The sequence below is a fragment of the Schistocerca piceifrons genome, chromosome 2 (assembly GCF_021461385.2).
Source record: "Schistocerca piceifrons isolate TAMUIC-IGC-003096 chromosome 2, iqSchPice1.1, whole genome shotgun sequence".
Taxonomy (NCBI): Eukaryota; Metazoa; Arthropoda; class Insecta; order Orthoptera; family Acrididae; genus Schistocerca; species Schistocerca piceifrons.
The window spans coordinates 48351632-48639989 of record NC_060139.1 but is presented as its reverse complement, the minus strand read 5'-3'; the positions used below and the strand labels follow the sequence as shown (position 1 = coordinate 48639989).

At 43.2% G+C, this 288358-nt stretch overlaps 1 protein-coding gene and 1 non-coding gene across 2 annotated transcripts; one reads left to right on the top strand and one right to left on the bottom strand.

The window, feature by feature from the left end:
* Positions 1-31149: 31149 nt before the first annotated feature.
* Trnas-cga lies at positions 31150-31226 on the top strand. Its single transcript has one exon. It is a non-coding gene; the product is annotated as a tRNA-Ser (tRNA).
* A 27924-nt stretch (positions 31227-59150) lies between these two features.
* On the bottom strand, positions 59151-174139 carry LOC124775139 (putative uncharacterized protein DDB_G0271606). Its single transcript, XM_047249979.1, is given in 7 exon segments — positions 59151-59330; positions 78631-78925; positions 172335-172397; positions 172399-172835; positions 172886-173500; positions 173542-173712; positions 173780-174139. Coding segments are annotated over 7 exon segments (2121 nt in total).
* Positions 174140-288358: the final 114219 nt, after the last annotated feature.

Below are 288358 nucleotides of genomic sequence, written 5' to 3'. Positions count from 1 at the left end.
CACAGTATTTAGTTGATACCGTGTTAGAGACGCTTTCTAAGTGGGAAGAGCAAGAGAAGGCGCAGCAACGTAATGTTAGGGAAGAGCTACAAAGTACTGAATTGTCAAGTGAAGAAGCAGAAGAAATTCATGCTTATATTTACGATTAGAATGATGTGCTCTTATCTAAAGTGCCTGTGCAGGATGTTGATACCGTGCTGATAGATTTAGGGCAGGAGGTAAGTGAAAATGTAGAGTGCAGCCTGTTGTAGGTCGATGAACCCAGTGGCTGTGACCAGTTGTCACTTGAGAAGGAACCCGACGATAATAATGAAAGTGTTTTATCTGTAACTAGTGTGATACCCGGTTTGGAGGCCAAGATTCCGACCACAATAATTTGGGTCACGTTCAGCAAACTAAATGTAATGAAGTCGTGTCGTGTTTTGATTTGAAATTAGTAGACCGACTGGGAAAGGCAGCTGAAAATGTAATTGAGGAAACCCCAACACACCTTGACCTAAATGTAATGAAGACAGATGTCGATCACGTTAGCTGGAGACAAATCCAAAAGGAACTGTTGGATGAATTTGAGGAACCACCTGTACAACCTAGAATCAACCACCCTATAATAATAGTGAATATGTTGGGTATCAACGTACGTTGTCTCTTAGACAGTGGCAGTGAGGTGAGTGTGTTGTCTCAGTCCTTCTTTGATGCCTTAACTGGTAAAGATAAGCTTACAGTAATGAGGGTATGAGGACTGAGAATAATTGGTGCTACTGGCAATGTGTCAAAAACGGTAAAGCAAGAAGCTTTGCTGCCAGTTAATGTTAATGGTAATGTAATTGATCACCCATGCTTAACAGTAAACAATCTCAGTACTGAGGTTCTAATTGGCATAGATTTCTTGTCAAAGTATCAAGGTGTTGTTGACTTTGAAAGAAGCCAGTTAAAAATGGTCTTGCCAACAACCAGATGGTTCAGATGGCTCTGGCACTATGGGACTTAACTTCTAAGGTCATCAGTCCCCTAGAACTGTTCTTAAAAATATAATGTGTTGGGACAGATGGTTCAGATGGCTCTGGCACTATAGGACTTAACTTCTAAGGTCATCAGTCCCCTAGAACTTAGAACTACTGAAACCTAACCAACCGAAGGACATCACACACATCCGTGCCCGAGGCAGGACTCGAACCTGTGACCGTAGCGGTCGCGCGGTTCCAGACTGTAGCACCTTTAACCGCTTGGCTATTGGGACAAAGATGTTGATATTAGTAAAGGTAGGTTGAACACAGCAGAAGCAGAAACAAGGACACTCATGTTCATATACCAAGGACCTTTCAGGATTATAGGAAAATCGCTTGCAAATGCGTATAGGCTGGAGTACCCTAAGAGTAAAAAAGTATTAGTTCTCAGAAACGTTATCGACCTAAAGTAATTCATACATAGTGAATGAATTCTGTAGGGAGTAGGTTGTTTTGTGACCTCTAAGCAATGTGGCAGCTGTGCAGTCCCATCTCTGTGAGATCTTCTTTCCTCATTTCAGGTCTCACTTATCCATCTCTGCCGGCCGGTGGTGGCCGAGCGGTTCTAGGCGCTTCAGTCTGGAACCGTGCGACCGCTACGGTCGCAGTTTCGAATCCTGCCTCGGGCATGGATGAGTGTGATGTCCTTAGGTTAGTTAGGTTTAAGTAGTTCTAAGTTCTAGGGGACTGATGACCTAAGATGTTAAGTCCCATAGTGCTCAGAGCCATTTCATCCATCTCTCATATCCCCAATATTTCGATTTCATCTCCCCATAAAAATTTTTGTAAATAGTGCCAGTAACAAACTATGAGTTCAGTAACTATTCTATCCAGCGATTAGTGAAGAAACTACTGGATGTGACAAACCTAATAGTGACAAGTAAACAATAGAGAGGTATGAAATAATGAAGATGTAAATGTATGTGAGTAACAAGTATGCATATATATATGTTTTAGGAAGAACCTTGGTAATATTATAAGTACAAGGTGTTCCTTTGTTGGAAATGGTTCCATAGTAAATTAAAGAGATATCCAAATTCGTTTGTAAGCAGAAGCTGTAGTGGCAATGAGACCTATTATCGGCATTATAGCTAATTGTAAATAGCAGAAGAGATTGCTTAGTGTTATGGAATATATGCAGATAAGTTGTAATGATGAACTCACCTTGTATAGAAAGAAATGGCAATAATAATGAAATTAAACGGTGTTTGTGGTTGAGATGTGAAGGACACATCCTAGAAGTATTTGTGAGGTTGGAGCTGGCCATTATTTTGGTGTTGTGTATGCGAGGACATGCCTACACGTATCAAGGTTATGAGTTGGAAGCGTTAATGCGACTGTAGTTACCCGTATGTTAGATGAGACAAAGCAGCTCAAGGTGTCCTATAGGTTTAAGGAATTTAGCATAACGCATATCCACCATTACTTAATGCACTTTAGTGGTAAGTCTAGAGAGACTACCTGTGGTTTCAGCGTCCGATCGAGTGGGAATGGTTTGTCACGTGGGCAAACTGATCAGCTGCAATACACCACAGAAATGATATCGAAGTGCTATCCTGTGCTTTAAATTGTTAATAGAGTGAGTATTACATAAGTACATACACTAGCAACGTAACTGTATAACATAAATGCAGACGTGAAACATTAATAATAGCTCAGCATAACTAAATGTCAATGAAATGTGAAACTAACACAACAGCGGAAGACCAAGTAGTTAATTTAGTAATTGGCAAATCATAGTGTGCTTTGATGTCTCAGCAGTTGTACTCCTATTACCACAAGTTACTCAAATGTACAGAGAAGCTAAGAAAGACAACTAATAATAATGGAGCCATTTGTATATCGATTTAATTATAGAAAAGTAACCACGAGACTAAAATAGAAAACCGTTCTGTTAACTTTGTATCCGTAACGAGTGAGAAGTAAAATGTATATATCCCCATTCCTTGTGACCCTCCCTTAGCTATTAAGTGAACGGGGTCTGAGGCACACTTTTTGTTTATTCTACAGGACAAACCAGATAATGGTAGCCTGGTAGCTGCAAGAAAGTGTGAAGCGACTTGGACACAACTCACAGTGACCCCTACCCCTTCCCCATTGTAGTAGAGTGGACGTGAATGATGCACACCATAGCAACTTCCCCCCCTCTACCATTGTGAATCAAAATGTAGAACGCCAACCAAAGCGGCTACAACAATGTATATAGAAATGGAAGTGTTATGATTTGAGAAATTCTCTTTCATGTGTAGAAAGGGCTGCTAAGATTTCATTATTTATTTATGTAACAAGAATAACCATGTCATGTTCTTTACACCAATTTATGTAAAAATATTTACAGACAATTTAAAAGGTTTAAGATTTTCACCTAATTAAGTGAAACTTGAGCAAGATATTTTCATAATTTTACATGTTTATGTGTTTATGTATTTGAGGCAATATATATATATATATATATATATATATATATATATATATATATATATATATATATATATATAAATTGTTTCATTGCCTTTCGAAACTACTTAAAAATTTGAGTGATTTTCTAGGCAGTATCATGCCGTCCGTTTATGAATAATTTAATATTCAAGGCATTAGTCCCACGAATTTTGCACACTTGCAGTTTATATATTTTATAGATGTTCTTACAATTTTGTAATTTTTCTTAAGAGGCAGTGAATATGCCAGCAATCTAAATAATTGAAGTAGATAATAAGTTCTCTTTTAATATTTCTAAATGTTTAAATTTCAATTTTTCCATTTTCTTAGAGAGTTAAGCTATACTCTTGCTACCCTTTTTTAAATATTTTTTTTCATTTACATCCAAAAATAATTAAGTAGAGGGTGATGTAGGGAAGCAGCCTACTCACGCCATATAAAATTCATATGCTTTCCATTGTGTGTCAGCCAAGTCAGCTGTAACTAGCTATGAAGTCACGAATGTTGTGCAATACCTTAAAAATAAAGTAAATACTCTGAAAAGTTGATAGCATGTCAGGAATGATGCTAAAATAATAATGTGTTAAATTTCAGTTTAGTAACAGTTTTCGAACTTCGGACGTTTTACGTAAAAATCATCGGCGCAACAGGAAGGAGCTAGAAACTTCAAAATTAATATTCGGATTGCTTTTTCATTGTGATTTAATGGAAACAGCATGCTGGATCTCAGAAAGTAATATTTTGGATGAAATTCATGAGTTTCTGTTTTTGTGTGCTAAAAGTACAGAAGCAAGATAGATTAAGTAAGTGATTAGATAAAGCTAGGGTGTTTACATTGAGAGAGAATGGAGATACGCTGTAATAACAAAGATGTGAGAAGTTTCAAAAAGGTAGCTATGAAACTATAGCTGTAGCGTCTTTGCAAAGGGCAAGTTCAGAGCTCATTTATTGCGTGCAGTACAACTACAATAATTCTCTCGCCAAACGTATTTAACATAGCCACATTAGAATTTTATTATAGATACTTACCTGTGTGCTGATTGCACCATTAGATCGACATCTCCAATGGCCTTCAGCGAATGAAGCAATTAATTATTTAGTAACTTGAAGTGGTGTTTTATTAGCCCGAGCGGCTGGTCAAGAAGGCAAATGTTGTCGGCTGCGCCTTCTGCGGTCCGCACCGCTGCTATATAAATAAGAGCGTGCGAGCTAGAGCAAGGCCCCAGTTCTCTTCTAGATTCGTATCAGCGTGCACTCCGTGTAGCAAGCTGCGTCGCGTTTGTGCAGTTGCCAGGAACAGCTTTGGACGCCGTATTACGTAATTCGATACGCACTTAACAATGAGTTCACATTGGGGTAAAGTGTTAATAACGGAACGACTCCAGTGATTTATTCTCAGTTTGCGTATGTCGTATTTTCACTTGCCGCCGCAGAACAGACCTTTTATCATTACTAGCGTGGCGTTTGATGGGTATTAACACCGAATTTTGGCGAACATTAACTTTGAATTTTACATCGATAACGATTATTGAACAGTTTCAGTGTCTAGGAATAATAGGATCCGTGCAATAGACTGTGCACATCTCTGAGAGTACAACAGCTGATACGGGTAATCATTTGTCTGAAATTTTACGTTTTATCGTTTTCAGAATATAGTGAAAATTGTTATAGTAAACTGCGTTTTCTATGAATCCCAGACGTCATCCTAAATCCTGAGAGTAACGAACCTCAATAATCAGTAACTTTCATTCTCCATCAGAGTGAGCACAGTGAACTTTAATTGCAGACATCACGTTTTTGCTAATCGATTCCTGGTTGCAAACATTGTAGTAAGAGAGCGTGTGTTGAGAAGGGCAACAAAGTTACATACAATAGAAAAAATAATAACTTAATTTTCTACCCGCCGCCCCACACCTTTTCTAGTGAGCAGTTACAAAATAGGGAAGATAAACCATCTCCCTCTCTTAAATTTGTTTCAAAAGGTTCTGTCAGTTACCCATGAACTTTACATTTGATGTCGTGTTTGTAAAAGTTCCTTTAATTATTCCTCTTGTTTTATCGTCGAGTCCGAATCCCTCTATAACGCTGATTAGCGTCTTGCTACAAACTGAGCCATACTTTTCTTTTTAATCTTCAAAAATTATCACATATTTTAAGTTTTTGATTTTCTTCATTTCTGTTGTGTTTTTTAGATGTAGTATTTGCTCTGGAAAATGCCTCCATTCCTAAATCGTGCTTGATACTCTCCTTGTTCTTCCTTCAGCTCTCCTTGAAAATGCTATAGGCTAGTTCCTTTAATTCAGTGGAAAGAGGGAGATTCCTCTGTATCTGTTGGATTAGCTTTCTTACATTGTGTATCAAGTGGATGTACTAATGCCGATGGCCATTCCAACGGCAAGCTGTTTATCGTTCAGACTTCATTAATGGTTTCTCTTAGATATATAATAATATTGGCAATAGAGTGTTTCCACTGTTCAGCAACTATATTGTCTTCTCCTCATGATTTGTTGCTTGTAGGTTAGTTTAAGATATCTCTAATCTCCCTATTGTTGTGGCTTTGAGTGTGGTTGCATTTGGGTTACATTCTCAAAATGAAATTCGTCTTTCGGTAGATGGCAGTTGTGTATCTCTTTGAGATAGTTTGCAAGTATTTTGTAGTTACCAGTGTTGTTGAATGGATCTATAAATCTTAAACTTGGTGGTGTGTATTTCTCTAAACTATTTTTGAATCTTTTTTAATAATTCCTAGTGCTGTTCTGCTTAAAATGTTACTCAATTGACATTTGCTGAACGTTTTTATGTTGTACGCTGATCTTTGTGAGACCTCTTGATGTATGTTCCCTGTTTCTGTAAAATTTGTCCTGTTCTTATCATTTTTGTGTGCATTCCATATATTCCAAGCCCATTGTCTGTTCGTAACTAATTCATCAAATTTGATATTCCACCAAGCATGTTTCCATTTATTTTTAAGAGGAATAGTTTCCTAGAAGTCTGAATAATGTCTTTTTAAAGTTTCTCCCAACATTTAAGCATTAATTTACCCAATTGCGTTTTGTAATCATTTTCTGTAGATAACTTCTATATGTCAAAGAGACTGCATTGACAGTGGCTCTTTTTTCTACCTTAAATTTAATGATAAATTTAATGATAAACAGCTAGTGATCTGAAACTAAACTGGTACACCAGGCAACTTTTATACTGAGTACCTCTATGGCCTAATGTCTGCCTATAGAAATCTGACAGAGGCTTTTTCTTTTTCTTCAGCACATATCTGATTTGGTGCTACTCACTTGGTTTGTCTCCTAAGAAGTATTTTGGAGAATGTACAGTTTAGTTCTACGTTAAGTTGTCTGCACAAGCTTGAGACTCTTTGTCTGTTTCGTTGATACCTTTATGCGCAGAGAATGTTCGTACCATCGATTTGCGCTGAAATTCTTTACCAATTTGTGCATTAAACTCTCCATGTAGTAATACTGTGTTTTTTCGATGCAATGTGATCTAGGGTGTTACACACATTTTAAGAAAATGTTCTGTTTGCTCTTTCTCTGTTCTGTGATCCTCATTCTTTGGTGTACGTGTATTTAAAATTGTATAGTAATTTAATTGTTATTGTGGAAAGTTTGCATTAACTGATTTAAATTCTATATTCAGTTTCTACATCTACATGGATACTCTGTAAAACACATTTAAGTGCCTGGCAGAGGGTTCAATGAACCACCTTCACAATTCTCTATTATTCCAATCTCGTGTAGCGTGCGGAAAGTTCGAGCACCTATGTTTTTCCGTACGATCTCTGATTTCCCTTATTTTATCGTGGTGATCGTTTATCCCTATGTTGGTCGGTGTCAATAAAACATTTTCGCATTCGGATGGTGATTGGAATAGTGTGAGGAGATTCCGTCGCAGTGAAAAACGCCTTTCTTTTAATGATGTCCAGCCCAAATCCCGTATCATTTCTGTGACACTCTCGCCCATATTTCGCTATAATACAAAACGTGCTGCCCTTCCTTGAACTTTTTCGACGTACTCCGTCAGTCCAATCCGGTAAGAATCCCACACCTCGCAGCAGTATTCTAAAAGAGGACGCACAAGAGTAGTGTAGGCAGTCTCCTTAGTACATCTGTTACATTTTCTAAGTGTCCTGCCAATAAAACGGAGTCTTTGGTTAGCCTTCCGCACAACATTTTCTGTGTGTTCCAATTTAAGTTGTTCGTAATTGTAATACCTAGGTATTTAGTTGAATTCAGCACTTTAGGATTAGACTGATTTATCTTGTAAGCGAAGTTTAATGAATTCCTTTTAGCACTCAAGTGGATAATCTCTCACTTTTCGTTATTTAGGGTCATCTGCCAATTTTCGCACCATTAAGATATCTTTTCTTAATCGTTTTGCTATTTGTTTTGACCTTCTGATGACTTTATTAGTCGATAAACGACAGCGTCATCTGCAAATAACCTAAAACGGCTGCTCAGATTGCCTCCCAAATCGTTTATATACATAAGGAACAGAAAAGGGCCTATAACACTACCTTGGGGAACGCCAGAAATCACTTCCGTTTTACTCGATGGCTTTCCGTCAATTACTACGAACTGCGGCCTCTCTGACAGGAAATCACAAATCCAGTCACATAACTGAGACGATATTCTATAAGCATGCAGTTTCACTACAAGCCGCTTGTGTGGTACAGTGTCAAAAGCCTTCCGAAAATCCAGAAACACGGAATCTATCTGAAATCCCTTGCCAATAGCGCTCAACACTTCATGTGAGTAAATAGGTAGTTGTGTTTCACAGGAACGATGATTTCTAAAACGATGTTGACTGTCTGTCAATAGACAGTTTACTTCCATGTAATTGGTAACCTTTGAACACAATATATGTTCCAAAATCCTGCTGCATATCGACGTTAACGATATGGGTTTGCAATTTAGTGGATTACTCCTATTACTTTTCTTGAACATTGGTGTGACCTGTTCAACTTTCCAGTCTTTGGGTACAGATCTTTCGTCGAGCAAACGGTTGTATATGATTGTTAAGTATGGAGCTAACGCATCAGCATACTCCGAAAGGAACCTAATTGGTATACAGACTGGTCCAGAAGACTTTCTTTTGTTAAGTAATTTAAATTGGTTCACTACTCCGAGGATGTTTACGTCTACGTTGCTCATGTTTGCAGCTGTTCTCGATTCTAATTCTGGAATATTTACTTCGTCTTCTTTTGTGATGGCATTTCGGAAGGTTGTGTTTAGTAAATCTGCTTTAGCAGTAGTGTCTTCGATAGTATCTCCATGGCTATCGCGCAGAGAAGCCATTGATTGTTTCTTGGCGCTAACATACTTCACATACGACCAGAATCGCTTTGGATTTTCTGCCAGGTTTCGAGACAAAGTTTCGTTATGGAAAAGGTTATAAGCATCTCGCATTGAAGTCCGCACTAAATTTCAAGCTTCTGTACAAGATCGCCAATCTTGCGGATTTTGCGTCTGTTTAAATTTGGCATGTTGGTACCGTTATTTCTGGAACAGTGCTCTAACCCGTTTTGTGTGCCAAGGAGGATCAGCTCCGTCGTTTGTTAATTTATTTGGTATAAATCTCTCAATTGCTGCCGATACTATTTCTTTGAATTCAAGCCACATCTGGTCTTCACTTATATTATTAATTTGGAATGAATGAAGATTGTCTCAAAGTTTAATATGCTTTATGTTGCAGTGAAACCTGCAGTGCATTCTTCATAACTCTTTTTCCGCGTTTTCGCTTAATTATTCTGAATACTTTTGAACCAAAAGGATATTGATCAGTAAATGTTGTTCTAGCATTTTTCCTTTAGAAAGCTTATTAAAGTTTTAAGTGTTTCTATTCCTCAGAGTTAATTCGCATTACAAGCGGCCAGGTAACTTTTGTGTCTATGTTTGATTTTATTGATTTGTTGTTTAAGGCAGCTTTCAGAATGCTCCAATTCATTCTTTGAGCAACGTTGTAGGCCCCCAGAATCTGAATACCTACTTTTCGTTTCTTTCGAAATGGGAGATTGGTTGTGCAACGTAACCCTCCGGTACTGGTGGTGGTATAAGTCCACCTAAGTAAGTAGATTACCGTCGCTTTGACATGTCCTACCGCTCCTTCAAGCTACCGTCTGTAGTAAATAGTTTCTTAAATTCATGTGGTCCACGAAATTACTGGCCCCTGCGAGTTATTGCTGGGTATTAATAATTTCTAGTGGAAGGTTTTAACGAACCGGTAGAAATTTGAACGCAACGGATAACGCATTTTTTGAACCACTACAGAAGACACCTATACAGGGCTTAATAGGCATTATATAGCTTTTATTTGCTTTCATGTCCCAGAATTCGACTGTGGCACTGACTGCCACCTATTATTTATGATGGAAGGAGTAAATAATCAGTCGAGGGTAGAGATTAATTGATATTTATTCAGTACCGATGGTATTTCAACAACTAGTCGTGTTTCTCTTGCAATGTACATCATCAAAACCGGTCTCTAGTTAACATGGTTCAGTTTCGCCACGTAATTATGGAATGGGACAGAGGAGCGCAGACCTGGCTTCGATGTAATTCTATACAACCGCACAATTATACCTAAACCCTCGGTTATTACATTCAGATACTATAGATTACTCAGAACAAGTTCCACAAAGACAATACAAGCAAAACTAGGCCAGGGTGGAAGAGTATTTCGCAAATCTTCATCAAATCAGTGGGCATTAAAATCCGCTACTTTTCCTAGTGGCACGAGTATTTTACTTAACGCACAACATCGCCAACAAATCAACTCGTTATGGGGGCGCACAAGAAACATCACTTCAATGCTGTTCAACCCACATGGCCAAGTTTCAGTAGCCAACAGAAACCCAGAAAAATATGGACACACACGATTATTCCTTCCCTATTTTACACTCGCTCAGTATCGTTTGATTATTCATCGTGTACAATATATTTTCAGACCGAAACTACAATTTATCAATGCGGCGGTTGTTCCAACCGACCACGTGGCGCGAAAGCAAGTTCACAAAGAAAAAATATGGAAAATAAATAAAAATCCCCAAAATATTACTGTAAATGGAAGAGCAGAATAAAATACATTGAATTAGTGAATTTCCGTTAAGCGCAGAGCAATAACGTGACCGTGAGCTTAAGGCACATGGTGCGTTGCTTGGACAAGGCACTAACGCAAGGTCTACTGAAATTCGAGTAAATTAAGAAAATACACTACCTTATGGGGTTCAGTGGTAATTTCGCACCTGATTTCGACATCTGGACTTCATTACAGAGCAGATTTCAGACAATCTAATACCTATGTTAACATTACCAAAACGAGAGCTGCGTCTCCATGTCTGTCCAGCACCACGACGCAGGAACAAGTGCTCCTCCAACCGAATTCGCGTGACCGTTCCGCTTACAAACGTGGGGGGGGGGGGGGGGGGTGGGGGGGGGGGGTGGCGCGCCAACCTGACAGAGTGACAGAGCCAATACGCGCGCCTTCGTGTCATCTTTGCCCTGACCTGCGCACTTGATCTCTGCTAAACTTGTTCACGCTTGGGGGGTTGGTACTACCCTACCCCAGAACGACCATTCACGCAGTGTTACAATCTGTGCCTAAAGCTTTCTGCTAGTTCGCACACTCACTCAATTATACTGTCCAGGCCGCACAAAGGAAAGGAAAATGGGAAACGTGGTACACAACAGAAAAAATTCAATAAATAACCCTACTTAGTCCATTCTCTCCTTTTGGGCACCAGCTGAGGTATTATCTACAAGAGAAGAAACCCTTGCTAATAATTTCTGTGTGCTAGCAATTTAATAAAACATTGGAACGGTACAAAAGTTCCGTTTCAGTTGTTCCCTGAGTAAAATCTTTTAGATATTTCATCTCCATTGCTGACTGGTTATTGAGTTACTTAGGGTTGTTAGCTTTGAGGAATATGTCTCCACCTGCACCTCCTGTTAATAAACGCCGACCACGTCGTCGTTTGTTAGAAGTCAGACGCAAAGTAGGTTTTTTTTCCTGGGTTCCTTCTTCCATTGGTTCCGCCGATCCAAGGCCCTTTGTTTCCTTCGCTACCGTTGAAGTCTTCATTGTATGGAGCCCTCACGACATGCAACCTCCCGTACCAAGTGAGCCGTGGTTCTTTTACGAGGTAGTTATTCCTTCCTCTCCTCCTTCCTTGACATTTGCATGATCAGGCCCCGGACTCGGGACCGACATAGCGGAGTTATGGTTTTAATACATTACGTGGTACTTGAGGAATGTAGAACTTAGAACCTTTATAAATTATGCACAAAAGACAACCTCATTTCTGACGACAACAAAAACAATAAGAAATGTCGTAAACTGCTGACAGCAGTCTCTATTGCGTATTAATTCATGTGAATCTAAAGTCGCTCACTAGAAAGAAACACCGCAAGGAAACATCCTGCATGCCTCGGTACACTATCCTTACAGTGCAACATTCTCATCTACAAGAAACAAATAGGAACAGTGGAAAAGGAAGCCAGTTAGGATTATAGTGATAATATTCACTGACGACACTGCTGTTCCCTTATCGAAGCGAGACAGAACTACGGGACCTGTTTCATACGGTCTGTTGAACACTGATTAAGGATTGGAAGTGAACCAAAAAAAGAATAAAGTAGTTGAGGAGCAACATAAATGATATTAACAACAAACAATATGCTACCTGGCAATAGATGAAGTGAAGGAATTTTTCTACAATGGAAATAAGTAACACCTGATCCATAAAATTAGGTTACCAGACTGCCTCTGACAAAGTGGCCAGACTGCTTCTAGCAAAAAATATACTGTTAAAACACCTAATACAGGGATTCAAATGTACACTTTAATTTGAGTAAGAAATTTCCGAGAGTATGCGGCTAGTACAGCATTGTATGAAAGTGAATTACTGTCTATAGAAAACCGGGAAAGAAAAACTCGAAGCCTTTAAGGTATATTGTTGAGGGGACTGACAGAAGAAATGAGAAGAATCTCACATGGTTGATATTCCCCTCCCTAAGCAGTTGACTTTGGAAGTTCCATACGAATCTACTTTGTATACCAGCCGACGGTGCAAACTGCATCTGAGGCTTTCTATACGGAAAGACAAGAATTAAAAAAGAGAACAGGCATGGCATTAACGTGGAATTTAGTGTTCGCTGTCAACAGCCTTACGCATCTCACGAATGAACTAAGCATTCCGTGTCTCACACATTCGGTACATGCGGAAAACATATTTATTCCTGGGAAGGAATTGTTCAGTATCCAGGAAAATCATAATAAGACAGCACAGTATTTGATATGTATCAAGAAACTGACGTATATGAGTGTGGTCTACAGTTTTACCCTCGTTCTTGCCACCCATCTTATAGACTGGAACGAACTACCTTTCTTCCTCTCACGTGCAACGCTCTGCTGTTCCACCGACCTACAGTAATGTGATGCCAGACGCATTTTCTCAGCATATTCGATATAGAACCAGATAAGCATCCTATCGCTTCGTATAACCTTTCCTTTATCGAGTGAGTCCTGATTTCCAATTCCGTGCGCACCCTGTGTCATACATATTTGCATCAGTGTTTCGGTCGAACGTAGGAACTACGATGTGATATTCTTCGGCGAAGTAGTTTCGAAATACTGAAGTTAATATGTCGCTCTCCACAGTTTCAACTGCTCTTCCAAGTCCTTTGCTGTCTCACGAATTTTTCTTTTGTTTCCTTTAATGCTTGCTCAATATACAGATTGAATAACGTCAGGGATAGGCTACAACCCTGTCCCACTCCCTTCCCAACCACTGCTTCCCCTACGTGCCCCTCGACTCTTATAACTGCCATCTGGTTTCTGTACAAATTGTAAATAACCTTTCGCTCCCTGTATTTTACCCCTGCCACCTTTAGAATTTGAAAGAGAGTATTCCAGTCGACATTGTCAAAAGCTTTCTCTACGTCTACAAATGCTAGAATCGTAGGTTTGCCTTTCCTTAATCTATTTTCTAAGATAAGTCGTAGGGTCAGTATTGCCTCACGTGTTCCAACATTTCTACAGAATCCAAACTGATCTTCCCCGAGGTCGGCTTCTACCAGTTTTTCCATTTGCCTGTAAAGAATTCACGTTAGTATTTTGCAACTGTGACTTATTAAACTGATAGTTCGGTAATTTTCTCATCTGTCAACACCTGCTTTCTTTGGAATTGGAATTATTATATTCTTCTTGAAGTCTGAGGGTATTTCGCCTGTCTCATACATCTTGCACATCAGATGGTAGAGTTTTGTCAGGACTGCCTCTCCCAAGGCCGTCAGTAGTTCTAATGGAATGTTGTCTACTCCCGGGGCCTTGATTCAACTCAGGTCTCTCAGTGCTCTGTCAAACTCTTCACGCAGTATCGTATCTCCCATTTCATCTTCATCTACATCCTCTTCCATTTCCATAATATTGTCATCAAGTACATCGCCCTTGTATAGATCCTCTATATACTCCTTCCACCTTTCTGCTTTGCCTTCTTTGCTTAGAGCTGGGTTTCCATCTGAGCTCTTGATATTCATACAAGTGGCTCTCTTTTCTCCAAGGTCTCTAATGGTCTGTATTTCATTGTAATTTCATTTTTCGAGAGCTGCAAGTACAGATGCCGTCTGCATATATTTATCATATTTCTTCCTCTTTTCCATACTCTGCACTTACTAGACACTTTTCCCCGTCAATTTCATCGTCCTTGTACGAATTATCATCACTCTCCAATGCAGTATCATCAAATGCAGCGTCTAGATTCCTCCTGGCACCTGTAATTTTCTTCTGAAGGATTGGTTTCCTCTTCTGAAAAGCGTTCTATTTCTATTTCTCTTTATTTACCTTTGCCCTTTCTTTGCCCTATTTTTCTCAAGAATTTTCTTCATGGGGGATTAGTGAGTGCTGCCGTTTCTGTCCTTGCATATTCTTCGGGGCGTTGATGGGACCTAGAACTGCTGACATTTCTGCAAAATGACTTTATTTTTCTGGAAGAGTTTCATTTCAGTTACTGAACCTTTCAGTCGGAGGATTATAGAATGTGGACAATTCTTCTTTACTGAATCTTCGAATCCGGCTCACCCTCTTTGATTCTTCCTTCTTTAGAGAAATGGCGGGATGCCTCCAGAGAACTCTTTGACCAATCTCCAACAGCCTTCTTCCAACTGGCTTGAAACTGTTAACTAATTTGTTCTTTTCTGCAAGTAAATATGCAGCTCTTCTAGGGACCAGAAGACAGATGTCATAAAATATATTTGCTAACTTCTTGACATGATCTGAAATTTCTTTCTCCTGCTGAACGGTAAACACCGACTTGCGACCAATTGTAGCGATCTCCTCCATCCCCTTTTCTACTCCCTTCTGGAGATTGCTGAAAGGAATTCCTTTTCCTTTTGCCACGATCTCATAGATTTTCGATCTTTGAAAGTTTTAATAGCATCTTGTAATTCCTCTTGTGTCCATATAGCCTTACTCGAAATTCTTTTACGATTCATCGCTATCTAAAAAGTGTAAATCCAAAATCCATTATTATGTGGATGAACGCCGATCGTGGAGGCTATTCTTGTCATTCTGACCGTCATGACCCGCACTTTCAAGTCATTACGTATCTTGCAATGTAATTGGTACATTGCAGTTCAGATTACACATCAAACTGTCACATTGGTTCCGTACTCATAGCCAAGTTATAAATTACAAGCAGGCTACAAAAATAATGAGAATACTTACAGTTACCAGAGTTAAATCACACAGCTAGAATTACTAGAAAATTTAAAATCTATCTTGGTTGCAAGCGGCACCAGCAACAATGACCGACAGTGTTTAGTTTCTACTATTGTTCCATAGATTGAACTACCAATCAGAGCGAACATTTTACTAAGTGGCTTGTGTGATCGACGTTATCTGCAATACTGGGATTCCCACTACCGCCTCTGCTACCCCCAACAGGAGTAACGCGAATAAACTCGGTATGAAGTGTGTTGTTCGACTACAGTGTAAGTTGAACTCCTTGTTGAAGTCTGTAGATACGATGATCTTGGTTTACGTAGGGCGGGAGTCTACATATACTTTGCAGCTGTGGCTTGTCATACGTCGGTCAGACGAAAATGACCTATGTATAGACATAAGATTCATACACGCCTACGCCGGCCGCGGTGATCTAGCGGTTCTAGGCGCTCAGTCCGGAACCGCGCGACTGCTACGGTCGCAGGTTCGAATCCTGCCTCGGGCATGGATGTGTGTGATGTCCTTAGGTTGGTTAGGTTTAAGTAGTTCTAAGTTTTAGGTGACTGATGACCTCAGATGTTAAGTCCCATAGTGCTCAGAGCCATTTGAACCATACACGCCTACAACAGCTGACACGCTGCTAAAATGTTCACTGTCGAAATGTCGCTAGTTGTTGAGGAAATCACCCAGCAGAATTCCCGTAAGTTAACATTGGATGCACCTTGAGATACACCTTGAGATCTTCAAGGTTTACAGCAAGTACTATTATGACCGTATTTCGACCGTGTTTCTTCCGCTTAAGGAAGTCGGAGCATATTGCTCTTTGTGAAGAACGGCTTCGATTCCCAGGACTTTATATTATTTCCTGCGAATGTGACAGTACCTGCGTGAAGCAGTCTGTTCGAACCGTTTGTTAACCTGACGCCGAACTTTAGCGGCATAACAAGTATAGACATTTTGTTGCCAGCACAGATTTAGAGATACAGCTTTAGAGATAAGCACAAGATCTTGTTTTAGAAGACGTGGGTTATAGCCTATAACAGAAACTACTTTGACTGAAACATCAAGGAAACTACGAGGGATATTCGGAAAGTAAGTTCCGATCGGTCAAGAAATGGGAACCACTTTGAAAATCTAATAAATCATTGCACATACGTGTTCGACAGTGTCTCTAGTATCCTGTCGGTTGCATCACTTCACTCTTTTCAGTTTTGTGCGCATGGTGAGCACATAAAGTGTCTCCCGCCAAGTATGAGGTCTACATCTACATTTATACTCCGCAAGCCACCCAACGGTGTGTGGCGGAGGGCACTTTACGTGCCACTGTCATTACCTCCCTTTCCTGTTCCAGTCGCGTATGGTTCGGGGGAAGAACGACTGTCTGAAAGCCTCCGTGCGCGCTCTAATCTCTCTAATTTTACATTCGTGATCTCCTCGGGAGGTATAAGTAGGGGGAAGCAATATATTCGATACCTCATCCAGAAACGCACCCTCTCGAAACCTGGACAGCAAGCTACACCGCGATGCAGAGCGCCTCTCTTGCAGAGTCTACCACTTGAGTTTATTAAACATCTCCGGAACGCTATCACGATTACCAAATGACCCTGTGACGAAACGCGCCGCTCTTCTTTGGATCTTCTCTATCTCCTCCGTCAGACCGATCTGGTACGGATCCCACACTGATGAGCAATACTCAAGTATAGGTCGAACGAGTGTTTTGTAAGCCACCTCCTTTGTTGATGGACTACATTTTCTAAGCAGTCTCCCAATGAATCTCAACCTGGTACCCGCCTTACCAACAATTAATTTTATATGATCATTCCACTTCAAATCGTTCCGCACGCATACTCCCAGATATTTTACAGAAGTAACTGCTACCAGTGTTTGTTCCGCTATCATATAATCGTACAATAAAGGATCCTTCTTTCTATGTATTCGCAATACATTACATTTGTCTATGTTAAGGGTCAGTTGCCACTCCCTGCACCAAGTGCCTATCCGCTGCAGATCTTCCTGCATTTCGCTACAATTTTCTAATGCTGCAACTTCTCTGTATACTACAGCATCATCCGCGAAAAGCCGCATGTAACTTCCGACACTATCTACTAGGTCATTTATATATATTGTGAAAAGCAATGGTCCCATAACACTCCCCTGTGGCACGCCAGAGGTTACTTTAACGTCTGTAGACGTCTCTCCATTGATAACAACATGCTGTATTCTGTTTGCTAAAAACTATTCAATCCAGCCACACAGCTGGTCTGATATTCCGTAGGCTCTTACTTTGTTTATCAGGCGACAGTGCGGAACTGTATCGAACGCCTTCCGGAAGTCAAGAAAAATAGCATCTACCTGGGAGCCTGTATCTAATATTTTCTGGGTCTCATGAACAAATAAAGCGAGTTGGTCTCACACGATCCTGGTGAGAGATTTCGCCTGATGTTATGCGGCCCACATTACAGAAATGTCTACGGTTCCTTCTTCGTGACAATTCTCGGTCGCAATCTGCAGGGGCAATGAAAATGCTCCTGCAGCGTTTTCGGTGGGAAGTGTTTGATCACCCGCACTACAGCCAGTAACTGGCCCCCTCTGTGTTTCGTCTCTGCTCACATTAACTACTGGCTATGAAGGCAATATTTTCGCACAGACAACGAGCTATAGATGAGCGTAGAGAATTGGCGGGAAGCACAGGCGGCTGCCTTCTATGACGAGGTTAGTGGAAAGTTGGTATAACGGTGCGACAGATGTCCTAGCTGGAGCGGCGACTATGTATAGAAGTAGCTGGAAGGTGGAGCCAACTGTCTGAAATAAGATTTCTGATTTTCAGTGTAGTTTCCATTTCGCGACTGATCGGAACTTACTTTCTGGACAAGCCTTGTATGTAATTTAGAACGTGTGTCAACAAATTTAAGAGAGTTACGGGCTAAACACTCAGGAGCGTATAGAGATAGGTACTTCATAACGAAAAACTAAACATGAGAACGTTCCGTATTATAGATCCTGATTCAAGCGAAGAGCTATTGATGAGACATTATCGTTGGCGCCAATGTAATCTCTGGTCGCAATGATAATTAGTACAATAGTTGCATCCATGAAGGCAAACGAATAGGGAGGTGGCATTACGTCAGAAAGTTGAAGCCGATGTCCGCCATTGTAACAAGCCCAAAACGTTTGTTTCACCGCATTAAAACCCTGCATGCGCTGCGGTGACACATTCCTGTGTCGTCACTCTGTGTCTTATTACTAGAGGAAATACGCATTCAACAACAGATAAACGTTCGAAATTACCTTCTTGTCACTATGTTATTCATATAACCTCTATAATATTTAGCTTTTAAAGCAGTTATTATGCTTACACGACAGAAATAATGAACAAGAAGCATTCGTAAACAGTAGTCTGCTAATGTTTCGGGCTACTCAAAATGGCGTCCACTCTGGTTCAAAACAACTGTCAACGTATGTCTGTAGTGCTACCTCCATTTTTTCCCTCCGTGGTTGCATCTGTGTCATCCCCTTACTCTGATGACAGTTACTTGCTCTTTTCATGAAGATATTGGTGTGATATTGTCTAAAGCTCGTATATACATATCGAATAAACATAAGCACACAGAGATCATTTAAGACAACAAACCATTAAAATTTTAGAACAAATTGAAAATAGAAGGCGAGGGAAAAAACAAGAATAAGAAGACAGAAGAAGAAGTCAAAGAACTGTAAAATTAGTAAATAACATTCAGCAAATTAATGAACTGGAATGAAATTAAATAATGTAAGTTGTCATTATAGCTCTTCTGCATGAAGATCGTTTTTTATTGTAAGTAAGTGAAAACGTCCACTGAAGTCCATTAAAATTCAGCAGCATTTACATATCCGGTAAACATAACTGTGGAAGTAACTATAACATAGTCAGGTACGTGATTCTTTTAAGCTTCCTTTCCTCTCAATATGACGGATCGTAAATCTCTCCTCAGAAACGACGCAAAACACATGTCGGGCCGTAAGGCACGCGATAGGCAGGTGTCCGATGTGTCTCCAGACACTATTTTGCTGCTCAGCGTGTCTCCATACCTGCTATATGCCTGTTTTCGTAAGAGCTTGTTTTGTAGGGACCGGAAAGCTGACGTCTCCATTGTTTCACTATCAGTGGAGTGTGTTCCTAATGAACCATGAATCACGCGGTTTCTAAGCATTGGCTCTGTTTTGAGTGGTTTAGCAAACGAAGCGTCGTTTTCGGTTAGGAATGCATGTTGAGTTCGTCTTGTGTGCGAGGCACGACTGGGGATACTCACTGACATTTGTCGGTGTCACGTTTTGAATCAGTGAGCATGCCGGCGGGTTTAGGCACCACGACTAATGAAATCGGATTGAAGCCATTACGAGGCTTGATGTGCCGTTCCTAATGAGATATTTACTTTTGCATCTGTTCGACGTGTCTGAGGTTCAGTCTGCAAAGGTCTGTCCCCGATGCTCGGTATTTTCAGCCGTGCATTGAGAACTGGCTTGCGGTATCCGATTGAAACCCTATATTCGGTTTCTGTAACAGTAACTACATATTTCGTGTAGTAGGTTCAGTCATATGCAACGAAACCTGACGAAAGTTACATGCTATACGGAATACCTCTGGAAGTGAGAGTATTTTTTTTTTCTTGTGTCACATTGGCTTACGAAATGTGGAAGTACTCGCTAGCTTCGATTACGTTTTTTCCTAATAGGGGTTCTTTCCTGCGGCATGCAGTCACAGTGTGGGTTTTGAACTGTCGGAACAGCGTTTGCTCCTGGTCTGTCAAGTATTTGGCAAATGATTATACCTTTATTTTGACTGGTTGCTCTAGCAATAGGTTATAACTCGATTGTGAGTGTTTCCATTGTGAGGTGTGATGCGTGACCAGGCGTGCAAAGTCGTGTTTAGCCATTCCGGCTACCTGAAATATCAGTGTTAAATTCTTGTCAGGTGTGTTGTATGACATGTTATCTCGTAGCTTCTGTTTGAAATTTGATTGACTCCGTATTTCAGTGGTGTGTTGCTTGTGCAGTCCATTGACAAGGAAATAGGTTTAGCCTGTCATACGTGTTTTTCTTTGTCGAATCTGGAGCGCCTGCCGCAAGTCTGGAGGCACCACTGTATCTTGCGTGGTTACTCAGTTTCGTTGTTCGACCACTTGTGGTTTGCGAGAGCCGCGTTTCAAAGAGTAGTAAGTCTGACTGAAGGTATTTCATTAATTTGTTATGATCATGTTGTTTGTTGTTGGATGATCATGGGTATGCCTAATTGTGTTAGTCTGTTTGTGAGGAGAGTTCTCATTGTGACTTTGGTAATACTTGCCTGTTCATCAGCGTGTGGCTTCAGGACTGCGGTTGAACGTTTTGAGTGGTTTTAAGAACCGAGCTCTTTGCTCGCGGTTGTATGAACATGTTGTGCTTTTCCGTGCCTATGTTTTAGTCCATGTAGTACGCAAGAAACAAAGGACCGGTGTTCGTTGTCGCAATGTTCCACTTTCTCAGTGGCGATATTAATGTCTTATGCTACCAAGAACTGTTCTCATTGTGTATTGGTTAATTAGCCTAAAGTGTTACTTATCATTATAGCTACCGCAATGAGAGGGTTTTACTGGTACTCGGGCTGAAGACTGTTCAGTTACAAAGGGCTTAGGTCCCAACCTGCAGCTGAAGAGCTAGTTTAAACTAATGTCAGGGTCAAAAAAGGGCTCTAAGCACTATGGGACTTCACGTCTGAGGTCATCAGTCCCCTAGAACTTAGAACTACTTAAACCTAAGTAACCTAAGGACAACGCACACATCCATGCCCGAGGCAGGATTCGAACCTGTGACCGTAGCGGTCGCGCGGTTCCAGACTGTAGCACCTAGATCCGCACGGCCACCCGGCCGGCTAACGTGAGGGTCGATCATTGTTTATCATAACGCCTCCTGGCATATTTATAAGCAATGCCTAGCTCGTTATAGTTAACTACCTTCGAACACTCTACCTTAAGTAGCTTTGGAGTTGTCAGAACAACCGCTACTGTCTTCTAATGTCTGGTAACTTCCGCTACTAACCGGCTGTATGGAGTGGTTCTAACTACATCATTATCTGATGGTGAAAGCTCGTCTCTTTCCAATTGTGGTTGTGGTTTTACACGTAGTCAGACATTGCTGTTGTCACTTGGAGTGAGACATGGTTGCTCATTTACATCTCTGCTGCTGAATAAGAGTGTTCCGCTTTTCTTGTATCTTCCTCTCCCTGCAGTAGATTGTGTGCGAGACGTTGTCACAGACGACACTCTGGTCCAGCCGGTATGTGTCCTCACTTCCGGCACCCGGCTCGCTCAAGGGACATCGGGCGTCAGAGACTGAGAATTGTAGACGAAATACTAAAAAAAGAGAAAAGAAATAAAAATTTGAAAATAAATTTTCAGCCGAAAACAATCTGAGTCGCAAATACCCAGCGTTCCAATCCCCCTCTTGCGGCCCCTGCTGCTGCACAAGTGACGTATATTCCCTCATGTTTATGTTAGAGTGGGATGCTCTCTGCCAAGCGTAGGCGTTACTTTTATCCATGATGACATGGGCGCCTGCAGTAAGGTGGAGTAGGCGGTACAGCAATGACGCCTGTAAGTGCGGCAACGTAGACAGCACGGCTGCACGGCATGTCGGAGAAAACTAGGGGCAGGCTGCAGGCGCAAACAGCAGGAATGACACCGCCACGTTGGCGTTGCGGAAGTCGCTGTCGCGAATCGGCTGCTCATCGAACAGATTTTAAGGGAAATCAGCATTTTGATCTGCTACAGATTTTTTGGGTCTGCTTCATAATAACGGATAAATACCACACACACGTCGATAATGACAAAATATAAAAGGCAGGAAATAAAAACTTCATTTTTGCGCAAGATGAAGCATTACCTGTTTATCGACACAAATGAGGCTGCATTTCTGCACCGTCAACATTGGTCACAAGTGATCTTGAGGGAAGTCAGTTATGTAGCAAGTGAATATTTCATGAACACGTCCAACACCTCGAGTAGAGCGGAGAGGAAAACCGTGAAACAGTCGACTCCCTTTGTTGATCTTCAACGTCTTACTCCTTCCTCGTGCTTGAGCGCTGGTCAACAAAGCTTTTAAACAATGCTTTCTTGGGTCTTACTTACGGTTACATTGCATTCATTACGGTGTTTTCCTACGTTTAATAACCTATTAAGTATTTAATCCTAACAAAAGTGATCTTTTCAGGTCAAACAATTCGGCAGAAATAAAATGAAACAGACACACTATTTCTAGACGTAAGGTTGTCTTCCTTCCCAAGAGATATTCTACCTCAACTTGTATCCCTTTGCCTTGTGGCTTCAAAATCGGATCCAGCCAGCTAAATTCGCCTTCGATTAGTCATTTTGGCCCTTAATTCACTCTGTCAGTCGAACTATATAGCTGAATGGAAGTAGGTCTCTTATTATGCACATGAATAGTAACGTAAAATGGGATGAATAGAAGTAGTTTTAAAAAGAAAATTGAAAATCGTAATTAAATACGGGTATGTGTCTACCTTTAAATTACAACTTGGTTTGGGACCTATCTCATGATTTTACAACAAAAAATAAATAAATATGTGATTTTTCTATTAACACCCTCAATAGGAATAGAAATATACACCGAAAGAGAACGCTGAATGGGATCAGCAGTGTTAACCTCTTTTCCTATTTATTGGTCCTTGTGTAAAGAGGGACGTGCCAAAATCCGTTTTGATTCTAGGAGAATAAGAAGCGAAATTTATCTTGTTCATAGAACGTTGTATTGAGTACACTACTAATATAGTGATAAATTAGACTTTTTGCAGCCACGATCGCGTGTTCCAAATATTTTTAATGGCCAGTTTCGACGGAGATTAGCTGTCATCTTCGGATCTTCTCGAAATACTGTGCACCAGTCACACACTCGTAACGAGACCACATTTCATTTACGTATAAACAGTAATATTACTCGTATATCTGGAAGATCAGAAGATGACTGCTAGACTCTGTCGAAACCGGTCATTGACGAAATAGAAACATTTAAACATGCGATCTCAGCTGCAAAGTTCTCATTTGTCACCAAATATCAATTCGCGTCCAGCAACACGTGTAACGTACGTAAAAACTAGGATTATTCCATCAGTTGTGTTACATCTCTAATTACGTTTTGATAACATTAAACCGATCAACGTGGTTTGTTTGTCAATCAATTAGGACACTGACATCATCTTTGTGAAGTATCATGCCGTTCAAGCTACACGTCGTAGATACCCTCAGAAGTAACGGAGAGCTTTCGAATAACATCTCTGTGCCGACCCAAAGTCGCCACTGTTGCGATACATTCGAACTCGCAGGAGCACCTCTGCAGCGAGAGCCTTTGGAGGCGCTATGGGCAGTGTGAATGTGGAGCATCCAAAACGAAGCCGCCTGCCTTCTGCTGGGGAGTGAGGACTTGAATTCTCTTCCTCCACCAACATGGAGCGTGCAGCAACCATCGACTGTAACCACGCGGCCGTTTCTCTCTGCTGATTGTATCATCAACGATAGCGCCCACCATCGGGTGATCCAGTGAGCCAATGGTCGCCTGCTTAAGATTGTGAACCCTGGCGTAGCTCGTTGCATGCACAGGAGCACTCGCTGGCTTGTTGCTTTTCCAGAAAGGCTCTGGTCGTTATTCAGAAAACAGATGGTGTGCACAGCTTAAAGCAAGTGGGCTGTCATGAATTTATGACTGCCGTAGCACTAGTCTTGCGTGCATGTACGTAGGAACATTTCATAGTAATTCGGAATAATGCAGGCACCGCAGTATCGTATTTATTCGCCGACAGCGGGCGGCGACTATCAAATAAAATGCCTCATCTATACGCAATATACAGTACCGGCCATTAAAATTGCTACACCAAGAAGAAGTGCAGATGATAAACGGGTATTCATTGGACAAATATATTATACCAGAACTGACATGTAATTACATTTTCACGCAATGTGGGTGCATAGATCCTGAAAAATCAATACCCAGAACAACCACCTCGGGCCGTAATAACGGCCTTGATACGCCTGGGCATTGAGACACACAGAGCTAGGATAGCGTGTACAGGTACAGCTGCCTATGCAGCTTCAACACGATACCACAGTTCATCAAGAGTAGTGACTGGCGTATTGTGAGCCAGTTGCTCGGCCACCATTGACCAGACGTCTTCAATTGGTGAGAGATCTGGAGAATGTGCATGCCAGGGCAGCAGTAGAACATTTTCTTTATACAGAAACGCCCGTACAGGACCTGCAACATGCTGTCGTGCATTATACTGCTGAAATGTAGGGTTTCGCAGGGATCGAATGAAGGGTAGAGTCATGGGTCGTAACACATCTGAAATGTAACGTCCACTGTTCAAAGTGCCGTTAATGCGAGCAAGAGGTGACTGAGACGTGTAACCAATGGCCCTCCATACCATCACGCCGGGTGATACGCCAGTATGGCGATGACGAATACCCGCTTCCAATGTGCGTTCACCGCGATGTCGCCAAACACGGATACGACCATCATGATGCTGTAAACAGAACCTGGATTCATCCGAAAAAATGACGTTTTGCCATTCGTGCACCCAGATTCGTCGTTGAGTACACCATCGCAGGAGCTCCTATTTGTGATACAGCGTCAAGGGTAACCGCAGCCATGGTCTCTGAGCTGATAGTCCATGCTGCTGCAAACGTCGTCGAACTGTTCGTGCAGATGGTTGTTGTCTTGCAAACGTCCCCATCTGTTGACTCAGGGATCGAGACGTGGCGGCAGGATCCGTTACAGCCATGCGGATAAGATGCCTGTCATCTCGACTGCAAGTGATACGAGGCCGTTGGGATCCAACACGGCGTTCCGTTTTACCCTCCTGAACCCTCCGATCCCATAGTCTGCTAACAGTCATTGGATCTTGACCAACGCGAGCAGCAATGTCGCGATACGATAAACCGCATATCGCGATAGGCTACAATCCGACCTTTATCAAAGTCGGAAACGTGATGGTACGCATCTCTCCTCCTTACACGAGGCATCACAACAACGTTTCACCAGGCAACGGCGGTCAACTGCTGTTTGTGTATGAGAAATCAGTTGGAAACGTTCCCCGTGTCAGCACGCTGTAGATGTCGCACCGGCGCCAACCTTGTCTGAACGCTCTGCATAGGTAATCATTTGCACATCACAGCATCTTCTTCCTGTCCGTTAAATTTCGAGTCTGTAGCACGTCATCTTCGCGGTGTAGCAATTATAATGGCCAGTAGTGTACATAATGGATTATAATGGATGTAAAAGTAGAGGTTGTAGATATATGGTTGAAGACATATGTAAGTTTGGGTATGGCTGTATGTCGTGCTCAGATAGCCTGATTGTAAGATGATCGCTCGCGATAAGCGGGGAAATCCGGGTTCGATTCCCGGTCAGATACAAACTTTCATTGTTGTCATCCAATATAGTTGCCCATATTTACAACTACGGATACATTTCATATATTTCATTGCGGCTGTAGTCGCCACAGCGCCTGTTCCTTCGGACATGCATGAGTATCCGAAGGAGCATTGCATCATTATTCGGAATAAACAGGCACTGCGATATCGTATTCATCAGCCGACATAGGGCATGCGACTTCCAAGTACAATGTCTCGCCCGTACGGGAATATACATAATGGAGTACGAGTACAGAATGTAGGCACGCGGTTGACTACATATGGAAGTTCGGGCGTCGCAGTGAGACGTACTCGGGTAGGCTAACGGTAAGGCGACCGCTCGAGATAAGCGGAAATGCCGGGTTCGTGTCCGAGTCCGGTGCAAATTTTCACTGTCATCCTTCCAATATACAGCTGATGGTTGCCCAAATTCACAACTGCGAATGCATTTCATGTATTTCGTAGCTACTGTAGTCGCCACAGAGCCTATTCCTTCGGTCATACTTGGATATCCGAAGGAGCATTGCACCGTAAATCGGAACAACACAAGCACTGCAATATCGTAAGTCTTGACTTAGTGGGGAAGTTAAGTACAAGAGATTATTAATCTAAAAAGGCGAAATGAGCGAGTATCGGGATCAGATGGCATTTCAACAAGCTGTGTTTTGTGAGTTTGTCGAGGGCGTTAGACGAAAATTAACTGAAGCCGTAGACACAAGTGCAAATTTGCTTCATTAGAGGAGAGGTGGTGTCCGGAATAAGTTCTATTCTAAATTTCACGCTTCAGTCGGAAAACATTCAAATTTCATTCAGTGAAAACAGTGTGTCTCTATTCTTGTTCATTCCATCTCCAACTTCAGAAAATATAACTGCTCTACAGGACGAAAACTGGGTGCAGAGCAGCGTCACAGTGATGTCCCTGCGACCAAGAAGTGCGAAGTTTCTGTATTATTTCGGTTAAGGCAACTTCTATTTGTGGGATAAAAGTGAGTCTGTTGCTTATCATTCATTCTTGTAACTTTGTGGGACACTGTTGCAGATTTATTTTATTTAGGGAATTCACTTCATTCTTGTATTATCGTCCCAAACTCGTTAATGCTTCGGAAGTGTATGCATCTCAACGTAATTTTTCGACGATCTGTAAATAGGTACTGAAATTTAAAATAAATTTGCAGGGTCTTCATATTCCTTGAAGGCAGATTGTAATAAGAGTCGTTCGTCTCGAAGGGGACATACAGTGACATAAAATCTCGACCCCCTACCCAATCCATAGCTGGAGGGAGGGAGTCGGATTTAAAATCTTTAATAGAAAACCCCCTTTTTTATTTCGGATCCAGATTCTCCAACAAGAAATATGTAACTTTCATTCTTAACATTTGTTTCGTTGCGTTGTAGATGGTGATGTAATCAACAATATTCAAAATGGATATAAACAGTTGAAAAATCTAAAAATAATAATATTTCAAGAGACCCCTTGAGGTCAGAAAGACAGTTATTCTATAATTATTTAATCAGATATTGTTTTTCTATAACAAAACAACTTGATTCCCGGAACGTAATACTTTGCTTTGTCCACGTTATTCGTGCAGCTTCTTTCACAATTCCATGGCAACGCTAAAAGTAATATTCAATTCACCGAAAAATAAATCAATGAACTGTTCAAAATGTTTCCATTTCTATGACATCTACGAAAGAAATTACACCAATAATGTCGACAAAGTAATGTATTATGTTCTGGAGAATCAAGTTTATTGCGATAAAAAAACGGTTACAGTAGCGAAATCGTTTACTCGCTGTCCTTTCTGAGCGAGTCGAGTCCAATTGCACTGGACAACAGACACAAGTAACGTGTTTCCCGTTGCATACAGTCTCCGAGCATACAAAAAGTACGTGGATGCCGTCACAGGACACGCTGCCGAGTTTAAAGCGACTGTACTGAGATCATATCTGAACTTCAGTAAAACAATGACTGACCTTCCCGTTCCGCAGATCTAAACGCGTGTGATTCTTACAAATGGTGCAAATGGATCTGAGCACTATGGGACTTAACATATGAGGTCATCAGTCCCCTAGAACTTAGAACTACTTAAAGCTAACTAACCTAAGGACATCATACACATCCATGCCCGAGGCAGGATTCGAACCTGCGAGTGTAGCGGTCACGCGGTTCCGGACTGTAGCGTCTTAGTGATTCGTACCTTCGGAGGATTCTCTGAGATAATATTTACTCTAACAACGGCTATGCAGTCGAAGAGCCTGTCTTCGACTTGTGATTTCAAGAATTTCATAAACAAAAATTCGACGAATCTTTGAAAATGTGTTCGTTACCTGTCAAGCTTCTCTTGTCGCAAATGGAGAACATGGTGTGCAACTGCTGCAAGCGGAAGTAAATATAATCAAGCCGAACTGCTTCTTAGTCGATACACATCTTACCGAGCCGTCATGCACCAGTTGCCGATATAACTAGCCTGTGCGTAACCATTGCGAACTGCGGGCGTGCGTGTGTCTGACACATGAAACGCTCGCTGCATGTCAGTAGGTAGCAAGTCTCACTTATTTCATGTCCAAATAAAACTGATTTTTGTCAAGAAATTTATTGACAGAGGCAGTTGTACGAAACTACATCATACCTAGAAATATGGCATGCGCCATCAGTATCCCCATACATAAATAATCGTATGGCATTACTGGAAGGGACACTGTCTCGGCTTGTTCAGCCGCCTAGTGCAAGTCTTCTTATTTAACACAATGTCGGCGACTTGCAGGTCCATAACGATGAACACGACACCCAGTCTCCGAGTGGGTAAAATCTTCGACCTGCCCGGGAATCGATCCCAGCCTCCCCCTCCCCCCCTCCCCCGACGCTTACTAAAGAACGCGCTGACCAGTCAGCTATGGAGGCGCACTTACCTCGAATAAGACAACGCTTTTAATTCGTCCTCAACATTGCACGTAATTTTGCGGCAATACACTTTCCAAGTGCGTGGAAATCGTCTTTATCTGTAAGTATTACAAAAGCTCTAGGGTAGAGTCCATCACAGAACATTTTTCTTTCCCCCTCTCTTGTAAAGGTCACTCTTAACTACCCATACAAAAACAGAAAATAAAACAATGAAATACGTTGAACGTAATCGATCAAAACCTCCATCCAAAACTAACGACTCATCGTAACTGCAGACAACTAAGCGGCCACTAATTGCGCACTAGTCTGTCGAGAAGTGCAGACTCCGGATGTGGAATTGCAATGCATATTCCGTGGGCGACGGGGCGGCATTTTGATGCGCAAAGCGTATGCGTACCAGAAAGCTGTCGATACCTCAGTGAGAAATTCCATACCCGACATGAGCGAAGTTTCTTCCAGCATTCTCTACGACGCAACATGAACGCAAAAAATGGCTCTGAGCACTATGGGACTCAACATCTTAGGTCATAAGTCCCCTAGAACTTAGAACTACCTAAACCTAACTAACCTAAGGACATCACACACACCCATGCCCGAGGCAGGATTCGAACCTGCAACCGTAGCAGTCCTGCGGTTCCGGACTGCAGCGCCAGAACCGCTAGACCACCGCGGCCGGCAACATGAACGCAAATATAACTCAAAGCACGTATGCAGTTTCAGTACACTGTTTCCATTTGTATATTAGCATGTCTTTGCCCAAAAGGTGATGTGACACCTTACTAATAAAATTATTAATTTATGTTCTTTCAAGCATAAAAATTCTGGTATAATTGTGTGACAGTCATAATAGCCATCGGTGATTGAGTTAACCAGTTGCTTGTTTTGAAGCTTCCAGACGTTATTTCTCTCCAAAGGCATCGATGTACGAATATACACCTCCAAATGAATTATTGTCCAAGACATATTTTCATGTAGTTTGACCGTTTCAATGCACAACACGGTCAGGATTATGGGAGAAGGGTGTGGATTCAAACTTTTACTCCCAGAGAAGCAACAAGGTTATAACGAGAACGGAACGAGCAGCGGCCATAAAATACGTTGGGGGAGACAGAAGCACTTTCATTTTATCGACATTCACCTACACGGTTTAAGAAAACTACGTAGAAACTATTCATTTATTTTTCGTATGTCAAAGGTCGTATACAAAGGTCACGCAACTACACGTCAACATTTAAAAACAGCTCTCCAGCATAAAATGACAACAGCTGTAAACGGATATCAAGGTCCTTTATATATTTTATCACATCACTCTTCGCTGCGGGACGTGTTGATACAACACGAGTAACTTTCTGTCGTTTCGCGATGGTAATAAAGATTTTCCCCGCTCGTAGAATATGTCTGCACATCTTCCTTGGCCCGTTCGAATGCGATACATGGTAGTCCAAACTGCCCGAGGCTCGTCAAATCCAGAGGGTTTCTTCCGGATGCAGGACAGTTTCAGGCTTTGTTGAGGATAGTTTTAGTGCTAGCAAACGTCTTCATTCATCGACGATGTTGAATTCAGTTTCTATGAGAGTCCTCGCTGTGATAGAAGGTCTTGATCTTAGACTTCTTTGCTTTGCAAAGAGTACATCGTTCAGTACTGGATGATCGGTGTTATCCGCAATCTTCTGCTACTGACGCAGTAGCGCAGTCTTCCGTCTGATATCATCAGGCGGAATGTGGCTCAAGATAGGTACCCAGTATGTGGGAGTGGACCATATTGACCCACTATGCGTGTTGCCTCATTAAGTTGTACGTCTACCTTTTTTATGGTTGGACTATTAAGCCAGACAGACTCAAAGTACTCTGCTGCCAATCCGACAGCTGATATCCCAAGAGTGAATGATATCGGTCCCCAACTACTACCGCAGAGTTAACGGAGAATGTTGTTTCTGCTTCTGAGCTTAGCGGATGTTCCTGTCAAGTGTTCCTTAAAATAAAGTACCTTATCTAACATTTTTGGTTGCATGTTGTGATGAAGTTTTTCTCTCTCAAAACAGACATCGAGTGCTCTGTGTGCCAACCTATTGTGCAGATGAAAACATGAAGCTTCTCTTCTATTTAAGCTTAGTTGTAACCTGTATTTACTGCTTAACTTGTCTAAATCAGAAGCTAGGATTTATTCAATTGTCGAGCATGGATGTGTGTGATGTTCTTAGGTTAGTTAGGTTTAAGTAGTTCTAAGTTCTAGGGGACTGATGACCTCAGATGTTAAGTCCCATAGTTCTCAGAGCCATTTGAACCATTTATTCAATTGCTTCCAAGGTTTACAGATGGGTGTCTAATGTCCAGTCGTCTGCTTAGTCAAACTATCTCGACTCTGTTGGAGAAATATCAGATAAATGCATATTAAACAATAGCGAAGCAAGGACGGATCCCTGTAGTAAGCCATTATACACCAGGAAACTTCCTGGCAGATTAAAACTGTGTGCCGGACCGAGACTCGAACTTGGGACCTTTACCTTTCGCGGGCAAGTGCTCTACCAACTGAGCCACCCATGCACGACTCATGCGCCGTCCTCACAGCTTTGTGGAGATTGGAAGATGGGAGACGAGGTACTGGCAGAAGTAAAGCTGTGAGGACGGGCCGTGAGTCGTCCTTGGGTGGCTCAGTTGGTAGAGCGCTTGCCCGCGAAAGGCAAAGGTCCCGAGTTCGAATCTCGGCCCGGCACACAGTTTTAATCTGCCAGGAAGTTCATATCAGCGCACACTCCGCTGCAGAGTGAAAATCTCATTCTGCATTATACAACACTTTAGGACTTCTAGTGTCTTTTACTGTGATTACTGTAAATGTCCTTCCAGCTAACATGTTATCAATTAGGTTTGTTGTCCACCTACATGGGACAAGTAGTAATTATTTATAAATGCCTCCAAGCCTATCATCTGCTGCGCTCAAGTCAACAAAAGCAACTGACATTTTCTGCTTCATTTGGTATCATGTTTCAATAAATGATGTTAAAGGTAAGACTTGATTAGCTCAATCAATCTTCGTTGGAATCCAGCTTGCTTAATAGGAAGGTTCTGGAGTAACCCGATTGTATAGAATTCTTTCAAGGAACCTGTATATTGTGCTCAATAGTGTGACTGGACGATAGATTTCGGGATGGTCTGACGCCTTTACTTTTTCACTGCTGCTACTCTATTTTTGACCCGCCGTCTTTCTACATAAGACGGGTCTTCAAGCCTCATGTACGGGTCTCTCATCCCGCCACACAGAACATTCCTGCTCTGTGTACCGTTGCCCATGTCCCACCACGGGGAGTTGGACTGGTGCATCTGCGTCTATGTGGATTGCTTGCAACTTTTTAATACCTATTTGAAATAAATATAATGGTTAGATACTATTAACGCACAAAAAAGAAAAAAATTAAATTAAAACAATTTTCCATTAACAATATACTTCAATATAATGAAATAATTAACTAACTAATATTATTTAGAACAATGGTTTAACTGATAATTACATTGATAATTTCCATATGTTGTGGTTCTCCTCTCCCTATTACCAGAAATAGCGTTTTAATAAAATTGATTAACGTCAGTTTGAATATTCCTTTCAACCAGTCCTCGATTTTAGTTGCACTGATTATGTCTGTTGTTGTTGTTGTTGTTGTGGTCTTCAGTCCAGAGACTGGTTTGATGCAGCTCTCCGTGCTACTCTATCGTGTGCAAGCTTCTTCATCTCCCAGTACCTACTGCAACCTACATCCTTCTGAATCTGCTCAGTGTATTCATCTCTTGGTCTCCCTTTACGATTTTAACCCTCCACGCAGCCCTCCGATACTAAATTGGTGATCTCTTGATGTCTCAGAACATGTCCTACCAACCGATCCCTTCTTCTAGTCAAGTTGCGCCACAAATTTCTCTTCTCCCAAATTCTATTCAATACTTCCTCATTAGTTATGTGATCTACCCATCTAATCTTCAGCATCCTTCTGTAGCACCGCATTTCGAAAACTTCTGTTCTTTTTTTGTCTAAACTATTTATCGACCACGTTTCATTTCCATACATGGCTACACTCCATACAAATGATTTCAGAAATGACTTCCTGACACTTAAACCTGTACTCGATGTTAACAAATTTCTCTTCTTCAGAAACGCTTTCCTTGTCATTACCAGTCTACATTTTATATCTCCTCTACTCCGACCATCATCAGTTATTTTGCTCCACAAATAGCAAAACTCATTTACTTCTTTAAGTGTCTCATTTCCTAATCTAATACCCTCAGCATCACCCGACTTAATTCGACTACATTCCATTATCCTCGTTTTGTTTTTGTTGATGTTCATCTTATATCTTCCATTCAAGACACTGTCAATTCCGTTCAGTTGCTCTTCCAGGTCTTGTGCTGTCTCTGACAGAATTACAATGTCATCGGCGAACCTCAAAGTTTTAATTTCTCCTCCATGGATTTTAATTCCTACTCCGAATTTTTCTTTTCTTTCCTTTACTGCTTGCTCACTATACAGATTTAATAACATTGGGGATAGGACCCAACCCAGTCTCACTCCCTCCCCAACCACTGCTTCCCCTTCATGCCCCTCGACTCTTATGACTGACATCTGGGTTCTGTACAAATTGTAAATAGTCTTTCGCTCCCTGTATTTTACCCCTGCCACCTTCAGAATTTGAAAGAGAGTATCCCAGTCAACATTGTCAAAAGCTTTCTCTAAGTCTACAAATGCTAGAAAGGTAGGTTATGTCTATAATAAGAATTTCAATGTAGTTAACACATGATCTATACTAAAAAATAATACACTAATAAAAATTTGTTATAAATGAAGACAGCTAATTGTTTGATATTATTAAAATATTCAAGACAAAACGCCTTAACATTTTTGTAATGGTCGTTTCATCAACTAGTTTTAAAATATGGGTAGTAGTCAATATGTTAAAATAACTGCAGTTATTTACACTAATACAACTGGCGAGATAGTATTTGATAATACAGGTAACAAAGAGTATATCTTTAGTCTTCAGAATTACTGTCTGTTTCACTTTCTTCTGGTGTGCAGGCTCCCCTATGTTGCCCTGCTCCTCCGAATTCCGCTTGTAGTGATCTCGAGATGATGTCGGCTGTCTCATTTAGTTCCTTCCATCTTTCTGGATCTCTTATTAATTGATTGATGTTATCATACGTCAACTGGGTAAGCCTTGATTGTGCATGTCTTATACGATTTAGCATGACATGCTCTGGCGTGTCATGTTGCCCACGTTCGCAAATGTCGCAGTCCGCAGGTTCATGCGATTTAGGTACACCGGATAAGGACCATGGCCAGTGAGGAAATGAATCATACCTCGGCTTGGGTTTGCATGCTCCATGTATAAACGCTCGCTCATGTTTCGGAAGAAGGAATACACTCGCCTGCCACTTTGAATGTTATCTCACTCGCGTTGCCACGCATTTATCCTCCAGCACTTTAATTCTTTCTTATTTCGTATATCTTCACCTGCTATTAGGAACACCTTGTGAAGCTGGCTTAGCCTTAGCCAATACACCGATGCTCTGTACCTTTTCGTTATGTCTATAGGATAAATGCCCAGTATTCCACACAGGGCTTCAACTGATGTAGTACTAGAAGCTCCTGATAATCGTAAGTGAATTTTTCTTTAGCCTCTGCGTGCAGCTGTGATATTAGTTGATAAGATGAGTCGATGCGCCCATGCACTCGCCGAGAAACTCACTATCGACTCATAATCTGCATAGTAATACGTTCTTATTATTTTTAAATGCATTCTGTATTGAGCAGCATATATCCTCGCCAGTTTATGCAGCACCGTGACTGCTTTCTCAGTTATTATGCTCATGTGGTTACTACATTTAAATCAATCATCTAGGTGGACTCCAAGGTATCTGGTGATCTTCTTCCTGCCGATGTTGTTGTTCATAAGACGAACTATAGGGTCTCGTTTTAAACTCCCTTTTACCAGCATATACTGTGTTTTGCTTTGTGCTGTGGTTAGTTTATTGGTTTCGCACCACTGATGCATTTTCAAGAGTGTGCTACAGGCCCTGTTCTCTGTTTCGACTTTGGAGTTGGCTAATACTGCTACTAAGAGATCGTCTGCATATGCCACAATACCATCTATATCACGGTCTTCCTCCATAAGGTTACGTAGAGTATGGTCAGGTCCAGAACACTAGTCCCAAGATCGAGCCTTGTGGGCACACTTTTGTTATCTACTTCATTACTTGTCTGTTTCCCACACGCCATCGTGCCACTCTGTCCCTGCAGTAATCTCTCAGACTGTGGTATAGGGACGCTGGAACCTGAAGCTCTCTAAGACTTGCAAAAACTGCAGGCCACCACATATTATCAAATGCCCCATGAATATCTATGAATATGGCAATGACATACTACTTTTCTAAGGTCTGTACTATTTGAAGCCATCGATTTATGGCGTCGTCTATGGGCTTTTTCTTCCTGAATCCAAATTGATGTTGCCTTAGGCCCATAATTTCTCTGTGTGATTGCAGGTGATCACGTAGTAGCCGCTCCTGAACTTTGGCTAGAGTATTCGAAAGACATATCGCCCTGTAGGATCTTGGCTCTGAGGGGTCTTTATCCATGGACTTTTGAATAATCACAGTATTAGCTGTCTTCCAAGCTAGAGGTACTTCGCCTAGATTCAACGCTTCTTTTAGTGTATTTGTCAGAAATGGCGTTATCAACTCAGCAACTTGATATAGCGTCTCTGAATGGATTCCGTCAGGACCTGGCGCTTTTTCCTTTTCCTGTTGTAGAATTGCATTTAATACTTGTTCATTGGTGAATGGACTAGTCTCCCTCTCAGTTGTATACTCAGGGTCGAGATTTCTTCGTGTTTCTGCGTATCTTTGATCATCTGTTGTTTGGTCGTCGTCCGGAAGAAGTTGAAATAGCAGGTATTCTGCCGTGCTCCGCCATCCTTTTGTCATGGTCCCGTTCTCTCTTCTCAACGTGGATAACACCATTGGAGATTTTACTTTTCACTTAGTAGTTTATGTGGCATTTCCCAGATGTTGTCTGCCAGTTGTGTCCTTAAGTAATTATCCCAATGCAGCTGCCTTGTTGCCATGAGTTTGTCTTTCTATTTTAGTTTTGCTTGCAGGTATTGTTGCAGTCTTATTTCTCTACCTTGAGCAGATAGAACCTTCCCTTTTTTTGTTTCACTTCTTAGTACTGTTAGTTCTTGCGTCCAGGGTGTTCTTAATTTAGATCCGTTTTTAAATTTCGGAATTGCTTCATCCTGCGCCGTTAATAGCAACTCAGTGAGAACATGAATTTTATGCTCTATGCTCCCATGTATCGTCTGTAAGTCTGTTGTTTCTGTTAGTTGTCTGACCTTCACCCAGTCGGATTTTTGCAAATTTAGTCGCTTCTCGCTGTTTGTCTCTCGTTCATGCGTTGACTGCGGTTGTATTATAATTCCATTGAGATCGCTATGCGATATACTTGGCCGAACTTCCCGTGTGTTGCAATACGGTAGATAAATGTAAATTAATGCAGATTAATAGGAAAAAGAATCACGTAATATTTGCAAATAGTGTAGCGCTTGACACAGTCACGTCGATTAAATATTTGGACGTAACACTGCAGATCAATTTGAAATGGTACAAGCATGTAATGGCAGTTGTGAGGAAGGCGGATAGTCGTCTTCGGTTCATTGGTAGAATTTTGGGAAGATGTGGTTCATCTGTAAAGGAGACCGCTTATAAAACACTAATACGACCTATTCTTGAATACTGCTCGAGCGTTTGGGATCCCCATCAGGTCGGATTGAGGGAGGACATAGAAGCAGTTCAGAGGCGAGCTGCTAGATTTGTTACTGGTAGGTTTGATCATCACGCGAGTGTTACGGAAATGCATCAGGAACGCGGGTGGGAGTCTCTAGAGGAAAGGAGGCGTTCTTTTCGTGAATCGCTACTGAGGAAATTTAGAGAACCAGCATTTGAGGCTGACTGCAGTACAATTTTACTTCCGCCAACTTATATTTCGCGGAAAGACCACAAAGATAAATAAGAGAGGTTAGGGCTCGTACAGAGGCATACAGGCAGTCATTTTTCCCTCGTTCTGTTTGGGAGTGGAACAGGGAGAGAAGATGATAGTTGTGGTACGAGGTACCCTCCGCCAAGCACCGTACGGTAGATTACGGAGTATGTATGTAGATGTAGATGCTTTATCATTTACTACTGTAATGTTGATGTTACTCTGCGCCCTATTGTTATCAAATGTAGGTAGCTTCCCTGCTTTGTTAAGGACACATAGGTTGAGCTCAGCGAGCGTTTCATTTATAGTGATTCGTTTAGCATCTGTAGTGTCACAGCGCCACAACTTCAAATGGTTCAAATGGCTCTGAGCACTATGGGACAACATCTATGGTCATCAGTCCCCTAGAACTTAGAACTACTTAAACCTAACTAACGTAAGGACATCACACAACACCCAGTCATCACGAGGCAGAGAAAATCACTGACCCCGCCGGGAATCGAACACGGGAACCCTGGCGCGGGAAGCGAGAACGCTACAGCACGACTATGAGCTGCAGACCGCGCGCCACAACTGCGACCTCGCATTTATATCGGCGGCGATCAGCAGCTTGGTGCCTCTCTCGTATTCTGCTGCTGTTTTAATCCATTCTGCATATGGGTTTACATGATGAGAGTACTCTATCCAGGTATCGTTTCCTGTCCTTATCTCGACTGCTACCGTATGTCTGGTCTGGTATACAGGTGGGTTATTTTGGTAACTGTTACATCAATAACGACAATTATGGCCGCCATAGGTTCTGGCCCACCAGATGTAGTCATACTACCTTCTGAAATGCAGATCAGCTTATTATTAAGTGAGTATGGTTCTTGTACACACGAAACATCTATTTTTTCTTCTCCCATAATTTTCGGAAGATCGTAGCTCACAAGCTTCATGTGCCTCATGTTCAATTGTAATATCCTCAGTCTTAGCTAAAAGTCTGTCATGGAGTTGTCGGTATGTAGGGCCGGTATGCCTTGCCGGACTTTAGCATTGCTAAGACTTATGATATCTTCATTCTTTGTGGGATAAAATCAAATACACTACTGACCATTACAATTTCTCCACCAAGAAGAAATGCATATGATAGACAGCTGTTCATTGGACAAATCTATTATACTGGAACTGACATGTGATTACATTTTCAAGCAATTTGGGTGCATAGATCCTGAGAAATTAGTACCCAGAACAGCTATCTCTGGTCATAATAACGGCCTTGTTACGCCTGGGCGTTACGTCAAACAGAGCTTGGATGGCGTGTACAGGTACAGCTGCCCATGCAGCTTCAACACGATACCACAGTTCATCAAGAGTAGTGACTGGCGCATTATGACGAGCCAGTTGCTCGACCACCATTGACCAGACGTTTTCAATTGGTGAGAGATCTGCAGATTGTGCTGGCCAGGGTAGCAGTCGAACGTTTTCTGTATCCAGAAAGGCCCTTACAGGACCTGCAACATGCGGTCGTGTATTATCCTGCTGAAATGTAGGGTTTCACAGTGATAGAATGAAGGGTAGAGTCATGGGTCGTAACACATCTGAAATGTAACGTCCACTGTTCAAAGTGCCGTCAGTGCGAACAAGAGGTGACCGAGACGTGTAACCAATGGCACTCCATACCATCACGCCGGGTGATACGCCAGTAGGGCGATGAAGACTACACGCTTCCAATGTGCGTTCACCGTGATGTCGCCAAACACGGATGCGACCATCATGATGCTGTAAACAGAACCTGGATTCATCCGAAAAAATGACGTTTTGCCATTCGTGCATCGAGGTTCGTCGTTAAGTACACCGTCGCCGGCGCTCCTGTCTGTGATGTAGCGCAAACGGTAACCGCAGCCATGGTCTCAGAGCTGATAGTCCATGCTGCTGCAAACGTAGTCGAACTGTTCGTACAGATGGTTGTTGTCTTGCAAACATCCCCATCTGTTGACTCAGGGATCGAGGCGTGGCTGCACGATCCGTTACAACCATGCGAATAAGATGCCTGTCATCTCGACTGCTAGTGATACGAGGCCTGTGGGATCTGTCCACATAAAGAGCATCAACGGATAAAACTCATACATGATACATCAGATGCTCATGACGAATCTGAATTTTCTGTCCATCTGAAATTTCTGTACTCCTAAAACTCTAAAAACATGGATAGGCACTGGGGAATGATAGAATTCACCAAGATTTTATTCTGCGTAATTGGAATTACGCAAAATTATGGCTGGCGGATTTCTTTTTATAATACACTACGGGCCATTAAAATGCTACACCACGAAGCTGCCGTGCTACAGACACGAAATTTAATCGACAGGAAGAAGATGCTGTGATATGCAAATAGCTTTTCATTCACACAAGGTTGACTCCGGTGGCAACACCTACAACGTGCTGACATGAGGAAAGTTTCCATCCGATTTCTCATACACAAACAGCAGTTGACCGGCGTTGCCTGGTGAAACGTTGTTGTGATGCCTCATGTAAGGAGGAAAAATGCGTAACATCACGTTTCCAACTCTGATAAAGGTCGGATTGTAGCCAAGCGCGATTGCGGTTTATCGTATCGCGACATTGCTGCTCGCGTTGGTCGAGATCCAATGACTGTTAGCAGAATGTGGAATCGGTGAGTTCAGGAAGGTAATGCGGAACGCCGTGCTGGATCCCAACGGCCTCGTATCACTAGCATTCGAGATGACACGCATCTTATCCGCATGACTTTAACGGATCGTGCAGCCACGTCGCCATCCCTGTGTCAGCAGGTGGGGACTGCACGAACAGTTCGACGACGTCTGCAGCAGCATGGACTATCAGCTCGGAGACCATGGCTGCTGTTAGCCTTGACGCTGCATCACAAACAGGAGCACCTGCGATGGTGTACTCGACGACGAACCTGAGTGCACGAATGGCAAAACGTCATTTTTTCGGATGAATCCAGGTTCTGTTTACAGCATCATGATGGTCGCATCCGTGTTTGGCGACATCGCGGTGAACGCACATTGGAAGCGTGTATTCGTCATCGCCATACTGGTGTATCACCCGGCGTGATGGTATGGGGTGCCATTGGTTACACGTCTCGGTCACCTCTTGTTCGCATTGACGGCACTTTAAACAGAAGACGTTACATTTCAGATGTGTTACGACCCGTGGCTCTACCCTTCATTCGATCCCTGCGAAAACCCTACATTTCAGCAGGATAATGCACGACCGCATGTTGCAGGTCCTGTACGGGCCTTTCCGGATACAGAAAATGATCGACTGCTGCCCTGGCCAGCACAGTCTACAGATCTCTCACCAACTGAAAACGTCTGGTCAATGGTGGTCGAGCGACTGGCTCGTCACAATACGCCAGTCACTACTCTTGATGAACTGTGGTATCGTGTTGAAGCTGCATGGGCAGCTGTACCTGTACACGCCATCCAAGCTCTGTTTGACTCAATGCCCAGGCGTATCAAGGCCATTATTACAGCCAGAGATGGTGGTTCTCGGATCTGATTTCTCTGGATCTATGCACCCAAATTGCGTGAGAATGTAATCACACGTCAGTTCTAGAATAATAAATTTGTCCAATGAATACCCGTTTACCATCTGCATTTCTTCTTGGTGTAGCAATTTTAATGGCCAGTAGTGTACTTATTCTCGCACGCACACACTAAATATGCTTTTACTCCATCGTGATTAACTTTTTGTAAGAACTGATCGTACAGTGTAAGACTAATAACACCGAGTAGGAAAATATGCATTCATTTTTATGAGTGAAAAATTGAAACAAGTGATCAGTAATGGTTTGAAACAGTCATTGCGATTCAGTGTATGAAGTATGTATGGATTACGTAAACATACAGGATGACAATTATTGAAATATGTGAAATAAATTCATCATAACTTCTGAACGGTTTGTGTTAGGACGTTCAAACGGCACTCTTGGCCGCGGGGCATGATGGGCAGTGGTATGTGCTGTATGGTTTGGTTTAGCGGCGAAGCCCACATTCATTTGGATGAGTTCGTCAATAAGCAAAACTGGCGCATTTTGGGGACTGAGAACTCGCATTTCGCGATTGAGATGTCTAATCACTCTCATCTGGTAACTGTGTGGTGTGCGATGTCCAGTCACGGAATAATTCGTGCGATATTCCTTGATGGCACTGTGACTACCGAATGACACGTGAAAGGTTTGAACGATGATTTCATCCCCATTATCTGAAGTGGCCCTAATTACGACAAGATGTGGTTCATGCAAGTCGGAGCTCGACCCCATCGATGCAGGAGAGTGTTTGATATCCAGGAAGAGCATTCTGGGGACAGCATTATGATTCTGGGGTACCCAGAGGTCACTGGCATGCGCTTCGATTGGTCGCCGTGTTCTCCGTATCTGATCCCATGCGACTCCTTTTTGTGGGGCTATGTTAAAGAAAATGTGTGCAGCAATAGCCTCAAAACCTTTGCTCAGCATTCAGGAGGTCATCGACATAGGCAGGTCATACAGAATTTCGCTATTCGTCTGCGCCCCATCGTCGCCAGTGATGGCAGGGGTATCGAATATGTCAAAACCTAAATGGGAATACCTGTAGTGACGTTTAGATGTTGAATAAAGTGTGTGCACGCCGTAGGTTGTAACTAATTTAGGTTTTCTTTCATATCGTTCAATAATTGTCACCCTGTATGATTAAAACATCACTGGTAAATTTCTGGATCGGGTCACAATTAACTATCTCGAAGTTATGAAGCAGACCTACTACGCAATGGGACGAACTTGAGAAATTAACAAGTAAGAAGAAGGGTACACTTAGATTTGTTAGGCTTCTGTGAAATTGTAGTGCCTCATTAAAGGAAATCGCATATAAGGCCCTTGCAACTGCGTTTGGTGTCTTCATCGAGTAGAATCAAATAGACATGGATTTCAGGGGGAAGGGGAAATGGTCGCAACAATTCCCTGCAGTCCGTAAAAAAGACAAACAGAGTCTGAGGGAAGGTAGATGGATACGTCTGGAAAATGACATCGTTCACGTGAAACACTTTCGGGTAATTCACAGAATCAGTATTCGTGAAAGATTTACCCACCTCGTACTCTTTTAAAGGACAGTTAGATAAGTAAAATCAGGGCATTGGAACGAAGAACCCATCAACATGCACTATACACAGGATTACGGAATATATATATATATATATATATATATATATACACTCCTGGAAATGGAAAAAAGAACACATTGACACCGGTGTGTCAGACCCACCATACTTGCTCCGGACACTGCGAGAGGGCTGTACAAGCAATGATCACACGCACGGCACAGCGGACACACCAGGAACCGCGGTGTTGGCCGTCGAATGGCGCTAGCTGCGCAGCATTTGTGCACCGCCGCCGTCAGTGTCAGCCAGTTTGCCGTGGCATACGGAGCTCCATCGCAGTCTTTAACACTGGTAGCATGCCGCGACAGCGTGGACGTGAGCCGTATGTACAGTTGACGGACTTTGAGCGAGGGCGTATAGTGGGCATGCGGGAGGCCGGGTGGACGTACCGCCGAATTGCTCAACACGTGGGGCGTGAGGTCTCCACAGTACATCGATGTTGTCGCCAGTGGTCGGCGGAAGGTGCACGTGCCCGTCGACCTGGGACCGGACCGCAGCGACGCACGGATGCACGCCAAGACCGTAGGATCCTACGCAGTGCCGTAGGGGACCGCACCGCCACTTCCCAGCAAATTAGCGACACTGTTGCTCCTGAGGTATCGGCGAGGACCATTCGCAACCGTCTCCATGAAGCTGGGCTACGGTCCCGCACACCGTTCGGCCGTCTTCCGCTCACGCCCCAACATCGTGCAGCCCGCCTCCAGTGGTGTCGCGATAGGCGTGAATGGAGGGACGAATGGAGACGTGTCGTCTTCAGCGATGAGAGTCGCTTCTGCCTTGGTGCCAATGATGGTCGTATGCGTGTTTGGCGCCGTGCAGGTGAGCGCCACAATCAGGACTGCATACGACCGAGGCACACAGGGCCAACACCCGGCATCATGGTGTGGGGAGCGATCTCCTACACTGGCCGTACACCACTGGTGATCGTCAAGGGGACACTGAATAGTGCACGGTACATCCAAACCGTCATCGAACCCATCGTTCTACCATTCCTAGACCGGCAAGGAAACTTGCTGTTCCACCAGGACAATTCACGTCCGCATGTATCCCGTGCCACCCAACGTGCTCTAGAAGGTGTAAGTCAACTACCCTGGCCAGCAAGATCTCCGGATCTGTCCCCCATTGAGCATGTTTGGGACTGGATGAAGCGTCGTCTCACGCGGTCTGCACGTCCAGCACGAACGCTGGTCCAACTGAGGCGCCAGGTGGAAATGGCATGGCAAGCCGTTCCACAGGACTACATCCAGCATCTCTACGATCGTCTCCATGGGAGAATAGCAGCCTGCATTGCTGCGAAAGGTGGATATACACTGTACTAGTGCCGACATTGTGCATGCTCTGTTGCCTGTGTCTATGTGACTGTGGTTCTGTCAGTGTGATCATGTGATGTATCTGACCCCAGGAATGTGTCAATAAAGTTTCCCCTTCCTGGGACAATGAATTCACGGTGTTCTTATTTCAATTTCCAGGAGTGTATATATATATATATATATATATATATATATATATATATATATATATATATATACTCCTGGAAATGGAAAAAAGAACACATTGGCACCGGTGTGTCAGACCCACCATACTTGCTCCGGACACTGCGAGAGGGCTGTACAAGCAATGATCGCACGCACGGCACAGCGGACACACCAGGAACCGCGGTGTTTGCCGTCGAATGGCGCTAGCTGCGCAGCATTTGTGCACCGCCGCCGTCAGTGTCAGCCAGTTTGCCGTGGCATACGGAGCTCCATCGCAGTCTTTAACACTGGTAGCATGCCGCGACAGCGTGGACGTGAACCGTATGTGCAGTTGACGGACTTTGAGCGAGGGCGTATAGTGAGCATGCGGGAGGCCGGGTGGACGTACCGCCGAATTGCTCAACACGTGGGGCGTGAGGTCTCCACAGTACATCGATGTTGTCGCCAGTGGTCGGCGGAAGGTGCACGTGCCCGTCGACCTGGGACCGGACCGCAGCGACGCACGGATGCACGCCAAGACCGTAGGATCCTACGCAGTGCCGTAGGGGACCGCACCGCCACTTCCCAGCAAATTAGGGACACTGTTGCTCCTGGGGTATCGGCGAGGACCATTCGCAACCGTTTCCATGAAGCTGTGCTACGGTCCCGCACACCGTTAGGCCGTCTTCCGCTCACGCCCCAACATCGTGCAGCCCGCCTCCAGTGGTGTCGCGACAGGCGTGAATGGAGGGACGAATGGAGACGTGTCGTCTTCAGCGATGAGAGTCGCTTCTACCTTGGTGCCAATGATGGTCGTATGCGTGTTTGGCGCCGTGCAGGTGAGCGCCACAATCAGGACTGCATACGACCGAGGCACACAGGGCCAACACCCGGCATCATGGTGTGGGGAGCGATCTCCTACACTGGCCGTATACCACTGGTGATCGTCGAGGGGACACTGAATAGTGCACGGTACATCCAAACCGTCATCGAACCCATCGTTCTACCATTCCTAGACCGGCAAGGAAACTTGCTGTTCCAACAGGACAATGCACGTCCGCATGTATCCCGTGCCACCCAACGTGCTCTAGAAGGTGTAAGTCAACTACCCTGGCCAGCAAGATCTCCGGATCTGTCCCCCATTGAGCATGTTTGGGACTGGATGAAGCGTCGCCTCACGCGGTCTGCACGTCCAGCACGAACGCTGGTCCAACTGAGGCGCCAGGTGGAAATGGCATGGCAAGCCGTTCCACAGGACTACATCCAGCATCTCTACGATCGTCTCCATGGGAGAATAGCAGCCTGCATTGCTGCGAAAGGTGGATATACACTGTACTAGTGCCGACATTGTGCATGCTCTGTTGCCTGTGTCTATGTGCCTGTGGTTCTGTCAGTGTGATCATGTGATGTATCTGACCCCAGGAATGTGTCAATAAAGTTTCCCCTTCCTGGGACAATGAATTCACGGTGTTCTTATTTCAATTTCCAGGAGTGTATATATATATATATATATATATATATATATATATATATATATATATATATAGATATATATATATATCCATTTGGTAATCAGAATATTAAATATCTCCTGTGGAAATCACACTTTGAGAGAAACAACAATATGCAGTGCCAAGATAAGTAGTTATGCGTATTCACGTTCACATATACTTTGTAAATAAAAATGAGTCAAGGAGCGACGTTTGTGTTCCGCGGCGGATAACTTGTGCACGGCTGTACTCTGACCTACTACAGCGCCAACTGCTGGCCATACGTCACGTACGGCCCGACACGGCGCACTGAAGTTTTTCTGCTTCTTCCGTCACCATCGTATCAATCACTGTAACACCTGCTGACAGGAAAATAAATCCCTCTGGAGCCAACCTTTTGTTCCGAGAGACGTTAGACGCAGCAAAGACAGCTGTTTCTGGGTCAAATGTATTTCCGCTTCCGTCTTCGACCGCATCAGGACAAACAAAGTAAGCAGTTATGTTTCGTATTGTATTCTTACGAACTTTGAAACAGAATTTACTTTAGCTAGTTCCCTATTGGTTGTTTTTATATGTCGTTTATGCTACTAAATGTATATTTTGTAATGTAAAAGTAGTAATCCTAGGGAAATTAAAATTAATGTGAAATCACAGGAGCAGGGAAACGGATGCAGTTGAATGATAGTTTTAGAGAGAGAGACACACAAGTGAGTTGTCCCGTCCCTTTACTAGCCGTGATGCCATCTGCTACTGGTTGTATATCCTCTCCTTTAATACAATCAGAGTAATTGAAAGCCTCTCTGCCTTCGATAGCTCACCGAGCCGGGTTAGTGTACTCAGGATGTGACAAAACCTTGTGCTCTTCCATCAGGTGGGGACTGAGTGTTTGTGTTGACCTCATCACTTCATCATCATCATCATTCGTGACAGTGAACAGATTGGATCGTGTACAAAACTGGACTGCGAAATAACTGGGACTTTGTACGGGCGCTGATGACCGCGCAGTTGAGCGCCCACAAACCAATCATCATCATCATAATCTTCCTTCAGGTCCACCAAAATTTAATTGATGTTCTTCACAGATTCTTTCCGATAGTATACATGACTGTGTTAATCGGCTGAGACCACACCCTGTACAGAAATGTGTTCGTAAATAATTTTGTGTCTTCTATAATATGAATATATATGGTGGTCAGAAACAGTATGAAACGCTTGTGAGGGTATTGAAGAAGAGGTGTGCTGAGAAATAATTGTTAAGAAAAAATTTCATAGGTTGCGCCGTTTCAGTGTTATTTATCACTGAAGTTCGCCAATAAGGTCGTCTCCCGCACAAATTCAAGTAGCCTGCCAAAGATAGTGACGGCAAACGTATTCTCCATTTGGTTTCCTAAAACCGAAAAAAAGTGGATTTTGGTCACTTAGATTTAGCTTACCACTTCCGAAAAAGGCATATTTTTTTACTGGTAATGATCATTTGAACAAGTGGTAACTTACTGACACAGACTATGTCTGTGCATTACCGCATTTTAGCGCTTGAAAATGCTTGAATTTGCGCGCGCAACGACCTGACTGGCTAGTGCCAAAGCTAAATAATTCGGAAACGGCGCTACGTATCGAACTTTTCTTTTCGTCACAGGATCGTTCAAGCTGCTTAGCTGTTTTCTTCTTAATTGTGAGCTGTGCTGAAAAGTAGTTGTTAAGAAAAGACTGAATACCTTGCTCCGTTTCAGAGTTACACTATGTGATTAAAAGTGTCTGAACACTTGGCTGAAAATGACTTACAAGTTCGTGGCGCCTTTCGTTGGTAATTCCGGAATTAAGTATGGTGTTGGCCCACTCTTAGCCTTGATGACAGCTTTCACTCTCGCACGCATACGTTCAATCACATGCAGGAAGGTTTCTTGGGGAATGGCTGCCCATTCTTCACGGCGTGCTGCACTCAGGAGAGGTGTCGATGTCGTTCGGTGAGGCCTGTCGAGATGTCGGCGTTCCAAAAAATCCCAAAGGTGTTCTATAGGATTAAGAGCAGGTCCCTGTGAAGGCCAGTTCATTACAGGGATGTCATTGTCTTGTGACCACTCCGCTACAGTCCGTGAATTATGAACAGGTGCCCGATCGTATTGAAAGGTGCAATCGCAATCCCCGAATTGCTCTTCAGCAGTGGGAAGCAAAAAAGTGCTTAAAAGATGAGTGTAGGCCTATGCTGTGATAGTGCCACGCAAAACAAGGAGTGCAAGCCCCTTCCATGAAAAACATGACCACACCATAACGCCACCGCCTCAGAATTTTACTGTTAGCATAACACACGCTGGCAGATGACGTTCACTCACCCACACCCTGCCATCGGATCGCCACATTGTGTACCGTGATTCATCACTCCACACAACATTTTTACACTGTTCAATCGTCCAATGTTTACGCTCCTTACACCAAGCGAGGCGTCGTTTGGCATTTACCGGCCTGATGTGTGGCTTACGAGCAACCGCTCGAGCATGAAATCCAAGTTTTCTTACCTCCCGCCTAACTTCATAGTACTTGCAACGGACCCTGATGCAGTTTGTAATTCCTGTGTGATGGTGCCGGCCGGTGTGGCCGTGCGGTTCTAAGCGCGTCAGTTTGGAACCGCGTGACCGCTACGGTCGCAGGTTCGAATCCTGCCTCGGGCATGGATGTGTGTGATGTCCTTAGGTTAGTTAGGTTTAAGTAGTTCTAAGTTCTAGGGGACTGATGACCTCAGTAGTTAAGTCCCATAGTGCTCAGAGCCATTTGAACCATTTTTGTGATGGTCTGGATAGATGTCTGCCTGCTACACATCATGACCCTCTTCAACTGTAGGCGATCTCTATCAGGCAACAGACGAGGTCGGCCTGTAAGCTTTTGTGCTGTACGTGTCCTTTCACGTTTCCACTTCACTATCACATCGGGAACAGGGGACCTATAGGTGTTTAGGAGTGTGGAAATCTCCAGTACAAACGTATGACACAAGTGACACCCAGTCACCTGACCACGTTCGAAGTCCATGAGTTCCGCAGAGTGCCCCATTCTGCTCTCTCACAATGGCTAATGACTACTGCGGTCGCTGATGAAGAATACTTGGCAGTAGGTGGCAGCACAATACAGCTAATATGAAAAACGTATGTACCGGGTGTTCAAAAAGTCAGTATAAATTTGAAAACTTAATAAACCATGGAACAATGTAGACACAGAGGTAAAAATTGACACACATGCTTGGAATGACGTGAGGTTTTATTAGAACCAAAAAAAAAAAAAAATTATTGCTAGACGCGTGAAATATCTCTTGCGCGCGTCGTTTGGTGATGATCGTGTGCTCAGCCGCCACTTTCGTCTTGCTTGGCCTCCCAGGTCCCCAGACCTCAATCGGTGCAATATTTGTCTTTGGGGTTACCTGAAGTCGCAAGTGTATCGTGATCGACCGACATCTCTAGGGATGCTGAAAGACAACATCCAACGCCAATGCCTCACCTTAACTCTGGACATGCTTTACAGTGCTGTTCACAACATTATTCCTCGACTACAGCTATTGTTGAGGAATTATGGTGAACATATTGAGCATTTCCTGTAAAGAACATCATCTTTGCTTTGTCTTACTTTGTTATGGTAATTATTGCTATTCTGATGAAGCGCCATCTGTCGGACATTTTTTGAACATTTGTACTTTTTGGTTCTAATAAACCTCATGTCATTCCAAGCGTGTGTGTCAATTTGTACCTCTCTATCTACGTTATTCTGTGATTTATTCAGTTTTCAAATTTATACTGGCTTTTTGATCACCCAGTATTTGGGGTCGTCCGGATAGTTTTGACCATATAGTGTATTTATCACTGAAGTTCGCCAATCAGGCCGTCACCAGCGCAAATTCGACTGTCAATTACAGTGTCGGCAAACGTATTCTACATTTGGTTTCCTAAAACCGAACAAAAGTGAGAACGTAAGAATTGTCACTCTTTCAGATTCCCATGCTCACTTTATTGTCAAACACGTCTCTAATTTGAAGCTGTTAGTAAGTATGCTTCACAGATTCTACTGCAGGATGGGAACATTTCGCTTAGCGGTATTGTCCAGTGATTACTTTGGAATAACCACCAAGATGAAATGTTTACTCAAACAGTAAAATGAAACTACTTTGCTACATTGTTTAAGGTTCGTCACTTTAAAAGAAGTTAAGAGTTTCCGTAATTTAACGTCCCCAAAATTTAATCGAGGCACTTCTTCACAATTCAGAGAAAACTTTTACTATATGTCCCGACGTATTTAAACATTTATAAAACTAACCTCACCATTGATAACTTTGACAATGATATTCATTGATCAGTACCAGGTTACACTGAAGACCTATACTTCGTTCAAATGTATGAATTATTGATTTTAAAAGTTATTTTGAAGTAAGTCCAATTGCAACAGTGTAATCAATAGATGTTCTCAACACACTTTTTATTTAGAAAATGTTGACAACATACAGTGGTCATAAAAGCTTGAGACCTTCTGTAGGACTAATACATTTCGTACATTTATTTTAAATGTCAGTTTTAACGATATACAAAAGTGATGCTTATAATGACGACCCGATGTGCTCGCCGTCTCGGACCGAAGGCACTCTTCTGATAAGTGGGCAGCATTGATCTGCTGTGTCGGTGGAACACCGATGAATTACCCGACAAGATCTCCTCCGTACAATATGGAAGAAACAGAAATATATTTCGGGACACACAATGTATAAAGAAACATAATGTAATCGTACACTATTATGGCCTTCCTGATGCCGCTCAAGGGGAAATTAAGGATGGTGGTGCTCATAAAAATGGGAGTACCTCTCAAGTAACGGCATTAGTTGTCGGAATTAGTGGCAGAATGTGCGACAGAAACAAAAAGTTATGGTAGAGAACACTAAGATTCAATTATTTGCTTGCAACGTGATGACAAGTGAGCACTGACTGTAATAAGTGTATGGGAATTTATAATTAAATATGTTGGACTAATTATGAATTAAGCTAATGAGAGGGGCACAATAAGTAATAATAACAATATGTTAATAATTAATCATTGGTGTGAGAAGTGTAAAGTGAGCGTAGTGTGTTGGACATCGATTTCCAATATTACAAGTAACTGCTAGCGAGTATGTTTGTGATCTGGTGTCCTTATTCAGAGAAAAAATGTTATGTTTCGGAAGACAATGCTATGAAATGAATACTATATAATAACTGTGTGATGGTATGGAACAGCTAATTTCTTGTGATTAAAAAATAACAAACGATTTACGATTTTCTATAATATAAATTGCGCGATATATGTTACTATTAACCCACATAGTAAAGATGGGGAGAAATTAAAATTTTTCTTAAGTTCATGCTAGCACAGCCACAGGTGACACCAGACAGAGAATGTAAATATCTATGGAGCAGAAAGAAACAAAAACACTGTAAGTCAGTTAAAGACAAGATAACACATTGCTGCATCGACACCAATTGCCAGGTGCCAGTTACACATTGAGCAAAACGTCCATTTATAGAGGAAGATGGAGATATATTCGTTAGCTCTTGCTACGTGGCACAATAAGCTATACCTCGGACGCATTAACACCTTCATAGGCCTGACAGCGCATTTAATATCCCGTAAAAAATTATTAAGCAAACGCAGCGGAACTAGGACCGCTAGTAAAGAAGCAGGCCTTCGTCCGTCTCCATAAATACCGCTGTGAATGAATTTGGTCAACGGGATCGGTGGCGTTCACAGCGAAGCACTCGATTTAATGATTATTACAGTTGTGTGATATCCAAGCATTAGATGTTCCAGCACTTCTCGTGAAGATGGCAACATCCAAGTAAACACGACCTGCCACTCGTGGGACTTCGCATTGGCCGTTGCCTACCACATCGCCACCACGTGTCATAGTCATTTTCCAGAGCGTGATCTACGACGTTCTGATACAGTGTGGGGGCATAATCTCACGCTACGGCTTAACCTGCTGAATGTGGATGACAACCCTTAAGATTTCACCCGAGTTGCTTTTGTAGCGTTCGTAATATCCGAGGCAACAACAGAAGTCAGTGGATTTCTTTTGTGTCACTGGCAAAAGGGATCAACCAAGGCCGACGAGAAGACACAGAACTGTAAATCTGAGTAGATAAATATTAGCTTTCTAATCATCATTTATGAGCACCGAAAGACACTTCGTCCAAGGCGCTGCAGTCATGGACTATACGGCTGATTCCGGCGGAGGTTCGAGTCCTCCCTCGGGCATGCGTGTGTGTGTTTGTCCTTAGGGTAATTTAGGATAAGTAGTGTGTAAGCTTAGGGACTGATGACCTTAGAATTACGTCCCATAAGATTTCACATACATTTGAACGTTTTAAGAGACACTCCACGAATTCTAAAACACCATCCTGATAAAGAAAGGATCTCCATTCGGCACGCGTACCATCTGGCGCCAGAGCTGGCTCTTCGGCGACGTCATTACGACACTGATATCCTGGAGTGTCTGACGAACCAGGAGAGAGCGTCACAGCATCAGCAACAGCCTTCTGACGATTAGAATGTTTCTACACGCCTCAGCTACGACCACAATGCTAAAAGAACGTTTTATAGTGACCTTTTTTATTTTATTTTGTTTTGCTGTTGGAGTGGACGTAGAAATTCGTCACGTGGAAAGTTGCTGGTCAAAGCTGGAGACTCTGTAGATCTATCTCAGTTTACTGGGAATTGTAAGGACACTTATTTGGTACCCGTAAGAAGTAAGAGCTGTAATTTAACTGGTCATATGAGAGAATGGTACGAGTAACTTTCACCACTTCTAAGCCTTATGGTAATGCGGAAAATGATCCTACCGAATGTCCCTGGGCAATGATGAAACGTAAAGATTAGGTAAGATTATTTGTGTGAGTTAGGATGCTGTTATGTCTGTTGAGTTTTTCTGTTTGATTTTAAAAGAGGAATTGTTTCACTGGTATTAATATCGGAAGTGCAGAAGTAGTAATAAATTGCACAAGGATGTCGGACACGACATCAACTAATACGAGTGATACCGTAACCGCTCTGATAGAGCAGATATGGAAATTGTTAGAAAAAAATGGTTCAAATGGCTCTGAGCACTATGGAACTTAAAATCTGTGGTCATAAGTCCCCTACAACTTAGAACTACTTAAACCTAACAAACCTAACGACATAACACACATCCATGTCCGAAGCAGCATTCGAACCTGCGACCGTAGCGGTCACGCGGTTCCAGACTGAAGCGCCTAGAACCTCACGGCCACACCGGCCGGCCAGGAAATTGTTAGAGGATAATGCTCAGCAGAAATTGTATAATGACGAGTTAAGTAAGCAAACAGTAGCTTTGCAAGCTAAGCAGCAGTCACAGTCGGGTTCACGTGGATTTAAGGCAGTAGTGACTGTACCATCCGTAGAACCTTCAACAGTCAACCTAATAACACCCTCCTTTGGTAAAACAACAGATTGTGTGACAGCGTTCATGATCGATGTTTTGGCCACAGCCTAACTAAGTAATTGGACATATGCAATGAGCCAGCGGGTGACCAATCACTGTATAGCGGTGAGGTTAAAACACATGTGTTGTATCACGTGACACCTACCTGTAGCAAACCTCACGCATTCTAACAATTATCAGAGGATTTATGGCAGGAATACCGAGAACAAAACAGTTCTAGGTTTGTTAGAGAGAAGTTGAATGGATTAGTGCAGAAAGCCAATGAAACTGCCGAATCCTTTCCTCAAATAATTCGATAACTGGCAAATAAGTTGATGCAGAAAGGAGAAGCGGGTAAGTCGTACTCAGGGAAGCGGAAAATAGGGCTCTAGACGTGTCTCTACTTCAATTATTGTAGAATTATCACGTAGAGTCCGTATGGAAAATATGGATGATTCAGCTGGAGCGCTTCGCATTGCCACGCACTTGCAGGAAATCGGTATTCCTATGATCGAAGAATCTGTGCCTTCGAAATAGAAGTTTGTCAGTGTGGAAAGGAAGGTCAATTGCAGACAGAAAGTAGCCAGCCACAGTGTTATAGTTGTGAATCCTTTTTAACACAAGGCAAAGTAATGTAAGAAGGAGGTTAGACGAAATTCACAGAAGCAGGCTTTTAATGCAGAAGGGGATGTTTTTTCAGTGTGGAAACATTCCTAGTAAACCATAGTACTGCAGGCGTATGCGCAGAGATGGATTGCTGCTTGATTGGTTCAGTACAGGGCGGGGAATGTCATTTTCTGGTAGACGCTGGTGCACATGTGTTGTCGATAGTCTGAATCTCGTGGGCAAGAGAAGACTAAACGTCACAGATACAGATCACGTGGTGTAGGAAATAATGACAGGGTGTCATTGTGGACAACATATCTCAGCTTTAAGTTAGAAATTAAAGGGTTCTGTGAGCACATGGAAGTGTCGCCTACTGCGGAGCAGGGACATACCGCGATTCTCGGACCTGACTTCCTGGATAGGCATCATGCCAAAATTGATATTTGGCAGCGTACACTTGAACTTAGGACAAATTGTTTTTCAATGGGTGCAACAACTGAAAGTTTTCTATGCCGCAAAGTATGCCGATTGGTAAGCTGTTACCACCTGAACTGTGAGCACGTGGGTTAAAGATAATTTCTCTGGCAATGTATCGGCAGGTAGAGGGACGTTTATTTGAGTAATCGTGGATGTTGAGGTACCACAATATTGTATGCTGTTGAAACATTGTACAACGATGAAGCATTGAATGTAAGGCAGTGTTTTGATGGCAGAGCATAGCGCATATAAGCAACGTAAAAGGCAAATTACGGTACCGTAATCGTTTCGGTAAGCCCGGATAGTTGCAAGATTGACAATGTGGGTCTTCCAAAGGGATTTATACACTCCTGGAAATTGAAATAAGAACACCGTGAATTCATTGTCCCAGGAAGGGGAAACTTTATTGACACATTCCTGGGGTCAGATACATCACATGATCACACTGACAGAACCACAGGCACATAGACACAGGCAACAGAGCATGCACAATGTCGGCACTAGTACAGTGTATATCCACCTTTCGCAGCAATGCAGGCTGCTATTCTCCCATGGAGACGATCGTAGAGATGCTGGATGTAGTCCTGTGGAACGGCTTGACATGCCATTTCCACCTGGCGCCTCAGTTGGACCAGCGTTCGTGCTGGACGTGCAGACCGCGTGAGACGACGCTTCATCCAGTCCCAAACATGATCAATGGGGGACAGATCCGGAGATCTTGCTGGCCAGTGTAGTTGACTTACACCTTCTAGAGCACGTTGGGTGGCACGGGATACATGCGGACGTGCATTGTCCTGTTGGAACAGCAAGTTCCCTTGTCGGTCTAGGAATGGTAGAACGATGGGTTCGATGACGGTTTGGATGTACCGTGCACTATTCAGTGTCCTCTCGACGATCACCAGTGGTGTACGGCCAGTGTAGGAGATCGCTCCCTACACCATGATGCCGGGTGTTGGTCCTGTGTGCCTCGGTCGTATGCAGTCCTGATTGTGGCGCTCACCTGCACGGCGCCAAACACGCATACGACCATCATTGGCACCAAGGCAGAAGCGACTCTCATCGCTGAAGACGACACGTCTCCATTCGTCCCTCCATTCACGCCTGTCGCGACGCCACTGGAGGCGGGCTGCACGATGTTGGGGCGTGAGCGGAAGACGGCCTAACGGTGTGCGGGACCGTAGCCCGGCTTCATGGAGACGGTTGCGAATGGTCCTCGCCGATACCCCAGGAGCAACAGTGTCCCTAATTTGCTGGGAAGTGGCGGTGCGGTCCCCTACGGCACTGCGTAGGATCCTACGGTCTTGGCGTGCATCCGTGCGTCGCTGCGGTCCGGTCCCAGGTCGACGGGCACGTACACCTTCCGCCGACCACTGGCGACAACATCGATGTACTGTGGAGACCTCACGCCCCACGTGTTGAGCAATTCGGCGGTACGTCCACCCGGCCTCCCGCATGCCCACTGTACGCCCTCGCTCAAAGTCCGTCAACTGCACATACGGTTCACGTCCACGCTGTCGCGGCATGCTACCAGTGTTAAAGACTGCGATGGAGCTCCGTATGCCACGGCAAACTGGCTGACACTGACGGCGGCGGTGCACAAATGCTGCGAAGCTAGCGCCACTCGACGGCCAACACCGCGGTTCCTGGTGTGTCCGCTGTGCCGTGCGTGTGATCATTGCTTGTACAGCCCTCTCGCAGTGTCCGGAGCAAGTATGGTGGGTCTGACACACCGGTGTCAATGTGTTCTTTTTTCCATTTCCAGGAGTGTAGTAGCGACTTTAAAGACACTGGATAAGGATGATATCGACAGATCTACAGTTCATCGCAGCCTGAAGCTCACCATCTGCACTACGTGCCAAGGTTTGTCACCTGAAAGATAATGACCGGGTGTCCCTGTAAACATTATTGTTAAAATACACAGAAATGTTTAAATCTGATGGTCCATTTACCGGCACCACTCATAACACAGCATCACAAGCCAACAGTCGATAACGTATCGATCTAGAAGTCATCACCGTCACTGTCGGATGCTAAGCGCCTACCTGTCCGGTGGGACCAGGAACAACCTACTACAAGACTTCTGACAGTGCTGTACATCCCTATGGGTCACCACGTGTCATCGTCACCGTCCGGAGCGGGGTCGAGGAAGCTATAACTCACTGTGGCGGCATAATCTCAAGCTACTGTAACGCCGGAAATGCATATCGTCCTATTTCCATCTATTGTACTACAAATTTTTTCTTTATTTTGTTACCTGAAGATATGACATTTCTGTGTCTGTATACATTGTAACGTGTGTGTATTTATGTCGCTGTATAATTGGTTTGTTTTGTAAATATTATTTGTATTTTTACGCTGGGTCTTGTGTAGGGAAAACTATGCTATCGAACCATTACATCGATAGGTCCTGTGGAGAACCAAAGTATTTAGGATCTTGGGTAGTATCAATTCTGCCGCGTGGAGCGCGGGCAGAGCGGAGTCTGGCTGTAGTAGGTCGGTGGAGCAGGTGTGTTGAGTGACGCTCCCTCGAAATGCCGCACTTTCGGGGTTTGGCAGCATGTAATTGCGCTCGACTTGCTATGATAGTTTCTGGCACGGTGTCGCGGACGGGAAGCATTAGCTGGCACACATCAAGAGCCCGTTTCGCCTGGTGACCGTGTCGAGAAGAAGGCGCGCCAACATCCAGCTTCTGCAACAGCGACGGCCGACAATAAATGATTGTCGCCACCTCCTCGATCGACGACTTCAAACCTTCAATCAACCAACAAGGAAGACTGAAAGCACGTAAAGTTTTAGCACTGTATGGCAGACCTCAGCTTTTGAAACTGATCCATTTGCATCACTCAAATACATCAGCTTGAACATTTGTTGCTCATTGTCCCAATTGCATTAACAAGCAGGGTCCCTTCCTTTTCCGGAATGAACTTGAGTGTCGTTAAAATTCAAACGCCAGCATTAAAGTAATATCATTGCATTTCACTGATTTAATTTCAAAGTTCAGTTAAAGTATTAATAGCTGGCTACAATAGCCAAATAGAACTTTAAGCTCATTTGTATTAATTACATTAACTACGAAAATTCAGTTTGAATGTGGCACTGGTAGTCAATAAGAGATGAAGAGGCTAAGTCCACCAAGTAAATAGACTACATTACAAATGAAGGGCTTATTTCAATAGTGGTACAATTGTTTATACTGCTTCTGACATTAATGGTGCAAGCAAACAGAAAGAAAGGTTCATCTCTAGCAAGAATCCATATGCTTGAATATTTCTGGTATCTCAACTGCAGATTTTTCAGTTCTCATTTACCTTTAGGACCCTGCATCTCAGAATGAACAAAAGTGGACTTGTATCACTATCGAAATAAGCCCTTCAAATGTCTTAAGTGCTACAGAATTTGCTCTACCTTGAGCGAACAATCAGTCTGAATGCTGTATAGTTAATCTTAATGAAAACGTGTTCTGGAACGATAAACATTTCGCTCTTTCACTATAATTAAGATTGAAACAAATTCGGGAAGGATGGTGCAGTCACGTAACAGCATTAACCGTTGTATTATTTTCATGCTATATCCAAGAGAAAACAGCTTCATTGAGCGTTGGTAGCCGAATACGTACCAGCAAACGATCAAACTAAGCCAAGCGTCTTCCGGAGTTGACTCGAACTAATTTTCATCGCTTGCACAAAGGCAAAAGTCTGTCTACCAGCAGATTTTATTGCTTATCAACTCAGGCGTAGTAGCAACGTATTTATCAATAACAATAATATCACTCCTCTTTATGTCTGATTCGCTTGCTTCCATTATTTCTTCCACCAATAGAGTTATAGCTAGAAACTTTTTCGTTTCTGTTGTATTACTCCCTCCATTTCACGTTAAGTAATGATGTACTTGTCATGAATACTCGTTTCTAAACCCATTTTAACTTATGTGGAGAATGTAGCAGTTTGTGTTCGGTACTTATCTTTTCCGGTTAGATACTATTTTCTGTTATTTCACTTTAGTGCGAATTGTTCATTAATATATTTATCTCTCACTCAATCTCTCTCTCTCTCTCTCTCTCTCTCTCTCTCTCTCTCTCTCTCTCTCGCTAGATATATTCGTTTAGTGTTTTCCGACTCTCCGTGAACCCATGAACTAAAACACGCCAATTTCCTCTGCCTTGCATTTTCTCTCATATTTTCCAGGTCCATCTAATTGTTTGCCGCACTCTTCTCGTTGTGCTTTCAATCTTCCCTAGCATGAACGTTTTTCCAGCGAATCACATCTTCTCAAATTGTGCGCGAAGTAGGTCAGTTTTTGTTTGGGTATCACACATTCCAACGAGCAGTCTGATTTCATTTGCTGTAATACTGATCAGCTGTCGTTTTCTTTGTGAACCATGGAACTCAAGGAGATTCCTTTAACACGAAATTTAAAGGCACCTGTTCTACGCCGTTCAGCCATTCTTACTGTTCAGTTTCACATCTGTAAATCACAAATGGAAAGATCGCACCCTTATTATATGGGCCTTGGTTCATAAAGGTATGTCTTTACTCCTTACAACATTGTCAAGATTGGACGTTGCCTTTCTGCCAAGTAACAAGCCTCTCTTGTTTTCATGGCGACATTCACCATCAGCACAAATCAGGGAGCCGAGGTAACTGAATACAGAAACTACCTTCAGTTTTTCTCCTCCTATATGCCATGAAGTGAGAGGTGTGGCTGCCTTAATTTTCATTTTCTTCACATTCAGCAATAGACCAGCCTTTGCTCGGTGTTCCTAATAATGTGACACTATGCAGCCTTGACGTAATTCCTTTGTGAAACGTGACCCATTTAGTAGATACATGCATGGTTATCACCATGGTTCTTGCTCAGAGTATAGAGTCCGTATGGAGTAAATGAGTGATCTGGTACTCCCATGTTTTTGAGTACTTCCTCTAGTTAATTATGGCCGATTCAGTCAAAGGCTTTAGCATAATCAGTAAGGCAGAGATACACACCTTTCTGTAATTCTGTTTTCTTCTCCATAATCTATCAGATATTGGCAGTTTGATCTCTAGTCCCTCCTCCTGTACGAACTCCAGTTTGTTCTTCAGGTAGTTCTCGGTCTGTATATAGGTGAACTCTAGTTTTGAAGGTTTCAAGCATGATTTTGCTCCTAGCGGTTCTAGGCGCTACTGTCTGGAACCGCGCGACCGCTACGGTCGCAGGTTCGAATGCTGCCTCGGAGATGGATGTGTGTGATGTCCTTAGGTAAGTTAGGTTTAAGTAGTTCTAAGGGGACTGATGACCTTAGAAGTTAAGTCCCATAGTGCTAGGAGCCATTTGAACCATTTGCTAGTGCGTGAAATAATTTCGATTGTTCGGCGATCTGAACACTCTTTACAAATTCCCTTATCTGGAATCAAGCATGACTTTGCCAGCGCGTAAGATAACTGCGAGTATTCGGAGATTTTAACACTCGTTAGACAGTCCCTTATCTGGAATCAAGTATGACTTCGCCAGCGCGTGAGATAACTGCGATTTTTCTGTTATTTAAACACTCTTTAGAAATTCCCTTATCTGGAATCGGGATGAACACTCAACTCTTCTAGTCTTGCGACTGACTACTGTTGGATTCTCCACGTTTTGTGACACATTCAACGCAGAACTTTCACTGCGTTTCTTCTAGTAACTTTCATCTAATCTGCAAGAATTCCGTCACGTTCATTAGAATTATTGTCAACTCCATTTTATAGGGCCAGTTTGACAATATCATCAGTATTCAGTTCTTGTATGAATAGATCTTCTACATATTCTGTGCATGTTTCCTTGTCCTTTGTTTCCGTTAAAGCTTTAACATTTCTATCCTTTCATTCCAAGTTTCACCTGGAATTTTCTTTTGATGCATCTAATTTTCTTGTAAAGCTCCCTCGCTTCCTTCGTTTTGTTACTCTCTATAACATCTTTCTAATGTTCCTTTCAGAAAACTTCCTTGTCTCTTCTAGCTAATTTCCGAAATTGAATGTAATTTAATCATTTATGATCTAAACCTTTGAGTTTTGCTTTCCTTCGTTTTTCTGCAGTATGCAATGCCTCACCCAATAACCGTCTACACATACTGTTATTGTTTTTCTTGCGCCGTTGTTTTTCTGCTGCCTCCTTGACAGCATAGGCTACTTTTATCCACAGCTCTTGTGGCTTTTTGTCTTCTAACTGTAATGCATTAAATCTGTCCTTGACTTCTATTCTATAATCAGAATGTATCGGCCTGCTTTTAAGGTTGAAGCTGCCACAAGGCGATAGCTTTGGCTACCTCCTTTAATTGTAGCCGGAATTTCGCAATTAAGGGCTCATGATCTTATCCCCACTCAGCTACAGGTGTTAGTTGACTGTATACCACTCTTAAACCTCTGATTCCATTGTAGGTAGTCAAATATAATTCGGTATTGGCCGTCTGGCTCTCTCTTAGTGTTAGACATCATTTCGGTAGCTGTATGTCTGTGTTAGTAATAACCAGCGAATTTTCTTGGCAGAATTCTAGGAGTCTCTGTCCTGCCTCCTACCAAGACCAAATTTTCGCGTTACATCTTCTACACTTTCATTTCCCACTGTTGCGTTACAGTCTCCAACTATGACATTTTTGGTGTCAACATTAGTAATTCTTGCTAATCTACAGAGAAATGGTCAGTCACGCCCTCATCAACATCGAGGTGGGTGCGTAAACTTAAACAGTTGTACAATCTGATGGACATCATTCTACGTTTTTATAGTTGCACCCCGTTACAGCTTGCTTCTATGAGGGCCAATCGTTTGCTTCTACTGTTGTCTTCTCATAAATAGTATACCGTGTAGCCATCTGCACCAAATCCTCCCACGCCAACCCACCCCATTTCATTTATTTTTCTCTTTTTATCACTTCCAGATTTTCTTGGTAGACGGATCTCACATTCCATGTTCGCACAGAGTGCTCCCCTTCCAACATCCAACTTTCTTGAAGGCATTCTCAACGTGGTTCGCCCCGGAGATCCGAACGGCGGACCTCAATCTCCGAAACGTAGAAAGCTAAGTAAGCCCATGGGGTTTTCTTAGGATAGTTTCGGTGGTGCTTTCCCGTTGCCTGCCACTGACCTCCAAATACCTTCCGCTCACCGACACAGTTTCCCGCTGGGGTTGCTTATTCAACCTTCCACTGAACTGCTCGGATTAACAGGACCACCGCATGTAGGTAGCAAGCTGGAGATATGAGGTGTTAGACGCTAAGTGAACTCTCTTCCTGGGTCCTTGTAATCGTGTACCAACCCCATTTTTTGCGTCTGAAGGTGTTTGCAGGGACTTCCCCGCCCCCCATTTTCTGGGCCCGTTAGTATATTTAATGTTAAATAAAACTGTCTGATTTAAATATTATGTTTCACCGAATGCTGTAAATATTATTTTAGTTTGCTTGACGTGCTATTCCAAGTTAAAGCAAATATGATAGTGCTTCTAAGCGAGCAGGAGAACTTCGATAGTTGATAGCATAGTGTGGATGGTTTATGGAATTTTATAAGGAGTAAATATTCTGTATAAATTGGAGAGAAGAGTGTTAAGTGCATCAACTGCATAGGACAAAGTGGAGTTGGAGTTTCGAGATACAGTGGAGTTACAAAGACTGATGTTACGTCGTTGCGTAAAGGCGACGCCCTGGAGTGGTTTCGTGAACTTTATATCGAACTATCGTTCATTAAAAGTATTCAAAAACTGTATAGAAGGAATTCAGAGAAGATGATTTAAGTCGAAGACCGGAAAGAAGCAATTACTAATGAAACTCAACGAAGAAGAAAAACGTCGAATATGAGTTGTATCAAAATGATCTTCACAACTTTGATTCCAGATCGGGGATCGGTAGAAAATAATGTTTACACACTTACAGATTTTCATTGTTGTTGTTACATTTTCTAGAAATTTCGTCGTTGACGAAAATCCTCCCACACTCCACCTGAAGCAGATGGCAAAATGTATGAAATGGTTCATGGAGACCAAATCTAGCACCCAGGTCTAACTGAATTTTTGGGCACGTTATAGGAGCTTACCACCATCACGTTCGTCTATCGGACAGCTTATGTGCCTACACGGTGCAGCTACTCCACGCGCTTTAGCCTGATGACAGGCCAAAGCGCTGAGGATCCCCATTTTAGCATGGAAACAGTCCACGAGAATCCAAAGATGAACGTGTCGTTTGGTCTGCTTCGTGACTGTGTGGTGAGACTGCTTTCCCCTGCAGAGGCGTCAGTAACCTCAAATGTTTATGTATATGTCTTGGAAGAGTTAGAATTTCCACAGATCGAAAAACAGCAATTTGACTTCATGCTGCAGCAAGATGGAGCGCCTACTCACTGGACTTCGATCGTCGGGAAGGATATGTGATCCAGGTCGCTGGTCTAGCAGAGGGCGTCTCATTTTCCGGCTCACAAGGTCTCCTGATACAACCCCATGAGATTTTTTTTGACAATTGCGTGAGGGATGATGTCTACCACACTTCTCGAAGCTGCAGTTACATACTTTGGTGGAGACATGTCCGGTCGGTCATGGAAGGAACTAGAATATCGCTTAGGAATCCTGCATGCTATAGATTACGCACACATCTATCTCTGTTGAGCTGCTATTACGACGTTAAGCGAGTGTAAACACGCCGCAAACTGCACCTCAGTATGCATTTGGCAGACTTCGCGATTGCTTCCGTTGCTAGTATTTGTAATGCGCCGTGCAGATTAGGTTGACAACTCATACGAACAGCGAACAGATTAGAAAAAATCCACATTTTCAGTCCTGGTATACCCAGTCCAATTGACAGCGAACAATGTATGGTACACCGCACTGTATGTGATGTAACTTGTCCGAAGATCAGTTACGATTTGTCAGACGAACCACTCTTGTAATATCCTGGCCAAAAGTGAACCGTGGTTCCATCGTTTACAATGAAGGATTCACCACAGAGTAACTAATGGCTGATCTCCGAAGGAAGAGTGCCGCTGACAAACACAATACCAGTCTGAACATTGACACAATACTAATTTCGGGCTAGATGGCAGATGTTAGATATCGTAGTTGGAAAAGTTTTATGGTAACTCATCTGACTTTAACTAACAAGAAGAATTCCAGAGTTCCTACGATAACCAACACCTATGAGACTAGTTAGGCAGGCATTAAATAAATACAAGAACGTTGAAACCTGAGTATGCTCTCCTCACTATGGATGCAACTTTCGTGTTCCACAAAATAACAACTGACGCCAATACGTAGACACCACGTGTCAACGACACTCTCCGAGTATTATGATGGAAAGACGCTAATAGCGATCGACTGACCCGAAATTAACCAACAGCTCTGCTCACTGAAAAAAGAAAAAAAAGAAAAACCTCCGTCAACAGTCACAACGACGTAACGCATAATCAATATGATCAACAGCATTAATTAATATTCTATCATCTAGCACTGCTGAACTATACAATGCATCACTACCACTAACAAACTTTTACGACTGGTGATAGCAGAAGCTAGCTTTCAACGTGGCTGGTGCCACCACAATGCTGTCGGCTGGTTAAACTTACGTGTAGTCATGTGCACTCGCACAAATAACACAACGACGTCCTTCTTGTACGGAACCAAATTGACGAACACCAGTAGAGCACTATTCCGGTTCAATGTGAGCATACACGACCTTGTTTAATAATCCTACAGGCGTATTATACCTTCATGAAATATGTTGTATTTGTTTGCCATTAGTTTCTGAAGCAACGATATTATTATTCCGTCTTATCTACATTGCGTGCGAACTAGCGACTGTATTACTCGCAGCCTGGCAATTCATGATTTTATTTCAATGTTCCAAATCCGTTGCGAACCTATTCTTTCGTAATGTTGTTTCTCTTGAAGTATTTGTACTATCTTTTGTTTCTCAAAGATTCCTTGTTTTACCACCCAAGTCCGACTCAATACAGTTATTATTATATATTTCTCAAATAACGTATACCTAAATCATGGGTTTAGTGTTCATTAAAAAATGACGATCATTCCACTTGGGACCTGTGGAATGGTACATTAGCTTGTTTGTTTTAGTTTAAATATTTGTCATGTATTGTTGTTTTTCTGACATGTTCCACATCCTGGAGGACCTCCTCACTACGGATCAATTGGAATGAAAGTAAATCTAATCTAATCTAATGTATGAAATGTGCATAAATTCAGTGCCAGACTGTGTAAATGTTGCTATCTGAAGTACCTGCTTCACAGGTGATGGAAAAGGCACATTAGGTAAACTTATTTGAAACATAATTTAGCCTTGATTGCTATCATGAACGGTTCTTTGAGGTCAATCGCGCTCAGTGTTGGGTGATTTGCTTTGGAGGATGAACACACAAAGTGTTCCAAGTGAGGCTAAGAATTAAATTAAGTTGAATTGAATTTTACTACTGAAATAATCTTAGAGTTTGACTAGTGATACTGTATTAGTTTATGGGTCCCCACCATATTCTTCTCATATTACAAAGATAATTGGATTATTATTGCTACTAAAGAAATCTGCTGTAGTTCTAAAGAAGGGAGTATAAACAATGTAATTGTGAACTTATTTAATTATGCCAGTCAAGTCAGAAGCCCCTCCATGTCCAACTTTAGATAGGTGCTTCCTGAAGTAACATCTCATACTGAGTCACTTAATGATAGTGACTGTAACTGTTATTATTATGAGTTGGGTACAATTTGCTTTCTATGATTACTGGTTTGTGCGTTAATGGTAACTACTGCTACTCACAACTTAGATTGCCCTGTATTCGTGTGTATCCAGTGTGCTATTCAAAGGGAGTCTTAATGAAAGTGACTACAACAACTAATATTCAATTTTCTTGAACGTAATATTTCAAATTAAAGTGCCTAACTGGGTTGGCGACAGTTGTTTCATTAGTATGAACTTTTCTACTTTCATGGAACCCCTAAGTTAAAGCCTGTTTAGTTTTTCTATTAATTACAATATACTGTAATTTACTGTCCGATACCTTCACCCATTAGACAGACGCACAGGCAAAATTGAAAATCCTCTCAGAGTGTATCATTGGTCAGTGTCATAGTAAGTGAGTGTTGTAACCTAGCTATCTTCTGAATCTAAATTATCATGTGCTCATATAGCAGTCACGTTGGGCTGCCAGGCAGACACAACACCTCTCAGTACTAACCCAATCGATTAATCTCCAGACCTCGAGACTGCCTGCCGAATCTATAACAAATTAATTTCAGTTAACTTGTCGGAGTACATTATTAGTGATGACGGAAAAGAATTCAGAATCAAACTGCGACATGTCAGTGTCCTGTTAAACATCACTACGACCGACCGTTACCCGTCTGCGTCATAACAGTAACTAGTCACGCTTCCTTCCTCCAGGATCGAACTCAGAACCATTTTACGAAAAATCTTAGAACGGTGATTATCCGTTGTACATATTAAGTTCATTCTCAGCAGCCTTCGGTAACGTTTCTGGTGGCCAGCGGCAGTATTTGTAGCGTCGCTTACTCGCGCTGGTACGCACTCGCTCTGATGATGGAGCGTCTCTGCTGTGACATGGTTTTCGTCAGCTTTTTTCTCTCGGTCTTTAGATACTATAACATGTGAAAAGAATTACAAAGTTTAAACATCCATTATCTTACCGAGACTAAGATGAGTCGGCTCCGTTACGTAATGCGAAACGAAAAAATCGTAACAATTTATTTATTTATTTATTTTTGCACGCGCGCGTTCCATATTCTCCGACTTTTATGTGGAAATGTGATAAAATTTACTATAGTGAGTGTTTCCACAGCATAATAATCTCATCACCACGTAAATTGACTGGTTGACTGCTTGTACTGCAATTCTACACAATTTCTGTCTCTATTTGGTATAGAGAACGTCGATTGTGATGTGTTGTTTGTATCGAGATGGTGAAACGCAGACGGAAGAAACATTCGCTTCTTCTCTAGGCATGAGAGAAACACATACGATTATGAGTATTGAAGCCTTTGTTGACTTTATAAAGTACGATGATGATCTGGAATCCGTTATATATTACACATCGGTATTCGTTAAAAAATGCGAGTGGGACAACCAGTTGCCTCTATTTTTCACGTAAAATTCTTTGCAGACGAGATAATTTTCTAGTTACTGAATGGTTTTCAGCACGTCCCTGGCTCAAGTTTCAGCTCTTTAGAGACATAATTTTCACTTTTTATCTTCGGAATTATACTGTGCAAGCGATCGGTAGCATGCTGCTATGTGATTGATATCGAGAACAGTCGCGTAAATGGTATGAGATTCTGTCAAACCACGTGAAAATAGATGCACTTCTGGAAATTTTCACACGCTACTCGATGGTTTCAGCACAAAATTGTAACAAATATCGTAGTTTTTGGATATATGAAATGGGATATTGCAGCTGATACCGGTTTAGAGATCGGTAAATTAAGTCGCGCTAACCTCGCGGGGAATAGCTAGTGCTGCACGTATACATGGGGCATGTGCCTGTTCTTAGGATCTGTTTGGCTTCGCGGTGTGTTAACAACGATAGGATATGGTGGTACAGTCGTTTGTGGTGATATAGTATGGTAGGAGATCGGTTTCACGCCGAAGAACCCAAGCTTTCCACAACATTAGCAGTTCAGTGTAGTTGCCGAAGTGTCTTTGGCGATAGGTTCTTTATTTCATAATCTGTAGACCACCTTTGCAGGTTGTAACTGTCAGTGAAATGCAAATATGACTGCCACATGTTTTTCGATCTGTACAAAATAGTTTTGCACTGTAATTCTCGCAAATACTCCATGCGTAAAAAGTGGTGGACAGTGCTTCCACGCCAACAGCAGGAACGTGACGGGAAAATTCAGTAAGAAGTAGTCGGAATGCCCCATTCACAAGGAGTCCCATGACGTCAGAGAGTCACTTGATGTCTTCTCTGATCGAGTCTTCACAGATAAGTGGAGGCAGACCAGCCTCCTAGGTGGGATGCCGTCCCCCTCAGACCATTGTGGCTTTAGATCATCTCTAGATAAGCAGTTGTATGACAACAAAAATTCACTGAAAATTTCTGCCATGTTTGTCGTCTATAGGACAGTGCTTCGAATTCTAGGAGAATCTTTAGTTCTCATTTTCCCGTCTGTGCTTAGACACCAGTGTGGCTCGGGCTCTGAGCACTATGGGACTTAACAGCTGTGGTCATCAGTCCCCTAGAACTTAGAACTACTTAAACCTAACTAACCTAAGGACATCACACACATCCATGCCCGAGGCAGTATTCGAACCTGCGACCGTAGCAGTCGCGCGGTTCCGGACTGCGCGCCTAGAACCGCTAGACCACCGCGGCCGACACCAGTGTGGGTTTTCAGTTGTAGAATTGTGCTTCAAAAAATGAGGGAAATAAAAAATAATCACTGACCCCAGCATCAAGTATTAACAATATAAACTAAGCCCACTCAGCGTTTCAGAAAACTGATGAACACCACAGCTGCTGCAGGACTCCGAAAATATTTTCTCTCTCGCAGTGCCTTCAAACAGGCAGCTGAAACTCCAAAAGCTGTTAGCGTCCTGTTTACAGTTACAGAGATATTTGATTATCTATTTCGCGTTGTAGATAAAGACGGCGTTGTATGTGGAGTTGGAGTCCACCTGTTACTAGTTCTGAGTGGTACTGTGAATTTTTTTCGCGCAGGACAACACCACTTGTGCTGACTTCATCGGTTTCTGAGCTGTATTGTGATTTTAGAAATAAATAAACTGTATTAAAGCAAATCAACAATATTCCGCTCTGACATGGCTCCTGCAAATTGTTTAAATAAACAATATCTAGACAAACTGTTCAAACAATACTCCAGTGCCTTAAATTGCTTAACCCACTGTGATTGACGATATATTAACCTACTGTCGTGTCATCCTCCCAGTTATAACATAGAGTGCGTGATTTTTCCACCATTATTTTCTGTCTGGGGAGAGGGGAGGGGAGAATGGGAAAGGGCAGGGATTCCTCTGAAGGGTGGTGGGGAAGTGGACACGTGCTGGCCAGGGAAACCCTTGATATCATCAGGGGGTGGGAGCAATGTAGTAATTTGCATAATTAATTCGATGTCTGTTTGACATCAAAAGTGTGCTCGTGCTTGCCTACTCATTAGCTGTATGATGGAATACCGACGATGAAAATTTGTGCCAGACCGTGATTCGAACAAAATTTCCCGCTTAACGCTAACTGTCGCCTTACCATTTGGCTATTCGAATACGACACACAGCCACAACCAAACTTTAATAAGCCGTCAACAAAGTGTCTACAACCTGTACTCTTACTCCATGATGTATATTCCCGACCAGGGAAGACGTTTTACTTGGATGTCGCTTGCCTGTTGTTGGCAGATAAATACGATATTGTGTGCATATCCGAGGGAACTTCGCTCCGCAATTCGGAATAACACAGACACTGCAATATCATATTTATCAGCCGAGACAGGGCATGCGATTTTCAAGCAAAATGTTTCCCTTGTTCAGAAATACGCATAATGGATGTACGAATACAAGTGGTAGACAATTGGTTGACGACATATAAATGTTTGGGTCTGGGTATAAGTTGTGCTCGTATAGCCAAATTGTAAGGCGATGCTTACGATAAGCAGCAAATTCTGGTTAAAATCCAAACCCAGCACAAATTTTCTTTGTTGTCGTACCATCATACTGCTGACGACGGTCGTCCACATCAGCCAATTGTGAATACATTTCTTGTATTTCATAGCGACTGTAGTCGCCGCAATGCCTGTGCCTTCGGACATGTATGTAAATTGTAAAGTGACAGCTCACGATAAGCAGGAAATCCGGGTTTGAGTCCCTGTACGGCACAAATTTCCTTTGTCGTCATTTCGTGATACAGCTGACGGTTCGGAATAACGCAGGCACTACAATATCGGTTGTGTAGTTGTTTAATTTTGACTGCGCTATATCCAAAAAATGGTTCAAATGGCTCTGAGCACAATGCGACTTCATATCTGAGGTCATCAGTCCCCTGGAATTAGGACTACTTAAACCTAACGAACCTAAAGACATCACACACATCCATGCCTGAGGCAGGATCCGAGCCTGCGACCTTAGCAGCAGCGCGGTTCCTGGCTGGAGCGCTTAGAACCGCTCGGCCATATCGCCCGGCCGCTATTTCCACAGCAACTCATTTGTATAATAAACTTGAAGAACCCACCGTAGTGTCAGGAGGGATTTATTGCAAATCGATCTTTATGCCTATTTAAGTGGATTACTTGAGTTACGTTTTTCGAATGTGTTCGTGTTGTAAAATTATTTTTGTCTGTGCGTGGTTCAACCATTTTTCACCGTGTAATGTGATTTATTTTAATTTCTGTATATTGTGATAGCTTTTAATAAATTGATGTCAAAACAAAAGAGAAATAACTCCAATAATCCTATGAATAGTATAATGTAATTTAATTTAGCTCGACGCGGATCAACAATCAGCAAAGTAGCTCACTACTCAGGTTGGTTACGGGATTATAAATAATTAATTGTCTCTCCCTTGAATCATCGCAGATATTCCTCAACATATATCAAAAGTATATTTAAAACCCACGTGTTTATGGCACCAGATAATATTTCGTAGGTCAGTTCAATCTGAACCCGTAACTACAGATCGTGGTTTCGTCTCGAATACCAATATAAGATAACAAGCGTAATCTTTTGCAGATGAATTCTGTGACTAGGGCTTTCTGCCTGGGTTGTTATCTCGCAACCTTGAGAAAATCTGAAAATGGAATATATAGCTCGTTGAATCTGAAAGAAAGTTTAGTGTCCTAACCGGCGGCACGTCTCGAAGATGAGGTGAAAGGAAATTACTAATTATTTTGTAGTATCCCACCTAGCAATGCTCAATGTTCCGTTAAGGCCACGTCTACTCAGGACACTAAAGGTTTAGCTTTACAAACCATTATATACCATTCACAAATTTTAAGTCATGAACAACTATATTTTAGTTTCGTTCATAACTTACATAGACTGTTACAGCGAGATGAACCTGAGACAATCGTTCTTTCCTTTTCGAATCCAAGAACAGAAGAAGACCAAAAAAAAAAAAGTTCAGTCACTGAATCTCGAATGTCCATGGAATATATTGCAACACAATGCATTTGTTTAATCTCTGGCATAATCGTCAGTTATTCATACAATACTTATCACTACATGGAATTTATAAATTTCAAGTTCATGGCCACCCCAGGAGATACAGTACAATCGAAAATTCCAACGGCTAAGAAGTTTAACTGCAATCGTAAATTTTACGGTAATCAGCATAAGCGTGTTGTTGGAAATACTAGGACTACAACTTTGCTTCCACCGTTATTTCTCGAAGTTCTGGGCTTTATTGTGAAAAACTTTGAAAAAAAATATGATTCATAATACTGCCCATCGCTGTCTACATCTACATCTACATCTACATCTACATGGATACTCTGCAAAACACATTTAAGTTCCTGGCAGAGGGTTCATCGAACCACCTTCACAATTCTCTACTATTCTAATCTCGTATATCGCGCGGAAAGAATGAACACCTGTATCTTTCCGTACGAGCTCTGATTTCCCTTATTTTATCTTTGTGATCGTTCCTCCTTATGTAGGCCGGTATCAGCAAAATATTTTCGCATTCGGAGGAGAAAGTTGATGATTGGAATTTCGTGAGAAGATTCCGTCGCAACGAGAAACGCCTTTCTTTTAATGATGTCCATCCCAAATCCTGTATCATTTCTGTGACACTCTCTCCCATATTTCGCGATAATACAAAACGTGCTGCCTTTCTTTGAACTTTTTCGATGTACTCAGTCAGTCCTATCTGGTAAGGATCCCACACCGCGCAACAGTATTCTAAAAGAGGACGGACAAGCCTAGTGTAGGCAGTCTCCTTAGTAGGTCTGTTACATTTTCTAAGTATCCTGCCAATGAAACGAAGTCTTTGGTTAGCCTTCCCCATAACATTTTCTATGTGTTCCTTCCAATTTAAATTGTTCGTAATTGTAATACGTAGGTATTTAGTTGAATTTACGGCTTTTAGATTTGACTGATTTATCGTGTACCCGAAGATTAACGCGTTCCTTTTAGCGCTCATGTGGATGACCTCACACTTTTCGTTATTGAAGGTCAGCTGTCACTTTTCGCACCATTCCGATATTTCTTCTAAATGGTTTGATCTTCTGATGACTTTATTAGTCCATAAACGGCAGCGTCATCTGCAAACAACCGAAGACGGCTGCTCAAATTGTTTCCCAAATCGTTTATATAGATAAGAAACAGCAAATGGCCTATAACACTACCTTGGGGAACGCCAGAAATCACTTCTGTTTTACTCGATGACTTTCCGTCAGTTACAACGAACTGCGATCTCTCTGACAGGAAATCATAGAACCAGTCACATAACTGAGACGATATTCCATAAGCACGCAATTTCACTACTAGCCGTTTGTGTGGTACAGTGTCAAAAGCCTTCCGGAAATCCATAAATACGGGTTCGATCTGAAATCCCTTGTCAATAGCACTCAGCACTTCATGTGAATAAAGAGCTAGTTGTGTTTCACAAGAACGATGTTTTCTAAACACATGTTGACTGTGTGTCAATAAATCATTTTTTTTTCTGAAATCCTGCTGCATATGGACGTTAACGACATGGACCTGTAATTTAGTGGATTATTCCTACTACCTTTCTTGAATACTGGTGTGACCTGTGCAACTTTCCAGTCTTTCGGTACGGATCTTTCGTCAAGCGAACGGTTGTATATGATTGTTAAGTATGGAGCTAATGCATGAGCATACCCCGAAAGGAACCTAATTTGTATACAGTCTGGGCCAGAAGACTAGCTTTTATTAAGTGATTTAAGTTGCTTCACTGCTCCAAGGATATTTACTTCTACGTTACTCATGTTGGCAGCTGTTCTCGATTCGAATTCTGGAATATTTACTTCGTCTTCTTTTGTGAAGGCCTTTCTGAAGGCTGTGTTTAGTAACTATGCTTTGGCTGCACTGTCTTCGATAGTATCTCCATTGCTATCGCTCAGAGAATGTGTTGATTATTTCTTGCCGCTAACATACTTCACATACGACCAGAATCGCTTTGGATTTTCTGCCAGGTTTCGAGACAAAGTTTCGCTGTGGAAACTGTTATAAGCATCTCGCATTGAAGTCCGCACTAAATTTCGAGCTTCTGTAAAGAATCGCCAATCTTGGGGATTTTGCGTCTGTTTAAATTTGGCATGTTCGTTTCGTTGTTTCTGCGACAGTGTTCTAACCCGTTTTGTGTACCATGGAGGAAACACCTCCGTCGTTTGTTAGTTTATTTGGTATAAATCTTTCAATTGCTGCCGATACTATTTCTTTGAATTCAAGCCACATCTGGTCTACACTTATATTATTAATTTGGAATGAGTGGCGATTGTCTTTCAGGAAGGCGTCAAGTGAATTTTTATCAACTTTTTTGAATAGGTGTATTCTTCGCTTATTTTTCGAGGATTTGGGGATTACAATATTTAATCTTGCTACGACAGCCCTGTGTTCATTAATCCCTGAATCGATTTTGATGCTCATTATTAACTCAGGATTATTTGTTGCTAAGAGGTCCAGTGTGTTTTCACAACCGTTTACTATTCGCGTGGGCTCATGAACTAATTGCTCGAGATAATTTTCAGAGAATGCGTGTAGCACAATTCCGGTGATATTTTATGCGTACCTCCGGATTTAAACATGTATGTTTGCCAACATATCGAGGGTAAATTAAAGTCACTACCAACTATTATGGTATGAGTTGAGTACGTGTTTGAAATCGAACACAAGTTGGTCTTTTTTTTTTTTTTTTTTTTTTTTTGAACCTTTCAGCAAATGTATCATCTGAATTGGGAGGTCGGTAAAAGGATCGAATTATTATTCTATTCCGGTTGTCAACAATGACCTCTGCCCATACTGACTCACAGGAAGTATCTACTTCAATTTCGCAACAAGGTAAACTACTTCTGATAGCAGCAAACGCGCCTCCGCCAACCGTGTTTGGCCTAACCTTTCGAAACACCCTCAGGTTCTTCGCAAATATTTCGGCTGAGCTTATATCCGGCTTTAGCCAGCTTTCAGTGCCTATAGCGATTTGAACATCATTGCTTTCTACTAGCGCTTGGGTCTCTGGTACTTTCCCAACACAGCTACGACAGTTTGCAACTGTTATATCAATGGTTCCTGTATCTGCGATCTTCCTGTGTTCAGCCTGCACCCTTTCTGACTGAACTACATTCTCCAATCTTTAGGACAGCATACGAAACCCGTGGTGGAAGGACTGGGCGTCTTTTGTGGGGATCCATGAATCTTTTCAATTTTGCACTTGTTCATATGAGCGGAAGTGCTGGTCAGCCAGACTGTATGCCACTGATCGAAAAAGGTGGCAGGCAGAGAGAGCAACGTATGGAGAATACGGCGGGATGATTAGGACTTCTCATTTTAACGTTTCCATGTATATTTTGACGGGTAGGGCTCGAACGCATCAATTGCTTTCGATAATGATATCCTGTGACTGCGTTCGTCTGTTTCAGTAGCTACTAAAACGTTCTGTCTCGCACCACCATGCCGGTCTTCGACATCAAAATCTTCATTCTTAAGGCGTTGAAAACATTCTCTGCACGTTCTTCCGCTAATAGTTCCCTCATCATTGGTCTTACCCAGCATTTTAAGAGCCACAGCCGCAGATCTCTTCATGTTAAAGCAGAAAATTAAAGCTTCCCGCAAATGGCGAGAAATGGTTACGTACATTGACGTACTTAATCGAGAATAACCTTATGATGCAATCACAAATCGACTAATATTTATACCGCATTATGTTTACAGATGCCTAAGCTTATTGTATTACAACTATGACCAATCACCCGAACCCCACTTGCCGCTGCTGCCGTCTACTGCAAAACGGCGGAAGCAAAGTTGAAGACCTAATAGTAAAAATGAAGGAGTGAGTTTGGCCTAATACTTCGCTAGGCAGTGCTTCAAAATGCACATGCAATCATATTATGAAAAATGAACAAGGTGTTGGTGTTGAAAACATTGAAAATAAAGTTTACATTTAAATTAGTGATTTTTCTATTTGGAAATTAACAGTGGAAAATTTACTTACGTTTAGTGAAGACCTAAGTGAGAGAAGAGGAATGCCCAGCATACTTTTAGTGTGTAAAGGAACGAAATGTATAGTGACATGTTCTGGACATGCACAAAACAGTGAAGCGAACATTCGCCTTGTGTATTCCATGAGGTATATTGGGAAGAAGAAAAGCTACCCAGACATTCAGTGCTATGATGGATCTCCCACCTCCATTTGTGAAATTGGTGAGGTATTATAAGCGTTTGCATAATGCCCTGACGGGAGTCAGTGAAGCATCAATGCAGAGAGCTGCGAGAGAAACTGTAGATATTTGTCAGTCTCTTGATACTGTTGCTGCATTGGACGGTTCCTGGCAGAGGAGGGTCCATACACCGCTAAATGGAGTTGTCACAGTTGCCTCAGCAGATGCAGGCAGTGTGGTGGACTATTATTCTGTGAAAAAAAAACGCTGCCAAGTTTTTCCACTAATGTAAATGAATACAAATGCGACAGAAACTTTGAAGGTTTCACTCATGGTATGGAAAGCAAGGGTGCAGTCTGTTTTTTTAGTAGGTTAGTTGTTAGACATGGTGTACAGTACACTCACTACCTTGGTGATGACGACTCTAAAGGCTTCAATAGTGTAGTGGCAGGTAAGCTACGCAGCGGGAAATTTTTTTAAATGGAATGTACAGGACATGTGTAGAAGAGAATGTGGTGAAGACTTAGGAAACTATGCAAGCAATTGGTGAAGAAGGCAGACTCATCAAATCTGAAATAAAAAGCCTCACAGAATATTATGATTTAGCCAACAGGAGAAACAGCGAAAATGTCACTGATATGAGAAAAACAACTCAGGGAGCACTGTGTCACAGAATGTTCGCTGATGAGCATCCACAGCATGACTCTGCCAAAAGGAAACGCTTCATGCTGTGAAGCATGTGGACAAACACACACATATTCACACCCACGGACAGAAAATGTTATGGTAGCTCTAAGGCCAATATATATAAACCTGGCAGATTCTACACTTCTGGAAAAATGTTTACGTGGCAATAGACAGAATCCTAGTGAAAGCTTCAGCAGCTGCATGCAAGAACGCTTGCCCTAGCCTGTTTTTGCTGGCGTGTCATCTTTTCAGAATGATGTGATGGACGCCATAATATGTTTTCATGATGGAGTATCAACCAGATTAAAAACCATGATCAGACTAGGCATCAAAATTAGGGAAATCATGAAAATGGGGCTGCTACGAAGGGACAAGCAAGATGTCGCTGAAGTTGAAAATTCTGCTGACAACATACACTCCTGGAAATGGAAAAAAGAACACATTGACACCGGTGTGTCAGACCCACCATACTTGCTACGGACACTGGGAGAGGGCTGTACAAGCAATGATCACACGCACGGCACAGCGGACACACCAGGAACCGCGGTGTTGGCCGTCGAATGGCGCTAGCTGCGCAGCATTTGTGCACCGCCGCCGTCAGTGTCAGCCAGTTTGCCGTGGCATACGGAGCTCCATCGCAGTCTTTAACACTGGTAGCATGCCGCGACAGCGTGGACGTGAACCGTATGTGCAGTTGACGGACTTTGAGCGAGGGCGTATAGTGGGCATGCGGGAGGCCGGGTGGACGTACCGCCGAATTGCTCAACACGTGGGGCGTGAGGTCTCCACAGTACATCGATGTTGTCGCCAGTGGTCGGCAGAAGGTGCACGTGCCCGTCGACCTGGGACCGGACCGCAGCGACGCACGGATGCACGCCAAGACCGTAGGATCCTACGCAGTGCCGTAGGGGACCGCACCGCCACTTCCCTGCAAATCAGGGACACTGTTGCTCCTGGGGTATCGGCGAGGACCATTCGCAACCGTCTCCATGAAGCTGGGCTACGGTCCCGCACACCGTTAGGCCGTCTTCCGCTCACGCCCCAACATCGTGCAGCCCGCCTCCAGTGGTGTCGCGACAGGCGTGAATGGAGGGACGAATGGAGACGTGTCGTCTTCAGCGATGAGAGTCGCTTCTGCCTTGGTGCCAATGATGGTCGTATGCGTGTTTGGCGCCGTGCAGGTGAGCGCCACAATCAGGACTGCATACGACCGAGGCACACAGGGCCAACACCCGGCATCATGGTGTGGGGAGCGATCTCCTACACTGGCCGTACACCACTGGTGATCGTCGACGGGACACTGAATAGTGCACGGTACATCCAAACCGTCATCGAACCCATCGTTCTACCATTCCTAGACCGGCATGGAAACTTGCTGTTCCAACAGAACAATGCACGTCCGCATGTATCCCGTGCCACCCAACGTGCTCTAGAAGGTGTAAGTCAACTACCCTGGTCAGCAAGATCTCCGGATCTGTCCCCCATTTAGCATGTTTGGGACTGGATGAAGCGTCGTCTCACGCGGTCTGCACGTCCAGCACGAACGCTGGTCCAACTGAGGCGCCAGGTGGAAATGGCATGGCAAGCCGTTCCACAGGACTACATCCAGCATCTCTACGATCGTCTCCATGGGAGAATAGCAGCCTGCATTGCTGCGAAAGGTGGATATACACTGTACTAGTGCCGACATTGTGCATGCTCTGTTGCCTGTGTCTATGTGCCTGTGGGTCTGTCAGTGTGATCATGTGATGTATCTGACCCCAGGAATGTGTCAATAAAGTTTCCCCTTCCTGGGACAATGAATTCACGGTGTTCTTATTTCAATTTCCAGGAGTGTAATAAAGGAAGCCATAATAACCAAAGAAAGAAATCTGAAGATGAAAAGGATGCTCAGAATCAACAACACCACGGAGCTGGTATATTTTGAACTGTTATCACTGAGAATAAAACCAACGTTTTTGCAAACATAGGTATCATAATTTCAATAGTAAAGCTACTAAACTAAAAATTATTCATCAATAATAATATAGTGCTCGCCTACAAGTGAAATACACTACTCAACAATGTAATAAATATTTTTAGCTGGAGTATGTCACACTTTCTTAAATTATTTGGAGAGAAATGACTTCTAAAAATGTAGTTTTTAAAAATAAACAAAACATCAAATTGGCAAATATTTCTGGTTTATGTTTTAACAAGTTAATGGTTGAAAGAACAAAATTTGTTTTGACTTTGTGTCATGAACAATGTGGGAGTACTGTGTACCTAAAGTAAAAATGATATGTAATTCCGTGCGCAAGATAGAAATCAGCGTTCACTCCAATATGTCTTCCACAGTTTTTCAATTTTTTCACATTGTGGTCAGAATATACTAGTTATATGATTAAAGTTTCATTCAACTATCTATTATAGTTTACGAGTTATTAAATTTCAAAATGATAGTAAAAACCACAGGCTATGACGTCGATGCCCCCATAACATTTCCTGACCTAGTTCCAGGTGCAGAATGTACGGAATATGTTCCATCGTTTGCATGAAAGCTACTTCCTTTTTGTTTTGAGAACAAAGACGACCGTATTTCGTAGCCGTCCAAAAGATGACAAGCGTCCCTTTATTGCTTCTTCGCGAGTTCTATTGCTGTCTTACGTATGACACCTGACATTCCTATATTCATTAGGAAGTGCAGAATGCTGGTTCCAGACATCCTGCTGCGGTGTCTCGTTGAAAGCAGTACATATGTGCTCGGCATGAGCACATTACTTCCAGAATAACACGGAGAAAAGGCTGACACGCTGATTACGTCAGGTCGCACTCAACAAACCCTACTAGTAAACCTGAGTATGACGTTCCACTTGGTACACACGTACACGTGGAGTAAGCTATTGAGATGAGGCTACAGTCAACCTATGCTACAAGAAACTTAAATGTGTTATAGTGAAGTAGTAACTATCCTTGAAAAATTATGTGAGATAGGAACCTACCTTTTGGCACCATTATCTGAAAACGCGGGACGCCTCGTTGTCGATAAATAATTCAATATACACTAATAAGCTAGACCTTTATGACCACCGAACTACTGTTGATATAAACCATTCCAGCAGTCAGCAGTGTCATCTGGCGAGGAGTGACTGCTAATCACACTCTCGGTTCATGCAATATCAGTGAGCGAGATTTCCCTGTATAGATTGGGGAAGGCCCATGGTCTATTTGAGTTTGATAGAGAATAGATTGTGATGGCCCGGAGGCTCGGCGCGAGCATTCCAGAAACTACACCACTTGTCGGGTGTTCGAGGAGTGCTGCGGTGAGTGTCTTCAACACGCGGCGACACCAAGGTGAAACCACGTCCAGACGTCGTGGGATTGGGCGCAAAACACCTCATTACAGATGTAGGACGCCGTAGGCTGGGCTGGCTGGTAAAACGGGACATGCGGTGAACTGTCGTGGAACTAACATGAGACTTTAATGCTTGGCAGAGAACAAGTGCGTCTGAACACACAGTGCACCGAACACTCCTAACTATGAGTCTCCGCAGCCGACGATCCATGCATGTGTCAATGTCAACACCAGGACACCGGCAACTACTACTGAAATGGACACGTGACCATTGGCAATGGAGGTTGGTGCAATGGCAAAGCGTTGTATGATCTGATGAATCCCGATATCCTCTTCTTCATACAGATGGTTGGGCGCGTTTCCGTCGTCTTCCAGGGGAACAGATCCTTCACATCTGTACTGCGGGATGGAGACAGGCTGGAGGCGGCTCAATTATCCATTCAAGTGGACCTCCATGGATCCAGTGAAGTTGCTGCAAGGTACCATGACGGCCAAGGAGTATCACACATTGTTTGCAGACTTTGTATAACCCTTCATGGCTACAATGTTTCCCGACGGCAGTGCCATTTTTCAACTAGATAATGCATCATGTCTCAACTCCAGGAGTGTGATGAAGTGGTTCGAGGAACATAGTGACGAGTTGCTATAGATGTGCTGGCTCCCAGCTCGCCAGATCTGAACCCAATCGGACACACCTGGGATTCGATTGAACGTGGCGTCAGAGTCCATCGGCCCCCTCCCCGAAATTTATGGGAATTAGATGACTCATGTGTGCAGATGTGGAGCTAACTCCCGCCAACAACTTACCTCTGCCTCACAGCTTCCATGTGACGATGTGTAGCCGCTGTCATCCGTGCCATATGTGGACATATTGGTTATTAGGTAGGTGGTCGTAATGTTCTGGCTGATTAGCGTATGTAGGATGTACGTTAGCTTGCTCTCATAAAATAGTTAAGAAATTCAGAACCTCTTAATATACCCGCCGTCCGCGGATAGGAAAATCTCAGAGTGTGAGTTACAGCGTTTTTATTTAAACTAAATTCCTTCTTCAAAATTTACAAAACAATATTCGTGAGGTAGGACTGATCCCCCAAGCCTACCAATAACTAAATCAGAGATTCTTCCCAACATAAACTGTCTGTAGTAACCATACAACTTCACCAAACCAAGCCCCGAGCGTCTTGTGAAGAGCAGCGCGGAGTCCACGTTGCCGTCACCTGAGTCCGACGACGGGTAGAGGCCCTGCGAGGATGGCTCCGGTACGCTGGCGGCGGTGGGCGATGACGTGGCGGCTACGATGGCACCAGTGGGCTCGCTCGGCGTGAACTGCCTCTCCAGGCTCCTGCGCCAGCCTAAATGCTGCTTGGCTCTATTTGCAGTCACGTGTCGAGCGGAAGGAAAGAGGTCCACGGCTGCAGGGACCTCTTGCGGCGCCGTGGACGCGTCCTGGTGGTCTCTGGGAAGCGTCTATGTTTCCGGGACGCCCGGCCAGGCTGACCCCTACTCGGTCCGGGGCCCGCTGTACCGGTCTGCTTCGCGGGAAGAGAGAGTTGCAGGCGCTTAATCTGGACACAGTACCTCTCATAGAGAGAAAATGGTGAAAAATGTGATTTATAAGCTGAGACATTAGTAGTGCTAGCCCAATTAAAGTAACTCTTCCAAGTAATATGGTTTTTTTTTTTTTTTTACGAGCTATTTCGTACGTGTTGTATTAGCCCAGTCAAATGGTGGTTTTCCCGTAAAAAAATTGCAGAAGTTTTGCCTCAGATTATCTATGTGTTTTATGGTGTTCTAAATCTAAATTTCATGTTTGGTGCCTTTTAGGGGGTCCGCTTCACAACTACAGAAAAGAAGTGTTCCTACTTTTTTTACTTTTTTCTAGTAGACGGTAAAAAATTTGCGGTTTTCGTAGAATTATCAGCCGGTACAAATTAATGTACACAATATTTCCTATCATATGCACTAGTCAGGTTTGATTTTATAGCGAGCCGTATCGGGGATAGAGCGCGCTGAATAGCAGAGATTTTTTGCCCCTACTACGAAAACGTCAAAAACGCTCATTTCCAGCAGCTATAACTCAAAGAATATACTTGTTATCCACAAAAATCAATACACCAAATGAAAGTACGTTAAATTTCCTGCAAGAGATATCTCGTAACATTTAGGGAGTAAAGCGAAAAATGGCTTCTGCGCTCCATAGCCAAACGTCTCCTCCCACCTGGGTCTCCCGTGGACTCTGTGCTTTCGGCGTATTACATTTAAAAGCGGTTGTTTTGTATAAACTGATTGGAAAACATGTTAGATGAAAACATTAACAAATTATATTTACAACACATTTGGTACAAGACACTGAATAGAAAGATAAATTTGAAATCCGTATATAGTAACATACATGTGTCATGAAATGAGTGAACGTCAAACAAGGATTCATTCATCACTTCAAGTTGCTTTTCCACCTGGAAAAGTAAGAAAGAATTTAGTGACAGAATATGGATGCAAAAGACAAATAAGTTGTAAAGTGAACTATCGATATATGAAGAAGTACTTGTTGTGATGTCATCATGGCAGTGTTTCCACTATTCTCTGGTTGGTTGTCCGTGGCCCAGGCGATCGTTCTTGGGCACTAGAAGTTCCACGGTCTTGACCATTAGAAGATCCAGGCGAAGTGTCAGGAGCTATGGAATCTCCAGGATGAACAGTGCATTATTGCTGTTCTTCAACTGGAAAAAAGTTCTAATTTAACGATTAATGCTATGATAGAGAAGAACTGATTGGTAATAATTATAATGCAGCGAAATATTACATGAATTATTACCGTCTGCGACATCAGATGTTTTTCACAGTGGAACTGCAAGAGTCACTTCCAGGTCGTCTTCGTCTTCTACATCAGAACTGTCATCATGTTGCAGTACGACCCTTTACATTGCTGACACAGTTTCGTGCAGAACAGTCCTGCACACCTAACTCAAAATCTACATCGGCAGTCTGTCTTGCATTTGCAATATTTAAGCTGAAGAGGTATAAAAGTTGGTTAGATTTTGATCACTCTCTTCGCGCCTTATAGAGGACGCGCGCATCTAGCGCAAAGAGGGTGAAAAAATCTAACAAGCTTTTATACCTATATAAGACCGGTGTTTTACATTTTATAGCTAGTTTGACAACGCATGAACCTGTGTTCAGTGTATGCCGCCTTTAGGTATGAACTATATGCACTTGGCATAAATACAGTTAAATCACTAATAAGCGTGGTTAAATATTGCTCTTATTTTTTAGCTTTTAATATAATTTTTTTTCATTCTTTTAGCATCTAAAGATGGTTATTGTATGGTCAAAACCGGTTATGACTGTGTCATAAATATGTGATTTAGTCTGATATTCGTCACCGTCCACCTCAGCGTGAAGGGGTACTTCGTTCCTTGTTTCACACGCCACACGTCATGTCAGAGCTTGAAAGTTCGTTAGCCGAGTCGGCCCCTCTCGAAGCGCCTTCCGTCGCACTGATTGGAGTTACGACAGACCAACTTGAGTTGCATAATCAACCAATTATGAACTGGGTGAGTGACGAAAATACCGAGGTGGCACCAAAGTCTATTGCCCTTTAACCTTAAACAGAAGCCATTTCAAATAAGATTGGTCGCATTTTGTGAAAGTTCGACGTGAAACGCGATTTTCGCTCAATATCTAAGATTAGAAACATTTTAGGACCAGTAAATAGTCTAAAAGGTATATGCTGAGACTCAATCTAGATATAGTGGGGGTCAGTGACTAAAATGGAAAGAAGACCGAATTTCTAGTCACACGAGTACAGCGTAATACCAAGAGCAGCACAAAATGGTATAATGGAAGTGGGATTCAGTATGAATAGCAAAGTGGGGCGCTGAGTGAGTTACTGTGAGCAATTCAGTGACAGAGTCCTTCTTATGATATTCGACAGCAGCGTATCACCGACAACGATAGTTCACGTATACATGCCGACGTCGCAAGCCGAAGACGGATAAGTAGCGGAACTGTATGAGGATATTGAACTGGTAATTAAGCATGGAGAGGTAGACGAAAATCTAAGAGTCCTGGAGGGGGGGTGGTATGCGGTTGTAGGGTAAACAGTAGTAGAAAAGGTTACGGGCAAGTATTGGCTTGGTACTAGGAATGAGAGAGGAGAAACACTAACTGAATTTTGTCATATATTTCAGTTAGTAATAGAGGATACTCCTTTCAAGAATCGCAAGAGGAGGACGTATTTTTGGAGAAGGTTGGGAGATACGGGAATATGTGAGTTAGATTACATCACGGTCAGGCATAGATTCCAAAATCAGATACTGGATTGTAAGGTGTACTCAGGAGCACTTATAAAATCATGTCACAATTTATCAGTGATGAAGAATAGGCTGAAGTTTAAGAGACTAGTCAGGAAGAATCAATGCTAAAAGAAGTGGGATACGGCAGTACTAAAGGATGGTGAGGTACGCTTGAAGTTATCTGAGACTACAGATACTGCGATAAGAAATAGATCAACAGATACGTCAGTTGAAAAGGAATGGATTTTCTAAAAAGGACAGTCACTGAAGTTGGAAAGGAAAATATATGTATGAAGAAGTTAATTGCAAAGGAACCGTAGGTAACAGAAAAATATTTCAGTTGATCAACGACAGAAGGAAGGACAAAAATGTTCATGAAACTTAGGAATGAAATAAATAGAATTTCAGGAAAGCTAAGGTGAAATGGCTCCACCAAAGATGCGAAGGAATAGAAATATAAGTAATTCATTATAGCGTTTATTAACGATTATGTCAACAGTTGTAGTATTTACATTAGGCGACTAGTTTTGAACTTTATAGGTTCATTTTAAATTCTAATACAGATCAGGATTGAAAATGAGTCTTTAAGGTTCGAAACTATGGCCTAATATGAACATTCCAACTGCTGACGGAATCATTCATAAATGCTTTAAGGAATTTAATAAAGTTATTGATTCCCTGTCAACAAAAAATTGAAACTGAAGATAGAAAAGATCATCGGTAGGACTGATTCAGTACATAGAAAATTCAAAACAACCTTTCGTGAAATTAAAACCGAAGGTGGTGGCATTAAGAGTGCAATGGAAATTCCACAGTTAAATGGAGAGGAGAGACAGTATAGGTGAAAAGAGTAAATTGAAGGCCTTTGTGAGGGAGAAGATTGTCTGACGACGTGATATAATAAGAAACGTAGTCAGTATATAAGAAACAGGGGGTCTAGTACTAGAATAAGAATTTAAAAAGGTTTTGGAGACATAAGATGGAATAAAGCAGGAGGAATAGACAAAATTCCACGTGAATTTCTAGAACCACTGAGGTAAGTGGCAACAAAATGACTACTCACGTGGCTGTGCTGAATGCATGGGACTGGCGACATACCATCCGACTTGAGAAGAAACATAATACACACAAATCCGAAGACTGCAAGACGCAACAAGTGCGAGAATTATCGCACAGTCAGCTTAACAGCTCAAACATCCAAGTTGTCAACAAGAATAATCTACAAAAGAATGGAAAAGAAAACTGAGGATCTGTTAGGTGACTATGTGTTTGCCTCTAGGAAGTATAAAGGCACTAGAGAAGCAATCTGACGTTGCGGGTGACAATGGGAGCAAGACTGAAGAAACATTGAGACATGTTCTTAGGATTTGTCGACCTGGAAAACGCGTTTGATGATGTCAGATGGTGTAAGATGTTCAAAATTCTGAGGAAAATATGTGTAAGCTATAGGGAGAGCCGGGTAATGTACCATATGTACAAGAATCAAGAGGGAACAATGAGAGTGTAAGATCAAGAAGAAAGAACTCGGATTAGAAAGGCTGAAAGACAGACTTTCGCCTCTAATCTATACATCGACGAAGCAGTGACGGAAATAAAAGAAGTGTTCAAGAGTGGAATTAAAATTCATGGTGAAGGGATATCAATGCTACGATTCGCTGATGACATTATTTTCCTGAGTGAAAGTAAAGAAGAATTACATGATCTGCTGAGTGGAATGAACAATCTAATGGGTACAGAACATTGATTAAGAGTAAATCGAAGAAAGACGAAAGTAATGAGAAGTAGCAGAGACGGGAACAGTAACAAACTTAACCTCGGGATTGATCTTCACGAAGTAGATAAAGTTACGGAATTTTACTACCTAGGCAGCAAAATAACCAAAGATGGGCGAATCAAGGAGGACATCAAAAGTAGACTAGCACTGGCAAAAAGGGCATTCCTGGCCAAGAGAAGTCTACTAGTATCAAATATAGAGCTTAATTTTAGGAATAAATTTCTGAGAATATGCGTCTGAAGCACAGGGTTGTATCTAACAAGGGGAGGGGGCCAATTGTGAAATTCAGATTCGATTCATACTGCGCATTATAAAAGCTCATGGCCAGAGGTGTAATGTGGCAAAGCACCAAGATGCACTTCTCAGCCGTTGTCGAGAAAATCGACAGTTAAAAGAAACCGTTGCGGTGAAATACTCTCTACGATTAATAATTTTCTACAGCGTCGTGGCGCCGCGGTAAGCGCTCGGGTTCGTAATCCGAAGGTCGCCGGATCGAATCTCGCGCCATGCAAACTTTTTTTTTTAGTATTTGTTTTTTGTAATTCAAATATAATATATATATATATATATATAAATTCCCGGCAATCAGTTGCAACAATTATGCATATAATAAGTTGTTGAAAGTCGTTTGTCGTGGAAAAACTGGCGACTTCGAACATCATTATGTTTTCCGCAAACAAAGTTGTATTTCACAAATGTTATTAATTATCTTCATAATGTTATCCACGTATAGTTAACGGAAGACGTAGAAACGATATTCCGAAACGAATACGTATAGCGTAAGTCAAACGTTCGAATTAGAATAGAGACACCACGAACACAAATTTGCTGTGGCAGGTATGAAATATAAACTCCGTTACTCGCTCGTTACACTTGAAGGACAGATGTTGAATGGGCCGAAACGAGCCGCCGCATAACAGCGTAGTTGCGTGCTAACTTCGGAAGAAGGTAGATGCTCTTCCAAGTCCTTTGCTGTCTCTGACAGAATTACAATGTCATCGGCAAACCTCAAAGTTTTTATTTCTTCTACGTGGATGTTAATTCCTACCCTAATTTTTCTTTTGTTTCCTTTACTGCTTGATCAATATACAGATTGACTAACACCGGGGAGAGGCTACAACCCTGTCTGACTCCCTTCCCAACCACTGCTTCCCTTTCATGTCCCTCGACTCTTATAACTGCCATCTGGTTTCTGCACAATTTGTAAATAGCCTCTCGCTCCCTGTATTTTACCCCTGCCACCATTAGAATTTGAAAGAGAGTACTCCAATCAACATTATCAAAATCTTTCTCTAAGTCTACAAATGCTAAAAACGTAGGTTTGCCTTTCCTTAATCTTTCTTCTAAGATAAGTCGTCGGGTCAGTATTGCCTCACGTGTTCCAGCATTTCTACGGAATCCAAACTGATCTTCCCCGAGGTCGGCTTCTACCAGTTTTTCCATTCGTCTGTAAGGAATTCGCGTTAGTATTTTGCAGCTGTGACTTGTTAAACTGATAGTTCGGTAATTTTCACATCTGTCAACACCTGCTTTCTTTGGATTGGCATTATTATATTCTTCTTGGAGGGAATTTCGCCTGTCTCATACATCTTGCTCACCAGATGGTAGAGTTTGGTCAGGACTGGCTCTCCCAAGGCTGTCAGTTGTTCTAATGGAATGTTGTCTACTCCGGGCCCTTGTTTAGACTTAGGTCTTTCAGTTTTGAAACTATGGCGGCGTTATTACCCCAAGCGTCCAAACAGGACTAGCGCGCTGTTATTCTTTTCTTGGCTACCGAAGGGCAAACACCGGTAGGCACTCATCGGAGAATGAAGAATGTGTACGGGATAGAATGTGTGTCGAAAATCACTGTTGTGGTTGTGTGCCACTTTCAAGATAACGAACGTCTGCATACCGCAAATGTGGTAACGCAAAAATGACGCCAAATCGTGTTGGAGACACTCGAGAATCCACCGTTCAGTCTTTATCTCTCTACACGCTACAGTCGCGCCTTCGGGCCCTTAAAAAAGCATTGAAGGGTTAAGGATTCCTGTCGGACGAGGCTGTGCAGCCGCCAGTTACGGCCTTCATCACGCAGCAGGACCCGGTGATTTACCATTGGTTATCTTTAACCAGGTGCGTCGGTGGGAAAATTGCCTCAGTGCTCGCGGCGATTTTGTAAGATTAGCATACCGACTTCGGACTGTACGCCGTTCGAAAGGGAACATTTTAATCGCACCTTATAATTCGTCATAACGTCCAGATGTAGAGTGGGAATAATCCTTGCTATGGCAGCACCGTCTATTACTACCACCTAGAGGATATCTGAACAGTACTAAGCGCAGCCAACGTCTCATGTAATGTTTTTCCAACCATCTGTGCTATACTTAATGTAATGGAAGTCTTACATATTTAACTGTAGGATTAAACCCACTTCTGGCGTCTCTTGGAAGAAAATTGTCCCTGTTTCGTCATGTCATCTACATCTACATCTACGTCGATATCTAACAGCTACATCTACATTTACGTGATTACTCTGATGTTCACAACAAACTGCCTGGCCGAGGGTTCAATGAACCACCTTCAAGCTGTCACTTTACCGTTACACTCTTGAACGGCGCTGGGAAAAGCGAGAACTTAAATTTTTCTCGGCGAACCCTGATTTCTCTTGTTTTATCGTGATGATCATTTCTCCCCATGCAGGCGGGTGCCAACAAAATATTTTCGCAATCGGAGGAGAAAACTGGTGAATGAAATCTCATGAGAAGATCCCGTCGCAATCTAAAAACGCCTTTGTTTTAATGATTGCCACTCCAATTCACGTATCATGTCTGTGACACTATCTCCCCTATGTCGCGACGTTGCAAAACGAGCCGCCCTTCTTTGTACTTTTTCGATGTCATCCGTCAGTCCCACCTGATAGAGATCCCACACCGCACAGCAGTACTCCAGAATAGGGCAGACAAGCGTGGTGTAAGCAGTCTCTTTAGTAGACCTGTTGCACCTTCTAAGCGTTCTGCTAAGGAATCACATTCTTTGGTTTGCTCTACCCACAACATTTTCTACGCGATCGTTCCAATTTAGGTTATCTATAATTGCATTCCCGAAATATTTAATTGAATTTACAGCCGTCAGATTTGTGTGACTTATCGCGTAATCAAAAATTAGCGGGTCTCTTTCTTCACTCATGTGAATAACTTCACACTTTTTTTTATTCAGGGTAAATTGCCACTTTTCGCACCCTACAGATATCTAAATCATTTTGCAACTCTTTTTTGTCATCTGATGACTTTCCAAGACGGTAAATGACAGTATCATCTGCAAACCATCTAAGTCGCCTTCTAAGATTGTCTCCTATATCGTTAATATAGATCAGGAACAACACAGGATTCAAATGGGTCTAAGCACTATGGGACTTGACATCTGAGGTCATCAGTCCCCTAAACTTAGAACTACTTCGACCTAACTAACCTAAGGACATCACACACATGCATGCCCGAGGCAGGATTCGAACCTGCGACCGTAGCAGCAGCGCGGTTCCGGACTGAAGCGCCTGAACCGCTCGGCCAACGCGGCCGGCAACAATAGAGGGCCTGTAACACTTCCTTGGGGAACGCCAGACATTACTTCTGTTTTACTCGATGACTTTCCGTCTATTACTATGAACTGTGAGCTTTCTGATAGCAAATCACGAATCCAGTCGCACAACTGAGGCGATATTCCATAGACACGCAGTTTGGTTAGAAACGCTTGTAAAGAACGGTGTCGAAAGCCTTTTGGAAATCTAAAAATATGGAATCAATCTGACATTAACTGTCGATAGCACTCATTACTTCATGAGTATAAAGAGCTAGTTGTGTTTCACAAGAACGATATTTTCTGAATCCGTGCTAACTATGTGTCAAGAAATCGTTTCCTTCGAGGTACTTCATGAAGACGAATACAGAATATGTTCCAAAACTCTACTGCAAATTGACGTTAGTGATATGGGCCTGTAATTCAACGGATTACTCCTACTTTCCTTTTTGGATACTTGTGTGACCTGAGCAATTTTCCAGTGTTTAGATACGGATCTTTCTGTGAGCGAGAGGTTGTATATAATTGTTAAATATGGAGCTATTGTATCAGCATACTCTGAGCGGAACCTGACTGGTATACAATCTGGACCAGAAGCCTTGCCTTTATTAAGTGATTTAAGCTGCTTTGCGACACCGAGGATATCTACTTATGTGTTTCTCATCATGGCAGTTGTTCTTGATTGGAATTCAGGAATATTTACTTCGTCTTCTTTGGTGAAGGAGTTTCGTAAAATCGTGTTTAATAACTCTCCTTTAGTGGCACTGTTACCAGTGACTTCACTGTTGTTATCGCGCAGTGAAGGTATTGATTGCGTCTTGCCACTGGTGTGCTTTATGTATGACCAGAATCTCTTTGGGTTTTCTGCCAGATTTCGAGACAGGGTTTAGTTATGGAAATTATTAAAAGCATCTCGTATTGAAGTACGCTTTATATTTCGAACTTCTGTAAAACTTTATCAGTCTTGGGTATTTTGCGTTCTTTTAAAATTGGGATGCGTTTTTTTGCTGCTTCTGCAACACCAATCTGACCTGTTCTGTGTACTATGGGCGATCAGTACCATCACTTACTAATTCATGTGGTATATATCTCTCAATTGCTATTGATACTATCTCTTTGAAATCATTCCACAACTTTTCTACGCCTGCATGATCAGATTCGGAAGGAATGAAGATTGCCTCTTAAAACGGCATTAAGAGCATTTTTATCAGATTATTTAAATAGATATTTCTAAGTGACAACAACTTGATTAGACATTAGAATTTCATCCATACTGGTCCGAACTCATATCAGATTCAATTGCTGGATCAACAAACACTGAACAAAACGATTCTGTCTACAATTATTAGAGTTACAAGTTACGCTTGGTATCACTAACGTGGTCCGCGATACGCTGACGGAATGTGTAGAGTGCATTCGCAGCTGTAGACTGCTGAGTGTAAATAAGAACCGTTGCTTTATATGTGTTAGGAACGATGTTATCCCTGTCAACGAATGTCACTATTTTACTATTGGCGGTACGACCTTAAAAAGCGTGGGATACTACGCTGATCACATTATAATCGTGTCTGCTACCCAAAGAAATTAATAAGAACCTACTATTTTACGAATTCGGATTTAGCAGCCCTTCAGTCGTCCGCATAGTGACCACTTATCACCACGTGCCGTGTCGGAACTAGAGAGTGTTCCTAGATGCATTAGCTTTGTTCTGTAGCGGCAACAGTTAACACTCTTCTTCCGTTTCTCGCCACTGCAGATATCTTAAAGATGACATGCAGATGATCAGTTGTACCTTATCACTGTGTCATCGAGACAAAATTTGGCTGCGCTTAAAGGATACAGCCACATTAATAGCTTACGGAGTGGTTAAAGGAGAGCCTTTCCGGCATAAGTAATAGAAAATTCGTATGAACGACCATGAACTGTAAGAAACAATTTCCTAGTCGAATCTCCCTGATCGTTTGGCTGCTTCTGTAATGCTAGAGCCAGTTTCTAGCATCCAGGAAAAGAAGGGTTTCTCCAGCCTTGAGACTAGGTCAGTATTTTCCTAATACCTAATGGAATAAGGTGAAGGCCTACGATGCTAACTCAGTTGAGAGTGATATGCCCAGATATGGCGTATTTTCCCATTATTTACAACGGGCGTCAGGCTACTTTCTCAGACATATTGCTCTGAGTCACATGATGGCTGCAAAATAGCCGCGGAAACGAAGTAATATCGCACAGCAACAGGTCACAGTGACGTCACAAGCCATTTTCAGTCACCTTGACGAGATTTGTGTTAGACCGTTGATCCAGGAGGTCTGTAGGTGGTGTTGAAGGAATGAAATGAATAAATTCCATTTGCTTTCGTTGAAACTGTTACCCTATTTTAGGGGGGAGGGGGGGAGCGCTGAGCGTGGAGTTACTCTGTGTGTATGTGTGTGTGTCGGAGGGGGGGGGGGGGGGTTGCTGTGTACAAAGTGCTAGTGGTGGACATATTACACTCCAGTGGGGAGATCTTGGATTCTTCTGAGTGTGGTCAGATAGCTACTGTGTTTCCAGTTTTAAACTTCTGGGAGAAGTTTAACCTAGCTTCGTGAATCAGAGACTGCCCACCCTTATTAAGGCCGACAGTGTAGCAGGGAAGAGGAATAACCCATGTTTGCCAATAACGATTTCCAAGTAAATCCGTGGTCCTATACGAATAATGTGTCCCATGTGCCGCACATCACTTACAAGAGACCTGCTCACTCCTAAGTGTCAACATGTGCCCTGACATTTTTATGCGGGTAGAATACACTGAAAGATACACGATATCAAAATGTCAGTTGCTAAGAGCCATTGCAAGTATTTTTTAATAAAAATCTTGAAATTTGCCTGTTTCATAGCTCACCAGGTGGCTGGAGAAATGTACAACCTTGCCGTAGCTGTGGTAGACAGCAAATGCGCAACACGGTGGGCACATATCCTTAGTTGGCGGCAAATCTGTAAACAGATAACACCGTACAACGCGATTGTAATTGTAAAGCGAATTGCATTTTCCTGTGATGGTAATCGTTCAGAATTACTATTTGCTCGAATTTGCAACTTATTTATTATCCTAAAAAATTAGCAGTTGCCTGTGTCGCTCGTTATGTGGTAACAATGGTGTAGCGGCACCACAGTTTAAGATAGGGAAGTTAGATTTGGTGCAATATTTCAGAGCGCACAAGTTACAGCCAGGTGCGGGTCAGATTGCAGTAAGTTACGGTGACCAGCAGTTGCGAAGTGGATTGGAGGCCACAGGGCCGTCGAACTACTGAATAGCGTAAATGTAGTGGTTCGCATGGTGCAAGCTACAGGCAGAAGGGGCCCACTGGTGCAACCGGGGTGTGGTGCGTACGTGACGTGAAGTGGCGTGTTAGCAGAACATAGGCACACAGCTGAGGATAAATAGTTGCCGTTTTCTAACGAGATTCATTCAAGTGTGGAAGCTCTCCTGGTCGGTGAGGCATGTCACGTCACCGGCTACACACAGCAGCAGATGGGGCACCAGCATCCCAGTCCACAGCGGGTCGTTGGTTCGACCCTCTGAGGACGACGCGCGCCACTCTTGGGCTCGCTACCGCAGTGAGTCGTCTCGGCTCCCGACACACGCTGCAGACTTCCTGAAGCGAGGGCCGCTGATTCGGATGCCTGATCGCAGGTGGTCGTTGCCGCCACGTTCTCAGCTACGTCAGCAAAGAAGAAGAAGCAGCAGGGCTTGCCTACGGCTCCCGGCGGAACAGCGTGGAAACAACAAGGAAAGTGGCCGCTGAGTCGGCTGCTGGCGCAGCCTTTCTGACGTAATTGGAACTCTGAAGCTGGCGTACAGGCGGGCTCGACACAGAGCATTGTAATGGGTCGCTGTGGCGGTGGCCTCAGCATTGTGGGACCCTGTGGTGCGGACTGAGGTGAACGGGGCCCTGTGGCTAAAAAATGAATAAATCGCTTGGAAAGTTCTCACCGAGTTCTAATACGGCAACGCCTAGCACCCACCCACTACATTTGGTCATCCTGATACATTTGGTGGTAGAAGTCGCCACTACAATGGATATAAAACTGATTCTATATACGATTTCTTTGTATATGGATGCTAGTAGCATCTGTCCATGTGCAGGTTCAAGAGTTAAACAGTAATGCAGAATTCAATTTAAGTTTAAGGCTTTCAAAGATAAAGTGTGAAGAACAGGGTATGCAATAGAAATTATCTATTTCTCCAGAAGACCTACATATGCGTTATTCATTAATTAATATCACAGCATTCGTTCCAGTGATGTCTACATTTCGTCAGAAATTCAGAAAACATTAGAAGAAACAGGAAATAGCTCTGAAGATTCCGTGAGTTGTGGTTAGAGTGATGATTCTTGTGGTAATTAAAGACTAGAACAAAAGTCAAGTACTTTCATGCCCAAAGAAAAACTGTAGAGTAATGGCTTCATGTGAGAAATGAAAAGCTGTAAATTTTCTGGTTAGATGGAAGGAGAAAATGTTTGAACTTAAGCAGAGTGCAAAGCCGATTTCACAAAACCTGACAATAAATTGCAAAATGGAAGAAATATCTACATCAAGTACAAGGTTTGTACTAAAATGGAACCCGCGAAAGTGTGAAAGAAAAACCATCCGAAAGATTTAGAGTTGCTCATGAGTTAGTCCACCATTACTGAGGGAGATTTATGAGATTGGGAGCTATGAATTGCAAATGATATGAACATTATTAATTTCCGGGCTTCTTCAACCTGGTTAAACAAATTCAGGGAACTGTATAGGAAAGGAAGTCGCAAAATTACGAAGTTTACTTCAAGTAAACGTGTAGAAACGATGTCCTATAGAAAAGTATGTATAAAACGTGAAGACGTAGGCTCTTGTTGTCTTCGAAAAGCTGGGCATAAAGCCAGTCAGTTAGTTTTCATGGAAACCTCACATTATCATTTCGAGCGAAAGAAAAGACAGTTGCTTGTCCAGTCGATGAATCCCATGACACATTCATATGCGACAATTTGAGCGATAAATACCAGTGGATTACTGTTTCAACAGCTTTAGCTCTGTCTTCAGGAACATCTAGGCGAATTGGAACCAAAAGTTAGAAAAAAGGACTGTTTACTTGCAAAAGACTTGCAATCGACATAGCATAATCTGTAACTATGGGAGAGAATAATTTTCAATGTTACATCTGAAACGTCTCATTACCGTATGCACTAAATGATTCCTCACTTTTCTTGGACTCTTGGCTTAGACATAGCGATAGCTGTGTATTTAGCACGTCGTTAAGACTTAATATAATTTGGAGTCCACCCCGAACTAATAGTGTTATTCAGCTTTTCGAAGAAAGCACAATATAAAGCATTTTTCAGCGAGTTGTCGGACAATATAATTTGTAATTCGAGATTTATCAGTAGAACAGTACTGCTGAACTTCAGTCATTTCAGCTTTGTCAGTATGCATCACCATATTTAACGAATTTGATCAAGTATCGCTGTTACGCAGCATGATAACTAGAACAACAGCCACGACCAATTCTTATTCAATTCCTTTTCCGTCTAAATAAGACCAGTAATTACTGTAAAGTGGCGGAATACATTATATTTCCATTTACCAGGAGTGCCTGGTTTAAGAGAAATGTTTGTTTTCATCAACCAATGGACATTTCGCATTTCTATGGCGACTACTCAGAACAGGCAAGGAACTGTTTCAGTCTTAGCAAAATATACATTATTCAAAAATTGTGATAGGAACTTTGTTATGGCAACTGTTATAAAATAGTTAACGTCAACAAATTAAAGTCCCGATTGATGGAAGTCTTCTGTAATGTACTGTGATACACTGCCTTGGTTTTCCTCCCTTTGCTCTCCACTTGTGTAACAGATCAGTCTGCAACACTTACACAGTCGATATGAACTGCAAGTCATTAAAAAAAACCTATGATTAGAGACACTTCTGGTACTCTCTAATACTCATTTGTGTGCATATTGACCGTTATACCCGACACTACGTCCTCTTCTCTCGGCTGCGTCTGATTATTTGCCGATTCGTCCTCTGAGCAGGAAGGGCTGTACAAGTACGGATGGCGGCTATCGCAGAAACAACCGATTTCTTGTTTTACCGCATTTTCTCGTCTCCAGTTTAACCTCAGTGTTAACATCGCTCAAAATATCCTGTTTCTGAAGTAATCCATTTTCACTTCTTCGTTGCTGTTATTTGCAGTAGTAAACGTAGACCTCGAACAAAGATTGAAAAATTCTACTCCATAAGGTGAAGGAGTAGGAGATCTCGATCTATATGGGGTTACCGCTGTAGCAGAAATCGATCTTAATGTTTTCAGCAAAGATTGGAAAGGTTGAAGAGACGGCGTGGCGACGGCGAAAGCGAAAGATCACAGGTTAATGGCGTTCCAGAATCGTCAGTTTTGGATGGTATCTGTAATGTCGGTACTGGACCGACACCGTGATGTGGATTGCTGTAAAGGAATGCTAAACTAACGCTGTGGCCGATAGTGCACGAACGGCAATAAGCATACGGGCGTGAAGTCTGGAACATAAAAACTTATGAATGAATAAGAAGAAAAGTATGTAGATGCTTTTTACTTAACTTTTAATAATTCCTTGGAATACATCTCTCTTGATTACTCGTAAGCTATAGGCACTGATACAAATGGCTCCTTGCTAGTTCGTAGCCATTAACTTAGCTGATGGCTATTATGTCTCTCGGCTAATGAGAGAGAAAGGCTTCGTACAACTGGGCGATAGCTAGGTTCGCGTACAACTGGGCGGTAGCTTGGTTCTCGTACAACTGGGGCGAATCCACTCTCGTATCACGAGACCTGCCTTGGTGGTGGCGCTAGGTCTGCGATCACAGTGGCGACACGCGGGTCCGACATGTACTACATGGACCGCGGCCGATTTAAACTACCACCTAGCAAGTGTGGTGTCTGGCGGTGACACCACAGTATCAATTTGTCACCCTGAAGCACCCACAAAATTAAAGGTTCGGTTATTATCCGAAGACCATAGTGCGTCAATAAAATTACATGTAAATCAATGAAATTCACCTTCTCTTACAACGAACATTGTGGATATTTTCGCCTTGTATGATGCCACTAGTTCGTTGTCCTCCTCCCCTTTTTAATCTTTTAAAGCAAATGGAGGTTTGCACTTCGTTGCTGCCATACTTCGTAAAATACTTCCAAGCTAGGCATGATGGCACTCCGCAATACAACCATCATGTGAGGGTGACAGTGGGAAACTACTGTATTGACCAGGTGTGAGCAAGTCTGTACATGCGAACCGTCTAATAGGGCATACCACATTGGTGCAGGTACATTATTATCTCTGCAGTCCTGTAGCCACTCTTTTATCATATGTTTGTTCCTCGTTTCTAATTGCCTGCGTCGTTAGTAAAATAGCACTGGTCGACTTTCCCATTTTCTATAGTAACACAGTGTTTCAAAGCAACGGACATATTACGAATACACATCCTCGTTTTCTTAAAGTTTTGTTTAAAATCCAAACATTATAACATTGCAGATGTAGAAAATCGATATGCCCTTTTTTAGACAGTTATTAATAAAAAACGAAAAAGACTACTGTATCTGACACCAAACAAACACCGAAAAGTGACTGTTATTCAGAAGTAAAATGTCGGTACTGGTTTAAATTGGATTTTTTTTTCCATCCAAATATACAAACCTTTGTTAGACGGGGTTCTTCATGTCGCAAGGTGGTAACAATGAGTAATTTTCACATTTTATTAAAATGCAGTCAGTACGCTTTAGCAGCTAAAACATTGACAGTGTATTCCTCCTGTGTAAAAAAATTTCATACTATGTTACGTCATATCGGGCTGGACCAGCCTCTTGCACGAAAGGCACTCCGCGTGACGCCACGGTTGTGGAGAGCATGGGCGAAAGGAAGGTGTCAGAACGTGCGACGATGAGTGAAATTCCGTGTAGTGGATGGAAAGAATTGGATATCAAACAGAGAATACTGAAAGACTAACAAAACAAATTAGGCAAGAATTTCCTTACTTTGCAAGAGTATCTCCACAAGTAGAAAGTAAAATTTGTTACGTATAGTTTGGCTTATCAACGTGAAAGTATTCTGTGTTAGTGATATACAGGGTGAGTCACTAACTGTTGCCACCAAGAATAGCTCCGAAAATATGGTAGTAACTGAAAAGCTTGTGGAACAAAAGTTGCATCGGGACAACGGGGACCATACTATGACGTTGGTTTTTTGTTGCTGGGTGGAGTCGCGTCACAGATATGAAGGTCAACTTTTTTTTTTTTTAATGGGATGCTGTAGTTTGGTACTTATTTCCTGATAGCGGCTGTCGAGGCAAATCCAATGATGTGTAACAAAAAGGTCTTTGGAGGTCAACGAAGATCACAAAGGTGGCATGAACGTCCATTTACAGAAGGTATTCGAAGTGATGACCATTGGTATCAAGGCAGTGCTGAAATCTTCTTATTACGGATTGAGTGGTGTTCCTTACCACTTCCGCACTTATCGAAGTACATGCTCTGACAATTCTCTCTCGCATATCTTCGGGTGTGGTTAGAACGTCTTTATAAACAATGACTTTTACGGATCCCCACAAGGAAAAATCGAGAGGCGTCAAGTCTGGCGAACGAGCCGGCACGACACATTTGTGTGATGTGGGTTGCTTCAGACATTCGAACGAGCTGTCAGGCGGCGCACAGTGCGTACACCGCATTCCAGGAACGGGCTCTACAGTGCTGCCTCTCGACCGCTTCCATCTGCTTGGTCGTGCACAAACACCGTCTCAGCTCGTTCTCGGCATGAATACCGGATCATCCTGCTGCTTACAGTACGATGTGTCAATCACACAGCCTGCAACTCACGAAGAACACACGGCACGTGGTCAGAGGAACTTTCATCCGCCAGCGCCGTCTACCGTGACAACGCTGCATTCCAGGACACATGTTCATCGGAACCTTTATTTCCTCCATTTCCAGTCAGGGGTCCGTGCCTGGAGTTTGTCAGTGTTCACCCTGTGTTTTATACCACCCGAAGAAATGTGTATCCAGAGGCTGTAATTGTTTTACTGTTTTGTGGCGGAATTATCATGCACTCAATGACTTTACAAGGAAATGAATCACTTACTATTGTTGTGTGCTTATGAGCACTCCAAAAATAGTCAAGTAGCACACACATCTTGGTCCGGCGTAACATCAAGCTCCGGCAAGTCGGCGTGAACAGGACGCTGTGAAACGTCAGCCAGGAGAACACTGAGTAGGACGACACCACGACACGAACAGCATCTGTACGAAGAGAATATAAGCGCCACTCCAGCGAGCCTCGGCCGCAGTAGAAGAGTCGCACTGGAAGAGCCACACAAGAAGACGAGCAGTGATATAAACTCTCCAGCAGTGACTCATGAACTCGTGTGATTGCTTGCATGGAATTTATATATATCGAATGACATTAATTACTTGCACGTCAGCAATTGCTTGCGACAACTATTTGTGAAAAGGCAAAGCTAAGTATTGTCAATTCAATTTACTGTAATAAACTCCATTAATACAATTTGCTTGAATCTTGTCTACCTGTCCGAGAAAGCAGTTTCCTAGGCACACTATATTACACGAGTGGGCAGGATCCCACATTGGCGACGAATTATAAGAAGAACCCAGTGCCTGGCGGCCACAGAATTTTCTTTTGTGTTTTGCTGGAGCCTTAATTCTCTTTTGTCTTTACTTTTAAGGGTTGTTTACTTGCTTTAACAGTCCCTTATCGTTTTTTTCAGGTGGGGGCTGCAGAAATTTTCTTTGCTTTTGTACTTACTTTTCTTGCCTGCCGTGCCTTTTTATTGCGTTAGTCTCTTCCAACATGCCCACCCCACCTATTCCGTCCCCTGCTCAGGCGCCACAGCTGCAAGCATTAGATGCAACACAGTGTAACGCCCCAACGACCACCTTAAACTTGATTAAGAAAGAACATAATGTAGGGAAAGTTATCTTGGCAGTTACGACATCTTTGCCGATGAGCTAACACGAAAGGGTTTTGTCAACAACTACACTGTACACCACTGAGCACATTTGTTAGCGAAAAAGAAAGAAGAAATATCGTATTGCAGCAATGGACAAATATCCACGTGACAAATGTGAAATTAATATCTTAAAAGTTATGTCCAAAGTAACGTCATCAGAGATAACTTTTATGTGGAAGAGAGTTGCAAGCGCAACGAAGAAATTCAATGCGCCTACAATGCTCTTCCACAGAAGAAGTCGCTTGCTAGAACTCATCCAGTGTAGACGTACGAGAGTAGTTCTGATCTGAATAATTGAGATTGCGAGTCGTGACGAGATTGTTTTCGAGTTTAGATGTGTTTGTTGCGTGATGGGATTAACGGCTTAAGAAACTGATTTTATGAACTGAGACAGGAACAGATAGATTCACTTAACCGTGCACTACGGGTTAATTGAAATCTAATAACGGAATTAGTGAACATTGGACTTGACTTTAAATTAGTTGGACCTTAAGGAGAACTGAACATTCTATGAAAGAATACACACAATTAGTCTTGAGTAGGACCCAAGTACACGACATCATGAAGATAAAACAATTACGCTAAAGTGTTGAGTTGTGGTAATTGCCAAGAAACTATAACTCAATCGAACTGAGTTAACTAAACTATTCCGTGTGCCTGTGGTGCGGGAGTTATAAATATTTAGTGGCAAATTAACAATTAACTGTTCGTTACCAGTTAAATACCTGGTGTGGACTACATCATTAAATAGTTTGATAAATGACTAAATCAACGACTACTCATGAAAGACTATTTCATTGAAGTGCAAATATTCACGTCATTAGTTGAGAAGTGAACTTTAAAATATTTTCGTATTACGACGCAATCTTACAAAGACTGAATCAAAGAGTATCTCTGGATCTCGCTGCATGCCAGCGCAACAATTCCATAGCAACGAGACAACAGCGTAAGAAGAAACTGTTAACTAAAATATTTCCTCGCAATCAGTGGTGTGTGCTATGCAAACGAGAGAAGAATTAATAACTACTGCAAATCCGGGCAATTAACAATACAATATTAATAATAAAAAGCATCAATTATATGAGTTCGCGTAAGTGGAAACGCTGCGGACATGTACTTGAGATACAACGACTATGCGAGGAACGCCTTTTCGGATGTTCTTTAGGTTTCTTCTCCCGTTAATCTACGGGGACTGACGGTACATCGCATCGTGTCTCTACTCTGCCGCGAGAGCTGTGGCAGTAGCAGCTCTACGGCGTGGACTACATCAGCACGCGGTTGGAGTCCGGGGGCACGCGCCACAACAGCTAATGCAGATGTTTCAGTTCCAGACTCAGCAAATATCTACGCTGCTCAACATGGAGCAGCAGCTACTGGCCAACTTTGCGTGCCTGATGGAACAAGCACCACCTATAGATGTACCGCCTTTTCGCGAGTTTCGTGAACGAGAAGAGGACTGGCTCTAGTGTTTTCAGCAGTTTGAAGTTCACGTACTTGCTCACAATGTACCAGGTACTGTAAAAAGCCGTTAGTTTCTGGCAACAGTAGGAAGTGCAATGTGCACCCTCATCAACAAACTATTTCCTAACGGCACTCCGAGTGAACTTTCATATGAACAGGTTGTAGATTCGCTAAGAAACTATTATGACCAACAAGTGCATTGGTACCAGCTAGGTATCAATTCGTTAACTGTAAAAAACGGTCAGAACTGGGTAACAGATTTGCAGGATATGACGAGAAAATTCAAATTAAAATGTGCCTGCGGTGCTTTATATTCAGATGTTACATTGCATGATGCGATTATGTGCAATGTACCTGATGTCAAACTCAGAGAACAGATTTTGAAACAGTCTGATCCGTCATTTCAGCAGGTAGTACAAATACTAGATCGGTACGACTCAGGTGCCCTGTCGGCGAATAAATTTGAGCAGACAGTAATTTGTTGGGTTGAGTCCCTTGTCTGCGATCAGCACATTCCGTAGCGGCTGTTTGCACTCGCCACCCCGCATAAACAACCCTCCACGCCACGTAAGCAAGTTTGCTTAAGAGGCAGCTACACAGGCGAACAAAAAAAGTCCTCCCCTCGGTGTTATTCACTGCAGAAACGCCAAGACTACCTCTCCCGCCAAGCTCAGTGTTACGCTTGTGGCATGTACAATCCGTACGTTTCCAACGGAACAAACATAAGAATTCGGCCCACTCAGAAAAATCTGATCACAAGGCCCATGTCATTAATGCGGTATATTCAAAGTCTGCAATAGGCATTACAAAACTACCAAATGCACAGTTTCGTCAGTGATACGCCAGTCCACAAACTATTTGTTCAGTTGCTACTTTGTGGGAAACGTGTGAAATTTCAGTTGTATATGGCTGCCTCTGTCGCACTGCTAAATCGTCACACATATGAACTGTTAGGCTCCCCATGCCTGTCAAAAATTAGCACACAACTGACAGCTTCCGTTCTCGGAAAATGTGCTTTGCCTGCCTTGTATCACTCGCATACATGAACAGTGCTACAATCACGCGATTCCGATAAAATTTTAGGTCTTGATTCATTTGAAATGTTTGGCTTTTAACATCACGGACAATACGTTGTCGGTGTCTGCATTCCATGCAAAAGACAGTGTAGCTAGCTCGCTAAAAGAATTCCTGGAAATCTTTTCTGAAGGTTTAGGCAAAGCTAACTATTTTTTTGCACATATTACTCTAAAAGACAATGCTCAGCTGAAATTCTGCAGGCCAGAATTGTCCCCATTGCATTACGGGACAAAGAACTTAAAGAATTGCAAGATAGTGGAGCTACTGTGCCCATACAAGCTAGTCAACGGGCAAGTCCACTGGTTTTGCTCCCCAAACCTTCACGTCAAATTCACCTCTGTGTTGATTTTAAGTCTACAATCAACCCACAAATTGTGATTGATACTTACCGATTGACACGCCCGGAGAATCTCATGGGCAGATAAGCGCTGGACGCTGCTTTTTCAAAATTGATATGCGCGACACGTATCTCTCCGTCTACCTTTTGGCGTTGCTTCCGCACCCGCCATTTTCCAGCGGTATTTGGAACAGCTGATTGCTCAAGTGCCAAAGTGTTCAAACTATTTGGACAATATTGTCATAGCAGGTCGTACACCTGAAGATCATTTTGCAAATTTGCGTGATTTGTTTCGTGTGTTGTCTGATGCAGGACTAAAGTGTAGACTGGACAAGTGTGATTTTTTTAACAAGATACTGCAGATTTGAACATTTTGTTGGCATACATTTGCACATCTTGGCCTCGATCCTTGCATAGCATAAAGAACTCTGTAGGGCGCCGATACTTCGCACGTCGGCATAGCCTCGCTGTACAGAAAGGTGTGATTCTGGTACAAAATGACAGTGGACACCACGTGTGTTGATCCCTAAAGCTTTGCAAAGACAAGTGTTGCAGTTACTTCGCAAGGATATTGGGGGATTGTTCGTACTAAACACTTAGCGCGACATCTCTATACTTGGCAGGGTATAGACTCCCGCACGGAATAGATGACGTCACAGTGCCAGGCATGTGCGAAAAGTCAGTCCGCTCCGCAGCAAAAATTCTCTGCTTGGCCTAAGTCACAATCACCATGGCAACGTGTGCACCTAGACTTTGCTGGACCTTTTTGGAAAACTCGTTGGTTGATAGTGGTTGACACGCATAGCAGGTTTCCTTTTGCTGTGGCAATGAACTTGACAAAGTCACGTAGCAAAATTCAGGTGTTGTCATCGATTTTTACCTCCAAGGTTTACCTGAGGTAATAGTGTCAGACAACGGCCCTCAGTTCACGTCAAATGAATTTGAAACATTCTGTGGACGCAATGGCATACAACATCTCACTAATGCCCTGCCACAATCAAACGGCGAAGCGGAACGTTTTGTCAGAACCTTCAAGCAGCAGATGGCCAAACTTCGATCCGCACACACACGGTATTCAGCATTGCAACTGTTTCTCGCCTCCTATTGTTAGCACCCACCACATGGATCATCGCCGGCGGAATTGCTTCACGGCCGCTGCCATCGGACACTGCTCCACCTGCTCCAACCTCCTCATTTGCACCTATATGGATACTCTGGAAATTGCATCGAAGTGCCTGACAGAGGGTTCATCGAAACACCTTCACAAATCCCTATTAATCCAATCTCGTATAGCGCGCGGAAAGAACGATCACATACATCTTTCCGTACGAGCTCTGAATTCCCTTATTTTGTCATGGTGATCGTTTCACCCTATGAAGGCCGGGGACAACACAACATTTTCGCATTCGGAGGAGAAAGTTGGTAACTGGAATTCCGTGAGAAGATTCCACCGCAACGTAAAACGCCTTTGTTTTAATGATGTCCACACCAAATACTGTATCATTTCAGTGACAATCTTTCCCCCATTTCGCCCATAATACAAAACGTGCCGTTCTTCTTTGAACTTTTTCGATGTGCTCCGTCAATCCTATCTGGTAAGGATCCCACACCTCGCAGCAGTATTCAAAAGAGGACGGACAGGCATAGTGTAGGAAGTCTCCTTAGTAGATCTGTTACATCTAAGTGTCCTGCCAATAAAACGCAGTCTTTGGTTAGCCTTTCCAACAGCATTTTCTGTGTGTTCATCCCAATTTACGTTGTTCCTAATTGTAATTCCTAGGTATTTTGTTGAGTTTACGGAATTTAGATTTGAATGATTTATCGTGTAACCGAAGTTTGACGGATTCCTTTTAGCACTGATATGGATGACTCACACTTTTCCTTATTTAGAGTCCACTGCCAATTTTTGCACCATACTGTTTTTTTTCTAAATCGTTTTGCAATTTGTTTTGATCTTCTGTTAACTTTATTAGTTGATAAACGACAGCGTCATCTGCAAAGAACCTAATACGGCCGCTCAGATTGTCGCCGACATCGTTTACATAGATAAGGAACAGCAACAGTAACACTACCTTGGGGTACGACAGAAGTCACTTTTTTTTACTCGATGACTTTCCGTCGGTTACTACGAACTGTGACCCCTCTGACAGGAAATCGTTCATCCAATCTGATAACTGATAACGCAATTTCAGTACAAGGCTCTTATGTGGTACAGTGTCAAAAGGCCTCCGGAAATCCAGAAACACTTCATGCGAATAAAGAGCAAGTTTTGTTTCACAGGAACGATGTTTTCTAAATCCATGTTGACTGTGTGTCAATAGACCGTTTTCTTCCAGGTAATTCACAATGTTCGAACACAACATACACTACTGGAAATTGAAATAAGAACACCGTGAATTCATTGTCCCAGGAAGGGAAAACTTTATTGACACATTCCTGGGGTCAGATACAACACATGATCACACTGACAGAACCACAGGCACATAGACACAGGCAACAGAGCATGCACAATGTCGGCACTAGTACAGTGTATATCCACCTTTCGCAGCAATGCAGGCTGCTATTCTCCCATGGAGACGATCGTAGAGATGCTGGATGTAGTCCTGTGGAACGGCTTGCCATGCCATTTCCACCTGGCGCCTCAGTTGGACCAGCGTTCGTGCTGGACGTGCAGACCGCGTGAGACGACGCTTCATCCAGTCCCAAACATGCTCAATGGGGGACAGATCCGGAGATCTTGCTGGCCAGGGTAGTTGACTTACACCTTCTAGAGCACGTTGGGTGGCACGGGATACATGCGGACGTGCATTGTCCTGTTGGAACAGCAAGTTCCCTTGCCGGTCTAGGAATGGTAGAACGATGGGTTCGATGACGGTTTGGATGTACCGTGCACTATTCAATGTCCCCTCGACGATCACCAGTGGTGTACGGCCAGTGTAGGAGATCGCTCCCCACACCATGATGCCGGGTGTTGGCCCTGTGTGCCTCGGTCGTATGCAGTCCTGATTGTGGCGCTCACCTGCACGGCGCCAAACACGCATACGACCATCATTGGCACCAAGGCAGAAGCGACTCTCATCGCTGAAGACGACACGTCTCCATTCGTCCCTCCATTCACGCCTGTCGCGACACCACTGGAGGCGGGCTGCACGATGTTGGGGCGTGAGCGGAAGACGGCCTAACGGTGTGCGGGACCGTAGCCCAGCTTCATGGAGACGGTTGCGAATGGTCCTCGCCGATACCCCAGGAGCAACAGTGTCCCTAATTTGCTGGGAAGTGGCGGTGCGGTCCCCTACGGCACTGCGTAGGATCCTACGGTCTTGGCGTGCATCCGTGCGTCGCTGCGGTCCGGTCCCAGGTCGACGGGCACGTGCACCTTCCGCCGACCACTGGCGACAACATCGATGTACTGTGGAGACCTCACGCCCCACGTGTTGAGCAATTCGGCGGTACGTCCACCCGGCCTCCCGCATGCCCACTATACGCCCTCGCTCAAAGTCCGTCAACTGCACATACGGTTCACGTCCACGCTGTCGCGGCATGCTACCAGTGTTAAAGACTGCGATGGAGCTCCGTATGGCACGGCAAACTGGCTGACGGCGGCGGTGCACAAATGCTGCGCAGCTAGCGCCATTCGACGGCCAACGCCGCGGTTCCTGGTGTGTCCGCTGTGCCGTGCGTGTGATCATTGCTTGTACAGCCCTCTCGCAGTGTCCGGAGCAAGTATGGTGGGTCTGACACACCGGTGTCAATGTGTTCTTTTTTCCATTTCCAGGAGTGTATATTCCGGAGTCCTCCTGCATATTGACGTCAATGATGTGGGCCTGTACTGAATCACTCCTACTACCCTTCTTGATTATTGGTGCGACCTGTGCAACTTTCCAGTCTTTGGGTACGGATCTTTCGACGAGAAAACGGTTGTGTATTATTGTTAAGCATGGATTATTGCATCAGCATACTCTGAAAGGAACGTAATTGCTATACAGTCTGTACCACAAAATTTGCTTTTGTTAAGTGATCTAAGTTCTTCACTACTCCGAGGATATTTGCTTCTTTGTTACTCATGTTTGCAGCTGTTCTTGATTCGAATTCTGGAATATTTACTTCGTAATCTTTTGTGAAAGCATTCTGGAAGGCTGAGTTTAGTAACTACGCTTTGGTAGGACTCTCTTCGATAGTATCTCCATTGCTATCGTGCAGAGAAGGCATTGATTGTGTCTTTCCGCTAGCATACTTCACAAACGGCCAGAATCTCTTTGGATTTTCTACCAGATTTCAAAACAAAGTTTCGGTGTAGAAACTATTATAAGCATCTCTTTTTGAGTTCCGAGCTAAATTTCGAGCTTCTGTAAATGATCGCCAACCTTGGGTATTTTGATTCTGCTTGAATTTGGCATGATTGTTTCGTTGTTTCTGCAACAGTGTTCTGACCCGTTTTGTGTACCACGGAGGATCAGCTCCGTTGTTTGTTAATTTATTTGGTATAAATCTCTCAATGGCTGCCGATACTATTTTTTGAATTCAAGCCACATCTGGTCTACATTTATATTGTTATTTTGGATGGAGTGGTGATTGTATCTGAGGAAGACGTGAAGTGAATTATTATCTGCTTTTTTGAATAGGTACATTTTTCGTTAATTTTTGGAGGATTAGGATGTTACGATATTCAGCCAAGCTACGACAATCCTGTGTTCATTAATCCCTGTATCCGTTTTGATGTTCGTTACTAACTCAAAGATAATTTGTTGATAATAGGTCAAGTGTGTTTTCACAACCGTTTACTATTCACATGGCCTCATGAACTAACTGCTAGAAATAATTTTCAGAGATTGCATTTATCACAATTTCGGATGTTTTATACTTACCTCCGGAATCACACACGTATTTGCTCCAACATATCGAGGGTAAATTAAAGACACCACCAACTATAATTGTATTAGTTGGGTACGTATTTGAAATCAAACTCAAGTTTTCTTTGAACCTTTCAGCAATATTGTCATGTGAATTGGGAGGTCTGTAAAAAGATACAATTACTTTATTCCGGTGGCCAATAATGGCCTCTGCCCAAACTAACTCACAGGAAGTATCTGCTTCAATTTCGTTACAGGATAAACTACTTCAAAAAGCAACAAACACGCCACCGCTAACCGTATTTAGCCTATTGTTTCAGAACACCGTTAGGTTCTTCGCAAAAATTTCGGCTAAGCTTATATCCGGCTTTAGCCAGCTTTCAGTGCCTATAATGATTAGAGCATCAGTGCTTTCTATTAGTGCTTGTAGCTCTGTTAGTTTACCAACACAGCTACGACATTTTACAGGTGTTATACCAATGGTTCCTGTATCTACGTTCTTCCTGTGTTCGGCCTGCATCCTTTGTGACTGAAGCGCTTTTCGGGTTTTCCCGAGAACTAAAAATCCGCTCAGTCCACGCCACACAGCAACTGCTACCGATGTAGCCACCTGCTGTGTATAGTGGACACCTGACCTATTCAGCGGAACCCGAAACCCAGCCACCGTTTTGCTTAAGTCGAGGAATCTGCAGCGTACACGGTCGCAGAACGGTCTGAGCCTCTGATGATTCAGACCCTCCTTTCGGCTCTGTACCAGACGTCCGCAATATGTCCTGTCGACTGTGTTGCAAATGGTCAGCTCTGCTTTCATCTCGTAAGCAAGACTGGCAGCCTTTACCACTTCTGTCAGCCGCTCGAAACCAGAGAGAATCTCTTCTGATCCAAAGTGACACACATAATTCGTAACCGACAGCGGCCACCATCTGCAGTTGGCAGCATCCTGAGCCCTTCGTGGCATCGGGGAGGACCCGTTCCACGTCTGTAATAACTCCACCCGGTATATGCACGGAGTTCACATTGGTTTCCTTCCCCTTCTTGGCAGCCATGTCCCTAAGGGACTCCATAACGCACCTAACGTTGGAGCTCTCAACTATCAATAATCCCACCCTCTGCGACTGTGCAGATCTTGCTGACTGAGAGTTTTCCTCCAAAGCAGGGTAGGCGATGGCATCTGCTTCAGTGACAATGTGAGCCACAGACAGCACCTGGTACCTGCTTGTCAGACTAGCCGAGAAGGCCTTACCTGCAGACGCTTGGGAAATCTGTCGCCGCTTGCGACCTCCCACTCGACCACAGGTGAGAGGTCAACCCCACTGCGAGCAGTCACTGGGCTGGCCAAAAGTGAGGACTGATCAGACGACTCGAATGTGCTGGACGTCTGTTGGGTCCCCATGGTTGGCCCACATCAGTGGTTCCCGTCCACTGCAGCCTCAAGCTGTGTAACAGAAGCCATCACAGCCTGGAGCTGAAAGGGAAGTGTCAGTAACGCCACTCGCATCCACAACAATCACAGTCCCTGTCCATACTAAAGACCGAGGAAAACTAAACCGTGCAGATAAAAGGACTATCGGCATGTACAGCGGAACTCTACTGTAGGCACTGACGAAAATGCAGGAACTGCGTCCTGTAAATTAGATTAATACGCAGAGGTGCAGAAACTTATCTACCAAAGCACTAAGGTGAAACTAAATAATTCTCCCACGATTAGGAACCTGTAATATGTCGCAAAAAATGGTTCAAATGGCTCTGAGCAATATGGGACTTAACATCTGTGGTCATCAGTCCCCTAGAACTTAGAACTACTTAAACCTAACTAACCTAAGTACATCACACGCATTCATGCCCAAGGCAGGATTCGAACCTGCGTCCGTAGCGGTCGCGCAGTTCCAGACTGTAGCGCGTAGAACCGCTCGGCCACACCGGCCGGCTATGTCGCAAAATCGGTTTACTTTCCGACACAAACGAGAACGCGAGAACTATGGCTAGTAGATATTAAATTATCATCCAGCAACTCAAGAAACTAAATTTAAAGCACACAGGTGATATCATAAAATTTGCTCTTGGTTAGGAACTCGTAAAAGTCACTAAATCGCTTGCTTCCCAGCTGCTCCGTCTGTCTCGGCCAGCTGCTGCTTCCTGACTGCCACTGAAGGAAGCCCACAAGTATTGCTTCGCGCCTCGTGATATTGTCTTTTACAGTTTTTTTAGCGGGAGTAGATGGTGGAGGTGAGGCGAGATCGTCCAACTACTTGGTGCTTGCATGTATATTATTTCAGGTCCACATGGTTGGCAGCGCTGACATCACAATCAGCTTCACCACTGTCAGCGCAGGATGATCTTTCTGAGTCTCTTCCCCCAGATTCACGGATCCAGAGCACAGCGCAGCCACAGCAGACGCCAAAGGAAGTCATAACAACACCGCGGGACTACCACATTGAGACGGAGTCTTCGTCTCTTCTGCCTCCAGTTGTCCTAACGATGGAGCTGGACCCCCCTACGTCGCAGCCGCCGACGCCTTCCCCATCTGGTTATCGGCCTCCAGAGGTGGACTCGTACCCTTCTGATCAGTTTCCGGGGGGTCTTTTCCGTCAGAGCGAAGGCCGGATGGCGGGGTACGACTGGAAGCTTGACGCCACCTGCAGCCACAGTTTCCCGTCCAGTGCACCGTCCACCCCGGCTTTCCCCGACGTTGTCGCACTACCTACGTATTGTCAATTCAGTTTACTTTAATAAACTCCATTAATAAGATCTGCTTGAATGTTGTCTAGCTATCCGCGAAAGCAGCTTCCTAGGCACACTGTATTATACGAGTGGGCAGGATGCTGGTCATTTGCGACATAGTGATTAACAACTTGCACAAAAAAGGATGTTAAATGGTCTTTTGACAATTGCCCGCTTGTGGTAGCCTCCAAATATATGTTTCGTGGAAGATTATCTTCGATAGCCTTTTTTGCTTTCGGGCCGAAAGCGTCTCGATGCAGATAAATACAGAGTTTTTTTGGTTAGGTGTCCACTCACTGAAAGTCCAACATAGATTTTATAACTAAGAGTTGTATTTTCAGCAGGCAGGAACAAGGGAACTGTTGATTTATCCCCTTATTAATGTATTGTCTCACCGAAAGTTAATTCATTATTAAATCCGCTTTGATCAGTGTTCCAAATGCAGTGCAGCTGTACCTGGAAACTTTCAGTTTTCTAATCCGCTTCTGCGACAAAACGGGCCGCTGACTGGCGAGTGCCGTGGCTTGCTGTGCATCTCTGGCTGTCATGAAGCAGTGATGCGTCTACGGCTCATTCTGTATTCTTTCCTGATACAGGCTGTGAAAGCTGTAGAACAATTAAGCTTTATGTGCCCAATTTCTCTTACTTTTTGCATTATCCAAAGCTTCAGGCGACAGAAATGGGTACATTTTCTTCGTTGCTTGCTTTGTCAGTTGGGATGGAATGTGTTGTTTTATATGCAGTTCATTGATTGCCTTGTTTCCTAGAAATGGACTATCATGACGTTTTTTTTCTTCATATGTTGTTGTTGTGGTCTTCAGTCCTGAGACTGATTTGATGCAGCTCTCCATGCTACTCTATCCTGTACAAGCTTCTTCACCTCCCAGTACCTACTGCAGCCTACATCCTTCTGAATCTGCTTAGTCTATTCATCTATTGGTCTCCCTCTACGATTTTTACCCTCCACGCTGCCCTCCAATTCTAAATTGGTGATCCCTCGATGTCACAGAACATGTCCTACCAACCGATCCCTTCTTCTAGTCACGTTGTGCCACAAGTTCCTCTTCTCCCCAATTCTATTCAGTACCTCCTCATTAGTTATGTGATCTACCCATCTAATCTTCAGCATTCTTCTGTAGCACCACGTTTCGAAAGCTTCTATTCTCTTCTTGTCTAAACTATTTATCATCCACGTTTCACTTCCATACATGGCTACACTCCATACAAATACTTTCAGAAACGACTTCCTGACATTTAAATCTATACTCGATGTTAACAAATTTTTCTTCTTCAGAAAGGCTTTCCTTGCCATTGCCGTTCTACATTTTATATCCTCCCTACTTCGACCATCATCAGTTATTTTGCTCCCCAAATAACAAAACTCCTTTACTACTTTAAGTGTCTCATTTCCTGATCTAATTCCCTCAGCATCACCCGACTTAATTCGACTACATTTCATTATCCTCGTTTTGCTTTTGTTGATGTCCATCTTATATCCTCCTTTCAAGACACTGTCCATTTCGTTCAGCTGCTCTTCCAAATCCTTTGCTGTCTCTGACAGAATTACAATGTTATCGGCGAACCTCAAAATTTTTATTTCTCCTCCATGGATTTTATTTCCTACTCCTAATTTTTCTTTTGTTTCCTTTACTGCTTCCTCAATATACTGATTGAATAACATCGGAGAGAGGCTACAACCCTGTCTCACTCCCTTCCCAACCACTGCTTCCCTTTCATGTCCCTCGACTCTTATAACTGCCATCTGCTTTCTGTACAAATTGTAAATAGCCTTTCGCTCCCTGTTTTTTACCCCTGCCTTCTTCAGAATTTGAAAGAGTATTCCAATCAACAATGTCAAAAGCTTTCTCTAAGTCTACAAATGCTAGAAACGTAGGTTTATCTTTCCTTAATCTTTGTTCTAAGATAAGTCGTAAGTTCAGTATTGCCTCACGTGTTCCTACATTTCTACGGAATCCAAACTGATCTTCCCCGAGGTCGGCTTCTATCAGTTTTTCCATTTGTCTGTAAAGAATTCGCGTTAGTATTTTGCAGCCGTGGCTTATTAAACTGATAGTTCGGTATTTCTTCACATAATGAAATATTATTTTGATGTTCGATGAGCTTTTTATAGATGGATGTTCTAAAAAATGGTTCAAATGGTTCTGATCACTATGGGACTCAACTGCTGTGGTCATAAGTCCCCTAGAACTTAGAACTACTTAAAACTACTTAAACCTAACTAACCTAAGGACATCACACACATCCATGCCCGAGGCAGGATTCGAACCTGCGACCGTAGCGGTCGTGCGGTTCCAGACTGTAGCACCTTCAACCGCTCGGCCACTCCGGCTGGCTAGATGGATGTCTCTTCAGCAACAAGCCATGGGTCGTAACTTTACGTGGAGGTGTACAATACTTATCATAAATACCTTCAAGACATTCTTCGGAAAATTTTGGTAAAATAGTAACAGTATCGGATTTCCTTTCTGGTGAAGCACTATAGTCACCAGAAATGTTAGCTTCCCTTGAGTATAGTTTTCACCGCTACCACTAGCAGTATAATGTTGAACCCTATTAATCGACTTATCGTCTACAGAACCATTTTCCTCGTCCGCTATCCTACGCAGTTGAACTTCAGTTTAGCAGTCAAATGAATATTCATGTTTCCGAATAATAAGATCCACACAAAAAATTACGAAAGTGTCGTCAATTAGCAGTCAAATGAATATTCATGTTTCAGAATAATAAGACCCACAAAAAAAAAATTGTCGTCAATCTGTCCTACACCACCTTCCGTTGGGTAGTTGTCAAGTTGGTTGAAACCTCCCAAAAATTAATACTATCGTTAATATTTGCTGTAAATGAATGACAATACTGACACACGTATACTAAACACGTCAATTGCTCGCCGAGGTAGCTGACTGGCTGGCGCGTTAACCTCCCCCTCCCCCTCCTTCCCCCTCACCAAGACTACAAGTGCTGATGTGTACAAACTAAGAGCAACACAAACATAGGCCATCGCTGGAGTGGTTAAAAATGTGAAATGGGTTTGTGTGCAAACGTGTAAATATACATTCCGGTTACAGCCGAGATACATCCCTTGTGAGTGCAGGCGTGGCCATGTTAATGCAGCCACGCCAGTGTTGAAGTCGACAGGCACGTACAGACAACGAGATTAACTGCTTGCACATTCAAGTTACAAACGGATGACGTGGCTGGTTGTTGCAGGCCTAGAGGTCATATTGAAGGGAAGCAAGTACCGCGCTGTGCTGTAAATCCGCTGAGTCTGCCTGAAATCTGTCAGTCTGTAAACGGAGCTACGCTATGCTGAGATCAAAGGGGACTCATTCATTGTGCATTAGCTTAATTGTGGGTAATCGTACAAGCTTATTCTTTAACTGATATACTGAACTATACTGTTTAAGCCTTGTATTGCCTCGCAGAATTACCAGTTCATGTCTGCGTTGCTAATGTACCGGTCTGTGGGTTTAAACTTATATACTGTGAATACTGAAATGCAACCATATGTCCTTACAAGTTTGCACTTACCTAATGTCTATAGCCTCCATTGGTGTTCAGTTTGTTTTAGCAACTAGAAGTTTTTTTTCTGTTGGGTAAATCCGACTTTAAGAGCCAGTGGCTGTTGTTCAAAACTCTATCCCTTATAGCTTAGTGAAGGTGTAAAATCATTCAGTCGTTGTTTCGACTGTAGCTTCATAGCTGAGTTCTTATTTTAGACAAAATTTTAAAAGCCATTGGCGTTTGCTGTTTTGAATATCGTAATTGTAAAATATCACCTGACTTTGGTTCTGTGCTAAAAGTACCATCATACGTTTGTAACACCCCATTTATACTACCCATAAGGAACACCCTTCTGTTGCAAAAAGAAATAGAAAAATCTGTCATCCTGACAGTGATGGCAGCTACTGACAACAAAATTTACACTCTTGACAGTTTGATTAACAAGAATGTTATGTAAATGCTAATGCTTACCATAAAGAAAGGACTGAATGAAAGAATACCATATGATAAGAAACAGAAACTTTAAAGAAAGAATTCAAAAAATTATTATTTACGAAGGTTAAAGCCCAGACCATAAATTGACCAAAGATAGCATTTATCCTAGAAGGGAGTTGTAGCCGCATGGAGCTGTACGTTCGCTGTGACTACAATGTAACTCGGCAATGGAGATGTTAACTTCACTTCTCTCTTGAACTCTTGTAATAGTAGTACGAATGTTAAGGGCTACTTTATTGTTTTAAAACCGATCTGAAGTTTAAAAGTTTTACGGTTGGAAGTATTAGTGAGAAGACGGACTGAAGTAAAACCATCCTTACCGTTTAGACAGATAACGGGATAGTTTATATATGTGACAGACTCGTGTGATTGCTGATTTGTGATGGGACTTAGCCTTCGTGATACTTAATAGTCATGAACATCAAAGGACACAGAAAGAGACTGATCGCCGACATAAATTCAATTATTATACTTGAGTAGGCAACAGATAAACGCAATCACCAGGAACTTACAATTGCGCCGTGTTGTCAGAAGCTATCGTCAAAGTCATAATTGCTGCTGCTAACAGACGCAATCTCCTGAATGAAAAATCGGTGTGTGTGTTCAGTGAAGGGACAAATAATTACGAAGAACAATAAACATCAATTCAGCTTTAATTCTTTGCGTCGCATACATAATTTAATGGACCTTTAAAGTGTATTTGTGGAATTAACTGATTCTTCGGATAACATAAAGGTGAAAAGTGATTTAGAGACAATGTAACTGTAAACAGCAATAAGCTTACACCGAAATACGACGCATTCTGAACATTGCTCAAGGGTATGTTATCTCTGGAATTACGTCGTGTACTTGTTGAATGCGCGACGTAGCGACGCCTTGACGGCGGAATAATAATTAACAACTCAATATCCAAGCAAAAATCATGATGTGACATCGGCTTGGGTGATGGATTGATGATTCAAGAAATTATATTTTCAACGTTTGAATACTCATTCTCAAACCGGGCATGAGAACTACAGTCAGCAAGTTCGCGTAAACTGAAAAGTCTGTCGCGAACACCCAAAGGACTTTTGGTTATCATTTCAGATCAAGGGACTCATCGCGTTATCGAGTGGTCCAGTCGCTATGTTTATAAGTGGAGATGATCGATAGACATGGAAGACCATTGCTTTAATTACAAGCAAGGGCGTCGCACACACTCCGGCGTGCTGCTCCATCGAGACGTTGATACCAGTTTTGAGAGACAGTATCGGAAAAATAACCAAACCGCGCGGGGAGTTTGTTTTTATAATAGTTGCAGATTGGCGTTGTCGTGATCGACGAACACTGTTCCACGTCTTCTCGACTGGGACAACCATCACCATCGAGCAGAGACAAAACGAGACGTTACACGTTGTATTTGAAATGGTTGATAGTGAATAAAATTGTTTAATGTTGCTTGACGAGTTCGGTCCCGTGGCTTTCCACATGTGTATTATTGTACCCGACCTGTATGTACCATGAGACACGTCATACATTTCAGTTGATTCGGATTTGGTACACGTCCATCTCATTATCTCGAATGACATGTGGAGTAACAAATGCCGCCCACTGGGACCGAGCGGTTCTAGGCGCTGTTACGGTCGCAGTTCCAATCCTGCCTCATGCATGGATGTGTGTGATGTCCTTAGGTTGGTTAGGTTCAAGCAGTTCTAAGTCTAGGGGAGTGACGACCTCAGATGTTAAGTCTCATAGTACTTACAGCCCTTTTGAACCAATTTGAGGAACAAGAACGCAGCGCCTGTTGGCGCAAGGTGTATGTGTAATTTTGGAAACAAGGGAAATAGTCGAAAACGGCTCTTTAATATCGTACACATTACCTTCGGCGTCGTCGGCTAATTGTTGACATGTCATCCCTGTTCCAAGATTAGGACGACTTGCAGCAATATGTTGCGGCCACATGTAGTAAGCGTTGCTTCACGCAGTGGAGAATGGCAAAACAGAGGCAGCCGGCGATCGCACCATTGCGAAGTAAGCGCGGCACAGATAGCCTTGTAGACAGTTGCAGTCTACCAACCGGCTGTACTGCAGAAGTCGTAACAAGTAGCAAACGGCCATTAAAAGTACTGCAGAAGTCGCAAGAAGTGGCCATCTGACATAACAAGCGGTGTCAGGCGCATCCACGCCACGACTTTGACTAGCACTGTGCGGAGCAACCGAGAAACACCAAATAGGGCGAGTCCAGCGACTGCCTTCTCTCTATGTTTTCTGTGTAGCTAGACATGTCGAGGGTAACGTTAAGGGATGTGAGAGTGTCATTTGAAAGGCCTAGCAGCCCTGTAGTCTTATCGCAGTTTCGTGGGAATGATAGTTACGTTAACTTAGTACCATCTAAATGTGTAGTGTGTGGAGTAACAGGTCACGTCGCTCTTTGCAATAAATTTGTACCAAGCACTTGTGATGTGTGTGGCTTTTATGGTCATGTAACGGGGCAATGTGGTAAGTCTAGATGGCTTGCCATTAGACGTGCTAGGAATTAACTTGCTTCTGGGTAATAAAATTTTATTTATGTGAGGTGAGGTATACCACACGAAAAATGCCAGACACACGTGTAACCGGGACAACTGACGCCTTAGTAGCATTGACAGAACAAGTTAAGAAACTGATTGAAGAAAATAAGCTGCAAAAGCAGCACATGTAGAAGTTGGAGCAACAATTGTTGCAAAATAGTCAGTCAGGCTTGGGAAGCGATAGTGTAGAATGCAAGGGTACTGTCTTTTCCGGTGTGACGGATTGTTCAGCGGCTAATTTGATACCTCCCTTCTCGGGTACTACATCAGAGGATGTGAATGTTTTCGCCGGCCGAAGTGGCCGTGCGGTTAAAGGCGCTGCAGTCTGAAACCGCAAGACCGCTACGGTCGCAGGTTCGAATCCTGCCTCGGGCATGGATGTTTGTGATGTCCTTAGGTTAGTTAGGTTTAACTAGTTCTAAGTTCTAGGGGACTAATGACCTCAGCAGTTGAGTCCCATAGTGCTCAGAGCCATTTGAACCATTTTTTTGAATGTTTTCATTGGTGACGTACTTAGTACGGCTAGACAGTGTGGCTGGTCAGATGAAATGTGTTTTTCAGATGGCGAGGTTACGGTTAGTAGGTAACGCAAAGACTTATGTGGCATACCACGAAGGGTTAAAGGATGCTACTAGGTTCACAGAGTTGGCTGAGGGATTACTGCAAAGGTTTAGGAAACAAAACAGTGCCAGATTTTTTAGGAAAAAATTGGGGAGGATGGTGCAAAAAAACGGGTGAAATGGTAGAAGAATTTTCAGACAGAATTAGGAGAACGAGTGCGCACACGTATGAGTTAACGCAAGATGCGAGTTCAAATGAAGATCTATTGAAAGAAGCAGAGAGTAGAGCTTTAGACGCATCTTTGCGTGGGGTCTCGCCGGATTTTTCACGCCGGATACGGATGGAAAATCCAAGTGATTTAACAGCAGCATTGCACGTAGCTACACATTTGCAGGAAGTGGATAGCGCCACTAGAAGTCGCATTGACAAGAAAATTTTTTCGTCTTCCAAAGAGTGTTACCGTTGTGGGAAGCAAGGTCATTTTAAAGGACAATGTCGGGAACCGCAGTGTTCCAATTGTCAGAAAATAGGGCATAAGGCACGGCAGTGCAAAGCCAAGAAACGGGTTAAAGATACAGCAGGTAAAAAACTGTTAAACAAAAAAGGGAGTGTTCCTGCCGTCGGGAGGCATTCCCAGTAAAAAGAGGTACTCAGAGAGTGCACGAAGAGGCGGATTGTAGTTTGATGGTCTGGATAAAAGATAAGTGGCGAAGAGTTTTAGTGGATACTGGAGCGCATGTATCAGTTGTCAGTGTAGACCTCGTGGGCAAGAAAGGATTGGAAGCTCCGAGATACAGAATGCGCGCAGTAAGTGATAAAAAATTAGATGCACTAGGGACAGCACGGCTCAAGTTTAAGATAGGGAATGTGTGGTTCCGAGAGCAAATGGAGGTGTTGTCATCTGTGGGACAGGGATTTTCAGCGATACTTGGGTTGGACTTTCTGATTAAACATCACACCAAAATTGACCTTTTGCAACATACACTGGAACTCGATGGGAACTTGACCTCAATGGGTACAGCCGTTGCAAATATTTCAGAGTCGCACGGTGCACCGATAGCTAAGGTGATACCAACTAAACTGCGTACAAGTGCATTAAAGGTGACTTTGTATGACAAAGTACGAACAGGTACAGGGAAGTTCATCTAGGTGCCGGTAGATGTGCCACAGCAGGGGTTATTCTTGGTAGAGCCACTACCGAGTAATGAGGATTTAGACGAAAAGCATTGCTTTATTCGTAGGAGTGTATCACGGGTAACGGATATAAACCGGCACTTTATGGTTCCGGTGAGTTTAGATAACTTTGGGCGGGATGATGTCGATCTGCCGAAGGGATTAGTAATACCCACAGTAGAGTTAATGGATGAAGAGGACATCGATAGTTCGAGGCTAGACTATGATGCAAAGCAAACCGTCAGCACGTCTGCACTTCGTAACAAGGTAAATCATTTGAGGGGAAATGTACGTTCGGGTATGGAAGCATTATTACTGAAGTATAAAGCATTGTTTGAAGCACAGGGTATGTTACCTGCTACGCCGATAACACAGCATCGTATTACGACAGGGACTCGCGCTGCGGTGTATCGTAAGTCATACAGACTACCAAAACAATAACAACCAGTCGTAGAGCAATTAACAGAGCAACAACTGGAAGATGGGATAATCCAGCACAGTAATAGTCCTTGATCTAGTAGCGTGGTCCTAGTTCCGAAGAAGACACCAGAAATCGGAACTGATGTATTAGGTCCATTAAATAGGAGTGCAGCAGGGAATAAGTATGTGTTAACAGTGATTGACCACTTTTCTAGATATTTAGTCATGGTTGCATTACCAGATCAGAAAGCAAGTACGGTGGCACAAGCTTTAGTCAATAATTGGTTACTCAGGTATGGGATACCTCAGTCCTTAATCTGGGATCGAGGTACTAATTTCACGTCTATCTGATGAAGCAACTGTGTAAGTTACTGACGGGAAAGAAACTATGGACTAGTCCATTCCATCCGCAAGCAAATGGACGAACGGAGAGAGTGCATCACACGATCGTTAAGATGTTGAGTCACTATGTAAATAGCCAACACACCGACTGAGATGTGTACTTGCAATTCGTAACCAGTGCATATAACAGTAAGGTACATACGTCGACAGGATTGTCGCCGTACGAAGTGGTGTATGGGCGGAAGATGCCATCACCTTTTGACATGCTTCGTCCAAGGCTGGGAGCAGAGGGCGAGCATGTAAGGCAATTTACGAAAACCATTAAGGAAGTACTGCAGAGAGTTAGACAAGCTAACACGAAAGCATTGGAACGACAAGAACGGATGGGAGGTACAACGAGGAAGTTGCCACAGTACAAATGGTTCAAATGGCTCTGAGCACTATGGGACTCAACTTCTGAGGTCATTAGTCCCCTAGAACTTAGAACTACTTAAACCTAACTAACCGAAGGACATCACACTCATCCATGCCCGAGGCAGGATTCGAACCTGCGACCGCAGCGGTCTCGCGGTTCCAGACTGTAGCGCCACAGTACAGAGTAGGCCAAACGGTGCTACTAGCTAATGCGTATGTTCCAAAAGGGAGAGCCAAGAAGTTCACAAACAAATTCCAGGGACTGTACCATGTAGTGGAAATGATATTACCTGTCAATGTAAAATTGTAATTGCCTACCAACACAACGGTGGTTCACGTTAGTAGAGTTAAGCTATTCCAGGGGGTAGTGGATCCGTGTATATGTACTTCTCCTTCTGGCAGAAAGCGAAAAGAAACGCCAGAAGCAGACAGTAAACAGGGTATTAAGTATAAGTTGCGTTAGAGGCGTGTGTGGTTAACAGTACTTAACATGTGTGTATTATTTTTGTGCACGGGCAGGTGAGTGTGACGTTGATGTCACCAGAAAAATTCAGACGGAGTCTGAAGCAGGCAGAGGGAGAGTTTCCAGAGGGGGTAGAGCAGGTAGTGCCGATAATTGAAGCGAGTATGTCACATATTTAATCATATGCCTAGGACTGAGGTAACAACAGATCTAGTTAAGATGTATATAGAGATTAGATTTCCAGTAACTAGTATGGGGAGACAGTATCACTGTTACACAGTGCATCCTTATCCGGTCAGATGGGAGCACATGGGGAAGGGCGTACAGTTCAGGACACAGGAGGTTTTATTAATTTCTAAGGAGGGGGATACTCATGCTACTATGCCGAGTTTAGAGTTGTGTAGATGTCTAACGGAGTCAGTTTCCATTTGTACATCACGGGTTGTTTTCACGGGCAAGGGGTCGTGTGAGATCCAGTTATTTAGGGCTGAAGCAGAAGCTTATGCATGGATGTGTGTGATGTCCTTAGGTTAGTTAGGTTTAAGTAGTTCTAAGTCTAGGGGAGTGATGACCTCACATGTTAAGTCTCATAGTACTTAGAGCCATTTGAACCATTTTGAGTAACAAGTACATAGCGCCCATTGGCGTAAGATGTATGTGTAATTTTGGTAACAATGGAAATAATCGAAAACGACTCATTGATATCGTACACATTACCTTCGGCGTCGTCGGCTAATTGTTGACATATCATCCCTGTTCCAAGATTAGGATGACTTGCAGCAATATGTTGCTGCCACACATAGCGTAGCTTCACACAGTGGAGAATGGCAAAACAGAGGCAGCCGGCGATCGTGGCATTGCGAAGTAGGCACGGCACAGAGAGCCTTGCTGATAGTTGCGGTCTACTAACCGGCTGACGCAAGGACGCACGCAGACCGAGCGCCGAGCGAAGCCTGGAGAGTGCTGAGTAAGAGAAGTGAGGCCAGCAAGCTAAGCTGCACTATACTACAGGAGTAATAAGAAGAAGCTGCCACCGAGGGTAAAAAACCGTCGTCCTACCGGATATAAATAGTGGAGCGCAGGCAGCAACGGAGAGAAGCCATTAGGAAGCAGTTCGGATCTGAGGACGGACGTGGTCCGTGTCCGAATGTTCAATCTTCGTAGGTGACGATTCCAGAAGTCTGTTCCAGCTCGCAGGAGTCATCCGTTAGCCGCCAGATGTCAATTTCAGCTCTGGAGGTCGGCCCAAGTACGGTCGGCACCATGGCTGACTAACTACAGCGAGAACTTCCAGCAGGACCGGCCGCAGTGCGATCTTGGGCGCAGGCGCCGCCGGGGACTGACGCCCGGACTCCACGGCAACCAGGCCCCACGGCGCGTGGTCCGTCCATGACGGGAGCTCGCAGACATCGCGACTGACGGCAGGCGGCGGCAGCTGACCTCACGGCGACGCGGCTCCGTGGGGGTGCCATACTGGGCTGCCGAGCGGCGACGACTTCATCTCAACCACAGGGCAGCCTGACCGACAGCGGTGCACTGGTGGCGCGCCTTGCGCGCATTGTCGGAGAATCTACACAGCAGCAGCCAGGCGGAAGGATCCACAGGGCTGGGCAGCGACGACGAGGGAGAAATTGTAGAGAAAGCTCAATAAATAATTGCAAAACTCCACGCTGTCTCAGTCTTTGGCGCAGCCACTGTGTCTCCTGCTAACGAATACTGCAGAAGTCGTAACAAACGGCCACCAGCCATAACAAGTACTGCAGAAGTCGCAACAAGTGGCCATCTGACATAACAAGTAATAGAAGTGATTCTCCAGCAGAAAGAGGTTCCTACTCAATGATGACCACAGTAGTGGTCGAAACCGGTCACCTTAATAAATAAATCGTGACCAAGACTGTTTTTAATAGTAAATATTTGTAACTCATTGATCACTGTTACTCCCATAATGTATTCAAAAGTAATGTAATGTGTATGATGTTAAAATGTCAACGTTAACCTTAACGTGAGAAGAGGGTTAATCAACGGAATGGAGGAAAGAACACATCCGAACGGACTAACAGCTGCTTCTATGGAAGAGATACTACTATGACTCCTGAGTTCTCTACTCTGTATACCTCTCTTCAGTCACACTTGGTACTATAGTAGGCTGAATTAGACTGAGTACTATTATACAGGGTGATACAAAAAGGTACGGCCAAACTTTCAGGAAACATTCCTCATACACAAAGAAAGAAAATATGTTATGTGGAGATGCGTCCGGAAAAGCTTGCTTTCCATGTTAGAGCTCATTTTATTACTTCTCTTCAAATCACATTAATCATGGAATGGAAACACACAGCAACAGAACGTACCAGCGTGACTTCAAACACTTTGTTACAGGAAATGTTCAAAATGTCCTCCGTTAGCGAGGATACATGCATCCACCCTCCGTCGCATGGAATCCCTGATGTGCTGATGCAGCCCTGGAGAATGGCGTATTGTATCACAGCCGTCCACAATACGAGCACGAAGAGTCTCTACATTTGGCAGCGTGGTTGCGTAGACAAGAGCTTTCAAATGCCCCCATAAATGAAAGTCAAGAGGGTTGAGACCAGGAGAGCGTGGAGGCCATGGAATTGGTCCACCTCTACCAATCCATCGGTCACCGAATCTGTTGCTGAGAAGCGTACGAACACTTCGACTGAAATGTGCAGGAGCTCCATCGTGCATGAACCACATGTTGTGTTGTACTTGTAAAGGCACATGTTCTAGTAGCACAGGTAGAGTATTCCATATGAAATCATGATAACGTGCTCCACTGAGCGTAGGTGGAAGAACATGGGGCCCAATCAAGACATCACCAACAATGCCTGCCCAAACGTTCACAGTTCTGTGTTGATGACGTGATTGCACAATTGCGTGCGGATTCTCGTCAGCCCACACATGTTGAGTGTGAAAATTTACAATTTGATCACGTTGGAATGAAGCCTCATCCGTAAAGAGAACATTTGCACTGAAATGAGGATTGACACATTGCTGTATGAACCATTCGCAGAAGTGTACCCGTCGAGGCCAATCAGCTGCTGATAGTGCCTGCACACGCTGTACATGGTACGGAAACAACTGGTTCTCCCGTAGCACTCTCCGTACAGTGACGTGGTCAACGTTACCTTGTACAGCAGCAACTTCTCTGACGCTGACATTAGGGTTATCGTCAACTGCACGAAGAATTGCCTCCTCCATTGCAGGTGTCCTCGTCGTTCTAGGTCTTCCCCAGTCGTGAGTCATAGGCTGGAATGTTCCGTGCTCCCTAAGACGCAGATCAATTGCTTCGAACGTCTTCCTGTCGGGACACCTTCGTTCTGGAAATCTGTCTCGATAAAAACGCACCGCGCCACGGCTATTGCCCCGTGCTAGTCCATACATCAAATGGGCATCTGCCAACTCCGCATTTGTAAACATTGCACTGACTGCAAAACCACGTTCGTGATGTACACTAACCTGTTGATGCTACGTACTGATGTGCTTGAAGCTAGTGCTGTAGAGCAATGAGTCGCATGTCAACACAAGCACAGAAGTCAACATTACCTTCCTTCAATTGGGGCAACTGGCGGTGAATCGAGGAAGTACAGTACATACTGACGAAACTAAAATGAGCTCTAACATGGAAATTAAGCGTTTCCGGACGCATGTCCACATAACATCTTTTCTTCATTTGTGTGTGAGGAATGTTTCCTGAAAGTCTGGCCGTACCTATTTGTAACACCCTGTATAGCGAACTGAATGGGATAAATAAGCTGTTTATGTCCACAGGGTGTTCAAAAATCTCTGTTACCTGCTTCTGGGTGTTGCAGAAGGGACTTCAGTTGACAAGGTTGTGATATTAAACCATGTCCCAAAATGTACCATTTGGATGTGAATTTAAGTTCGAATCACTTTCAAAGCACCACGCGGGGTCGCGGGGTAGCCGTGCGGTCTGAGGTGGCTGGTGGCTCCCCCCCCCCCCCCCCCCCCGTCGGAGTTTCGAGTTCTCCCTCGGGCTTGGGTGTGTGTGAGTCTTGTACTTTTAAGTTACATTAAGTAGTGCGACCGATGACCTCCGCAGGTTGGTCCCATAGTTCAAATGGTTCAAATGGCTCTGAGCACTATGCGACTTAACTTCTGAGGTCATCAGTCGCCTAGAACTTAGAACTAATTAAACCTAAGGACATCACACACATCCATGCCCGAGGCAGGATTCGAACCTGCGACCGTAGCGGTCACGCGGTTCCAGACTGAAGCGCCTTTAACCGCACGGCCACACCGGCCGGCCGGTCCCATAGTCCTTACCACAAATTATTATTATTACTTTCTAACCTCCCGCTTCACGGAGGGGACACAGCGGCGACAGTGAGCTCTGACCTGTGAGCTCTAGAAGATCTCATTGCTTGAGCGATGTTTCTAGTGCTCATCGACAGATTCTCTTCCACGTGACCAAGAACGTTCTCTTCACAGTCGAGAACGCGGAGTTTCCGTGGAGCGCCATAGTCATTCCTCCTAGTTGCGAACGTACCAGTTTCTCTTCGTCGTTAATGTAGGCGGCCGAAAAAGCTACGAGGTGCCACAATTACAACGCTGTCTGACAACGGCATCTTTCTCTCCAGTTTGTGTGCGTGAAGTGGGAGTTGTCAAAGTTTTCCTATCTTCAAAATTTCTTACATTCAAACGTTACATTTGATATAGTTTCCTTATCAAAACGTTAGCTTCTAAATCCCCTCTATAACATCTAGAATCCAGTAACAGAAATCGTGATACATCCCGCTCAGACACAATGTAGGAGGAGGACTCTATTAAACATTTTCCATCACCGTCTATGTCACTTACCCAGCGAGGTATGAGCAATGTTACGCCATCCGCTTCTGCCAGTGATACACACACACACCATTCAATACGAAACTTATGGAACAATACTGTCGTAAAACGTATACACATTACGAAAGGAGGTGATATTCAGAGGTACAGAGTTGAGGCTGAATATGCCCTACAATAAGAAGATTTTGTAACCAACGGTGTAGTTGTTTCTGGGAACTGTTACGTGCAAGGGCAACTTCAGCGATGTGACGCGCATTCTGTACTTCTCATTTAATATTTGTAGACTGCAAAATTAGCGATATATCGATTCTGTTCTGAGACATGGAACAACAGAGGCAGAATAAAAGGAAAGTAAAAACTTGGGCTTTTGCCACAGCTAGGTTTCAAACAGAGCATGGAAAGTAAGAAACATAGCGAAGAGTCGTCAGAGAGACTTAAGCTTGAGTACGGAGGACTCTCAGGACATGTTCAATAAATTCTAATGTGCATATATCACGAAACTGGCGAATCTTGTCGAAAGAATGCTATCATCAGTACTCCAACGAATGAACTCACGGATCCAAACCCTTACTTGACGGGGGAGGAGAGCGTACGGAATGTTTTCCTGCCAAAGGCAAAGCTTGCATAGACCAAAATAGCATAATTCGGCAACAAATTGTGTTTCCAATGCCATAAATAACGAAAAATTGGATAGAGAACTGCAGATAGCGCATAAAAGTCAGGTATTGGGAGAAGCTGGTCTGACGTGAGTTAGAACCACGAACACGTTGACCTACTTTCACTCTTAATCCTCCACTGCTCTCAACTCTTATTAAATAACTGCTACAGTAGCAAAATACTACGTAGAACAACAAAAATAGCCTGTAGACAAACAGAAATATTGTAGAATCAGAACCGAATACTGAGACGTACTGCCCGTATGGAATACTGTACAGCGAGTGTTCGGCAGTGTTTCTGCCTATAATAAACGAAGTTAAATTCTTACCAGATGACGACAATACATCCTCATTTCCTCCACGGATTTCCCCGAACCGTAGTAAAACTCGGTGAGCTCATTCTTCTTCGTTTGGGCACGGGCGCAGGGCACCAGTATATGAATACGGATGATATGAAATAGGCCTCTACTGCGAACAATACGCCTTTAGAAACTCGCGCAAATTTTGATGTTAAAAAATATTTTCCGCTCTCATTCAAACGAAAATGGGATAATTTTGCATTTTAGAATTTTCATGCGAGAAAAATCAGATCTTGCATATGGAACTTTTTCCACCATTTGTTGTAATGCTAGTGATTTTTTATGTATGTTCCGCAAACTCATGTATTACAGACATACATTATAGGTCACAACGAAGTTGCGTTTGTTTATTTGTATTCTTTTTGGCTATCTAAAAGAAATATTTACATGTTATACTTCACTGTAGGGTGGAAATGCATATTTACTTATTCAGAATCTCAAACTGTCACAATTTTTTCCACAAAACATTTAATAAACGGCATTTAAAGTAAATCGCGTACTTTTACTGTATCAGTTGAAACTGTTTCTTAAATTTAGTCATAAACAGTCGTACACAGAAATGATCTATAGCTTTTCCCCATACTCTCCAAAAATTAAAAACCACTTTGCAAAGACGAATGTCTTCAGTAAACAAAATAGGAAAAGCCGATTGAGGGAAATGATATCCTATATTCAGAAAAATCTTTAAAATTCCGATTTTTCGCACTCAAATTAGGGACACGAAAATAAGAAGTGTTTTTTATTATGTTCTGACTATACTGACTTTCGCATTATTTGTTACGGACAAGTAACATAGCTCTATGAAACACGGACCATACTCAGAAAGACTTGCCGAAGTATAATACATGGTTACTGAAAGAAATAATTGATGATACGAACAGAAATGACACTTTTATTCCAAGATAAAAATTATGTCGCAGTCACCGTGATTCATTGCTGGACATAACAAACGACGAGCCATGGTTCTTAACACGTTCGGTGCCACCGCTCAGCAAAGCGTGATAGCTCAGGGATCAGCAGGTGGCGTTTGCCACGCCCAGAGTCTTCTGACTGTCGGGTCCATCTACCCTACATTTTGCTCACTGTTCGGGTCAGATTTGCGCAGTCCGCGTCTGGGCACTCTGCGGTTAACGGAGGTTGCAATTTAGCTGTTGATTTATCTTTCTAACTTTCTGTGATGAAACTTGTTCAAGTAAGTGGATTTGTTTTCGCTTTATCGTTCTTTATCTACAAAAAAACTATTTTGAGTGTAATTACACACAAACCATTTTTTGTGGATACGATTCAAACCGGTGTGTACATAAGACCAAGTTATTTCTTGTTGAAGGTAAATTTGTAATAAATATAAATTAAAATGCATACCCTTCCTACTTTGTTTTGTCTTTTATTATCTTTGTTCACTGCATGCTTTGCATAAATATCTAATATTCTTTATCATAATACTGTTATAGAAATTTCACTATAAGTTCAATAACTTTTTTTTCTCAGTCAAATAGTCAACGATTATCTGAAAAGGAATATATCCATTGTTGTAGTTAACATACGAGCACAAGCTGCCGCTCATGATTTTCACGAGTAAATATAAGAGAAAGTGAACAGTCGACAGTATAATTATGGCACAGTCCAAACTGAAACCCCCACTTACAAATCAGTAAATTCCTAACAGAATCATCTCATTTATAGTGGGAAGAAGACGAATAAATCTAATGGTTTCTAGTCTAATTGCTCTTTTGGAGCCTGTTTTAGTCACAAAATTGAAATTTTGAATACTGTCATGTAAAAGATGCTTTCTACAACTAAGTTTTTACATAAGAGACGCGTACCATACATTTAAAATCAGAATTCGGCACCACAGGTATGCCACTAATACTCGCAAAACGCCTTTCAGTATCCACATGGAAAAGTGCATTCTTACTGTTGAACAAAGTTAAAATGTTGAAGGTCTTGTATAATTCTCCCAAAAGTAGATCCGCCGACATTCGTAAAGAGATTTATGTTGTTGGAAAACAGTATTTTGTCCGCAAATGTCTTAAACGAGCAGCTCGAATTCATTCAGCATAGGGTTGTCCCTATGTGTAAGATGTTCATTAAATTCTGATTGTTCCCTGAGGGTCATGTCTCACGTGCTCATCTTTCACTCTCCCTCAGTGATTCCCTATGCGTGGCTCACTGTCCATTCCATTTGGGATATCACAAATGTATTCCTATTTCCATCGGTGGAAGGAACATCCTCTCACTCTTTGCATCTATCTATTGAGAAATTCATCTACTACTGTTCACAACATAGCTTGTTCCATTCCGTAGATGAATTTCTCAGTAGATAGAATGTACGTGGTTCAGTTAGATTTGTTAAACTCTTGTTGTAGATAAAGATTCAAGAAAGTCCACTTACATGGGGGGAAGTCGTTACATCTTGAGGATTGAGTACATCTGCATCTACATCGATACTGTAGTGGACTGACCCGACAGCCAATCCACTAGGACGGGTAGCCAAAAGGCACGCGTTTAATTACACGCAGACGGGCGTGAGGTCTCGAACAGGACAATGTCTTGAGAATTGCAAATAAAGTACGTAGATCATGTAATACTTAACTTTACTCCATAATTGGAGAACATAGGTCTGACGGTACAGGCTTTATAAGAGAACCAGCAAAAGATAAATGGCGCCTTGCTAGGTCGTAGCAAATGACGTAGCTGAAGGCTATGCTAACTATCGTCTCAACAAATGAGAGCGTAATTGTCAGAGAACCATGGCTAGCAACGTCGGCTGTACAACTGGGGCGAGTGCCAGGACGTCTCCCTAGACCTGCCGTGTGGCGGCGATCGGTCTGCAATCACTGACAGTGGCGACACGTGGGTCCGACGTATACTAGCGGACCGCGGCCGATTTAAAAGCCTACCACCTAGCAAGTGTGGTGTCTGGCGGTGACACCACACATACTCCCCGAGCCACAGTACGATGCGTGGAGGAGGGTAACCTGTACCACTACTGGTCATTTCCTTTCCTGTTCCACTCGCAAATGCAGCGAGGAAAAAACGACTATCTATATGCCTCCGTAAGAGCTCTAACTTCTCGTATCTTTTCTTCGCGGTCCATAAGCGCAATGTGTGTTGGCGACAGTAGAAACGTTCGACAATCAGCTGTAAATGCCGGTTCTCTAAATTTTCTCAATAGCAGTTCCCGAAAAGAACGTCGCCATCGCTCCAGGGATTCCCATTTGAGTTCCCGAAGCGTCTCCGTAACAACTACTGTTCGAACCTACTGGTAAGAGGTCAAGCAGCCCGTCTCTGGTTTGCTTCGGCATCATCCTTCAATTCGGCCTGTTAAAGGTTCCCAAACACTCGAGTAGTACTCAAGGACAGGTCGCACCAGCGTCCCACATAGTCTCCTTTACACGTGAACCACTCTTACCTAAAATTCTCCCAAGAAACCGAAATCGACCATTTGCTTTCTCTATCATACACTCCTGGAAATGGAAAAAAGAACACATTGACACCGGTGTGTCAGAACCACCATACTTGCTCCGGACACTGCGAGAGGGCTGTACAAGCAATGATCACACGCACGGCACAGCGGACACACCAGGAACCGCGGTGTTGGCCGTCGAATGGCGCTAGCTGCGCAGCATTTGTGCACCGCCGCCGTCAGTGTCAGCCAGTTTGCCGTGGCATACGGAGCTCCATCGCAGTCTTTAACAGTGGTAGCATGCCGCGACAGCGTGGACGTGAACCGTATGTGCAGTTGACGGACTTTGAGCGAGGGGGTATAGTGGGCATGCGGGAGGCCGGGTGGACGTACCGCCGAATTGCTCAACACGTGGGGCGTGAGGTCTCCACAGTACATCGATGTTGTCGCCAGTGGTCGGCGGAAGGTGCACGTGCCCGTCGACCTGGGACCGGACCGCAGCGACGCACGGATGCACGCCAAGACCGTAGGATCCTACGCAGTGCCGTAGGGGACCGCACCGCCACTTCCTAGCAAATTAGGGACACTGTTGCTCCTGGGGTATCGGCGAGGACCATTCGCAACCGTCTCCATGAAGCTGGGCTACGGTCCCGCACACCGTTAGGCCGTCTTCCGCTCACGCCCCAACGTCGTGCAGCCCGCCTCCAGTGGTGTCGCGACAGGCGTGAATGGAGGGACGAATGGAGACGTGTCGTCTTCAGCGATGAGAGTCGCTTCTGCCTTGGTGCCAATGATGGTCGTATGCGTGTTTGGCGCCGTGCAGGTGAGCGCCACAATCAGGACTGCATACGACCGAGGCACACAGGGCCAACACCCGGCATCATAGTGTGGGGAGCGATCTCCTACACTGGCCGTACACCACTGGTGATCGTCGAGGGGACACTGAATAGTGCACGGTACATCCAAACCGTCATCGAACCCATCGTTCTACCATTCCTAGACCGGCAAGGGAACTTGCTGTTCCAACAGGACAATGCACGTCCGCATGTATCCCGTGCCACCCAACGTGCTCTAGAAGGTGTAAGTCAACTACCCTGGCCAGCAAGATCTCCGGATCTGTCCCCCATTGAGCATGTTTGGGACTGGATGAAGCGTCGTCTCACGCGGTCTGCACGTCCAGCACGAACGCTGGTCCAACTGAGGCGCCAGGTGGAAATGGCATGGCAAGCCGTTCCACAGGACTACATCCAGCATCTCTACGATCGTCTCCATGGGAGAATAGCAGCCTGCATTGCTGCGAAAGGTGGATATACACTGTACTAGTGCCGACATTGTGCATGCTCTGTTGCCTGTGTCTATGTGCCTGTGGTTCTGTCAGTGTGATCATGTGATGTATCTGACCCAAGGAATGTGTCAATAAAGTTTCCCCTTCCTGGGACAATTAATTCACGGTGTTCTTATTTCAATTTCCAGGAGTGTAGTTACCACATGCACGTTTCATCTCTTATCACTTTGCAACATTACGCTGTGATATTTAAATGAAGTGTATCTGACAAGCAGGGCGCTAGTAATAATGTACCAGAACATGACAGGTTTGATCTTCCTACTCATTCTTATCAACTTACATTTTTCCACATTTAGGGCTAGCTGCCATTCACCGTATTAACTCCGACCTAAGGGGCCCGGGTTCGATTCCCGGCTAGGTCGGGAATTTTCTCCACTCCGGGACTGGGTGTTGTGCTGTCTTCATCATCAGTTCGTCCCCATCCGGCGCGCAGGTCGCCCAATGTGGCGTCGAATGTAATAAGACCTGCAACAAGGCGGCCGGACCTGCCCCGTAAGGGGCCTCCCGGCTAATGACGCCAAACGCTCACTTCCATTTCACTAACTGGAAACTTTGTCTAGGTCGTCTTGTGTCTTCCTACAGTCGCTCAACTCCGTTACCTTGCCGTATATCACGGAATCATCAGCAAACAACCGCGGGCCGGCCGCGGTGGTCTAGCGGTTCAGGCGCTCAGTCCGGAACCGCGCGACTGCTACGGTCGCAGGTTCGAATCCTGCCTCGGGCATGGATGTGTGTGACGTCCTTAGCTTAGTTTGGTTTAAGTAGTTCTAAGTTCTAGGGGACTGATGACCACATATGTTAAGTCCCATAGTGCTCAGAGCCATTTGAACCAAACAACCGCAGTTTGTTACGCACCCTGTCCGCCAGATAATTTATGCACATACAGAAAACAGCGGTCCTATCACACTTCCCTAGGGCACTCCTGAGAATATTCTAGTCTCTGATGAACACTCCTCTTAGATGACAACATACTGGGTTCTATTATCTAAGAAGCCTTCGAGCCACTAACATATCTGAACTTGTGATTCTTGAGTTTCTCCCGGCGTATTTGATAATCAAAATATCCACGGATGTGCTGCCGGTCTATAGTGTCCAACGGGCACAATATTTCGGCGATCATACATGTCGCCATCATCAGGTGAACTGACGGACTGAGCTCCTGTGAACTTGCCGGCACGGAGATCCGTACGCTATGGCTGCTCAGAGGGAACTGGGTCGGTCGCGGTGGTGGCCGATTTAAATACCCTCCGCCCGCGGCGCGCTCCCTCCGCCGTCCGCGCCCCGCGCCACGGTCGCGCGGTGAAACAGATTGCGACGGCGTCTGAGACGACGTCGGTGTGATGGCTCTGTCCGCCGTGGTCGTCACAACTATACGTTTGCTCGATTTACTCTTGATTAACCCAGTCGCTCGTTCCCAAGCCTTGCTAAGATTATAGCCACAGTCACGGTTTACGAGGTCGTCATTGGTGCGAATTTCGATGGCCTCTCTAACAACGCTGTCCCAGAATCTCGACGTCTGTACCAGAATCCTCGTGCGGTCATACGCCATGGCGTGATTTTCCGACAAACAATGCTCAGCGACCGCCGACTTGCTCGGATACATCAGTCGAGTGTGCCTCTGGTGTTCACGGCATCGATCCTCGACGGTACGCATCGTCTGACCAATATACGACTTGCCACATTGACACGGAATCTGGTACACGCCGGCCTTCCTCAAACCGAGGTCATCTTTGGCGCTCCCCACCAGTGCACGAGTTTTATTCGGAGGACAAAACACAGTTCCGACCCGGTGTTTCTTCAGAATGCGGGCGATTTTCCCAGAGAGTGCGCCTGTGTATGGAATAAATGCAGTGCCTACCTCCTCCCTCGTGACTTCATCCATCTCAACAGGTTGTGCTGCAGTGGTTGGGCGGAGAGCACGTTGAATCTGCCACTCTGAGTATCCATTTTTTCGAAATACAGTTCTCAGATGTTCCAATTCCTGGGGTAGACTCTCTGCGTCGGAGATAGTGCGCGCCCTATGTACTAGAGTTTTAAGTACTCTTAACAGGCCGAATTGAAGGAAGATGCAGAAGCAAATCAGAGACGGGCTGCTTGATCTCTTACCAGTAGGTTCGAACAATACTTGTTACGGAGATGCTTCGGGAACTCAAATGGGAATCCCTGGAGCGATGGCGACGCTCTTTTCGAGAACTGCTATTGAGAAAATTTAGAGAACCGGCATTTACAGCTGATTGTCGAACGTTTCTATAGACCGGCAGCACACCCGTGGATATTTTGAATATCTGAACTTATTCCATATGCTCGTATCTTCGTAAACAACCTGCAGTGGAGCACCGTGCCAAATGCTTTCCGGAAATCTAGAAATGTGGAACCTGCCTGTTGCCCTTCATACTTTGTTCGCAGTATACTATGTGAGAAAAGGGCAAACAGATTTTCGCACGAGTGATGCTTTCCAAAAGCCATGCTGATTCGTAGATGTGAGCTTCTCAGTCTCAAGAAAGTTTAATATCTTCGAACTGAGAATATGTTCAAGTGTTCTGCAGCAAACAGAAGTTAAGAATATTGGTCTGTAATTTTCCCGGTACGTTCTTTTACCATTCTTATATCCTGGTGTCACCTGAGCTTTTTCCAATCGCTTGGGACTTCGTGCGGGGCGAGAGATTCATGGTAAATCCAAGCTAGGTAAGAGACCAATGCTGTCGAGTACTCTTGGTAAAATCGAACTGAGATTCCTTCCGGACCTGGTGATTCATTTGCTCTCAAATCTTTCAGTTGTTTCTCTACGCCAGGGGTGCTTATTATTATGTCGTCCATACGGGAGCAAGTCCGATGGTCAAATGACGATATGTGTGTACGATTCTCCTGTGTGAACGTTTTCTTGAACGTGAAATTTAAAGCTTCGGCTGTATTTTGCTATCTTCAACTATCATCTCAAGCTGGGCAACGGGGGTCTTAATAGAAGCCTTTAGAGCCTCTTAGCGATTTTACATAAGACCAGAATTTTCTCGGGTTCTCTGTCAGATCTTTCGCTAAGGTGTGACGGCGGTAGTTGTTGTAGGCTTCGCTCGTAGGTCTCTCTGCAGAGGCACGAATCTCTACTAACCTTCGCTTGTCGTTATCTGTGCGTTCTCTTCTGGGCCTAGAATACAACGGCTTCTGCTTCCTTAGTATCCTCCAAATTTCGTTAGTAAACCATGGTGGGTCTCTTCCATCCTTCATCCACTTACTAGGCACATAACTCTCCAGACTACGATTTACAATCTGCTTAACCTTAGCCCATAATTCCTCTACAACAATCTTACTGGAAGTAAGTGATGCCAATTCACGGTCTAAGTGCGATGCTAATAACTGTTTGTCTGCTCTGTCTAGCAGAAACCTTCCACTAGCCTTCTTGACTGATTTATTAACTTTCGTAATCATAGTTGCTACAATGACATCGTGATCGTTAATACCCATTTCTACACTGACACTGCCCGTAAGGTCCAGTCCATTTGTAGTAGCTTAAAGGTCTAAAATAGTTCCATTGCGTGTGAGCTGCCGAGCTAGTTCCTCAAGATACGTTTTCAAAAAACGTATTCAAAAGTATTTCGCAATGACAGTCTGTAACCCCCGCCCCGCAATAAATCCACTGACACCCAAGTCTATAGTCGGTAGCTTAAAGTAGCCTCCAGCTCGTACTGCATGATCTGGATATTTACGCACTATTGACCGTAGACTCTCTTTACAAAGGAACACATGATGTTTCCTATTGGGCGTTTCTCCCTAGTGACTAATTTTAGATTCACATGAAGCAATACGCACTACGAACCGCCATAAGCAGCTTCCGGTATTTTCTACTGTTTTTGTTGTTGTGAGACATGATGTTGAGTTTTGTGCATCGTTTGTATATATTATGAGCTATACTTAGTGTTGTGTAATACATTAACACCATTTACATGACACTGTTAACTGTTCAGTTACAGAGTTTTTTGATGAGTAAAGTTCTGCACATTTTTAAAACTAGTTACATGACATATGGTCGGTTAAGCCATGCTACATCGGTCGTACATTATGTTGTATCTTGAAACGGAAGTAATTCTACTACGGAACACGTAATATTAGCCAATTAACTGAGTTTCTTTAATGCAGTAACAATTTTTCTTGTCTGAAAACGGAAATCTGTATCAGTTCGCAACAGCTTCTATTTCAAAGCGTTTTCAGTTTGTAATTCGTTTTCTGTGATACTTCTTATAACTTACTGATAACTGGAATGTGCTACAGTAATGATGTAACACATTGATTCTTAAATACGGCACTGGTAAAATTTTTCCCTACTACTACACGTTTAAATCTCAATATAATTTTTATTCCTAGGAATGTGCCAGCTTTTCACATTTATAAAAACCAAACTTTTCCTGAAAAAATTTTTGTAATTTCAGAAAAAGACTGCATCACACATAAAGTGAATGCTATTATTTCGAAATTGAATAAAAAATATATTATACTTTTATTACAGTATTGGCCACATGTGAAAGTCTGAAAAGTGTTCCAAGGTAAAAAACAATCCGCCTCTAAGTGGCTAACATGTAGCCATGCTTTTGTGCAGAAAATGTATCTTAACTGTGAATCTAGTGACGTTCCACATCATGCACAGCCGTCGCTGATATTTTTTTTAATTTATTGGCTAATTTGCCTGATCAGGTTAGCGCCTTAAGGCCCCCTCATACATCTGACTATGAACAATACATACCAAAGATATTCCAAAACGTCCACAACAATAGTAGTAATAAATGGAATTAAGAATTACATTGATTAGTTAAGCACATTTGACCGCGGTTGAGAAAGAGAAGAAGATTGAAGTGAGAATGAGAATGGCTGTTAAGAAAGAACGGGGTTTAACAGGGAACTCTGCAAGCAGTCTGGACTGCAGAGCTGTGGGGGAGATGAGAGAACTTTAGACAATTATACTGTAGCGCTAGCTATTGTGACAGAACGTCGACCGTCTAGAGAACATGTAAGCAACTAAACTAAACAACATTACCCCAGCTAGCCGTGCGGTCTAAAGCGCGGCTTCCCGAGCGGGAAGGCGTGCCGGTTCCTGACACGAATCCACCCAGAGGATTAGTGTCGAGGTCCCATGTGCCGCCCAGCCTGTGGATCGTTTTTAAAGCAGTTTTCCATTCGTCTCGGTGAATGCGGGCTGGATACCCTTATTCCGCCTCAGTTACACTATGTCGTCTGTTGCTACGCAAACAGTCTCCACGTACACATACACCATACTTACTCTACCACGCTGACATTGGTGTTGCACTCGTCTGGTGTGAGACGTTCCCGCGGGGGTCCACTGGAGGCCAAACCGCACAGTAACCCTGGGTTCGGTGTGAGGCGGCGGTGGGGTGAGTGGACTGCTGTAGCCTGTTGTGGGTTTGTGTACCACTGAGGGCTACGGCGGGGACGAAGCCTCTCCGTCGTCTCTATGTCCCCAGTTCAATACATACATACGTATAAACAACATTATAATGGAACGAGGTACTGCAATAGTACAGCACTGGTAAGTCATTCAGGAAGAAGGCAGCGCAGATCTCCATGCAGTCATCCAATATTATTTTCTGAGTATTCCCTGAACCTGCTAACGCAAATGACGTTGCAGTTCCTTTGGAAAGGATACGATCGATATTCTTCCCCATAATTCGACAATCAATGCCTAAGCCCCATCCTTAATGACCTAGTCTTTGATGGATTGTTAAACTGTATTCTTTCTCCCTTCCTTCCTTCTAAATTACATTATTGTACAATGATATTTAACTTCATATTTCCACTGTTACCATTCCCAATACAATTATATTAATGTCACTGTGTAGCCTGTACTATCTCATCCAGGTAAACACGTTTTGACCACTGTGTAATTTTTTAAATCGAAAAGTCGCTGTTTTACCCAATAATACTACGGTAACTGGCTATATAAACCCGTAATCTTGAGTTATTTGTGTAACTTTTTAATACTGTTCCTCGCTTTTGTAAGTCCAGCACCAACATTTGTATTCTTCGTCTGCGTTACAGCAACTGTACCTACTCAACTATTTGCTTCAGTCTATGGTATAATCCACTGTTACAAAGTTCGTTATCATCATATGTTTTGTTGTTAGGCATCTGTTTGGTTCCCTGCGTTAGTGCTGATGCTCTTGTCATTGTGTTCCTAGATCTTATGATGATGGTTAACCACACGAAAGGGTTTCTTGTGTTGGATCTATACCGGAAAGGAAAAAAAATACATAAATTTTTTATGCATTTTACCATGTTCCTTTTCTTCAATTACATTTTTATTGGGAATTTCGTAATTTTCAATGTATGATTGCGTAATAGATGACACACGAATCGCAGAAGTATTTCATACGCGCGCTAGTGTGTGGGAAGGAGAGAGAATATTAGAGACAGCTGCATTATTAGAGAAAAAAGAAAATAATTGGTGAACTTGGAAGCAAGTAATGATTCGCAAACAACCGTTTGTTTCCTGACCGCCAAACATTCTTCAGGGCCACGCAAAGGTCGCCTCTCCATGCCGATTCCTCCCATTATCCGGCTCACAATCGTCTAAAGGGAGCGAAACGAATGGACGAGGGAGGCTTTTTCTTTGAATTTTTGTCCTTCGGCTGCAGCAGTCCTAATTGGCAATTAGTTCCCACTTAGACGATTTTTTGTAGTTCATTAACTGCAGAAGTCGGAAATTTAGTTCTGCTCTCACTTTAGTTTGTTCTCATAAGGCAGTCGATATCAAATACTTGTTCGACAACTGACCTTTCAGAAATTAGCAAGGTCTCGTGATATTTACAGACAGCCGAAGAACTGTCTTATATCTTGACATAGCAGAATGTCAAAAACGTTTGTGTGGAAGACCAACCTCATGCAGTTGCACTGAAAAGAATAGCCCCTTTCCGAAACATTCTTACTTAAGTGACAAGGGAGAGAAGTCAAGCACCTTTGCGAAGCACCCACTACTGTCCTCTCTCTCTCTCTCTCTCTCTCTCTCTCTCTCTCTCTCTCTCTCAAAATCTCTCTCTGTCTGTCTCTCTCTCAAAATCTCTCTCTGTCTATCTCTCTCTGTTTCGCTGTCTCTCTCTCTCTCTCACACACACACACACATACACAATATGTAGTCCAAACCCATTAGCTACTGTTCCATTTCATCCACTCTGAATTTATTGCTGTGTGCTTTTCAGTCAAACATTTCAAACTGTAAAGAAATGAGAGGCTTAAACTTCATTTTTGAAATTCAGTTCAGATGTGGACTTCTTTCTCTGTCTGAGATTTTGTGTGTATTCACATCAAATGCTTAAAACGTCAGTAGTCAGTATCATGTATATGCTATAACAGGCGTAGGGGTTATTATGAATACTAAAAGAGATCAGTGAGTGAATTACTGTGAACAGTTCCATGACAGAACTGTTTTCATCACAATCGGCAGCAAGCCAACACCGATAACAGTAGTGCATGTATACATGCCGAAATCGCAGACGGATGACGAACGGATAGAGAAAAACATCGATACTTACTGAGCAGTTCAGTACGTAAAGTCAGGTGGAAAGCAATTAATCATGAGATATTGGAATGCGATTGTAGGGGAAGAAGCAGAAAAAAGTTCTACAACAACTTTCAGCTGGGAGGCATACTTGGAAAATGCCGGCATATACGGGGAGGTTTCATTTACAATACATTATGATCAGTCAGATTTTCCCCCAAAAAAATTGATTCTATGGCGTACCCAGCAGCAGATAAAGACTCATATCAAAATCTGGTAATGTTGATAAATAGGCTGAACTGTAAGAGACGAGTCAGCAATCGACAACGTGCAGAGGGGTGCGATATAGAAATACTAAGAAATGAAGAGATAGGCTTGAAGTTCTCTGAGGCTATAGATACTGCGGTAAAGAATAGTTTAGTAGGTGGTTCAGTTGAAGGGAATGGACATCTCTAAAATGAGCACATAGAGAAATTACAAAGGAAAACATAGGTTCAAGGAAGGAAACCATGAGTAACAGAAGAGACTTCAGTTGAACGAAGAAATAAGGAAGTACAAAAATGTACGCTGGAGGCCTTTGTGAGGGTTAGGACTTGTCAGATGACGCGTTAGAAGAATAAACAGGAGTCTGTAGGAAAGAGACTGAGGATCTGGTATTAGAGCCAGAATTTAAAAGAGCTTTGGAAAACTTAATATCATATTAGGCTGAAGGAATATATAACATTCCATCGGAATTTCTGAAATCACTGGAGGACATGACAACATCGAATGTATGCTGGTAATATTCCATTAGAATTCTCAAAAAACAAAAAAACAAAAAAAAAACAAAAAAATCTGCCATACAATTTCGAAGATTGCTGGAGCTGATAAGTATGAGAATTATCGCACAATCAGCTTAACATCCCGTGCATCCACGTTGCTGACAACAATAACATAAAGAAGGATGGAAAGGAAAACTGATTACGAAATAGAAAACAGATGAAGTTAAGGAATTATGCCACCCAGGCAACAAAATAGCCCATGAGAAATGAACATAAAAACAGACTAGCAATGGCATAAAGAGTGTGTCTGGCTAACAAACGTCTACTAGTATCAAAGATTACGCACCCGTGGTCTAGGATTAGCGTATTTGATTAGTAATCAAAACGTCCTCGGTTCAGAGTTTGAAACCCGAGATCGCTTAATCAACATTAGTGGCCAAAGACTTCCGGTGTAAGGAGTCACCCTAATTCTGTCAACGGTGTTGTCAAAGAGGGTGGAAGAGCGGACAGAGATTCAGGACACTTACTTGTGCTTAGAGCGGGAAACTGCCCCTAAAGGCAGAGGAATTAGCAATAACCAATGGCATCAGGATGCAGATGGCAGTGGAAAGCACTGCATTAAAGACAAATAACGCGTATACACAGGACGTGTGGCCTGTAATTGAGAAATTGACATGATGTCTCCGTTGGCAAAAGATTCTGGAACAGTTCCATACTTGCATCTGCGGAACGGGACTGCCAAAGGTGAGGTGATGATGAGAAAAAGACTGAATAACCAACGAAAGGATAAAGTTCTACGAGTCGTGGCGTGAAATATCAGATGTTTGAACGCGGTAGGGAAGGCAGAAAATCTGAAAAGCATAATTCAAGGGCCCAATATACATACTATTAGGGGTCAGTGAAGTGAAATCAAAAGAAGACAGGGATTTCTGGTCATATGAGTATTGGGAAATACCAACAACAGAAGAAAATGGTCTAACAGGAGTGGGATTCGTTATGAATAGGAAGGCGGGGTAGAGAGTATGTTACTGTTAACGTTTCAGTGATAGGTGGTTCAGTTGAAGGGAATGGACAGCTCAAAAATGAGCACCCAGAGAAATTGGAAAGGAAAACATAGGTTCAAGGAAGGAAACCATGAGTAACAGAAGATACTTCACTTGAACGAAGAAAGAAGGAAGTATGAGTATGAGGATATTGAAAGGGTAATACAGTACGTAAAGAGAGATGAGAACCTAATAGTCGTGGGAGAATGTAATGTAGTAATAGGGGAAGGAGTAGACGAAAAGGTTAGAGGAGAATATGGGGTTTGGACAAGGAATAGGAAGGCGGGGCAGAGAGTATGTTACTGTTAACATTTCAGTGATAGGGTTGTTCTTATCTGAATCGACAGCACATCAACACCGACGGCTATAGTTCAGGTGTAAATGTCGACGTCGCAAGCAGAAGATGAGGATACATAGAAAGTATAGAAAGGGTAATACAGTATGTAAAGAGAGATGAGAACCTAATAGTCATGAGAGAATGTAATGTAGTAATAGGGGAAGGAGTAGAAGAAAAGGTTAGAGGAGAATATGGTGTTTGGACAAGGAATGAGAGTGGAGAAAGACTAATCGAGTCCTATAACAAATTTCAGCTAGTAACAGCGAATACTCTGTTCAAGCTACACAGGAGGAGGAAGTATACTTGGAAAAGACTACATGATATGGGAAGATTTCAGCTAGAGTACATCATGGTCACAAAGAGATTCCGAAATCAGATACTGGATTGTGAGGAATATCTAGGAATATATATAGACTCAGATCATAATGTTATAGTGATGAAGAGTAGGCTGAAATTTAAGAGCTTAGTCAGGAAGAACCAATAGCCAAAGAAGTGGGATACAGAAGTACCAAGGAACGATGATGACATGCGTTTGAAGTTCTCTATAGCCTTAGACACGGTAATGAGGAATAGCTCATTAAGCAGTACAGTTGAAGACGAATGGACATCTCCAGAAAGGCAATCACAGAAGGTGAAAATTAAAACATAGGTACCAAGAATGTAACTGCGAAGACATCATAGGTAACAGGAGAAATACTTAAGCTGATCGATAAAAGAAGGACGTACAAAAATGTTAAGGGAAATTCAGAAATACGGAAGTACAAGTTGCTGAGAAATGAAATAAATAGGTAATGCAGAGATGCTAAAAAGAAATGCATGAAAAATGGGAAGAAATCGAAAAGGAAATGATTGTCGGAAGGACTGACTCAGCATATAGGAAAGTCGTAATAAAATTCGGTGAAATTAAAAGCGAGGGCGGTAACATTAAGAGTGCAATGTGAATTCCTCTGTTGCATACACAGAAGAGAGCGAACAGGTCGAAAGAGTACACTGAAGGCCTCTGAAGGGGAATATTTGTCTAACGTGATACAAGAAGAAACAGGAGTCGATTTAGAAGAGAGAGCGGATCCAGCATTAGAAACCGGATTTAAGAAATCTTTGGAGGACTTAAGATCAAATATGGCAGAAGGGATAGATAACTTTCCATCAGAATGCCTAAAATCATTGGGGGAAGTGGCAACAAAACGACTGTTCAGTTTGGTGTGTAGGATGTATAAATCTGACGACATTCCATGTGACTTTCATAAGAATATCATCCACACAATTCCGGTAACTGTAAGAGTTGATAAGTGCGAGAATTATCGCACAATCTGCTAAGCAGCTCATGCATCCAAGTTGCTTACAAGAATAATATACAGAAGAATGGAAAAGAAAATTAAGAGTATGTTGATGACGATCAGGTGGCTTTAGGGGAGGTAAAGGCACCAGAGAAGCGGTTCTGAGGATGTGGTTGATAATGGAATCAAGACTAAAGATAAATTAAGACACGTTCACAGCATTTGCCGACCTGTAATAAGCGTTCGACAATGTAAAACGGTGCACCATATTCGAAATTCTTCGAATAATAGGGGTACGTTATAGGGACAGACGGTTAATATATAACATGTGCAAGAGCCGACAGAGAATAATAAGAGTGGACGACCAAGAACGAAGAGCTCGGAATAAAAAGGGTGTAAGACAAGAAGGCAGCCTTTCACCCCTACTGTTCAGTCTTTACATCGAAGAGGCAGTGATGCAAAGAAAACAAAGGTTCAGGAGTGCAATCAAAATTCATGGTTAACGGATATCAAAGATACGATTTGCTGATGACGCTGCTGTCCTGAGTGCAAGTGAAGAAGAGTTACAGGATCTGCTAAATCGAATGATCAATCTATTGAGTACAGAGTATGGCTTGAGATTAAATCAGTCTGAGAATAGAAACCGACCTGGCTCACGCCGCTCTGAACTCAGATCATGTAAGAATTTAAAAGTCGAACAGAAATGTGAAGTGGCAGAAATGAGAACAGCCAGACACTTAACATCAGGTTTGATGGTCACGAAGTAGATGAAGTTAAGGCAGCAAAATGGCCAGTGACGTATGGATCAAGGAGGGCATCAAAACCAGACTAGGACTGGCAAAATGGGCGTTCCTGGCCAAGAGAAGTCTACTTGTGTGAAACATAGGCCCTAATTTGAGGAAATACTTTCCGAGAATGTATGTTTGGATCTCTGAGTAGTATTGTAGTGAAAAATTGACTGTGGAATATCGGTACAGAAGATAATCGTAGTATTTGATATGTAGTGCTACTGAAGAATGTTGAAAATTATGTGGACTGATAAGCTAGCAAATGAGGAGGTTCTCCGACAATGGGCGAGGAATGGACTACACGCAAAAAACTGGAAAGAAGGGCCAGGCTGAGAGGAAAACTGTTAAGACACCTATTAATAACGTCCATGATGTTAGGGGGATCCATAGGGGGTAAAAACTTTGGGGGATGCAGAGACTGGAATATACCTAGCAAATAACTGACGACATTGTTTGCAAGTTCAACTCTGAGATCCAAACGTCGGTACAGGAGGGGTATTTGTGATCGGCGGCATCGAACCTATCAGAAGACTGATAGCTCAGAAAAAGTAGGGATAGTTCAGGTCATATAGAGTAGTGGCAGAGGTGGTCAGGGAACTTACGAGGGTACCCCAGAGCCGCCGACAGGAGGTCCTGGTGAAAATAGATTCAATAGAAACAAATGTAAAAGCGGAATGTGCCATTATAGGTGTGATAAATGGTAGTAAGATAAATATTTGTTGGAAATATGGGGGCATGTGTCAGTGACCGCATGAAAGTTAGTATGTAGGAGGCGTTGGAACCTAAGACGTTGCAAGTTGTGTGGAGTAGAGGGTAGTGATATACGACCATTGGGGTCGGTAATGTATGAGACAGACGGTGCGTGGCTGTGGTGACACATGCAAGCGAAGGCTGCAACATGATCGTATCGTCAGTCTTTCTGCATCTACATCATGCAATGATTGACCTTTGCCAAAGTATTGCGTAACTTAACGGTAAGACATGAAGGCTAGGGGAAGTAGTTGTCAGTGTTGATCTTTCGCAAGGAGCATCTAGCTTACGAGAGAGTTCAGTTTACCAACAAACAATGACATTAAGGCTCGATTTACATCACTCTGTCGAGTGGCATTAGAACGTCGCCATGGGTGATTATGGGACCTGACCTACAAGCTAATATGTTACCGCTGGAATATAGCGAAGCGTTGCATATTGCGTGTTGTCTGGTGAAAAGCAGCTTTGTACAACTACAAGGGAGGGACATCTCCAATGTAACCAACTATGAAGACGTAGATGACTATAGCGTTGAGTAAGTTAACTAGTTGAAAAGAACATTGTTGGTCACATTGGAGATGCTGAATGAGGAAAATTACTTTTCAGGCGGTGTAGGGTTCAGGAGGGCCCATGATGCTGTTAGGACTCTATTTCGCGAAAAATTGAAGCATTTTAAATAGAGAGAACGCAGATGAAAGACATGTCAGTGGAGTTTGAGGCTCTGTACATTACATAACGGCCGGTACCTGCTGAACGGCCGTTACCTGCTAAACTAGGAACAAAGCACAGGATTCTGATTAGTAATGAACCACAGATGTATCGTCGAAGACTGTTCAGAATACCATGATCGCTACAACCAGTTTTGGAGGAATCTATAAATCAACAATTCGCCGATGGAAGCAAGCGTAACCCTGGGGTGGGTGGGGGGAGGGACGGATGGTGACAGGCGGAGTCGGGGGCCGGGGGGGAGAGGGGGGAAGTAGCCTCGAAAACACACTGGCAACCTTCCATCGGTAATTGAACGGAGTGCTGAAATGACTGCAGCTATGTCTAGTTGCGAGCCAACATCCCAAAGACGTTCGGGCTCACATGCGGTTCCTCTTCGTCGAAATGTCTTGGCTCAAACTAGTCTAGGGATTGAACCGTACGTGTCGCATTACACGTCCTAAATTAGACACTTTTGACTCTTTGGTTAAATTGTCTCGCTGACGGCAATTTTGCGAAAGACAAAGTTAACACAACATATAATAAAAGTAATCATAATATCTGGAACTAAACGATCCATAAATGATGTAAGCCACACAGTTGCGATTTGGTTAGAATAATTTTTATCAGAAAGCAAATTAATAGCGAAAGTGGTCGTATTTAGAGTCACAGTTCAATCATTCACAATCTCATCGCGAAATACCAGTTATCTACGGGAAAAGTTATAGTTCACACCAGGCGCGTGACTGCTCACCGCTCAGAGACTAAGTCCCGCGATACCCCACAACGAGAAATTTTCTAAGTCGTTTCACTTCTTACCTGCCTAAAGGCCGACTGCCCACTTTCGCGTCTCAGTCAGAACTGTACCCTTTGGTGTCTAAGCCAGAACTGTCTCTTCCCGTCTGCGACCGCGTTTCCCACGCACCGAACTTCTTCGCTCAACTGACTAGAGCAGTTCCCTTTCCTGAAGCCGCCCATCTGTTTGGCTACAGCTTATTTTACATTACTTTACATTTTAACACATTAAAATAATCAAAGCTTGACCACTTTCACCTTCTAAATAAAGTAAGAATAATATCCATTACATTATAAACGTCAAAGCCTTTTACATAAAAACCAATTTCCTTCTTAAATTTGAATGTCATGGCCAATAGCCTTGCACCAATGTGCTTTCTGATAAATAAATAAAGAACAGAAGTAACTGTTACGCAGTAAACTTTACAATAAATATCCTATTACCCAATGATTCAGTAATGTGTCATGCTGTCATCGTTCAATGTGTTCTGTCTGGAGGAAATGATGATCTGATGCTTAACTGAAAATGCTGATAATTTAAATTTAATATATCTTTTAAACAAATAGAGTTACAGAGCTGATACTTACAAAGTTTTTCATTTTAATGATGCGCTTCTGTATGAAATGCCGATCGCTCCTGTCAACGTAAGCATTAAGATTTTAGCATTCAGGTCTTTGTTAGAAAACTTGTTAATTTCACTTTAACAGTAAATCCTAAACTATTATAGATATGAACAATATTCAAGTTTCATTGGGATCACCATGAAAATTTATGGAGGATGGCAGATTAAAATTACTGTGGCTTGACTCCCTGCATTTGTATAGAATTAAATAGTTTTCATAAATGTTGCCGGCCGGTGTGGCCGAGCGGTTCTAGGCGCTTCAGTCTGGAACCGCGCTACCGCTACGGTCACAGGTTCGAATCCTGCCTCGGGCATGGATGTGTGTGATGTTCTTAGGTTAGTTAGGTTTAAGTAGTTCTAAGTTCTACGGGACTGATGACCTCAGATGTTAACTCCCATAGTGCTCAGAGTCATTTGAGTCATAAATGTTTCCCTTATGGCCGATCTTAGGTCCACCATATTTAAGACTGATACGTCTCCTTGGCCACAAAAGACTTCTACCGGGTTTCTCTATGACGTAGGTTTCCGTCTGTCTCACTCGCATACTACAGCGCTTAAGCCTCAATAGACAATAGACACCTGTGGATTTCCCCATCTCGTGGTGAATCTGCGCGCATTGTGGCACTCGTTCCTGGATGATAGGGTTCGTTTCACAATTCCTGTAGGCTGACTCTTTAGGCCATATATTTATATGAGAGCGCTATGCTCATTAACTCACATGGTGCATCTCGATGAAAAATGCGTCTTTTCAAGAAATGTGCAGGAGTGTAGACAACTATAGAATTATATGTCCTAGAGATTAATAGCAGTCCAATGTTGTGTTTCCATACTTTCAGAAGGAGTTCATGTATCATCCAATGCATCGAGTTATGATTTTGAGCGTTTTTTTGAAATCAAGAGGTCGTCGACAGTCAGGAACATCCTGTAGCTTTCGCTTTGCGACAGTTCAATGGGTGGAAGGAAATTACTCTACAATGAAGTGAGAGATCGTTAGTTTGGTGTTAGGATAACATACCTCTGATGTTACTCGTATGTCAGAAAGCTCAAGATAGTGGCAGACTATGCTACTTTGAAGTAAGTGTTACGTTTCAAGGATGTATCCAGCAGATTGACATGGTAGGGATTAAAACTCAGTGAAAGTGGATATATTTTAATCCACAAACCAGTGATAAAACATGGAAATCCAGTCGAGTAGAGTGGAAAGACAGCACTAACGGAATATCTACATCTACATTTACACCTACATACACACTCCGCAACCCACCATACGGTCCTGAAATCAAAAAGTAGGAAAGAGAGCAAAATACACACAGATGAAACTTTTAACTTATACTTATCTTGGAAGTAGGTTACAGTACGCTTGTTCGCCCACTGCTCGAATACTGCTCAGCAGTGTGGGATCCGTACAAGATAGGGTTGATAGAAGAGATAGAGAAGATCCAACGGAGAGCAGCGCGCTTCGTTGCAGGATCATTTAATAATCGCGAAAGCGTTACGGAGATGATAGATAAATTCCAGTGGAAGACTCTGCAGGAGAGACGCTCAGTACTCGGGACGGGTTTTTCTTAAAGTTTCGAGAACATACCTTCACCGAAGAGTCAAGCAGTATATTGCTCCCTCCTACGTATATCTCGCGAAGAGACCATGAGGATAAAATCAGAGAGATTAGAGCCCACACAGAAGCATGCCGACAATCCTTTTTTCCACGAACAATACGAGACTGGAATAGAAGGGAGAACCGATACAGGTACTCAGGGTACCGTCCGCCACACACCGTCAGGTGGCTTGCGGAGTATGGATCTAGATGTAGATGTAGATGTAGAATCACAAATCCTGTCCAAGTCAACTTGTATCCTCCTACAGTCACTCAACGACGACACCTTCCCGTACGCCACAGCATCACCAGCAAACAGCTGCACATTGCTATCCACCCTATCCAAAAGATCATTTATGTAGATAGAAAACAACAGCGGACCTACCACACTTCCCTGGGGCACTTCAGATGATACCCTCACCTCCGATGAACACTCACCATCGAGGACAACGTACTGGTTTCTATTACTTAAGAAGTCTTCGAGCCACTCACATACTTCGGAACCAATCCCATATGCTCGTACCTTAGTTAGGAGTCTACAGTGGGGCAGCGAGTCAAACGCTTTCCGGAAGTCAAGGAATATGGCATCCGTCTGATACTCTTCATCCATGGTTCGCAAGATATCATGTGAAAAAAGGGCGAGTTGCGTTTCGCAGGAGCGATGCTTTCTCAAGCCGTCCTGATGCATGGACAGCAACTGCTCTGTCTCAAGGAAATTCATTATATTCGAACTGGAGAATATGTTCGAGAATCCTGCAACAAACCGATGTTAAAGATATTGGTCTGTAATTTTGAAGATCCGTCCTTGTACCCTTCTTATATACAGGCGTCACCTGCGCTTTTTTCCAGTCGCTCGGGACTTTACGTTGGGCAAGAGATTCGCGACAGAAGCAAGCTAAGTAAGGAGCCAATGCAGTAGAGTACTCTCTGTAAAACCGAACTGGAATCCCATCAGGACCTGGAGATTTATTTATTTTCAACCCATTCAGCTGCTTCACAACGCCAGGGATGTCTATCACTATGTCCTCCATTCGGGAATCTGTACGAGACTCAAACGGTGCTATGTTTGTACGATCCTCCTGCGTGAAAGATTTCTCAAATGCTAAGTTTAAAATTTCAGCTTTCGTTTTGCTGTGTTCCGTTGCCAGGCCAGTCTGATCAGTGAGTGACTGGATGGAAGCCTTCGACCCGCTTACCGATTTTACGTAAGACCAGAATTTCCTTGGGTTTAAGATTAAAGCAACAAACCGATATTTCTCCACCTGTGTCTGTCACGATATAATCATATAGGCAAGAGATGTCGATACGATCGTGTTCGGAAACGAAAATGGCATTCCTATCAACGGACAACGACGCTAGCAATGACGTGTGGCCACCTACCAAGCACGACAGTGTTTGCAGGATAATCCCTCAATTACAGTCGCTGTGTACAGAGTCACAGACGGTGCAGTATGGCACAGAAAAGACGCTTAGACTCTCTGCTGTGGAGGACCGTAGGAACAATGGAAGCATGAGAGTCGCAAAGTGGTTTGGCCCGATGGCTTAATGTGAGTGTTTCTCGACTGAGGCGACAGTTTATAGAGACTGAAACTGCATACTTGAGACTGGACAGGGTTATCACAAGTGACATGTGAAAGAGTGGACCGTTATTCTGCTGGAAGGGCGCGATAGTACCGCCTTAGTACTGCACTGCTATGGGCATCTGACGCAGCAGCATCCACTGGACGTGTTGCATTGATACAAACAGGGTACAGAAGGCTTTAGCAGAGTGGCCTTTATTGTTGAAGACCTGCTGTCTGTTTGGCGTGTCTTTGCATAAGGAGACGTCTAGAGTGGAGTTGTCAACACGCCACCTGCACGGTCGAATGACGGGCCAACGGTCTTTTCACAGATGAGTCGTGATTTGGTCTAGAGAGTGATTCTCGACGGATTCACATCTGAAAGGCAGGTGGAACACAATATGGGGACCACTCTAGTGATTCTCGACGGATTCACATCTGAAAGGCATGTGGAATACAATATCGGGACCAAAACATTGTGGAAAGAGACAGATATCAAGGAGGATGCCTAATGGTGGGGGCAGGGATTATGTTGAACACTCGACTCCTCTTCATAAAATCGTATGGGTGAATCAGCAAGATTGAACTGCCATCAGGTACTGTGAGAAGATCTTGCACCCTCACGCACGGTTGTTGTGAGGTGCTCTGGGCCCCCGTATTGATAGACGATAATGCTCGACCTCATAGAGGATGTGTGGTTGAAGTTTCTTTCGAAACGGTAGATGCTTCTCGCATGGCGTGGCCTGCTAGCTCGCCCTATTTGAATCCCATAACACATCTGTGGGACGCACTAGGAAGACGGGCTGCACAATGTCAGCACCCACCAACCACTCTCCAAGAGTTGTGAGCAGGTCTACAGGAAGAATGGGCGTTATTGCCTCAGCATGAGATTGATGATATCATTCACAGCATGTCCCGTCATTGTCAGGCCTTTACTTGTGCCAGAGGTGGTCACACCCCACACTGAGTACATTAACCACTTGTCACAATGTGTGAAAATCAGTTAAGTTGGAAAGAAACAGAGAACATTTTAGTCAACTGTTATGCATGTTACTGTTGAGTAGGTTCTGTATTATTAACATTGTTTGTACTTTACTATCAATGTTTTGTGACAAAAAACACACCCTCGCAAAATTTGCGTTTGTTGCTTTAATTCTGGAAACCAATTTATGTCAGGACGTTGCAGGATGGTAGGCTGCATAAAGGGCTGCCATGGAATGTAGGTGATATGGAAGCAGCAGCAGTTGTTTGTGAATTACAGATTTTTGCGTAGAAAGACCAAGTTCGGACCAGATGTGGTTATGTCGACTGTACTGAAGTATGTACTACGTGAAATGCATGACCATTACTTCTTGCGCCATGACCGGCGATGAATTGAAGAGTGGTGGAAATGTAGTAATAGAAGGGAATGAAAAATGATGATAAGTAGTATATTACGTTTTGTGTAGAGTGTACATAGCATGCGGATTACAATAGACAGTGGATACTGTAGTAGAGGTTGCCAGAAGCGACAGAATCATTTAGCTTAATTTTCTAGGAAGTATTAGGACCATTCAACCGAACACCGGCAGGTAACCGTTTTCAGCTGCCCATAATACATCATTTTTCATGTTATACAAAAGTGGTGTCGATCCTGGCAGTCACAGTCATACAGGTGTTCATTAACAGGTGAATACTGAAGTTAGGTGTACAGGAGACAGTAGTTACGGAGCAAGGAGCAAACTATATGTCAGATCTGAGGAAAAAGTTGCGTCAGTTATTAAGAGTAAAAGTTTTAAGAACAAGTAATCTTCATCCTTCGACTAAAGAAACGATGGTTCATATTCCTCAGAAAATTAGGAGGATGCTTATAATACCAATAGAATGGAAGATCTCACTTATAAAACCAATATTTAAAAAAGGAGACAGATCAAAACCCTAAAATTACAGGCGTATATCACTATTAAATACGGCGTATAAGATCTATGCTAGAATAATAACCGAATGACTACAACCCATAATGGAGTGCCTGCTGTCAGGAGAACAAAATGGATTCAGAAAGGGGCGAAGCTGTGCAGACAACATATTTATGATACAGCAAATTGTAGAGAAACGTAAGGAATTCAATAAAGAAACACACACCCTATTGGTCGATTTCGCAAAGGCTTTTGATACAGTATATAGACAGCTATTGTGGGAAATTTTAATAAGAAGAGGTATACGAATACACATTGTACGGGTAGTTCAAAAAATCTATGCTAATACAAGAATCCAAATAATTGGGGATAGTGAAGAAACAACAAAGGTTATTAATTTAGGAGTTCGACATGGTTGCAGCCTCCTTCCACTGCTTTTTAATATATGCACTGACGACATTATACGGCAATGGAGAATGAAACTGAAGAACAGTACATATAAATCTGTTATTTGCAGATGACCAAGTGTTAATTTCGAGTAATGAAGATAGATTGTAGAGAGCTGCCTAAGAACTATACCAAACATGCCAGATATGTCAATATCAATACAAAAAACAAATGCCATGGCGTCTTGTGGAAAAAATCCAGTAAGAACAAAAATAATTATAGACAACGATTTTATAGAGCAAGTAGATAGATTGATATTGATAGCAACCATACTGTCGTACAGGGGAGACCTAGATCAAAAAGACAAAATTGAGAAATTTAAGTACTGAAATGGCACTATCAGAAGAGCCCTCCAAAGTAAAGTAAGAACAGAAATATATCTAAAATTTTATAAAGTTATGTCAGTACCAGCATTATTATATGGAAGTGAATCTTGGGTAATGGAAAAGAAAGAGAAAAAAGATTACAAGCCAATGAAATGATATTCCTGAGGTACATAGAAAAAATTGGTTCAAATGCGTATGAGCACTATAGGACTTAACTTCTGAAGTCATCAGTCCCTGTAGTGTAACGACGTAAGTCTTGTATAAATGATTTTCTTTTGACATATGACCATGTGCAGACTTCGTCACCTACGTCAGTTACAACACACTTCAAAATTATTTAAGTTCTTTTTAAATTGTCTCTGAATGGTTCTTGATCGAAACTGTAAAACATCATCATTTGAGTCGTATGCGCAGAATTACGTCACCCAGTCCAATTGGTTTGCGCAAACTTTTTTCAATTTAGATGTCGTTTGTTTCTTCTCAGAAATTATATTTAATGCAAGTTATCTGCTTTAATAAATATTAGAACCACATTGAATAAACTTTCGAGACTCAAACTCGCGATGAACGTTGTCAAAAATTAATAATCTTGTCAAATAAATGTATAATTCCTTAACATAATTCTTCATAAATAAATTCTCGGAACACGTATTTCAACTTTAATAGCATCCACTAGTTTATTATCTTCCTACATATAGACGCGAACCTGAGTCTTGACAAGATAGGACTGAACATTTACAAGATTAAACTTTCTATGACGTCATTGTTGTACAAATATTACAAATTCTTATTTTTTCAGTTTTTAGAAGCTCTCTGGCTGTCGACCCGCGACATATAGTGGCCACCAATTTTCTCTCTGGCCCCGGCAGTGAAGATGCTGTCTCCATTCGTTGCGCCGCCCCCTCCGTACATGAAACATAAAAAAATAAATACAAATCTTTAGATAATTCACAACAAATACAAAGATTACAAAAATACATAAACAAACCACTAAATTAAACTTATATTCACCTGCAAACTGGGCTGACACTGGTGGATGGGTGACGCTTCAATTTCGCTTCCCACTACATCCGCTACAACTTAGAACTACTTAAACCTAACTAACCTAAGGACATCACACACATCCATTCCCGTGGCAGGATTCGAACCTGCGACCGTAGCGGTCGCGCGGTTCCAGACTGAAGCGCCTAGAACCACTCGGCCACTCCGGCCGGCGTACATAGCAGGATACACCAAGCTAGACTACAAAAGAAATACAGATATCAGGAAGGAATTAAATACTTTCGATATAAACAGTAATGTTGACGAATACCGACAAAAATGGATATCCCATCTGTTACGAATGATAAATCATGATTACCACAACATTTTTGGCGGTATACTCCGCAAGGCAAAAGTGGCACTGGAAGACCTACAAAACGATGGAACGACCAGGTGTAGCTCCAACAGGCAGAGGGAAAGCCTAATGCATGATTGAAGAAGAAGAAGAAGAAGACCTCCTGGCCCATTACATCGGGCAAACGGGTTGTAGTTTCCGATTTCGGTTTAAGGAACATTTGAGCCTTAACGGTTCTAAATCTACACTTACCACTACATACATGTAACTGGGGATACTATTTCCGATCCGACCACTAATCTAAGGGTTATACATAACTGTAACATAGGCAGTGTCCGTACTCTGCACTCTTTAAAACAGTGTACCGAGCATACTTTATTCGACTTCCTTGTAGATAGAACTCAACATATCGCTCTTAACGGGACAAAATCGACAGGTGGAATGGTAATTTCAGAGTACGCTAAGGAAGTGTGAAAAACCGTTATTGTTTACAGTGTACGTAAATGATCTATTAGAAAGCGTCGTATGCTCTAAGAGTGTTTGCAGGTGGTGCGGTTATCTATAAGAAGGTAACAAAGCCAGAAGATAGTATCGATTTGCAGAATGACCAGCAGAGGATTGATTAACGATGAAGACTCTGCCAGTTGACCCTGAATGTAAATAAATCTAACATATTGTGCATTTACAGGAAATAAAGTAGCTACTGTACAACTACGCTATTGATGAAAAACTGCTGGAAACGGTACACACCGTAAAGTATTTAGGGGTAACTATCCAGATCTATCTTAAGTTTAATGACCGCATAAATGAAATAGTAAGAAAAGCAGATGCCAGACAGATTCATAGGAAGAATCTTAAGGAAATGTAAATCCACGAACGAAGTGGCTTATAAGGCACTAGTTCGACCGATTCTTGAGTACTGTTGATCTAGGTTGGGTCCTTACCAGGTAGGACTGTTAGAAGAGATAGAGAATATCCAAGAAGAAGGGGCTCGTTTTGTCACGGGATCGCTTAGACGGCGCGGGAACATTACCGAAATGCTAAACAAACTCCAAAAAAATGGCTCTGAGCACTATGCGGCTTAACTTCTGAGGTCATCACTCGCCTAGAACTTAGAACTAATTAAACCTAACTAACCTTAGGAAATCACACACATCCATGCCCGAGGCAGGATTCGAACCTGCGACCGTAGCGGTCACCCGGTTCCAGACTGTAGCGCCTAGAACCGCACGGCCACTCCGGCCGGCTAAACAAACTCCAATGGCAGACGTGGCAAGAGAGGCATTGTGCATCACGGAGAGGCTTACTATTGAGATTTCGAGACAACACTATACACGAATAGTCGGAAGAGACTCTTCTGACTCACGATACGATTTCAATAGAACACTAATATGTCGTTGCCCTGTTTGGCTCCGCTAACCTCTTCGTATCTTCTGCTGATTCTTCAGTCTGCTCACTTCATTTGCTTATGCTATGCCGAATATATTTTCGGAATTCTACCTTCTTCATCTGTCCATCCCCTTTCTTACACTCCCGGGCTCGTGCAGTTCACCAACTGCTGGAACTACTCTGTCTTTTGTATCTCTTCTTTTGATCATGCATAGGCCCTAAGTAACTGACTGTGTTCCTTATTTCGAACAGAGAGCTAACATAGGGACTAGATTCCACGAGCGAAAGATGGGGAATGGATTGCTAGTTTCAGGTTTTGCAAGGTAATTGCGTAGTAAGCAGGAGTATGTGGTATGGTGGTAATCGTATTTGTTTATGGATTAAGTGGGGGAAGTAATCTTAGCAAGTAATCTCGTCGAAGTAAGGCCCAAGGAGGAAGGGGCCGGGTCCTCTTGTAACGCCGGAAATGCATATCCTTCTATTTCCATCTATTGTACTATAGATTTTTCCTTATTTTGTTACCTGAAGATATGACATTTCTCTGTCTTTATATATTGTAATTGTTTTACTATTTGTATATATATATATATATATATATATATATATATATATATATATATATATATATTTATGCATTTCTGTCGATGTATAATTAGTTTGTTTTGTAAATACTATTTGTATTTTTACGCTGGGTCTTGCCTAGGGAAAACTATGCTATCTAACGAATACATCGATATGTCGTGTGGAGAACCAAAGTGTTTAGGATCTTTGGTAGTGTTAACTCTGCCGCATGGAGCGCGGGAAGAGCAGGAAGAGTCTGGCAGGGGTAGGGCGGTGGAGGAGGTGTGTTGTGTGACCCTCCCGCGAGTTGCCGCGCTTTCGGGGTTTGGCGGCATGTAATTGCGCTCTACTTGCTATGATAGTTTCTGACACGGTGTCGCGGACGGGAAGCATTAGCTGGCGCACATCAAGAGTCCGTTTCGCCTGGTGACCGTGTCGAGATGGAGGCGCGCCAACATCCAGCTTCTGCAACAGCGACGGCCGACAATGAGTGACTGTCGCCACCTCCTCGATCGACGACTTCAAACTTTCGTTCAACCAACAAGGAAGACTGGAAACACGTAAAGTTTTAGAACTGTATGGCAGACCTTAGTTTTTCAAACTGGTCAATTTGTGTCACTAAATTATAGCAACGTAGCATGAACCTTTGTTGCTCATTGTCCCAATTGCATTACCAAGCAGGGTCCCTTCCTTTTCCGGAATGAACCCGAGTGTCGTTGAAATTCAAACGCCAGCATTAAAGTAATATCATTCCATTTCACTGCTTTAATTTCAAAGTTCAGTTAAGGTATTCATAGCTGGCTACAATATTTAGATTACACAAGCACAAATTAAGAGTGCAAGTTTTGGTACCATATTTTAGCTTACCTGTGACTGCAGCTCGGCTTGGTACGTACTAAATTTTACTATTGTTAATTGATCAGAATCATTTAATTCTAGTTCACAGTTAAATCTCTAATTTCTAAATTGCGTAGATTCAAGTAGCCTCTGAAATGATTGTTGAGGTAGCCCAAGACTAACCTTATTTTATTGAATTTTGTAGTGTTTCAGGAACAAAGTTCTCTATTAAATTCAGTCACTAAATTAACTTTCAATTTTCCGGTTTTATTAATTCTTTTGCTAAATTAAGTCAGAGTGTAGCGAAATTTATTACTTCTGACAAACATTCAGTTCTCACACAACACGTGTCAACCTTCAGTTGCCACGCTTTTAGTGCTAATTATATGTGCATTAATCTTTCATTTTCAGTTAATGAAGTAGTTGTCCATAGGACTGGCGACCGTAATTTTCCCCAAATCTCAAATATCTAATTAACGCCAATTAATTGTTAACATGATGACTGCACATTCACTTTCTTTATTAATTTTACCCTTTTCTCAAAATCAATTTCCACCAATTTCATTTGCATTTTTCCTTTCATTTAGATGTAACCCTTTCCTCCCTCTTTACGACAGATTAACTTCGGTGACGATTGCTTTTCCCAAATTTCCATTAGGTACACGCGGTTTAATTTTTCGTTGTATTAAGGTCGATAAGTGAGGGTGAGGTTACACTCTCCATAGAGGGACACAGTGTAGCGCTGCTACCCAGTTTTTAGCTAAAATAATGCGAAGCAGAGTGAAAGTCGCCATGAAGTAATGCATTAATAGTCGTGGGCTGGTAGCTCACGTGGATCAGAATAAGATACACGTAAGGTGATTGCAAGACGTGGCTAGCTACGCTCAGTGGCGAACTGCACAGAACACCGGTAATAACTGTTGCAGGCAGATCGATGTCATCGTACCAGGGCAAGAGTGTTGTGTACTTGCGAAGTGACTTGGAAGCCAGATTTCACCAAAACAAATTATAAGTAGGCTGTTTATGTTTTCTCTATGTAAGTAGGCTGTTTATGTTTTCTCTATGTAAGTAGGCTGTTTATGTTTTCTCTATGTAAGTAGGCTGTTTAGGTTTTTATGGTAACGCCACCTCTGTATGAAAATCACTGGCTGTGCTGTGTGCAGTCTGTGGCGGCTTTGCATTGTTGTAATACTCGCCATTGTAGTGTTAGGCAGCTGGCTGTGACCAGCGCGTAGCGTTGCGCAGTTGGAGGTGAGCCGCCAGCAGTGGTGGATGTGGGGAGAGAGATGGCGGAGGGTTGCAATTTGTCATGAACTGATATATATATTATGACTTGTGATGATATTAAGGTAAATACATTGTTTGTTCTCTATTAATATCTTTCATTTGCTAACTATCCCTATCAGTAGTTAGTGCCTTTAGTAGTTTGAATCTTTTATTTAGCTGGCAGTAGTGGCGCTCGCTGTATTGCAGTAGCTTGAGCAGCGAAGATTTTTGTGAGGTAAGTGATTTGTGAAAGGTATAGTTAAATGTTAGTCAGGGCCATTGTTTTGTAGGGAATTTTGAAAGTCAGATTGCGTTGCGCTAACAAAGTATTGTGTGTCAGGTTAAGCACAGTCCTGTATAAATTGTTCAAAGGGGACGTTTCATATGTCGACCCTTAGCTGAGGATACCTCACTGGAATCTTCTGATTTTTTCTTGTAGTTTGTGTATTTAGTGTAGCTTTTGTTTATTGCTAGCGCGTAATTGTAGAGAGAATCTCCTTTGTAGTTGTAGTTTTTCATTGTTGTAGAGTAAAACACTTGTGGCATGCATGTAGATTTGCACCAAGTATTTCGCAGCTGCAATTAACTAGACATTATTTCCATTGCTACGTTATTTTATTTTGCTCTTCAAATTGTGTTTTTCTGTGTTGTCGTGTGAAATACTGTGACAATAATGGCGTGTGAAAAACGTAATACTAGGCTCCAAAGTAAACTGAGAAATGACAGTGAAGACGAAGGCAGTGTGTTAGCGCCGCAGAGTAATGAATTAACTGATGTTCAAAGTAGTAATTTGGTAATCGTGCATAGGGAAATGGAGCGGGCGGCAAACAATGGCACGGACAGTGGAACAATTAGTGAAGAGGGAAGCATTATCGATCGATCGGTCGGCAACAGCTCGTCTCAGGAATCCGAAATGACAGGACACAATTTCGCAAATACTGTAGATTCAGGTTTTGGGTTATCACCGTTTTCTCAAATAAGTCAAGACGCATTTTCTGCTTGTCAAAATGTGAATGTTGCCGGTGCAAATGCACTGCCGAAAAGCGTAGAGAAACAGATTCCAGACACTAATACATTATTATTGCAATTAATGCAACAAATGGAACAAAATCAGAGGCAAATGGGACAAAATCTTAAAAAGTTAGACACAGTGGAACAAAATCTCAAAAAGTTAGACACAATGGAACAAAATCTTAAAAAGTTAGACTCATTGGAGCAAACTCTTGAACGAACACGTGAGGATTTAACTGCTGAGTTACATCACATTGAATCGAAATGTCAAAAAGTCTGTAATGACGTAAAAACACAAAATTTGTGAGCATTTCCAACCTATTTTTTCGCGTCATGAAAATGCACTGCAGAATCACGAAGCAGCTATAAAAGAACTGCAAATTATTGTTCATGAAAATCATGAGACCTTGCAAGCTAAATTTGACTCAGTTGCATCTACCGATTCGGTTACGCAACTTGCAAAAACTCAGGAAAACTTTAAGGACACAGTAGATACTCTGAAACTTGGTTCAGAAAAACACACTGAGGAAATAAGTACACTATCGGATAAAGTAGCCGAACTTTCAGATCAGTTCACTAACTTATCTACAAAGGTAGATGATGATCTGAATGACACAACACCTGTAGCCTTCACTGACACAGAAGAGTATGAACAAATTAGGAAATTCAAACAAAATCAGAATCAAATTAATACGCAACACCAAAGAGAAATCCGGGAAGTACAAGATCAGCTGACACAGGTAATACAAGAATTACGTATTTCAGAGGACACTCGCGCCCCAACACGGGAAGAGGGACTTAGAAATACGGAAAAGACGCAAAATAATAACACAGGGCACTTCGGAAATTATGAAAGAAATTGTCAAGGTACAGCGAATTTTGAGATGAAACCGCCGAAACGACGTAACAATGACCGACATGCGACTCGCCGACACGATGATCTTGACTATAAGCTGTTCATCAAAAAAAAAAAAAAAAAAAAAAAAAAAAAGGGAGGCAGAATAACTTCCGACGCAACAGTTCGGCGCACAGTTACGATTCAGGGAGAAATTCTCCACCACGTGACGGACAAGGAAGAAATTATGAAATCTACCGACATACCGACAGACCTGAATTTCATCAGAACTGGCGGGATTTAAACACGGCAGGGCCCTCTCGGCAAGGTGAATTTGTAGAAGTTCGGTCTCCGAATCCCAATAACAACGCGCGCCAACAAAGAAACAGACAATGACCCGCACCGCAGGCAGACACCTGCGCCGGCTGGCTCCGAGAAAAATAACATAGACGCTAACCTTGAGAAAAATTCCAGTATTCTTTAACGACGTATACCGCATGATAATTGCATTGTTCAAACTCTGAGTACTATGAAGAGTAAAAGTTTACACCACATTTCACATGTAAAACCGTTTATTGGGAGATAATCTGCTTTTTAACTTTGTTTTTGCCATAAAACGTTTCGCTTCACATTTCTAGTATGCTTTGTCAGACTTAAGAAACTGTTACCATGCAACAATGTTTGAAGTTAAATATCCAGTCAAGAACCAAGAGAACTTATTCAAACAGAAATTGCGAATGCATTGTTATTGCGAACAGACGACACAGTGTTGTTATTTATACATTCCTCCTTGTTAGTTGCACGATTACGTAACGAATATTAGGCTTACATACTTAGAACATATACCAGCACTGCTAATGAAATTTTCATGCAACATTTTGGTTTGATTGAGAGTGGATTCTGGATTTGAGGTGCTTTCTGTGAAATGCCAGATGACACAGTGGTTAGTTTATGTGACAGCTACACGATTTTATCACGACGCTGCTAATGCATGACAATTTACAATGTGGCTTTTGCGGTGTATCTGTCTTATATCTGCACAGTTTTTTCTGAATTCTTCTATAAAGTGAGACATGTTTTATTAGTAACTTTTGTGGTATAGCTACAAGGAGACAGCCTTTTCCATAGCACAACAATACGTTACAGCACAGTACTTTCATCATCACAACTATAAGCGTAATAACTAAGATATCTCTACGCAAAGCATTTCACTTTTGTTTATCATGAGGTAAGTACATTGGCTTCTGCAGAACTTAGCTTTTGGAGGAAAATAACTACGACACTTTCACAGAGATTATCTTACAACAATATGCACATTTAGCGCTACAGGACACGCATTTCAGTGATTAATCTTATACTTAAAACACTTATTTTCAAAGATTTTTTAATTACAAAGAAAGTTTTCCGTGATACATTTCATTCCATTGCTGTAATTTGTAACACCTGAGGGTATAATTACATTTATCCTCAGGGGGGTACACGCTTACTTTGTGTACCATGTGTTTGGCAAGCACAAGGAGCCCTAGCTAATATGGTATTTGCTTATACAACTTTACACATCGGTACCATATTTCTCTAACACACAAATTACACAGCTATCTGATCATTTAACTGAGAGATAAACATGTTTTTTACTACATCAGTGACAGATGTTTACGCAATTACACCGTTGGATAACTTCACACTTATGAAACTGTATTTTGTCTGTACTTTGTAAACTGTTCATATTTTTTCGGAATCATTGTGATACTATGAGAGCTTTGAATGATGCATTTGGTATGAGATCATGATTTTTAAAGTACGTTTGAGGCAGCTGACACTTTTGACATGAGCAGAGAATTATTTTAGGCTTAGAAATTATTGGAGGAAGTTACGACAATTTTGAGATTTGACTGAAGTGTTATGATGTTATTATTACGACGATGATGTGTATTATGTTGTTGAGGAATGTTTATTATGCTACGTATTTCTCACGATGAAATATTGAAGAAGTGTCGACGAACATGTATATGTATAATGAGGTAAGGAGTAATGAATAGTGGGTAGGGACTCTTGACTTGTGAAAAAGGATGTTGGAAACCAAGAATCGTACTTTAAGAGTTATGACATGTGTGAATCATGTGTGAATGTATCACAATGCCACTGAACATTTTTTGGACACTGTTATATTCATAGGATTTTGTTTCTACAGATTTGCAACGCTAATTCTTGACCTGTGAAGTATTTTTATGTGAGACTGTCACTTTAGCGAAAATTGCTGTTGTAAATATTTCCGTACGAAAGTTAAGTGACCACCTGCACGTAATGCGTCGCGGGCACCCAGCTGTGTCAGACGCCTGGAGAAAAAGTCATTAGCGTGTGCCTTTCAGAGCACAGGAAGAAAAAAAAAAGAAAGGGAAGGCCATTATCCTGGCCATTGTCATTCCTTTAGAGAAAGCATCGCAAAAACGACACGGTCGAACTTGAAAACATATGATTACACTAGCTCTTAATTTACGATATTTACTGAAATGCCTAATAAAATGACAAGAAATATTTTTACATCTGCACACCTGATTATGACAAGCGTCTTTCTATGAGAGTTGAGAGAATTTCTACTAACTTATGAAATGTCATATGACTACTGAATGATATTTTTATGCTTTGCTTTTCATAGTTGCTTATTTCATTTGACATCTGTTTTCCAGCTGTGTTGCAGCATTGCTTTTATAGAATAAAATGCATTTGCTAATGTGAACACTTTCTGTCAACAGATCTATTAAATAATTATTTTATGATCCACATTCTTTAAAAAAGGAGCACTTGGAAAGGAAAGAACAATAAGAAGGAACTAGTAACTGCATTCATAATTTTCTTTTCAAGTAATTGGTAACTTTTTGGTAGAATAACTTCTTGTGGTGCACCACTTTAATTACTTAGACATTAAGATGTGATTGTACATTTGCCTTATCTGCATTGTTATCTTTAGTGTACTATTTTTTCTACTTGAGCTATGTCATGTTTCGATATAAGCTGCTGTTTGCCAGGCATAGTGCTACTGAACTTTAATTTGTGTTACTCTGCTAAGCCAGATTTACTTTTTTTTTTGCTGCACAGTGCCCTATATGAGTTGTAATATTGCAATTGCTTTGGCATTTGTATTTTTGTCATTGATGTTTGTGTTAATTGTTTTGTGCTGCTGCATTGCCTCGTCCCTTAGTTTAGAATCTGAGCTCATTAGATTTAAGTTAGCTTAAGAGGGGGTAGACTATATGAGAAACTGACTATGGAGAATAGGTAAAGAATGCATTGCGAAGTTATATAAAAAGGATTTGGGCCCAAATGAGTATTGTACAATCAGAAATAATTATTTTGAAAGAAATATGAACAGAATACAGAAAGCATGCTTGGATAAGATTTTTTTGGTGGAAGCAAAGGTTGAAATAAGACGAAAGATCTATACAATGAAGTTTTGGGATGGACTGCAGTACCAAATGTTACACTGAAAACGAACCCTGTCCTTTCCTATTGGTGTTATCCCACTATGTGTTTGTGTACCCTTGAGTATTTGTTTTCTTCCTGTCTCTGTGTAGTTTCATAGAATTTTTTCTTCTTTTAATATTAAGCTACATTCACTATGATGAGGAATACTGTTATCCTCGAATATATTTGGCATTAATAATATGTTATTTACTTTGTAAAGATGTTTAGACATTATTTACTCTGTTTTGTGTTAATGCTAATGTGTGAAGTTGATGTTTCAAAAGTTATTGTGATCTTTTATGTATGTACTCATGTCATAATTCCTGTAACACTGACGTAGATGTCTATTTCTATTCTTTTGTAACGCCTGTTTTACTACAAATGTTATCTGTATTGTTATGTTCTTTAATGATGTATTTTGTACCTTTGTTATTGTATTCTTCTGTTATAAAATTGTAATTGTCACCAGTTCATGATATTATTAACTTGTAAGTTCCATTTCACTGCACACGTTTCTGTTGGTCATAGTATATGGACAATATGTGAGAAGTAGGGACTGATAGTGTTTGCACGTGTGTTGGTAATTCAGCAAGGGACTGGATAACAGCATTGCTGGTTCTAAGGACAATTAAAAGAAAAACTTTCTGAGTGCACAAGTGGTGGTTTATGGACTTGCTATATTCTCTGCAAGAATCTTCGATGGTGATTGTGCACCTGCACAGTCGCAACGGATGGCTGCTGGCCGTCTCTACCAGGACTACAGTGGGTCTGCACCTCTGGTGGCCCACCAATACCATTATCTCTACAAGGACTACAGTGGGTCTGCATCTATGATGACCTACCAACGCCATTATTTCTACAAGGACTGCAGTGGGTCTGCACCTCTGGTGGCCCACCAATACCACAATCTCTACCAGGACTCCAGTGGGTCTGCTCTGTGATGACCTACCTACCAATATTCTTCCAAACTACGACTGACTCTGCTGTGGGTTTGCTCTGTTGTGGCCCATTACCTGTCTGCATGTCGAGAGTCAGCACTGTCTTTCCGTTGGAAGGTCAACACTACTTCTTCAAGACTGCATGGAAATCCACTACTTCTATGTGCATTTTCTTTTACTGCTTGGACTTTGAGAAAAACTCTGCATTTTTACTGTGATGAACAATGTGGACTGTCTTTATGGACTGTGAGAAATTTTGATCTTTTGACCAACATAATATTAATAAGTGTGTGCATTTTATATCTTTGTTACTGTAATTGTGAAAAATTTTTGTCAAATCTGTATTGGCCAGTGCCCAACACCATTTGTAAAAATTTTTGTGGGGAGCATGGGGGCTATGTAAGTAGGCTGTTTATGTTTTCTCTATGTAAGTAGGCTGTTTATGTTTTCTCTATGTAAGTAGGCTGTTTATGTTTTCTCTATGTAAGTAGGCTGTTTAGGTTTTTTATGGTAACGCCACCTCTGTATGAAAATCACTGGCTGTGCTGTGTGCAGTCTGTGGCGGCTTTGCATTGTTGTAATACTCGCCATTGTAGTGTTAGGCAGCTGGCTGTGACCAGCGCATAGCGTTGCGCAGTTGGAGGTGAGCCGCCAGCAGTGGTGGATGTGGGGAGAGAGATGGCGGAGGTTTGCAATTTGTCATGAACTGATATATATATTATGACTTGTGATGATATTAAGGTAAATACATTGTTTGTTCTCTATTAATATCTTTCATTTGCTAACTATCCCTATCAGTAGTTAGTGCCTTTAGTAGTTTGAATCTTTTATTTAGCTGGCAGTAGTGGCGCTCGCTGTATTGCAGTAGCTTGAGCAGCGAAGATTTTTGTGAGGTAAGTGATTTGTGAAAGGTATAGTTAAATGTTAGTCAGGGCCATTGTTTTGTAGGGAATTTTGAAAGTCAGATTGCGTTGCGCTAACAAAGTATTGTGTGTCAGGTTAAGCACAGTCCTGTATAATTGTTCAAAGGGGATGTTTCAAAATGACCCTTGGAACAGCGTGAAGATGTCTGGATTTGGAGGCAGAGGGCGTTCCCTCATGACCAGAGTCCAGTACCATCTGCTTGACACCAAGGGCCACGCCAGACGCGGAGAGGACTTGGCATCACCAGCAGTGGACATGGGTTCGAAATCCAGGCTACGCCGCAGCCCCCAGCACTATGTCCCTCACGGGACTTCGTACAACAGCCCCTCCAACCCGCCATCCGTGCACTGAACTCCTAGTGGGACAAAGCCTCAGTGCCAGACTATTCCTGCCGGAGGACAGCAAACTGGTGTCCGCGCACAGACGTCTCCAGCTGCTGCGGTAAACTCAGCAAGGGGCCACCACGCCTCCATGTCACTGATGGCAGCAGAATGCCACTGATGTCACTGCAGTGGCTTAAGTGGCCCCCAGCCGACCACAAGCCTTCAGTCAGGGCACGCACGCAGCACACGGGGCGGAGGCCATCCCTTATACAGTGACGAGCCAGAGAAACTGGTAAACGTGCCTAACAACGTGTAGGTCCCCCACGAGCACGCAGAAGTACCGCAACACGACATGGCATGGACTCGACTAATGTCTGAAGTACCGCTGGAGGCTGTTGACACCATGATTCCTGCAGGTCTGTCCGTAAGTCCGTAAGAGTACGAGAGGGTTCAGATCTCTCCTAAACAGCAGTTGGAAGGCATTCCAGATATACTCAATAATGTTGATGCATGAGAAGTTTGGTGGCCTGTGGAAGTGTTTAAACTCGGAAGAGTGTTCCTGGAGCCACTCTGGAGCACTTCTGGACGCATGGGGGTCGCATTTTCCCGCTGGAATTGCCCACGTTCGTCGGAATGCACTGTGGACGTGAATGAATGCAGGTGATCAGGTAGGATGGTTAGGTGCGTGTCACCTGTCAGAGTCGTATCTACATGTATTAGGCGTCCAATATCACTGCAACTGCTCCACCCTACACCATTACAGAGCCTTCACCGGCTTGAACAGTCCCCTGCTTACATGCCGGGTACATGGATTCATGTGGTTGTCCCCATAACCGTACACATCCATCCTCTCGATACAATTTGAAACGAGACTCGTCCGACCAAGCAACATGTTTCCAGTCATCAACAGTCCAATGTTGGTGTTGACGGGACCACGCGAGGCGTAGAGCTTTGTGTCGTGCAGTCATCAAGGGCACAAGAATGGGCCTTCGGCTCCGAAAGCCCACATCGATAATGTTTTACTGAATGGTTCGTACTTTAACACTTTTTGATGACCCAGCATTGAAATCTGCAGAAATTTGCGGAAGGATTGCACTTCTCTCACGTTGAACGACTCTATTCAGTCGTCGTTGGTCCCGTTTTTGCAGGATCTTTTTCCGGCAGCAGTGGTGTCAGAGACCTGATGTTTTACCGGATTCCTGATATTCGCGGTACATTCGTGAAATGGTTGTCCGGGAAAATCCCTATTTCATCGCTATCTCGGAGATGCTGTGTCCCATCGCTCGTGCGCCGACTATATCACCACATTCAAACTCACTTAAATATTGATGACCTGCCATTGTAACTGTAGTAACCGATCTAACAACTGCGCCAGATACTTGTCTTATATTTGCGTTGCCGACCGCAGTGCCATATTCTGCCTTTATACATATCTCAGTATTTGAATACGCATGCCTGTACGAGTTACTTTGGGGCTCCAGTGCATATCAGTGCTGGCCATGATAAAAGTGTGAGTTATTCTCGGCTCAATAATGAAATATCATGTACTGGAATTAGATTGCAACTCCACTCCTCGTATTCTAATTACATTGTCTGTACTGGTGCCATCACGGAAACAGATTCCAGAAATGCTGATTGGGATAATGCAGGTGATGTTATTGTGAATTTGCTATTGCTGTACTTCAACAAGGGTAACGCCATTTATGTAGACAATTTCTGTTCAAGCCCTGAGTCATTCGTATGACTCCATGAAGAATGTAAAACGTCTTTGGAAAAGTACTCAAAACAGGAAATGTTTACTACCATTGTCTGACAAAGTAAGAAAGGGGAAATACAATTCGAGCCTTGTGGAATACTGTTGGCAATACAATGGATGGACAACAACGAAGTCTCGATGCTTTTCACAATAAATGAGCCAGATATTGTTTAAAGAGGAAAATTGAACATAAAATTGGCAAAAATAATTTGAAACCCACTGGTGTAACAAGTCAATGACAGCTGCTGATAACACAGACATGATATTAAGTTCTGTACAGCGCAACCGAAAGGCAGTGGAGCGATACTGAAAGTATTCTTCCTTTTGGCGAACTTCTCTGTGCTGAACGCAAACACAGCGTTGGAAATAAAAAAAGCACGACATGCCACTGGTGAAATTCCCCTTCTAAATAATGCACAAGATGCTGGGTAAATTTCTTGGACAAACATGTACTACTGAGAGTGCAGACACCAAAACAAGAAACTCCATTTCGACTGAAAAATAGAGAAGGACATTATCCAGCATCTGTTGAAATAACGGAGAAAACGCAGATTTCCCAGAGACGTTTTGCAGTAGTTCAGCAGCGCAGACCAAGGCGAGTGGGCAAGTCTGTAGCAGCTCTAGCAGCAGCGGCAGTTGTCTGATACACACTAATTTAGTTTCATTTGTGTTTTTTCGCGTTCTTCTGTAAAGAGGTGAACTATATCTGCGTCTGTTGCTGTGCGGACTAGTGTTTAGCAAATTACTCTAATTCTACGTTTTTGCGTAAATCATTGTTCATATCCTCAGGGGAGACGGAGTCTACATGTAATTTTCCGCCATCAGAAGTGCCACGTCACGTCACTGTGTTTAAATCTCATGTTAGCACACAACAAACAGTTTAGATCAGTGCAGTGGAGCCTGCATATTTATTTTGTTCCAGCAGTTTCTAGGTAAACAAAGTTTCCAGTAAAAATTAGCTGTTGATAAACCCTTTTGCTGCAGAGAAATTCACATCTGTTTCTAAAGGTTGCGGATCTTGCAGTCTCAGGCTATAATGAGAACGCTGCAGAGTAGATTTTTGTGTATGTTTATTCTTCTCGTTATATTCTGAGCACATTCCAACGGCGGTAGCGCCACAGTCAGGTAATTTCCACTTTTTCGGGGTCTGCTAGTACCTTCTAAATCAATCTTGACTGCTTTGCTTGTATTTTTTGAAATATTATACACTATGTGATCAAAAGTATCCGGACACGTGGCTGAAAAGGACTTACAAGTTCGTGGCGCCCTCCATCGGTAATGCTGGAATTCAATATGGTGTTGGCCCACTCTCGCAGACGTACGTTCAATCTCGTGCTGGAAGGTTTCTTGGGGAATGGCAGCCCATACTTCACCGAGTGCTGCTCTGAGAACAGTAATCTATGTCGGTCGGTGAGGCCTGGCACGAAGACGGTGCTCCAAAACATCCCAAAGGCGTTCTATAGCATTGAGGTCAGGACTCTGTGCAGGCCAGTCCATCACAGGGATGTTACTGTCGCGTAACCACTACGCCATAGGTCGTCCGTTATGAACAGGTGCTCGATCGTGTTGAAAGATGCAATCGCCATCCCCGAATTGCTCTTCAACAGTGAGAAGCAAGAAGCTGCTTAAGACATCAATGTAGGTCTGTGCTGTGATAGTGCCACGCAAAACAACGAGGGGTGCAAGCCCCCCCCCTCCCCGCCCCCCACCCTCCCCATGAAAAGCACGACCACAACACAACACCACCGTCTCCGAATTTTACTTTTGGCACTACACACTCAGGCACATGACGTTCACCGGGCATTCATCATACCCACACCCTGCCATCGGATCGCCACGTTGTGTACCGTGATTTGTCACTCCATACAACGTTTTTCCATTGTTCAATCGTCCAATGTTTACGCTCCCTTACACCAATCGAGGCCTCTTTTGGAATTTACTGGCGTGATGCTCGGCCATGAAATCCAAGTTTTCGCACCTCCCGCCTAACTGTGACAATACTGGCAGTGGATCCTGACGCAGCTTGGAGTTCGTGTATGATGGTCTGGATAGATGTCTCCCTATTACATATAACGATCTTCTTCAGCTATCGGCGCTCTCTGTCAGTCAACAGGCGAGGTCGGCCTGTATGCTTTTGTACTGTACGTGTCCCTTCACGTTTCCAGTTTACTATCACATCGGAAGCAGTTGGACCTAGGGACGTTTAGGAGTGTGGAATTCTCGCGTACGGACGTATGACCGAAGTGTCACCCAAATACCAGAAGACGTTCAAAGACCGTGTGATCCGCGGAGCGCCCCATTCTGCTCCCACGATATCTAATGACTACTGAGGTCGCTGGTATGGAGTACCTGGCAGTAGGTGGCAGCACAACGGAGCTAATATGAAAAAAGTATGTTTTTGGAGGTGTCCGGATACTTTTGATCAGACAGTGCGAAATGTCTGACGACTGTGGTTGATGTGAGCGGCCACAAGGAGAATTGGCTGCCACCGATATACAGTTTTGAAGCTGTTTCGGATACGGTCGACAGCTGTATGGCTAATGCTCAAAGCTGTCACAACATCAGGGCGCCGCTGACAAGACCTGGGGCACTTTTCGTGCCGTTGGAATCCTTTGATGACCCGGCTGCCGTTGTCTCTTGCAATATGTAACGTCTGACCTCTCCATACTCACTTGAGTAGTGGACAGTGGTGAGTTCGCTTGTCACTGGGGGGGAAGGTGAAAGAAAAAATGAGCCGCATCGCTGGCTCGTTACGCCTGAACAACAGGACAAGGTCGTACTGATACTACTTAGCCAGCATGCTTTGCGTCTCCTGTTGGCCAGCGGCCGATTCTCGTGCCCGTCTGGACAAGTCCTGAGGGTGGGTATGCTACTCATTTGGAGCTTCAGCTTTGGACGGGTGACTTAGCCCGTCAGGGAAATAGCAGGCAGGGTGGGAAGGAATGCCGGCGTGCGCTCTGCATGTTTGCCAGGAGAGTCCCGTCCGTGACGTAGAACAGGCTCAGCAGACGGCTACCTACGATGCTGGTTGCAACCGGATGAAAATAGTGGCAAACGTCAGCACGCCTGCCGCTTGAGTTCTGAGGCCATCCTCGACTCTTTTCGGCAGATAACCCATTTGTTAAGGTAACCAGCATCGCACACAGGGTGCTGGGTAAACTGCAATATCGTACCCAGGACCAACCGCGATCCTCTGGTTTGCAGCGGAGTGAAAAGTCTAAACCAAAGGCTCAGACGACGCAGGGCGGTATCTGTCGCGAATTTCTCGACCTCTTCTATGGGGCGAAGAACTATAGGGTTTGCCCTAGTAGCTCACTCGTGTGCTAGTTGCAGGAAGCTGCTAATGGGACATTAGACTACATGTGGCGTGCAGATGGAGTTTTTTTGGGTCACAGAATCCCCGCCCCCCCCCCCCCCCCTTTGGAATCAATGACGAATTGCCGCCCAAAATCGAGGTTACAACAGCCACAAAGTTCTCAGAGAATGCTCGTCCATGAAGATCGGATATAAAAACCTTAATATGATGCTAGTAAATTGCCGAAGAATCTCACTTATTGAAGGTTATTATGGCCTAATAGTATTATAAACAGAATGTTGGATGAAACAGCAAGTTAATAGCAACAAAATCCTAATTTCAGACATCGTATTTATAGTAAGGATGGGTTAGTCGCGTATTTATTGCAGTGAAGACTTCCTAAGGCGAACGAATTCTGGTGAAGTTAAGCATCAAAGGTCTATAAAAAATCGTAATAAGACGCTTTTATAGACCACATGGGTCGGGAACCGTAGTTTTAGAGCGCTTCAGAGAGAACTTACATTATGTCGTTACTAATTTTCCTGATCATGTTGTTGTGATTGGGGTGACTTCAATTTATATGTTTTTCCATACACTATCCTGAAAATCAGCGGTGGAGGAACTTGCCTTAAAAATCGGACACCGCATTACATTTGCCGAGACATCTGTTACTACACGGACTACTAGTTTTTGAGACAGTATTATAAAATATGCGATCAAGTTAAAAATTGCTGACAACACCCTCAATAAAGACGGCGGCCTGCAGCGAAGTACAGCTTGGAACCCGGCCATCGGAAAGGTGAAGCGGGTGCGGCAAGCGCGCAATGAAAACATCATCATATATGGCCTGGAGCGAGCACTAGTGACGTCACTTTTCTTTTCCTTTATTGTAATTTTCATACCTATACAGATACATAAGTAGGCTGGCAGCATCAGCGTACGCTGCTCTTCAGCCTTCGATTTTCCAATGAGAAACATTAAGAAGATACATAATAGATAGAGTGACGGGTAAAAAACAGTAGACACACAAAAATACAAAACACGGAGCCGTTCACACTCGATGGAAATGACACTGAAACACGTTGGCACGTCGCACAAACACTGATGATTCGACGGCACAGGTGAACGTGGGAGCGTGACGGTGAACACTAACACAAACACGACGGCACACACACGAGAAACTGACGGCGATGATCTCCGGCACGCGAATGTCCATGTAGCGTGTGCGAGTCCAGGGACCTGCCAAGAGGGGAAGAAGGGTGAGGGAGAGGGAGAGGGGAGAGCAAAGATGCCAATGGCAGAGGAGATGGGAGGAGGAGTAGAGGGACGGGGGTAGGGGAAGCCCGGGGGAGGAGCCAGGATAATGGGAGGAGGGAGGGAAGGGGGAGAGAAGGGAGAAGGGGTGCCCAAAGGAAACAAACACAGGAAGAGGGAGGGAGGATCGAAGCTGGTAGGAGGGGTAGATGGAGGGGAGGAGGGCATCATCAGGGAGAGGGAGCTGGCGGACGCCACTTAGGGAGAGGGTGTGGAGAGTGGAGAGATGGTGAGCAGGTGGGACATGGAAGTACAGGCATGGCAGTGGATGGGGGCGGGAGAGGATGGGAGAGACCAGCGGGTGAGGAGGATTGAGTTTGGGGGAGGTGTAGAGGATCCGTATCCGTTCGAGGAAAAGGAGGAGGTGGGGGAAGGGAATTAGGTCGTACAGGATCCGCGAGGGGGAGGGGATACGGATGTGATAGGCGAGGCGAAGAGCATGGCGTTCCAGGATCTGAAGGGATTTGTGAAAGGTAGGGGGAGCGGAGATCCAGGCAGTGTGGGCATAGCAAAGGATAGGGCGAATGAGGGATTTATAGGTACGGAGGATGGTGCGGCCGGAGAGGAGTTTGAGGAGACAGAGGTGGGAGCGTGCCTTGCCTTGGATCGTCCAGAGGTGGGGGAGTCCAGGAGAGGCGACGGTCAAGGGTGACACCAAAGTACTTAAGGGTGGGGGTGAGGGCGATAGGACGGCCATAGATGGTGATGTAGAAGTCGAGGAGGCGGATGGAAGGAGTGGTTTTGCCTACTATGATCGCCTGGGATTTGGCAGGATTGACCTTAAGCAACCACCGGTTGCACCAAGCGGTGAACCAGTCAAGATGGGATTGGAGTAGGTGTTGGGAGCGCTGCAGGGTGGGGGCCAGGGCAAGGAAAGCAGTGTCATCGGCGTACTGGAGAAGGTGAATGGGGGGTGAAGGGGACGGCATGTCCGCCATATACAAGAGGTATGGAAGAGGGGAGAGGACGGAACCTTGGCGCACACCAGCGGAGGGGAAAAAGGTGTAGGAATCCATGTTGTGGATGGTGACGTAGGAAGGATGGTGGGAAAGAAAGAAGCTGATCAGACGGACGTAGTTAATAGGAAGGGCAGAGGTTTGGAGCTTGAAGAGAGGACTGGAATGCCACACGTGGTCATTCGCTCGTTCAAGGTCAAGGAAGCGGAAGATAGCAGAATGATGGGAATTAAGCTGTTCAGAGAGGAGATGAGTGAGGTGAAGGAGAAGGTCATCGGAAGAGAAGGACGGCTGAAAGCCACACTGGGTAACGGGAAGGAGGCGGTGCTGGCGGAGATGCTAGTGTATGCATCGGGTGAGGATGGATTCCAGGACCTTGCTGAAGACCGAGGTAAGGCTGATGGGACGGTAGGAGGAGACAGCAGATGACAGTTTACCGGGTTTAAGGAACATCAAGATACCGGAGGTTTTCCACAGGTCAGGGTAGTAGCTGGTGGACAGGACTACATTGTAGAGCCTCGCCAGGGTGGAGAGGAAAGCGGTAGGAGCTTCACGAAGGTGACGATAGGTGACACGGTCGTGACCAGGAGCAGTGTTGCATTTCATGTGGATTGTAGCAATGAGATCATGTGTAGTGATAGGGGCATTGAGTCCTGTTCCTGTGTGTGCAATGTTGTCCAAGTACTGGAAACCAGGGGCGAGGGGAGGGACAGAAGTGTCAGTTCGATTGCGAACATCTGGGAAGAGGGAATAATCGAACTGGAGATCGCCAGGAATGGTAAAGACATCGGAGAGGTAGCAGGCAAAGTGATTGGCCTTACTAATGGCGTCAGGGAAGGGTTGGTTGTCATGAAGGAGAGGATAGTAGAGGGGGGGGGGGGTTAGATCCGGTAAGACGGCGGAAGGCTTACCAGTACTTGGACGAGTTTATAGAAGGGGTAACGTTTAAGTGGGTGCATGTCTGTCACCAGTCCCGGCGTTTCTTAGCTGCGAGCAAGTTACAGATGTGTCTCTGGAGTTGCTGGTGGCGTCGTAGTGTGCCCGGGTCACATGTGCGAAGGAAGGCACGGTAGAGACGGCGGGATTCACGGAAGAGGAGGATGGCCTGTGGGGGTAAGGTAGGAGAGTGGGGGTGGATGGCGACAGAAGGGACGTGGGCCGCCACGGCCTCAGACATTGTCTGCTGGAGAAAGGAGGCGGCATGGGTAATATCATCAGGGTGGTGGTAGGTAAAGGGGTGGCCATCGACCTGGGTGGAGAGGGGATCCCGGTAGGCATTCCAGTCGGCAGGGGAATTATCATGGATGTATTTCGGGGGAGGGTCATGACAGGGGTCGGGGCGGGAACGACGACCGTCTGAAACGGTGAGGAGGACAGGAAGATAGTCACTACCAATGGGGTCCAGGACATCCACCGTTATGTGGCCAAGGAGGTTGGGGGAGCAGAGGATGACATTGGGAGTGGAGTAGGATTTGGGGTGGGTGTGCTGGGGTATGGGGACGAGGTCGCCTTGGAGGGTGGAGAGGAACCGATGCCACCACCGTAACTGGGCTGCAGAATGACTGTGAATGTTGAGGTCAGCGGCGATCATGTAGGAGGAGAAGGTACGATCATTGTGGGAGAGGAAGTCGAAAGGAATAGGGGTGTGAGGGCGGACATAGATGGTGGCGCAGGTGACGGTAAGGCTGGGGAAGAAGAGACTAAGGATCAGGTGTTCGGTGGGGTCGGGAATGAGAGGTTGGAGCCGAACCAGGATCTGGCGGTGGTGACCAATGACAACTCTGCCACGCGCTATCAGGATTATCGGAGCGGTGGAGAAGGTAGGGCGAACTGTGGATGGTGTGGTGGGTTTGGAGGAAGGTTTCATTGAGGAGGAAGGCATCCACTTGGTGGGTTGCAAGGGTGTGCATGAAGAGGTTCTTGTTGGCAGGAAGGGAACGGATGTTGTTGAACATAATACAGTGCTGTCGCGCCATGACAGGCAATTAGACGAGATTGTCGAGACGGGAGAAGGTGAAATAGGCCAGGTTGTGGGAGTAGGTGGTATACATTTTTAGGTGGAAGACAGAATGGGCAGTGAGGGAGATCAGTTGGAGGGTGTCAGGGCGCTGGAAAGGATGGACGTTTTGCAGAACAATAGTGAGGAACCTGATGATGTCCTCAGCGGTGGGAGGGAGGACGAAGGGAATTGCGAGGAGGGGTGGGGGCGTCCAGAGGGCAGACAGGGACGGTGAGTTCAGGAGTGGTCAGAGGGGGTCGGGCTTTACATTTATGGGAGTATATGTGATGGGGAAGATTGCAGGTATTACAGGAGGGAGGGGATTGAAGGTTAGGGCACTGCCGGAGGAAGTGCACTTGCTTACAATGCAGGCAGATGGGGGCCTCATGGCACTGAGCTGTTGTGTGTGTGTTGTAGCGCAGACACCTCTGACAGCGAAGGGATTGAGGAGGGGAACGAGAGGGGTCGACCTTATATCGCTGGTTGAAGAGGAGGGCACCCTCCTTCAGGGGGCGTCCTCTGAGAAAACCCGCATAAGGTGGATGGGGCCGGCTGAGTTAAAAATGAGGCAGACCGCCCGAACCTCCAGCAAGGGATGCGCCTTGAGCTCCGCCAGCACCTCCTCCTCTGTGATCATCGGACTAAGCCGAGTGATCATGGCGGTGAGGGTCGTTGGCGATGCAGGGGTTGGGGTTGGTGGGTAGGAGATGGGAAGGGAGCAGTGGTGAGGGAGGCGTTGGGTCCAAACCGAGTGATGGGGATGCGAGAGAGGATGTCAGTATGGACGGTGGGGCTGGAGGAGGAGATGAGAACTGTGTCCCGTCTGGGAGTGAGGAGTGAGACGGGGGCACCAGGGAAGTGTTGGCGGAGGAGGAGGGAGAGGTTCCAGGCCTCGAGGAGGGAAGGATCGGGTCAAGAGAGGATGTATTTGTAGGAAGAGGGAGGGGAGGAGAACAAGGAGGAGGAGGTGGAGGGAGCAGGGCCAGGTGGGGAGACATCCACGGCATCCAGGGGGGGTGGAAGGAGGTTGGGGCGGGTCCTTTTCGGGAGCGGAGGAGGTGGTGGTGCCACTAGGGCGTTTAAGGGCGGCGGAAGGGTGAGTGGTGACATGAGGAACGGGAGCTATAGGGAGGTGGAGGGAAGTGGCAGGTCCCGGCGTGGATGCAGTAGTCAGCGCCGGAGATTGTGATGGTGAAGGCGACGGCGATGGCGGTGGTGGTGATGGCGAAGGTGATGAGGAGAGCCGGGCATGGGCAATGGCTCATCAGGCCACCACCCTAGCTGCAGTGACAGGTTGGGGAGTGGGGGAAAAGGTTCAGAGGTAGAGGAGCGGGAGGAAGAAGCTGGGAGGGGGCGACAAAGAGCGAGGGAGATGGGAGAGATAGAAGAGAAGGGATGGAAAGGGGGGTGCGACTGGGCACACCATGTAATGGTGGTGGTGGCGGCGGATGGCGAAGTATACACTACAGCAGTGGTGGTAGTAGTGGCAGTGGTGGTGGGGGCTGACATGACGACAGGGACGAACTAAATCAGTACAGGACGAAAAAGAGAGGAAAAAACCGGGAACCGACGAAGACGGACGAAGACAGATGAAGACGACGACCAGGGTCCCACGCTGCTGGCGCTGCCGACGGCTACCAGGAACATCGCACCCGCTGCTGCCGTGGGCAGGGCCAGGGCCACTGCTCCCGCTGTTGCTGCTGGCTGGACCGCTGCCGCTGGCTGGCTGGACTGCTGCTGCTGCTCCTGCTGCTGCTGGCTGGACTGCTGCCGCTGGCTGGCTGGACTACTGCTGCTTCTGGCTGGACTGCTGCTGCTGCTGCTGGCTGGAATGCTGCCGCTAGCTGGCTGGACTGCTGCTGCCGCTGGCTGGACTGCTGCTGCTGCTGGCTGGACTGCTGCCGCTGGCTGACTGAACTGCTGCTGCTGCTAGCTGGACTGCTGCTGCTGGCTGGATGGACTGCTACCAATGCTGGCTGGACTGCTGCTGCTGGCTGGCTGGACTGCTGCTGTAGGCTGGTTGGACTGCTGCTGCTGCTGGCTAGACTGCTGCTGCTGGCTGGCTGGACTGCTGCTGCTTCTGGCTGGACTGCTGCAGCTGCTGGCTGGACTGCTGCTGCTGCTCGCTGGACCACTGCCGCTGACTGGTTGGACTGCAACTGCTGGCTTGCTAGACTGCTGCTGCTGCTGCCTGGACTGTTGCCATTGGCTGGCTGGACTGCTGCTGCCGCTGGCTGGACTGCTGATCCTGTTCGCTGCACAACTGCTGCTGCTGGCTGTACTGCTGCAGCTGCTGGCTGGCCTGCTGCTGCTGCTGGCTAGACCGCTGCCGCTGGCTAGCTGGACTGCTGCCGCTGGCTGGCTGGATGGCTCCTGCTGGCATGCTGGACTGCTGCTGCTGCTGGGTGGACTGCTGCTGCTGTTGGCTGCACAGCTGCTGCTGCTGGCTGGACTGCTGATGGCTGGACAGTTGCTGCTGCTGGCTGGACTGCTGCCGCTGGCTGCTGCTGCTGCTGGCTCGACTGCTGCTGCTGCTAGCTGGCTGAACTGCTGCTGCTGCTGGCTTGACTGCTGCCACTGGCTGGCTGGACTGCTGCTGCTGCTGGCTGGACTGCTGCTGCTGCTGGCTGGACTGCTGCTGCTCCTGGCTGAAATGCTGCTGCTGCTGTCCACACTGTTGCAACTGGTTGGCTGGACTGCTGCTACTGCTGGCTGGACCGCTGCTGCTGGCTGGCTGGACTGCTGCTGCAGCTGGCTGGACCGCTGCCGCTGGCTGGCTGGATGGCTGCTGCTGCTGGCTTGACTGCTGCTGCTGCTGCTAATTGGACTGCTGTCGCTGGCTGACTTGACTGCTGCTGCTGGCTGGCTGGATTGCTGCTGCAGCTGCCTGGACTGCTGCCGCTTGCTGGCTGGATGGCTGCTGCTGGCTGGCTGGACTGTTGCTCCTGCTGGCTGGACTCCTACCGCTGGCTGGTTGTACCACTGCTGCTGCTGGCTGGACTGCTGCTGCTTTTGGCTAGACTGCTGCTGCTTCTAGCGGGACTGTTGCCATTGGCTGGCTGGACCGCTGCTGCTGCTGCTGGCGGACTGTGGCCACTGGCTGGCTGGACTGCTTCTGCTGTTGGCTGGACTCCTGCCGCTGGCTGGCTGGACTGCTGCTGCTGCTGGCTGGACTGCTGCTGCTGCTGGCTGGACTGCCGCTGCTGCGGGCTGGACTGCTGCTGATGCTGGCTGGACTGCTGCCGCTGGCTAGCTGGACTGCTGCAGCTTCTGGCTGGACTGCTGCTGCTGCTGGCTGGATGGCTGCTGCTGGCTGGCTGGACTGCTGCTGTTGCTGGCTTGACTGTGGCCACTGGCTGGCTGGACTGCAACTGCTGCTGGCTGGACCCCTGTCGCTGGCTGGCTGAACTGCTGCTGCTGCTGGCTGGACTGCTGCTGCTGCTAGCTGGACTGCCATTGCTGCGGCTGATGCTGGCTGGACTGCTGCCGCTGGCTAGCTGGACTCCTGCTGCTGGCTGCCTGGACTGCTGCTGCTGGCTGGCTGGACTGCTGCTGCTGCTGCTGTCTGGACTGCTGCTGCTGCTGGCTGGACTGCTGCCGCTGGCCGGCTGGACTGCTGTTGCTGTTGGTTGGACTGCTGCCACTGTCTGGCTGGACTGCTTCTGCTGGCTGGACCGTTGCCACTGGCTGGCTGGACTGCTGCTGCTGCTGGCTGGACTGCTGCCACTGGCTGGCTCGATTGCTGCTGCAGGCTGGCTGGACTGCTGCTGCTGCTGGTTGGACTGCTGCTGCTGCTGGGTGGAGTGCTGCTGCTGCTGGCTGGACTGCTGCCACTGGCTGGCTGGACTGCTGCCGCTGGCGGCTGGACCGCTGCTGCTGTTGCTGCTGCTGGCTGGACCGCTGCTGGCTGCTGGATGGGACCCATGCTGCTGGCTGGACCGCTGCTACCACTGCTACCGCTGCTGCTGCTGTTGCTGCTCGGCTGGACCACTGCTGCTCTCCTGGCTGGCTGGCACCTGCAACGCTAACGCTTCGATTAGTGCACGAAAACACAAATGGAAGGGCGGTACTCGCAGCGAGGTACCGTCGGAGATGTGACGTCACTGACGACAGCGGTGCTTTATAACGATGGCAGCAGCAATCACCACTTAACCGAGGAAAACTCGGCCGGGACCTGGTTGATTTTAAAATACTGAATACTGCTGGAATCCCGAGATAATTTTATGATTAGTTTCTTTATACCATGGTGCCCAGCTATGTAGTATTGAGTGAAAGTGTAAGACCTGCATCGTTGGCACTGTGATGTGTTCCATAGTCTTGACCATCGAAGTTTGGCGTCTTCTTTCACTTTATGCAGGAAGTCTGTATGTGGAAGAACTATTTATTGCTTTCTAAGGTATTGAATTCTCTCTCCTACTTATTCATCCACTGTTGTGACTGAGCCGGTGAGTTTCCGGCGCCAGGCGATATCGATTCTTACTTCCATCTTTGATCGTTGTCCCTGTGCCTTGTTCTCTTTGCGTCGTTGAGACAGGCTATTTATTGTGGCGATCGTGCGCTCTGTGACGTGACGTGCTTTCGGTGTTGTCGTTGTGGGAAGTTGGTGACACCATGTCACGTGGCACGGCGGTATGCCGCGAGGACCAGTTGAGTTGCAGCTACGAAGAAGCATGGGCCGCTGCTGGAAAGTATTGAAGTTGCAGTGACACGGCTGCCCAGTGGCGACCAGGACCTGCTAATACCTCGAGAGCTATGTGGATGGATGGCGTGTGAATTTCACATGAAGAAGAAAAAATTAATCGCCAAGCTTTCGTGGTGGGTTCCTCCTTCTATATATAGTGAATATTATTGTGTACTTAAGGGCTGTTGACTGTTGCAGTTGCTCGACCTAGTGGATAGCAAAACATTCACTGCAGTGGTGGCGAGGCGAGTTATGTTGTGTAACGGCCGTGGTATTATGTTATTAAATTGGCTAGAAATAGCGCCTCGCATTTGTAAGTTTGGATTTGGTGCTTAGTGGCACGCTGAAGGTAGCTGGTTCACTTGAACGTCGTTTCTTAATTTAGTTATAGTTTAGAATTTTCTGCTTTTTCGAATAAGTGGTATTTGTTGTTTCTTAATAATTTCTTGTGTGTATGGAAGGCAAGTGATCATGATAAATATAGGTCACATTGTGTTTTATGGTCGGACAGAGGGCGTGTGTATTTTAGTCTGTGGCCATAGGAGCCGTGCTTATTGCGTTAGCGACCTATTGAAGTGACAGTAGTTTTCTACTGCAATTTCAAATACGTGTCCGAAGGTTGATTGTCACGTTAGGTACTCCACGTTTGATTTATGTGGTGTCAGCCATTTACCAAAGACAGATTATCTTGTAAGGTGGACCTTAAGTCATTGGGTGTGGACTGACACATCTTTTCACGTAGTATATATATATATATATATATATATATATATATATATATATATATATATATATATCAAAGGAAACGTGTAAAGTGGTCGACGCGAGCAAACCTCCCCCCACGAGCTTGCAGTGTGACGGAAATCTCAGGATTTGAACTCAGGGCTGTCAGGACCCCGTTAAATGGTTCAAATGGCTCTGAGCACTATGGTTGGTTGGTTTGGGGGATTAAAGGGACCAGACTGCTACGGTCATCGGTCCCTGTGTCCAAGTACTAAAAAAACACCCACAGAGAATAAAATACGAGTAACAGAATAGAGCACAGACGACAGTGAACAAGAGAAACTGAGACAAAGACCAGACAAAGCGAACTAAAAGCACACAGAGTGTGACGGTGGTTGGCCGACCAGAGAAATAAAAAAGGAAAAGCCAACCACTTGAAACACATTAAAAAATCAGTTTAAAACCGGAGGCCAAAGGCCAGAATCAACACAAAACAATAAGATAAAAACAGAAACACTCAGATTAAAGAATAAAAACCCCCTGCCCGAATAAAACGTAAAACTAAGTCAGCCATAGCCGAGTCATCTGTTAAAAGGGCAGGGAGCGAGTCAGGCAGTGCGAACGACTGCCTGAGCGCAGCTAAGGTACTCAACTTCTGAGGTCATTAGTCCCCTAGAACATAGAACTAGTTAAACCTAACTAACATAAGGACACCACACACATGCATGCCCGAGGCAGGATTCGAACCTGCGACCGCAGCGGTCTTGCGGACCCAGACTGCAGTGCCTAGAACCGCACGGCCACTTCGGCCGACTGGACCCCGTTAAAGCGCGATTTCTCTATTCCACTCAACGAGAGGCTTGCTTTAGGCAGAAGATTTCCTACTGCCCAAAGTTGAGTATAATTTCACCCTTTGGATCGTGTGTTTGTGAAATCGTAATAGATTAACGTTTGGTCGCGTCCATCACATTTTCATTAAATTGACGTTTTGCCTTAAGCTTGCATAAAGTCTAAAATCTTCTGGACGTTGAGTATAGTACAATGCTAAGTGTAAACCGAACAATTAATAGTACCCTTCAAGTCAGACAGCATCAAATTAGTTTTACCTTTTCATTAAGTGTAAAACTGAGTGAGAAAGGCGATAGCCGACATTGTAAATATGTGGTTATCTATTTCATCTATTATTTTGGTTGTTGTTACCGGCACGTAAAGGGGCCGTTGTCACAAGTGTGACGGTTAATATTATAAATACTAATTGTGGATAGGGCCTTGATATGCATATGTTGTTAACTGATTATTACTGCTGATGAATTCATGTGTATGTGTAATCAATAAGGAAGTGTTGCAATTACAAACTGGTTGTGTTGCTGGTATACAAGATTAGAGTGTGCAATCGCCACGCCAGTGACTTCCGGCTGAACGATCGCTTATACACTTGTAGTTCACAATTTTAGTATTACACCCCACTGAAGGGATTTTTTCAGTGAGGTATATGTACCTGTTGTTACACGAGTTTCGCTTATAGTGCTCGAGTTGTCGAAGAGTAGTTCTAGAGGCACTTAGAATTATAATTATGTCACAGTAGCGTGTACCTAAGGTAACTACACGATTATTCCTCTGCACTATGTATACTCGCCTTTCCCGTAAGATTGATTTCCCTGCGCTTCCTAACGCAGTACTGTTTATGCAAAACAGATTCTTTTCGCGACTTTCAGTCTATTTGTATAACTAGAGGTAATTTGTAACCAAATGGCCATGTTGCATAGGAGACCCTTGAGTGGGTAAATATTGTAACTGGTAAAATACATCACACTGAAAAATAGAAGAAATTCATATTGCCTGCTAAACATCGTAAATGAAAGGATCTTTCTTCACCAAAGATAATGTCTCTCACATTCAACAACTTTTGTTTGAACAGCGCCCTTTTTTTACTTACTTGATTAAAATACCGGTTTCCATCTGAAAAGTCATAACATTTCAGCATAGTAGTAGGAATAGCATAGTAATCGGAATTTTTATGGCAGAAATTCGCGTCTGATGGCGATCTACATTTCCCTGGTTCTCTCTAATAGGGCGTTTCTGGTGATAAGTAAATGGTTCCTAAACAATCTTATGGCTGGATATTATAGCCCATCAACCGTTATTAATACATAGTGTCGGACGTTTCCGTAGGCAATAAACTCATAGTCGAGGACATACCTTAAGAGACCACAATACTGGGTGATCGTAACACATCGTCCAGCACCCCTCCATACACGAGTAACTGCTCGTAGTGTGTTAATCGCTTTCCTCATCTTGCGGCAAAGATAACGTATTTGTTGGACTCTAGTAAGCCTGCTGTCCAGAAAGGAAATCAGTAATTTCAAGGGATTTTTCGCAGTAAACTGATGTTTCCCGAGATGATTTCTAAGTGAGCAGTAGTGCAAGCCACGTTTGGCTAATATAACGACATACGATTCACTGTCCGCTGCTGAGCAGAATGCGCGTCACAGGAACGCGAAAGCAGGTCGTTTGTGCATTCTGACATGCTCTAGAGTAAGGTTTCCCAGACTGAGTTCCGCGGAACGCTGGTGATCCACAGGAAGTGAAAAAGTGCTCCATGACAAATTATTAATACCATAACATTTTTTCGACATTTAAAAAAAAATTAAGATTTTTGTATAATTAATCATTTAAAATTGATGCAGTCAAATATAGAAAACACGTTTTTCACATTTTTAAATATTTTATTAACCTTCAAAATCAACAAGGCGTTCCATCACAGTACCGATGTTCTCGAAGTGTTCCGCCAGAGGATAAGTTTTGGAACCTCTTCAGTAAAGCAAACAGAATGCGCTTCTCGACGCTATTTATGCAATTATGTTAAACTATTAACTAGAAGTAGAGAAAAGAAATACAAATTCAGGTGAAAAGTACCACAGCAGGAACAAAAACAAAAGTAAATATGTATGATAAAGAAACTCGCAGAACCGCAACATACCTCCTGAAACAGAGCTATGCAACAAATAGACATGCATTTACCTGAAAAGACGTAACCATGCTGGAATCGGCAACAAAAGCAAACCACCAGTTTTGATTCAAAGTATGGGCAACGGGAAGCTTTTAATTCCTCAAACATTCATACACAAATGCTTCCACAAGTCAAAATTATGCAACAGCATTACCAGCTGTATGCACATAGAGGAAACGATGTCACAAAATTTCCGTACGACGATGTAAAGTATCGGGACTATATTATGTCAGCAAGCTTCGTCACAGGTGGATTTTCAAATGTTACTAAGCAAGTAAATAGCGAAAACACAAGCGATTTAAGTGCGAGTGCTTCCTACGCAATATCTAACCAAACCTCTTGCCATCCAAAACATCAATCCACAAAAATTACGAGGAGGGGAATGTCGGTTAACGATTGGTCGTTGCTGTGTCAGCCTCTGCATCACCGTCATGAGACGGGGTGGGGAGGCGGTCTCTATGAGAGAGCTGCCGTGGAACCGCTACATACCCTGAAGACACTAACAATATGGCGAAGTCAGTTCAACCATCAGCGTCAACCACTACGAAAACCACCATTTATCTGGCATTCTCTGAACTATCACTATGAAAACCACCATCTACCTATCATTCTTTGAACTGAGAGACCATAAAAGAAGACATAAGATTGGACTTTAAACAAAGATCTCTTTCAGACTCTCCGACTAATTGTACAACTAACACACCATCTAAGGAATTGCAAACTGTACTCAGTGACATGAAAGGAATGACCAAAGATAACTACGTGACATTCTTACCTAGGTGAATGTTATGAAGTGCTAAGCTTAGCCAGATGTACAGGATTGTCAGAGACAGTCTGAAAAGCATGTATCGGTAGTGAAGGGTAGGTCGTGCTGAGAAATAATTGTTAAGAAAAAAATTCGATACATTGCGCCGTTTCTGACTTAATTAACACTGAATTAGCCAGTCACGCCATTGCGCGAGCAAATTCAGGCGAGCCGCCAGATACAGCTACAGTAAGTTGTTCTCATAGCGTTGACGATAGCGCACGATACTATACAGCCTTTGGCTTGGGTTCGATCCTTACTACCGAACCATTTTTCATTTTTGTAGCGATCTCTTGTTCGGTTTCAGGAAACACTAACAAAGCACACGTATGGCTACACCATCACTACACGGACTTCTTGAATTTGCTAGCAAAGACGGGGCAACTAATCGAATTGTTGTCTTAACACCAATAGCGCAATCTACCACGAAACACTCTTATAAGCTTTAAAAACTGTTCTGGCCACCTTGTATGACGACTTCCTGGGAGCTCATGAGCACATAAAGTCTACACCGCAATGCTACGGTGTTACTGAACCACTAGTTAAACTATTAGAACTCAATGCACCGAGGAGCATCCTGCTAAGCAGTGAATTTGAGGCAGAGAGATGGAAAAGGTGACTTGGACCTGACGTGTCTTCAAGAAACTCACGCAAAGGAGGGGAAACAAACATCTTTCTAGAGGTCACCACAGTTGCAATGTTGAACACAGAAATAAGTGTTACGACAATCGTACAATTGACTAAGTCATATAGTGACAATACAAATTAGCTGAAGGACCGAGACATCGAATACAATGAAAGAAAGAGCCTTTATCATTTAGCTACAACATAGCAGGTCAGTAACTGGAAGCAGTTAATTCCATAATTTATCTGGGGGTAGGCATTAGGAGTGATTTGAAATGGAATGACCATATAGAATTAATCGTCGGTAAATCAGATGCGAGACTGAGATTCATTGGAAAAATGCTAAGGAAATGCAGTCCAAAACAAAAGAAGTAAGTTACAGTACACTTGTTGGCCCACCGCTAAAATACTGCTCAGCAGTGTGGGATCCGTACCAGACAGGGTTGATAGAAAAGATAGAGAAGATCCAACGGAGAGCAGCGAGCTTCGTTGCAGGATCATTTAGTAATCGCGAAAGCGTTACGGAGATGATAGATAAACTCCAGGGGAAGACTCTGCAAGAGAGACGCTCAGTACGGGCTTTCGTTGAAGTTTCGAGAACATACGTTCACCGAGGAGTCAAGCAGTATATTACTCCCTCCCACGTATATCTCGCGAAGAGACCATGAGGATAAAATCAGAGAGATTAGAGCCCACACAGAGGCATACCGACAATCTTTCTTTCCACGAACAATACGAGACTGGAATTGGAGGGACTAAAGGTACCCTCCGTCACACACCGTCAGGTGGCTCGCGGAGTATGAATGAAGATGTAGATGTAGATGGTTGGTGGCCCACTACAGTCACTAAGTAGACCACTATGTTTAATTAATACAGGACCTAGCAGGTAGTAGACCATTAAGTATCTGTGTTGACACAAATGCTCGGTCCACTTTGTGGCTTGCAGCCACAACAGGGGACAATAATAACTAAAAATGTAAACGAATCCCACTTGTATGTACTAAATAAAGAGGACCAACTACCAGCGTATCACGGAAGGGTTGCCCATATAACCGGTGTAGATACTAGAGTAGTGAATGACGGGGCTTTGAGATCGATAACCAATAGGACAATATCGGAAGGGCTCACAAATACAGACCATAATACCACAGGTATAGAGACCATGTTTGTAGAAAAAGATACCTGTAGACCGATTTTGTAGAAGACTGACCGGCCGCAAATTCCCGTTGCTGGTAAACCAAATATGCACTGACTTTAAATTTCACCAATCAATGGAGCTAATACAAAACGCTCAGACTGATCTGATACCAAAGAGCATACTAACCATGAAGCCGTGAGCTAACGAAGTTATGAAAACTTCCAATATATAAGCAATATCAACACGTAGTATTAGTACAGGACAAAGAAGTGAGACTCAACATACACAGGTACCCGAAACTAGATACCAAACAATACCCTAGAGGCAAATTGACGGCACCGGGACAGCTACGTACAAACGCAACACAATATTCGGGCGGTATCGTATAGACCGTTAAGTCAGAGGGTGAATACGCCACTAGTTTTGTCTACGCTGAGACAATTAGGCGGGGTTATGACTCAAGGATGGAGAAATACGGCACAATACCTGTGAACCAAATCCTCCGGAACAACGATCTGCAAACAGATAACTATACACAAACGTAATTCAGCTGAGAGGTGGAACACGATTATACTTCAAACACCTCTGTTCGCCATTTCGTGAAAGGAGGTACCGCTGGCTAATAAACAACGTTCCAGGTCCCGACGCCTTGCGTGAGGGAGTAGTACAGGGAACCTGTAATTTGATAAACAGGGAATGAAATAACAATTAAAAAACGGCACGTAAATCATAGTTGAGTACACTCAAGCAATGTAAAATTCTTTCTTCCCGTGTAATTAAATAAAGAAACCTTAATAACAATTCAGGCTTAAAAGACACGTTAGTATAATACATTTCTGTTTTTATGATGTGTAAACAATAAATGATAAGAAACTAATGTTATAAACAAAGAGACAGCTCACTGTGCATCGTACATTTTCATTCCTGTTAGTATATTTAAGAAAAACGTACGAAATTACCGAACACATAGTATACTTTAAGATTTGGCCTTCATTCAATGAAAAATAACTGAGAACTCACTGTGTTGCACTGCGTTGCAGCAGTGGTAACGCCGGTTCCTGTCAGACCACCGAAGTTAAGCGCTGTCTGGCTGGGCCAGCACTTGGATGGGTGACCGTCCGGTCTGCCGAGCGCTGCTGGCAAGCGGGGTGCACTCAGCCCTTGTGAGCAAATTCAGGAGATACTTGAGCGAGAAGTAGCTGCTGTAGTCACGAAAACTAACAACGGCCGGGAGAGCGATGTGCTGACCACGTGCCCCTCCATATCCGCATCCAGTGACGCCTTTGGCATGAGGATGACACGGCGGCCGGTCAATACCGTTCTGCCTATATGGTCTGTTCGAGTGGAGTGTCGTTTCATTGTGTACTATACCCCATGACACAAGAACTCATAATATCGCACTTCGGTCAAATTTCTGTGGTTGTTGCCTCTTCTGTTCGAACTTAGAGTTGAGGATGAACTGCGACGCAGACTGAAACCGGAAGTCCATAATAAATTATACACACGGTGTTGTTTATTTATTAGAACAAAAGGATCACGATTGCTAGGACGTACAAATAGTTTCTGGAAAGGCCGAACGTACAGTTTGGCTAAGGTAAACACTGAACGTTCAAGATCATCACCTGTAACACTACCACGCGTGATTGTGCGATCATTGAGTCGATTGTTTGTTCTGCGGCCAGTATATGGGCGCACCATCAAAATGGTTCAAATGGCTCTGAGCACTATGCGACTTAACTTCTGAGGTCATCAGTCGCCTAGAACTTAGAACTAATTAAACCTAACTAACCTAAGGACATCACACACATCCATGCCCGAGGCAGGATTCGAACCTGCGACCGTAGCAGTCGCTCGGCGCCAGACTGTAGCGCCTACAACAGCTCGGCCACTCCGGCCGGTGGGCTCACCATCTGAACTTCGTTAGTAAAAAAACAGCTGCCAAGTGCAGGCTAAGAAGTGTGTTGCTGAGGCTGTTTTGGACTTTCTGGACCTCACCAACTGAAATATTGTGTGTGTTGTTAGGAAAATACCCAGTAGATTGCATTCCCAGACATCGAACCGCCATGTACTGGCTGAAGATGGGAAGAACGGACAAGATAACTTCCGTAAATGGAGAGGAAATTAGAGACAAACGGCACTTAAGAAATTTGTTACTGGATAGTTGGCAAGGAGAATAGGAGAGATTTTGTCTTGTATCCCGACGTCAGGTATGGTTGGAACTCAGATACGTCGATCTCAGTCGAAGCATGGTCAATTATGTGGCTAGACACGGCCCGTATCCAGTGCATCTGCAGCACTTGCACTTCAGTCACAGGGAGTGACTTTCATGAGGGGAGATAGGTTCTCCAGAGAACGTCGTAATACACTGTACACTTCTCTCACAGACAAGAGGATCTGACTGCAAGCACGAGGAGTTACACAGGCCACCAGTGCGATCAGAGACGAAACAGAATGGAAGAAATATCCACAGTACGGCGGATTCGATCTGCAAGGCCCAGCACTTTCAGTAAATATATGAACGACGAAATACACCTAACACAAAGAACACAACAAACTACAGAAATATTTCTCAGAGGAAAATGATTAGATGGCAGCAATAATAAAGATGATGATGATGCCGTCTGTGACCTAAAATCAGTTTGTTTATGAGCCATGACGCGTTATTGTGTCTGGACCTACGTAAAGTCTGAAAGGAAGCATTAAATAGATGTAGGCAGTTTGCTATCAGTGCTGTCTTTCCAAGGTATCTCTCCTCCGCCTCGAGCTGGAACTTCGCTGATGGGAATCTACAACTCACCTTACATCTTTCCTGTCATCTTTAAACATTCTTCAGTCTCCGTAGATGATCTGCAAAGTTTAAATTTCGACTAGATACACTTTATATTTGTTTCAATAGGAAAATAAAAAAGCTACAGAGGAAAATAACACAATACTATGCCCAAAAGATAAAAACAAGTAGGTTTTCTACATTCTCTACATTCTCCGTTGTAGGCTGCATTGTGCTTTACTAAACTCGTCACTCACTCCATCCGAACAAGCCTCTGAAGGCCTAGCAGTACTGACCGCCGTGTCATCCACAGCCTATTGGTGTCACTGGATGCGGATATGGAGGAGTATGTGGTCAGCACACCGCTCTCCCGGTCGTTGTCAGTTTTCATGACTGGAGCAGCTACTCCTCAATTTGCCGCACAAGGGCTGAGTGCTGAGTGCACCCCGCTTGGCAACAGCGCTCGGCAGAACGGACAGCGCTTAACTTCTGATGGGACGGTTTTCCCACTGCGGCAAGGCCGTTGGCCTTCTTAAAAATCGTGCTGTTAGCTAATTTCAGCCGTGAGCCATTATCACCGGAAATAAACCAACGCAGAAGAGCGTCACATGTCTGCATAGGCGGGACACAAGTAACAACAGGTTGTGACCCGAAACCGAGAGGCCCTCAACGAGGACAGCACGGGTTTGACCAGTTGTGTAGCGGTTAGGACGCCGGGTTAAAATTACAACTTTTCATGTCCTATCAGGCAATGGGTGCAATGGAAACAGCAAGTGAAAAAGAAAGCTCCTGTACTTGCTTGATAATGTTAGAGCAACGTAAAAGTAAGGAAAACAAAAAACAAAAAAATCGCCACGAAGGACTTATACGAATGAGATGGAAATCAGTAGACGTCACGCACATGTACAGGTATACGATTACTGTTCCTGAAAAACTGGATGAATTATTCAAGATAAAGAGTTTCAAAAATTCAGGAAGTCATTCAAACGTAGGCTCACTTGTGGCCCTTATGCATGCAATTATTCGTCTTGCCATTGATTGACAGAATTGATAGTTTGTCATTCTGAGGAATATCGTCCCAAATTCTAACCAATTGGCGCGTTAGAACGTCAAAATTGAGAGCTGCTTGGAGCATCTTGTGCATAATTATCAATTAGGGAGAGATCTGGCGACCTTTTCTGACCAAAGTAGGGTTTGGCATGCAAGAAGATAAGCAGCAAAAATCTCTCGTCGGATACGGAAAGGCATTGTCTTAGAATCCTACTACGCTATGCAGGCCGGGAATCTCATCGACAGGAGTTGAACTATCCTCAGTGATGAGTCCTGCTTCGAAGTGAGCCCCAGTGACCAGTAAGGACCTGGAGGGTGGGCGGTGGACCCAATGTATCAGCCGCCATACGGCCTCGGTACAATCGACTAGCAGGCCGGGTGGCCGAGCGGTTCTAGGCGCTAAGTCTGGAACCGCGCGACCGCTACGGTCGCAGGTTAGAAATCTGCCTTGGGCATGGATGTGTGTCATGTCCTTAGGTTACTTAGGTTTAAGTAGTTCTAAGTTCTAGGGGACTGATGACGTCAGAAGTTAAGTCCCGTAGTGCTCAGAGAAATTTTATTTGAACGACCGACTACCAGGAGTGTGATCATTTCATTTCATAGGAGGACCCCTTTCATTGTCATCTGCTCCACCCTCACAGCACAGCGATACTTCGACGATATTCTACGCACGTTTTCTTACTCTTCAGGACAAGCCATCCTGGGCCTACATTTCAGCAAGACAATGCCCTTCAGCACACGGCAAGAGTTTCTACTTCTTGTTTAGCGTATGCCAGACCCTACCACTACCAGCAAGGTCACTAAATATCTCCGCTATCGATAAAGCTCGGAGCGTTATGGCCTTCCAACCAGCTCGGAATATGGAAGGTCGGACCCAATTTGGCACGATATTCGTCAGGAAAACATCCAACAACTCTGACAACCAATGGCAAGTCAGATAACTGCTTGCATAAGCGCCAGACATGGACCAACGCGTTTCGACTTACAGAATTTTTGGAGCTCTTTCTCCTGAGTAAATCATCCAATTTTTATGACACTATAATAGTTTATTTGTCTGTACGTGTACATCATTGTTTTCCAACCCTTCTAGATAATTCATTCCCGCTGAGTAGTTTTTTACTTCTTTTTTTTCATATAGTGTGTAGCAACTCTTCTCACCATTTCAATTTAGTGATACTTTCGGATGCCGGTCGACTACTTCATTTGAATGTCCATTGTATCAGCAGTTGTTTTATAAATAGTTTATTAATACTGGTATTGTATATGCAAATACTGAAATTCAGTGTTTCGTCTCGATAAACTTGGCGTTTCATTCAACAAAAATACCATCAACTGAAGGGTTTCCTCGTCAATTTCGTACTAGAAATGGCGATTTTGATGGAAATTACATTAGAGTTTTCTCCTTGTGTACTGGCGCTGTAGACAAAAAAAAATCTGCGAAAGTGGAGATCGTAAACGCCTAACGCCACCCAACGCAACAAGGCTTACAGTGGGTACTGGCACGGTAGTATTTTTCGAATGGTCTGTAACATAGCCCATTAAGCAGCCTCAGAGCGAAAGGGTGGAAGGGGAAAGACCGGTCTCTCTTCTGCAATTCACTCCTCCCCAAGGCATTCTCCTGAGCTGCCTACTGGAGGTGTTGCTACGCTTGCATCGTTGTAGTGGTCCATACTGACAGTACTTTTGCTGCAGTGTTCATTCTCTGCCTTCTGTAGCAGCACCAACGCTTAGGATAGGGAAAGCTAGTTTTGTGCAATATTCTGAGCACAAGTTACAGCCAGGTGCGCGCCAGATTGCAGTGAGTTACGCGCATACCTACAGTTGGGAAATAGAATAGAGACAACGGGGCCGTCAGATTGCTAAAAGTGTATACGTATCTAACGAGATTCATTGAAGTGTGGCAGCTCTCCTGGATGGCGGGGCGTGTCACACCACCAGCCACACGCAGCAGCAGATGGGGTGCCAGCGTTCCTGTCCACAGCAGCGAGTCGCTGGTTCAACCGTCTGAAGGCAGTGTGGAGTCCGTAGCCAGCCAACGGCGGGCCACTCCATGGCTCACTACTGCGGGCAGTCGTCATGGCTTCCAACACACGCCTGAGGCATCCCAAGGCGAGGGCCGCAGCTTCGGACTTCAGATCATGGGCACTTGCTGTCGCCGCGATCTTAGCCACGCCGGGGAGAAGCACGTAGGTGGCCGCCTGCGGCTCACACCGAGCGGCGCTGAGTCGGCAGGGATACAGACTGCTGAGTGAACTGCCCATATCCTGATGACACTGCAACTCTGCTGCTGTACAAGCCCGACACACAGCAGTACGTGCGTAGGTCACTGAGGCAGCCATTCCACGCCAAGCCATCTCGCAGACGGTGAAGTGGTGTCCTCAGCATTGCAGGACCAAGTGATGCAGACTGAGAGGAACAGGGGTACTGTAGTTGGAAACAATGAATCACTTGGAAAGCTCGGGCAAGTCTTAATACCTCTTCCCGTTACAATTGGTGTTGCTGCTCCCACTACACATCATTCAAAAAAATGGTTCAGATGGCTCTAAGCACTATGGGATTTAACTGCTGAGGTCATCAGTCCCCTAGATCTTAGAACTACTTAAACCTAACTACCCTAAGGACATCACACACATCCATGCCCGAGGCAGGATTCGAACCTGCGACCGTAGCGGTCGCGCAATTCCAGATTGAAGCGCCTAGAACCGCTTGGCTACACCGACCGGCACACTTCCTTCAGTCAGAACAGTAGACGATGTACATATACACACGTTGGCAGCATTTTACAATAACCAAATGGTAGAGCTAAGCTGCTTGTCGGAATCATCAAAGAATGTTATGTATACGATGAGGTTAAGAACTTATCCTTGTGGCAGTCATCTTACTACATTTCATAAAATTCGTCGTTTGGTTGCCTTACGAACTCTGTCAGTCCAAGACGTTTTGAGATTGGATAAATAAAAAGAATGTAGAAAGTAGCAAATGGTGGTTTTAATACTTCACTGAATAGCATCACTTTTACAATCACGTAATGTGTTGTCGCTACAAGACATGATTTAGTACTGATTATTCAAAGATGACGAATGGGAGGACAGCAAACGATTACGAAACTAAAATGTGATTAGCTACTGCACATTTATTTTGTAATTCTCTTCTTAAGGATTTAAAACAATCATACTCGTAAAATCTGAGCTCATCTTGAGGATGCTATATTTAAATATTACCAGAGACATAGTATTCTGCCGAAGAAATAAGGTAGCCATTAGCTTTTTCCCATGTCGTTCTGGTTTGTGGATGTCTTTTCTATGAAGAAAAATGAGCAGTGTGCTGCCCAAGTAAAGAGCATCAAGATACGGTTGGCTGGTGTGCCTCGTCATTTACGTTTTGTGCATGTCTTGCATGTGGAAAGAAGTATGCTGCAGACAGACTAAACTGTAGGAAGCAGCCAACTAGCAGTAGTTAAGAGAGGTCACATATTGGTACGAACGTCAAGTGATTAAAATTTTTGTGGAAACTGTAGCACAGTTTGTTCCATGAACAAGGCGATAACTAGCACTTCACAATAGTAAGTTGTCTCATGTAAACTGAGCTGTTGACATAAGATTCCTCCTGGTCAAAATATTGCACTGCAAGAATTATACCACCTTAATTCAAGAATGCTTTTGGAAGGTAGGCACAATGGCGTCTCTGGTGTACCTGATTAATTAAAGACGTAAAGAACATGTGAAGATAATTGTGTACCACATTCTCAACTTCACTGCACCTGACAAGGCAAGCTAAGGACAATAACTCCTTATTCATGTACATGAAGGCAGAACTGCTTTAACAAAATCTGTTATAAAATATTCTTTGTATTCATTATATTGACAGCTAATTATAGCAAGTGTGGCCATCTTATTTTAAGTACCTATCATTACCTTGCTTAAATCCTGTATAAATCCACGATTCACTGCTTGGAAGCGTAACAACAGTGAATGCAGTGTTTTCGTGGTTTATTAAAGTAAGAAACTGGAGACAACGTAGATAGGTCGCTTCGTTATAGTACTTGCTTAAATTTCATGTGTTTAAACTAATTTATTGAAACTCTGAAGATTAAAGTATCTTCCGTCTATGCTATTTTGCTTTCCAAAGTTTGTAAGACTACAGAATACAAATCGGTGGAATATACGGTACAATAAGAAAACAGTTTTGATTCTTGAGTTTCTCCCGGCGTATTTGATAATCAAAATATCCACGGGTGTGCTGCCGGTCTATAGTGTCCAACGGCCACAATTTTTAGGCATGCCTTGACTTCCACGCATTTTCTTTTTAATGGAGAATAATACGAACAAACGGAGGGAGTCGCCATGGGTAGCCCACTCTCACCGGTGGTAGCGAATTTGTACATGGAGAATTTCGAGGAGGAAGCCCTGTCGTCATCCGTATGGAAACCTACTTGCTTTTTCCGTTACGTGGACGACACGTTCGTCATCTGGCCACATGGTATGGATAAACTCCTTGACTTCCTTACACATCTAAACTCCATATACCAAAACATCAAATTCACTATGGAGACTGAAACGAAGTGTAAATTACCTTTCCTTGACGCCTTGGTGAAGAGAAGGGCTGACGGCACCCTAGGTCATGGGGTGTATCGGAAGACAACGCACACTGATCTGTATTTGCACGCAGACAGCTGCCACCACCCTTCACAGAGGAATGGGGTACTTAAAACTCTACATAGGGCGCTCACTATCTCTGACGCAGAGAGTCTACCCCAAGAATTGGAACATCTGAGAACTGTATTTCGAAAAAACGGGTACTCAGAGTGTCAGATTCAACGTGATCTCCGCCCAACCACTGCAGCACAACCTGTTGAGATGGATGAAGTCACGAGGGAGGAGGTAGGCACTGCATTTATTCCATACACAGGCGCACTCTCGGGGAAAATCGCCCGCATTCTGAAGAAACACCGGGTCGGAACTGTGTTTTGTCCTCCAAATAAAACTCGTGCACTGGTGGGGAGCGCCAAAGATGACCTCGGTTTGAGGAAGGCCGGCGTGTACCAGATTCCGTGTCAATGTGGCAAGTCGTATATTGGTCAGACGATGCGTACCGTCGAGGATCGATGCCGTGAACACCAGAGGCACACTCGACTGATGTATCCGAGCAAGTCGGCGGTCGCTGAGCATTGTTTGTCGGAAAATCACGCCATGGAGTATGACCGCACGAGGATTCTGGTACAGACGTCGAGATACTGGGACAGCGTTGTTAGAGAGGCCATCGAAATTCGCACCAATGACGACCTCATAAGCCGTGACTGCGGCTATAATCTTAGCAAGGCTTGGGAACCAGCGATCGGGTTAATCAAGAGTAAATCGAGCAAACGTATAGTTGTGACGACCACGGCGGACAGAGCCATCACTGCGACGTCATCCCAGACGCCGTCGCAATCTGTTCCACCGCGCGACGGCGGCGCGGGGCGCGGACGGCGGAGGGAGCGCGCCGCGGGCGGAGGGTATTTAAATCGGCCGCCGCCGCGACCGAACCCAGTTCCCTCTGAGCAGCCATAGCGTACGGATCTCCGTGCCGGCACGTTCACAGGAGCTCAGTCCGTCAGTTCACCTGATGATGGCGACATGTATAATCGCCGAAATATTGTGCCCGTTGGACGCTATAGACCGGCAGCACACCCGTGGATATTTTGATTAAGAAAACAGTTGTCTACACCTCATATTCGCTATATATTAAAGACTGACAAGGTAACCGCCAGAGGTTATGTTGGTAGGGTTACTTGATCATCAATTTATTAAAATATACATCATTAAATGCTGTAAATTTAATTAATAGAGTTACTTCCAAACTCCACCACTTTAGCACTTGGCTACCGGTATTAGTAGAATTATCGATTTTCAGGAAGAAAGTTCTCAATATTATTTAGTATTGGTTTCTGGCATACAGGTAAATGGCGACACTTCACTTTAGTGGAAAATATTAATTCTCAGAACGATAACTGAAAGTAATATCTTACGTTTTTTACCTTGTTTCTGGAACAACAACCCCGTCGTTTGTCCACTAAAAGCTCTGGAAGAAGTATGAGAGCCTAAGTAATATTCCGTCAGGTAAAAACACTTAACAAGAAAGAAAAACTGATCAAACAACCTGAAATTTATTTATTGTTCGTGCTATGAGGTAATTTCGTCTGACAGGAATATAGAAGCACCTGAAATGTATCGATAAAAAAAGTGGCACTGGTTTATGCAGTGTCTGTCTACAAGAAACACCTCGTGTACACATATATTTCATAAACAAAGTTACTTACTTCTTACAAGCCCCAAACTCCACATTTGATCAAATAATCAGAACGTACACATGTGATCAAAAGTACCCGGACACCTGCGGGAAAGGACTTACAAGTTCGTGGCGTCCTCCATCGGTAATTCTGGAATTCAATGCGGTCCTACATTCAGCTCTGATGAAATCTTCTACTATCGCAGGCATACGTTCAATCAGATGCTAGAAGTTTTCTTGGCGTATGGCAGCCCATTGTTCACGAAATGCTGCACTGAGGAGAGGTATCGATGTCGGTCGGTGAGGTATTGCAGGAAATCGGCGTTCCAAAACATCCCAAAGGTGCTCTGTAGGATTCCGGTCAGTTCTCTGTGTAGGCAAGACCATTACAGGGATGTAATTGGCGTGTAACCACTCCGTCACAGGCCGTGAAATATGAACAGGTGCTCGTTCGTGTTGAAAGGAGCAATTGCCATCCCCGAATTGCTCTTCAACAGTGGGAAACAAGAAGGTGATTCAAACATCAAATTAGGCCTGTGCTGTGATAGTGTCACGCAAAACAACAAGGGGTGGAAGCCGCCTCCATGAAAAACACGAGCAGACCATAACACTACCGCCCCCGAATTTTGTTGTTGGCACTACAAAGATGACTGATGACGTCCACCGGGCATTAGCCATACCCACACCCTGCCATCGGATCGGCACATTGTGTACCGTGATTCGTCACTCCACACAACGTTTCTTCACTGTTCAGTCGTTCCAATGTTTACGCTCCTTACACGAAGCGAGGCTTCGTTTGGCATTTACCGGCGTGATATTTGGCATATGAGCAGCCGCTCGACCATGAAATACAAGTTTTCTCACCTTCCGCCTAACTGTCATAGTACCTTCCGTGGATTCTGATGTACTTTGGAATTCCTGTGTGATGCTATGGATAGGTGTCTGCCTATTACACTTTACGACCCTCTTCAAATGTCGGCGGTCTCTGTCAGTCAACAGACGAGTTCGGCCTGAACGCTTTTGTGCTGTACGTGTCCCTTCACGTTTCCACTTTACTATTACATCGGAAACAGTTGACCGAGGGATGTTTAGGAAGGTGGAAATCTCGCGTACAGACGTATGACCGATGTGGCACCCAATCACCTGACCACATTTGGAGTCAGTGAGTTCCGCGAAGCGCCCCATTCTGCTCTCTCACGATGTCTAAAGACTACTGAGGTCGCCGATATGGATTACCTGGCAGCAGGTGGCAGCACAATGCACCTATTGTGAAAAACGTATGTTTTTGGGGGGTTTTGATCACATAGTGCATGTATTGGCCGACATTTCTTTCCTGTGCCTATGTAGAAAACTGATGTATCGTAACAATATCATAACACATGCACAGCTATTACGGTGCAGCCAAAAAGCTCTAGAACCGTATCTATGGACAGTCGATGGTACTACGCAGAATTGCGGCGCAATATTTACTGGCTCGTTATGTCTGTCATTCTTAAGCGTGTCAAGCAGAGCAACAGAATACAGCTCCGTGGTATAAGTATGTGGCAGTTACAAAATAATTGTCTGTACACTATATTCACCACATATTACAGACTGACGAGGTATTATCAGCTACATGTTATCGTGGCAAGCTTATTTGATAATCACAATACGTACGTTAAGTATGCGACGGATGAAGTGAAGTTGGGATAAATCATACCAGCAGTTAGCTGTCTCAGTTCGGGCTGTATATTGCCCCTAGTTACATACTAGGATATCATGAAGTATAATGTGAAGGGACTGGAGTTCTACTGGAATTATCCACATGAAAACCAAAAGAATTACTGCATAACGTAGACTGAATTGACAGAGGTCATGGGATAGCAATATGCACACATACAGATCGCGATAGTATCGCATTTACAAGGAATTTAAGGGCTATTTCAACTCCGGTGATCCACGTGAAAACGTTGCTGACATAGTTATGACTCTGAAGTAGAATCGTAGTTAGAGCCAGACGTATTCGACATTCCATGTCGGAAATCGTTAGGAAATTTAATATTCAGAGGTCCACAGTGTTAAAAGTACGCCGTGAATACAAAATTTCATTTGCCTCTCACCAAGGACAACGCAGTGCTCGAGGGCCTTGGCTTAAGGAATGAGATCAGTGGTGTTTTCATAGACTTGTCGGTGCTAACAGACAAGCAACACTGCATGAAATATCAGCAGAAACCAATGTGGGCTGTACGATGAACGTATACGTTACGACAGTGGGGCATAACTTGGCTTTAATGGGCTATGTCAACCGACAACCGACGCGAGTGCCTTCGCGAACAGCGCACCACCTACAGCGTCTCTGCTGGGCTCGTAACCATATCGACTGGGAAACCGTGGCCTGATCAAATGAGTCCGGATTTCAGTTGGTAAGCGCTGACGGTAGGTTTCGAGCGTGGCGCAGACGCCACGAAGTCATGGGACGAAGTTGTCAACAAGGGACTGGGCAAAAAGGCAGTGGCTCCATAATGGAGTGGCCTGTGTTTACATGGAATGGACCGGGTCCTTTGGTCCAACTTAACCGGACATTGGTTGTAAATGGTTACGTTTGGCTACTTGGAGACCACTCGCAGCCATTCGTGGGGCTTACATCCTCAAAGAACGATGTAAATTTTGCGGGTGACAATGCGCCATGTCACAGAGACACAGTTGTTCGCGACTGGTCTGAAAAATTTGCCGGACCATTCGAGCGAATAATTTCCCCGCCCATAGAACATCCATGGCACATAATCGAGAGGTCAGTTCGTGAGCACAATCCTGCACCAACAACACTTTTGCTATTACGAACGGCTATTGAGGGAGCGTGGCTCAGTATTTCTACAGGGGACTTCCGACTTGTTGAGTCGGGAAAAAGCAGATCCGACACGATGTTAGAACTTCTGTCACCTTAGTGTATGCAACAACAGCTCAAGTGGTGCCAGCTTATCTTGACGATCATAATCTTTCATCTACTTATAAGTTAAAAATTCGAAGCCAGTACATCATGTGTCATGTTTAAATGCACAATACTGGCCATTAAAATTGCTACACCACGAAGATGACGTGCTACAGACGCAAAATTTAACCAGCAGGAAGAAGATGCTGTGATATCCAAATGATTAGATTTTCAGAGTATTCACACAACGTTGGCGCCGGTAGCGACACCTACAACGTGCTGACATGAGGAAAGTTTCCAACCGATTTCTCATACACAAACAGCAGTTGAACGGCGTTGCCTGGTGAAACGTTGCTGTGATGCCTCTTGTAAGGAGGAGAAATGGGTACCATCACGTTTCCGACTTTGGTAAAGGTCCGATTGTAGCCTCTCGCGTTTCCGGTTTATCGCATCGCGACACTGCTGCTCGAGATCCAATGACTGTTAGCAGAATATGGAATCGGTGGGTTCAGGAGGGTAATATGGAACTCCGTGCTGGATCCCTACGGCCTTGTATCTCTAGCAGCCGAGATGACGGGCATTTTATGCGCATGGCTGTAACGAATCGTGCAGCCACGTCTCGATCCCTGAGTCAACAGATGGGGACGTTTGCAAGACAACAACCATCTGCACGAACAGTTCGACTACGTTTTCAGCAGCATAGACTATCAGCTCGGAGACCATGGCTGCGGTTACCCTTGATGCTGCATCACAGTCAGCAGCGCCTGCGATGGTGTATTCAACGACGAACCTGGGTGCACTAACGGCAAAACGTCATTTTTTCGGATGAATCCAGGTTCTGTTTACAGCATCATGATGGTCACTTCCGTGTCTGGCGACATCTCGGTGAACGCACATTGGAAGCGTGTATTCCTCATCGCCATGCTGCCCTATTACCCGGCGTGATGGTATGGGGTGCCATTGGTTACACGTCTCGGTCACCTCTTGTTCGCATTGACGGCACTTTGAACAGTGGACGTTACATTTCAGATGTGTTACTACCCGTGGCTCTACCCTTCACTCGATCCCTGCGAAACCCTACATTTCAGCAGGAGAATGCACGTTGCAGGTCGTGTACGGACCTTTCTGGATAATTAAAATGTTCGATGCCTGCCCTGGTCAGCACATTCTCCAGATCTATCACCAATTGAAAATGTCTGGTCAATGGTGGCCGAGCAACTGGCTCGTCACAATACGCCAGTCACTACTCCTGATGAACTGTGGTATCGTGTTGAAGCTGCACGGGCAGCTGTACCTGTACACGCCATCCAAGCTCTGTTTGACTCAATGCACAGGCGTATCACGGCCGTTATTACGGCCAGAGGTGGTTGTTCTGGGTACTGATTTCTCAGGATCTACGCAACCAAATTGCGTGTAAATGTAATCACATGACATTTGTAGTATAATATAATTGTGCAATGAATACCCGTTTATCATCTGCATTTCTTGTTGGTGTAGCAATTTTAATGGCCAATAGTGTAATATCGGAATTGTCAGTACCGAGCAAGAAATACGAAACATTATGTTGGACATCCTAACAGGGAGTGCATCACTAGTGATATATTAACGAAGGATTGCTGAATCTTTAAAAAATAAATTAAAAGTTGAAACGTCATGTACTATGTTAAAAGCAGCAAGAAATGATAAACACAAAAGGCACAATTTCTCTGTACCTATTATATGGTGCTATATTGCAACAGGGTGACTGTCTTATATGCCAAAATGGTGTCTAGTCATATTATGACATAAAATGAATACAGGAAGATATTGTAACAATTTGAAAATTATAAAACTTCCATAACATTTATTACCATATCACTGTCTCACAACGTACACGCCAGACGTTTATGTTGATAAATGTTTTTCAGAGGTTTAAAATGATAAATGGATTTGGTTATTACAACATGTATGCTAGGTGTAAAGTAGCTGAAGTGAATTGGATTAAAACACGCCAGTAATTAGCTGCTTCAGTTCTGGCTACATATTGTCCCTAGTTACATATTAGCATATGAAAGCACAAACGCATATCTTGAGATACCATGTGAAGGAGAAAGGACTGTTATCAAATTTATCTGCATGAAATACACAAAATAATCTGTAGCTTCATACAATATTGAAGCAGTAGATACAGTTGAAAATAAAGCTAAATAACTATAAATTCATAAATCTTGGTGTTTTTACGGTTGTAAATCCGAAGCACATCCATCATGTGTCATGTTAAATCTAAAGGAATTTAAACGTTCACACTTTATGTACTATTTTAAAAATACAGGAGCAGATTATATACGAACAGGAAAAAATTTCCACTTATCCATATATCTCTTACCGTAAAATATATCACCTTAAATCGCGTATAGTCACAGCCTTTATTTATTTTTAAGTTGATCGGCTAGAATTAACGAGAAAGAAATTAAGATCTTTAAGATTACGTTTTAGTTCATTATTTTAAAATTTTGTTTCGTAATTATACTAGGAGTTTTACTGAAATTCTCGATTTAATTTAATGATCTTTGTACTAATCGTGAAATTAGTATATTTACTTTGTAACTGATATTTGTTGTTGTTTGCTGGGAGAGGAGTTGCAGCGGGGGCCATCAGAAAAAATTAATATTACTACCCAATATTGTACACGTATGAATAATTCCTTACAATTGATTGGCGACTCCATGTTGTCTTGTGCACTACGACCAGATAACAGGTATACTTGAAAAAAGAGACAGCATTGGTCGTACATTTTTTTTACTATTGCAAAATCGATTTTCTGTCACTGAGTGACCATCTTCAGTGCTATATTGTATAACTTAAATTGGGATGCACTGTTGTCACTAAGCTTACGGCAATCACAGACTGTGATATAGCACTGAAGATGGTCACTCAGCGACAGAAAATCGATTTTGCAATAGTAAAAAATATACGACCAATGCTGTCTCTTTTTTCAAGTATAATTCCTTACAAGCTTCAGTACTTTGGCAAAAAAGAGACTGTCATTGGGATGTGTTGTTCTAATTGCCGTAGGAGTCGGGTGAGGTAGCCTATCTCGAATATCTAGCCGGGTTACGCTAGTGATAAATTACAGCAGTAAACTCGTATACAGGCTATCACTGTAACCATCAAGGCATCAGCGAAAATAATATTATTCGACATAAAGGTTTTCTGGGTGTGGTACTGCGTCATAATGTATAAAACTACTGCTGCTGGGGAAAAACCAACGTTTCGGCCACGGTTGCAGCGACCTTATTCTGGGTCTACTGGTGCGTTCAGGCTATGCAGTATCCCTTACATTTTGTTGTTACTGTTCACTGCGCATGCCATTACGTCATGATTTTAAAAAGATAGTTCGTTTCATTGGTCACTTAAGGAAGAAGGAGAGGGAAATTTATTTTAAGGTTATTGTGGTGTAGGGAGAACGTGACCTCTGTTGTCTATTGGCTCTTGTGTTATGTGCCATGATTGGTGGTCACCGTCGAATGAGAAGTTGGCTGCTGTTTGCCAACTGCTGGACGTCGGCCGCGCGGTGGCAGTTACTCGCCGGTAGTGCTCATGTCTCGTGTTGACAATGCATTCTGTTGGGCTCAGATTGCTGGCAGCGAAGATGGGGCAAGCCTGAGTCCATCTTTCCCGTTCATGTTTTTAGGGTGTTTAAGTATTTAGATGGCCTCTCTGATTTTTCGTTTCGTCAAAACCGTCTGCTTGGCCAACACACAGGCTTCGCTTGATTTTATGTCCTTTCCGCAGTCTTGCTGGTGTTTTGCCACTGCAGATTTGTCGTGTTGCCCTAGACGAACATAGCGCTCGTGCTCCGGAATGCGCTTTGCTATTGGCCTACCAGTCTCCCGATGTATGCCTCTCCACATTCGCATTCCACCTTGTACACGCCTGCAGTGTATAATGCATCCAACTTTCCCTTAGTGGAGCCGAGCACGTCCTGGATCCTGCAACCATTATTGTTGCTGCTTCACTGTCAGGTGACGGAGGACTTGTGGTCGTTGACCGCCGTAAGGAAGTGCGTAATATTCACATTTTGACCCTCTACTGTTGGATAGTGACAGTAGCACAACCCTTATGTTGGGTATGCGAATGGTCCCTAGCACAAGGGCTATCCAAAACATTTGATGCCACCTTTTCATCACCAGTAGAACCCGAGATATGTGCAAATCACGTTTTTATACTCGATGTTTTGGAATAATTATGTACGCATGTTGTCGCTTAATACCGTTTGTCGAGTGGAACTCCTTGCAGGAATCACGGACAATCATACACTGCGAACAATAAGAGTTCCAGATTAACGAAGCTGTTCAAACAAGCTTACGTAACCAAAATTGCTGTCGGTGGTTGTTTAACGCTCAAGATGATGTTATCCTGCCGTCATCAATGACATGATTGGCAGCCGCCAACACAGATGCTCAGTTAAGCTGGGTAGCATTTATGTATTTCAAAAAGCTACTCAGATTCATAAAAGAAATTTACGTGCCGGCGACGATTATAAACACTGTAACTGGTTCAAATGGTTCAAATGGCTCTGAACACTATGGGACTCAACTGCTGTGGTCATCAGTCCCCAAGAACTTAGAACTACTTAAACATAACTAACCTAAGGACATCACATACACCCATGCCCGAGGCAGGATTCGAACCTGCGACCGTAGCAGCAGCGCGGCTCCGGACTGGAGCGCCTAGAACCGCACGGCCACCGCGGCCGGCACTGTAACTGGTCAAGGAGGACTTTAGATCACTAACTGCCACTATCAGCCACATTTCATCCCTGAAGATATGTGCATAGGAACAGCCGAAGTAGTCCAGGAAGGACAGTTTTGTGTCATAGAATTCCACTACCACAACGCAGAGGAGGGAAGATACAATCGAAAAGCCAATACGATCCGGTGACCGAGGACAGCATCAGCGAGCGACAGCCATTATGTGTCAAATTTCGGGTGTTTCCAAATCAGCAGTGGAGAAAAGAAGTGGCCCACGGTAAAGAAAACTCCATCAACACTGCAGTTTATGTACCAGCGATCACATAGCGTGTCGCCTGTGAGGAAGTACAGAATATGCCGTTAGATGACGTCGTCGACCTTTCAGAGGTCCCTTAGTTCACTTCTGTTGTTCGTATGAAGATGAAGATTGGCAGATAGCGTGACCAGTAAACCCTGCCTTCATAAGACCTGACGGCCTAAAACTTATGAGTTTAAATTTGCGCCATTTGGATTTTGCACCGCTTCAGCCACTTTCGAACGTATGATGCTTTGACGCATTAAGTGGATGATGTGTCGTTGCATCCGCAAAACCCTGTTGTTTTCTCGAAAATGTTTGAAAAACATCTGACAACCGGGTTGAGGGGGTTGAGGTGTGTTTAGCCGGCAGGGTTCTGTCGGAATCCGTAATATTGTCTCTTCATCACACAAGAAATAATTTCGGGGCGATTACGGAATGGCGACGGAGTTCGTCCCGATCCATAGATAATATGAGCAGTAGTGACATATTTTCAGACTCCTGGGCACATTCGTAAGGTGAGAAATTTTCTCGGACTACCAGACATCGATAAAGTACTGCTGTACCAAGGTACGCTCCTTGCAAGAAATACTGCAGGGAGGCGCCAAATTCTCCTAGAATTAAACGCAAGAAGAATCTTTTCGTAGCCCATCATTGTATGACCAGAATGGCGAGACGTACTTCAAGCCTACGCCAGCAGTTTTGTAATAGAGATAGGTCTAGTAAAAATTCAGGAACATTCTGAAAATTATATAGCTCATACTTCCAGAATACTCTAAAAGACCGGTATGAGCTACTCTACGACACAGACATAGTGAATTTTAATTGTCCTGGAATATTCGTTTGCCAAAACTTGCACCGCTGAGACGGACCACCAGTCTCTACGTTAGCTGCCTAGCCTGAAGAATCCGTTCGGTAGACTGGCGAGATGGGCTTTGAGGCTTCAGAAGTACGACGCCATAGACGTATACAAAGCTGACGCAAACAAAAGGACGCCGACTGCCTTTCAGGGAACCCTCTGGTGGAAGACAGCAGCGTGAATTAAATCTTAGTCATCGCCGCATTAGATTACATTCCTGCTAAACTGCAGGAATATCCGGCATTACTGGAAACAACGGAGGTATTTGAGAATGCGGAATCGACCGAATGAGAATTCCAGTTATCAAACGAAAGGTTTTATAAGACGAACTGTGATCGAGTGGGGCATAAATGGTTGTATGTGTCCCATCTCATCTACGGCCAGCTGTTCTGACGGTTTTCTCACAAAGCTCAAACATCGGCTCACCTATGATTCTTCAAAAAATGGTTCAAATGGCTCTGAGCACTATGGGACTTAACTTCTGAGATCATCAGTCCCCTAGAACTTAGAACTACTTGAACCTAACTAACCTAAGGACATCACACACATCCATGCCCCAGGCAGGATTCGAACCTGCGACCGTAGCGGTCGTTCGGTTCCAGACTGTAGCGCCTAGAAACGCTCGGCAACTCCGGCCGGCGATTCTTCAAGACTCTGGCAATCAGACGCAGGTATCACTGACCGTCTCTGAAGATCTGTTAGAAACTATACGTGTCACTGTAAGGAATGCTACCGATGTAACCACCTGCCACAGTTTCCTCCAGAGTATCTGTTACAAAGTCCGCTAGCAGCAGCACCATTACACCGAACAGGAATCGACATATTGGTAGGCGCTCAAATAAGAGAGAGTGGAATCGATGGAAAGTGTACTGCACTGACTATCTCAGCCGTTATGCTGTCACTAACATTGCACCGATAGCTGAATCTTTAGAAATTGCAAAATTCCTTGTAAAGATTATTTTGAAGCACGGCGCACTCTGTGTGATGATCTCCAAAAGTGTACAAGTTTTCTGTCCGATATTAGTGTCAGTAGTATTTTCACCTTGCGAAGTCACCCATAGGATTACAATTGCCTTTCATCAAGAGAAGATTGGCCTCAAGAATGATTTAATAAGACACAGGCAGATATGCTCTCAATCATTGGGATACAGTACTGCCCGTGTGACTTTCAATAAAACACAATTATGCGAGACGCTGCAGATTTAACACCGATTGTTTTACTCCACGGCCGCGAGTCTGAAACGACAATGGGTACTCTCATCCCGTTTCAGGCGGACGATACTCAGGATAACTACATGAAACACCACATCAACAGGACCGAAGAGGCAAGGTAGTTGTTTTGCATTCGAATCCTGGACGCTCAGAAAAAGGATCGAGGGCTCTGTAACGCCAAACACCGGCCAGCGAGTTACAGCCCAGGAGACTTGGTTTCAATTTTTACGCCTGTGTCTAAAAAGGACTATCGCAAAAGTTACTAAAGTGCTACTTCAGGTCGCTTCATGTCTATTGATGATAGTCGGAAGTCATATATGTAACACTGGATAATGAGCTTCATCAGCAAGCCAAAGTGCAGGAAAGTCGTCCATATCCTCCAAATGCACCCTAACCACAGTCCAGAGGCGTAGATCAACGGTGGGGGGGGGGGGGGGGGGGGTCTTCAAGGGACTAAATTCGATGCTCATCACAGTGAAGAATATGTAACATCATGACCAGAGGTAGATGGTTGACGAGAGATCTCTCTCAGCCTCTACTCCACACATCACCAATGGATAAACATTCTGGTCTGAAGATGCCTATCTATAACCGAAACAGGATAACACTGAAATAAACATGATTTACGATTTAGGCTGATTGTTTTTCTAATTTTATTTATTTGTTTATTTATTTATTTTTGTTAAATTACGATGTAAGATTGCTGTTGTTCCATTTATGACATCAAAATTATTAGTAAGCTGTTTCTGTAGAATGCAAGTGATGTCAGATATTCACTTATTCTGGCCTTTATATAATTTTTCCTGTAATGTAGTGTTGTACAGAAGTAATATTGGTAGTAGTGGTTTCATTCTAGGTTATATCTCTTCACTTCATGGTGAAGAGTTCGTAAAATGCTATAAGAAAGCTGTTCGTAATAGTACAGACGGCAGGAATGAGACTACCCTTTAAACAAACCACTTTTTTTTGTCATCAATCTACTGACTGGTTTGATGCGGCCCGCCACGAATTCCTTTCCTGTGCCAACCTCTTCATCTCAGAGTAGCACTTGCAACCGACGTCCTCTATTATTTGCTTGACGTATTCCAATCTCTGTCTTCCTCTACAGTTTTTGCCCTCTACAGCTCCCTCTAGTACCATGGAAGTCATTCCCTCATGTCTTAGCGGATGTCCTATCATCCTGTCCCTTCTCCTTATCAGTGTTTTCCACATATTCCTTTCCTCTCCGATTCTGCGTAGAACCTCCTCATTCCTTACCTTATCAGTCCACCTAATTTTCAACATTCGTCTATAGCACCACATCTCAAATGTTTCGATTCTCTTCTGTTCCGGTTTTCCCACAGTCCATGTTTCACTACCATACAATGCTGTACTCCAGACGTACATCCTCAGAAATTTCTTCCTCAAATTAAGGCCGGTATTTGATATCAGTAGACTTCTCTTGGCCAGAAATGCCTTTTTTGCCATAGCGAGTCTGCTTTTGATGTCCTCCTTGCTCCGTCCGTCATTGGTTATTTTACTGCCTAGGTAGCAGAATTCCTTAATTTCATTGACTTCGTGACCATCAATCCTGATGCTAAGTTTCTCGCTGTTCTCATTTCTACTACTTCTCATTACCTTCGTCTTTCTCCGATTTACTCTCAAACCATACTGTGTACTCATTAGACTGTTCATTCCGTTCAGCAGATCATTTAATTCATCTTCACTTTCACTCAGGATAGCAATGTCATCAGCGAATCGTATCATTGATATCCTTTCACCTTGTATTTTAATTCCACTCCTGAATCTTTCTTTTATTTCCATCATTGCTTCCTCGGTGTACAGATTGAAGAGTAGGGGCGAAAGGCTACAGCCTTGTCTTACACCCTTCTTAATACGAGCACTCTTATTATTCCCTCTTGGTTGTTGTACATATTGTATATGACCCGTCTCTCCCTATAGCTTACCCCTACTTTTTTCAGCTTCTCGAACAGCTTGCACCATTTTATATTGTCGAACGCTTTTTCCAGGTCGACAAATCCTATGAAGGTGTCTTGATTTTTCTTTAGCCTTGCTTCCATTATTAGCCGTAACGTCAGAATTGCCTCTCTTGTCCCTTTACTTTTCCTAAAGCCAAACTGATCGTCACCTAGCGCATTCTCAATTTTCTTTTCCATTCTTCTGTATATTATTATTGTAAGCAGCTTCGATGCATGAGCTGTTAAGCTGATTGTGCGATAATTCTCGCACTTGTCAGCTCTTGCCGTCTTCGGAATTGTGTGGATGATGCTTTTCCGAAAGTCAGATGGTATATCGCCAGACTCATATATTCTACACACCAACGTGAATAGTCGTTTTGTTGCCACTTCCCCCAATGATTTTAGAAATTCTGATGGAATGTTGTGTATCCCTTCTGCCTTATTTGACCGTAAGTCCTCCAAAGCTCTTTTAAATTCCGATTCTAATACTGGATCCCCTATCTCTTCTAAATCGTCTCCTGTTTCTTCTTCTATCACATCAGACAAATCTTCACCCTCATAGAGGCTTTCCATGTATTTTTTCCACCTATCTGCTCTCTCATCTGCATTTAACAGTGGAATTCCCGTTGCACTGTTAATGTTACCACCGTTGCTTTTAATGTCACCAAAGGTTGTTTTGACTTTCCTGTATGCTGAATCTGTCCTTCCGACAATCATATCTTTTTCGATGTCTTCAAATTTTTCCTGCAGCCATTTCGTCTTAGCTTCCCTGCACTTCCCGTTTATTTCATTCCTCAGCGACTTGTATTTCTGTATTCCTGATTTTCCCGGAACATGTTTGTACTTCCTCCTTTCATCAATCAACTGAAGTATTTCTTCTGTTACCCATGGTTTCTTCGCAGCTACCTTCTTTGTACCTATGTTTTCCTTCCCAACTTCTGTGATGGCCCTTTTTAGAGATGTCCATTCCTCTTAAACTGTACTGCCTACTGCGCTATTCCTTATTGCTGTATCTATCGCGTTAGAGAAATTCAAATACATCTCGTCATTCCTTAGTACTTCCGTATCCCACTTCTTTGCGTATTGATTCTTCCTGACTAATGTCTTGAACTTCAGCCCACTATTCATCACTACTATATTGTGATCTGAGTCTATATCTGCTCCTGGGTACGCCTTACAATCCAGTATCTGATTTCGGAATCTCTGTCTGACCATGATGTAATCTAATTGAAATCTTCCCGTATCTCCCGGCCTTTTCCAAGCATACCTCCTCCTCTTGTGATTCTTTAACAGGGTATTCGCTTATACTAGTTGAATCTTGTTACAGAACTCGATTAGTCTTTCTTCTCTTTCATTCCTTGTCCCAAGCTCATATTCTCCTGTAACCTTTTCTTCTACTCCTTCCCCTACAACTGCATTCCAGTCGCCCATGACTATTAGATTTTCGTCCCACTTTACATACTGCATTACCCTTTCAATATCCTCATACACTTTCTCCATCTGTTCATCTTCAGCTTGCGACGTCGGCATGTATACCTGAACTATCGTTGTCGGTGTTGGTCAGCTGTCGATTCTGATTAGAAGAATCCGGTCACTGAACTGTTCACAGTAACACACCCTCTGCCCTACCTTCCTATTCATAACGAATCCTACACCTGTTATACCATTTTCTGCTGCTGTTGATATTACCCGATACTCATCTGACCAGAAATCCTTGTCTTCCTTCCACTTCACTTCACTGACCCCGACTATATCTAGATCGAGCCTTTGCATTTCCCTTTTCAGATTTTCTAGTTTCCCTACCACGTTCAAGCTTCTGACATTCCACGCCCCGACTCGTAGAACGTTATCCTTTCGTTGATTATTCAGTCTTTTTCTCATGGTAACCTCCCCCTTGGCAGTCCCCTCCCGGAGATCAGAATGGGGGACTATTCCGGAATCTTTTGCCAATGGAGAGATCATCATGACACTTCTTCAAGCCACTTTATTAATATAAAATAAAATAAATAGTTGTTAGTAATACATGGTTCGATAAGTAACGATTTACGGGTACTGATAACTGCCATTCAAAAAAATCTCATTTTATTCATTTTACCCCTACGTATCTCACATTACATGAAAGACTAGCATACTTGTGAAGTACTCAGAGTGAAGTAGAAAAGTGGAAGAGTGCACTGATTCAGCGAAATATAAATTGCAGAAGACATGAGGACAGCAGCAGTCGTATCTACTGTGGGTAACAAACAACTGCTTAGCCGCTTATCTTCGATAAAAAGCGTGCTGTAGTATGTTCTTTCCAATTATACTTCATAGCAATACTCAAACCGACACTGTTGTGGACTGGCAAGACAGCCAATCCACTAGGACGGGAGGCCGAAGGGCACGCGTTTAAGCTCACGCAGGATGGCGTGAGGTCTGGAACAGGTCAGGGGTATGAGACTAGCAAAAATAGTACGTACCTGTTGGAATACTTAACTTTAATCCATAATTGGTGAACATCGGTTTGACGGTACATGTATCACAAGGTAAATAGCAAATGATAATGGCGCCTTGCTAGGTCGTAGCAAATGACGTAGCTGAAGGCTATGCTAACTATGGTCTCGGCAAATGAGAGCGTAATTTGTCAGTGAACCATCGCTAGAAAAGTCGGCTGTACAACTGGGGCGAGTGCTAGGAAGTCTCTCTAGACCTGCTGTGTGGCGGCGCTCGGTCTGCAGTCACTGATAGTGGCGACACGCGGGTCCGACGTATACTAACGGACCGCGGCCGATTTAAAGGCTACCACCTAGCAAGTGTGGTGTCTGGCGGTGACACCACAGACACTTCTTACTAGAGCCCGTGGGATCAGATCTCTGTTGCATGCAAGATTAGTTCTTAAACGAGCTGGAGAGAACAGGTTTTTCAGTGACAGCGTGAGCCTTGCTTTCATAAAACTGCCTTACAGGAAACAGACAACACAGGCGAGAGTAATTAATATTCTGATTAGGTCTTGAACGTGGAGACACGTACCTAGCAGAAAGAACACGGTAGACGTCGCCAGACTCTGGATACCTGGAAGTCGGGCCAGTGATTACGTCTACAGTTGTGGGATAGGTGATACGATAGCAAACGAGTTCCGAGAAATGGGGTTGTGATGTTTACGACAAGAGAAGCCATTACGTGGTGACATAATACGCCTGTCTTGTCCGGTGACACAGGCCTCTTTTCGAAACGAAGCCAAGTTTAGTGCAGTTGCTGGAACTGTGCTAGCTTTCCCATTAAGGTACGGCCTATGAAGGTGATTATGAGATCCTTGCAACAAATTTTGACATTCCATTTTACGAGAAAAGGAGATGAGCGTTTTTAATTACAACAAGACCTGTTTTGTTTCAGAGAAAGAAAATCTTGTTAAAATTCTTACCTCAGAGGAAGGCAATCTCATTTAAAACAGAAATATGCTTTAACCTCTAAACGCAAGAAATTTCACTTCCCTCTGTCATAGACTAGGTGGTTTAATGGTTAACTAGCAGACGGTAAATAATAAAAGTCTACGGATCGATCCCCAGTTAGTCCTAGGATTCGTATCTGTCACTAACTGCTTCACTCACCTCTGCCAACGTTTGTTAAGTTTGAAAGCACCCTGATTACTGATCCACATAAAACTGTAGGTTAACGCACAACTGGACGCGTAAATCGGTTCAAATGCTTGAAGAAGGTAAGGGCATACCACCCCGATAGGACAGTGCCCGTTAAAGCAACGTCGTGGTCAAATCAACCTTCGGAATTGTGGAAGTTTTACTTTACTGTGGAAAACTCAATAGCGGAGAAACCGGGCCGAGAAGTTAACCATTTGAGAGAAAGAAAATTCCTGAGAATAATAAAAAAATGAAAGAATATTTAAAAGTAAAATATGTCAACAAACGAAAAACCAAATTAAAATAAACAACAGAAAACAGAAAATTTATCAGTAAATTTAAAGAATTAAACGTAAAAGCATATAAGCGATGTATGCGAAATCTTAATACTTCCCTACCACTGATCTTGCAATTACAGAAAATCATGATGATAACTGAAAGAAAACAGCATATCTTCTGGATTGCTTGCCACAGCTTATCACCTGCCGTATCATACCCAGTGTGTATACATTTATACAGGGTGTTCGAAAATTCTCGTTACAAACTTCTAGGACTTGTAGAGGGAACGAGTACATAATATTTTGAATAGGAACCCCTGTCCAGAAACGCATAATTTCCGTTCTCCGATGGTTTCAGTTCACGTGTGTAACACGTTCACACCTCCTAAGGGAAAGAAAAATGTATCCCAGTTGTCTGCTCTCGTATGCAACAGAATAGACAGAGAACGTGTATTACATCAGACGGTCACCTGTATGGACTACTTCATGTCTACATCTACATCTACATATATACTCCGCTAGCCACTAAGCGGTGTGTGGCGGCGGGTACATTTCGCGCCAAAGTCATATTCCCCCGCTCGTGTTCCACTCGCGGATCGCGCGAGCGAAAAACGACTGTCTGAACGCCTCAGTACGAGCTCTAATTTCCCTTATCTTTGAATGGTTATCATTGCACGATTTGAAAGTTGGTGGTACTAATATATGCTCTACATCCTCGGTGAGGATTGGATTTCGGAATGTAGTGAGCAGCCCCTTCTGTTTGGGGCGTCGTTCAAAAAATGGTTCAAATGGCTCTGAGCACTATGGGACTATACTTCTGAGGTCATCAGTCCCCTAAAACTTAGAACTACTTAAACCTAACTAACCTAAGGACATTACACACATCCATACCCGAGGAAGGATTCGAACCTGCGACCGTAGCGGTCGCGTGGTTCCACACTGTAGCGCCTAGAACCGCTCGGCCACTCCGACCGCCTCGGGAAGTCGTCTATCTCCAGGTGTGTCCCACTTCATACGTTCTATGAGATTTGTAACGCTCTCGCGATGGCTAAATTTACCAGTCACGTATCTTGCCGCTCGTCTTTGACCTTCTCAATCTCTTGAATCAGACCCAACTGGCAAGGGTCCCATACAGACGAACAATAAGACTGAAGAACTAACGGATTGTAAGCTCTTTCCTTTGTTGAAGGACTGCATCGCTTCAGGATTCTACCAATAAACCGCAATCTAGAGTTCGCCTTACCCGTTACTTGTGTAATCTGATAATTCCGTTTGAGATCATTTCGAATAGTTACACTCAGATACTTGCGGATGTTACCGCTATCAAAGACTGGGCGTTTATTTTGTACTCGTACATAATGGGGATTTTCGCATTGTTATACGCAGTAGGTTACACTTAGTAATATTGAGAAATAACGCCGGCCGAAGTGGCCGTGCGGTTCTAGGCGCTGCAGTCTGGAACCGCGAGACCGCTACGGTCGCAGGTTCGAATCCTGCCTCGGGCATGTATGTGTGTGGTGTCCTTAGGTTAGTTAGGTTTAACTAGTTCTAAGTTCTAGGGGACTAATGACCTTAGAAGTTGACTCCCATAGTGCTCAGAGCCATTTGAACCATTTTTTTGAGAAATAACTGCCAGTCATTTCACCAAGCATTTATTCTCTGCAAATCCTCATTGATTTGTTCACAACTTTCGTGTGATACTACTTTCCTGTAGACTACAGCATCATCGGGAAACATGTGACGTAGTATGTGAAGCTTAATTTACGAGACACCTGTAGACTCAGAGGAACATCTGCTGGAACGTGTTCGACCGCTGAAATTGACACTGAACAGACACTAGATGGGATGGAGATTCAGTACCAGAACATGCTGCATAGTGCAATGTCTGTAACAACACCGGTGGTCGCCACATCGAGCCTCTGTTGTAATGTGTCAGTACTGTCCTCGACGTACAGCGTGGTACGTTCTCTTCAGTTCTGAGAGAGTGTAGACACTTAATGTTTAGGTACTAATTCAAATAAATATTCTTTAGTGATAAATGGAGTGAGCCGTGGTATGGGAACAAGGGGGAAACAAATGGTAGCACCAAAATTTTTCTTTTAACAGGGTGGCTTTATTGGACTGAACAGTTACACTAATTCTCAATCTTTCAAAATCAGCTTTAGTTCTTTAAGGCAAGCAACTGCGATTAATCAAAACAACAAACACTTTTAATACAGTAGCAAAGGGCAAGGTGGGGAGACAATGCAATTTAAATAACAACTCTCCACAAATATGGCTTTACAGGTAAGATTAAATTTATGATTGTTAAACAAAGTTCTGCAACGGCACAACAGAACGCCAAGAAAAACACACTAAGTAAGGTACATCACCCAACAGAATCCCGAGAAACACGAACACTGGGGTTTGCTCACGTTTCCGACACAATCATAACAACAAAGATAATCTTCTTAGGCATAGAATGCTGAAACACACACAAACAGCACCAAACTTCCGAGGACGGAAAATACGTCCCTGTAAACTATATCTGGGAGCAGCACAGCCACGAGGTCCTGCAAGGCGCGGTCCAGAAAGAAACACCACTCGGAGACCCAACGATCGAGAATCGATCGGGAATACCGCCGTCACGTCACAGTTTAGGTATGTTTCTTTCCGTATTGTTACCCAATAATAGCACTGCTTCACGCCTAATTCGATTCCTCAGGCAGAAGCGAATGAGTTAAAGAACCAAACTGAAACCGTTGTAGAACGGAAACAGTGTATTAGACATGGGTTTCTATTGAAACTGTTATGTTATTACTTCCCCGTTCAAGTCCTATAAATTTGTAACGGGACTTTCGCAACATCCTCTACGTATCCAGAATGAGATTTTCACTCTGCAGCGGAGTGTGCGCTGATATGAAACTACTTGGCAGACTAAAACTGTGTGCCCGACCGAGACTAGAACTCCGGACCTTTGCCTTTCGCGGGCAAGTGCTCTACCATCTGAGCTACCGAAGCACGACTCACGCCCGGTCCTCACAGCTTCACTTCTGCCAGTATCTCGTCTCCTACCTTCCAAACTTTACAGAAGCTCTCCTGCGAACCTAGCAGAACTAGCGCTCCTGCAAGAAAGAATACTGCGGAGACATGGCTTAGCCACAGCCTAGGGTATGTTTCCAGAATGAGATTTTCACTCTGCAGCGGAGTGTGCGCTGATATGAAACTTCCAGGAAGTTTCATCCTCTACGTATGTGTACACTGCTACGCCAGTTCATTATTAGATCCTGCGTAATAGTGGGTGTGTCGAAGTTAAGCACGCAATAGAACAGCGATTTTGCGTGCCATGGATTCTAGAAGTTCTTGTTAGGTATCCGAGGATACATGGCACCAGATATGTAAGCACAGACCACGCACTGCCTGTAAACTATGGGCCGCTTGTTTGCGGACGTCGAGCTGTTGCCAGATAGAGTACCGGATGCGTTGCATAGGCTGCAGAATAGGCAAATTCATTGGAAAAGACATGGCAGTGAATTCACTATCACGTTCCAGAAAACGCTGTGACACGGAATGTTATCTTGTTGGAAGACGTCACGCCGTGTTTGAAGTCACCAAGTACGAAGGGATGCAGGTGGATAGCTATAACGTTGACGCAGTCCACCGTTGTCGTGGCGCCTTCAGTTTTTATGGCAGGTTCCATCAAGGCCCAGGTAAACGTTCCCCGTAACATATTGCTTACACCATCGACCTGCCTACTTGGCGTCGTGCATTTCGAGCAGTCGTTCGCCTCGATAGCAGCCTATCCTGGTACGACCAGCGATCTGGTTAAAGAAACATCATTCATCCGACAATGCGATTCGTTTCCATAGAGCCATGATCGAATCTCGTCGATCCAGAGCACGCGACAAATGTGCTACGAATCACTTGTGCCTGCTACAGAATTGTACCGTTTGGTCAGATTTGCTGCACATTGACGTCCATTCTTCTTTACAGAGCAGACAAGCTTCCGACCTCCAAGTTCTGTGACGAGGCGTAGACGTCCAGTGCTTTCTCACGGTTTCAGCATCCTTAAACCAAACTGCATAGATGCTCACTACAGAAGCACTAGATCAGACGACCAGTTTCGCCATTTCCGAGATGCTCGTTTCCAGTGGTCTACATCTAACTCTGCATGGAAACTCTGCAAATCACAGTTAAGTAACTGGCACAGGGTTCATCGAACTACTTTCGCAATAATTCTCTGTTACTGCAATCTCGTACAGCGCGTGGAAAAAACGAAGACCTATATCCTTTCACGCGAGCTCTGATTTCCCTTATTTTGTTATGATGATCGTCTCTCCCTATGTAGGTCGTCGTCAACAAAATATTTTAGCGGTCGGAGGAGACAATTGGTGACAGAAATTTCGTGAGAAGATTCCGTCGGAACGAAAAACGCCTTTGTTTTTTGATATCCAGGCCAAATACTTTATCGTTTCAGTGACCCTCTCTCCCCTATTTCGGGATAAGACAAACGTCCTCCCCTTCTTTGAATTTCCTCGATGTACTCCGACAAACCTATCTGGTAATGATTCCACACCGTGCAGCAGTATTCTAAAAGAGTACGGACAAGAGTAGTGTAGGCAGTCTCCTTAGTAGATCTGTTACATTTTCTAAGTGTCCTGCCAATTTAAAGCAGTCTTTGGTTAGCCTCCACAACAACATTTTCTATGTGTTCCTTCCAATTTAAGTTGTTCGTAATTGTAATTGCTAGGTATTTAGTTGAATTTACGGCCCTTAGATTTGACTGATTTATCGTGTAACCGAAGTTTAACGGATTCGTTTTAGCACTCATGTGGATGACCTTACACTTCTCGTTATTTAGGGTCAATTGGCAATTTTTTCACCATAAGTATGTCTTTTCTAAATCGTTTTGCAATTTATTTAGACCTTGTGATATCTTCACTACTCGATAACTGATAGCATCAACTGCAAGTAACCTAAGACTCAGATTGTCTCCTAAATCGTTTATATAGATGAGAAACATCAAAGGGCCTATAACACCACCTTGGGCAACCCCAGAAATCACTTCTGTTTTACTCGATGACTTTCCTTCAGTTACTGCGAACAGTGACCTCTCTGACAGGAAATTTCGAATCCAGTCACATAACTGAGACGATATTCCATAAGCACGCAATTCCACTACAAGCCTCTTGTATGCTACAGTGTCAGAAGCGTTCTGGAAATGTAGGAATACGAAATCAATATGAAATCCCTTGTCAATGGCACTCAGCACTTCATTTTAGTAAAGAGCTAACTGTGTTTCACAAGAACGATGTTTTCTAAATCCATGTTAACTGTGTATCAATAGACCGTTCTCTTTTCTGCGTTAACTTATAATTTTCCAACACATCATATGTTCCAAAATCCTAGTGCATATTGACGTTATTAGATGGGCTAGTAATTTAGTGAATTACCCCTACTACCTTTCTTGAATAATGGTGTTCGTCGAGCGAATGCTTGTATATGATTGTTAAGTGTCGAGCTACTGTACCAGCATACCCTGAAAGGAACGTAACTGCCATACAGTTGGGACCGGAAGACTTCCTTTTCTTAAGCGATTTATGTTGCTTCTTTACTCCGAGGATATCTACACTACTGGCCATTAAAATTGCTACACCAAGTAGAAATTCAGATGATATACGGGTATTCATTGGTCAAATATATTATACTACAACTGACATGTGATTACATTTTCACGCAGTTTGGGTGCATACATCTTGAGAAATCAGTACCCAGAACAACCAGCTCTGGCCGTAATAACGGCCTTGATACGCCTGGGCATTGAGTCAAACAGAGGTTGGATGGCGTGTGCATGTACAGCTGCCCATGCAGCTTCAACACGATACCACAGTTCATCAAGAGTAGTGACTGGCGTATTGTGACAAGCCAGTTGGTCGGCCACCATTGACCAGACGTTTTCAATTGGTGAGAGATCTGGAGAATGTGCTGCCCAGGGCAGTAGTCGATGAAGGGTGGAGCCACGTGTCGTAACACATCTGAAATGTAACGTCCACTGTTCAAAGTGCCGTCAATGCGAACACGAGGTCACCGAGACGTGTAACCAATGGCACCCCATACCATCACGCCGGGTGATACGCCAGCATGGCGACGACGAATACACGCTTCCAATGTGCGCTCACCGCGATGTCGCCGAACACGGATGCGACCATCATGATGCTGTAAATACAACCGCGATTCATCCGAAAAAATGCCGTTTTGCCATTCGTACTCGCAGTTTCTTCGTTGAGTACATCATCGCAGGCGCTCCTGTCTGTGATGCAGCGTCAAGGGTAACCGCAGAAACGGTAGTCCATGCTGCTGCAAACGTCGTCGAACTGTTCGTGCAGATGGTTGTTGTCTTGCAAACGTCCCCATCTGTTGTGTCAGGGATCGAGACGTAGTTGCACGATCCGTTACAGCCATGCGGATAAGATGCCTGTCATCTCGCCTGCTAGTGGTACGACGCCGTTGGGATCCAGCACGGGGTTCCGTATTACCCTCCTGAACCCATCGCTTCCGTAGTCTGCTAACACTCATTGGATCTCGACCAACGCGAGCAGCAATGTCGTGATACGATAATCCACAATCACGATAGGCTACAATCTGACCTTTATCAAAGTCGGACACGTGATGGTACGCATTTCTCCTCCTTACAAGAGGCACCACATCAACGTTTCACCAGGCAACGCCGGTCAACCGCTGTTTGTGTATGAGAAATCGGTTGGAAACTTTCCTGACGTCAGCACGTTGTAGCTGTCGCCACCGGCGCCAACCTTGTGTGAATGCTCTGAAAAGCTAATGATCTGCATATCACAGCATCTTCTTCCTGTCGGTTAAATTTTGCTTCTGTAGCACGTCATCTTCGTGGTGTAGCATTTTTAATGGCCAGTGGTGTACTTCTACATCACACATACTGGCAGCTGCCCATTGTCAAAATTCTTTTATATTGATAACTGTGCCCGTATCGTCGCTAAAATCATTCCCCATTCGTCGCAACTCAGCTGACATACCTTATTCCCGCGTTACGTTCACGCAACATCACCAACGGGCAGTGGTCGTATTGTTCTGATTCACCAGCGTATAACAAAATGGTTCAAATGCCTCTGAGCACTATGCGACTTAACTTCTGAGGTCATCAGTCGCCTAGAACTTAGAACTAATTAAACCTAACTAACCTAAGGACATCACACACATCCATGCCCGAGGCAGGATTCGAACCTGCGACCGTAGCGGTCGCTCGGTTCCAGATTGTAGCTCCTAGAACCGCACGGCCACTCCGGCCGGCCAGCGTATAACATGTCTTAGTCTTGTCATGGATCATGGGTAGCACCCGCGTCCGGCCATCCTGATTTAGGTTTTCCGTGATTTCCCTAAATCGCTTCAGGTAAATGCCGGGATGGTTCCTTTGAAAGGGCACGGCTGACTTCCTTCCCCATCCTTCCCTAATCCGATGAGACCGATGACCTCGCAGTTTGGTCTCCTCCCCCCCCCCCCCCAAATCAACCAACATACTAATTGGGTAGCACTTTGGGACTCACAAGTGCCCCCTTCCACCTGTTTCACTGCATTTCTTACAACCATCCTCCTCAATGCTGGACGGTCCCTATTTGTCAGGACATGTGGTCATCCTGGCCCTGGTTTAGCCGTAGTTGTTGCTTCACTTTTCCATTCTAGAATCACATCGCCAACAATTGACTTCGACAGCTCTGGAAGAGTTGAAATGTTGCTCATATGTTTGTCTCTCGGGTGACATACAATGACTAGTCGTCATTCGAAGTTACTGAATTCTCCTGATACACCGGTTCTGCTGTTGCTCTTTCTCTACCAACAATACACCCCGAATCCTTTTGTAGTGGAGGGTCCGCCGCTCGTGGCATCTACTGGTTAGTTTCGGATACTTTTGACGAAATAGGGTATAAGTCTTGAGCACTGAAGCTCAAAACAAATCAAGTTAACTCTCAACTTCACCTAACTAGAGAAATATTACAAACTTCTACCCTACATCTACTGCTGAAAAATGCTATACGTTCTCAGTACAGCATTTGAGAAAATTTTTGAAGTCCGGAAACCAACGAAATATTTTTACAGTCCGAACTGTGACCCAACACGTAAAGTTCTGAGATCGCGCGCATTTAAAACTCTGTAATCTACCTGGCATACGCTGCTAGGTTCGTGGTCCAAAATTAAAGGTCCCACAAAGCCACTGGCTGGCCTTAAGCAATTGCGAGCTGGATTTTTTTAATAACCGTTCTTTAAACACAAACTACATACCAGTAAAACTGCCCAAACTTTATATCATTGTGGCTAGATCAAGTCATATTACATATACAGACACACATTTTCGGTCTGTTTAAAATAAATTGTTGTAGGATGTTCTGCGATAAATTATTCAACCACAATTGACAAAACTCTGATCACTATGTCTTCACAATTCTATTCATTAATTAACAGTGCCTAAAATTCATAATTTATAGCAACAGTGTAAAAAAAATTCCCTTTTCCCTTATGGAATCAGGCGTGTCCTAGTTTTGATACCTTTTAAATTACGGTGGATTTTGATGGTGAACATTTAATCCTGCCGGAATTAATCTAATACATGACAAAAATGGCTCTGAGCACTATGGGACTCAACTGCTGAGGTCATTAGTCCCCTAGAACTTAGAACTAGTTAAACCTAACTAACCTAAGGACGTCACAAACATCCATGCCCGAGGCAGGATTCGAACCTGCGACCGTAGCGGTCTTCCGATTCCAGACTGCAGCGCCTTTAACCGCACGGCCACTTCGGCCGGCTATTACATGACACAAAAGTAAACATGAAATGTATTCGCAGTAGCAAATATCGACAACCATCAGCTGTATAATCAAATGACGGCAGTGAAAATTTGTGCCGGACCGGGTGTCGAACACGTGTTTCACGCTTGACGAGAGCGGTCGCCTTAACCAAATTATTACACTTTTTTTCTTTCTATTTTTTATTTGTTTTTTATTTACGTATGTCCTATCGTAGCGCGTCATGTATCACGTTTTAAATAACAGGCAATACATTCCACACACTTTCACGACCACCAATCACACACATCACGATGTTTTACTTCAAAGAAAGGTTTCATTTCCGCCTTGGTACCGCGAGACATATGCGAAACCCTTTTTCCGTTTTTCGTAACTGTTTTTCATTATGAAACATAACAGATTACATAAAAGCATAATCTCCGCAACCATAAACCCGAACAATTACACTGTTTTTCATTATGAAACATAACAGATTACATAAAAGCATAATCTCCGCAACCATGAACCCGAACAATTACCACAATAAGTTGAATAAGAGGGTGGGAATGGTTCTTGAAACATTACAGTGCCGTAAGTCTAAATTATCCACTCTCCGGAGATTAAATACGAGAGACAGCATATTGCCAAATAAAGAACAATAACGTCGCATCCGCTGCCAATTCCAGTGGGGGGTAACGATATGTGTCTGGAACGTATGAGGGTCTGAAACCTTCTCGCCTCCCACGTTATGCTGAATGTAATGGCCTACGAGCCATATAATCGTATTGGTTTTCGTCCGCGGTAAAAGGAAGAGTATGGACGTAGAAGGACGTCATCCGAAACGGCATTTTCAATCGATCGAGTGAGGAAAGCCCGTTGCTGTCAAATACAGATCCAGTGATCTCGACCGCAAGAGAGGCGAGCCTATGCCATAACGTATCAGTCTGGACACAATTGCAGCACTGGTCCATCGTACTTAGACCAATACGAAAAAGACGTTCATAGGTTGGTACAAGTTTGTGAATGACCTTATACCACAACGATGTCACGTCTAACGGTAGAATAGGATGACCAATTTGCAACAATAATATTTTTCACGACGTCGCCGGCGGCAAGCAAGTCCTCCCCAGTGATGGAACAAAAGTCTGGTCGTGAGATATGTCACTGAGAGGATATCAGCCCACAAATAATTTACACCGATATAAAATGCTGCAGTTCGAAATTCATCCGGACAAAATCGACAGAATGAGCTAAACTGACCGGCCGGAGGTAAACAGTCGAGACGTGTGTTATAAATTACTGAGTGCAGCGATCAGTCGTCCGTTTTAGATTTTATTTCACAAATACAGATTTCGGCTATTAGCTAGCCATTCTCAGTGCACCATTTTTTATTCTCAAAGCATGTAAGTCCCTTTTGTTCGGTCATCAGACACAGTTCTTTGAGTACTTTGAGTAAAAAATAGCGCATGGAGAATGGCTAGCTACTAGCCGAAATCTGGATTTGCATAATAAAATCTAAAAAGGACGAATGATTGCTGCACTCTATAATTTATAAGTCATATACAGTCGGTAAGTGCATACACTTCCCGAATGGAAGGTAACCTGATGAGTCGAGACGTGAGTGAATGAGCGACTTAAGCACATGTTAAAACAGTGCGCCGGATAAATCATACTGAAGCCGTTACCTGTATCTCAGGAAGCTCCGTCCCTGCAAGAGGACAGGGTCCTGCCATCATTTCATATCCTACTCGAAAAAAGTGGTTTCGATAGGAAACGTCCAGGTAATCGCTTTAGTTTACGGGCTATCATCGCAGGAAGCGGAAAAAATTGTGCCGCACAGTACGCTTTACGCAAGTCATAGGTGTCTGATAAGCGGACTTTTGGAAGTAAAATAAGAGAGCAGTGCTCATGCTCGAGATTCGTCCCTTGTATTTTGCCCCTAACCGATCTCCATTTGAGCGAATCCATTTTCGTCGGGAAACAATCAATGGTTTCACTTAACACCCACTGTACATAGATTGAGCCTTGGCATTTCCTTTTCCAGATTTTCTAGCTTTCGTGACACGTTCAGATTTCCCACTCGTAAAATGGTGCCCTATCGTTAGCTATCCCATCTTTTTCTCATTGCCACCTCCTTGTCTGTTTTCCTCTCCCGGAGATCCGAATGGAGGACTAAACCGGAATCTTTTGCTAGTGTAGGGATTTTCATGACAGTTTTTGAATTACAGCCCATCTGTACTGTCGATAAACCTTTTGTGTCTTTAATGCAGTGATTCCCATTGTCTTCTACATTCTCATGATGTTGATCATTGTCAATTCATACGTCATTTAGAAACCATCCCAAGGACAAGAGAATCACCTGAAACTCAGTAATGTCCAGTAAGCCTGTTGGCAGAATCAGGGTGACTTCCTACGACGATGATGTTTTTAATCAAAATAATAGCAATGGCTAGGTTGGAAACCAGGACCCATGACGTTTTGATTGCTAGTCAAACACGCCGTCCTAGACTACGGGTATCACCGTCATCGCTTTATATTTTGTCTCTTTGCTCAAGACGAATATTTTGAGCGTTTGATGATGCGACAGATATATTAAGAAATACATGAACTGTACCTGAATTACGTTTTCGATTTTATTTGGTACTGTTGTACAGACATTTGTGGGACCTCTTCTCCTGAATGTAGGACCTGGTTTGCGGTGCTGAATTATGTATCACGTTCCTTCTTCATTATGAGATTCGTTATTTTAAATTTATTCGTGAGATAAAAAGTGCTAGCGAAGAAAGGATACATCACATTGCCGATAAGAAGAGAAAACATGTAATCATAAAATTGGTAAGAAGGTATTGGTTTTCTTAATCTTTTCTTACTGCATAAAATGATTCTCAATTGTAAGAGTTTAGTTTACTTCTCATGCAAGAATTTGCTTGACGCGACGCAGTCGCCGGAAAGCAGCGGGCTTAGTGACATGAAACCGTGTTATTATTAACCGTTATTGCAAGTTAGTTTTGCGTTATAATAGTAATGACAATCGGACTTTCTAAAAAGAGCATAGGCTGCAGGTTGGACTTGCAAATACTGAAATGGGAAGACGATAGCGCGTTTATGACACGCGATTGTCGCGTCACCAACCTGAATACTTCCAACTAATTTACAGACCAAGAAGTAAACAAAACCTACTCCATTAGTATGGGAACTCAGGGTTCCGTACTTTGCAGCCAAAATAAAGATGAAGTAACTGAAGTAGCATTATTATTTAACATAAAATACAAGTTAGAAGAAGGATACTATGTTATCTCGGCGATGCTCGAAGGAAAAATGGGAAGGAAATTTCAGTTCTATTAGTTTCCCGAAAAATGATCGAAAATGATTTTAAGGATAATAAAGATACAAAGATGAAGTTGATTTTCTGAGACTTATCGTATCTCTAATGTCGAAATATCAAACCCAGTCAGGGAATGTTTCGCGGCAGCTATTAAACCTTTCCAGTACTACGTGAACAAATGTCACATGAGATATGTCCTGTTCGTAATCTATTTTTTAGTACCATGCAAGGTAGCATATAGTCCCATAAAACATACAAGCTCAATGTGAAAGTTCTTCAGTTATAAACGTTATGGATTACTTGCGTACGTCCTTTATGACAGAGTGGGTATGCGAGTAAGCTATTTTTCTCTGACAATAAGATTTTTCCACATATTTATATTCATTGCAAACAATTAATTATATAGATAGTTGTGGTCTCTGGTCTTCAGTCCAAAGACAAACAATTGGTATATATATATACTCCCGGAAATGGAAAAAAGAACACATTGACACCGGTGTGTCAGACCCACCATACTTGCTCCGGACAGTGCGAGAGGGCTGTGCAAGCAATGATCACACGCACGGCACAGCGGACACACCAGGAACCGCGGTGTTGGCCGTCGAATGGCGCTAGCTGCGCAGCATTTGTGCACCGCCGCCGTCAGTGTCAGCCAGTTTGCCGTGGCATACGGAGCTCCATCGCAGTCTTTAACACTGGTAGCATGCCGCGACAGCGTGGACGTGAACCGTATGTGCAGTTGACGGACTTTGAGCGAGGGCGTATAGTGGGCATGCGGGAGGCCGGGTGGACGTACCGCCGAATTGCTCAACACGTGGGGCGTGAGGTCTCCACAGTACATCGATGTTGTCGCCAGTGGTCGGCGGAAGGTGCACGTGCCCGTCGACCTGGGACCGGACCGCAGCGACGCACGGATGCACGCCAAGACCGTAGGATCCTAAGCAGTGCCGTAGGGGACCGCACCGCCACTTCCCAGCAAATTAGGGACACTGTTGCTCCTGGGGTATCGGCGAGGACCATTCACAACCGTCTCCATGAAGCTGGGCTATGGTCCCGCACACCGTTAGGCCGTCTTCCGCTCACGCCCCAACATCGTGCAGCCCGCCTCCAGTGGTGTCGCGACAGGCGTGAATGGAGGGACGAATGGAGACGTGTCGTCTTCAGCGATGAGAGTCGCTTCTGCCTTGGTGCCAATGATGGTCGTATGCGTGTTTGGCGCCGTGCAGGTGAGCGCCACAATCAGGACTGCATACGACCGAGGCACACAGGGCCAACACCCGGCATCATGGTGTGGGGAGCGATCTCCTACACTGGCCGCACACCACTGGTGATCGTCGAGGGGACACTGAATAGTGCACGGTACATCCAAACCGTCATCGAACCCATCGTTCTACCATTCCTAGACCGACAAGGGAACTTGCTGTTCCAACAGGACAATGCACGTCCGCATGTATCCCGTGCCACCCAACGTGCTCTAGAAGGTGTAAGTCAACTACCCTGGCCAGCAAGATCTCCGGATCTGTCCCCCATTGAGCATGTTTGGGACTGGATGAAGCGTTGTCTCACGCGGTCTGCACGTCCAGCACGAACGCTGGTCCAACTGAGGCGCCAGGTGGAAATGGCATGGCAAGCCGTTCCACAGGACTACATCCAGCATCTCTACGATCGTCTCCATGGGAGAATAGCAGCCTGCATTGCTGCGAAAGGTGGATATACACTGTACTAGTGCCGACATTGTGCATGCTCTGTTGTCTGTGTCTATGTGCCTGTGGTTCTGTCAGTGTGATCATGTGATGTATCTGACCCCAGGAATGTGTCAATAAAGTTTCCCCTTCCTGGGACAATGAATTCACGGTGTTCTTATTTCAATTTCCAGGAGTATATATATATATATATATATATATATATATATATATATATATATATATATATATATATATGTGTGTGTGTGTGTGTGGTCTTCAGTCCAAAGACTGGTTTGATACAACTCTCCATGCTACTCTATCCTGTGGAAGCCTCTTCATCTCCGAGTTAAGTACTGCAACCTACATCCTTCTAAATCTGCTTACTGTATACTGTATACTGTTGGTCTCCCTCTAAGATTTATACCCCACACGCTTCCCTCCAGTACTAAGTTGGGGAGCCCTTGATGCCTCAGAACGTATCCTGCCAACCGATCGCTTCTTCTAGTCAGGCTGTACCACAAATTCCTCTTCTCCCCAGTTCTATTCAACACTACCGCTACGGTCGCAGGTTCGAATCCTGCCTCGGGCATGGATGTGTATGCTGTCCTTAGGTTAGTTAGGTTTAAGTAGTTCTAAGTTCTAGGGGCCTGATAACCTCAGCATTTAAGTCCCATAGTGCTCAGAGCCATTTGAACCATTTGAACCCTCTTGTCTAAACTGTTTATCGCCTATGTTTCACTTCCATACGTGGCTACACTCCACACAAATAATTTCACAAAGGACGTCCTGACACTTAAATCTATACACGACGTTAACAAATTTCTCTCCTTCAGAAACGCTTTTCTTGCCGTTTTATACCCTCCCTACTTCGACCATCATCAATTGTTTTCCTTCCCAAATAGCACAACTCATCTAATACTTTAAGTGTCGCATTTCCTTTTGTAATTCCCTCAGCGTCAGCTGATTTTTTTCCATTACATTCTATTATCTTCTTTTTACTTTTATTGTGTGTGTGTGTGTGTTTGTGTATGTTTCTTTATGTATGACAATCTGAATTACATAATTTAAGGTAGGGAAGCTATATCAGTTGCACAGAGGCTCCATTCTAATCTGCAAATTGGTGCCAAACAGGTGTGTAAGTATAGGTTTCATTTGCAGAAGCGGCTCCACTGACAGATTTTCATTCGCGTATTTGCTCCCAGCCGCAAACAAATTACGCGGCACGTGCATAGGTCACCCGTGTAACGAGATAACGGCGTGATATGCTTTCCGAACCGCGTAAGCACCTGCTTAGCCGCGCCGTGACGGTCTCTGTGATGAATTGGTTCAGCCTTCTGGGAGGCCGCGCCCTGCAATTAGGGATAAATTACACTCGTGGAGGTGGAAACGGCTCCGGCGGGACGCGGTCGCAGGCGATACGGCATTGATCGCTGCCTGCTTCCACACTTTGCGATTAACCTCCCTAGAGCACATGCTCTTAAACAGCGTTGTGTACATCCGTGATAAGTGAAGTTTGTGCTCTGGCGCTGCTCGCAATTGAAATTAGAACACCGGGAAGGACAGAGAAATAACGAATTTCACAGGCTTACCTGAATAAAATCTTCTCGTTTTTCAAAGCCGAGTCAGTTCGAAAAAACCCTGGAGCATTGGACAGCTGCCTCTGCCGTCGTCATCAGGAGTGAAAAATGTCGAAGGACAGAAATTTTTTTCTGAGCCCCTTCAGTTCGGAGGCATCGTATATGACAACTCCAGGTTTTTCTTCTAGCTCGTGTACGCGGCTGAACTTTTAATTGTCTGTGGTGTCATGTACAGTAGACATCGCGCTTGAGTCAGCTCGCTTGTTCGTCTTGCTTCCAAGCGTCATGATGTGGCACCACTAATGGCAAACTACGGATTCTTTGACTGCACAGCAGGTCTTGGTAAAATAGAGGTAAAGATATAACTTTTTCTAATAACATGTGGTTTGACATGCTTTAATATCGTATAAAAGCTGTTCAGACATCCCTCAGTTAGTAGCGCACTATGAATTAACGTTATAACAGATTTATAAGCTTTAAACTTATATGTATCATATATGATACCCCCGGACTCAGCGCCTACTTTATTTATGTCAGTTGCATCGTGTTTATATATTTTCTCCCACTTGATTCCCGGACATGACTGATGAAGAGATCATTCAGTTGGTCAACAGAACTAAACCAGAACTAAAGACTGACGAATCTGTTGACAGAGATGATGCTTCGATACAGTGCATCAAAAGAAGATATAGATGCTGAAATTTGAGTAATAAATGAGTTCCGAAAACATAAAGATGAAGTAAGAGAAGTGTTAGTAAAATATTTACTGTTTTACTCAAGACAGTACATCACAAAATTTTTGTTTAAATATTTAGAATTTTTTACTTACAGTTGTTGAAATTTTTGGCACAATGTTTGCAGTTTGGCCTATAATGAAATCTGCAGATAATATGAGCAATATGTGTAACAATTATGATTCCTTTTTTGAAATAAATCAACATGAAACTGCATAGTTGTGTGTGTAATTGTCCTGCTTATGTCCCTAGTGAATTTTTTGTAGGTGGTATCATATATGGTACCATCTACCAAAAGTTCGCAACGCATCAAAACAATTTTAGAGAGTCGTTCACTGTTAACTATCGTTAAAACCGAGTGAGATGGCGCAGTGGTTAGCACACTGGACTCACATTCGGAAGGACGACGGTTCAAACCCTCGTCCAGCAACAATGATTTAAGTTTCCTGTGATTTCCTTAAATCGCTTCAGGAAAATGCCGGGGTGGTTCCTTTGAAAGGGCACGGCCGACGTCATTCCCCATCCTTCCTCAAACCGATGGGACTCGTGACCTCGCTGTTTGGTCCCCTCCGCTAGATCAACCAACCAACCAACCAGTCAACTAGCATTAACAAAAAGCAATTACCGCAAATGTAGCTCATTTGCACTTTTGTGCTTGAGACTGAAGAGGTAATGAAGACAATGGCGGACGCATCTATAGAAATTTTCAGTGTGTTATTCGAAGTTACGCGGCCTGAAAACCGAGAAATCTTTTATCCGACGAAAATTTACTCCTGATGTGATGGTATACAGGGTGTGAAATCCATTATACAAGGCTACCACCTCTAGCAGCAACAATGATTGAAACGCTTCTGGACGTCTTGTCGAAGTGAACTTACAAGGTGAAGTCACGACGTTCGGATCGTGGATTTAGTTCAGAATTTGTACACTTTTAGTGGATCAATGGGACAACATAACGTGGAAAAAAATGGTTCAAATGGCTCTGAGCACTATGGGACTTAACATCTGAGGTCATCAGTCCCCTAGAACTTAGAACTACTTAAACCTAACTAACCTAAGGACATCACACACGTCCATGCCCGATGCAGGAATCGAACGTGCGACCGTAGTGGTCGCGCGGTTCCCGACTGAAGCGCCTAAAGCCCCTCAGCCACACCGGCCGGCCGTAACGTGCAAGCAGTAAGACGTACTACGTAGGCGATTCCGAGAAAATCACAAGAGAAGTATTAAGCTTGAGCGCCTTATGATGCACCGGTGAATTACGACGCTGAGCATGAGATGGAGGCGGTCACGTGGTCATCGTGAAAGCCCCGTGATCTGTGTATCGCTTGATCGAGTCCCTCTGTGTTTTTTAGTTTTTTTTTTTAGATCCTAGTCACATTACTTCGTACATACTGCATTTGAAAGGTAATGTGATAAACTGACACGTGTGTTTATATGAATTTTTGTCGAATTTCCAGTGTTATGGGGCTGTTTACTGATCTTCATTGTTACAACAAGTATCAAACGACCTTTATATGTATAGGCAACCTTAAAAGTTTATCAAGCGCCTTCAAACTCGTTCATATTTGATCGACAACGAACAAGAAACTGCTTCTGTAAGCGCCTTCAAACTCGTTCGTATTTGATTGACAACGAGCAAGAAACTGATTCTGTAAGAGATGCTTCTTGGCGTACCAGACTGGATAAGGTTTCTCTTTCCCGTCCGTGCATCAACTAACTTTGAAAATGTCCACCCCTGAGCCCCGCAGATGTGGCTGTGGTCACTGCCACAGTTTTCTTCTGCTGCGCTGATCTGAAAAGTGGCGAGCGTGGACCACCATCCCCCCATCCTCATAATGGTTTCGTGCCTCGCCATGACTCGGCAACCACGAGTGCTTTTGGTAGAGGCCCATGTTGTTGACGCGCTGACGCCGCATTTCCTGCTCCACTCTCCTAACGTAGCCTACCTCAAGATCCTCGTCTGCTGCCTCCGGCTCGGTCACGCCCCGCACTCACGGGCAATGCCGCAGCCTTCCCGACCGCTCCCGCACGATCACGGCACTCGCTTCTGGGAGATGTCCCCCACGCAGTTAGCGGAGCGGGTGACTGACTCTTAGACCACGGCCCTAGCCAAGCACTAGCTCAGTAGCAACTTCAACATAGATTTCAGTTCTGAACTACAGTGAAGAAAAAAAAAAAAAAAAAAAAAAACAGCACGAGGAAGGAGTTGTGCGACATAAAGTTGAGAGGCGGGTTTCCACAAATGGAGATGATCTCTATCCCGATTTCGCGCTATTCGCATAAGAGTGGCGCTAAAAGCGCCGCTATAAACATGAGAATGTGTTTGCTTTAAATGCACGCTGTAACGGTCATGGGCATTAGTTAACTTTGAGATTGGGCGCGGTCAGCTGATGTTAGTCATGAATGCCTTTAGGGTGACAAAAGCCTCACTAAGTGACCGAGGTAGTGTAACAGAGCTCTGAAAGTTTCTTCTGCGGTACTGCAGAAAGACTTAGAATGTAGGCACTGTACGTTATTGCCTACAGGGTGATCACGAGAATGCACGGTGACAAGAAGATCAGGCTCCAGATGGCCGTGTGACCATCGTGTACGGTGTCTGGATCTGGAGCATCGTAACTGCGTCTGCAGCAGCAGTTTCAGTAGCTGTTGGCACCACAGTGAGACAACGAACTGTTACAAATCGGTTACTTTAAGGACAGCTCCAAGCTAGACGTGCTGTAGGGTGCATTCCACTGATCCCAAGCCACTGACATTTACGACTTCAGTGGTGTCAATGGAGAGCTCATTGGAGAGTAACCTGGAGCTCTGTTGTGTTTTCTGATGAAGGCTGATTCTGTCTCGGTGTTAGGAGGAGGCTAGTAATGGACCTGCAACGAAGCCGCCCTGGTGCAAAACACACTGGACCTAGAGCTATGGTCTGGAGCGCGATTTCGTATGACAGCAGGAGCATTCTTGTGGCTATCCCACGCTTCTTTACAACTAATGTGTACGTCAGTTTGGTGTTCGGACTTGATATGCTGCCGTTCAAGAACAACATTCCAGTAGGTATTTTCCAACAAGAGCGCAAGAGCGCTCGCCCACATACCGCTGTTGTAAACGAACATGGTCTACAGAGTGTCAACATGTGGCCTTGGCCTGCTTGATCAGTAGATCTGTCGCCAATCGAGCGCTTATGGGACATCATCGGACAACTCCAGTGTCATCCACAGACAGCACTAACCGTCCTTGCAGTGACCGACCAAGTGCAACAGGCAAGGAGTTCCATCCCATGTGAGTCGTGTGCGGCTCGCGTTCTTGCCGTTCATAACTTGGCGTCTTGTTATAGCGGTAGTGCCGTCTCTCCTTCTTGTGGTAATGACGCCACTGTGTTTGCTAGTATTGTTTGTCCACGAGTGACAGCAGCAGCGGTTATCGATAGCCAGTACTGTGGTACTATCTTTGGCGCGACCACTTGCATTTCTGGGTCGTCGTGTGTGTCAGGCAGTTCGTTTTCGGACAGAGCAGCGAGGAGGCCTGCAGCGCGAGGGCAGGCCCGGACCACTGGCGGCATGCAGGCACTGTCTGACCGAGGGGCTGTAGCCGACGTCCGAACCCAGGACGTTTGAAGTTGAGTGAATCGTATCCAGTAGAGAAACCTCCACTGTTTGAGATCTCGCTGTTGTTTGCGTGTTGCTGTTCCCAGGGTAGGTGAGTCCAACTGCAACAAGTGGAGTCTGTCAGGTTGGCGGCAGCTATTAGCCGCCTTCTACTGCTTAATATTAGTTTGAATTTGGTGTTGTTATTGGTGAAGCGCAACCAGCGGTATCTTACTGCCTAGTGGCCGCTAACGCCCCTGTTACCTGCCCTGGAGTTCAGCGTAATTTGCGGCAGTGTACTTTTCCTCGTCTTGCCGATGCTGTCCAGCATGGCGTGTAATTTGACAGCTTCCTTGACTGGGGTATGGATAACTGCTTTCCTTGTCTACCTTGGTTATAGTGGTTGCTTCTGCATTTTGGTGTTTTAAACAGCGGATTCTGGAGACACGGTGGTGTCTGTCACTTCGCCACCGCCGGAATTACTCCATCGTTGTACTGGTTATCTGGCGTTAGGTGGATTTGGTAAGAGGGTTGATCGGCGTTTAAACCGTCTCTAGTTTGAGTTTGCCTCCTTAGGTGAACATTACTCTTGGCTGCCAGTCTCACCACTCGCACAAATGTAGTGACCTTCCTCAGGTCGATCCTTGAAGCACTGTATGTGGATCACTCCGTCTTACTTGGTCAAGTTCTCATAATTGTTTAAAATTTACCTTAATGTTTTAAAGTGTAACTGCCTTCCTCACTCGTAATTCAGGCCATCAGCCGTTAATTGTTTGTAACATTGTCTGTGGCTGTCAGCCGACAAATAATTTTCAATTTTGTCTTAATAAGGCTTTCAGCCGTCACTGTAGCTCGTTACAGTTTGTTATGATCGTTTAAAAAAGATTTTAGTATGTTTAACGTGCAATTGCCAGCCTCACTTGTAATTCAGGCCTACAGCTATAGAGTATTCTGAAGTTGCTTGTGGCCTTCAGCCGATAAATAATTTTGAATTCTTTCTTAGTAAGGCCGTCAGTGTTCAAAATTCCTTTAAAATGATTGTTGAAAGTTATTTCTTCAAATAAAGTGTATGTGTTTACTGTAGCCAACGGTAGCTGATTACGGCTCCATCCGCAATTGTTGCCTTATCCTGCCTCTCCCTGACCACCAGGTCACACCATGAGCTGACGTCCGGCTTTGCACAGCACAATGTATGCACGTTTGCTTCCTTGCATTCAACTCTCTGGAAGTTACATCCGTTATTAATCTATCAGCATTTCACATTCGGAAAGGCTTATCAAGCGCTTACATTAACCTGTGATCTTGCAGTGTTAATCACTAAAGTATGATACCTAGACAAATGTATTCCCGAAATTTAATTATTCTACATTATTTATTTTTTGGTGTTTCGATTTTTTCCTCAGTGAAGTTGTAAGCTAACACCCTCAGGGATTTCGCAGATAAGGCGCAGCCACTGGCCTTAGTACATCATAAATGTAACGCCTATTGTCCAGAGTAGTGGTTATGTCTGATCACGTTGTATCCTTAAAAAAAAAAAAAAAGAAAAAGAAAAGAAACTGATACCAATCGTCAGGGACAACTAGGAAATTTCTGGATTAAGGGTAACTGACATGGCTGTACGATGCTGCATGGCCAAGCGAACAGTAGTATGTCCTCTGAGGCGCTAGTCGCCATGAGCTGTAGACATCCTGCATAGCGTCGAGTATGGTGCTTCTGAACCTATTTGATATTCGTACAACAGTCAAGGGATCCGGATCAAAGCTAGCAGCAACATTGTGGAATGCTAAACAGCTGTACCTCAAACAAAGAACACTGTCATTCGGTCTCTTAATGTGAAACCAGCTTCATAATCATTCTCAAATACGGAATGTAGACGATGTTTTTCCTACATACTTCGTGCGGCTGCACTGATGGGTTAATCGTTTGAATATCTAACCACGTCGCCATTCTGACGTTTGTTACATGCTACCTTCATGGTTTGGTAGTTTTAATGTCCAGTAGTATATCTGCAAGACAGTCGTGGTGTTTTATGATCTCAGATTTCATACATTAAGATGAAAAAAGTCATCGGCTGCCTCCAAATACCGTGTCGGCCGTTGCTACCATAGGCCATTAACGCCAGATTCCGCCGCCTGTGTTAACGGATACGATTGTCGTACGTCGCACATTGATTTCTGTGGTTGTTGTTTGTCAGTTACCACTGATAACTCTCTGCAAACGCAGCTGCCATCGGTCCTCAAGTGAATGCCGTCGGCCACTGTGTTGTCCGTGGTGAGAGGTAACGCCTAATACTGTGGATCTCGGAATACTGAATTCCCAAACAATTTCCGAAATCGAATGTCCTGTGCGTCTACCTCCAACTACCATTCTGGGTACACAGTCTGTTAATTAATAGTCACGTCGGAAACTTTTCACAGGAATCACCTGAGTACAACTGACTACTCTGTTAATGCACTGATCTTTTATACCTTGTGTACACGATCCTGCCGCCATCTGCATATGTGCAAATCACTATCCAAATGGTTCAACTGGCTCTAAGCACTATGGGACTTATCATCTGAGGTCATCAGTCCCAGAACTTAGAACTACTTAAACCTAACTAACCTAAGAACATGGCACACATCCGTGTCCGAGGCAGGATTAGAACCTGTGACAGTAGCAGCTGCGCGGGACCGAACTAAAGCGCCTAGAACCGCTCGACCACAGTGGAAATTGCTATCCCATGCTGCTTATAACCTCAGTGTAAGTGACAGTTATCACAAAAATGTCTGCTGAAATAGAATTCTGTTATTCATTTACTTATTCTTCCAATTTATTTTTCTAATGGTTTTCAGGATTCTTGACAGCTTCGACATATGTTTCTGATGAAAACAATAATGGATCGTGTTTCCTTGGTAGGCAGTTAACGTCAGTATTCTTAGTGGCAAAAGCCCTAGGCAAGGAGAATTGCCAGGTAAGACATATTCAGATCGATAACTCTAACTTTTCCTTCTCACGGTTCTTTGACTAAGAATTTGGTAGTATTGAATACGTCTTCTTCTTGTTGTTTCAGCTTATATCCTCCAAATCGTGGATCAGTTGGAAGCTGAGAGGCGGCAGCAGCAGCAGCATCGTCGTAAGTATATATTTTCATCTGTTGTAATATTGTGTGTTTACGTAATACGTCGCTGAGACGTATTTAAAAAAATCCTTCTAAAATTTCATTGTAGTGCTATGTGCATACGTAATATATTTTGTCTAATACATAGTGTTTGTTGTTGTAGATGAGATTGAGAAAGAGGAGCAGGGAAGGTTAGGGGTTACGATGCCTTCCCCGTTATGGCTATTGTGTAAGTGTCCATTCTAAAAAAATATTCCAGTTTTGTGTGTACATGCTTTTATTAAATCAATACTACGGTGTTGTAGACGATGTATGGGAGCTAGTCCGATGGATCCAAAGTGGTTCAGGTGAGATGCAACAATGGATGGAGGAGAAGGGAATAGAGCAGCGTCGGATTGAGGAGATGTCAGAGGTCACTCCTAATTACCTGAGGGGTACGACACATAATGAGAGCAATACAGGTGATTTGAATACACACTAACGCTGCTTATATACACACATCGAAAACACTTTTGCATCACCCCAGTTCCCAGAACTAGTTAAGATAGACGTTGACTGTGGATACTGTATCACAGACACAGCCCCTTTGACTGTTCAGAGATGTCACTAAACCCACCCAAAGATGTAACCAACCATGCATGAGTAGCGCCTATTAGACGGAGGGGGTCCGACAGCCGATCACTTCCACTCATTCCACCAGGAAGGAGGTACACGGCTCGTGTTGTCTGTAGTTCAACCATGCCTAGACGGTCAATGCCGTGGTTCGGCGGTCAATGCTGTGATTCGATCCCGTCTCAACAAGGGAAGTGTCCAGGCGTCTCGGAGTGAACCAAGTCGATGTTGTTTGGACATGGAGGAGGTACATAGAGACGGGAACTGTCGATGACATGCCTCACTCAGGCCGCCCAAGGGCTACTACCGCAGTGGATGACACAGAGATAGGGGAGAAAGAGTAGCAGGAGACGATGGAGAGCAGGAGAAGAAGGAGGAGATGGACAAAGAGAGGGGTAGGAGGAGATGGACGAAGACTTGTGAGAGAAGGAGTCTCATACATTAAAAACGTGTGCTTTCTCTTCTCTTTCTTGTAATTTTAACCTCACTGAGCCACAGGAACACGTGGCCTGGAATAGCTAGTATATAAAGAAAATAAGCCCATCCCATAAAAGTCAATAACTATTATACATTCTCACTCTTTATGCCGTAACACTGCTAACTTGTCTAGTTCTGCTGAAACTTACGCGCCACTTGTAAAGTCTAACGAACAGGCCAGAGCATGGCTAGTAACTGGATGCTGTTTCAGACGGTACTGGTTCCAACACTAGACAGATAACGCAGCATTTTGTAGTACATGAAACACCTGTTACACAAGTGGGCCAGAGCTTGCTTTGAAGTGAAACGTGGCCATGGAGACTTCTGAGAAGAAGAATCACAAGCATTTGAGAAGTAGTTCTATTACAAAAAATGAAGTGGGCATATTAGATACGAAAGCAAGCCGCACTGAAAAGAATCAGTACGAAATACGGGACAGGTTAGACAGACGTCTCCTACAGCACTAAGGAATCATCAATTTAGACCCTGGAAGGAGTAGCGGAAAATAATATTTGTAGGGGCGAAGAACAGGCAGCACAAAACGGATGATAAATAGTGTTGGCTTTGTAGCGAAGCAGGGACGAAACACTTAGCAAAAGATGAAAATATATCTAGAGTGACATTAAGGCAAAGGATTCGAAAGGCTGGTAACAAAAAAGGACGCCACTCTGTCGGGCTCTTTGTTGCTTTTATGTCATTGAGCGGAATCTATGCAAACGCTTTCGTTTCATTTAACATTTCTTGATATTTATCCCATAAACGTAATCGTATATTACAAACAACAAAACACAGAATAGGTAACGCTGAAGGCCTTTCCTTCAAAATAGAGTTCAGCTGTGCTGCCCAAACACTAATTTCACAAGTACAGTCGAATATGAATTTCCTACTTATAGTCTGTGAATAGGGAGTATACAGTTTCAAGGTGAAAAAGCTCATTTACTTCCACCGTAGGCCACTTATTCTCGATTTTAAAGAATATCTTGGTTACATAAAAAAGTACGCTCCCTGCTACACTCAACAGTTGGAACACCATATCTTCACACTTCCCAGAAGCGACTAACGAACATTCTTTTAATTTGGCTGGCGGCGCTATTCCTCGAACTGCGAGGCCGTTTAAACGTGCCTTATCACAAGGTCGCCCTTCTTTTACGTCTTTCCAAGGCATTCAGTTTGAAATTCTTTACTAGTTTACGGCGCAATATAAAACTTGATACTATTAACCCACTTACATGTTCAGGTTTATAATATTTTTTTATACGTACAGCAGCTCAATGAAATTCTTTTACTTACTGACAGGGGCAAAGATAATTTTTTCTTCAGAAGGAGGAGGGGGTTTATTTCTGTTCAAGTACAAGAACTTCATTCAGATCAGTATCCACTGTTTCAACGTTTATAACTGGTATAAAAAGTTGTATCTTCTGAAACTTTTAGCACAAATAAATGGAAATGGAGCACTGCAGCAGAAAAATTGACATTTTAATTGACGTTGATGTAAATCGTTAGTACTTAGCCTCTGTACGCTGCATGTTATATGACATGACTGTCATGTTTTCTTTCTCAACACACCCATAGGGACCGATGGCCCTACCAGTCTGGTCCCTTTAATCCCACAAACCAACCAACCAACAGTTACCCATACATTGTTTAATAGTTCAGACTGGTCATCACCCGTTAAGCCACTTCTATAAACAAACGTAAAAATGTCTCTTTTTTACAGGTGGAGAAGGAAATGGAGAACGATTAACACAGTCGTATCTATCTTCTCAACTGTCTACACCATACTCACAACAAGAAGTGTAACTAGAACTATTTTCCTGTATTTTTAACATCTTCACCGCCTTCTGTAAGGTTTTCATTGGGTGATTCCAGTTTTGCTACTTAACTTTGAAAAAATTATTTAATTTGTGCTTGTGAAGTTCCTTTCTGAGCTGTCGGAGGGACAATGAACATGTGAAATTTTCGGTGTTGACATGTTGCGCCATTGATTGTGGGACTAAAATAATCATAAATGCTGTGTGTTAAGAAAGCAGAATGGAAGTGGTGTAAGTAAGGTGATTTTCTATAACATGCGTTTTCTAATACGTAATCTGAAAAGTGAGGAACTACACGAATTGAAATGTTTAAAAATTCCACAGACTGACTTTGGTAAGGCTTCAGAAAAGGGGTTCCCAGACTTATTGCTACTGCGCACCATACAACATGTTTAGGAATTTGAGTGTACAACATACATCTTGTTCACTTTATAACGGACACGGGGTGGGCGAGGGCAGGTGCGAAAGCTTGAGTGGCGACGACCGCAGTTACGACAAACGGTACGGGAGGAATAATTTTCGCTGTTTTTCTCAGTACCGACAACACACGTGCGGTTCTTCGTCGTACCGATCGACTATAATATGTGGTAGAAATGTGACACACACCCACACGTGCACAAATACTATTGTTTCGTGGAAGCATTTCTTAAAACGTTTTTCACGCTCACATGTGATATTTATTTACGGTAAATAACATAATATCAAATTATGATAGTTCTGATAAAATATTCACTCAGAAATAGAGGAACAACAGTTAAAATATATATTAAACTTTTACATTGAAAGTAATATAGGCCAGCTGCGATAAAGAGAAATACACTGAAAATGAGTGTAGCAAATTAGAGCCTAAAAAGCAAAAAATTCCGGACAAAATCAAACTTTGCTCTAAATCATACTTCAAAATGAGTGATTGGACGGTTTTCAAATTTAGGTCCTGATGAAAGTTCTACATGTTTCAGATGGAAGTATGTTGCTTCTTATATTTAATCGGAGATCGAAAATCTGGATTGATTGAGCTAAACATCACTCCCAAGTTTTCTTCGACAATAACGCTGCTTCTGAATTTATTTTTAATGAACAGCAGCTCAGAAAACCCATTTCACTCATGTAAGAAGCAACTGACGGCACCAAAAATAGGACTGCTTATTTCAGAATAGAAGGGTACCGTATTTGGTTTTTCCTCCCATCCAAAAAGAAAGCAGAGTTTTCTATTTCAAAGCACATTCTACTGAACTGTAGCTAGTTACGCTGATGATTGTTACTTCTTCTGATACTTATCCAGAAAACTGATTTCTTATCCAGTTATATTTTGTGCAATATTTAGGAAAGAACTACCCGTAACATTTGTGAAGGACCTCTAAATATGTAATAGTGTTACGAACTGAATCTTCCATGCGAGGTAGTTCATTGTCATTCAAAATGATTTAAGAGTAGACAATGCCGTAAGGTTATTGTTCAGTACTTGTGAGCTAAAAAGAGTCAACTTTCTTTTGAAAGATAATGTTTTGTTACCCGCTAACGTAGCTGTTGTGCCTCTTCGCTGTAGATCCATATTCAAAACATGAAGCCTGCCAAAGAAATCAGCAAAATAGACAGACATAGATAAACAGTTATCATCACCGAAAAATTTTTCCTTCAGTATACCAGTGTTTTGTTACTTCGGATCTCTGTCGTATTATGTCTACTCGTCGAATATGGGGCGCCTAGGAAACCTTTCTGGGATCACTAGACAACATTTTTTTTTTCTTTGTTGAATTTCAATTCCCCATCCGGGGCAGGCTGTAGACAACAATTCAAGTAAGTAGCATTAATAAATTTTTATTACAGAAAGATAAATTACAATACTTAACAATGTGAAATACAGAAGTGTCGCAAGCAATGAGCAACGGGCAAATAAGAAGTCTCTTCAGTATACAGTCCACCAGGTCCCTGGGCGCATTCACCGACCTCCTGTAAGGAATCAGCTCTTATTACAAAATGTTGTTATTGATGAAGTATTCTTGATTCCACTCTCGCTGGAAGATCCCATCCCACCGGTCCTGCATGCCCCATATTGGGGCAGAAGTATCTATATTCCTGGAGATGATTGAGCAGGCCCAATACCATTAAAGCGGCTTCGTTTTCTGACTCGCACAAATATATGTCCGGTTGTGACCCCTACATGGAATTTTCATTCCTCAGTCGAATTTTTTGAGAATTTCCATACATCAACTGTAAACATTTTCTGTACAATGTAGGCTTTCACGACCGGTATTGTCTTCACTTAAAACTTCCGGGCTGATAGGCCGTGGTCGATGTATAAAACTCGCCGCTGACGTTTCGTCTCAGACTGCGGCAGATATATTCGCTGCTTTACCTGAGAGGATGTCTCCCGCCGTAGGAGACGAAATGTCAGCGGAGAGTTTTATACATCGACCACGGCCTATCAGCCCGGAAGTTTTAAGTGAAGATTATTTTCTGTAGTCTGTTCATTACCAACGACTCAAGACATTTTTGTTAGGTTAGAAATCATCGAAAATTTTAGAAATCACCCAACGAAAGCCTCAGAAGAAATTTTCGCTTTTCGACATCACTCTTTCCTTAAAATCTCACGGTAATCATACTACTCGAGCAATTTCATAGCTGCCGTGGTTTTAATAAAAACAAATGTCAAGTATTAAAACAGTGTTAATATCACATCTCTAGAGCGCCACCACTGACGTAAGAACATGAAAGTCGAACATCGTCCACACAAAAAATCAATGGAAACCATCACGTTCTTCTCTCATATAAACGCATGTAAGACGCATTGTGGCTCAATATTTCGGAATGGAACTTCCAACAACACGTTGAGTCCATGCCACGTCGATTTTCAGCACTACACTGGACAAAAGGATGTCCGACACGATGTTAGAAAGTATCCCATAACCTTTATCAGCTGACTTTATATCATATGTAATACATGTTCTTTTTGTGCTCCTTAAGACTGGCAATTGGTCTGATGCACCTCTCCACGCTAGTCTATCCTACACAGTCACTTCATCGCTGTGGAGCTGCTGTGACGTACAGTCATGCTCAAAAGTATCCGAACGACCTGAATTTGCATTTTGCCTGATTCGCATTCAACCCACATAACGCAGCTGTCTAGCAGGTCTTCTAATCGCTCCTCGGTACAGTCGTTTGACTATTGAAAATGGTTCCAACAAGTCACCACTAGAGAACACTACTCTGTATCGCAATAACTCAAGATGTAAAGTAATACTACGGTACTACAAATTTCAGGGAACACCTTATCACAGATAAGACTGTCCTTAAGGCTTGTAATTGTTGTGGCGTAACAAGACAGCTACGCCACACTGAAGTAGCTGAAAGGCACGCGTAATCTCACTTAGGCTAGATAGAGGTCTGAAACAGGATACGTAATGAATGGTAGCAAGAAAAGTACGTAGCTGCTATTATACTTAACTTTTAATCCGTCAATGGTTTACAACGTTCTTGATGAGACATTTCATACGATAACTATCAAACTATGTAAGGCTAATGGCGCCTTGCTAGGTCGTAGCCATGGACTTAGCTGAAGGCTATTCTAACTGTCTCTCGGCAAATGAGAGAAAGGCTTCGTCAGTGTAGTCGCTAGCAAAGTCGTCCGTACAACTGGGGCGAGTGTTAGTCCGTATCTCGAGACCTGCCTTGTGGTGGCGCTCGGTCCGCGATCACACAGTGGCGACACGCGGGTCCGACATGTACTAAATGGACCGCGGCCGATCTAAACCTACCACCTAGCAAGTGTGGTGTCTGGCGGTGACACCACATTCCTCCCCCGCAAATCGGCGAACGGTCGTGTTATAAGGCTTCCGCCCGCCGTGGGGAGGACCCCAAGTTGACGTATGCGATGAGGTGGGGAGCCTAACAACAGGCGAGGCTGTGCCACCCGCACCCGGCCATTCGGTCCGAGGGGATCTAGGAAACGCCTGAAAACCTAGTCCAGGGTGCACGTCAACATGCGGTGCATGCGCACGTAAAGAGACAAGAGGGGCCGAAGGGTCGACCTCCATTGCGTCGGGGTATCCGACGCGCGAAGACGCCATGTGGTCCGACACGGGCAAGAGTTCCATGGCGGAGGACAGCTGGTCACGGGAAGCGATCGGCGGCGCGTGACCCAGGGAGGCGCTTGGCGGCTGCAGCGAAGCGTCCAATGCGGGCGGCGCCGGCGGGAGAACATGCGGCGGCGGCGGCGGCTGCGGCGGCGCGTCGCCATGGGGCAAAATGGAAGGCATCGTCGGTAACACCTGGGGATGAGGCGAGCCAGTAGATGGGTCCCCAGGGCGCTGACCGGACGGCACCGTCGCTGAAAGCAGACGGGGAGCGGCAGAACCCGTGCGACGACAGAGGCGCAGCTGATTGAGATGCCGACGCACCTCACCAGAGGCCCCCAAAACCAAATACATCGCGCGGCCGAGGCAGCGAAGAATGCGCCCTGCGAGCCAACGCCGTGAACCTCGATAGTTGCGATAGAATACAACGTCGCCTGGAGCAAAAGCAGAAGTCTGCCACTGCACAGGAACCTGATGCGGCGGGTGCAGCAAAGACATCAAGGTTCGATGAGGACGACCGTGGAGCAACTCAGCCGGCGAGCGACTATCTCGGGGCTGAGAGCGATACGAAGACAAAAAGAACAACAACGCGTCCTCCCGAGAATGCGACTCTTTCAACTTCAACATCTGTGACTTGAAAGTCCGGACCAATCGTTCAGCGGCACCGTTTGACTGAGGCGAAAACGGCGGGGATGTCAGATGTTGAATACCATTGGCCTGGCAGAATGACTGAAATTCTGCGGACATGAATTGTGGGCCATTGTCGGAAACAATAGTCTGTGGAAGACCTTCAATGCAAAAGATAGCAGACAACGCTTGGATGGTGGCGGAGGACGTCGTGGAAGACATCCGGACAACAAAAGGAAAATTACTGAAGGCATCTACCAGAACCAACCATCGAGCATTCCAGAATGGACCAGCAAAATCTATGTGCAAGCGTTGCCAAGGGGAAGTGGCTTTTGGCCATGCAAAGACTTTCCGCGGCGGTGCGGATTGTTGTTCGGCACACGCCATGCAAGAAGAATACATATGCGTAATCGCAGCATCGATTCCGAACCAAGTACAGTGCTGACGAGCAAGTTGTTTCACTATACCCCAATGTCCTTGGTGAAGAAGCCGTAAAACAGAGGACTGTAACGAACGTGGGACCACGACTCTGGGCTGATCATTATCAGAACGCAACAACAAAACACCACGTCGAACAAAAAGTCTCTCCTTGTGAGCAAAAAATCGGTGAACCAACGGATCCTCGATCCGAGACTTTGACAAAGGCCATTGCGTAGCAACAAAACGCAAAACGGTAGCAAGGACCGGGTCAGCAGCTGTGGCTACGACGAAAATCAATCGGAAACGAGTCGACCACGTCATCGGTTTCCGCATCAATGAACATGCAAGCAAGTTCGGAAGAATCGAATGCTCTATCTTCAGCAACAGGCAAACGGGACAACGCATCGGCGTTTCCGTGCTTATCAGTGGACCGATGCAAGATATCGTAGCGGTACTGCGAGAGGAAAATAGACCAGCGAATGAATTTCTCCGCTGTACGCGGAGGTACAGGCTTGTTCGGGTGAAAAAGCGACGTCAAAGGTTTGTAGTCTGTGATGATGGTAAAGTGACGACCATACAAGAAATCATGGAACTTACTAACACCAAACACGAGAGCCAAAGCTTCTTTCTCCATCTGCGAGTAATTTCTTTGTGCAGACGAGAGCAATTTTGACGCAAAGGCAATAGGGCGATCATGCGACCCATCTCTGTGCGCAAGCACAGCACCGATCCCGAAATCAGATGCATCTACCATCAACAAAAGGGGTTTCTGGGGATCGAATGGCGTAAGGCAAGTATTAGAAATCAACGCCGATTTCAACTGGCGAAAGGCGCGTTTGCATTCTGTCTTCCAGACGAACGGAACACCTGTACGGCGTAAGCGATGAAGCGGAGCTGAAATGGAAGAGGCATTGCGCACATTCACTCACACCTTGTGAGTCTAAATCGTGTAATGTTCTTGCGACCTCATCACGCAATGCGTGAGGAACATTGCGCGCTCTGAAAAATTTCGGTTGCGCGTCGACTTTCAGTTCCAAATGGGCTTCATAGTTCTGAGCGCAACCTAAGCCCGGTGCAAAAATGTCTGCAAATTCGTCACATAGCCGAGAAACACTGTCTGAAGGCACTGTCTGATTCACTGATAGGACCTGATTTACAATAGACAAGTTAAACAACTGAAATAAATCTAAACCAAACAAGTTCACTGCAGTAGCAGAACGAAGAACGTAAAATGACACAAGTTTTGTTTGTCCCTTGTATGTTGCCAGAAGGGTGCACTGTCCTAACACAGGGAGATTCTGTCCTGAATATGTAGTGAGCTTAACAGTTGCGGCACGCAACGGAGGTTTGACCAGTTGTTGGTACGTGTCGTGATTGAGCAATGAAACTGCAGCTCCGGTATCGAGCTGGAATGGTATGACCTTGCCATTAAAGTCCAAATCTACAAAAAGTTTATTGCCCTGCTGACGACAAGAGCGACTGTCTCGTGCACTTTGAACTGATACAGGTACAGCATCACTTGCTAATTGAAGTGATTTCCGGTGACGTCGACGCACAGTATTTGTGGGATGAACACAGTCACTGATAGAGAAAGTGGCACTGGACGAAGTGGAATTAACTACATGAATGTCCATGGGCGAAGGTTCACGAGCCTGAGTATTCTTGGTTCGATTCCGGCACGAAGCAAAGGGCCTGGAATGATTGTGATTGTCTGATCTGAGCTTTTTCTGCCAAACACTTTGAACATGTCCTTTTTTATTACAGTAAAAACAAATAGCTTGGCGTGACGGGCAACGTTCACGCGAATGTCTAGTAGCACACCGCGGGCATGATTTCACTGCATTTGTATGCTGGCGCGGCACACCTGGTTTAGAGCGTGGCGGCAGCTGCGCGGACGTGCGCGAGGGCAGTTTACCAGGCCGCGCAGCGCGCCCGGCCGGTTAATGTTACACACGGCTGGCGAAGTTGCAAATGATTCCTGAGCAAAGTCAAGCATGTCCTGCCTATCCAATATGTCTATCACTTGCTGAAGGGAGGGATTAACTAGTTTCAAAATTTGCTCCCGTATACGAACATCAGAAACGTTCTGTGCAGTTGCATCACGAACCATTGTATCTGAATAAGGGAGTCCACATTCACACTCAAAAGCACAATCCCTTGTAAGGCCTTGCAATGTTGCAACCCACTCCCTATTAGTCTGACCGGCCGTACGTTTTGTACGAAAGAAAGTATACCTTTTTGCAACCACATTAACTGTTTCTTTGAAATAGGCGTCCAAAGCCGACAAAATTTCTTCATAGGTCAGAGTTGCTATGTCGCATCGGGGAAACAATTTCACTATCACACGGTACGTTTGCACGCCGACACAAGACAATAAGCGAGGCTGCCGCTCGTTACCTTGAATTCTGTAGGCGGCGAGATGAAATCCAAACTGGCGTGACCACTCAGTCCATGTCTCTTGCGCCGCGTCAAAACTGCGAAACGGCGGTGCAGCTGCATGTTGTGGCTGCGATAGCGGTGAAGCGGCGGCGGCCACATCGTTGTGCAGTGCACGTTGACCCTGGACGAGCTGTCCAAGGGCATCCAATAACGCCTGCGTCTGCTGATTCTGCAAGCGATAAAATTCGGACAGTACATCTGGCGAAGCCATGACACAAGTAAATGTAAGCAATCAGAAAGAACAAGACCCTTTTCGTCGACTCGTCGCCAACTGTTGTGGCGTAACAAGACAGCTACGCCACACTGAAGTAACCGAAAGGCACGCGTAATCTCACTTAGCCTAGATAGAGGTCTGAAACAGGATACGTAATGAATGGTAGCAAGAAAAGTAAGTAGCTGCTATTATACTTAACTTTTAATCCGTCATTGGTTTACAACGTTCTTGATGAGACATTTCATACGATAACTATCAAACTATGTAAGGCTAATGGCGCCTTGCTAGGTCGTAGCCATGGACTTAGCTGAAGGCTATTCTAACTGTCTCTCGGCAAATGAGAGAAAGGCTTCGTCAGTGTAGTCGCTAGCAAAGTCATCCGTACAACTGGGGCGAGTGTTAGTCCGTATCTCGAGACCTGCCTTGTGGTGGCGCTCGGTCTGCGATCACACAGTGGCGACACGCGGGTCCGACACGTGCTAAATGGACCGCGGCCGATTTAAGCTACCACCTAGCAAGTGTGGTGTCTGGCGGTGACACCACAGTAATCTCACATTTATTACAATAAATGAGATAACTGAAATGTTACCACTCTCATTATTACGTCAGACAGGTAATGCACGTAGTAAGTTCGTCGTATTCATGATTTCCTCTTCAAAGTAACATACCGTACTCATTATTTAACACAAAATGATATTAAAAATTTAAGTTATTCACGAGCAGCTAGTTGAGAATATGTATGAACTTCAAATGACACGACGAACCGTCTCGTTCTGCATTTGGATTCAAACCCAGGTCATGCAGACTAAGCCGATTTCATGACTGACGGAAACTAACAGTCATTCCTGATTAGGCCTACAGAGAGTGATATACCTCGATTTTAGACAGTATCAATTAGCAAATACCAACTTTAAATTACATGACGCAAACATTTTTAAAGGACCCGAATTACTGCCCAACACCTATTGTCCTTCGTAACGAACCACGAGAGATGTTAAATATTGCTTCTTAACAAGTAACTTACTTGAAATGCCGTGAGGTAAAGCTTTGTGTTGGACAGGCATTCGAACCCAGAACCTAATAAGATAGATATCGAAGCACAATCAACTGTGACATATCGCATTTTCTCGGCAGTAGCTGGATGTTTTAACTGAAATGACGAGACGAAACATTAATTTTTTCCTTCCCAGGACTCCAACCCGGCACCTATCGCTGTTATATTCTAGAGAAAACGAACGTTAAATATGGGTTTGTTGCACCAGCAGCGACGTGTGAGCATGTTTGAACTAGAAATAATATGACGAAGAGTTCAGTGTTGACTGGGAATAGAGCTCCACACATATCGTTGTTGACTACACACAAAGAGACGTCAGCTACCGAATTTTTCTCCACCAGCAGCTCGGAATAACATCTTGAACTTACAGTGATCTCGCAATTAGTTCTGTGTCTCACTGGGAGTCAAAAACGTCAAATATCGTTAGTGTTGACAACCAATGAAAATACATTAAAAATCGAAATTATTATCCACCAGCAGATAGGTGTTCTCATGCTAGATCTTGATAAAACATAATGAAACCTTTAGTGCCGGGCCAGGATTCGAACCCATTCACGCGCAATATGTGGAGATGTTGAGGAATCTGCAGTTTTGAACGAACAACAAATTGTAGCCGAGCTGTATTATCACGAAGGGAACAAATTCCGCGTTAAGAGCGGTCTGAGTTGCATTCCCAGTTCAGAACCAATATTATCGACATACAGAATCTCAGATAATAGATGGAATAAGTGTCCTGTGAGCCTACATAGCGTTTGTTTCGTCACTAGAAATAAATAACTAGTATAAGAAAGGTTACTGGTGATGGAGTTTCTACATGTTTCCACTGCAGACTTTATTGTGGCTCTACCTAACATCTACTTGGTAGAGAAGGAATATCATTTTTAATGCGAATTTCAGACCACAGTGCCATTGTATCTTCTTCACTTGGTGTAGCCAGAAGAAAATGGAACCTGTCTCTCCCTACGTAAAAATTACTGACTGAAGTTGGAATCGAATCCAGACCTTAGATATACGAACCTCTCATTACCCCAACAGACCACCAAAGCCTCTTCTCAGTGGCTCATTTTTCTATCATAAAGCCGTTGTGCCACACTGGCTGAGAATTCTGACACACAGGCTCCCTGTATCAATTTGCAGCATGTTCAGTAAATTCATTTACTTGGTTGACCGAATCACCATGAACTAGCTGCCTCGGCTACCCAGTGCATACATTCAACTTTATTTTGTAATCACCAAAATAAACTCACGTAGCTGCCACCAACACAGAACTGCCAACAGTGTAGGATGCAGAAATTTAAATAGGAAGTGTTCCTTTCCACTTGAGCTACTCTATTGCGCTATCTATTTGTTGAAAACGTCGTGCAGTGCAAAAGAGAAGGTATAACTGTTTGTCTCTCATAAGTATTGACCTGGCCACATGCATTATCCCACAGCGCTGTGGAATGCAGGAGTTCTGGAGGAATTGTTGTTGACTTCTGGAGCTGCTATAGCTACGTGTCGGCTAGTAGCGTAGCGGTAAGTATCGTACACGGTAGATAAGATGTGGCGAGTTTGAGTACATTCACTGCTATTCTGCTGTCTGCTAAAGTTATCTATCTAATGGAACTTGTAACATAATTCCCTTCACTTCTCAACCCAAGATAGTCGTATGTGGAAAAGGGCTAACTTCTGCAACATTTTGTTCATTACAGGTTTAACAGACAGCCAGAGAGTAGATGCATCTCGAAACTTTTGTATTATGTATGGGGAGAGCACATCGTGCCAAAATACGTCGGAAAAGTATTTTCTACATTAGCTGGCGTCTGGTAATGGCATTTTATTCTTCTTCAAACCTTGTTTGAGAGCTTTAACTCAGAACAAGTTTTCTACGTGCATATAATCAATAAACCGCATGTGCATTTTCAGACTGTTATAGATAACATCAGCGAAATCGCATATATCGTTGATGATTAATTTCTCTCTCATGTTTACTATTGTTTTATCAACACTAATGAATACCTTACGAAAATTGTGTGCTGTATTGCAAGAGATGTAATAAAGCTACCCACAATAACGTTACGAAGAAAGTCGGTTTTAATAACACTGAGTATCTGTACACAAGCGTGCCTCTATCGACACGAATTGGGAACATACTACTCCCTTGGATTTTGATTGGGTCTGTGTTTAATTGGTATGCTGTGTCATACTCAAGATGTATGCAAATGTGGAATTTCATAAATAAAGTTATGTATTCCTAGAAACCCAAAATTTGCTTGTCAGCAGCGGAAAGAGGCGTTACCTGTTGTAAGTTTTTCACTAATTGCAATATGAGCCGAAAGTATTTTCTTGCGATTTCTTTATCGATGTTTGATCTGACTGTTTGTAGCTCTTTCATAGAAGGGATAAAAACGCTACACTCAGTGAGACTGGAACTGTGAACCATAACACACGCTGATTCACAGGTCAGCACGGTACCACATTTTTATTTTTTATTTTTGGGGGGGGGGGGGGTCTCCATCCTCCCCTTCAACCCGTCCTTTACGCTCGCCAAGTGTTGCCTTCTCGGCCCGGCTTCTCCGCCTTTAAGGAATGAATGTAACTTGATGATGTGGAAACGAGCTTCTTCTGAACGACAAACGAAGTATGCCCCTTCTGTTGCCTTTGTTGGCAACATTGCTTGAATAAAAATAAATGTAAATTCCATTGAGATGGCAGTCACACAATTGTTATGGAAATGTAAATGCATCTGTAAATATCGTTCTCCGTGCGTGGAAAAACGGAAAGAAGCAAACTCATTACTGCTGATAAGTAAAATTTCCTTTTTTAGAAGGTAATGAAGTAAAATAGGCTTCTTCTGCTTGAGTTTACACATAATTAACATAAATGTGTCTTCTTGTGAAAAGAAAAGGAAAGAAAGACAGAAACTAAATAAAGGGTGTATACCAGTTTCATCACTGTGCCTCCCCGAAAACAAAGTTATAGATACACATAGGCTTAACTGGTCTATACTGATGATCTTCTCTGATTACGTTCTGTTGGAAATCCTCCTCCTGCTACGTGAAGTACGAACCTTAACCAAAAATCATTCGTCTAATATACGAAATATTTGGATGTGTAATGTAAATTACGCCTTTCTATTGGTTACAGGATTGTTTTAGTTAAAAAATTTGGTAATTTTCTTTGTATTTTTTAGTACACATCAACTTGTGGTGCTCAGGTGTAAGATATACCCATAAGTCCTCCCTATTGCTTGATTCTTTTGTTAGGATGTAATGCATCGTTTGGCCTTTCAACCAGTTAATTGCATTTCGTTTTGTTTTAGGGTAAGGTATACCGCCAGGGTTTAAAAATTCAGCAGTCGTAACGGCATTGGGCGTAGTTCTGCTGACGCTCGCTGTCTTTTGTCTTATGTAGAGCCATATTCCTTTTACCCTGTCACACAGCAATCTATGCTCTTCGGTATCATGTCTATTACATAATGTACACAGCGGTGACTCGGCCAATCGAATAGAGTGAAGTTTAGAGTTCGTCGTAATTTTTCTGTTTACAGCAAAGTACCAGGTCGATTTGACATACGTTGGTAGTTTCCGGCAGTGAATATTTTCCCATATTGTTTCCCAGTTATAAAAAGGATACTTTTGTTCTACGTCGTTTCTGGGTTTGTCTTTCATCAAGTTATTGTAAAGTTCTTTTACTTTCATGATGTCTTTTTCAGGAATCCTTGCCTGTATGTAGCTGTATTCTACGAAAAAGTATTTCAAGTGGTATAGTCCGTTGGGTATGTGTCGGACATTTATAGGTGCACTGTCGTCAGCAGGAGCTATTTCATTTAACAAATGTGCAGCAAGGGTACCACTTGGCTCTTTCCATTGTTTGTGTGTGGTAGCAAGGTATAAAGCTTGCGCTTTTTTGCTGACATCGGTGAGATTTAACCCACCACATTTCGTAGGGAGCATCAGAATGTCATATTTGACTTTGAAAATACGTCCGCGGCTCACGAAGTGTCCTAGTGCAGATGCGATGCTTTTCAACAAAGTCGCAGGTGGTGGCAGAACTTGTGCTACATAATTAACTTTGGATGAGCTGTATACATTTGCCACTGTTACTTTTTGAAGTTCATCGAGTTTCCTAATACTATGTGCTTGTACAGAGGCGCGTATGCTGTTAAGTAATTTTCGGTAATTCGCAGCAATAGTGTGCTTGATATTTCTTTTAAAATCTATGCCGAGACATTTCATGGTTACAAGTTCGCGTAACAGATCCTGCGTGTGCGTCCCAATTCCACGGCCGATGTTGAAAATCCCCGACTTCGTTCTATTAAGTTTTGCACCAGATACCTGTTCATATTTTGTTACTATTCGTAGTGCGCTCTGTACTTCAGCGCCATTCACGACTAGGAAGCCAACATCATCAGCGTATGCCTTGCACACCATCTTTTCTCCATGTATTTGTAGTCCTTGTAGATGTTTCATAAGGGAGGCAAGCAGGGGCTCGATGGCGATGGCGAAGAGTGCCATTGACATTGGACACCCTTGCCTAATGGAGCTGGTGACGTCAATTGGGCGGCTAATGTGTCCATTGATGACAAATCTGGCTGAGTTGTTTGTTAATGTATTTCTTACTACGGCAATTAAGCGAGGTGGGAAGCCCATTGCGCTCTTGGTGCGAAGGAGAAAACTATGATTAACTCTGTCGAAGGCTTTATCAAAGTCGAGTGAGACGACTGCACATTTCATTTTGCAGACGTCGGCCGTTGAGATTAGGTCCCTATAGTCACAGAGGGTCTGAAGAATTCTTCTGTCTTTGCCCACACTTGTTTGATAAGGGCCAGTGACGCTGGTCATTGTGGTTTTCAGCCTACGAGCGAGGATGCGGCCAAAGATGTTGTAATCGCTGTTTAAAAGCGTAATTGGCCTCAGAGCGCTTACAAATTTCGTATTGGTAGGTTTTGGCTCTAACACTACGAGTCCCTCACGAAATTCTTTCGGGATGTCATTTTCAGAGTTTAGCAGTTCGTTGCAAATGAGAGTAAACTTGCCTTTTACGAGGCCACTGAATCTGCGATAAAATTCTGCCGGAATTCCATCTGCCCCTGGAGCCTTATTTTTCGTGCTTCCATATATAGCTTCTTCGACGTCTTCTTCAGTCACTTCCGAGATGAGAGTTTGTGCTACCGCGTGGCATACTTTGCCCTGGAGGTTGATCATTAACTCGTCTTGAAGCTGTTCGTCAACCGGTTGACTAGACATTAAGGATTCAAAATGCTGTACGATTGCCTCTTTAATCTCTCTTTGCTTCGTCAGCTTCCTTCCATCATCAGTTGTTATTTCAGATAATATCTTGCGAGACACCCTTTTGCTTTCACGAATGACATGATAAAGGGAAGTGACCTCGTGCTGTGCTATATTCTGGGCACGCGATCTTATTTGGTAGCCTTCCAGTTGTTTACGCCGTAGTGCTAAAATTTTTGCTTTTATTTTGTTAATTCTTTCGTAGTTGTCCACAACTGTTGCATCGGACGTGTACAAATCCCTTAGACATTGAAAGTAAAATTCTGTAGTTGATTTGTACCAAAGGTTTTTGTCTTTGGAGTAGTTTATGAAAAACCTCCGTATTTTAGGTTTGGCATGTTTCAGCCACCAGTCAGTGCCAGAGTTGTACGAGCTAAATTTGCTTTCACACTCCCTCCATACCTTGTACAATGCCTTCTGACAAGCATGGTCTTCCAGATGTGACACGTTGAGCTTCCATGTGCCTCTACCTCTGAATGTCCCTTGTTTTATCAGATTGATCGTGCATATGTATGCAGCATGATCTGAAAAAACGGTAGGCCTTACTTCTGACGGCAAAATGAGGTGTTTCAAATTGTGCGTTACATATATCCTGTCGAGACGGCTCGCCGAGTGACTTGTGGCGTGGGTGAAGCCAGGGACTGCACCGTGCATATGTTCCCAAGAGTGTATTAGTCTTAAGTCATTAACTATACGTTCCCGTTCAGTACACTTGTTGAAATTGGGAGTTTGGTCTTTGGCATGCAAAACACAGTTAAAATCTCCTCCCAGGATAAGGTGTTCATATCGAGTTCCAATAGTGGGACAATTTCTTCTTTAAAGAACTCCGTTCTGCGGTGTTACTGGATCCTGAAGGGACATACACGTTAATGAGTCGTATTTTGTTTGTTGTGGCCGCTATGCCTTTACTGTTTGGTAGTTTGACTACATCTTGGACTACTATGCCCTCCTTTGTGAGCAGAGCCGTGCCCATTTCCGCTCTATGCCCTGGGTTTGTAATGGCGTTGAAGCCAGGTACGTTACCAAGCTCAATATCTGTCACTTCTTGTAAAAGTATAATGTCACTGTCAGAAGCATATATAAAATCTTTTAAGTTCTGTAGCTTAAAGGAACTATGAATCTTATTAAGGTTAACTGTCGCGATTTTGTATGCTTGTATGTCAGACATTCTTCGTTCTATTTGATCTAACTTTAAAAAACAGCAAGCACTGCAGTCAGCCAGAAAAAAGCCTTTGAAGTGGTATCGGTATGTGGACGACACTTTTGTCATATGGAATCACGGTGAAGAAGAACTGAACCGTTTTTTGAAGCATTTGAATAGCATCAATTCAAAAATACAATTCACTATGGAGACAGAAAGTAATGGTCAGATAAATTTTTTGGACGTCTCAGTAATTAAACGAGCAGATGGGACTCTGGGTCACAAAGTCTACTGAAAAGATACGCATACCGATCGTTATATTCATAAGGATTCAAACCATCATCCTAGGCAGAAGAGAGGTATTATCAAGACATTGGTGGACAGGGCTAATAAAATCTGTGAGCCAGCTTATTTGCAAGAGGAACTAAACCACTTGCGAACCGCTTTCCAGAAAAATGGGTACGCTGGCAAGGAGATAGATAGAGCACTCCATCCCAGAAGAAAAATGTCCGAAAACGTACAACAACAACAACCATCGGTGGGGAAAGTTTTTCTTCCATTCATCCACAATATTACGGACCGTATCGGGAAAGTGCTGGCCAAGTTCAGAGTTGAAACAATCTTCAGACCCACCAAGAAGATTAGTGAATGCTTAAGATCGGCGAAAGATGCACGACACCCTCTAGCTACTCCTGGTGTCTATAAGATTCCGTGTAGTTGTGGGAAGGTTTACATTGGAACCACAAAAAGAAGTATCAATACTCGCCTAACTGAACATAAAAGGAATTGTCGTCTGGGACAGCAGAACATGGTTTTGAAACGGGCAACCATGAAATAAAATTTAGTGAGACGACCGTGCTAGCTAAGACATCGCATTATTATACACGTATGTATAGAGAGGCTGTAGAGATTTTTAAACACCACAATAATTTTAACAGGAAAGAAGAAGGCTTGAAGCTAGATAAGATATGGCGATCGACTCTGCACCAAAGATGTGACAATCGATTACCTTCGATCGAGAGTAATGACGCCAGCCAGAGGTAGTTTTACTGTTGACAACACGTGACGAGTGGTGGCGCCCTCTACGCGCTCTATATAAACAGGACCTCCACGGCCTAGCAGCCAGTCGTAGACTCACCTCAGATGATGTTGCCCGCAGCTGGCAACGAAACGTCAGGGAGAAGTATTTCTACTATTGGACCACGGCCTCTTAGCCCGGAAGTTTTAATTACTGAAGACGCCGGCCGTGAAAGCCTACACGCTATGATTAAACATTCTTCTGTCTTGTCTCGCAAGCGTCCGCTTTAAAATGCATTTTAATTATATTCACCGGTAGCAAATGTTTCAGCGTTGTGTTCTTGTTCTTTAGAATGTTCGTTCGCGAAGACGTCGTCGTTGAAGAAATCAGCCACGTGTGGGGCTAGCTTACAGTCTGTCTTAGTTTCTGAAACTTCTGTCATTTCTTCGTCGGCATTGTTATGGTCGCTTTCGTCTGCCCAGCTGGTTGGGGTTGTCGTCGTGGGTGGGACGAGTGAAGCTTCGTGAGAGTGACTCGTTTCTTGGGGGTGGTTGGATGCTTTCTTTGTTGGCTTTCCTTGGACGTCTCGTTTTTCCAGCCCAGAAGGGGAACGCTCCTCAGAAACTGGTGTCGCTTTCGTGTTGCTATAGATCTGTTGGCTTAAGGTACTACCTACTTCCTTCGCTCTTTGTCGGAGTGTGGGAGCTGTCTCCTCTGCACCTTTGCGCGCCAGCTGGCGTTTCTTATTTTTCTTTCCAGAATTGCCTCTAGACGGACTTTCTTCAGTATCCATGTTAGGGTCGCTTTCCTGCAAGGTGTGTCGGTCTTCAACTTCCGGCGGATCTGCTGCCTTTACAGTGGCGGGTGCATGTTTTGGTGGAACTTCAACTGTTTCCGTAGATTGGCGGGACTCTTGTAGGTCGTCAGCGATGACGGCACTGACGTCCATCGGAATTTCAGTGTCTGGAGAATTTGTATTTCAGGGGCTGAGGAAGCAGTCGGCCGTTCGCGTGCGACGGCGGCGTTAAGTTCCCGGCAGTGTTGTCATCGCCGGTGGCCTGGCGGCCTCGCCGGCCGGCAGCCGTGCAACGCGCCGCTGTATACATTCTGCGCGAACGTGCCCCGGCTTGTTACAGGCGGCACAGGTTCGCGGTTGGTCGTCATAAATTACTATCTCTCTATATCCGCAGACATTTATGTACGACGGGATGTGCTTTTGTAACTCGACTCGAAGCTGCCGTACGCCATTTAGTACTGGGAATTTGTGCGCGCATGAGCATTTCTCGGCAAAGTTACTGAGCACTTTCCCGAAGGGTGAAATTACAGCATTAATTTGGTCTGTTGTAATCTCAAAAGGTAACTCGAAGATTCGAATTGTGCGAATGCCAAAACCAGCATGTGCAACGGTGACTTCACCGACGTTACCATCTGAGTGCTTAAATTTCATGACACCTCCGGAAGACTCAACTATTTTCTCGCACAATTCGGAACTACGCATTTTAACAAACACGACACAGGCTACAATCGACAGGTGGATCCCAATTACATCATTAAAGGAGAGCTTCACATCTTCTTCTAACCAATTTTCTACTTCAAACGGCTTGGGTCTTGCATATCGAGGATCAAAGGTAAGTTTCAACGTATCTTTTCGACTTGGTTGAGCCATCACTGCATGCTACTCATTACTTCTCGAAGTGTTCTATTTTTAAGCCGCAGCAAGCGCAAGACTTACCACGCGGAAGCACAGACGGCGCAGCGCACGCCACACTACGTCCTACCTCCACGCCGTCCGCCGGCGAACTAACCACAGAGCTCGCGAAGAAGTGTGTGTCTTTGCTTCCTCTTACGAGACCAATAGTGACTAGAACTCGTAAACCGCTATTTAAAAGACGAGATTAGCTACGATTTCCACGTGCAACGACTTTCCGGGGCTGAAAACCGTAAATTTACAATCTTTTGTTACACCTCAAGCGATAAGAACTCAGATTATTCAATGGAAATGACAGGAAAAATCATGTGAACTTTGAGGCTTAATTCCGTGCACACCAGGAAGTAACTCGTCGATCACAGATTGTCAAATATACATTGTCTTGTTGCCAAGTCTCAGTTACAATACCAGCAGGAAGAAGATGAACCGATGTGATCTTAGAGCGGGCTGGGAAGTGACCATAGCTGGTGTCCAAGTCGCGGCTGCTACGGCCTGGAATACGTAATGCGTCTGATTCGCATTTCTGTAACTAGGTTTAGGGACTGGAGTGTAGTTACTAATAATACTCACAACTGACTGAAAACTAACCATCATAAATCAGTAACTCTAGTAGTTGTTTTTTTTATTTCTTTCGTAAGTGTACTCAAAACTAAGAAACTCATTCACAGACATTTCCGGACCACGCAGATAGTCGAGCACAACACACAAATAAATATAAAAAAAGAATGTGTGTGTGTATGTGTGTGTGTGTGTGTGTGTGTGTGTGTGTGTGTCACAGAGAGAGAGAGAGAAAGGGAGAGGGATAAAAATCAAAAAGAATGAGAGAGAGGGAGAGCAAAAAATTGTACAGATTGAATCATGGTATGTAAAGAAGTCTTTCATTAAAGTGACACGTTCCACATCATTATGAAATATCGTGTTCATGATCTATGAAACAAGAATTAATCTAATGTAATCCAATCGAATCATATCATATTGATGATTAGCCATGGAGAGTCATGAATTACCGAAATTTTTGCTAATACCAGTAACCAAATCTAAACTTGAAAATAAAAGACGACAATTTTTGTAAATAAACCGGGACTTCTGTCAAGACCCTTTACCCTTTCGTACCTCTTAAATAACCACGAAAGATGTTCGATATACCTCTATTCTGAAGTAACAAAGTGTGCATGGATTTAAAGATGAAGTGCAAGATTGTGAAGTTCTGTGACAGAGATACGAACCCAACACGGTTCTTTCCCTGTCTACGGAATCCTTTTCATGTTAATATCAAACATCAGTAATTACTTGTAGATTACATTAAAACTAAAGTAGTTGATGAAGACGTTACTTGATAACAAAAATGCGCTGCCTTTCTTCATTTAGTTGCGCCTAGCAATGGCTATCGAGTACTGCCAAACCAAAAGGCAAGAGATCTTACTGCTTTCCGATATACGTCGCTGTCAGTTCTTCCATATGATTTGGTCGACATGACCTGTTTCAGGTTGTTTATGACAGACAATTTTTAGAAAATCAATTGTTTTCCTTTGCAATAAACAGAAAGATTTTCATTCTAAGTATCCAAGTACAATATTTTCGCAATATCAGTTCATATTTAATATTCGCTTCTATAATGTAGGGAAGTATTTCACAGTTGCAAAACTTGCATCCGACTCATTGACCTTACACATGGTCGCTGACCATAAATTCTAGTTCAGAGTGACACCAGTTTAAGTAACCTAATGTAGCGAAGACTGTTTGCCAGTGCTCTTTCTCACCGTAATCACGCAATTCACTCATTGGGCTCCATAAGTACACTGTAACAGTAATTTCTGTGTGTATGCAATGCATGCGGATTAGAATTTAGTGGTGCTCTCTCTTCCACTTCTGTATACAATATGCCTGACCTAATCGTGCCCTTTATCATTACAGGCCCTGGGCAGTGCAACATCATACTGACAACAGTAATGTGCTTATACTGACAACCTGACTGTTGTTTTTACCTGATTTTGTAATCATTGAAATAAAACAACATGAATTTCCTGTGGGAGACATTTCGTCCTTCTTTTCCTTCTGTGAAATTTGTCAGTAAGCTTTTTGCCTTCCAGACAGTGAAATGCGGCAGAGTACAGCCGGTAAACGATTCACAAACCACGGTTTATTGCCGTTAAGACGATTTCTTTAAACACTGTCGTAACGGAAGGAATTTAGTTTTGTCTTAAATCGTCTCAATCAGCAATGTTCACAGACATCTCAAATAGGAAAAAGCTCATTATCCAGGTACGACGGTTGTAAAACAAACTTCCCACAGTTTGTGTCGGGTTGATCTTTTCGTCTGATAGCACTGCGTGAGTATTTTGTCTATGAGGCATCACAAGTAGTGTTCCTGTAGCTGTGGGATTCATTGGTTGAAAACGAGTTTAACACCAATGGGTACAGTACTGCTAAATATTCTAAATGATTATCAACCTAAGTCTGAGTTCATCCGCAAACTGAGGCGAATTTATAATATGGAAGCTAGACTGCGTATCCTTGTCTTCCTTGAGTGGGCATTGGAAGTCATTTACACACACGTATACAATACTACGAATACTTCGAACGCTATAGTTAACGTTGCTCTCATAAACTACTTTAGTTTTTTAATTCTTCTGGGTTTTCAGCGTGCAATATGTGTTGTAGACACAGTCTTAGAGCAAAAAATTGACCGCCGAGTCGTTCACGTAAGGTGGGCATTACAGTCGTGCTCCTCTCAGTATCCTATGTCCGGCAATATGCTCGATCTGGCAACATTGCAGACTGCGGCACTTCCCAGAGGAAGTCTTGACTTCAGTCTTAGTACTTTATTCTTGACTACGACCGTAGTCTTGAGGAAAAACGCGAGACTAGCTAATAGGACGTCTGATAACTAAAAGCACACGTCGACAAAGTTTTTATCGCCCCTTTACTCTCAGTGCTGAAGCTATGAGTGTAATTCAAGCGAATCTACAATAGACTTCGCTTTCTGTCACACTGATAATAACAGTTTGGTCCAACAATGTTTTAGCGAAAGATTTCTTTGCCGACCATCTGCCTCTGAACACTGCATGCGTCTGAGTTCTCTGGGACCCGTTTACTGCCTACCGGCAGAGGCTGAGGCACTGCATTGTCTCGCCTTCTGCCGACGTCTGCTCCACTCCGCACTCTCGACCATTTAAAATGCTTTAATGTTGTTGAGTGGTGACCCATAAAATCTGTCTACGATTTGTTCAAATGGCTCTGAGCACTATGGGACTTAACATCTGTGGTCATCAGTCCCCTAGAACTTAGAACTACTTAAACCTAACTAACCTAAGGACATCACACACATCCATGCCCGAGGCGGGATTCGAACCTGCGACCGTAGCGGTCACGCGATTCCAGACTGAAGCGCCTACGATTTGTGTTTCACTCTTGATAGCAAAGGAGGCACAAAACCGTTTTTATTTGATGATTATTTTATTACACTAGAATGCAATACATCAATGTGGCACAGAATTAATTTCGTTGTTTCTGATCGAGTGCATTACAATTAAAGCGACACATTCTGTTATTTTTCCTTTCACGGGAAGTTCCTCAAATAATTTATTATTGTCATGGATTCATGTGTGTTAGTCAAGGCACAGAGAGTAAATGCAATGTAATGTGTTTGATTTCTTTCTTTGATTTTCTATGGTAAATGGATGTAAAAGATTGTGTCAATACCTATCAGAACCTGCTCTATAGCTACTCAGGCAAATTGCTTTTTTTGAGGTCTATACCTTAATTAATGGAGAAGTGAACGCTGTTCACAAGTGATATTTAAAATATTCAACTGGATTTAAGGCGAAAAAATTGCCCATATTTGAAGCTACCCAGAGAAAAAGTAAGTTGCTAGAGCCGCTGTTAGCAAATGTCTGCAGAGAGTTCCTAATTGCTACTGTGGAAATTTAGCATAGAGGCCCTGTAGTAATCAACAGGTTCATTTTCTTCATACTTATCACCCTGGCATGTGAGTCTTAAGTGAAGAACAATATTGAAATTCGTATCGCTGATGGTCGATTCGAATTTCTTCAGAGACGCTGGTAATTCGAAGCAGCTTGGCAGTCAGAAAAAAGAAGCTCGCATACGCTAGCCCCTACCACGGTTAAAACTGACGACTGATTGGGCCGTTCTGACGCAAGACACGGGCGGCACCACAGGGCTACGGACACACTGCTGCCTGTACGCCACTCTGATCATGACATTTGTCGCTCAGCCTCATAACGCATCGTGAAAGATAATAAAAGTTGTCACTTACGTGAAGAATAGCATTTCTTTAGGCAAAAAACTGAATTTTCTCTCTCAGTGTCTTAGTTTACATGAGGATTATATAGCTTGAGTCATTCAAATGGAAAGGGAATATCAAATGAATTTAGCGAGTCAATTCAGTACCATACGCGGAAGTGATTGCACTGTCACAGTGTTGCCTAATGTTTCTGACGATGTTGCCAATTCTCAGCTGTGCTAGGAACAGCTCTGTAACGGTATGCGAGGAGAATCCTGTGCTCGTGTCACAGGAGGATATGGAGAGGAGGCGCGGGGTTTGGTTAACATGCAGCGTTTTCTCCTACCAGTTGTGTCAAACATTCAGGTGTATAATCTTCCATCATGAATTCAGTTTTCTACAAAATATACGCGGATAAAACACATACCTTGTTACTTTGTAACAAAATATTATTTCAATACAATAAAAAGTCTTTGGAAATAATTTATGCCCACCTGTTCAAAAATGGCTCTGAGCACTATGGGACTCAACTGCTGAGGTCATTAGTCCCCTAGAACTTAGAACTAGTTAAACCTAACTAACCTAAGGACATCACAAACATCCATGCCCGAGGCAGGATTCGAACCTGCGACCGTAGCGGTCTTGCGGTTCCAGACTGCAGCGCCTTTAACCGCACGGCCACTTCGGCCGGCTATGCCCACCTGTCATAAAAGAAAGATAACAAACACTTTGCTCCTCGAAATCGATTGCACCTATGTGCAGTCTTTTGACGTTTAAATAAATCGTCTTAACGGCACTAAATCGTGGTTTGTGAATCATTTTCCGGCCGTACTCTGCCGCATTTCACTGGTTGGAAGGCAAAGAGCTTACTGACACATTTCACAGAAGGAAAAGGGGGACGAAATGTCTCCCACTGGAAGGTCATGTTGTTTTATTTAAATGATTAAAAAATCAGTCGGTTTGTCAGTATAAGCACATTACTGTTGTCAGTATGATGTTGTACTGCCCAGGGCCTGTAATGATAAAGGGCCCGTTTAGGTCAGGCATATTGTATACAGAAGTGGAACAGAGAGCACCACTAAATTCTAATCCGCATGCATTGCATACTAACAGAAATTACTGTTGCAGTGTACTTATGGAGCCCAATGGGTGAACTGCGTATTTTCCGGTGAGAAAGAGCACTGACTAACAGTCTTCGCTCCATTAGGTTACTTAAACTGGTGTCACTCTGAGCTAGAATTTATGGTCAATGAGTCGGATGCGAGTTTTGCAACTGTGAAATACTTTCCTACATTATAGAAACGAATATTAAATATGAATTAATATTGCTAAAATTTTGTACTTGGATACTTAGAATGAAAATCTTTCTGTTTATTTCAAACGAAAACAATTGATTTTCTAAAACATTGTCCGTCATACACAACTTGAAACAGGTCATGTCGATCAAATCATATGGAAGAACTGACAGCGACGTATATCGGAAGGCAGTATGATCTCTTGCCTTTTGGTTTGGCAGTACTCGATAGCCATTTCTAGGTGCAACTAAATCAAGAAAGGCAGCGCGTTTTTGTTATCAAGTAACATATTCATCAATTACTTTAGTTTTTATGTAATCTGCGAGTAATTACTGATGTTTGATATTAACATGAAAAGGATTCCGTAGATAGGGAAAGAACCTGTTCTTCGGAAACTACTTCTAAAGGCATCACATGATCATCAAGTACAGTGTTTCAGCAGCGGTATGAAGAAAATGATAGTAATAATGACGGTAATAATCGAATTATCTGGTAACTTCACACTTCCCAGTGGATTTTTTCGAACTAAGAAATTTGCTGAATTTGTGAAAATTTCAAAATGGCTTCACATAGAGCCTATGATGCCTAGAAGAGTCTTTACATCCTGCTGACATGAGAATAGCATAATATCTGCTTCAGTAACTTGCCTCTACTTAACCATTTAATAGACTCGCGTTTTTTCCACCGTGACTAATTTTGTAAGCTAAGCGCATCATCTGTTACAGCACACTCCTGGGGGCTGGGAAATATGGCCACAATGGTCTGACGGAACAAACTATGACAGGTGCAATGCGTGGGTTCAGGCATTTGCTTTTAAGAGGCGCAAAGAGTTTTACTTTACCCCAGGTAACATCAAGAGAAAAACGTTATAATCCAGACTCCGCATTAAACATCACGTTCCTTCAATACCAACTGGGCAGAGCCGGTTTACGTTGGGAAATGACACAGCGGAAGTCATAGTAAACAGAAATATAGTCGCCAGTAAACCTACTTACATTAGAAAATTTTGTTTTATTTGATGAACCGATAGCCATTTAAAGGAACTGGGCTCTTACTTTACTTGTACTTGAGTGAACTAGAGACGTTGAAAAATTTGGTGCTGGACTGTGATTCGAATTCGTATCTCCTCTTTCGAGGATCTGAATCTCTCGGAACAGTATAGTTCAATCATTTCGTTCTTTTCTCAAGACTGTAATCTTCTCTAGGTCTCCTCCAAAAGGTAAGTATGTGGGTCCGAATCCTGATCCAGTGCAAAAATATTCATAATTTCATTTCAAGCCCTATCACGTGCACGCCGGCCTGTTAGTGAAAATTAACGTACATTTTTAATCTCTGTTCATGTGTTGCCAACAATTGCAATAGGTGTCGTTATTTCTGGTCAAACATGCACACATCTTACTATTGGTGAGTAAGCAACAGATACTTAAGCTATATTCGTGGATAAACGGTGCAGTTCGATTGTCGCTTAGGCACAAAAGTTTGTATCCCTATTTTAGATTCAAACACCTAGCAGCTGGTAACAAAAACCGATACGAAACATTTGATTTTACTCAGTCAATAATACGATTACGTGTTGGGTTCATATCTCCGTCACAGAACTTCACATCATGCACTTCATCTTTAAATGCATGCACGCTTTGTTACTTCAGAATAGAGGTATATCAGACATCTTTCGTGGTTAGTTATGAGGGACGAAAGCGTCTTCACAGAAGTCCCGGTTTATTACAAAAATTGTCGTCTTTTATTTTCAAGTTTAGATTTGGTTACTGGTATTAGCAAAAATTTCGGTAATTCATGACTCTTCATGGCTAGTCATCAATATGAAATGATTAGATTAGATTACATTAGATTAATTCTTGTTTCATAGATCACGAATACGACATTTCGTAATGGTGTGGAACGTGTCATTTTAATGAATATTTTCTTTGCATACCATGATTCAATGTATTTACAATGTTTTACTCTCTCTCTCTCTCTCTCATTCTTTTTCATTTTTATCTCTCTCTCGCATTCTTTTTGATTTTTATCTCTCTCTCTCTCTCTCTCTCTCTCTCTCTCTCTCTCTCTCTCTCTCTCTGTCCCACACACACAAAAACACACACACACACACACACACACACACACACACACACACACACAGAAACACACACACACATTCTTTTTTTTATTTTTATTTGTTTGTTGTGCTCGACTATCGGCTCGGCACGGAAAGGTTTGTGAATGAGTTTCTTAGTTTTGAGTGCACTTACAAAACAAATATAAAAACAACTATGAGAATTACTGATTTATGATGGTTAGTTTGCAGTCAGTTGTCAGTATTATTAGTAACTACGCTCCAGTCCCTAAACCTAGTTACAGAAATGTGAATCAGACGCATTACGTATTCCAGGCCGTAGCAGCCGCGACTTGGACACCAGCTATGGTCACTTCCCAGCCCGCTCTAAGATCACATCGGTTCGTCTTCTTCCTGCTGGTATTGTAACTGAGATTTGGCAACAAGGCAGTGTATGTTTGGCAACTCTGTGATCGACGAGTTACTTCCTGGTGTGCACGGAATTAAGCCTCAAAGTTCACATGATTTTTCCTGTCATTTCCGTTGAATAATCTGAGTTATTATCGCTTGAGGTGTAACAAAAGATCGTAAATTTACGGTTTTCAGATCAGGAAAGTCGTTTCACGTGGAAAACGCAACTAATCTCGTCTTTTAAATAGCGTTTTGCGAGTTCTAGTCACTATTGGTCTTGTAAGACGAAACAAAGCACATACTCATTCGCCAGCTCTGTGGTAACGTGCTGACTTCTGAATCAGCGTGATTTATGGTTCGCAGTTCCAGTCTTACTGAGTGTATCGTTTTTATCCCTTCTATGAAAGAGCTACAAACAGTCGGATCAAACGTCGATAAAGAAATCCTAAGAAAATACTTTCGGCTCATAGTGCAATTAGTCAAATACTTACAACAGGTAACGCCTCTTTCCGCTGCTGACAAGCAAATTTTGGGTTTCTAGGAATACATAACTTTATTTATGAAATGCCACATTTGCACACATCTTGAGTATGACACAGCATACCAATTAAACACAGACCCAATCAAAATCTAAGGGAGTAGTATGTTCCCAATTCGTGTCGATAGAGGCACGCTTGTGTTTCGAGATGCATCCAGTCTCTGGCTATCTGTTAAACCTGAAATGAACAAAATGCCGCAGATGTTAGCCCTTTTCCACATACGACTATTTTGGGCTGAGAAGTGAAGGGAATTATGTTACAAGATCCATTAGATAGATAACTTTAGCAGGCAGCAGAATGGCGTTTTAAAAAATATAGCGGTGAATGTACTCGAACTCGCGACATTTTATCTACTGTACACGGTACTTACCACTACGCTACTAGCCAACACGTAGCTACAGCAGCTCCAGAACACAACGACAATTCCTCCAGAACTGTATTCCACAGCGCTGTGGGATAATTCATGTCACCAGGTCAATACTTATGAAACACAAACAGGTATACCTCTCTTTTAAACTGCACGTCATTTTCAACAAACAGATAACGCAATAGAGTAGCTCAAGTGGAAAGGAACACTTCCTATTTAAATTTCTGCATCCTACACTGTTGGCAGTTCTGTGATGATGGCAGTTACATGATTTTATTTTGGTGATTACAAAATAAAGTTGAATGAATGCACTGGGTATCCGAGACAGCTAGTTCATGGTGATTCGGTCAACCAAGTAAATGAATTTACTGAACATGCTGCAAATTGATACAGGGAGCCTGTGTGTCAGAATTCTCAGCCAGTGTGGCACAACGGCTTTATGATAGAAAAATGAGCCACTGAGAAGAGGATTTGGTGGTCTGTTGGGGTAATGAGAGGTTCGTATATCTAAGGCTTGGGTTCTATTCCAACTTCACTCAGCGATTTTTAGGTAGGGAGAGACAGGTTCCATTCTCTTCTGGCTACACCAAGTGAAGAACATATAATGGCATTGTTGTCTGAAATGCACATTGAAAATGATATTCCTTCTCTACCATGTAGACGTTAGGTTGAGCCACAATAATGTCTGGAGTGACGACATGTAGAAACTCCATCACCAGTAACCTTTCTTATACTAGTTATTTATTTCTAGTGACGATACAAACGCTATGTAGGCTCACAGGACACTTATTCCATCTTTTATCTGAGCTTCTGTATGTCGATAATATTGGTTCTGAACTGGGAATGCAACTCAGACCACCCTTAACGCGGAATTTGTTCCCTTCGTGATAATACAGCTCGGCTACAATTTGTTGTTTGTTCAAAACTGCAGATTCCTCAACATCTCCACATATTTCGCGTGAATGGGTTCGAATCCTGGCCCGGCACTAAAGGTTTCAGTATGTTTTATCAAGATCTAGCATGAGAACACCTATCTGCTGGTGGATAATAATTTCGATTTTTAATGTATTTTCATTCGTTGTCAACACTAACGATATTTGACGTTTTTGACTCCCAGTGAGACACAGAACTATTTTAGAGATCACTGTAAGTTCAAGATGTTATTCCGAGCTGCTGGTGGAGAAAAATTCGGTAGCTGATGTCTCTTTGTGTGTAGTCAATAACAATATGTGTGGGGCTCTATTCCCAGTCAGCACTGAACTCTTCGTCATATTATTTCTAGTTCAAACATGCTCACATGTCGCTGCTGGTGCAACAAACCCATATTTAACGTTCGTTTTCTTTAGAATAAAACAGTCACAGGTGCCGGGTTGGAGTCCTGGGAAGGAAAAAATTAATGTTTCGTCTCGTCATTTCAGTTAAAACATCTAGCTACTGCCAAGAAAATGCGATATGTCACAGTTGATTGTGCTTCGATATCTATCTTATTAGGTTCTGGGTTCGAATGCCTGTCCAACACAAAGCTTTACCTCACGACATTTTAAGTAAGTTACTTAAGAAGCAATATTTAACATCTCCCGTAGTTCGTTAAGAGGGACAATAGGTGCTGGGTAGTAATTCGGGTCCGTTAAAAATGTTTGCGTCATGTAATTTAAAGTTGGTATTTGCTAATTGATACTGTCTAAAATCGAGGGATATCACTCTCTGTATGCCTAATCAGGAATGACTCTTAGTTTCCGTCAGTCATGAAATCGGCTTAGTCTGCATGACCTGGGTTTGAATCCATATGCAGAACGAGACGGTTCGTCGTGTCATTTGAAGTTCATACATATTCTCAACTAGCTGCTCGTGAATAACTTAAATTTTTAATGTCATTTTGTGTTAAATAATAAGTACGGTATGTTACTTTGAAGAGGAAATCATGAATACGACGAACTTACTACGTGCATTATTTCTCGCTTCCCACGCCCGGGTTCCCGGGTTCGATTCCCGGCGGGGTCAGGGATTTTCTCTGCCTCGTGATGGCTGGGTGTTGTGTGATGTCCTTAGGTTAGTTAGGTTTAAGTAGTTCTAAGTTCTAGGGGACTGATGACCATTGATGTTAAGTCCCATAGTGCTCAGAGCCATTTGAACGTGCATTACCTATCTGACGTAATAATGAGAGTGATAACATTGAGGCATGTCATTTATTGTAATAAATGTGAGTTTACAAGCCTTAAGGACAGTGTTACCTGTGATGAGGCGTTCCCTGGTGTTTGTAGTATCGTAGTATTACTTTACGTCTAGAGTTATTGCGATACAGCGCAGTGTTTTCTAGTGGTGACTTGTTGGAACCATTTTCAATAGTCAAACGACTGTACCAAGGAGCGATTAGAGGACCTGCTAGACAGCTGCATTATGTGGGATGCATGCGAATCAGGCGAAATGCAATTCAGGTCGTTCGGATACTTTTGAACACGACTGTACATCAGCTTGATCCTGCTTATTGTGTTCAATTCCTCGTGCCGCTCTTCTATTTCTACTCCTCAAATTTTCCTAATTTTCAAAACTTTGCTTCCTAAAAATGTGTCCTACTAATGTGTCCCTTCTTTATATATGGTTTTGCCATGAAGCCCTTATCCCCAGTTCTATATAATATCCTTTCACATCCGATGCAATCGAATCTTCAGCATTCGTCTGTAATATAACACATCGAAAATTATACTCTTCCTGCCTGTGCTGCGTATCGCCCACGTTTTGCTTCCAAACAGGCGGCCAGTGTGGCCGAGCGGTTCTAGGCGCTTCAGTCTGGAACCGCGTGACCGCTAGGGTCGCCGGTTCGAATCCTGCCTCGGGTATGGATGTGTGTGATGTCCTTAGTTTAGTTAGGTTTAAGTAGTTCTAAGTTCTAGGCAACTGATGACCTCAGCTGATAAGTCCCATAGTGGCTCAAATGGTTCAAATGGCTCTGAGCGCTATGGGACTTAACAGCTATGGTCATCAGTCCCCTAGTCCCATAGTGTTCAGAGCCATTTGAACCATTTTTTGCTTCCAAACAAATCTACACTACAGCACTGTAGACAAACCCTTTCAGAAAAGGCTTCCTAAGAGCTTTACATCTAATGTAGAAAAATTTCTCTTTATCAGAAACTCTTCTCTCGCTATCACCCATCTGCATTTGAAATCCTCTATACTTCGTCAATCTACATTTTTTTCTGCCTCAATAATGAAACACATTCGCTAAATTTAGTGATTCATTTCCTAATTTAAGGCTCTCATCGTTGCTTGATTTAATTCGGTTGTACTCCATTACCTTTGTTTTACTTTTGTTGACGTTCATCATGTTACCTCTTTTCAAAGTGTTATTTTTCTCACTGGATATTGGCTTCTAAAATCCTTAGTCTAGGTGTCCTCTGGAGAAATATTTATGTATACCAGAGCACGTCGAAGGTAAAACACAGATCTCTGAATGTCATCCCTGAGATTGTTGCACAATAACCTGATCGTCAGGAAACAACGCTGTCTTGCTCTAAGTTTCCGTCATCTCGGATGCACTACAGCCCTGACATGCTCCTTGTTTGATACAAATTTCTTCAGCTTGCAGTTTTATACTTGCATATTTTTTATCTGCAGGCTTATACACTCCTTGTGACATCCACAAGAAGGAGAGGATATCCCTGTTTGGTCATAACAACACACAAAATTTATCTCTTTGTCTCAATCAATGATCTTTCCGTTGTCAATGAATGCAATATGTAGTTCGATGCTAAATTCTCGTATTCCCTCAAACAGAATTTTGAAGGAAAATACACTCCTGGAAATTGAAATAAGAACACCGTGAATTCATTGTTCAGGAAGGGGAAACTTTATTGACACATTCCTGGGGTCAGATACATCACATGATCACACTGACAGAACCACAGGCACATAGACACAGGCAACAGAGCATGCACAATGTCGGCACTAGTACAGTGTATATCCACCTTTCGCAGCAATGCAGGCTGCTATTCTCCCATGGAGACGATTGTAGAGATGCTGGATGTAGTCTTGTGGAACGGCTTGCCATGCCATTTCCACCTGGCGCCTCAGTTGGACCAGCGTTCGTGCTGGACGTGCAGACCGCGTGAGACGATGCTTCATCCAGTCCCAAACATGCTCAATGGGGGACAGATCCGGAGATCTTGCTGGCCAGGGTAGTTGACTTACACCTTCTAGAGCACGTTGGGTGGCACGGGATACATGCGGACGTGCATTGTCCTGATGGAACAGTATGTTCCCTTGCCGGTCTAGGAATGGTAGAACGATGGGTTCGATGACGGTTTGGATGTACCGTGCACTATTCAGTGTCCCCTCGACGATCACCAGTGATGTACGGCCAGTGTAGGAGATCGCTCCCCACACCATGATGCCGGGTGTTGGCCTTGTGTGCCTCGGTCGTATGCAGTCCTGATTGTGGCGCTCACCTGCACGGCGCCAAATACGCATACGACCATCATTGGCACCAAGGCAGAAGCGACTCTCATCGCTGAAGACGACACGTCTCCATTCGTCCCTCCATTCACGCCTGTCGCGACACCACTGGAGGCGGGCTGCACGATGTTGGGGCGTGAGCGGAAGACGGCCTAACGGTGTGCGGGACCGTAGCCCAGCTTCATGGAGACGGTTGCGAATGGTCCTCGCCGATAGCCCAGGAGCAACAGTGTCCCTAATTTGCTGGGAAGTGGCGGTGCGGTCCCCTACGGCACTGCGTAGGATCCTACGGTCTTGGCGTGCATCCGTGCGTCGCTGCGGTCCGGTCCCAGGTCGACGGGCACGTGCACCTTCCGCCGACCACTGGCGACAACATCGATGTACTGTGGAGACCTCACGCCCCACGTGTTGAGCAATTCGGCGGTACGTCCACCCGGCCTCCCGCATGCCCACTATACGCCCTCGCTCAAAGTCCGTCAACTGCACATACGGTTCACGTCCACGCTGTCGCGGCATGCTACCAGTGTTAAAGACTGCGACGGAGCTCCGTATGCCACGGAAAACTGGCTGACACTGACGGCGGCGGTGCACAAATGCTGCGCAGCTAGCGCCATTCGACGGCCAACACCGCGGTTCCTGGTGTGTCCGCTGTGCCGTGCGTGTGATCATTGCTTGTACAGCCCTCTCGCAGTGTCCGGAGCAAGTATGGTGGGTCTGACACACCGGTGTCAATGTATTCTTTTTTCCATTTCCAGGAGTGTATGACTTCTCTGCATTGTTGATACTCTCTAAACGTTGCTTTGTCTTCCAGCTAAGATGTAACATTATCTTCTGTTATTAAGTTTTCCATATACTTTATACACTGACAGAAAAAAGATCGAAACATAAAAAATAATTAAAGTAGATTAATAAAATTTCGGGAATACATTTGCGTAGGAAATATATTGAAGTGTTTTACATTGCAGAATCACCGGTTAATGTAAACACGAGGTACGCCATTGCAAATTTGCAATGCAGGTACATTAATAACCAGTGTGATGGGCAGACTGTTGAGTGCAGGCATCCAAACGTGCGAGTATTGTATTGTACAGGCGGTGGATGTAAGATTGTGGGATGTGGCTCCATGTCTGTGGCACTTGGTGGATCAATACAGGGACGGTTAGTACTGTTTGTAGATGACGCCGGAGTTGTCGTCCGATGATGTCTATATGTGCTCTATTGGACATAGATCTGGTGATGGAGCAGGCCAAGGATACATGTCGACGCCCTTTAGAGTATGTTATGTTATAATAGCGATAAGTGGACGAGCGTTATTGTGTTGGAAAACACCGCCTGGAATGCTGTTAACCAATAGCAGCACAACTGATCGAATCACTATACTGACATACAAACTTGCAGCCAGGGTGCGTGAGATAACCACGGCAGTGCTCCTGCTGTCATATGGAACCGCACTCTGGACCATAACGCCAGGTTTAGGTCCAGTGTGTTTAGCACGCGGACTCTTTTTCAGTCCCTCAACCGACCTCCTTCTAACCAATACATGGCCATCAATGGCACCGAGACAGTATCAACTTTTATCGGAAAACACAATAGACTTCCAGCCTGTCCGGCAAAATGCTTTCTCTTGACATCATTGAAGTCGCAAGTGGCGGTACTATGTTCCTAAAAGCACTAATGGATTTATTTTTAAAAGTAAACATCCAAGAATAACATAAACTGGAAAGACAAAATTTCGATAACCAACTGGTCGCAAACGCCTCGAAAGGGCAACAGTATAAAACCACTTCCTTTTCGTAAAGAATATTAAATGAAGTAAAAAATACATTTACATTAGAAACAGCAAAACATACGATAAACTGATTATGTCTCAAATCTCAAGTCATTGCCGTGGTAGTAGCCAAAATTAGTGACAAATGTGGTTCACATTTATGATGATAGAGGTGGTGGCAGAGGCGACGCCACTAGCAAAAGTTCCTTCTTCTCTACTAAAATTGGACGGCGGTTGCAACTACGACCATACTAGCAACCTTCATTAAATTTTTCAGTCATGGTGCTCAGGCATCTTTAGCAAGATCACAGTTAACAAGATATACAATCACTTATCCTGTAACAGAGACAACTCGTTAATTCTCCAGTAAAAATTTACATACTCGTACTGCAAATGCAGAAGTTCCTCTTTCGTTTTTTTCTGGTAGATACAAACAGTTTAATAAACACAGCTCGAGCTGGTGGTACTAGCCTACACGTAACTTTAGACGTGCATCAGAAATAAGGTACCTAGCTTCAACAGTTTTCACTGACGATAAAGTACAATTCGTAAATCAGAAGAATTACATCTCCATTCTCTACCCTTAGATTCTAAAATCAGTTTGGAATAGTGACAACCACAAGCCCACACACATTGACAGAACTGGCCTCAAGTAGTACCAGGCAAACCTTCATAAACAACACAGTTATATACATAACAACGGGCTACCAGGATACGGAGTCAAAATAGCCACCACACGACACCAAGTGACGTGCACACTAATCGGATGCTCATCGTGATTTTTCGTAAAATACAGCGCCCATTGATAAACGCTTGCTTAGGAGCGGCGAGTGAAGGATGTAACAACGACTGTTTGCTGTCGGAAACCCACGGGTATCATCCAGTAGTCACCACCGCGTCCAGTCCTCGCAAAGGTCAGACCGGACTCCAGCCCGGCACCACAATGGACACAAACTGCTTTCAGTTTCGGTAGCAGAGGACTCGCCGAATATTGTGCGTCCTGCCGAAGCAGCTTTCAACGTGCTATGTCCACGGCTGCGAAGAACACTAGGCCCCGCCAAATCCGCAGTAAGCAAAGGCACCACTCTTCCCAATGGACCACGGTAGACGCTTGGCCACAACAACACGCCGCCTAACTTGTGCTCTTCACCTCTTCTCCAGGTCGCCGCAACCCTTAACTACCTTCTCGTCCGACCTGTCCTCTACCGGCGACAGTAACGCTCCATGCGCTCTTGCGGCCGGAAGGATTTCAAATCCGCGGAAATTACGCCAAAGTAAAGGCGGACGCACGGCACAAAATCTATGGCTTTTCAGGAGCGGCATGAGCACAGCCATTGTGTTAGCTTCACTTCTCACAGCAGCTTGGAACTCAACAGTGATTCCTTCCACTGACGTCACTCGATTTGTTACATCAAACTCTGCAACACTCCACGGCCGCGGTCAGTAAATGACATCTGCTTGGTAATTGTTTAAATGTCGTTCTTACTCGCGTTCCCATTTCACAGTCATATCACCAATAGTCGACTTCGGCAGCATCAGAAGGAGTGAAATGTCCCTGATGGATGTGATTCTCAAGTGCTATCCAACGACTAGGCTACGTTCGAGGTCAATGAGCTCTCTTGTAAGAAATTCAAATTCAAATGTCATCTGAGGTCATCAATCCCCTAGAACTTAGAACTACTTAAACCTAACTAACCTAAGGACATCACACACATCCATGCCCGATGCAGGATTCGAACCTGCGGCCGTAGCGGTCGCGCGGTTCCAGACTGTGGCGTCTAGAACCGCTCGGCCGCTTCGGCCGGCTCTCTTGTACGACCGACCAATTCTGCAGTTATTCCTTCTCTACTGACAACCTCCTTTTATACTGGTATCTAGGGGTTAACTCCTCTTTATCACATACTAGATGCGCTCTTCTCCCATTTTCTTTAAAACAATCGTTATAAATGATTAAAATGTGGTCTGTGAAAATTTTTTCGATTACTTACCTTTCTTCTTCCTTTCTCCCATTCCAAACTCATTCATTGCTTTTTACTTGCCCTCCTTTTCCTACTATAAAATTCCATTTCCTATCATAATTAAAATTTTCGACTTTCTCTGTGCACTGACTACTTATTTCGGCATATCGTACGTTCCAGAATGAATTTTCACTCTGCAGCATAGTGTCCACTACTACGAAACTTCCTGGCGTATTAAAACTGCGTGCCATCCCGATACTCGAACTCGAGACCTTTGCCTTTCGCGCGCAAGTGGTCTATCAGCTGAGCTACCCAAGCATGACTCATGACTTCCTCAGAGCTGTACTTCCGGCACGAGAGCTTCTGTGAAATTTTGAAGATAGATGAGGTGGTGGCGGAAGTAAAGCTGTGAGGACGGTTCGTGAGTCGTCCTTGGGTAGCACAGCTTTTACAGCACTTGCCCGCGAAAGGCCAAGGTCTCTAATTCGAGTCTCGGTCCAACACACAGTTTTAGTCTGCCAGGAAGTTTCATATCCTACATTGTTTTGAGTCTCTTCGTCATTCGTGGAGCTAGTAGATATACAGGGTGCCCAAAACTCTTGCGAATAATTCGAGTGGTTGTAGCGGGTATCTTGAGAAACAAATCTAGGATAGGAAACCGTGTCCGGAAACGTAATCCTAATACGCTACTGTGCCGGCGCACACACGGAAAAATGACCACTTTAGGCGGCCAAAATTCAAATATGTTGAATAATATGTGCCTTTATACTTAGAAAGACTTGTGACGTTAGGGTTGATGTGTATTCAGACTTGACAAGATTCTGAAAGTACCTACCAACCTAAAAGGTGATTTATAGGTAGCTAAAAATGAAAAAGAAGAATGAAAATCCAATTAGCATATTTTACTTAAAGTTTACAGACAGTAAGACAGTTAGTATCTCTCATCATAATCATCCATTGTTCCGTCGTCGTCGCCGTCATCATCATCATCATCATCCATTGTTTCTTCGTCACCATTATCTTCAAGCATTTTCACAACAGGTTCTTCTAACATTAACAGTACGTCCTTAGGAAAGGATTTTCTTTTTTTAATGTGCCTCCTCCTCTTGGACGCAATGATAGGATCTGAAGCTATCAGCATCCAGTGGACAATATGCGTATTGGTATGTATTCTTGAAGTTTTTCTTGCATGGAAAAGTCTTAAACCTTATATTCTTTCGGACTAGATTCCAAGACATCTTCTGAAAAAAGCCCCATAGGCTAAGGTAGTTCCTGTATTGTGTCTGCACCATGTATTAGCAGCTTGTGCACAGATGCACTCATTTTGCACCACTTGTACGTTTCCAAACAGGTTTCTGCTGTTTCGAGGCAATAATTTTTAAAATTACTGTAATTAACATTAAATCCGCAAGACAAAACGCTTAGGATGTTTGCAAATCTTTGTATAATTTCGGGCTCTAGACCTGTTATAGTCGCAGATTTCGTGGGCTCTGCAAGAAATTTTCTTGCAGTCTTCCCGTAATTGGAGTTACCTCCTCCTTGCATGGACTGGTCTACCACTAATCGCATTTCACAATAGAATTTAGTGGTTATTTCTTCTTTTCTTCTTTTTATATTTTCTTTGGCTTCTTTACCTGTTGCTTGCCACTGCTTCAGTTCCAATTTATATGATATATGTAACAAGTACTCGTAACATCTAAGATATGAGTGTAAAACAGATATCCCACACTTAAATGAACTAGTTGTAGAATAATCCATTAAATTGCTGGCATTAATTAATGGATTATTCATTACGCCGCGAGAAGTTGAAAATGCACATAGTCGTAGAATATAGTTTATGGAAAAGTAACTCAAGGTTGTTGAGTTTTTTGGGTGTTGCCCTGCACACATTAAACGCTTGTGTTGACGAAGTGTCTGTGAGTACATTACACGTTTTTCCGTCCATCATTGTACATACAGCACGATGTTTAAATGTGTAAGATTTATCCCCAAGGGTCACCTCAGTAGGCTACAAACTTGAGATTTGTTCCTCAATTGCTTCGTACCGGAGTTTTACGGACTCCTTTGTCTCCTTTTCAGTCTGCAGGCGAATGATGCGATTATATCTCGACGAAGAAGGACTCGGGTTTTGCCAGAAAATCTGTTTACCATCCGTTGTGACCTCTGACATTTGCAATGGAACTATAGCACATAGATTTATGTTGGTATCTCCATACAGTGAGTTGTTGCAACACATTTTTTGTAAATGGAATGTCCACCACTACCGTCAAGACCCCACTTGTAGATGACTTCAGTTGCTGCGTTTGCAGTGTGACCATGGTGTAACAGAAGTACATGCTGCTGTACATGAGCAAGTCTTTTGATTGTGTGGTCCAAAATATCTTGAACTGCAATTTGCACTTCGGTCTCCGTGATTGTTATGTTACTCGGGTAACATTGCTTCTTTGTTTGTGCTATGACATTATAAGGTGGATAGATGTTCGCGCCTCGAGGTTTCACTCCTTTTTGCCAATGAATATAATCTTTTCCCATGCCAGAGTCAATAATGAGCGCTAAGGCTTCTTCTGGTAAGTAAGGCTTCATAATCGAATATGATGGCTTTTCGTGAATGTGTTTCATGAGTTTGTATCTGCGAGGGCTTGTGGTTAGGGCTAAGTTTACTACTTGTGCAGCTGTTCTTTTTCCACTCTTATTAAGGCTGCTTTGAGCAGCAGTACACAAAAGCTCTGGGGTTGACTCAGTAATAATTGGTTGCGCTATTCTTCGTTTTGATCGTTGAGAGCTCCCTTCAAAAGATTTTGCAGGTTTTCCTCGGGGGTTTTTTCACGTGTAAATCTTTGTTTGTAGTTGTAGTGCTTAGAGCTGACAAGACAAAGTCATTTTTTAACCATTCTGAATTGTATTTGGTAAATCGTTGCATATGCGAATTGGATTTTTTCCACTTTTGTAGCAATTGTGAGACATACACTTTTAAAATTGACTTAATTTTACATACACTGTCTTTTGGCTGTTTATATCCACTAAATTTATTCAATATGTGAGTCGTTAATCGTTCTATACACTTAGGCTGTGATTGTTTGTAAAAGTTATCCTTTTTTAACAATAAAACTAGATCCATTTTCCTCATATTTCATTCCGAGTGACTTGGTCCACTCCGACTATCTGTAAAGAAAAGAGTCTGGTGTCACAATACTAATAGTCAACAAATGCACAAGTGTAAATACTTAGGACAGAAAGCGGTACTAAGCGGAACTTTTTTTGAAAGTCTAAGGAAAAATGTTTTTTTTGTAAAATCGTCATTTACCATTAACAAGGGTAAAAAAAATGAATTGTAACGTTGTCTATTTAATGAACACACCTGTGGCTTCCACCTCCATAATAAATATTGAGTTTTTCGCATGAGATGATCAAAAAATTCACGTTATAATAGTTTCGAGTTTCGAATGCAACTTGCCTGTCAGACCCCCACACGCCATTATTATCAACATAACTAAGGATATTTTACGGCAGTGCGATGGACCAGTTACTCGAGGTGAAGAATACAAGGACGTTTAGACCTAATCTATAAGTGTGAAAATCGATTTTTGGCCGCCTAAAGTGGTCATTGTGCCGTGTGCGCGTCGCCTGCCACTAGGCCAACCCTTCGTCAGCAAACGTGACTTTCTGTACTGACGGATCATAGGTGGAACGTCTAGCAGTGTTGTTTGTTTTTCAATGATCGCGACATCGCCACGAACGCCAGTGGAGAAGATGGAGCTAGCTTCTGCGTAGGAGGGTCTTGTCCCCTAAGAATACGATTGCCCTTTACCTCCGTGGATGACCCGTTCGGACACGAGTTTCCGTCATCTGCTTATTTTTCTCCTGAAATCCTCTACAATTTTCAGAGTTTATCGATACACAGGAGAAAAATAAACTGCAGATGTAAACCCGTATCCGAAACAGTCACCCACCAAGACAACAAACACGTCATCGAATTCGTAGGTGACAGTGCACGTGTGCATAGCAGCTAGTTACATCTTCTCCACTGGCGATAGCGGCAATCAGTCTCGACCACTGAATAATAGGCTACACAGTGACACGTTTCGCCTGGGGTCCGTCAGCGTAGCAAGTCACATTTGTTGCCGAAGAGGGAGCGTAATGGCAGGTGTCGACGCCTGTAACTTCGACGCTCTGTAGCGTTGTTGGATAACGTTTCCGGACACGGCTTTCTATCGTCGATTTGTTCCTCAAGACAACCTCTACAACCCCTCCAAGTTGATCGTAACATTCCTGGAACACCCTGTATACTGTGTCACACATGTACTTGAATAAAGAGTTGCTGCAGCTTGCAGTCAACTAACACCTACACTCTTCCAGAAAGCCTATATTACACACGTGTCATATAGGTTCTGGCAATCGCTAAGAACGAAGAGAATATGTGATTATGAACAACGAGAATTCGAAGTTAAAAACGGAGACAATATGTAACACCGATGTTCATTATAATGAAAAATCTAAAGCACCACTGAATGTGATGTATTTGTTTGCGTGTGACCTACCAGCAATTGTACGAATCACTGCAAGTTAAAGCAGAAGTATCAGGCTCCTAAAAGGCGCGAGATGGTCTAATAATGCGAAAAACATAACAAAAATTCTTTGACTGAATCACCAAAGTAATACTCACTCGCTTACCTCCTGTGAGGCCTGAAGAATAATTCTGGACGAGGTTGTCCCTACTGCTCTTACTGTAGACATTTGTCATCATGATCTGATTTCATAGAAATCATGATCAATCTCTGAAATTCCCTTTGAGGCTTCAACGGAGCAATGTATTTCTTAGTGACAAAGTCAGGGTTCTTTTGTTTGACAGTCCACTTGCTGGATGTGTAAAACATGTCTAACTAATCCCTTCATGCAAAGTTGTGGCATATTTCAGTACGTAGCATCATATGCCACTTCACTGTGTATCTGACTACCTGTGTGTCATAACGAAAAACAGCAACTAGAATTTATCTTAGAATAGTATAGATTCGGACATGGATGCATTTACCTCTCTAGAAAAGATAGATAGAGCTGCATTCTGAGCATCCATTGTCTACTGATCTAAGGTGTGGTTAAGTTCGCTCCCAGCGTTAGGCTGTCCTGTCACGTTCGAAAAACCTTCCTCTTTCTGTGTGAATACAAAGAACTACGATAGGAAGTACGGATATCCTCAGACACTTCGTAACTAAACGTACAATGTTTAAGGAAACCGAGACCATTTTTACAATAAAGAAAAATCACTGTCTGGGTCACTCATTATTTTCTTATATATTTTTGCATCCTCAAGAATCCTTTTCATAGCTAGTTTCGGAAATGAAGATGAACTGTACATCAGGGTGAAAACTCTTACCAAAATAAAAGAAATATGTTTTATAATCTGACGAGAGTCAGAAGACTATAATGCTGAATGAAGATAATTTTGTATATAATAATAATGAATATCCGAAATACAAATATTTGTTTACTACAGCCGAATTACATTTTGCTTCACTTGGAGTACGAGAAAATACGTGTATGTATTTCATTTTATACAATTTTTGGTATTATAGAGGTACGTAGTGCCTGTTTTCACAGTTTTTTCTTCACTGCTAGCTAGTTACTTTGTTAGTTCTTTATATTTTTCTTAGATCATCAGAAAGATTCTTTTGTCGAAATGATGCGGAGTGAGTCAGTATACAGAATATGTTTACATTAGTGAATATATTACTTTTAATCCTAATCATGCAACTACATTTAAAAAGTAAAATGTTTTATAGGCGACTAGTTTTTAAAAAATGATATAGAAGAATTGCTCCAAGGTGTAACCTCCCCACAGAAATTTAAAAGACAGAAATAATAAATGAATGGTAGCCAAGCGTAACCTCCCTAGCAATTAAATTTACTGACAATAAAAATGAGAATCGCAATCTGACTCAAGGTGTAAGCTGTCACGAAAATGATGAAAAACAATTCAATGCTAATGAGACTTCAGTGACAATGTAAACTCAATGAAACCAAAATATCGGTCTTTGGCCCTGTGCAAAAATCAGAATTAATTTCTTACCTCAGTATAACTGCATGTCAAAGTTCTGCTCTTATTGTTGGCCGCCACTTGGAGGAAATTGATTGCAAAAATTTTGAATTTAAGGGAAGCTTTTCTTTAAGGAATATCAAGGGAATATTTCTTTCATTAGAGAATTCTTTGTTAAAAAAATTGCTTTGAAAACCAAAAATTATTATTGGGGCGATTATTGCACAAATTAGTTACAGTTAATTTACATTATTAGCTGAGCGCATTTGAAAATAATATACCTCATCCTGAACCTTGACCAGAGTGCCATGTCGACGCCCGCTGACTCCTCACACACAACCGTACCGGGCTGCTACTACCGACAGACTGCACTGCTCACAGACTGCCCACTAACTACTGCTCGCAACTGTACTGCACGACTACTACTGACAGAGTACCGCTCGCAACTCTCGCGCGGTCAAGCGCAGACTAGCCACGATAAATGGCTCTCTGGTCAGAGACTCTGCAATGCCTCGCCATCGCCGCCACACAACATACGTGTTTCATAACCCTCCACTGGGGGGGCAAAAATTTGGCAGCGATGGTGAGTCATTTGGACTTGCCAAGCGCGGCAAAATTTTTCTTTAATTAATAAACTTCTACAATTTACAGAATATTTAGATACATGAATTAAATGTTGTGCACATGCACCGAGTACAAAACATTCCAGACAAAGACAAGATATGAGTACAAAACATAGTAGCAAATCAGAAAACTGAATATACAAATTATTTGACAGATAACAAAGTGCACACGCACTGAAAAAATTCTTTAGCACTTTCAGAACAAATAAACAGAATGGCAAAAAAATCATGTTGACAAGTGACATGAGTGCACATGCAATGCAGTTGAGAACATATCAGCAAATGACGAAATGTATATACAATGAGTAACAAATGACATAAGTGCATACGCACTGAAGTATTGAACATACTGAATGAGTACAAATCATATTGAAAAATGAGAAAAGTGCACAGGCACTGAAGTTCAGTAGAAAACATATTAACACATAACATAAGTGCACATGCACTGTAGTTCAGAACATATCATCAAAATAAAAATGTATATACAATATAAAAGACAAGAGTGCACATATACTGTACTTCAGAACAAATCGAAAAAAATGTCTTTAGCATTTTTCACAACAAATAAACATAATGGCAAAAAAAAATCATGTCGACAAGTGACATAAGTGTACTCGCACTGGAGTTCAGTAGATCGGAAAAAAATGTATATCCCATGAACATAAATAATGTTAGCAAAAAAATGATTTTCACTAATAGGATAGGAAAGGGAAGGATTGGAACATGGTTGTAGCACTTTAGGTTACACGAAGCTGCACTAAAAGTCCATATCTTTCCACAGAAGTACAACACCAAGTGACACAATTTGAAGTTCTTTCCCCATCAGAATTTATCAGCGTAGCCAAGACACTGAACTGTCGTAGTAATGTTTTCATTTTGGCAGTACATTAGGTACACCAAACAATGGGACCATAATAACATCTTCATCGCTCACGGTGGTGGACAGCATGTCGTGTCAACACCACGCTCTTACAAGGCACACCAACGTAGAATTAGTGCAAAACCAAATATAGTGCTCCATGATCACTAGGATAGACAGGACAAAATGGATATTGCAGTAATCCAGGGTAGTTAGGTCAGTAGTGGAAGGACATTAAGTCACATAACAGTCTTCATTGAGAATTACAGTAGTAGTTTGCGGCATTCATAGCCCAGTTATTGAACATTTCTGTACCAAGTATGTAGTATTACAGAATAATGTTCATAAAATTAAATTATTGGCATCATGGGTAATCGTATTACAATGAACAGTGGCAGTCCTTGGCCAGTTACAAAGCATATTTAGTATGACAGAATAATGTTTATCAGAAGTCTTAATTGAAAAAGAGAGTCAATTATTGGCCTAGCATTAACATAGTACATTGAGTGATACAAATTATTGGCACTCATTGGCCATTTACCAAAACATGAAAAGTCAACATTGAAAACAAGAGCTAATTAATAGCATAATTATTAACGTAATTCATTTAGTGACATTAATTATTGGCACTCATTGGCCAGTTACCAAAACATGAAAGGTCATAATTAACTTAATTAGATTAATTATTGGCACTCAGTGGCCAGTAAGTATTGAATAGTATAAAACATTGTTCATCATTCAGCATTATTCAGAACTTTCTTAAATGAGTAGCATTATTTGAAACTGGTGATACACACCATTAAGAAGTCATGATTAAAAATCAGTTAATTACAGTCATAGCATTAATAATCATGGGCATTATAAGTAGTCTCATTACAATAAACAGTGGCAGTTATTTGCCCATTACAAAGCATTATTTTATATATTTTTTTTTTGTATCATTAAGAAGTCATTACTGAAGTGACATACTATTCACAGCTGATCAGTATTATTCAGAATTCTCTTAAACTAGTAACATTATTTGGGACTGGTAATACATTTTGTTTTTGTGCTAGCAATGCATTGCTTTGGGTAATTATAAGGGAAAGCAAGAAGAAAAAAATTTGTTTCTGGTTTGTTGGTATAAATGAAAATGTGTAACGTCATCCATCATAAGTCAGCTGTGGCAAGATTATGAAACAAGTGGAGTATATGTAAATACATTCATAGATTTAATGAACAAATGCTTATAGCACATTAATCTCATAAATAATTTCTCCTGCTAAAAATATATAAAAATGGATTATTAAGCTGAAAAGAGAAATGCATTTTATGCTGAAAAGTAGTGAACTTCGAATTAACAGATAGTGAAATGTGTACAAAAAATGTGTTCCATAGCTGTCCTTTCCAAAACCTTCAGTCATTATACTGTGCAATATAACAATTGCTGTCAAAACGAACTGCAACAAATACTTAAATAACTACATAGCCTAAATATAACTTCAACATTATCCTCATCTGCAAAGAAAACTTCATTATCCATATCATCAAAAACTCCATTATCATCATCACCTGTAAAGAAAAACTTCATTATTCATAGCAGCATATTCTTCATCATTATTCATCAGCATTCATTATCATCTGCAAAAAATCACTTCATTACTCATTACACAACTATTCCTTATCCCTAGCATATTTCATCACTAAAACTAAGATGTGTAGTTCTGTCTGACAGCCTGCATCAATCACCTTGTATTCTGATAGAAAAAAATAGTTAAGACTGCTATTCTACGATGAGTATAGTATATTCTTGTTAATGCTTGTTAATCCTGATCCATTTACTCTTCCTCATAACGTTATTGCATCTCCTTTCGATCATTCCGTAGGTGAAATTCCCATTTCTATTGAATTTATTTCGTACACGCATCATTTCTTTCTGAAATTGATGAACAGAGATTAATGTCTTACATTTAAATCATATACTCATTAAGTAATGACTGGTTTAATGGTGACACAATTAAGCATACAGCATAACATGACAGAAAACGTAATATGTCAAAAGCATAGACAGTGTTCAAAGGCAAAATGTACAGAGAATATCACAATGCAGCGGCAAAAAATGTAAAACAGTCACGATCTTGAGATGTCATAGGGCAACAAAAATGTCAAAGTCAACTGGTGAGTGTTATATCTTAACTATTTCACAGTGCATACAAACAAAACTGGAATACAATCATACACACAAAAAAATGGAAAATGAGCACGGTCTGATGTGTAACGACAAGAAGAGCGACCTGCTAACCTTACCTTGCCGGGCACTTGCCAAGAAAAAATACGATAATCATCAGTAATTAGTCATGTGAATATAATTGCATAAGTGGTCATAAAAAATTAGTAAATGGCATCATAGTGTGTTGAATCATAAAGTGTTTTCATTCAATAAAGGGTTTAATATTTGACCAATGGTGGTTGCCTTTCGATTTTCTGGTTCTCAAAGTTTCGACGTGTACAACATTGGGGTGAGGGATGCTGCGAATCCGATATGGACCTGCGTATAGAAGTTCAAATTTACTGCACTTACCTTTTATTCTGCTGGATAAATAGTGTGTACGCACTAATATCTTCTGTCCAATGTGAAAGTCTCGGCGTCTACAAACCCGTTTTTGCTGTCTTCTCCGGCGCTCTGCGGCACGTTTGATGTTGTTCAGCGCAATGTCAATTATTTCGTGGTGTCTTAGTCGACGACAAGTAGGGAAGTTTACTAATTCTTTAATTTTGTTTGGTGGTTCAACGCTTTTCAGTATAACAGACGGAGATAGCATAGTGGATTCATTTGGAATGGAATTAATTACATCTTGGAATGAGAATATGTATGTGTCCCAATCAATATGTCTTTTGTGGCAGTATATTCTACACAGTTTACCAATTTCCTTCATTAATCGTTCACAGGGGTTCGAAGAAGCATGGTACCTGGATATATAAATCGGAGAAGTGTTTCTAGCTCGTAACATACGTGTCCATGTTGCAGAAAGAAATTGTGATCCATTGTCAGAAATTACTTTCATCACATGCCCTACATGAAATAGAAAATGTTTTACAAATGCTTTCGAAACAGTTTTAGCTGTAGCTTTGCGTAACGGAGTGAAAGTAACAAATTTTGAAGTGAGCTCAATAGCGAGAAATATGTAGCAAAAACCTCTGTTAGTTCTCGGAATTGGACCAGAAATGTCTACAGCGGCCATATGTCCTAATTTAACAGGTACAATGGGATATAAAGGAGGAACATGTGAAGTGGTGTCTGACTTAGCTTTCTGGCAAATTTTACAAGACGCTAAAACTCGTCGTATACGTTTCTCCATGTCGGTAAAATAACAGTTCTGTCTCAGTATAAGAAATCATTTTCTTGCTCGGTAATGTGCGTAACTTAAATGAGTGTACCAGATTAATTTGTTAACCAGTTCGTCAGGAATGCATAATAACCAGTTGTTGCTGTCAGGATGAGAGCGGCGAAACAGAATGTCATTGCGTACAGTGTAATGGTTTCTAATCGTAACATTATTCCTATCTTGCCAAAGGTGTTTAATTTCTTTCCACACGTTGTCTTTATTTTGTTCTTGTGCTATGTCCTGTAATGACGACGAAATAAAATTTTCAAATACTACTTGTTGGATGTACATAACGCTGAAATTTGCTTTGCAGAAGTTGGTTGCTACGTCTTGCTGATTGTTGCTCAGAGAACGCGATAGTGCGTCTGCTATAACATTTTGTGTGCCGGGAATGTGAACTATTGTAAAATTAAATTCCTGTAAATAAAGTTTCCATCTACTTAATCTATCGTGTGTGAATTTAGCCGAAAGTAAAAATTGTATCGCTCTGTGGTGTGTGTAGATGGTGGTATGTCTGCCATAAAGAAAGTGCCTAAATCTCGTGAAAGCCCATACAACACATAATGTTTCCACTTCTGTAACGGAATAATTTCGTTCAGCAGGTGACAAAATGCGACTTGCAAATGCGATGTTTTTAATTACTGTTGAACCATCTTCTTCAATTTCCTGGAAAATATGTACGCCTAAAGCGGTGTTAGAACTGTCGGTGGCAATGGAAAAATTTCTAGTAAGATCTGGGTGCGATAAAAGTGGAGCATTCAACAAAGCATGTTTCAGGATCACAAATTCAAAATGTGCTTGCTTATCCCAAGACCAAATACTGTTTTTACCTGTTAATTGGCATAATCTAGGAGTGTCTAAAGCGGAGTGATGAATGAATTTACAAAAAAAGTTAATTAAGCCCAAAAAACTGCGTAATTGCTTCTTCGTTGGAGGAATAGTAATGTCACGTAGAGCTTGAAGTTTTTCCGGATCAGGCGCAATGGCTTCTGCTGAAATTACATGTCCAAGAAATTTTATAGAAATTTTGCCAAAGTGCGATTTACTGAGGTTAACTGGGAGTCCTTGTGCATGAAAAGTTTGCAACAGTTGTTCTAAAATCAGATTGTGTTCAGACCAGTTAGCTTCTGCGATAAGAATGTCGTCTACGTACGTCGTAATTCTGTCCTTAAGTTCTGTCGGAAGTATTATGTTCAAACCGCGAATAAAAGCTGCTGAAGTAATAGTTAATCCGAATGGTAATTTGCAAAATTGATAACAGTTGCCAAAACAGAGAAAAGCTGTGTATTTTCTGCAATTCGGATGAAGTTGAATTTGCCAAAATCCCGATTTCAAATCTAATGTCGAATAAATAGTAGTACCATGAAATTTCTGTAGAAGTTCCTCTAAAGTCTGATGTCGATCTGTTTCATTAATAAAAATGTCATTAATGTGACGTGAATCAAGTACAAGGCGAAGTGAGCCATCTTTTTTCTTAACAATATGTAACGGGTTTATGTACGGACTAACTGCCGGTTCAATAATTCCTTGGTCAAGCATATCCTGCAACTCTTTTTTAACCTGTTCTCTGTGGATATATGGAATGGGATAATGCTTTGCTTTAAATGTGTCGTGCTGTTTCACTTGAAATTCATACATAAAGCCGGACATAGTACCAGGAATATTGTCGAAAACTGGAGCTTGCTGTAAAAGAATTTTGCGTAGTTGCGTGCGTTCGTCGTCTGTATTTGCACTGCTTTGTCTAGCTTTATCGGAAATCATTTGCATTACGTCGTAGTCAGTTTCGTCTGGAGTATTATAGTTGTGTACGTACGTATTCGTGAACCATGTGGGATTACAGTCAATGTTACGTGTTGCGGAAATGACCTCTGTGCGATTAATTGTTTGCTCTTCCGCAGATAGTGAGTGCTGAAATTCTATAGCAAATTGTATATTTTCATCCTTCAACATTAAATAAGAATTCTGAAAATCAATAACTGCCAGAAAATTCGTACCTAAAATAACGTCTGTTGTCAATAAAGGAACAATCCAAAAATTAGAGTGGAAAGTATGACCTCCAATACAAAATGATAAATGCGTCTGTAATTTAACGTCTACTCCTTTACTCGATACTGCTCCTTTCACTTTTGTTTTGCCTAAAGGTAATGTCGGATAGGTATTCTCTTTGTTACACCCGTTAAAGGTTTCTTCATTTATTACTGATATAGGTGAGCCGGAATCAATTACTGCTGAGAATTTCGATGAACCAATTTTAATTTCGATAACAGGATGTGAAATGGTTTTCTGAACAACAGGTCTTTCCTGTAAAAGAGTGTCTCGTATGTCGTCAAAAGTAATTACATTTTCGTGAACAACATTCTGCGTGTCAAAACTAGTGCTTACGTTACTGGAATATGCAACCTGTACTGTGTCTGGTCAAATTCTGTCGTACGTGCTATTATTTACGGGAGGATGCTGTGGCATTTCGACTATTTGAACTGCTCTGTTATTTCTTACTGACGTGTTACGCTATAAATGACACCTATTGCCTGGTTCATTCATGATTACTTGTTGTTGCTAATGTTCTTGGTGCTGATAAGATAGACTGTTATTAAATGTACGCTGATAATTGTGCTCATTATTTTTACGTCTGTCGTAATAGTCATTCCTATACGGTGCATTGCGATAGGAATTGAAATACTAAGTTTTCTGTACGTAGTTATTTCCTTGCTGCCGTGCGTTACTATTTGTTGGATCTGGGACTATACGTGCACGCGGCGAAACATTAAAGTTTGGTTGACCTTGTAGACTGCATTGTTGGTTAGGTATGCTAAGCGGCTGACTTTCATGCTGTTGTAGTGAAAAACGTCTATTGTTACCAAAAACTGCGTTTGCTGTTAATTTTACACATACTGATGATTACGATTTTTACCTGTTATTAATATTCTCGTGGTAGTTCTGGAGTGCCTAATGAAAATTGTCACTTTCGGTAAAAAATTTGTCATATCGGGTTTTCTTTAGTCATTTTTCTTAATTCTACATAGAGCAATAGTTAAAGGGCTGTTTTGATAGATATAAAGGATAGTAGAAGAGATGGCAGCAGTGCAGAAAACTAAAGATGAAATAGCACTACTACAGCTCGGGGCCCTAAGCACGCTACGGCACATATTCATTAAAGCGTAATGAATCCCCTGAGGTCATTTACGCACTTCAAATAAATTTTAGCTTTTGCGTTGCAAGCAATAGCGGTAAAATTCCAAAAGTAAATCGCTGTATTCTTGCTAATTCCAGTTTCTGCATAATAGGTAATGCTGATGAAAATACAATAGCAAATTGTCGCCTCAGGTTCAAAGCTAGTTTCTCCATTACAGGTAATAGCGGTGAAAGTACAAAAATAAATTGTCGTATACAGTGCAAATCGTGTATCTGTGTTCTGTCATTATTAAATTCCTTACATTTTCTTACCAATGCAAATTGCTTATAATCAACGTTCTCGTCACTGAATTTGATAACACGTTCAGGTTTGTGTGTGAATCTGTTCGTCTGTGTCATTTCGGATTTCAAGTTGCGTAGCTTTTCAGATTTTAAGTCGCGTGGCTTTTCGGATTTTAAGTTGCGTAGTTGCTGTAAATTGCTCAAATTATACGCACTGCGTAAGTCTGACAAATGTTCGTAAAGTGGCGTCTGCTGTGTTGAGTTATTAACTGAAATATTTTTCATATCTGTTACCTCTTGCTGTAAACTCGATAACTTTCTACGTAACGTGTTATTAGACGAATCGATCTCATTAATTGTCTGCTGTAAATTTTGAAATTCAGGTGTTTGATTAAATGAAACCGGTGAAGTATCGTCTGATTTGTTGTCATTACTACTTTCAATAGCATCAATACGACTGGCTAATTCATCATATTTTTCAGTCAGTATTTTTGCCTGATCATCGGTTTTAGAATCGGACGCATTAATCTGTTTTTGCAATTTACGCGTAGTTTCATTCAGTTTTTTAACGTCAGTTTTGACGACATCTGAATCCTGTGTTAGTTCTAATTGTTCGAGTCTGTCGGTCACTGTTTGAAAATCGGTTGTGTATGTGTCTGTTTTCGATTTAAGGTCAGAAATTTGGTCACGTAATTCTGTGTTCGACTGTTTGATGGAATTAATTTCGTCGGACACTGTAGCAATATTATTGTCTATATACGTTTTTGCCTTCGCAAACATTTTACGTTTGTCTTCTTGTCGCTGAGCAGTGATTGTTTCCATGACTTGACGTTTGACTTTATTTTGATCCTGAATAAATTTGCGGAAACGCGTATCACTGTTTTGTATGTGGTGACTAAATCGCTCGTCAATTTGAGTGTTCTGCTGTTCAAATTTCGCGTCAATCTTTTCATCCATTGTGCGCGAAAGTTCTGCTGTCATTGCTTTAAACTCGTCCCGTAATTGTGTAGCTTTTTCAAAAATGGTTCAAATGGCTCTGAGCACTATGGGACTCAACTGCTGAGGTCATTAGTCCCCTAGAAGTTAGAACTACTTAAACCTAACTAACCTAAGGACATCACAAACATCCATGCCCGAGGCAGGATTCGAACCTGTGACCGTAGCGGTCTTGCGGTTCCAGACTGCAGCGCCTTAACCGCACGGCCACTTCGGCCGGCGTAGCTTTTTCAGAGCATTGTTTAGCGACTCCGTTAATTTCGTCTCTAAGTGTTTCTGTCGCGGCTGTTTGCATTTCCCTTAATTCCTGAGCAACAGACCGAATTTCTTCGCTACTTTTTTTTGAACAAGCCTCAATTTCCACGCGCAACTGTTCCTTAGTGTCATGGCACTGCGCGGCAACGGCTCTAATTTGTTCACTAAGCTGTCTGGAACTGTTGTCTAATTTATCATTTAGCTGTCTGGAACTGTTGTATAATTTATCATTTAGCTGTCTGGAACTGTTGTCTAATTTATCATTTAGCTGTTTGTTCTGTTCACTAAGTTGTTTAAGATCTTCACTCTGTTGTTTGGAATTTTCCCTATTTTCATTAAGTTGTTTACTCATTTGTAGCAACAATGCCATAATTGGATCCGACTCAAGATTAGCATTTCTATTCTCTGTGCTGTTTAATGGTGGATCTGGAATTGTCTCGCTTTCTGTAACCATTTGGTTATTCTGAGATTTACACGAAGGTTTGCCAGTCGGATTTACACTGTCAGTCACTATTTCGGAATTAAATAGATCCGTCGTACTTTCAGTACATTGTCCATTTTCATTAGAAAAATTTGTCTGTACATTATTTGAATTTTCCAAACCGGGTGTATTAAGCTGGGCAGCGCTCATTACAATAGGGCGCCCCGTGTCATCAATTGTCGTCAAATCAACAGAAGACACAATCGAGTTCGTTTGTTCATCATTAAGGTCTACATCATTATTAATGGTTGGAACGCACTGATTGTCAGTGAACGCAGGATTGTCACAATTACTATCGGTCACGTTGTTTAAGTCAGTAATTTCGTTCATAATACCTCGCGATACACTATTCACAGTCTTTTGCGGCATTTTTGCAATAGTCACAATTATTCACAAAACAAATAAGCACAATGCAAAAGCAACACACAAATACAACAGAGCAACGAATTGCCGTTGACCTGTAGAAAGAAAGTCACAAGATTAGTAAAAGCGTTGCGCCAAATCCTAATTATATCTAAGCAAGTAAGAGCAGATATCTGACTGTTTTTCAAAAGATTCTCAACGAAATACGATCCTGGACTGGGTGTCGCCAAGTGTAACCTCCCCACAGAAATTTAAAAGACAGAAATAATAAATGAATGGTAACCAAGCGTAACCTCCCTAGCAATTAAATTTAATGACAATAAAAATGAGGATCGCAATCTGACTCAAGGTGTAAGCTGTCACGAAAATGATGAAAAACAATTCAATGCTAATGAGACTTCAGTGACAATGTAAACTCAATGAAACCAAAATATCGGTCTTTGGCCCTGTGCAAAAATCAGAATTAATTTCTTACCTCAGTATAACTGCATGTCAAAGTTCTGCTCTTATTGTTGGCCGCCGCTTGGAGGAAATTGATTGCAAAAATTTTGAATTTAAGGGAAGCTTTTCTTTAAGGAATATCAAGGGAATATTTCTTTCATTAAAGAATTCTTTGTTAAAAAAATAGCTTTGAAAACCAAAAATTATTATTGGGGCGATTATTGCACAAATTAGTTACAGTAAATTTACATTATTAGCTGAGCGCATTTGAAAATAATATACCTCATCCTGAACCTTGACCAGAGTGCCATGTCGACGCCCGCTGACTCCTCACACACAACCGTACCGGGCTGCTACTACCGACAGACTGCACTGCTCACAGACTGCCCACTAACTACTGCTCGCAACTGTACTGCACGACTACTACTGACAGAGTACCGCTCGCAACTCTCGCGCGGTCAAGCGCAGACTAGCCACGATAAATGGCTCTCTGGTCAGAGACTCTGCAATGCCTCGCCATCGCCGCCACACAACATACGTGTATCAAAGGTAAGGCTTTAAGATATTGGAGAAGTGATGAAAATTTTTGTTGTGGTGTATTGAATCCCCTGTGTGGCACTGACAGCTTTCATAATGGGCAACAAAGTTCATTTTGCCTCTAGTATTGTAAGTGTGAACATTACTAATCTTCTGAAATTGTGACTGATTTCATATTGTGATGGTGCAATTAAAATGCCCAACTCTTTGAAGAGGTATCTTCATAGCTATCAGGGATGAACACGACATATGGTACTTACTGCTCGCCCTTGTGCAATTGATACTATTTTTCTAAGTGATGAGTTACCCCAATACACTAAACAGATTCAGAAGAATGTAGGTTGCAGTAGGTACTGGGAGATGAAGAAGCTTGCACAGGGTAGAGTAGCATGGAGAGCTGCATCAAACCAGGACTGAAGACCACAACAACAACATCATTCCATAACACATTACTGAGTCGAAATATGCAAAGAGCGAAAGCAATTTAATTTTCTGAGGAGCTCAGTAATATGCTTCTTTCAGTTCAAGTTTTCGTCACTAAGTATCCTCAAAAATTTGGAGTATTCTGCCCTGTTTACTGATTGCTGTTCATGGGCTATATCCATAACTGGTATGGCCCTGTTTGTTGTAGAGAAAAGGATATAGTGTGTTTTCTCAAAATTTGTGAAAAAATACTTAACAATTGTTTCAAGAACACCATTAACGGTAGTTTCTTTGGTTGTTTTCCGTCCATATGCTTTTATTATTAATGTTCATGCAATGTTGGTCATAATAGATTTGGTTAGGTCTTGCGGTAGCAGGCCAATGAAGAGTGGGTTAGTGTCCAGTACTAGCTACGAAAAGCTGTGACTAGATATTCATGTTAGATAGCTTCGGTCTATATTATAATAACAAACCTCACCTTAATTCAACATAGTTGCTGAGCACAAGTGTTTTAAAATGTCGAAAGCCCTCTACCGCAGATCATACGATTAGATGGAAATTGCTGTCTGTTAGCAGTATATAACGCCACAAAACGCCCGTAATAGGGCAAATTCCTGTGTCGGACTGATATCCTTCTATTGGCCGGTTAACAGTTTGACTGGTGAAACTCAATTATGGTCAGTGTGTGAATTGTGTAGGGGACTAAATTATAATCGTTCCAGATAATGTACAGACCACCAAAGAATTCTCTGAAAAAAACTGTATTTCCCTAAATCCCTCACATTTTGATTAAAAGGGTAACTTACCGTTTTCCTTAGATCCCTGTCAATTAATATTTCACTGACGTCACCTGACAGTGATACGAAATGTCCACAGCACATTTGAACTAATCATACTTAACATATGGAATACCATTGTAGTTAAATAAAACTCATTTATCTCTCACCAGTGATCAGTTAAAGAGAAAGACATTGGCTTTGGATTACATGCTCCCAGTAGCTCAATTGGCATTCTGACGAACAGTTTACACTGTGTTTTGTGCACTGACCAGTACAAAATAGTGTTCATAACCAAGTAAACAGGCTTTAGTATTTCGAAAGCAATCGTCTTCTTTGACTTGCTAAACATAAAAAAGATTGTGTTCACCCAGAAAATACCGAACCACGCAACAATATCTTGGAGCAGCATGAGTTAATTTTATTTGATGGGCAGCTTTAAAAATCTGCAATAAACGGCATACCACGCGTTCTCATTTTAAAACAGCGGGACCGCATGCCCTCAGTTTAAAATGGTAATGTCAGTGTATTACTGTTAAATGCTAGAGAACTAGTTGCCTTCTGTAAACATACGTTACACAGCTGAACTGATCGTAGCTGCAGTAATAATTTTACATTGCCTTGATTGTAGTTGCCGTAATAACTGCCTTCGAGACTATGTTGTGCTTGTTGAGTTTTCAGAATACCTATCCAGTGTACATAAACATCCGTCAGCAAATCCACGAGTAATTGCTTTCTTAAAAAAGTCATTTAATGCAATTCCACAGAACGTTCAATGAAAAATTTGAAGTTGTCTTTCTCAGGAGTACGTGTACTTGAAAAAAACATGAATAAAATTAATCGCTTCACGTAACCGCAAGGACATGCTTCTACACTGATTTAGTGTACCGGGCCGATCAGACGGTTTATATGATAAAACGGAAAAGAGCACTAAGCAGTAAATACTTTTTCATCTTTTTATAGCAATGAAGTAGGTCGCAGGTGTGTTATCCTGTTAACATCATTTTGTAGAGTACGAAAAGATGAGGCATATTTGCATTCCTCTATAAACATGAAATAAGCGTTTTTGTAACTCTGTTGGTTAATGTATTGTGGAGGTGTTTCCCTGTATTGTAAGACTTTCACGCAACTGTTATATTCTGTAAAGAGAATCGTCGATCTGGTAACAAACCTGGAAAGGATATTCAGTGTTCGGATCGATATCAAACTACAGTGACATATCAGGGAATCGGAGAGCATAAAACTGCACGGCATTCACTAGTGGAAAAAAATACAGTCATAGAAGGTTGCAAGTGAACATGATTATAGTAGATCTATCTGTTAGTACAGTTACCATCCAGTCCGTCAGAGGCTAAGGAAATCGAGGCAGTATTCCATCTCCTCTGGGTGTTCATTACACTCTTAGTGGCGCTGCACTGTCATTTTCAGGATAACAGTATGATTTGCATATAGTT